This window comes from Pocillopora verrucosa, chromosome 10, assembly GCF_036669915.1.
Source record: "Pocillopora verrucosa isolate sample1 chromosome 10, ASM3666991v2, whole genome shotgun sequence".
NCBI lineage: Eukaryota > Metazoa > Cnidaria > Anthozoa > Scleractinia > Pocilloporidae > Pocillopora > Pocillopora verrucosa.
The window spans coordinates 11678915-11897714 of NC_089321.1; the positions used below are offsets into that span (position 1 = coordinate 11678915).

At 38.0% G+C, this 218800-nt stretch overlaps 27 protein-coding genes, 3 long non-coding RNA genes and 1 other non-coding gene across 36 annotated transcripts in view; 13 read left to right on the forward strand and 18 right to left on the reverse strand.

Moving 5' to 3' along the window:
* Window positions 1–1901, reverse strand: part of LOC131776185 (two pore potassium channel protein sup-9) — a 2018-nt gene extending 117 nt beyond the window's left edge. The window contains exons 1-2 of the mRNA XM_059092351.2: window positions 1568–1901; window positions 1–933 (exon numbers count right to left, since the gene is read on the reverse strand). The exon at window positions 1–933 is cut by the window's left edge and continues 117 nt beyond it. Of these exons, the coding sequence (XP_058948334.1) occupies window positions 353–933; window positions 1568–1877 (891 nt within the window). The 5' untranslated portion in view covers window positions 1878–1901 and the 3' untranslated portion in view covers window positions 1–352. The remainder of the gene's footprint in view (window positions 934–1567) is intronic.
* A 1897-nt stretch (window positions 1902–3798) lies between these two features.
* On the reverse strand, window positions 3799–6823 carry LOC131776184 (nucleic acid dioxygenase ALKBH1). Its single transcript, XM_059092350.2, has 3 exons — window positions 6390–6823; window positions 5106–5434; window positions 3799–4510 (listed from the first exon to the last, which is right to left on the reverse strand). The coding sequence occupies exons 1-3, from the start codon at window positions 6821–6823 to the stop codon at window positions 3999–4001; spliced, it is 1275 nt and encodes a 424-aa protein (XP_058948333.2). The 3' UTR covers window positions 3799–3998.
* Window positions 6824–17296: 10473 nt separating this feature from the next.
* LOC131776172 (uncharacterized) lies at window positions 17297–19415 on the reverse strand. Its single transcript, XR_009339522.2, has 2 exons — window positions 19192–19415; window positions 17297–19014 (listed from the first exon to the last, which is right to left on the reverse strand). It is a non-coding gene; the product is annotated as an uncharacterized lncRNA (long non-coding RNA).
* A 9928-nt stretch (window positions 19416–29343) lies between these two features.
* LOC131776182 (uncharacterized) lies at window positions 29344–30840 on the reverse strand. Its single transcript, XM_059092347.2, has 3 exons — window positions 30235–30840; window positions 29879–30026; window positions 29344–29635 (listed from the first exon to the last, which is right to left on the reverse strand). Exons 1-3 carry the CDS (start codon window positions 30815–30817, stop codon window positions 29503–29505), a joined length of 864 nt encoding a protein of 287 aa, XP_058948330.2. The 5' UTR covers window positions 30818–30840; the 3' UTR covers window positions 29344–29502.
* Window positions 30841–36600: 5760 nt separating this feature from the next.
* Window positions 36601–48060, forward strand: LOC131776140 (solute carrier family 35 member B1). The gene is made up of 9 exons (XM_059092287.2): window positions 36601–36762; window positions 37196–37293; window positions 37737–37870; window positions 38102–38132; window positions 39024–39127; window positions 39314–39373; window positions 40057–40183; window positions 40759–40865; window positions 47786–48060. The coding sequence occupies exons 1-9, from the start codon at window positions 36617–36619 to the stop codon at window positions 47984–47986; spliced, it is 1008 nt and encodes a 335-aa protein (XP_058948270.1). The 5' UTR covers window positions 36601–36616; the 3' UTR covers window positions 47987–48060.
* On the reverse strand, window positions 40739–44896 carry LOC131776139 (adenosine receptor A1-like). The gene is made up of 2 exons (XM_059092286.2): window positions 44757–44896; window positions 40739–42607 (listed from the first exon to the last, which is right to left on the reverse strand). Exon 2 carries the CDS (start codon window positions 42589–42591, stop codon window positions 41533–41535), a length of 1059 nt encoding a protein of 352 aa, XP_058948269.1. The 5' UTR covers window positions 42592–42607; window positions 44757–44896; the 3' UTR covers window positions 40739–41532.
* A 1841-nt stretch (window positions 48061–49901) lies between the features above and the next one.
* On the forward strand, window positions 49902–69974 carry LOC131776187 (tRNA N(3)-methylcytidine methyltransferase METTL2-like). The gene is made up of 11 exons (XM_059092353.2): window positions 49902–49978; window positions 50151–50242; window positions 50837–50897; window positions 51769–52012; window positions 52135–52184; window positions 52720–52780; window positions 53538–53677; window positions 54013–54043; window positions 54184–54259; window positions 55287–55352; window positions 67818–69974. The coding sequence occupies exons 1-11, from the start codon at window positions 49902–49904 to the stop codon at window positions 67955–67957; spliced, it is 1038 nt and encodes a 345-aa protein (XP_058948336.2). The 3' UTR covers window positions 67958–69974.
* LOC131776188 (zinc finger protein SNAI2-like) lies at window positions 59550–61201 on the reverse strand. The gene is made up of 2 exons (XM_059092354.2): window positions 61018–61201; window positions 59550–60731 (listed from the first exon to the last, which is right to left on the reverse strand). The coding sequence occupies exons 1-2, from the start codon at window positions 61100–61102 to the stop codon at window positions 60061–60063; spliced, it is 756 nt and encodes a 251-aa protein (XP_058948337.1). The 5' UTR covers window positions 61103–61201; the 3' UTR covers window positions 59550–60060.
* LOC131776190 (MKI67 FHA domain-interacting nucleolar phosphoprotein-like) lies at window positions 68086–74899 on the reverse strand. Its single transcript, XM_059092355.2, has 6 exons — window positions 74783–74899; window positions 73064–73192; window positions 71889–71997; window positions 70595–70701; window positions 69974–70084; window positions 68086–68718 (listed from the first exon to the last, which is right to left on the reverse strand). Exons 1-6 carry the CDS (start codon window positions 74891–74893, stop codon window positions 68665–68667), a joined length of 621 nt encoding a protein of 206 aa, XP_058948338.2. The 5' UTR covers window positions 74894–74899; the 3' UTR covers window positions 68086–68664.
* Window positions 74900–75008: 109 nt separating this feature from the next.
* Window positions 75009–77356, forward strand: LOC131776167 (putative malate dehydrogenase 1B). The gene has a single exon (XM_059092328.2). The coding sequence runs from the start codon at window positions 75017–75019 to the stop codon at window positions 76424–76426; it is 1410 nt and encodes a 469-aa protein (XP_058948311.2). The 5' UTR covers window positions 75009–75016; the 3' UTR covers window positions 76427–77356.
* A 696-nt stretch (window positions 77357–78052) lies between these two features.
* Window positions 78053–80607, forward strand: LOC131776212 (two pore potassium channel protein sup-9). The gene is made up of 2 exons (XM_059092381.2): window positions 78053–78427; window positions 79885–80607. The coding sequence occupies exons 1-2, from the start codon at window positions 78112–78114 to the stop codon at window positions 80403–80405; spliced, it is 837 nt and encodes a 278-aa protein (XP_058948364.1). The 5' UTR covers window positions 78053–78111; the 3' UTR covers window positions 80406–80607.
* A 765-nt stretch (window positions 80608–81372) lies between these two features.
* LOC131776213 (potassium channel subfamily K member 4) lies at window positions 81373–85080 on the forward strand. The gene is made up of 2 exons (XM_059092382.2): window positions 81373–82259; window positions 83649–85080. The coding sequence occupies exons 1-2, from the start codon at window positions 82001–82003 to the stop codon at window positions 84152–84154; spliced, it is 765 nt and encodes a 254-aa protein (XP_058948365.2). The 5' UTR covers window positions 81373–82000; the 3' UTR covers window positions 84155–85080.
* Window positions 85081–86439: 1359 nt separating this feature from the next.
* On the forward strand, window positions 86440–100842 carry LOC131776162 (uncharacterized). Of its 5 annotated transcripts, none has more exons than XM_059092315.2 (9): window positions 86440–86773; window positions 92276–92367; window positions 92728–92882; window positions 94630–94682; window positions 95859–96012; window positions 96225–96408; window positions 97084–97238; window positions 97587–97783; window positions 98235–100841. In XM_059092315.2, the coding sequence occupies exons 3-9, from the start codon at window positions 92820–92822 to the stop codon at window positions 99808–99810; spliced, it is 2382 nt and encodes a 793-aa protein (XP_058948298.2). In that variant the 5' UTR covers window positions 86440–86773; window positions 92276–92367; window positions 92728–92819; the 3' UTR covers window positions 99811–100841. The 5 variants fall into 5 exon arrangements, with proteins under 5 accessions (XP_058948298.2, XP_058948299.2, XP_066029257.1 ...); XM_066173160.1 differs by lacking the exon at window positions 86440–86773 and adding an exon at window positions 88882–90453; XM_059092316.2 differs by lacking the exon at window positions 92276–92367.
* A 1815-nt stretch (window positions 100843–102657) lies between these two features.
* LOC131776163 (MICAL-like protein 1) lies at window positions 102658–106110 on the forward strand. Its single transcript, XM_059092323.2, has 5 exons — window positions 102658–103014; window positions 104140–104188; window positions 104904–105048; window positions 105171–105209; window positions 105591–106110. The coding sequence occupies exons 1-5, from the start codon at window positions 102836–102838 to the stop codon at window positions 105707–105709; spliced, it is 531 nt and encodes a 176-aa protein (XP_058948306.2). The 5' UTR covers window positions 102658–102835; the 3' UTR covers window positions 105710–106110.
* A 302-nt stretch (window positions 106111–106412) lies between these two features.
* LOC131776203 (potassium channel subfamily K member 3-like) lies at window positions 106413–109545 on the forward strand. The gene is given in 4 exon segments (XM_059092373.2): window positions 106413–107127; window positions 108218–108247; window positions 108250–108363; window positions 108366–109545. Coding segments are annotated over 4 exon segments (861 nt in total). The 5' UTR covers window positions 106413–106838; the 3' UTR covers window positions 108794–109545.
* Window positions 109546–111693: 2148 nt separating this feature from the next.
* On the reverse strand, window positions 111694–116734 carry LOC131776179 (UPF0538 protein C2orf76 homolog). The gene is made up of 5 exons (XM_066173171.1): window positions 116515–116734; window positions 115537–115573; window positions 114106–114157; window positions 113308–113384; window positions 111694–112800 (listed from the first exon to the last, which is right to left on the reverse strand). Exons 1-5 carry the CDS (start codon window positions 116663–116665, stop codon window positions 112719–112721), a joined length of 399 nt encoding a protein of 132 aa, XP_066029268.1. The 5' UTR covers window positions 116666–116734; the 3' UTR covers window positions 111694–112718.
* A 148-nt stretch (window positions 116735–116882) lies between these two features.
* On the forward strand, window positions 116883–119108 carry LOC131776157 (uncharacterized). Its single transcript, XR_010718933.1, has 2 exons — window positions 116883–117599; window positions 118012–119108. It is a non-coding gene; the product is annotated as an uncharacterized protein (transcript).
* A 2069-nt stretch (window positions 119109–121177) lies between these two features.
* Window positions 121178–126076, reverse strand: LOC131776123 (cAMP-responsive element modulator-like). The gene is made up of 5 exons (XM_059092263.2): window positions 125754–126076; window positions 124083–124347; window positions 123155–123205; window positions 121952–122127; window positions 121178–121322 (listed from the first exon to the last, which is right to left on the reverse strand). The coding sequence occupies exons 1-5, from the start codon at window positions 126074–126076 to the stop codon at window positions 121178–121180; spliced, it is 960 nt and encodes a 319-aa protein (XP_058948246.1).
* LOC131776122 (uncharacterized) lies at window positions 124209–133833 on the reverse strand. The gene is made up of 8 exons (XM_059092261.2): window positions 133662–133833; window positions 133523–133559; window positions 133074–133152; window positions 132528–132653; window positions 129918–132084; window positions 129495–129677; window positions 127524–129171; window positions 124209–124347 (listed from the first exon to the last, which is right to left on the reverse strand). Exons 1-7 carry the CDS (start codon window positions 133729–133731, stop codon window positions 128645–128647), a joined length of 3189 nt encoding a protein of 1062 aa, XP_058948244.2. The 5' UTR covers window positions 133732–133833; the 3' UTR covers window positions 124209–124347; window positions 127524–128644.
* LOC131776150 (coenzyme Q-binding protein COQ10 homolog B, mitochondrial-like) lies at window positions 133775–139078 on the forward strand. Its single transcript, XM_059092299.2, has 6 exons — window positions 133775–133879; window positions 133997–134188; window positions 135037–135229; window positions 135661–135762; window positions 136246–136402; window positions 136938–139078. The coding sequence occupies exons 1-6, from the start codon at window positions 133809–133811 to the stop codon at window positions 136946–136948; spliced, it is 726 nt and encodes a 241-aa protein (XP_058948282.2). The 5' UTR covers window positions 133775–133808; the 3' UTR covers window positions 136949–139078.
* Window positions 139079–139292: 214 nt separating this feature from the next.
* LOC131776168 (leucine-rich repeat-containing protein 46) lies at window positions 139293–143578 on the forward strand. The gene is made up of 10 exons (XM_059092329.2): window positions 139293–139406; window positions 139528–139606; window positions 140059–140167; window positions 140419–140465; window positions 140643–140752; window positions 140876–140945; window positions 141100–141189; window positions 141649–141728; window positions 142205–142263; window positions 142706–143578. Exons 1-10 carry the CDS (start codon window positions 139400–139402, stop codon window positions 142799–142801), a joined length of 747 nt encoding a protein of 248 aa, XP_058948312.2. The 5' UTR covers window positions 139293–139399; the 3' UTR covers window positions 142802–143578.
* A 159-nt stretch (window positions 143579–143737) lies between these two features.
* LOC136283831 (uncharacterized) lies at window positions 143738–146705 on the reverse strand. The gene is made up of 3 exons (XM_066173169.1): window positions 146485–146705; window positions 144789–144890; window positions 143738–144259 (listed from the first exon to the last, which is right to left on the reverse strand). Exons 1-3 carry the CDS (start codon window positions 146492–146494, stop codon window positions 144090–144092), a joined length of 282 nt encoding a protein of 93 aa, XP_066029266.1. The 5' UTR covers window positions 146495–146705; the 3' UTR covers window positions 143738–144089.
* A 973-nt stretch (window positions 146706–147678) lies between these two features.
* Window positions 147679–155606, reverse strand: LOC131776191 (WAS/WASL-interacting protein family member 1). Its single transcript, XM_059092356.2, has 6 exons — window positions 155447–155606; window positions 152986–153214; window positions 150900–151070; window positions 149448–150266; window positions 148953–149054; window positions 147679–148448 (listed from the first exon to the last, which is right to left on the reverse strand). The coding sequence occupies exons 2-6, from the start codon at window positions 153164–153166 to the stop codon at window positions 148342–148344; spliced, it is 1380 nt and encodes a 459-aa protein (XP_058948339.2). The 5' UTR covers window positions 153167–153214; window positions 155447–155606; the 3' UTR covers window positions 147679–148341.
* A 2591-nt stretch (window positions 155607–158197) lies between these two features.
* On the reverse strand, window positions 158198–163567 carry LOC131776131 (heat shock protein 60A-like). The gene is made up of 9 exons (XM_059092272.2): window positions 163428–163567; window positions 162332–162536; window positions 161737–161989; window positions 161137–161315; window positions 160940–161033; window positions 160694–160862; window positions 159914–160259; window positions 159113–159376; window positions 158198–158961 (listed from the first exon to the last, which is right to left on the reverse strand). Exons 2-9 carry the CDS (start codon window positions 162533–162535, stop codon window positions 158686–158688), a joined length of 1785 nt encoding a protein of 594 aa, XP_058948255.2. The 5' UTR covers window position 162536; window positions 163428–163567; the 3' UTR covers window positions 158198–158685.
* Window positions 163568–163844: 277 nt separating this feature from the next.
* On the forward strand, window positions 163845–167170 carry LOC131776186 (10 kDa heat shock protein, mitochondrial-like). Its single transcript, XM_059092352.2, has 5 exons — window positions 163845–163911; window positions 164299–164364; window positions 165410–165505; window positions 166066–166155; window positions 166750–167170. Exons 1-5 carry the CDS (start codon window positions 163909–163911, stop codon window positions 166795–166797), a joined length of 303 nt encoding a protein of 100 aa, XP_058948335.2. The 5' UTR covers window positions 163845–163908; the 3' UTR covers window positions 166798–167170.
* Window positions 167171–167419: 249 nt separating this feature from the next.
* LOC131776136 (citrate synthase, mitochondrial-like) lies at window positions 167420–176158 on the reverse strand. The gene is made up of 11 exons (XM_059092277.2): window positions 176031–176158; window positions 175776–175841; window positions 175538–175645; window positions 174258–174323; window positions 173107–173148; window positions 172528–172617; window positions 171110–171298; window positions 169833–170159; window positions 168966–169064; window positions 168574–168786; window positions 167420–168036 (listed from the first exon to the last, which is right to left on the reverse strand). Exons 1-11 carry the CDS (start codon window positions 176079–176081, stop codon window positions 167872–167874), a joined length of 1416 nt encoding a protein of 471 aa, XP_058948260.2. The 5' UTR covers window positions 176082–176158; the 3' UTR covers window positions 167420–167871.
* An 86-nt stretch (window positions 176159–176244) lies between these two features.
* LOC131776208 (uncharacterized) lies at window positions 176245–186287 on the forward strand. The gene is made up of 8 exons (XM_059092377.2): window positions 176245–176428; window positions 177318–177654; window positions 179517–179591; window positions 180927–181069; window positions 181431–181725; window positions 182310–182453; window positions 182853–183026; window positions 184046–186287. The coding sequence occupies exons 1-8, from the start codon at window positions 176367–176369 to the stop codon at window positions 184298–184300; spliced, it is 1485 nt and encodes a 494-aa protein (XP_058948360.2). The 5' UTR covers window positions 176245–176366; the 3' UTR covers window positions 184301–186287.
* A 1955-nt stretch (window positions 186288–188242) lies between these two features.
* Window positions 188243–190777, reverse strand: LOC131776219 (tachykinin-like peptides receptor 99D). Of its 2 annotated transcripts, none has more exons than XM_059092388.2 (2): window positions 190597–190777; window positions 188243–190374 (listed from the first exon to the last, which is right to left on the reverse strand). In XM_059092388.2, the coding sequence occupies exon 2, from the start codon at window positions 189891–189893 to the stop codon at window positions 188760–188762; it is 1134 nt and encodes a 377-aa protein (XP_058948371.2). In that variant the 5' UTR covers window positions 189894–190374; window positions 190597–190777; the 3' UTR covers window positions 188243–188759. The 2 variants fall into 2 exon arrangements, with proteins under 2 accessions (XP_058948371.2, XP_058948372.2); XM_059092389.2 differs by having other exon boundaries at window positions 188243–190460.
* A 1568-nt stretch (window positions 190778–192345) lies between these two features.
* LOC131776115 (uncharacterized) lies at window positions 192346–194729 on the reverse strand. The gene is made up of 3 exons (XR_009339520.2): window positions 194635–194729; window positions 193992–194075; window positions 192346–192628 (listed from the first exon to the last, which is right to left on the reverse strand). It is a non-coding gene; the product is annotated as an uncharacterized lncRNA (long non-coding RNA).
* A 2284-nt stretch (window positions 194730–197013) lies between these two features.
* LOC131776249 (uncharacterized) lies at window positions 197014–199427 on the reverse strand. Its single transcript, XR_009339523.2, has 3 exons — window positions 199084–199427; window positions 198659–198742; window positions 197014–197268 (listed from the first exon to the last, which is right to left on the reverse strand). It is a non-coding gene; the product is annotated as an uncharacterized lncRNA (long non-coding RNA).
* Window positions 199428–210262: 10835 nt separating this feature from the next.
* Window positions 210263–212623, reverse strand: LOC136283973 (cytochrome P450 20A1-like). Its single transcript, XM_066173594.1, has 5 exons — window positions 212586–212623; window positions 211688–211808; window positions 211143–211254; window positions 210999–211063; window positions 210263–210803 (listed from the first exon to the last, which is right to left on the reverse strand). Coding segments are annotated over exons 1-5 (444 nt in total). The 5' UTR covers window positions 212587–212623; the 3' UTR covers window positions 210263–210658.
* Window positions 212624–218800: the final 6177 nt, after the last annotated feature.

Sequence of the window (218800 nt, forward strand, 5' to 3'; positions counted from 1 at the left end):
TACCTTAAATGTTCAAAACTTGCCTTCGAATGTGGTGAAAATTCAACCAGGGACATCGCAATTTTGAAACAACTCAGTAACCAGGCCTCACGAGCAAAAATACAACGCACAAAGCACTTGCAGTTTAGTTGCTGCTTTGGTTGCTACGTAAAGAAATAACTTGACTCCAGAATTCCTTTTTGTGTTTTTTTTTTATGTATGACCTTACTACGTCACGTTTAAGCGGCCAGGCTGCCGAGCAAGATTCAAAATGGCGACGTTCGTTTTTTAATTTGAAGACAATTTATGAAGAGTTACGTCACTTTTTCGGGAAACTAGAAAAGCGTCACTGTCATAATAGCGGAGATAAAAATCAAATCGTTTCTGGAGCATAGTTCTCATTTAACTCCATTTCATTAGTTTTTGGCGTCTCAGAAATATCCACACTTCTCTTTTTATCGCAGCGCGCGCCCAATCTCCGGAACAATTCCATACTCTCGGTGCAATTCACAAGTCCATTGATCACATTCGACATGGCCGCCAAACCCATGAGGATAAAGAAGATGGCAAGCACATGCTTTGCCGTTGGAGAACCACCAGCCATTGACCCTGGGATCAGATCACCAAAGCCTACTGTTGTAAAAGTTATAAAGTAAGCATAGAAACCTTCAAAAAATGTCCAGTTTTCCATCTCAATTTGACTCCCGGCGCCTGCAAATAATATAATCAGCAACAGAAGAATACCCACGAAAGAGCATTTTTCATTCATGAATTTTGGCGCTCCCTCTCGCTTCAGGCAGCCTTTTTCGAATTTCATGATGAGAAAATGCTCGCCGCGAAGCATTCTTTCTCCAAGTAACTGCAGGAATATGATGTTGATCGGGATACCAATGAGGGCAAAGATTATGCAAAGCACTCGGCCACCTGTTGTCACTGGTGTAATGTTACCATAACCTTGAAAGAGAACAAAATATGAAATAACTGAAATGACAAACGGCAGTATTCGTTTTTGTATACCGGATATTATTAGAAATGATACAGAGTCATATCTAAGGAAAACGCTGTTGAAGTGACGTCAACTCCCGTGCGCCTTGCTTGCAAGTATTATTATCACGCAACAACTCCCGCTAAGAAAAGCGTGACATCCCTGAGAACAGCTGGAATTGCGTGACTTGAAGGGTTTATGTGAAATTATGAAGAGAAGAAAAGTTAAAGGAAATATCTTGTCTTAGATATTATTCTCTTTTTTTCATTACTTCTTTGCTTGAAATGTATTGATCTTGAAAGGAGAAATTCATTCTTTGTTGAAGGTAGTGAAGGGGATCGATGATTTCAAAGATTACTTTTCCAAACATTCCAAAATGACAAATGACGACACTCACGTATCACGATCAAACGATCTTGCTCTTACTGTGGCAAAAATGAAGATCGAGCAACACGACCGAGAGGAATGGAAGCGTTCGAGTTGTTTCAAACTGGTGAGAAACGTTTTACTTGCTGTGACGATTGACCAGTTATCGTTCAGTTAAGTTTAGCTATGAAAACAAACAAAACAATCAAACGAAGTTTTCAGAATTGTCCTACTTACCAATTGTTGTCGCCAATTGAATCACAAAAGAAAGTGATTCGGTATAGCTCCATTCTGGTCCACCACTGGAATCCGATGAAGCTGTTTCAATCTGCTGTACAATGATATCAAACTCTGCTTCACTCATGTTGTACTTAGTCGTCACATTGTCTTTAATTGCGTCCAAGGACTGCTTCTTGGCGTCCTCTTGTGGTTTGTTCTCATTCTCAGTACGTTCAATAGCTCTGAACACAAACATTCCAATAATCAGATAAATTACCCAGACGAGGAATAAAAACAGGAGTGTTTTTGCCTTTCCGCTTCCAGCCATCTGAATTTCTTCTTGTTCAGAAATAGTCTGCTAACTCGATTATCATGCCAAGCGCGCAGCGGAGAAAGTATAATCAAGCAATTATCGTTGCCATGGTAGAGGGACGATTGTTTTATAATACCCCTTTTGTTTCGTCCAGAAGACATTCAAAGCAAATTGCTTAACTTGCTTGGGGAAAGAAAAAATTAAAAGTAATTTTGCAAAGAAACTTGCAATGTAAACATAAATTTGTCATTTCCGAGACTATTTACAGAAAGAAATAATATCCAAATTAGCTTATTTCTCTTGTTATTTTTAATCAAAGAACAGAGAATACAACAATATACAGTCTTTTGTAATATTGTTTTGTATTCTTGGACTAAAATTATCATAAACAGCAGAGTTTTTTTGCGAGCTAAAGCTGTTGATTCATTAAATCTATCTGTTCGAAAGTTAACGCGAACAACTCTCGCTCTGAACGTTAAGCTGTATTTACACGAGCAAACATTTATTTGACAAGTTTCCTTTAGAAACTTTTTCTGACAATCGTAGAAGGAAAATATGCCTGAATAGTCAAAGAAAAACTCGTTAAGAACGAAATTTGCGACGGCAGATGTTGTGAGAAAGTGGCTGAAAGGGGCTTCAGGAGGATTACATTCTATCAATTTTGTCCTTAACGCGATGATTTAATTTTTACTTTTATTTCTTCGCTAGATTTTATTGTTTTTAAGTTTTTTTTTCAACGATTTAGGAAGAGCCACGAGATCAACTGGTGAAGAAGCGTCTACTTACCATCGAATTTTGTGAGTAAAATGTTAAAATTTTGGAGATGAACAGAAGAAAATTGAAAGGTGTCCTACTGTAAAATTTGCATATAAATAAAACTCCGCTTAGTATAACTTAACAAAAGTTATACGTGGTTTTTATCTCGCACATTTATTATTTACAAGTAAGTTTTTCTCGGCATGCAGTCGTCGATACTTGACGGTTTTATTATTCACGCGCAAGTTCCTCTTGGCATTTTTTCTTCACAATCAAGTTGTCTTAGTCGTTGACGTACTTATTATACACGAGCGAGTTTTTCTTCGCAATTGCAGTCGTCAAAACCTGACGCATTCATTTTTCACAAGCAAGTTTTTTTTTGCAATGATCCTTGTCAGAACCGAACGCATATATTTTTCCAGAAAGGTTTTCTTAGCAATTGCAGTTGTCATCACTTGACGCATTTCTTTTTTCACGAGCAAGTTTTTCTTGGAAATTTCAGTCATCGATTCCTAAAGCTGTTATCATCCATGAGCTAGTTTTCTTGGAAACATTACCTTTACCTTTTTATTACATGACGCATTCATCATGCACAAGCAAGTTTTTCTCAGCAGGTGCAGTCGTCAAGAACTGACGCTTTTCTAATTCACGAGGACGTCTTTTTGGCAATTGCACTTGTCAGAAAGGAAAGAGTTCGAAATCCAATTTGGCATCAAAAACATTTGTGCAACACTCACACTGACACTGCCATTTTGAAACTCGATGGGAAACCTGGCCCCTAACCTGTGATTACAGTGCCAAGGAAAACTACTGATGAACAAACTTGTAAATAGAGGCAGATTCTATGATAAGCTCAAATAATAATAAAAAAATGTCTCGTTAAGTTTTACTATACTCTTTCTAAGAAAAAATCACTTAGATGTTCTTGTAAGTGGATGTAATTAAACCTTTCAAATGCTACTTTCAAGGCATTTCAAAAGAGCACCTGTAAAAATAGCAACTGGAAGGTTTTCCAACACAGAGCGCTTTGTAAATAGTTGTGTACATTGTTGTCAATTGATCACTTTGCATATCAAAACAACTGTCGTTGTACAAAATTAACTAAAAATAGCAACCTGCTCTTTTATTGATTATTTTTTTCTTTTATTAAAAAAAAAAACAAACAAAAAAACATACACAGGTCTTTGGATACAAGCAACATAGTGAGTTGTTCTGCTCTGAGAGGGCTTACTAAAACTGCATTTTTAAGTACGTTTTAAGCCATTAAATGTCTCGGATAAAAAAAATTAAAAAGACAACAAGATTGGAAATGCGCTCCTCCCTTAGACCAAGGTTGATATTTATACAGTCATATCAAACACTCACAATTGAGTTTTCATATTAAGATGAACTCACTGTTTTTCCACTTTCATGCACTTGACGCACATTCACATTGATACGAGTTTTCGAAAGATAGATTTCAAACTCTCTCCATTCCTCTAGGGTAAGAGTTTCTATAGATTTTGCAAAAAAATTAGGTTGGTCGCATCGACAACCTTCGTCGGTTTCGCTATGCCCTCTCTCATCAATACCGACCTCTTCTAATCCTCTGATAATCTTATCATCACCGAATTTTTGGAACAAAGGTTTTTCTATTCGCTGTGTCCGATTTAAACAAGAGGTTATGGTTATGTCTTTATTTGTAGCACCCGGGATTACTGAGCTCTCATCCAGGACACCTGATTCATCCGGGTTTCTCGAAGTGACGTCCCTTGAAAAGAGGCCATCTTCCCATTTGAGGCAACATGGAGGTTCATATTCCTTTCCCACTTTAATAATCCTCGGAACTGCATGGAAGGCAGTTCTTGATTTTCCTGACATGATGATAATATCCCCACTACGAACATATAAAGCTGCAAAAAAGTTAACGATAATATAAAATTTTTGGTTGAATTGTTTTTTATAACTTTCTCAACAGTCACACAACACTGTCTCTCACAATGCTGACACATCAATATGTCTCAAAATTATGATTAAAATTTTATTACAGTGAACAGGCCTGTGGAGAAAACCCACATAGCATCAAGAGAAAATTCTCACAGTAAGTGATTCTTCTTAATAATTGTTCAACCCTTTAACTTCCATGATCGGATTGTTAATGCTCCCCTCTGGCTGAAACACATTTCCTTGTATTTTAGCCACAAGAATTTGGCGTTAAATCAAGATAACAACTGAAAAGGAGAATTTGTTTTAATAGTCAAGAACTTCTTGAGTTTACCATCATTTCCTTTATTTTCATGAGCTTAATGCTTGATTTATAGGTGATACTGTTGGTAGAAGAGCCTTCTCTAAAATGTTTAGGGGCTATCAGTTTTCTTTTCTCATACCTTGACCATTAAACTATTAAAAATTACTTATAACTTATTCAAGGTTTGGTCCATGAGGATCAACCCAGACTAAGCAGTTTATCTATTCCAATGACTCAAAACTAGTAAGATACAAACTCACCAACTGGTCGTACATCTCTAGTTGCTCCACCAATAAGAAAAATGGCTGTTTGTCCAAAACTCAATGAGATCAGAGGCCATGATAAATCAGACTCATAGTGATCTGTATGGCCCCCCATGGAGCCTCCCAGAGGATAGTAATTAACAATGCCAGCCTCAGGGGAGTAGTCTGGGTATCCAACTGCACTAGCAATGTGTTTTGTCAAGCCTGCTAGGTCTGATGGGAAGTTATGATACCATTCAGGCTTGTAATTGACAACATTATAGTCAAAGTGATATCCTAGGTGGACCCAGCGGAGCTTGTCCATTAAGTTGTTGTTTTCATTATTCCTGAGGGATTAAGAAATTGCTGTTAAAACATGAAATCATGCAATACATGTGATCCATTTAAATGCTTCACTCTCAAGATCTCATTGGTATAAATTCTCCTTACTGCCTGCCATACAATTCTTATGACATTAGTTTGGAGAATTTGATATTGGATCAACTAATCATACCCTAATTGATATCTTTTCTCGATTCTCATGGCTTGTCTACTTGATGTCACATTGATGCTGTCACGAGAAATTCTGTTTTGGTCACTCATGGGAGTTAAAGGGTTAACCAACCATGAAATGACCAGAAAAATTGTTACTACTGCCTAGATCAGATTTTAGTCTATCACAGGTCAAGTACCTTACCCTCTCTCCCCTTCCCACCCTCAGCATTTTGCCAGATGTCCCACAGTCCATTACGACCAAGCCACCTCCTGCATCACCTTCTTGGTGACAGGAAGAAATGTACAAGTTGAGCATGTGCTTGTCAGAGAACACAGCACAATTACCCTGCAGGTTTAAAGCTTGGACTGCTAAATCCCAAGTTCATCTTGCACTTGTCTCCCACTTAAACTGGAGATTGCCAAAATTTTGCTGCTATATAATATGAAAACGCCAAGGTCCAAATACCAGTATTGACAAGTATTTGTGTTCAATGCTATAAACTAACAATTTTACACACCTTACACAGAACAAGGTGACTTTTGAACTTCACTCACTTACCCTTTGTGCTCAGTATAAGCAGCAGTGGAAAATTGAAAGAATCAGAAATTGTTTATTTAAGAGGTCATTATGGTGGCAATCCATGAGGGTGTTTGATTACTTCTACTACATCTCGAAAATTTAATGAAGTAAAATTTTTTCCTTTTGTGATTATTATCCTAATCTCAAAATCTGAGCTTTATTATTTCTGAAGCAATTAAACTGTAATAAAAATGGATATCAGAAAGTTTACTGGTCTGCACTCTCACCTCTGACTGAGTCTCCACACAGTTTCTCTCGTGTCTAAGGTCATATGCGCATCCAAGTTACAAACGTTTGGTTTGCGGGGAAAATCTTCAATACATCGTCTTGTCCAGTAATGTTGTGCTCCATGTAAAAACGGGTTTACTATAAAAATAAACCCTGAGCACGACTTAAGTTCGTACGCTTGCCATTCCTTTACACATCGAAGTCCGAAATTCGAATCACTTTTATCGCATTTTCCTTGTGTTTGCAGTTGGAATTTTTCGACACGATCACGAAATGTCGAAGGATCTCGGAAATCGATTACTTCTCTGAAGTCTGGTGGAGGTTTCTTTCGTTTATAACGTTTGTATTCCTCCCGAACATAATCAATACGGCCATTGGGTGACTTCTGATGGCACGATTCGTCGCTAGTTATATCTGCCGGCGCGTCCGCCATATTGGAAAACTGTAGAGCCTAGTGGTCAGCAGTATTTCATTGAAAAGGAAGATTTTAAAGAAAGGAGGGACGGGAGGGCAGGGGAGGGAAGCTCTGTTTTTTGTAAGCTGAGTAAACTGCTAGAGAAGGAGGGGGGTATTGTTTTCCTTTCGTCTTCAGCCATTGAAGACGTAATCGTTCTCCAGCGGAAAAATATAGTGAAGTAACAGTACCGCGAACCAGAAAACCAAAAACAACCTAAAAACAACAAAAATAAAAACTTGAGCGAGGTAAATCCCTGCCGATATTTTCTGACATTATAAAGTCTATATAAGACTTCGTTGAGCTCCATGCAACATGTTGATATTGCTTTGAACAGGAATAGGACAACACGTGGGAATGATTTCTTCAAGCTTGAGTTGCACAGCCACTAAGAAAAATATTTAAAATTTGGTATGACTGATTACATAAAGTGTGGAAGGGTGTCACTTTTGAGAAAAACTTTAAGGTATTCCGCTCTGAATGGAAGCGGAAGCTTCCAGAATTTGCTATATGGGCTTTTGAGTGAGTTGAGTGATGTATAACGGAATCATCAAGTCACGAAACTTGATACTGCACCGAATTAGTTTCATTGTTACCGCTCTCAACGAAAAAAAAAAAAGCATTCGCGAGGACTGAAGAATTAGGCGATGAACTGTAAAAATATGGTCTTAATGAAAATTGTTACCCATCGAGCAGAAGGTTTCTGCAGACTCGTTCGAAACTCCAAACTAAATACAGCTTTGTTTATTTTTGAAAAATCTTAGCTAACCATTTAGTCGTTTACGATAAGAGGTATCATGGGAAAAGACGGCGTTTTTGATCTTGTACTTTTGTATATTTGTACCTCAGCTGTTGTTGTTTTTTTTTTAAAGGGAAATCTTTGAGGATTTTGTCATTAGCTTGTAATTGTCTGCTGCTAAATTAGATCACATGCTACCGACAAATATAGCTTCTACCGACGAGACAGGAATATAGGCCCTTAAGCCACACCCACGCACGGATAATCGTAAATTACCCCACAAATATGAATATTATGAAAAAAGGTATGGACGACATCTTTGTTAAAATGGCAATAGTATACTACCGTGCAGCTTGCTGGGGGCTTTTTAGTTTCTGCTTGTAAGAAGATACTGTTTGAAAAGTTGGATTTTTAAGGGAAACATTTTTTACTTGAAGTCGTTGTTATTTGTGAGTTCATAAATTTTATCTGCGGTCCAGTATCTGTCCCCGGATATTCCAAAATATGCTTTCCACCCTGACAGAAATATTCAGCCCTGTGCTCACGCGCGGAAATGAAATTGTCCTTTTGCGGCACGTTGAGTCAATTTGTTAACCAATATACCGTGAAGTTCGTGCTCGTGGAACGAATCACGTGATTGGCTACGTCAACAATATTACGCCTTAAGGGGGCACGTTGACTTAAAACTTTTATCGCTCAGTTCAACAAGCCAGTGAAAGTTAAACCTCGAAGACGTCGAAACTTCTTCAGAGATTTAAGTTTACGCACATTGTTGCAATGAAGAACGTGAAAGGACAAAAGTGTGAACTTGAGAAGCGAACGGATTTCGACAGTGCCATGAATCAAGCTTTCAGCGAGATCTTTGAAAATCTAAAAGGCTTGGAAGAGGACACCAAAATACGAAGATTAAAAACAGAACAGCTGCAGAGACGAAACAGCGCGCCGGCTTCAACGCTGAAGGAAAACTTTGGAACCAAGACGAATCAATTGAAACAACCACAGAAACAACTTGATAGAACAAAATCTGGCGAGCAAAAATCTTACACACTTCCAGCAGTTTCAGCTTTGTCAACAATGCACTGGGTTATGCAATGCTGTGAAGAAGAGGAGATTGACGTGATAGATTCAAGTTTTAGTTTTCTGGATAATTACTGACAGAAAGTTTATTGAAGGAGAAGAATTGTGGCAAACAAATTTGGAACTATGTTGTTTGATCACAACACTATGAATATAGCGTGTCATGCACAATTCATTTTTATATCCAAGGATTATGAAAACGCAATGAACAGTAGACAAAGTCGTTCGTCCCGGATAATAGGAATTAAAACCAAGTGATTTACATAACTCTAAAATGGTATTAGAACTTCAGTGAGTATATAGATAAAATTTTGAGCTTTCGATCTTGTAAAACGAAAAAACCATCTTTAAGTTTCATTTAAGGTTTTCTATGAAAATGGATGAATTTGAGCAAACAACACAGGCTGTATACAGTCATACTCACGTACTGTTTTTACCGACTTACCCCGAGGGCAGTGTTTATCTTGTATTTCGCAAGCAATTAGAGACGTTGGAACAATATACTGAATGTATACAAATAGAACAAAGTCATTTATTTTATTCAAGAGAAATTAAATATTTAATAGTAAAGAAAAATCACGAAACTATATTTCTTGACTCAAGGTGAACTCTGTGTTTCTCAAAAGAGTTAGCAAAAAGAAGGCTAATTGAGCGAACGAATTTCAATTAACTTCTGTTAACCACATGCAATGTTATTGGAGTCTATGTTCTGAATATTGAAATATCACTCTGGATCTATGATGATTGCTCTTGGAAACCAAATGTGAGCAGAAATTGGAAATACATTGATCATTTTCGAATGATGCGGTTAGGGTTGTCCAGGAATTTCATTCCCATGCATCAGAAAACAATTAAAAATTATTGAACCACCCAGGCCGGTTAATTAAAAGTCTTGTTAACGAAGATGACATATGAGGTTAACCTTGTCGTGCATAGCGTTAGAAAATATTCCGGCAATTAAATAAATCAAGGGCCATTTCCGAAATTTCTCGACTCTTTCATTTATAAATTTCGTATATCTTTGGAACGCATTACTGCTTTTGCCAAACGAATCGCTATAGAGCGCTTAGTTACAACATAGCTTCGGACAGTCTATATTTTTCATCAGTAAAAGTTCATCAATAACAACTCGAAAATTCTGCGCTATTCAATATCTTTGTGTCACACTTCAATTGTAGTTTTTTTTCACTTCAGTATCTACCCCTATCTGTTCGACAGATAGAGGTTCTTTTCCTCACAACAGGGAAAATCCTTCGTTCTTAACATTGATATTTCGTCTATCTATCGCGAAAAGAAATTTATGACCTATTTAGCAATGTTAAAGGGTCATCCACTTTTGTTTTCCGACTGACTTATCAACTGATATCTAATCTGGGTCAATAGGCCAGAAGCACGTGACTGCGTGTAATGAACCATAAACACGTGATTTTGTGGTAATAAGTTGTGTCAACATCGGAAGAAAATTTTACACAGCTGATGTTTGCGGAGAAAAGAGTCGTTGGATAATATAACATGAGCAGGAATTGCAAAAAGAGTAAAGCATATGTGTTTTGATATTCCTCTCTAAGTAGTCTTACCGCAATTTCCCCAGAAATGAAACGTCCTTATATCTGCAGGATATGATATCAACTGCGCTTCCCGTGTCAAAAATACCTTACTTGTTAAAAAAGCTCCTTAAGATTCCATATCTTTATCTTAGTTTTATCTTACGTGAAATTATTTCTAGAGAATCTCAAGAGTCGGCTTGAACGGTTAACGGTTGAAAATTTTGACAGTTCCGGTTCGCGGAATATGACTCTGTGTGACTAAAGCCAACGATTAGCCGTACCCTCCCCCGCAAGGTGGGACCTGACGCAAATGGTTTTTTTTTTTGGGTACCAGGATATAATCATCGTAACGGCATAAGCCATAAGAAAAGACGCGTCAAAGTCAAAGCTTATGACATTTTTAAAATGACACATCGTCAGATATGAAAAAGAGTTTGCTGATAACATTTTCTACGGCTAAAGGTAAAATTTAGTCAATTTTACGCCTAACAGCTGAAAATTTTAGCCATTTGGTAGTTAACGGTTAAACGCATTGAGACGGGCTCTTTGAATGGATGATAAACCTTTATCATCAAAAGAACCAGTTATCTTCAAAGTATTTAGATATGTAATACAAAAACCTCTTTCATTGTCCTTCAGAGAACTTCAGGTATGACTAAAACAACTTCGGCTTTTTCCATCGCTGAAGGATTTATCGCAAATCGTCTAGAAACACTGAATTTCTATAAAACTTTTGTTCATCGGTGGTCGGTGGTCTCCCTTTTTTTTCATTGTTTTTTTTTTCATTGAATTTTTCTTTGTTTGAAATTTCTGTGACCATTCACTGCCTCATAGATTTTGATGTATCTCGCTGAACATTGTTAAAAGACAAAATGGCCGCCAATCGGAAGTTTCTATGTATGCCATTTTAATAATTTATTTGTTGCCTATAAATTTTAAAGTGTGAGTTGAAGAAAAACGCTTATTATCATAAGCCTATCATACTTAGCAAGATTTAGAGGAATGCACTGATCATCTCCTACGGTTGAGAAAATAGTTTTCAAAGATTATTTAACGCTGTCACTTGTTCAGTAAGTTTTAACCAAATTGTAGATTAGTTGTTTGAATTTGCTATAACTTTTAAATAACATTTGTATGATATTTTTTTGCCGGAAATTTATTTTTGTATTTAGTTTTTTTTTTCTTACCTGTTTCCATTAGTATGTAGGAACATAAAAGTAATTGAAAAAGACACCAGACTACAAAGAGCTAAAGAAATTAAATATTTGAAGGAGTGTATTGAAAACTCTCAAGATGGTATGCTCGGAGAAACCACACGAATACGCGATTTTACTGGTCAGTGGGTTCGAATGAACGTCAGAGTTGTAGGCTTAGCCTCGATTCTTGTTGTTGCAGAGTTACGAAAAGCTTCGCAAATTTTTTAAAATGGGTATATTTGTAAATCTTTTCTCGTGCAACGGTAGATCGAGAAGAACATTTTAAAATAACCTAAGATATCCCAAAAAGTATGTAAATTTGAAGAAAACCTGGGGCTACGACTGAATGCTCGGTGAAGCTATACCTACCTCAAAATTATTTCGCGTGATCCAGTAACCATTGAACAGACTGTGGACAAAAACTCCAGAGAGGAAAGCGTGCCGAACAGAAACTAGCTTTGTGAGTATTTAACAGAAATATGGCAGAGAAAGAAAGTGATTGACCAAAGCACAATTTAGTCTCAGGTCACAGCGGTTTATCTCGTCTATTTTTTGTCCTGGTGCGGCAGTCCGCTGACAAGCCAACGGTAACTGAATTGAATTACTGAATTGAAAAAAGCGAACTATTTGTGCGCATCAAATGAAAATACTTTGAACAAAGATGCTTTTGGAGTGCATTCTCTCAATTTCCCTGAATTTCCCTTGTCTCAAAACAGTACGTTCAGGCAATTTTCTCGGCATGTTGACGCTAAAAGGTGGAGCGACTTTGTGATTAATATTTAGGAGATACATGAGTTTTGTTTATGCCTATCGGGTAAATAACATTCTTAGAGCGCGGCCATCTATTAAATTGGAATTCACTGAGGAAAGAGACTCTTATTAAGTCGATTCAAGTAATTGAAACGTTAAGAGGTCTTATAAAGACTCGTTTACCACATAAAACATGAAAATGGAACTTAAAAGCCAAAATCTCATAATTACAATACAATTATTGACATCTCTATATTATCAAAGATACTGCGATTAGATGGTTCACGGCAAATGAATATTCTAATGTGATACAAGCTAAACTACTCTGACCAATCTCACTTCTTTGATCATTTGGTTTCACTGAGAGCCTTATTCACTTCAAGTTGCGTCACTTTTCAGTGGGGTCCAATTGTTGAGACATCAAGGAAACGTCGCTGCAAAGAAATGTAAACAAGAATGATGCATATCCGAAGCAGTTAATTAAGTTTTTTGTGACTTTGTTTCCACTAATTCGTTAACCAACGCTATTTCAGTGTGAGTGACACGATCAGATAAATAATTTAACATAAGATTTATTCAAGATTTTTTTTTATAAATTACGTACAAATCTGAAGTGTCTATTACATTCTTCACATACTGTATGATCGTCTGTATGAATTCAGTTCAAAATACTCGACTCTTAAACACTCAAAAACTGCCCGCAGCTTCCCTGTCACACTCACCGCGAGGCGCTGCTCCAACACTCAATGAAACACCATTTGTTTTACAGTGCACGAGATGAATGAGTTTATATAAGAGCAGCATCTACAGCGTTGAAATTGCAACTGAAGGGAAACTATTCCGAAGCGAAAGTGCAGAATGTCTCTCACAAAGTGTATTTACAACTGTAAACAATCCCGCTTAAAAAGGAAGGTGTTATTTGAAGCAGTTTAACTAAGAACAACTTTTGTGGATTTCATACCCGGATAAGTCTTTGGTGACTTCTAAAGATCTCATCAATCATTGAATTGTTCTCCTTTGTAAACACCAGCTCCCCGAGATTTCTAGGGCTTTCAAGCTTTCAGTTTCCACTCTCCTACATTTTCGGATAATGCAGACTTAAGCTAACCGATTCTAAGTCCTCCTTCTCGTAACAATATTGTAATTAAAAACAGTTCATGGCCGATAAAGTTGGCTCCATGCCATCTGGCGTAGAAAATTTTCTCCTTCCAAATTCCTCATTCTATTGCCTGGAAACCTCTGCTGGTTGTCTACAAGTCAAAGATGGAGCACTCCTGAGTCTTCTTCATCTAAAGTCAACTTCCGTCTTATGTCTCCTGTAAAGTCAACTGAATACAGTGATTTCAAGGGAAGATTAACTTTTGAAGCGTATAGTTGTTTAGCAACGAGAGTGTTTTTCAGGTATCTGTGATAAATGGCCAATTATAGAGAATTAATCCATGGCAATTAAATCCTTTCTAGTGCCGACTATAAAGAAGCTATTGCAAATTGAAGTGACGGTTTTGCTTTGCTCTGCAACGTGCGTTCTGATGCAGAGCGTCGCAAATTGTAAACCAACGCAAGTTAAGATTCAAGAAAAGAATTTCAGGCTATCGTTTTAAGAGGAATTCTTGTTGCTAAAATTGTTAATATATTAAGGAAGTCAAGGTTGACGTGTAAGACCGCACCAGCACATGGAAAACTGTACTTCTTGCCGTCCGCTAAAGCTACTTTCTCTTCGACTGAAAATATCTGCGGTACCTGTGAAAAAGGAATTTTATTTGGTTCCTTGCATAACTGATTTGTGGATTAAAAAGTTGTAAAATAAGAGTTCATTACAGCCGTTTGACGTTGTCATAAATGCCTGGCTGTAACTTACAGTTGGAGTTGATCTGTCAATCCGACGACTCATTCATCCTTAGGTCCAGTCCAGCATATATTAAAATTTAGCCGTTAGAGAGCTGGGTTTAGAATTATTTTTGTTCAAATTTTATTGTTAGTAGTAATTAATTATCATTTGTTGTCATGACAGCCTTAAACGAAGTTTACGTCACGAAATGGTCGTTTGAGTCATTCTGAGCGTGAAAGTGAAATGTCTTAATATGATGAAACATTGGAATATCCGGTGTCTTCAGAGATTGGACCAAAAAAAAAACCGAACAAGTGTGATTTAAGATGGTGAAAATTTACAGAGAGAATGTTGATGGCAAACCTGAAATGTATCAAATTACGTTAGAGATTTCAAGATACAAAACCGAGAATCCCTTCATTGTCAACCCTTGACACCTTAGTGTCAGTATACATATTCTCCATACTGTTCTTTATACATTTTCTTGGGTGCTGACAAGGAGAATTTGTTTGACAATCAGGAGCTTCTTTAGGTGGTGATCATTCCCTGTATTCTTGTGTCCTTCATGTGCAATTCGGGGGTGATATTGTAAAGAGAAATTGGATGCTGGTCACTTTTAGGGATCAACCAGTTAATTAAAGGAAAGAGAAGAATATTTAGAAGGTAAAAATATACAAAACCAGAGTTAAGTTGTTGACGATTCGAAGCCTCGTCACTGTTCGTTAGATGCGTTGCAGAAAAATCAACAGAAAAAAGCAAACAAAACGAAAAAGTGATCTTAAATCTCCTCATGAAGAACGTTGTCGGATCAAAGTTAGGCACAGATCAAGACAGTTCATCTTAGGACTAATTGTTCAAATGGCAGATAACGCCATTCAAAAGATAAATCACTATCAAGCGGGTAATTGTTAACAAAACGTACTGCGCTCTCCACCGGATGGAGATTTATGCAGTGGACTAATCTCTCAAGGGCCTCAAGCGATCATTTCCAAATGATCTCCTTATAACAGAAAACAAACAAACAAACAAACGATGCAGTATTACAAAATTCTGTGACTCATTTCCATTGATTTTATTAGGTACTCCTAAATGAAAAAGGCATTGCCGTGACTTAAACGCAGACTTGTTTTTCCCAAAGTTAATCATAAGTTATTGTTTTTGATATTGTGAGTTTAATCCTACATGCGATTTAACTGAGAAAAAAACCTCTTGATATTGTTCCCGGCCAACTCTTTCAATATCAAAGATAATAAGTTTTATTCAACCAGCCAATATCGGCGATCAGAGTTTGATGTCTGCTGTACCATTCGGTCGTAAATTTAATGACTACGGCACGAGGAAAATTAAACCCACGTAATCCGTGCATATGACGTCATTGTTAAAGTAAAGAATATTTGATCGTAGTTCTTTACCAGATTTGCGCTCATAATACAACAACCGACTAGAATTTGAACCCTATAGAAAAATTTTGTTCTATGCTCTACTAAGAATTAATATCAGTTTTGTAAAACGAGTCGGAACTTCCAGCTTGGATTGTCACTTTGGCCTTCCAAAAGGATTTTTTTATATTAAGTCAAAATATTGGCTAATGTATAATACACCGAAAATTTTGCAGACGTAACCGAAGCTCGTATATTATGATTTATTCAGTGTATTACACTCGTGGACAACATCTGAGGTGGTAGTAGTAATTTACCAAAAAGTAATTAAAAAAATCCAAATGTCTCTCATCCACTCGACCACTGTTCCAATTTATTATTTTTTTTGCCACGTACGTACAAATGATCTTTATCTTACGTAATCGATCAATGAAAGCGGTGTTATAAATCACCTTGCTTGCGCTGAAGAAGTTTCAATTACCCCTTGATCAACTCCTCAAGGAAGTCTAAATTAAACTCAACTGGTTCAAAATCCGGCTCCGGTTCTTCATCAATCCAGTCCAACCAGGGCAGGGTTGAAAAAGTTGGATCAGATCTCGTCCTTGACAATCTTCTTCCAATGTCTTTCCTGAGTTGCTTAAAAGTTGACATGTCTGCGGTTTCTGTCAATGTTTTGGCTGGAGCGCTGACCCGGCGTCTTCTTGGGAGATTTTCATTCAGGTTTTGCTCCTTTTTATAAATTTCCGCGATTATTTCTTCTTTTAAAACTTCATTGTCTTCACTCTCCTCGCTTTCTTCTTCCACGCTTTGCAACTCGGGCCAAGCGATGATCAAAGATGATTGAGTGTTCTTCCGTTTAGGGAAAATGAGTTCCACATCTTTTTCCGAAGCGTCTAGTCTTCCAAACGATGTGGCCGGTGCACTGATTCTTCTTCTTCGCTGAATATCAACTTTCTGCTTTTGCTTCACACCTTCCTCTTCGATTTCCTTTAGATTTTCTGTAATTTCACTGAACGCTTGTTTCATGAGTACTTCAAAACTCCCTCCATTTTTGCGCATCCTCTCTGAACCTTTTTCGGGCCTCATCTCAAGGAATACTTGAAAAAAGAAAAAACCCAAATGGAATATTTCTAACCACGAAACCGTCTTAGCTAAACGGACCACCCGATTGGAGATAGTTAAGGGAAACTGTCGTATTTTAACGATATGTATGAACTTTGTAGTTTGATTAATGATACGTTTGTCTTTCTTGTGCCTAAAATATCAATGTTTTCATGTAATTACGGTATTTAATGATCTGTTTAGGCCCCTCATACGCCAAATATCGTCCACCTGACCGGGTGTCGCGTGATCGATCCTTTCGAGTGATGGTGCTCAGATAAATATCAAAATTCATCCCGCTGTCTTTTTTTCGTTCCGTAAAGAACATAATCTCTTCCGTCATACACTTAATGTTGACAATGATATGATAAGATGGAAAATTTTCGTCTTCTTAAAATTTCGCTGGTTTCAATTTTTTTTTTTTGCGAATCACGCTTTCGTCATTCTTACCGGAGTGTGTAGCGACTATATATTAATGACACTTATTGCAAATAAGATAATTTTTAATGCAGAATAACTTATCAGTATGAGCAGTTATGAAACTTTCTTTTCAAAAAGCCCTTTTGTTTTAAAAGACGCGCGGTAGAGGTGGGAAAAAAGATGCGATTAGATACGTGTGTTCGTCGAGGATGACTCACGCTATACGTGTAGTCGCGTGAGTCGTTGGTTGTTCATCATACGCCTGAAGACTATCAACCCCTGCCCTCCTCCAAGAGTGCTTGCCACGCGACCAAAGTTTTCGATGAAAGCTATCTGACTTAAGTGGGCGGTAAATCGAATATCGATTGATTCAATTCTCTGGAAGTTTATGATGCAAATATTAATCAACAAGCGCTTTAGGAATTATTTACTAGACTTTTATTGAATTAATCAATAATGCAGTTTAACTAACATTAACATCATAAAACTCAAAGCGGATGACTCTCGATCGAGGATCATTGTGTTCATTTTCTATTTCAGATATTGTACACAAACAAATACAAAAGCATGAAAACATCAGCAATATTTTAAAATACCCCTCCAAACTAGTCTAACAGGTTTTTCATTCCCATTTAACCCCTAGTGGTGAGGGTGTAATGCCTTCTCTCAAACCTTTAAGTCACTTCATATGAGTGCTAAGTTACAAATAATCTGTACTAAAACAGTAAATAATCTTGATATCCTCTTTGCGGCCTTTCGAAATTTTGTGACTCAGGGAACTCCTATGTTTTGGAATTGCGATGCAGCGTGAATCTAACATGACAACTCAAGTCGACCAAATAAGTGTACCAAACACTAAAAAAAATTAGTAGACTAAAAAACTCTGCCACAAACAAATTTTTGCTATGAAAACAACTCTACTCACTTGTCATGTGACACGAGTAAAATGATTCATAATGGACGAAGCAAGAGTCGCGTGATTTCGTCACATGCTGCAAAAGTGTTACAGTGTAACTAATAATACTATTTTGTTCTCTGCGAAATGTGTCTGAACTAAAAGGAAACTACGGAACGCTATTCGAAAGGGTTGGTAATTTTATCCTATACCCAGCTCAGTAGCTTATTAAATGTTACTCATTAAATATAAATTAAATTTTTAAAAAGGACCTGAACGCTGGCAGTGGAATCATTTACTTACTAACTGCTTGGGAGGGTCCAGCAGACAGAAACCACATAATTGGATTATTTCTGTCAACATACCGAAAAATTGTCGCAAATTAAATTCTTGACGCGCAATTCTGTCTGTGCGGTTCCTCGGAAGTGAATATTGCTTACTAATGTATTCCTGAGAACTGGGCAATCGGCGCGCACGAAAAGTATAATATGTCCTGCCTTTAAAAAAACTGGAGCATGATCTCGTCATGGCCAAGAAGGACTCTACACCGATCTGGCTGCAGTCCTTCATGGGCATTTTGAATCATCAACAACAGCAACGAGTTTATAGTTAATTTTCATGTTACCCTTACATATAGTCATCCAAGAAGCCTAGATTGAATTCAACTGGAATGAAATCTCCCGAAGGCTCCTCCCAGTCACTACAATCCATCCAAGGTATCAACGAGTATTTAGAGTCTGAACGTGCGCGAGAAAACTTCCTGGAAATCTCCTTTTTTAGTTGCTTTAAAGTTGTCGTCGTTTCTGCTGTAGTTCTTGGACTGAGTGCTTTGACGGAACCTCTGACTTGTTGTGTTTTCAAAAGCTTAATTGTCTCTGCTTTTTTGTTGTCCTTCATCATTTCTTCGATGTAGTCCCAACTCGTGTCAAGCGGGTCACCGTCGACATCCTCTCTATCAAAACTCTGCCATGATGGCGAGATTAACAAAGCTGACTGTGATAGCTTTTTTCCGCCTCCATAAAACCCATGTTCTAATTTGTTCTTCAGCTTTTCTGAACCTCCGTACGGTTTGGCTGGTGCACTAACTCTTCTTCGCCGCTTGAATTCCATTTTTTCTCGTATTTCAAAATTATTATTTAGGTCTGTTTCTGTCACACACAATGAGATTCCATCTTGATACATTGCCTCCTCTCCAATAGCCTTTTTTCCGTTCCTGAACTTAGGTAGGTATTGTTCGGCTATAGATAAGAGTAGTGAAATTAGTTGAAACTTTAAAACCATATGAACAACGACCCCTTAAATTGGCGCGCACGTAAAAATGACAAATGTATTACTTTACCTAAGCGACCGAAATACCAGTTGATTCAGTGATATGGTCAGAAACTGACATTATGAAAAATACAACGATGCCTTACCTTTCCACTGAATTTATCCGCTGCTTCTTCCACTACAGGTTGCGACTCTCAAGCTTCTTAAAATTTTTACAACGATGATTGTAGTTACACGCCGTACTATATGCGACTCACTTTGCTGCCCACGTGACCTACATACGGGAGTGCACTTCACGCGATAAACAAGCTGTAATCACGCAATTTCGGCATTAGTCACGTTATTCATACGGCGGACTTATTTGACGGTTGAAGTATGTTATTTTCAAGCGCAAATCGACATCACGCTGTGATCTTTTTCATGAAACACTACTTCCCTTTTCGATTACTTCAAGGCAAATTACAACAATGATGCAATTGTTGCATAAAAAAAAAAGTTGAGCTGAGTGGATTCAAATAGCTGAAAAAGAGGACGTCGAGACTCGTCGATCACGAGAATCGTCACGAGGGAAAAAAAACCTTCGATCAAAATAACTTTACTGAGCTTTCTCTTCGGTATTTTGACCTTTTGCCAAGATTTTGCGCAGAATTTTAAGAACAACACTCGAGAAAAAATTTTGAGAAGGAAAAGAATATGCCAGACCTCTTGAATTGCATTCAATTTTAGACCAGGAGTTGATAAGTTGTGAACTTTATATGACTAGGATTGCCGACAGGAGAGCAGAGTGAACCATGTGATTCAGCGTCAGTGAAAATAGGGTGTGACGACTGGTCACGGTAGAGAAATGATTGTGTGCACGATTTCACCGGCGAGCCGAGACAAGCCCACATCGATGTCGCCACAGACGTTGAGATCCCTGTAGGAATTGAAAAGAGCAACCCAGTGCGCATTCTTTCGATTTTTCATCCGCTTTCGTCAAGAATAGTGGTGCCGGCTCGCTTATGCTCGCAAACAAAAAAATACTTGAAAGGAATTAAACCTAAGCATATGCTATTTCCAACAGTTAAAGAACGATTCCATTGCGCCGGCTAACTTGCCATTTTTCGCTCGTCTTTACTTAGTGAGAGCCAGTGTAACAGGCTCTTAGGAAAGCTGTTTGTATCGACCATTACTAGTTTGGTGATCGTAAGAGCAAGAATAAGTTCATTGATATGAAGAACAATTTGAAGCCTCTTCTTTGCTTTAGATCGACTAAATGTTCTTACTTTACGTGAAAGTGGTGAACAATGGGGTGTGAAAAGTCCGATGCCCTGACACGTAGCTAGAGACTGACCAGCTGATCCCAAAATGCTATAACTAGTAATTTGGCATTCTATACAAACTTATCCAGGATAAGTCCTAAAAAATTCTCACTTCTATTTTTATGCCTATAAAACTTCAAATACATGCAATTTTTCTTCAGTCCTTCGTCATCCACGCTTTGTCAATCATAGACACCACTTATGCTTGCTAGCATAACTTACTCTGCAGGGGATCATCTTTAACAACTTCTGCTCATTTTCGATAAAAGAATAAGCTACTTTTGAAAATGTCATAACCTTTACTTTACTTGCTTCTGAAAAGGAGGGGGGGAGGGGCGCTTTTTCCCCCTTCCCCCCAAAAAAACCTGCCGGAGAGGGGTGTAAACACCAAGGATCGTGATCGGCCTTTAACATCCTTTTTTGCTGGTCCTTTTTTACGCCTGAGTACGAGCCCGCTTATTTTACCCCTGACCTCTCCTTAAGAGAGGAGACTCCCACTAAGTAAGGTCTTCTGGAGCAGGGCTTGGTTTTAAATGCACAAAAACTCCATATTAACAGCGGCTGTTTGTATCTTCTCAGAAAGAACTTACAAAACAAAATACGCTACCAAACAAACCACTGCGAACAGAAAGACATGTTATTGTACTTCAGTGTCTTGTGCCTATTCATTTAATAACACTCTTGAAATGGACTAAGTCTCTAGACTCATATTTTGTACGAGGGATCATTTTGATCGCAAATTCTCTCTAAAACGGGCTTCAAAGTTGAAGATCCGGCGGTACACTCAGAACATATTCGAGCAGCCCCCGCCGGAATTTATTACCGACATGTATTGTGCCGACTCACTTACGGCTGACCTTACTGTGGTGCGACCTTTCTTCTGCATACGTTACCACAACCATTACTTAGCTCGCCTAACTGGTGGTTTGATTAATGTTCTTTATATTACATGCAGACTTCAAAATTCTCGAATCTGTGACAAATTTGTTCAGTAATTTGTGATCCACAACCCATCCCAGCTAGCTCCAGCTCCTTGTAGAGAGAAATCGTGCACACTAGTCTAAAAATAAACATCTTTGATGGCAGTTATAAGGCAATTGACGCCGAGAATCATAGCTCAACACGCGGGCAGTTTATTACTTCATTTAAAAGAAACGAAGTGATCAACGTCAGTCGCCAGACAAGCTATACAAGAAACCTAGCGAAGAGGTATTCAAACTGATACAATCTGTTGAATGTTTCTAAATTTATCAACTTTTTTTAGCGCTTGGCCTGTTCTATGCCTCATTGCCCCCAAGAAGTAAACAACAAACCCACCACCTTTGTCTATGATTTTTTCATTTTCTAAAAATACATTTTAACTTCATCTGCTCTACATACATAAAGCGCCTTTGATCATATAAATGTTAAAGGGCACTATATAAGTAAATAAATTATTATCATTATTATTATTAGCACGAACACCAATTTATCTATTATTGCACATAGTTTTTCACGGTTTCTACGATTTCGAATAACATTTTCATTATGTTACAAGTTTTATATCTTGTTCACAGAAATTGTTCAGATTTCTCAGTATATTCTGACTAGAGTGTTCACAAATACATCTTCATCATCAGCCAACCATATCTACCTCTTCACCTGCCTACGAAAGTTAAATCTAGTTGAATTTGTGCCGTAGGTTTCACTTTGTAGTTTTTCCTTCAATCTCGTACGCTCGATAATCATAACAATATTGACACTTGATTAAAGAAACGAACTCTCTTCCCTAAAGAGCAGAGCACTCCTCACAGTTTCATCAAAGCTCTTCGTCAAAAGTTACTAGATATTCCTTTTAGCAAAACCTCCTAACGCCTTACTAAAGAAAAAAACTCTCTGACTTACGGAGCAAAGCAATCCTCAAAGTTTCACTAAAGTTCTTCGTCAAAAGTAACTGGTAATTTCTTTTAGCAAAGCCTCCTAACATAGGCTGGTTCTTAACTCATAGAATAAGCAAAACGATTGAAGATTAAGTTGTGTAACTTTGCCCTGTTAAAGCTCTCGAGTGCAAATGCAAAGTTTCATCTCAGATGGGAAAACAATGATCTCACTTATAGAGCTATGTCCTTCGCTCTGACGAAGGGCTAAAACCCGAAACGTCTGCTTGAACTCTTAACAGTGGTCAATTTATATTTTCAACTCAGTTGATGAAGCTAAATTATGATGTAACACCCCACCAACGTCGCACCACACTTTCTTTAGAAACTTACCCCATTATCACCGCCCGTTATCAAATTGGAGAAAAACTTACAAAAATGTTACGATAGGATGTTTCAATACTAGAACCACAAATGAATCAAGCAAGGGCGAAATAATTTCAAGTTATTTATATTATGATGCAAGGTTGTTCATCAGTCTTCCGTAGCCGTAAGCTAAAATTTCGCCGGTGGGTTAACTTTGAGTGAGGTAAGCCAAACTTTACTTTACATCGTTGAAAACTTAGCATTATTCTAACGGGAGATATCTCGCTAAAGATCTACGCCCTCTATAAAGATGGGCCCTGAAACCTCCAACTATCCTCGCAGTTCCAGGGTTTGTACAAGTCGATGGTCTTGATTCAATGGCGGCAGTGGTCCATTTTAAAATCCGCCCTGTCCTTCCGATTCATCACGGAAACCCTTTGAAAAGTTGACTCAGTCGTGAAAAGGTGAAGACAATGACCTGTCAAATTCAACTTGTTTCTTTGGTTCTTGCAAAGATTCCGACGATCGTCTCATCAAAGCGGCAGGGGCACTACCTCTCCTTCTCTCGAGATCAATTATTTTCTCTCTTTGTTTTTTAGTGTCTGCTTTGATCTCCTTGAGATTCTGAAATATTTCACTGAATGCATCGCTCATGGCCTTTTCAAAACTTGTCCCATCGCTGGGGTTGATTTGTGTCTGTTTCTTGGCCTTGTCTTTGTTCATGACAATGTAATCGAAAACTGAGCGAAAATCTTGTCGAGAGAACTGTAATCTGTCACTGCAAGTGTATTTCAAAGCAGCCAGCTTCACGCCTGAAAACTTTGAAATGGTTTGGCTTGTAAAACTGATCTCTAGCTTAATTTATTCTTTATGCCGACAATATTCACAGCCAATCGAATTCCACTTTGAGCATTTATCAAGTCATGGCTTGTGGCATTTAGACGTTTCAGATGCATGTCTTTATTTCACGCCTCCTTAAATTTGAATTCGTTCTTCTTCTAGAAAAACTGCCCCAGGCACAAGCAGTGAGTTTATTAATACAACTTATTTAATATGGAAAAGTTTCTGATCTTCTAATTAAAACACACTCAGCTAAATGCAACCTAATTAGATTGTTAGAGCATTTGAATCCGTGCAGAAACACGATATGACAAGTACACTTAAAAACCAATTAAACATCATTTTAGTCGAGTACGTACCGCATCAGAATCTTCTCGTGCATGGTTCAGTGTTTTTACTATCTATGCATGGCTATGAACCCTACAATTCCACTATTTTGCTTCTCCCTAGAACGGCTTTTGTTCCTATACAACCAAGAAGACAACAGTCCCTACTTCACCTCCCGAACCCAATGTAGCCATTTTGTCTGCAGAATATTCCTCCCGTTGCCTTGGCTACCACACATGCATTGACAAAATTTATTTTGGGTTCGTTTGTGAAGGAGTACGTAACAACATTATGTAGCAACAACCGCACTATGTAGTTTTTGACGATGAAATTTAGTCACCTCCAAAGTTCGGCCGGACTTCTTAAAGAAAAAATATCCAAAGTGGGAGGAATAACAAACAGACTTTAAAAAGATATGCAAATATTTTTTCGGGAGCACAAAAGCGCGACTATACGTGGGTCATTTAAGACTTGACTGACTTGACCGGTTACCTCCGCATATAAGACCTCTTACTGCCCTCTGTTTAGCCTGTGGAAAGGCTCCCGCGCTTAGCTCTGTCTTTACCGCCTATCACATCATCGTCGACCATCGTCGACAGCCGTGCATGGAAACAGTATATAAATCCCTGCTTGATGGCCTGTCAGATAAAGTGATTGATATCACTTGTAAAGCATAGGGCTATCACGCAAAAACAACGCCGAAAAAATTAACTTGATACGGATGATAACTAATCGAATGGCAATCAGTTAGCCACAAACGTTATTTTTTAGAACGATAACGCGAAATATCGAGTCGCTTGTAAAGTTGAACACGTTTTCTGGTCTCAATTATTGTCCGATAATCGTTCATTCTGATAAATGGACTGATGTTGTAAGAAGTAAGGACGTGCACTTTAGGCAGCAACTTTGAATCAGTCTACCATGCAAAAGAATACAACATATTAATTGAAAAAGGAAATGGAAAGTTATATCAACGTTTAATTGCGATCCTGCTCTTGCAATTGATTATTTACGACACCCACACGGGTGCGGTTCAAGCCATGAACGCGTTCAAGAGGTGGGTTTACAACCCGCCGGGAATGAATCTTAACTTATTAGCAAGTAGCTACTTAGAAGTTTCAAACTACTCAAACTCCTAACCTCCGCGCGACGAACGCGAGACTTGCACCCGAAAATATTGTGGAGGAAGAAGAATGTTTTGTTATCGTTTCTGATAGGTGTATTCGGTTCCATATCCTCATTTAGAGCTCATCTAACAATTGAACTCTTAAATACCATCAATATGCATAAGCTGAGATTATTGAAGTTATCACGTTCTTGAATTTCGAAATCATTTCAAGACATATGTCAGTATTTGAATGTTCATCTTGACAAACTCTTTGCTTATTGATGGCAGCTTTATTAATTTTTTACAGAAAGACAACGGAATCGACTTTTTTAACTGGGAAGAGAGAGGCTCTGCAATGGCGTGCATCAAGAATTTTTCACCATCGCACAGCGCCGTATAGACGTTAATTACACTTCACGTTTTGTAGAGTTTGAAGGACATTAATTTGTAACTAATGGACCGAGGTGAAAGCTTAAGCCTAAAAACTGACAGGGTTGGTATAAAAAGTGAATGCGGATCATAACAGCTTGAGGAAAGTTGGCTCACCTTAAACTTTGAATCTACGCCATGATAGTTTGCAAGGCCATGAATGCAAGGAACAAAGCTGACAATCAGGATAATGAAAAAATGAACTACGAAAAAGAAATAGAGAAATGTTTGAACTCGATTTTTCGCAATTTACGTGCGTTAGAGGAAATTCGGCGTGTTCGTGTTCCACAGAGGTGTGAAGAGGTGAAAAAGGAACGAAATGCCGGCACGGAAACTTCAAAAAAAGCTACTTACGCAGCTAGTTCGCCTGGCACAAGTTACAACAGTTCATAAGTCTTCTGCTGTAAAGAATGAACGAGATAAAATTGGTCTACATGGAGCCTAAACTTTCTCCAGGAAGTACAACGTCCGCTAAAGAACTGTAAACAGACCCCTGGACGGTTTTTACAGTCGAACATTCGTTCCCAGACTGAATTGGAAGCGAAAACAAAACTCGTTAACTGTTCCAAACTAGCTGATGAGGAAATCTGTTTCGAAGTTAAAAGGTTTTCAAATTTTTTTTTTGAACCGGCTTTAACAGCCACCTTGACAACCAAGAATGAGGTTTTGAAATAGTGCCCACAACAGATCACCGATTGAAACTAATCATGTTGATGGTATTTTAGCTCTTGGAATACGTTTTATTGCGTTTAATCTGTCATACGACACAACGTTTCTCTGACCTCCACACGAATTCATTGAACTAAGCGGTAAGTACAATGTAAATAGCTTTTCGCTTACAGATTCCTTGAACGCGTGCCCGAAGGTACGCAACTGCCTAGTATAATTGCACAAGAAAAGCTTAAATGTAAAATTATTAGAGGCATCGTACACTGAACGGATAAGCTGTGACGTGAGCGTTTGTAGCTTCACGACTGTCCGACACGGAAACACGTAGTTAAACGTATTGATCTGTTTACCAACCGTATCACAATTCGTAAACCCGAAGATGTACGAAGATCAGGAAATCCGATGGAATCCTTTTCTTGTGATTTTTATGCAGTCAAATACAGGTTTAGGGAGCGTCTTCGTTTAAACAATGCTATACGAGTGGACGTGACCTGAACTGAACTACCAAGGCCGTCCTATTTTGCAACAATTTGGAGGACCGTGAAATACTTAAAAGCCACGGAAAAGTCGAGTGGCATCTAAAAATACCCTCATGAATAAATACATTAAATCATGAACCTGCAAATTTTTTTTTTTGACAAAAGTATTCCTCTGCTCATTTATAGTGAGGGGAAGTTTCTCCTCATTTTTTAAAGCCATTTGATTGCATAAGGGGAACATGACATATTGCTTTTGTAGGTAAACAGAAAATTTGTGATGGGACCTAAGAGATTATAAACTAAAGATTTTAGATATATGAAAATTCATATATTTGCACTGCGGTGGAGAGATGAAATTAAGAGATCCTCGCAGCTAAGAACACTACTGAAACGAGTAGTTGTAAATAGGACCTGAAAAAAAAAGATTATAAACTGTTCATATTCTCTTGAGGAACCATATTAGAAAGAATTCGCCGTCCCCTCTATTGTCGTAATGGATAATGATAGGCTAATTATATCGGCCAATCCGAGAAAAAATACAGGAACATCACCAGGAGTTAGAAATGAGAGCCTGATGGATTTTTTGAAGATGGCCTCGAGCGCTGGAGACATGGAGGACCAAATGGGAATTGACCTCGAATCACAAGATCATAGGAGATTACATAAGTGTTTGACAAGAATACAGCTGCCTAGTGGGGCTCGCTTTCATTCATTTATTCAATTTGCTGAGTTTTTTTGTGTCGTTTTGTCTGCTTACAAGTTCCTGCCTCTCCCGTCCCCAACGATACAACTTAAGTCACCGTGGAAACCCCCATTCCACTTCCACCAGCGGAAATCAAATTTAATTTGGAATGTTACTTACTCAAGACATACTTGACACTTCAAAGATGTCATGCCGGGAACGTTAATGAAAACTTGGCTCTGAAAACCTGTTAATGTTGTGCTAAGTCATCTAAGTGTAGCCGAACATTACAGTCACACAGTGTAACCCACGGCGTTGTTTACTATGTCTTGTTTAACTATTTTTCTAGACAAAACAATATAGACTCCAGTCCTTTGCTAAGCGAGAACTGAATGGTTTTACTTTACATTCCAATGGTTCGCATGCATAAACGCACGATCGAGTAGCGCGCGTTTGGTGGGCGTGATGTTAATATAATCTGGCTTAATCGTGACTGTCATGTTTAATTTGATATGGGAAATATTCAGTTATGGGAAGTATTCATGTTCTTAAATGCTTTACAATATTTGAAAAGACTTTGTTTTCACTGATTTAGCCTGAATTCAAAGACTGGCAAACAGAAGTTGTAAAGTTGACACGTGCTGACAAAAGGTTATAAGGAGTTAATTAGGATTCAAGTTTTGGTTACTAATGAGAGATAGGGTCAGGTGCTTCTTCAACAGTGCGTAACTTAATGCAGAACTTTGAGACTATGGACGTAAAAGATCGAGTACGAAAGAAAAGCAGCTCTTCCTTTGATTATGAAAAGGAAATGGAAAAAGCTTTGGGCATGATTTTTCAAAATCTACGTGACATAGAAGAGAGTCGATTTCGGATGGCTTCTTATCAGTGCGATGAACACCAGATGGAAAAGCCACTAAGTGTCTCTGAACAGCCTTGCTATATTGCAGACTTGCCGGCACAAAAGACAGATCGCGAATTTCAAGAAGTTCACAAGGAACAGGTTACAAATGTTAAGTCCAGGAGAAAGTTACCGTCTGTACCAGTTTCCAAAGGAAGGATTTTTCCCTCTTAAATAAATATGGAATATGAACTGTTTTTGATCGAGGACTGAAAGATGGCTTTGTTAGGGCAGACAGAAAATAAGACGTCAGGATACGGTGATATACATGCTCAGTGCTGCGAGGCCGGCGCACCGTAGTTTCGGCGATCGACTGTTCGCTGGCATCAGAGTTCTTGAGGAAAGCAGGAAGAACAGTTAGGACGAAGGCAAGAAATGGAGAGTAACATTTTTGTGAGTTTTTGAGGAATAAGAACAGCCGTCTTAATTACAGTACGGCCTTTATGTTTAATCTTACGTGATAGAATTTCTCAGTACAGAATTACGATCGAAAACGCTGAAAAACCGACATTCCAATCTTTTAGTTCCTTAACTAGAAACTGGATGTCAAAAACTTTGTCGGGGGTAAATTAACGTTCAAATTACATATTGTAAGTTAATTGTTATAAACTTTACAGCAATACGTCTAAAGTAAACATTAATAACCTGAAAAATGCCACAATGTTTGTGTACCATCAACGGATTATACGCCTACATTTAGCAGCAAATAAACATGTAATAAGTTGGTGTAAATATTGTTGTAGATAGAGTAAATGTGTTTTTTTTTCTGCCAAAACTAATTTGATGTCATTTCGTATTTATTATAATGTATCATGATTTAGCTCCATAAAGTTTCTAAATCAAGATAACATGGCTTACTTTTCAGTTCAAAGAGGTGGTAAAGTAAACAGATTGTAGAAAGCGTTAATTAATTACTGCCGGAAGAGATTTAAAGAAGGGTAGACTCGCTATGGCGCTTAATCAAGTGGAAGAATTTTAGTTAAGCACACCGATTAATTCGTCAAACTGTGTCATTGTTCAAGATATTAAAAATAATGATGTCAATAAGAGATTAAAACGAGACCTCCACGAATATACATTGATGATTTCCTGTTTTTGTAGTTTTCCCGGATCACGCAAACTGGAAGGCAATATCACTGGATCTAAAACAAAATTATCTGATCTAACATCATAAGAATTGTATAACAGACAGTAAGGAGTATAAGCAATGAGTTTAGCAGTGAAAGGGTTAAGTATAATAAGCTTCTTGGAATAGAGGAATACAAAGTAAGCAAGATTACTTCTTGCCTATTACAGAATTCCGTCATTATTTTTATTTTTAAATAAAGCCATCCATCCATCCATAATCAAAGCAGGAAAAAGTTTGACGGTTAAAAACTGCTAAAGCTGTCTCAACAGTCTATGAATGCATTTTAATAAACGGATTACCATGTCTCCACACAAAATTTTTCATAAAAAAGTTTGTCACCAATGAAAAAAGAAAAAACGTCTGGAGTCTTTTATTCGTTTTTATTTCTGTGGAGTTTTTTCTTTTTGGGGTTTTCCCAGACTCGTTCATTTGGTTGTGGCTGACGTCTAGGAGGTAATCTCCAGGAAGCTTCTTCGGCTGCCTTCCATTCTTTGTAAGCTTGCCTGTCAAGAAAAATAGTAACAAAAACATTAAACAAACTCAAAGTATTTATTCACAATCGCACACACCGTTCAAGGATCTATAAGAAAAAATGAAAGGTTAGCATTTGAAAGTTAGTGCCAGTAAGTGAATACAAGTCGATTTAAAAGCGCTCATTTAAGTGATAGGCGAAAACCTTTGGACCGTCCATTGACTTAATATCTTAGCTAAGTGTTTTTCTTAAAGTTTCGAATTTCTCTACTTACCATCTTCGCCAGATCGACTTTACAGGCCACGAAATCAACATGTAAACGGTAACCACAACACAGTTCAGAACCAAGACGGTCGAGATCGTATAACCGGTTTCACGCCAGGTCGAGAAAACGAGGTGGCTCTGAATCTTGATAACATGTTCTGATGACAAAAAACCAAAAATATAGTATGAATGTTATCGACGCGGAGTAATTTTCATAACGTACCGATGAAACAACTAAAAGTGAGATAATATCTTGGGTCGTTATCACACAGGAATATTTTCAAGGTGTATTTTCAAGGGGGTAGTCCCACGAAATACCCTCAGAGGGTACTGCTCGGGGTATTTCTCATTGGTCTTTCTACTCACCGTGAACATATTCATTGTAAAACTCAGTGACAACTTCAATTGTTTCCCAAAGGTATTCAAGCACAGGTTCAATTGGTTTACAACTCATTTCAATCACTTTCCAGGTCCATTCCGCAGACCATTTTGCTTCCATCCAAGTCCACTCAGCTAACCATCTAGATCCACTCCATGTTTTCCCAGCTGACCATAAAGCAATTTTCTGTGAGATCTCGGCCAACCATGTAATCTTTTCCTTTACCCATTCCGCCATCCCCACCGTTCCATTCCAGATTAGATGTGGCAAATATACGATATTGTTCCAAATCGATTCAGCCAACCAGAAACTACCGCTGTACATCCCTTTGGCCAACCGTGTGATCCAAGTAACAATCCAGTCCACCAAACCTGTCAGTCCACTCCAAATTTCACAGACTTGATCCACCAACCCTAAGAGTCCATTCCAGATTTTACCGACCAAACCCAATAACCCTTTCAGTCCTCTCCACATTAAACCAGCCATAGTTCCAATTCCGTCAGAACTCTTTTCCCATGCTAGAGCCAGTTTTGTGACCGTAAAGCTCCATGTGTTTTTCATCATCATCATTGCCTGTGTGATCAGTCCTGGTGCTTTACGTTTGTAGACGTTGTACTTTGAACAAGTCATGTTCCGAGGATATTCTGGAAGTTCCTTGCAATTAAGGATCTGAAAGTAAAAAAAAAGGGGGGGGGGGGGCAAGTGAGTTTTAACTGTCAAAGACCTCTCGAGTATATTTTAACCCGCATTTCAAGTTACCTATTTGTTTTTCATGAAACTCGGGGAGGGGGGAGGGGGGAAGGGTAGGGGTTCTTGGTAGGGATTCCCGCCCTGGCTTTTCAAGTTCAAGTCTGACTATTTAGTCAAGCCAAAGATAAATAATTCATTTCAAGAGTTGTAAGTGTAAAGTTTAGTGCTGTGTCCGCGTTGATCTCCGAGTACTTAAATTTATCGGATGTAACGTGATCGCAATCATTTTTACAGGATGAAGAGCTAGTTTTTAAGATTGCCACAGTGAGTATCATTTCTCAAAACCCGTAGACTGCATAAGGCATGTAGGCCTTAGATAAAAAAGCTTGATTGTTTTATTTGTGCAACGTTTAGTAATACTGTCTCCAGTGTAACCTGTAACTCGCAATTTCCCCCACCTGTATTTTAAAACCGATACTGACTATATTACCATCTTTATTTGTATCATCATTATGCATAAAATATACTTACGAAGCAGACAATACAATACTAATACAATCTACACTTCAGTTAAGTCGCGTTGTTTATCACTAATTACTAATTACTCTTTTTGCGCTACTTTACATTACTAATGGAAGCTACTTGGTCTGATTCTTACATTACTAAAAAAAAACCGTAGCGTAAAAAACAGCAACTACAGAAAAACACCAAGAAATAAAGAGGGAAAGAAAAGAAGTAAAAGTAACCAAAATATATCAATAGATTATTAAATAAGCGCTGGTATATTTTGATTACCTCTCTTTCTCTATTATTCCTTTGAAGTTGACAGACAAATAATCATGATAAGCTCTTGCAGTGCACTTGAAAACCTCACACGGCCAAGGACCTTTATGAGGCTACGTCACGATTTACGCATGCGCATTTAGACCTTAGGAAATAGTGGCGCTAACGGGCTTTTTATAGCCTTTGCCATCGAATTTCATACAATCTTTTCTGTCCTGGGATGTTGGCATCGTTAAAAGGTCTAAGGTATGACTCAAATCAAGGATACGTGTTGGGCGTTGTCAAGAGACTGTGAGTATGTTGAAGTAAGCATCTTATCGAGAGGCTATCCACATTTACCAGACTCAAAACGTTCCACTTTCTAAATAGTTTATAATTGCTTTAACTTGCCTGTAACTGTTGGATACAAATAAAGTTGTTGCTTTTGTTGTTGTTGAAAAAATCTACCCATTGGGACGGCAAATACTTACCGTTTCGTTACCGTTAGCTTGCACAAGGGATCGATGAACTAAATACACTCTTTCCGGGCCATTCATTGTTTTACGTTTAATATCAATTACAATTACCAATAGTTTGGTGATGGTGAGCTATGAAATTTTCATTTCGAATCTCCACCTATAAACTTGATGTCAACAAAATGAACACAGGAAACCGTAAACTAAACACGTTGTAAAATACCTCTCTCAGTTTAGGTAAATCCTTCCCATGGCCTTCAGAGCTTTGGTCCTCGGAGAAGACGAGTTTCATATCCAGATCCAGAGACGACATTTGAATCCTTATCGCATATTCCTGTACCAAAGTCAAAGTTTCATGAAAAACAAATAGGTAACTTGAAATGCGGGTTAAAATTTACTCGAGAGGTCTTTGACAGTTAAAACTCACTTGCTCCCCCCCCCTCCTTTTTTTACTTTCAGATCCTTAATTGCAAGGAACTTCCAGAATCAAATTGTAGTCAATTGTAGTCAAAAAGAAATAAACCCCTACCCTTCCCCCCTCCCCCCTCCCCGAGTTTCATGAAAAACAAATAGGTAACTTGAAATGCGGGTTAAAATATACTCGAGAGGTCTTTGACAGTTAAAACTCACTTGCCCCCCCCCCCTTTTTTTACTTTCAGATCCTTTATTGCAAGGAACTTCCAGAATCAAATTGTAGTCAAAAAAAATAAACTGAATTTGCTCTTCAAGCTTTCAGATCTGAAATAAAATTTCACTCTAACCCCAAGTTATCTTAACCCAGCTTTGAACAACTCGGCCCAGACTATTAAGTAAAATTCAAAATGGCGACGTCTTAAGTCCAAAATTCGAAAACATTCTTTTTGTTGTTTTCTTTTCTTTTAACTCTCGTCAAATCCGGGAGGAATTTGTTCCTCTTTTTACTTAAAGTATGCCTCATAAAAACAAGTACATCATTCATCAAAGTTATTTTTCTGTAATTAATCAACCTTATCGTTCCAAGTTCCGACCACGGACGTTTCTTCTTTAAAATCTTTGAGAGATAGCTCTTGCCATTCATTGACTTGAAAATTGTTTGAGCAGAGAAAAAAATAAAGAATAGTTATCACCAGCAATATCATAAGCATAGTGTGTTACTATTTTGCATTGCAAAATAAGGATGATATGAAGTATGGCCGTTTTGCAAATATTAACTTTTCTTTTTAGTGATTTACAACAAAACCCTTTGAGTCAAACAAAGTAAAAATAAAAACAGAAGAAGCAAAACAGTGGATTATCTTAATGAGTAAAAGGGGACGGAGCGCGTGTTACAAAAATAACTTAGAGCCGTTTAGTCTGCACGTACTCTCGGCGCTGGCGCATAATACCAGCTGAATTACTATGGCAACTGCAAACTCGTTTGTAACCTGCAAAAAGTTTTGAAAAGTCTGAAAAATAAACCGTTGGCAAAGCACCCCTTGAGTTTTTGTCAAGGCTTTTCTGAATATTCTCACTTGTAGAAAATGAACACCCGGTAAAACAGTTATTTCCGTGGGGAAAGAAAGAGGCTTAAAACTGTTTCATTAAAACGTGGCGGAAAAATTTTGGTGCGGGGAAAGTAGAAACCCTTGAAATCCTCTTTAAAAAGGAATGAATCTTACCGTCTTGTTTCACAGATTGTGCAGCTTTCGTCAACGAAAGCAGTAATGCCGACGCAATGAGCAATTTCATTATTCTCTTCATGGTAACGATGTTTTTTTTCCTCTCGCCAAAAAACAGCGCTCGGCTTGGTTCCGCGAAACAGACTGAAATATTGACGTCATAGTCGTGGCTTAACACGCTATATCTTGCGCGAGACAGCGCGAGACAACATCATATCAGTCGTCATCGTCAAGTCTCGAGTCGCACTAAAAACGAGTAAGACTGGATCCCAAATAAACCCCATATCCAATATGGCGGATAGTCCAGAAGCAAAGTTGATGAGAGGACTGGAGTCACTAGATGTTAAAATTTCACAGACTCTATACGAGGTATTATCGCTCAACATTTCCGTCAGTTAAGGGTTCTGATGTTAAAATGTACCCTCTATGGTTGTAGATAAAAGAACTGGAAGTTACAAACCACGAACTCAGTTGTCTACAACCGAAAAAGGTTTGTAATTCAGTTGTATATTCGTCTACGACAGTGTTTCCCCTTTTTGCTATGTTGACGAGATATGTCTTATTCGTTTTATTTAAAGAGAGTGTTCACAAGACAAGGACCTGGGAATGTGTTTTTTCTTTCTGATCGTGCACTCGTGGTTGGCCAGTTTAAAAGTAAGTATAAACGCGCGTAACTTGTTAAGATTCCTGTTAAGTTTTACAAAACCTAACAGGAATCAACCCTTCTACCTCTAAGATCTGATTAGTTGAAGAGTGCGTAGATCACCCAGTCACCTGATGGGTTTGTCAGCTCTCAACACACGTTGGAAGATTTGTTTTCTTAGCCCATAATTTCCTTCTTCAAGTTATTTCCTACTTAAGTAAGATCAACAGAGAGTTATTGTACTTTTATACACAGAGAAATTTAATAATCCTTTTCAGTGATGTTGTTAATTAATTTAAGGTGAAATAAACTTCTTGTAGATTGAAATTTGGGCGAGTTTATCATCACAATGACCATACATGGCTTCAATTAATGCCTATCATGATACAAGTAATCAAAACAATCATAGCATACTATAGCTTCCTTTATTTACAGAATGGTTTCAACCTGAAAATGAATTTAAACAGAATTTGAAAGTACCTGAGCAATAATACTGTCTAATTATTTGCCAAAGGCAAAGATGATGGAGTAGAATAGTCTCTTTGACTTCATCTTTATCAGGCTTAGATTTGTTGATATTCTAAGTAGAAGTTGCACATTAATCACAATTGTAAAATGAATTTTTGTCCTATCTTTCTGTGAATGACTACCTCAGGTTGTTAACCCTTTAATTCCCAGAAGTGATTGGGAGGTAACTTCTCCCTATAATATCCATACATTATCCAGCAAACAGGTAATGAGAATTTTAAAACCTATCATGTAGAAGATGTTATTATTGATCTAATACCAAATTCTCTAATTGATTGAACATGAAATGTATAGCAGCTAGAGAGGAGAATTAAAAATCAGATCTTGGGAGTTAAAGGGTCAGGGATTGAGACAAGTTTGACTGCAAATAGAGACACAAAAGTGAGTTGAGCTTTGTTTGCAAATGTATGAGTTGAAGTATTTTGTTTATATTCCAGAAAAGCTTGAAGATGCTAAGAAAGATTTAGAAGAGCTTAACAGGCAAAAGCAAGATGCTGTCTGATCTTAGCTGGAATTCTTGCTATCAGTCAGTGAACAATGAGATGCTACTTAACACGGAATTAATTTTCCCTATCAGTCAGTCTGATCAGTCGCTGGATCCCTTTAAATGAAAGTGTGCAGGAATTCTGATAGTATCTCACCAGAGGGTGACAAAAGGGTTTATTTGTGATAAGTGACTAAAAAGAGAATAATTCATGGGCGAGTATAGATATTGAATTTCTCTTTATGCATTTAAAGTGACAGCCCATAAGTGAAGGCATTGAACTAGTGAGATATCCAGTTGAACACGAGAAAAATTGAATCCAAGAAAAGTTTTCTTTATTGATAAGTGAAAAAAAGTTGGATCCACACATCCCCAAAACAAGTCCTAAAGTTTATTGGTTGTAAGGCTCAAGATAAGAAATGTGTTGAATCATTACGAGAACAAACAATGGGGATAGCTCATATATATATGTAGCTCATATAAATATGTTTTCTGGGTCTAAACAATTAATTCTTGCTCTGTTGCATGTGCAGTGAGTCAACTGTTTTGTTTTTTATCAGTCTGAAAGTAGTTAATTTATATTAACTTTGAACTTTTCAAAAGGCAAGATTCTCAAGAATATTCTACAAATATGAAAAATATCTGAATCAAATTTGTACTTAACAGTTGCTTGTTTCCTACATTTTTCATGATAATATGTATTTTTTTCTTGTAGAGGTGTACTATTAAAATGTATTTGTTATTCTGTGAGAAATATTATTAAAGTAAAAATGTACATCTGAGAGGAATATTTTGCCTTGCATTTTTAAATTTAAAGCACAACTTTGTGTTATGAAAATTTGAATTTATTTTATTTTTGTATGAAACATGTAAACAAGAGATTGAAAAAACAAGGATTCATTATAGATCATTCCCTTTCTCTGATCTTTACTTATATCAAGTTTTTTTTCTAAGATTCATTTTTTAAAGTATCGATCTACCTTGTTCTTTATGCTCTCCAACCTAAGCGAGCTGCAAATGCCCCTACCTTCCCTTCCCTTACCATTTTGAAACAGCTTTCCAAGATTTACTTCCGGTCACGTGTTTTTTTCGCTCTCCAATGAAAGGTAACCACGCTTCCTCGAAACCGGTAGTGAAAAAACCCTCCAGATGGTTTCTGGCGATGTAGAAGCTGGAAACTCACTATCTTCTGAATCGAAAATGGCTCCGTATGTTACAGATAGAAAGAAATTAATAGTGTGTTTCTTGGGAATATTTATATCGTACTTTTACTACGGAATCATACAAGAGAAAATGTGAGTATTGGTCACCTAACTATGAGGTAACTTTCCTCGATCTTTCACACGCAAGTCTTCAACTACTTTTGAAAAAAATTGATTAATTTCTAGGAATTTCATAGCCATTCACTCATCAAAGAACCAGTGCGGTATTCCTTCTTCTTAAATTTTCCCAATCACACGAACCAATGTCTGTATTTTTTAATTTCTTTACAATGATATTTCGTAGTTTTATACCAATGTTCAATGGTTGACTTCCTAATTGTGATTACTCTCGGGAATTGTGGTTTAAAGTTACGTAAGATATTTTTGTTGAACTGGGATCCAAGGCTTATGAGTTCATTTGTGATCAAGCCTAGAATATTTCTCGAAGTCTGAGGATAGCCTGTTTAAGGTTTTGTCCTTTTATTTTCATGTCCTAATTCAATATACGTGTTATATTCTCGGACAGAACACGAACATCTTATGGCGAAGACAAAGAGAAATTTGTGTATGCTCTCTCCTTGGTCTTTGTTCAGTGCATTGTGAATGCACTTTTTGCTAAAGCAGGTAGGTTGACAGTGTTTCATGAAGTGAAAGATAGTTGCAGTGATTTTTGCCAAAGGAACGAGTGTGTACTTCAAATATTTTTGCATCTGTGATTCATTAACCTTTTCACTCTTGGGATCGAATATCAATTCTTCACTTTGTTAACAATATTTATTTCAATTTTTGTCCGGAAAGTGTGGTTTTTAAGTAAAAAAAATATATCTTCAAATCTTTATTTCTTATCACCTTCTTGCTTGAAAAATTTTTAATACTCTAGAGGATAAATTCCTTTTTTTATCACTTTATTTATTAGAGAATTTCCAGACAAGGTAAAAATTTCTGATTAATAAAAAAAACTCTCCTTATTGATTTATCAGTCTGACTCACCGGTTTAGAAAAATGCTAAGCAACCAAAATAATCAGGAGGATAGTGAACTAGTTATGCTTCTCTTGTTCTGGTTTAGTTATCCAACTGACATACAGAAATGAAGCTAAGGATACAACTCCATTCTGCTGGTATGGGATCTGTGCTACAACCTATATTGGTGCAATGTTGGCCAGCAATAAGGCTCTTCAGTGGGTGAACTATCCAACTCAGGTTAGTATAAATTCCTCTTGATCAATCCTTGCAATATGATTGGTTATTTTGCTTCAATGACTCAGTTTTCATGGGCCGAGAGAACATTCACTTTGGTGTAAAAAGTGTTGCATGAAATAGCCAGATTGCAAGGGTCACCATATATTTCAAATTGAATCTGATAAACTCTAATAATTCTTTTTACTATTTTCCTTGAACTGAAACTTAATTATAATTTTGTTTTGCTGGAAGGTCTTAGGGAAGTCATGTAAACCTATTCCAGGTGAGTGATAACTTAGAGCAGGTATTGTCATTGATCAGGAATGAATTGATGTACATACTAACTTTTAATTGCGGATAAATATGACAGTTTAGAAAGAGGAGAATTTTGTTGTAGTTTAAAATTGATCCCAGTCGAAACATTTTTTCATGGCTGTATTTGTGATAAACTGTCACAATTCTTAATCAAAGAAAGCTACAAACTAACCTTATACCTACCAATCATGACTGAACTATGCCACTTGAGTCTGATAGCCAATAACATCACAAAACTGACCAATCAATTCATACAAACTGGACTAAGAACATAAGACTGAAAACAACTATTCAGTTGACACTGATGATGACTTCCACTCAGGTTGTCAAAATGTCAGTCACCACCACTGAAAACAGTCCTTCTTAGGACTACACTTGTCTGGATGATCAAACTACACTATTACAAAATTAATCTAGTTTTGTTTCTAATTTGAAGACTTCATTATTCGATGAATGACACAGGAATACTCAAAAACATGTTTCTGAATGCTCCCAATTGGAGTCAGGCCAGTTAGTGGTTTGGATGCTCTACCAGGGAGCTTTAGGTATAATCATAGAGCAGTAGCGAATTGAGTGAGCTGTAGGAGCAGGGTGGCAGGCTGTGCTGTCCATGTTGACAAACTTCCTGCATACTGCTAGGAAAGGAATGTTGATGTGGGTGCATTGATGATGTTAGTGAATATTGTTAGATTTTAACCCTGGTTTTTTGGTTAAAGATGATGGTATTCAGGAAATGATGTGATTTGGGCATTCTTTTGAGTATACCGGTGTTTTATTCACTGAATAACATTGTCTTTCACTAAAATCACCAGGCTTAAAATCAACCATTTTCATTAATATGTTTCTAATTGTCTTTCAGTTATGATTCTGGGAGTTCTTCTAGCAAGGAAAAGATATCCCCTTCTGAAATACCTATGTGTTTTTCTTATTGTTTGTGGAGTAGCTCTGTTCATGTACAAAGAGGTGAGATGAGAAGCTGTAAATATAGAAAAATATTACAAACTTGTCACAAAAGTGGAATTTAAATATATCTGAGGATGCAAGCCTCAGACTTTTGGATATCTATAACAACTATCTTCAACATTTTTCTGGCCAAGTTCAAAACTTACCAAAAGAAGACTAAATTTTCAAATTGGTGATTAATTGTAGAATAAGAAACAAGTATCAAATGACAGTGGAAGCTGGATTGGATTTGGAGAACTCCTCTTGGTAAGTAGTGTCAAACACTTAGGGCTCAGGGTAGGGTGGGAAGGGAGCACAGAGGAAAAGAGAGAGTGGGGGAGGGGGTAGGTGGGAAGTTGGTTCAATAGCTGTTTTAGGTTGTAAACGCTTGGCTGCTTAGGTGATGAGGTGTGCTATTTAGACTTGATGGCAATTTAATGCAGTGGTCAAATGTAGGCATGAGTGAGGGGATCAATTCTGGCCGGCTGGGCACTAATTTAGTGTGCAAAATTTCAAAGGAAAACATAGGAAACAACCATACAAACATCATCATCATCATCATCATCATTTTATTTGCCTTTCAATCAGTACAAAAAATTTATCTACGTGATGAGGAGAAGAAGAAGCCATCAGGCTTATGGGAGTGGCCACCTCACTTTTGACACTACCAGTATATTTAAAAAAGATTAAGTGCTGCAAATGTGCAGCTTGGCTAGCAGAGTGATCATTTAAGTAAAAACTTGTGCATTTTTGTTGTAAAGCTAAGAAGGTTTGATGAATGAGCAGCTGAAAGCGAGTGAGCTAGAGAGAGAAAGAGAGAGAGAGGGTTGAAGTAAAGCATTATGAATTACAGGCTTTCAAAATGTGTTAACAACTCTTGCTGGTAAAATGTTTGCACGAGGAATTAAATTTTAGGTGGTTGAAAATTAATAGTTTGTTTCTTTTTGCAGCTTGTATCTCTGACATGTGATGGGTTGACAGGTGCAGTGCAGGACAGAATGAGAGCAGAACACCATGTCCAGTCACACCATATGATGTTTAACATGAATCTCTGGTCAATTGGTATCTTGGCGATAAGTAAGTAACAGCAAAGCTAGCTTTTTTTTTAAAATACACAAGTTCAACACTGAACAATTGAAGAGGAGAAGTATGCTCCATTGTGCGCATCGTGGTTTTCATATGTGGCTAGGTCAAAATCTTTTGCTCAAAATGGCGGCTTTCACGGTGAAATGTTTTACACACCTGGACAAAACAATTTGGGAACAATTTCATGTAGCCCCTTGTTTGGAATCTCAAAACGCGGTGGAAAGTTCATATTTATATTGACCTTTTGATGGTGGATTTCAATCGTAAGGATTTTGGAGCATACAGAACACTGTTGTAAAACATTTTCAAAGCAATTTTTGAAGCGATTTGGATGTGATCTGGGACTTGGCAAACTTTAGTTCGCACATTTTACTTTTTTCTCCTTGGCGTTTATATTTTTTAAAAGTGACTTTTGAGTCAACTTATATTTCGAGGGAAATCATAAACTGCAGCCTTTTTTGTCCTTAGTTTAACTGATAGCACTTGATGTACTCTTTGAGCAGTTGCAGTTGAGTTTTATTATTTTTGAAGAACCACCGTTAAGTCTTTTCTTATTACGTCCACAGCTCTCTTGACAAGTGGTGAAGTCTTCCAGTTCATTGCATTTTGCCAGCGGTATCCTTACGTTCTACTACACATATTCACATTCAGTCTGGCTAGTGCTATAGGACAGGTATGACCAGTTTTAAGAACGAGTATAATCCTTATTAGGTACTGTCTTTTTAGGGCTCTTTTCGATATTGTGTCGTAAAACTAAAACAAAAGCAATCGCAGCGGCCAATCAGAAGAAAGGAAAAGACCTTTCAGAGCCAATGAGAACTCAAAATAAAAACTATCAAACTGCCTAAAGCGCGGGAAAAACGCGGGTGACCAAATCGCGATTGGTTTCAATTTTGAATCTGATTAGTTTAAAAAGTGGTGCGAATTTTCTTGACCAATCACAAAGCGAATTGAAGCGATGCCAGAGCAATCCCGGGTTACTTTATACACTCAATTGAAATTTGCTCTAATACAAACGTATTACAGATTCTCGGGCCGCTCAGTGTGCATATTCTCCATACTGTTCTCTATACATTTCCTAAGGTGCTGACAAAGAGAATTTGTTTAACGATCAAGAGCTTCTTTAGTTGGTGATCATTTCCTTTATTTTCATGGCCTCAATGTTTGATTCAGAGATGAGAAATTCGATACTAGTGGCTCTCAGGGGTCAAAGGTTTCAGAAAAGTGATTGGTTATGGGACTAAAAAAAAAACGAAAATGAACAGCAGTAACAACAATTTAACAAGAGTGAGCTTGTATAGTGTAGGCTGCATCTGATTGGCTGTAAAGACCTGCCAAGTTCACACTGATTGGTGAGCAGTTATCAAATCAAGGTCACGATTTTCCAGGGGATGAGTGAATCCCCTAAGTCTTATGCCTTGCATGGAGATCGGTTCTTCCTTAGAATTAACCAAGGTTTTACTTTTTTGTGGACTTGGGGAGGTTTTCTTTCTTTTGCCCCGCAAGAGTTTCGTCACGGTCTTCCGGAATTCTCGAATCTTGAGCACGTAGATGATGAAATTGGCGAAAGAATTGCTGTAGTGCAAAAACTTTGCGAAGTAAATCAACTGGAGAACATAACAGTCTTTGCAGAACATGATGATAATGTTCATAATGTAGAAAGGGACCCACGTGAGGATGAACACAACTGTTATTAAGGACAGCGTTACCGCTAGCTTTTTTTCTTGTTTCGTGCCTGTCCTGTGGTTTTGGCTCACAGGCTTCCTAACCTTGTGCCAAATCATAGCGTAAGCGACAGAAATTAAAATCAATGAAGTGAACACGCAGACAAGCACGGCGTAGTTGAAGACAGTTTTTAGCAGGTCTTTGCTGGTGAAATTGCTCAGAACGCGAATCCCAGCAACGCAAGCCGCTAAGAACCAGACCAGGCCGATCTCCATCAAATAAGTCGCTTTGGTGATAGTTTTGTGCTTGTGAGGGCGGAACACAGAGTATGCGCGATCCAGCGCTATGGCGACGAGCGCAAAGATTGACGCGAAACCCATAAACGCGTCGATAGGCAGGTAAATCTCGTTAAACCGGATTCTGGCCTCGTTTTTACGTAGATAATAAAACAGCATTTCAGTTACGTACATCGGTATTGAGCATGCGCCAACCATAAAATCCGCTATCCCCAGGCTCACTAAGAAGTAGTTGGTGCGGGCGTTGGCGAGCTTTTTGTTTGTGCTGAATGCTGCGATTGTCAGCGAGTTTCCGACGATGATGGCTATTGCTACAATAGCATACGATATCGCCCAGCCAAGTAAGCTTGGTATTGAAATGTAACCTTGTAGTTCGCCTTGATTTGTTTCGTTGTTCGTTGTATCCGTGACGTTCACGGCAGGTTCATGGCAGTTCATGGCAGATTATTGTAGTCTAGAAACAGGAAGCAAATTGTGTTAATGGAGCCAACTCAGAGCGATTTATTTCGATGTTATCTTTGTTTCAAGTCACACTCGAGACTGACTAGAATAGCACTTGAAGCATATCCCAGACGGTTTCAACTCCCCCCTCCCCTGGGTAGGGTACTAGTCCATCACAGGTCAACCCCCTCTTCTCCACAATTTCACCAGGTTTTCTTTCCCACCCCCCCATCCGAAGTTTTCGGTACCCATTTTTACTCCTGGGTGGGGAAAGGCACTGTCAGGATATCATGTCTTGCCTGAGAACACAACACAAGAAGGAATAATTCTAACGAAATTCAGCTGTGCAAACAAAGTCTAAAACCAAAGCAAGCGAGCCTGAAGCGCGGGAAAACGCGAGTAAGTCGGGAGTGATTTTTTGGTAAAAATTGTATTGGCTAAAAGATTGGCGCAAATTTTTAACCAATCACGGAGTACAGTGATGCAAAACCAATGAGATGTCAGATTAATTCCGATACTTAGCTAAAAAATTGCTCTTAGGTGGGATTTCCTGCAATCATTTTGGACCACTTTGTGTACGTGACCGCACACCGCAAATTTATTTCTGACATCTGCGGGATTTTTCGTTCGTCTGGTTTAAGGTGGAAGTGTCAAATTGTCAGTGATAAAATTCACACTCGGTATGTTCAATAACAGTCTGTGGCAGTAATTAAATCGAAGGAACTTTGGCGGTTGTCGAAAAAATAATTGTAATGTGGGTAAGGTCAAGGAACGTGTAAACTTGTTGAAACAACAGCACTTGTAAACGATTGTCCTCGGAACTTTTTGGGAGTCTCCGGGTTTCTTACATTTTTCCCGAAATTGTAAAACTTTTATTTAAAAGTCGTTTCTAAAAAGTAGGACAAAAATAATGAGGTTTGCAGGTTCTTTATTAATGCAGTTACTTTGAAGAACGGCTTTAGAGCTTAGAAATTGAATTAGAAACTGCATACCATGTGTACATGGTGAACTTCGTTTTAAATTGGCGGATTTACTTTTTGGGCTCTCATCCAGCAACTAAATATTTGTTTGCTCTTTTTTAACATATAAATTTTTTCCTAGTTTTTTCTTTCTATTTTTTGTGCGCACAAAGGAGGCAGCTGACGAGACAGTTCGCCTCTGTTTCAAACAGATTATAACTGTAATATTTCTCGTCGTGACACTTTTGAAATTCTGCCTGATCTTTAGCCAAGCTCCACAGTTCAGTTCAATTACATGTTATTGACTTTTTCGTCAACTGAGAGCATTTCACGTCGTTTTCGTTTACCCGCGAAATGACATTCGACGAAAAGTCAAAACTGTAGAATAATGCAGCAAAATAAAAACAAAATAAAAGTGAGCATTTAGTGGTAATAAATTTCACTTCGATATGCAGTTAATTTCCTAATAAATAATTTTTCAATTTTGTCCTCTGTGCAAAGTTTACTTTTTTTTTAATGGCGTTTGCTTTTGTGGTGCGGAAATGACTTATTTAACCATGCCTTGACATCTACATTTTTTTACCATTTAGTCATTGAAAAGGCTTTTTTTTTGGTCCTTAGTAATCGTTCTTCTAAGCTCAAATTCAGTCAAAAACTGTTGTTTTTTTTGGCACATTACTGCTTTAACGCGTTATCTCTCTGATGCAAGTGCCTTTTAAGGCATTTTTTCTCAGCCGGTATTATTCTATTGTGATGATATTTTAGAAATATTTAAATTGCGTCTCGTTTTATAGCTCGAGGCGAGCAGTTTTGATTATCATTACGATATGACGAATTTTTATGTGAGATGAAAGACTTCCCGATACATGACGCTTTCTTTTATTTTCGTAACCTCAAGCAGAATATCGCGTAATTCACTGAATTTCAGTATCGTTCCTTCACTATTTCTGGTATCTGTACCTGTATATGACATTTCGCAATTAAAGTTTTACTTTCTTATTGTTTGTTTTGCGTAGTATGTAGCTTGGAAAACTTCAACAAGCGAGCGCAGTTTGATATTACTTCTCCACTGACTTTTGAAAACGTTGCCCAGAAATTGAATTTGAATTCGATTCGGAGGACCTTGCATGCTCTTGTGGGAAAAGTCGCCGAATGAAGTATGATATTCCTTCATAAAGTACGTAGCAATAGTTTTTTTCTTACCTGTCGACTTTAAAACGTGGTTTTTAGTTTTATTCCGCTTTTATCTGATTAAAACCACGGCGTTTTCGAGCTTTTGAAGACTCACTGTCCCTTGCAAGTTGAGGACTCTGGTGGTGGTAGCTGTGTTGCAAATTTGTCTTCTTAATGTGTTACTGTCAGCGCCTTTTGTTATAACCAGCAACTGTTATTGCTTCCTGTGCAGCAACCAATCGAATTACGCAGGTGAGATAATTTTTCGCAAGCAGATACGACATCTAATTTGGTGCTAAATTGTGTTACGATTAGGAAGTCGATGAAACTCTCGATTGTATGCAATAGAGAAATAAAATCATTTAGGTTCATTTTCCACTAAATATTTCGAAATATATCGCGACGGGCTACCAACGTCATTAAGATAAAACACAGTTGGTTTAAATGCCGGAGGAAACCAAGTGGTCCTCAAGACTGTCATTAACCTTAATTCAGTTTTTTCTTGCAATAACAATATTGACGAATCCCTTTGTTCTTAAGTCACTCAAGTTTTCGGTCTGTGTTTGTGACAGAGGGGGATACGTTCTGTATTTTATTAAAACTTTTAATTCGCCTATGTTGATTGTGAATTTAGAGGGTACTTGGTGAACTGTGTTTGATGCTTTTTGTGGGCTGTAAAAATTATTCTATTTCCGATAATGTAGATAAGCCCTTTCGTATTCATTTGAATTAGTTGTGCGGAGAGTTTTACAGGAAGCCGCAAGAGAAAGGTGGGAAATTGTGTCTGATTGTCAGAAAATAGCGTGAACTCGGTCTGATTGCGGAAAATAAAGGCAGGAATCATGTCTGATATTGAGGAAATAATATGTAGGAAATTATCTCTGAAGCAGGAGAGAAATAGCGGGAATAAACTGGTATAGTTTCCCTGCGTCGGGAAATTTGGCATGCTGCGTTGAAAAAATGGCGGGAAACTAGGTGACCTCAGCTGAAAAATTGGTTCGCATCGCGAGGATAATGGCGGGAAACTAACTTGTACGCGGTGGAAATAGCGGGAAATTTAGCATGCTACGTTAATAAAATGGCGATAAATTTAGTGGCTTTAGTTGAAAATAGGTTTGCACCCAAGGATGATGGTGGGAAATTAGACTTGTAGCCGCTAGGAATAGCAGAAAATTAACGTTTAGTGCGGAAAGAAATTTCTGAGGAATATTATGACGTAAATAAAGATTTGGCGGCACTTTGTGCTATATTTGATTAGGTGTCATACTTGAAATTTATAGTTAGAGTTAAATATATTGTGTGAAAATCTGTCTGGAAAAGTTGTGATCTCGTCTAATTGCATCTCAGTCACCTCCTGATGGTAAGCAATCTCCAAGTTCTCTTGGCATATGTGACCTACTGTCAAGTGCACTAGGAAAAAGAGTGACAAATTAATCAACAAAAACTGTTGGAAAGGAGTGTAAGGCGGCCGGTTTAAAAGAATTGATATTCTGATCTGTTAGTTGACCCTATCTAACCAGCAATCAGCGAAACTCTAGAACTATCGTTTACCAATCTATTGTCCGGTCATTACACAATGCTATTTTCAAAATAGCTAAAAAAAATTCGATGAAGAAAAGAGATGCCACATTCTAAATAGAATAATGTTTTGCAAGACTTAATAGTTATCCACACACGTTCATACATGAGTTAAGATTTATATGCACTTGCATGATATGGTGAGACGCATCTCTGTTTATTGGTAATTCACCTTTTTCCCTTGAAATCAAGATCTTTAGTTCCGTTAACGCTTCACTGTTCAGTTTTTATCTCGTGTTTCGATTTACGTGAGCTTTTATCAAACTTGAGCTTGCGTAAGAGCTACATATGGCGTTTTCTCTTTGTTTTATCACATGTTTCGGAAATTCTTTTCGTGATTCATGTTTTACCTAGATTTTTGATTTTTATCACAAAATATTCTGCAAATGCCCCTACGTTCCAACTAACTCGCGTGCGGTTCCACTTGAAAACCTTTGAAAATCGTGGGTTCTTTTTTACCAGAAGTTTACGGTTGTAAACAACGAGGTTTCCCTATAAAGCGTATCTCGACCCGCAAGCCAATAGAAATCGTGACGGAATATGACGGAAAGGAAGGGCTGTTCATAGCCTACTTCGGTAGGTACACCGAAAAACAGCTCATGAATTCGTACTTAATGTGAAACTTAAACAGAGCAGTTCGTTCTTGCAAAGTTTTTGTGCAGGGATTTAAGAAAGTTTTTCCGACGCCAGTTTGTTTTCAGTTAGGGAATCAGAGAGTCCTGCAATACTTGACTTACCCTGGAGGTCGAATTTGTTTCATGATCGCCATTGTATTCCCAAAACGAACGCCCTTCAGTAGGGTAGTGCTAGTGTCTCGCAAGAAAATAACATATGAAGTGAATCATATTTTAAAGTGTGTTTCATAAGTTACCAATTTTTCTTGACCGTCCTCAGTCGTTTCCAAAGTGTTTGCGTTGGTAAAGTAGGGGAGAAGGCGAGGAGACCTCTCTCGCTTTCACGCTACCCATTACACTTCACGTTCCCATTCTACCTGCGTCGGTTGCCGCCGTTAGACTGGGGACGAGTCAGGAGTTTTTCTGTGCGGTAAACTTCAGTTAAGGAAATTTCGGAAAGAGCCTGGAAAAAAGAACTAAGGCATGGGCTTAAACGCCTCTCATACACTTCTTGGGTGCCACCACCAATGGAGCCACGAAGCCTCATCTTGTGAGCGAGGCAAATGGGTGCCGTGGTCTCCTCCTTAATCCTTTAACTCCCAGAAGTGATCAACATGTAACTTCTCTCTGTGATATCCGTACATTATCTAACAAACAGATAAGGAGAATACTCAAACTTATCAGGTAGAAGTTGCCATCTTGATCTAACACCAAATTCTCAAAACTAATTTACAAGGAAATGTGTAGCAGCTGGAGGGGAGAATTAACAGCTAGTTCCCGGGAGTTTAAGGGTTAACAAACGTTATCAATAATACTACATGAATAAAATAATGTTAAATTTCTTTTCTGATTTTATTTCCATTACAGAATTTCATCTTCATGACTGTGGCTAACTTTGGCCCACTGACCTGCTCCATAATCACCACAACTCGTAAATTCTTTACAATCCTCGCCTCAGTGCTCTTGTTTGGAAATTCGCTTATCACCCGCCAATGGCTTGGTGTGTTTTTGGTTTTCGCTGGACTCACACTGGATAGCATTTATGGAAAAGCAAGGAAAAAAGCGTAGAAGAGATAATTGTCCGAAAATTAGGTAGCACAAGTAATTTTCTGGTCGAAATCAAAACAGTAGAGAATAGTTGAGCCAGCGGTTTCCGTTGTTAAGCATAATGAAGGGTGACTTGATGGTCACTTTAGCTCGCTCCTTTCCCTGACTGATCGGTTAGAAACTTACTTGTTCACTCCTGTGTTAACAAAGAAACAAATATATTTATTAGTTTCTGTATTTATGTGAATAGCAAATCTATAGAGATTGTCATTGTAAACAGCTCAAGTACCATGTGAAAGCTGAAAAACGAAAACCATAGCGTGAAGAACGCTAAAAACGTTTTGGTTTCTCTTGTGATTGAGTTAAAAGAATAGTCTAAAGCGGTCAGTATCAGAAAACCGAAACAGCTTGCGTGAATCAGGGAGAAATGGATCAAAATATGCGCTTTCCGTCTTAACATAGGGGGCGGGATTTTGGGGGGGGTGGGGGATGGGGGATGGGGTGCTGTAGATCCTCAAACGAAAATTTGGGGGAGGTAGAGCCTCCCCCGTACGTTTCGGTGTGGAGACTATCGCTGGAGTAGCATAACTGTTTTGGCAAAATATTCAGTCCTGTTATCCCTTCACTAATCATCTCTTCAGGATTGCGCCTGACGGAAAAAACTGTCATTGCGGTATTTTTTTTAGCGAATAACTGCCTTCTTATGCATTGACAAACATGGACCACCTTTGCTCGTAAGGACAACTACACATAGGCCACTTTATTTTTCAGGAACTTTGAGTCAAGGTACTCATTTGACTTGTTGCACGTTGACCATCGGCTACCCTATGTTGTTTAGCGCTTGCTTCCCGTATGGAAGCACGAAAAGCATTTCTTATTAGTCTCACTGACTTTGGCGTACGAATTAAAATACTTAACACAGAATTCGATGCATCGTTTATTAGGCGTTGTTCACAGTTAGGAGTCAATAGTCAGTTTCACCTTGATCATTACGACGAAAAAAATGGACCCTGAGTGTACTTATTCTACAATTCCTACGTCGACCCTGTAGAAAAATTGCGGAGAAAACCTTTATCCACTGTAAATGCAAAATTACTTTCACTTTGGTGTGAAAACGACTTGAAGCGAATAGCAAAAAGTTTGCCAGCTATGACTGGTTGCTGTTTGCCGGTGAATTGCATGGTTCATCACTCTCATGAAGTAGAATATTGATTGAAGAGTTGTGAAAAAGATTTGTTAAATACGGATCGTTAGAAAGCTCGCGATTTTTCTGACGAGGTGTTGAGTCTCGGGGAAACTGTCACTGCAGGAAACTTTGAGAATTATTTGATTAGTTATCGTTGAGGATCGCTTTTAAAACAGTACCTTTCACAAATTAGATATAACGGAAAGAGAGCAAAATACTTACTATATAGTGATATACCATGCTCGAGCGACTTACTCTAAGAGCTTCCCGCGGCGCGCTAACATCAATTTTTTTTTTACTGATTTCAGTTTTTCAAACGCGCGACGGACTTCTCAGAAAAAGAAGTATTGCTCGTAATCTAGAAAGGCTTTTGTTCGTTTGAGGTTTATGATTCATGACTTTCGCTATCGTTTCTACAGAGGGGAGGAGAGAGGACATTTTCTCAAAGACCACAGATCCTATAATTTGACGAGAGAAAGACGTCATAAAAAATTAAATTTAGACTAAACCTATTTCTTTCGTGTCCTGTTTTAATACGATTATAGATGCGGTTAACAATGATCAATTATGAATACCATTTTTTTTTGGTCAATTTGAAAATTAATCTACTAAACCAAATGGAAACTTCTCTCTCCGGAAAGGAAGTGTTACTACACGGCTAGTTAAGGGCGAGTGCTCATTTGTCGGTAGTCTAGGAACTAATCTATTCCTTGAGCCCGCGTACCAATTGGTCTGAATACTTCTTTCAAGATGGCGGATTGTTCGAGGCCCCAGTTTGGAAATCGATTCCTCTCTGATCCAGCCAAAGTTTTTGAGCATAATGCTTGGTGAGACATATATGAGATTTTATTTATTCTATTCAAGGATGATTTTGTGTGGTTAAGCGTTCAGGAAACAGCCGCGAGAACTAATTTGACGCGATTGAGAATTGCTTTGGCGCGAATGTTTGAATCAGGGATTTCCATTTTCTGCTCGTCACTGACGCTACAGTTTATACAGGGACAATGTGGAATGGGACAGTGAGCAAGAAAAAGCTGCACAACAGAAGATAGATGAAAATTCTTGTATTAAACTCGGAGAGGATGAACAAGGTACTTCTTGCTAACATCTTACACAGAACTCAAGTTTTAATTTTCATTTAAAGGGACTAAATTTCTGATCTGAGTTTCTAATGTATGAACTCTTTAACCCTTTACACCCTAACATCAGTATGCACATTCTCCATTCTGTTTTTTGTCTACTTCCGAAGGTGCTGAAAAGGAGAATTTGTGTAACAATCAAGAGCTTCTTTATTTGGTGTTCATTTCCTTTATTCCTGTGACCTTAATGTGTGATTCAGGGATGATGTTGTAAGGAAATTAGATGCAAGTCACTTAAAAGGGTTATAGAGTTAAAAATTTCGTCATCTGCCTCAATGGGAGAAAATGTTGCATATTTCCGTGTTGATCCACAGAAAAAAAGATAGTGACCTTCCTTTTTGAGCAATCAAATCAATTCCTTGACATTTTTCAACAATGTACAAAGTTTCAATGGAAATATATGAGAAAGTTATATTTTTAGGGAAGAAATGGAAACCAAGAAGCCAGTTTTTCTCTCTCTCCCCCCCCCCCCAAAATAACAATAGCTATTAAACAAGGGTTTCAGTGGCTCAAGGTGTTAAACTTTTCTGTCCAATCTACATTTAGCACTGTTTGAGGATAAAGCTGGTAGCTTCTGGGATGAATTTTACATGCAACACCAAAACAGGTAAAACTGGTTTTAAAAAACACAGTGTGCTCCCTTATTTTAAGCATGACAGGTAAAATAAATTTTCAAACTGGCAAATCCTTTTTACCTGTTGAATTTTCAAGAATTCCAAGCAATTTTAAATGTTAATAAGAGGTACTACAGGTGATTAATGTTACCAGTTACTGCCTGAAAAGGAGAACAGTGCAACAATGTCAATAGGGTTCTCATCAACCCTAACCCATCTAGACTTCCTTTGGGGGTTTGTACCTCAAATTAGTAGTTGTGGACACTTATTGCTTTACACCCAAACATCAGAAGACAAATTCTCTATACTCCCCGAAATAAATTTCCAATGGTACTGACCAGGAGATTTTGTTTGTTAATCAGTTTCTTCAGTTGGCAATCATTTCCTTTATTCTCATGATTGTAATGTTAGATTAAGCAGTGATATTATGAGGAGATATTAGATGCTAGTCACTCTAAGAGTGTTAAGAGTTAACCCTTTCACTCTCAAGATCTAATTAGTAATTCTCCTTACCACCTGCCATACAGTTCTTGTGATGTTAGTACAGAGAATTTGGTATTGGATCAACTAATAATCCCTTGACTGATATTTTTCTTTGTTCTCCTCACTTGCATACTTGATATTGTGTTGATATTGCAAGGAGGAATTCTGTCTTGGTTATGGGAGTTCAAGGGTTAAGTGCTTTTCAAACGTATCAGACAATCTGTTATGTCTTTCATAAAGTACTTAGAAAGTTATATAAATTATATAAATTTGTGAGTAATTTAAGAAAGGAATATCAAACCACAGCTACCAAATTACATTGTAAGCAATTTTCTCCAAAGTGCTGCCGTTTGCCTCATCATGTTTTGTATTGATATGCAGGTTTTTCAAAGATCGCCATTGGTTATTCACAGAATTTCCTGAATTATCAGGACCTGAAACTCCAGATCAGGGTGAAGCTTCAAGGATGTCAAGAAACAATTTGTCTCCAGGGAATGAAACACAACCATCAACTGACAGCAAAAATGATTCAGCAGTTACTGAGATGACAGACAATGAGTTAACATCAAGCAGACATTGTGTTCAAGAATATCCTGGTTGTGGAAAAAAGAAACGGATTCTTGAGGTATGAAATTGTGTAACCACATCTCATTACAACCTTATATCCAGATGAGGTGATTAAGCAGTCACTGTCATTTTTGGGATGAGTCACACTCACATGCACATGTTTAATTTCCTCTCTTGCAGGTTGGTTGTGGGATGGGGAACACAGTTTTTCCAATATTAGAGGCCAACAAGTAAGTTTGTTGAATAATGTCAATCATGCCTTCTGAGTAATTTTTCCTTTTTGATGAAGGAAAAGGCTTTATGAGCCTAACAGTTTCAGGATTATTGGGGGTAAGTTTCTAAAGAAACTGTGGGAGAGTATAACAGGGTAATTTTGTATTATCAACTGAGCTCATATTGTAAATTGGCCACCGGAGTTTCAACCCTGTTTCTGGATTATCATAGTACAAAAATAGTATGGATTGACCTATTTAACAATTGGTTCATATGTCAGTGTGTGTTCATCGAGATATGAAGCACGTGGGAAGTTTGAAGAGCATGAAAGATGCGTAAGAGTTGCTTGAGGCATAGCTGGATGAATGCACAGCTGACATATGAACCAATTGTTTTATAAAATTTTCAACTCAATGGACAATTTTTTTATTGAGGGATAGGTTTGCTGACGTCATGAGTGTGCACAGTAGGGATATGAAGCATGCTTGCGCAATTGAATTTGATTAGACAAATTTATTGGCTATTTTATAAACATATTTCTTTATCTTCCAGTGACCCAACATTATTTGTTTACTGCTGTGATTTCTCTTCAAATGCTATAAATTTGGTGAAGGTGAGTTAGAGATTCAGATTTTCCTGTGTATTATTACTCTGGTACCTTCTATTCTCATGCATCAACTCAGCAAAGCTTCCTCTAAACACCACACTTGTAAGTCTCAGCACCAGCAATAAAAGTGACTCACTCTGCTCAAAGTGCAGTGCCAGAATCACAGCAGTTCATGTGGCTCTCAGAACCCATCTTTGTCATATGTAGACAAGACTGTTTTATTCATCACAAGTTGTCAGTTGTGGTTGTTTCATGATTACTCACTCATCAGGGGATTTTATTGTAATAAAATAAAACAATAAAATCCTCTGATTATTGAGTAATCATAAAACAGGCTTGTAGGGATGAGAGTATAGTCTCTGTTTTTTTCCCCTATCTCAATATATATTGCACTCTACATCTCCATATCAAGCACTGTATTATGGAAAAATTGAAAGACAGACTTCCTATATGTATACATTTCAAAAATTGTTGCAAATTTGAAAATGTGTATAAATACATAAATGTTTTATTTTCTCCTGAAAAAGAAAACAAAAAGATATATATATACATATTTAATATGCTAGTTGCCTGTATTTTTCACCACTCACCATGCTGACAAAAACAGTTGCAGTGCTAAACATTTAATATGTTTTGTAAAGAGTTAACCATTTTGCCAAGATTGTGCTTATCTGAACTTTCAGCACACAAACTGGCATTTTCCATCCATGATATTTGCTGCCATCAGAATTTTCATTTCCATATTGTAATGTACTTTTTGTAGGAACATCCAGACTATAGTGAGGACAGATGCCTTGCCTTTGTGTGTGATATCACAGATAGTTCATTTGTTTTTCCATTTCCCAACGAAAGCCTTGACATCATAATTCTCATTTTCGTATTGTCAGCAGTACACCCAGACAAGTAAGTTGAAATTTTATAACATTTCATAGATCTTGCCTTTTATCCGGTAAAACCAAGTTGAAGTCACTGATGATCCTTGCAATCTGATTGGCTCTCAGCAGTGCAATGTATCCATGAAATACATTCTTTCCCTAAAATGAATCTTTTCCCCAGCCATTAAAACAAGTTAACATGTATTGATATTTTTTTAATAATTAAAATTGCCACTTGTGGAAAGACTAAGGGTATTTCCCACAAAAATTTTTTTGATTCCCTCCCTGGTAGTTGTATTACAAGTGGGTGTTACTTAATACTCATTTAGACTTCCTTCCTTCTCTTTCCTTCTCTGTTTGCAGAATGCCAGCTGTTATTTGCAGATTATCCAAGGTTGGTACTATTTTGGTAAAAGTCTAGAGTCTTTAAGATCGTGACGAAGAACACATGTACAGCTGTAGGTATTTGTAGAAAGAAATGACACCTCAACCAGATGCAATCCTCGACTAACATCTTTGATTTTTCCTTTCCAGCTTCTCAAACCAGGTGGACTGATTCTCTTTCGAGACTACGGTCGATATGATATGGCTCAGCTCAGGTTTAAGAAAGGTGGGAAGTGACGCCGTATTTGGTTCATGACTTTAACATAGTTCTGCAAATATTGCAGATACTTTTTAGAGATGAAATTTTTGTCAAGAGTCTCTGCCAGTCACCCGAAAATCTCTGTCTGTCCTAATTGTCAGAATTACTATAGCTTGGGCTGTTGGACATTGTGAGCGAGCGAGTAAATTTGTGCAGTCTTCAGAGTGAAAGACGAGGAAGGAAAGTTCTTTCTCTCCTCCTCCCACTAGTTCCCCCTTGATATTTTTTCGCTCGTCCCGACAGACTGACTGCTCATAACAGGCTCTCTAGTCTCTGAACATGTCTTTTGCAACTTTCCCTCCTTTTTACCTTTGACCTGTGCATGACTTGTACGTAACTGTATGTGGCTCAAGTAACCAACAGTGTCACTGTAGCTCAGACGACAAACTGTTCTTCCATGAATAGCGGCTGGTCTGAGGTTCGAGTTCTTTCGGAAAGAATTTTTGACACGATACTTGCTCTACCCTTTCATTGATTCTTAACTTAAGATTTCACCGATCCTCGACAAGCATTTTGGCTCGTTGTCCTTTAAAATCCAGCCACTCCTGCGAGACGGAACTATGAACGGCTCCGTTATTTTCTGTGCGAAGACTTTCGGGCCCTCGATCACTAGACTGCATTTGTGATGCTTCACAAGGGGAAAGAGGGAGAGAGAGATGGAGGAAGAGAAAGAGATCTGAGAATAAGCCAAATTTCTCCTGTGGGGGGGGTTGGAGTGGAATCATTTATTTATGTACAGCTTGATGTAAATAGATGTGCACAATTTGATCCACTAAATGGTTGACTTGTGATGTCTCAAATAATCTTTCGATTTTAGAGGATTATTTTTGACCTAAATGTACGTCTGAGTGACCTCGATATATTTAGAAGGATTGTTTTATAGAAATGCGCCTTAACATGGACTTTGATCGAATTTATTTTTTCTGTCACGTCTGGACAAGTTCTCCCTACCAAGTTATGAGTACGTTTTCTTTTGATTTTTTTGTTTCCCTAGATAAATGTTTGTCCGATAATTTTTATGTTCGCGGTGATGGTACAAGGGTGTACTTCTTCACACAAGGTAAGAAATTTCCATGTAGTAGCTCATTCAATTTGTGGTTGCCGTTAGATTTGCTTTCTTCCCGTGACGCTGACGTTTATAATTAACAGCGTTAAAAATAGAAATGTTAATAAGTAAATTAGTTAAAACGTGCGCATTTACAGACGCACACACTTGAGGTTTTACGAGAGATATTCGCCTGGCAGTCTTACGTGTTGTGAGCCTCATAATCGACGTACTTGAGTCCACAAAGGAGTTTAATGAGAATCGGTGCGAAGGTGAGAAGCGCTGGTAAACCCTTACAAATTTCTACTGGTGTCTGCCACTTGTTTCACTAGCATACTAGGGAAACTTGTTTGGAATAAAATGCTTACCGAAGCGCAAACGAGAAAAGCAGGCTCGCTGTTGACAGTACTCAGGCTACAGAATTTATCTCTTGTTGAACTGCAGCATCAAGGGAATTTTTTACGAAGTTTAGCCATCATGCCGGAATTATGCTCAATGCTCTGATAATAGCATTATGCGCAAAATTATACCGGCTTAAAATCCTTTGACGTGTGTTCGTTTGATTGGCAAATTATTCTTGCAAAGTTTCTCCGCTCAATGTCGCTTTACACCGTGGGAAATGCTCAGAATTACTTTAAGAGTTGAATTAATAAGAAACATGCCATTTCTTATGCTCAAAACAAGGGTGATGAAGCCGTTTTGAGGTTTTCATGCCGGATTAATTTCTAAGCTTCTCATAAGCTTACGCCGACCTTCCCGTAACCCGACCAAAATACCTCCACGATTGCGCTGATGGCAGACGCCACGGGAATCTGTAAGATCTTCACATCTGACCTTTTATGGCGAAGTACACTTTTCCGTTTTACGATTCATACTGGTGAAGTAACATTGTGGGTTTTAGGGTATTTCTGTGGTCTTTTGAAATTGCTAACCCTCTCTAAAGAAGCCACTTGAACACCTTGCCATATCGTGGGAACAAATTTTTTTGCCCTGTGTGGGTATGAGAGAATTTTGATCGACCCTTAAAGCCGCAGAAATTACATGCAATGTGTGACTATGAAAACTACAAATGCATGTATTTTTTCAAGGTAATTTGAATTTCGTGTTGTGTTTTCATGACAGGATTTACTGAAGCAATTTAGTTTAAAAATCGAAAACGTGCTGATTACTTCTTTGTACTGTACGAACGCTTAATTGTGATAAATGGCTTTTTTGCTATTTCGAACAAACGTGCCGGGTTTGAAAAAAAACAAACAAGTTTCCTGTTAGTGTAACCATTTGAGTTCAAAACAAGAATACCTTTTGACTGAAAAACAACAAGCCACCAAACGAATAGGATGTTTGTGGGTGAAAAGAACAGAACATTGTTCACATGTTGAAGAAAGCACGTCTCAATAAAACTTGTTTACCTGTTCGAGCTGATGGCCTACGTGCTAAGAAATCAATACTCAAACCTGCTCGCCAGCAGGTGATTTAATGATTAAGAAGCGGAAATCTAGCATTATGTTCGAAAACAAACTGAAGTATTTGATATCAAGATGATTCGACATTTGTTGAGTCACTCCTATCGTACGTGACCAGCTGATAATACTCCTCTTGTGTTAGGTGCAAAAACAACTGTGGGCGTGGTTCATTTTCAGCCCATCCGCTCTTCTGCCCTCGACCACGAAAATTGCATTAATTTTTTTTTTAGGTTTATTTTCAGGAATTGTTTGTTTGAATATGAAGGGAACCTAGTAAATTTTCGGTTTCTTGTATAGCACATCTTTTTCGCAGGTTTAAGTTGATGCTTTTTTGTTTGTAATGTGAACTGAACAAATTGCAAAGTTTGAATGACTCAACTCAAAAAAATTTCTCTAAACGAGTGAAATCTTGCTTTGCATTTTATTCCTAATTATATGATTGATTGAATGTATAAGATACACTATTTATTTTTCAAAAAAATTAATGGCCTTTCGCCAAGGTTGCTTGAATTAGAATCTCTATATAAAATCATTTACCTCAAGATAAAATTAATAGGGCCAAACATCAGCTTTCATCTGTATTTATCTCTGTTTGTCTGTGCCATGCGAATTCTGGGTTATTGTCAAGGGAAACAGGGCGGACTCATTTGAAACAAACTGTCCTAAAGTTTATAAAGCATTACAACTAGTTAATATTCTTCACCAGTAAAACACTTGAATGAGTTTGACAACCACAAAATCTATCAACCCTTTCAAGTGGTCGCAGCATTATACAACATGGGAGATGTGGTAAACAAGGCCGCCCACGAGAATTTAAGACTGCTCACTCAGTGAATATCTTTCTTGAGTTACCTGCAAGCCTATTAATGAAAGCAAAGTTTGAAATATTTATCTTGTGAGATCAGAAAGATTATAGAGTGCAATTCGCCCACGAGAATTTAATACTGCTCACTCAGTGAATGTCTTTCTTGAGTGACTTGCAAGCCCATTAATGAAGGCAAAGTTTGAAATATTTATCTTATGAGATTAGAAAGATTATAAAGAGTACAATTCGTGCTTCGCTGAATGTTTTTTTTTCTCGCGGTTGATTAAATCTCTTTGTTACTAAAACCATATGTAGTGTCTGCAATCGTTGTGCTCGCTCAAGCAATATTTTGTCCTTATGAAATTAATTTTCACTGCTATTTAAGACAAGATAACGCTAGCGTTCCCTTTCTTGTTTACAGCGTCATGAAAAAAATCATTTTTTGTGGAAAAAAGTTGTACTTCTAAAGTACATTCTCAATGATGGTGTTATAAGTCTATCGATACGATCGCTCGATGATCCGAATTCCGTTTGTATTTTGCGGGCTGTGCCAACTTCCGTGCGTTTTTTTTTCCAACTCCTGATTTCCTAGAATGTTAGAGTTCCTGTTTACGATCTAATCGGACAGTGTTAGCATTTCAAAGCAAACTTTATTCTAAATGAACAAATATGGCTTTATAACGAACAATAGTAGTTTAAGTGTTCAGTTAGCCGGACACATATTTATCAGCAAGGTGTTTTGGCAAGCTTTAAAAGCGCAGATTTCAACAGGTGTCTAAAACCAGTTCTTAATTTATTCCCAGGCCGGTCGGGTCAATCTTGCATCACCTGCTGTCGACAGGAATCAGGATATTTTGTCAAACATACGTGATGCTATTTCCATCCGTCATCCCGTGTAAAGAATGCTCTTTAATAAGCAGATATTGCACAATGTTAAATGTTAAATACATTTAGGGCGTAATTGGCAGATTTTTCGAAGTAAATCAAAGCGCTTTTCTTTTGTTTTGTGATTATGCATTAGATCGTTTGTTCAATCTAATTCACATGTTATTTTTGTTTGTCTTCCGCTTTTCTATCCATGGATGTGAGTAGTTTAGCACGAACCACATTTACGTTGCTTTGAGGGGCTATTGAAAGAAATTCACGTCACAATTTGACCGTCGTGTGGAGCCGAGTTAGCGGGGAAACCAATTACAGCAGATTGATTGATTTTGACGGTGGTTTTCATGCGAAGACAAATAAACTTGCCCGTGGCTAGAGAGTTATTAAACACTTCTCTGTAGCGACAGGTTGGCAGACGCCTCTGATTGGCTGCGTGGTAGACTTAAAATGCCATATTGTCAAAATTACCTGTTATATGGTAACGAAGATTTGGCCTTTATCAAAGACCTTTTGAGGAGGCAGAACTGTCTTTGTGTGCCACTATCAAAACAGCTCGTTTCGCATCTCATCCGCTTCGGTAGGTCAAAAACTTAGCTAGTTTTCTTTCAGATTTTAGCAGACTTTCCCTCGCATCCTGCCTAGTTAAGTTAACGCCATTCAGCCCAAGCAGTTTTCTTATCGTTGAGAAATTTATACGGAATTAAAAAATCACTAATGGTATTCTATGCTCTGATTAGATTAGCTAAACATGCAGTCTCGACTTTTATTTATATTGTCCCTCCCGGGGGGCAGTTACGAGATTTTGAAACTCGCATTTTCGGCTTTGAACAAATTGTAGATTTGTAATATCCTTATAATGCGTTCTTGGGTGGAAGCGATAAAAGCTCGTAATGACAGACGGAAGAGCATTTTCGTGAAATTTTATTCCAGGTGTTTGCGAACGAGCTTTCTTGATTCAAAGATAACTTTGATTCAACAGGTGTTAAGCATAGTCAAATATCTTCACTGATTAATGCGGTTTCTTTGTGTGCAATGGCGACAGAAGATTACGTACAGACTCGCTTGAAATGAAGTCTTTATTTATAAACGATCTCTCTGCACCTACATTCTACCGATTTTTGGGTGTACAATTTACTGAAATGGAAAACATCTCTGCGATTTCCTTTCTTGATAGAAGTTAGTTTTTAGTGACGAGTTCCTTGTTGCAATTTCCTAGAGTTTAAATGCTCTTAAATGCATTTGCAAAGACTGGATTGTTTGTCAATTGTTATGGAAAAGTCAATCTTATTCTCTGTAAAATTCCGGCGACCTTATTACTTTAATCGGACTATTCTCTACACCAGAGCCTATTAAAAAATTTTTTTTTTAAGACCGGCTTCTCTACGGGTCGATTCCATTGTCATCTTTCGTTTGAACAAAAACATCTTTCAGGAAAACATTTCCAACATTTTAGTCACAACTGTGATTTTGTTGTTTTGAGCACCGATAAGCCATTTAACCTTATCATGGCGCGATTTGGTGAGCTTTGCTAGCGAATCGAAAGTTCTGGAATACAGTTAATCAGGTTTTCGTGTTAAGTGTTATTGCCAGGGCAGCCGTTGTCTTCATGTTTAAGCAGTAGTGACATTCTTGAAAAAGATTTGGAGCAAAGACCACAGCTGTACTTTTTCACGTCCGAGTGTGTCTGTAGATGCGCACGAAGATTCGATCTGTCTGCGAAAGCGCGCTGGCAATTCGGGCATTTATAGGGCTTTTCACCTGTATGTGTTCGTATATGTCCTTGAAGTAACCACGGCCGGCTGAATGCCTTCCCGCAGATTTGACACTTACAAGGCAGTGTATGTGTCCGAATGTGCATTTTAAGCGCTCCAAGCGACACGTAAAGTTTGTCGCAGTATTTGCAATGGAACGGTCGCTTCTGGTGCGGATGACAATGATATTGTTGGTGTCTCAGAAGCGATGTCAGCGATGAATAATTTTTGCAGCACTCCTGACACTGGTAGTGATTTCGCGCTGTTTGCCCCGGGGCAATCTCATTGCCATTTTCATCAACGCTCCTTATGCCTGGTTGTTTTTCGTTAGACTCCACGGAAACACTCTTTGGAATTTCTCTCAGTACGCTGAGGCTCGAAACTTCGGCGGGATAGGTGAAAAGTCTCTTTTCCCAGCTCATTTCGACCGGCATGTGAAGCATTGTGTTGATAAGCGGCGGTGTAGTAGCATGTTGTAAATCTTGATTATAACCTGTTGCATGCGTGGATGAAAAAACACATGGTAGAATAAGAAATCAGATATCTGATTTACAAATTCTACCTGCTGTTAGAAACCAGCGCTCAAAAATTCAGCAAATAGGCAGCCGCACTGAGCGGGCGGCGATACAATGCAGCAAAGTACACGCAAATTGGGAAAGTAGCGAGCGAGCGAACGAAGCCCGCTCAGGAAGAATTCTTGCGCGCACTGCTACCTGTCCGATATAATTGACAACAAGTGCATCAAAGATAATACAATAGGATTGGAATATTTCACTCACCTTCTCTCGGGCTGGAAATAATTGCGTTCGAAGGCAGCTTTCTGATCTTCTCTGTCTTCTTCTTCACTAAGAAAGCTTTCGGCATTTTTTCGAAAGCCTAGTCAGGCAGAGGTGTACGATGATGTTGATGTTGTTTTTGCGACAACAGAACTTGTTCTGTAGTCCGTGTATACTGTTGGGAGTTTAGAGAGCGATTCAGCTCAAAGCGTTTCACTCGCTTTTATTGGCTGTTCATCTGTGACGTCACCCGTCAGGTGTAACACACTTTGAACCGTTCCGCACTAGGGGGCTGGCTTTGGGTCAAAATTAAAAAAATCCGTTCCCTATTTGTAGAGCAGGGTAAACCCCATTAAATTCCCACCTCTCGACACAGGGAGTTGACAAGAGCGTCATTAACTCGAAGCATAAGTTGCCAACACCCATTCTTTCGATTTCAAGAAGTACAAGCCAAAGGAAATTCCGATGTCGTTAGAAAGAGTCTGGCTTCAGTGTTAGTCAGTCGATGTTTGAACTGAAGAGCAAAAAAACAACAGGTGACGGCATTTTATTGCCATTGTTCGGCCATTGTTATGATATGAAAGTCAATACAGGGGGATAATTAACAAACGCGAACAATAACAGTTCAATATTCGTCGCAGCTAAAATCAGAAATTGGCAAACAGTATCGATTCATGGCACCAAAATTTGCATCTCAGCCGAAATAACAGTCATTTGTCAAGTTAACCAGGTATCTGTTTAATCTTTATGGGCGCTGAGACGAATGTTATCGAAACCTTTCTGTTTTGTTTTCTCGGCTGAAAGCGTTGCAAATGTATTCATTCGTCGAAATGGTTTTCTTTGCAAGGGACAAATTCGGCTCCGCGAATTAAACTGTCAGCCTGGCAGGTGACGCGAGTAGGCGAGCCTTTCAATAATATCATGTCGCTTTAAAAAAGTTTCATATCAAAAAAATAAATAACATTGAGGCCAAGATTACTGATCTTATGATGAATATTACATTTCAGGTCATTATTTTGGATAAAGACAATTTAAAAACCTCACCAAATCATAATGCCAAGGTTAAAAGCGAGGCATGTTTTTGGATGTTTTCCCACCAGCGAACGACCTGTCTGAGGAATTTTTGAATTGTTAAGATGAAAGTGTCTGTGTAAGAGCATTCCAGCTCAAATCTTATCAGAAAATACAATCATAGCGCTAAGTTGGATTTAAAATCTTAACTATTACAGGGCGTCGATTGAAAATTAATCATCTTTGTTAATCCTGGTTCGGCTCGGGATTACGCAGAAAATGAAAGCAATATGAACGCTGATTTTTTTCGTTGTTGATTTTCCTGGAACAATGAACGGAATTTGGTTTGCAATCTCCTAAATATTGTGAACTCCACTTAGATAAGAACCTGTCGAGTTTATAATGGGGAAAAAATGTTGTCAGCCTTCGGGTAATTTGATCTCGAATTCCTGAATTGGACCTCCCCACTCTTTTTATAGAGGTTATGTCCGTTTTGGAAAGTGTTTTATTTTTGTGAAGAGAATAGAATTTCTTGGCTGAAAGCCCATTTCATCAGGTTGAAAAATACTCAGAGATATGAAGTGGTTCTTGTGGTGAATTTGTATGATGAAAGCTGTTTTTCTCTTCTAGTGTTTTCGTACCAGTTTGAGGTTTTCCATTCAATTATGGTTTGGATTAGTTTCGTGGCTTTCCATTTCTATGTCGTGAATGTGTCACCGAAGTTTTGAAATCGTTCGTTAAAGCAATAAGATGTTTATTATACGCCACCAAAACTCGAGCAATATACTTCATAAGTGTGAGTTGTTTGTGTAGCCAACACAGTGAAGTTTTCAAAATCAGAGCCCTTGTTTTGTCCCGTGTTAGGGTTTATGTTGTATAGGTTAAAAAAATGGAGATGTTTTCAAAAACATACAGATTTCTCGATTCAAACAAGATCAACAAGAATACAGCAGGGTTGCAAAGTGTGGGTGAAAAGTAATAAGCTTAAACTGATTAACCCATCTCGAATTTTGATCTGCTAAACAAAAAAGCAGAGACATCATCAGTTTTAGCACACAGCGGAAACCCATGACCATGCCTGACCTGACAGGCAACCATCACGGCTGCTTCGTAGCGATAAAAGCTCTTATTTCACCCAATAAGGCGTTAATTGTTCAAAAGATCAGCCACCTTGAATGGGAGCTTCTGGATCTTTCTTAATTGAGTGCCTGAGATGGGCGTTTCTCTGATAATATTTTAAAATTAACTTTGAAATGAAGGAAGTAAGTTTGCAAATGTCTATCGGACTCGCTGCATCGAGTTTAATTGTCGTTTAATTTAACAGTCTAATTGTAATTTATACCGAGGAAATTGACTGAAATCGCTCCAAATTTAGCAATGACCGCGAGGTAAAAGCTCTTCCCTTATTGCGGGACGTGCTTTTGCAGTTTTCCTTGCGACAAAATATGTTTTCTTTTGAAGATAAATGACTTCCTCTAGCGTTGAAGGCAAACAATCACTTTGGGAAAGTGACGCCATTCTCTCGACCAATGAAGTCTTTCTTGTCTAAGAACCCCAGTGTAATCTTTTGTTCGCAGCAAGAAGAATTATTTTCTTTTGTAATTCAATAAAAATATATTTAGTGACCTGTTCGCGGACTATGAACTGTGAAACCGAAAACATTTAAAATTCACGTGATTTAAAAAGCAGTCAAAGCCAAATTTTAGGTTAATGACGACATTTCTGTTTCTTAACGCGTTTTTTATCAAAAATGATTTGGCTTCAGATACCGAGAGCACTTTTTAATGCCAGGTGATTTGACAGCGGGAACACTGACTGAAAAAAGCCACCGCGTTTAGTCGAGCGCGTCTATTGATTCTACATGTTTGTGAACATAAGAAGCTCACATGTTTAGCGAGTCGCTTGGCAGTAATTGTTTATTGTCTGGTTGCAAACAAAACTTTTTTTGTAGTATATGGTTCTTCGGCGTCGCCTATCAATACAAACCTCGTTTATATTTAGTTAAAGCCACAAGAATTCACTTTTCATGCCAGCGTTGCAAGTGAAAACTGTTGTTGTATTGACATAATAGTCATGTGAGAGTTTCAGGAAGTTGAACAATGAAGTCAATGATTTTAAAACTTTGACCCACACTTTAAATCCCTTCACCGAACTGTTTTCACAAGGAAGAAAAAGTAGTTAAAACTAAACCTAGCTGTGCATGCTGAGCGATTATCCTTGCCTGGAAACAAGTATGGCAACAGTACATTGTTACAATGGAGAAAAAAGCTCAAAGGTGCTTTAAAATGCGTTGTTGTGGTTTCACCTTGGGACGCACTCGGCCTTTCACAGCGTGAGGTATGTTTGGCGTGCTTGCCATTTTGCAGTGTGCATCTTCGTTGTTCGATTAACTTTCCTTTCTTTTCTCTATTGAGGCCTGAGTCGGGGCACGTTTTTCATTCAATATCCAGCCGTCCTCACTTATCTCAAGTCACTGAGGTAATTTTTCTTCGCGGTGCTAATCTGTGTGTTTCAAACTTGATTGACTCGAAAAAACATTGATTGTACTTGTGTGGCATTAATATTTTCCGGGTTTTAATATTTTCGGATCTTGAAGATTTTCCTTGATCTGCAAAAATAAATTCTTGAAGATCAAAATCCTACAACATAAAACGCTTTAAATGTGTATTCTCTCAGTCAAACAAAAATAAATCCGCTTTCTTGTCTATTTCTCAGTACATCTCGAGTGAGAAATGTTGGAAGTATTGCATTACCTTCCTTGGTATTGTTCTGCTGTTTGAACTCTGAGAAAACCGCATATGTTATTTTTCTGCGAAAGTGTGAGTCATCTTGCCCTGCAAAGATTTGTTTCCGCAAAATATAAAAACTATTACAAAATTTTCATGCTACACGGGGTGATTGAATTCCGTGTAACCTTGAAGTAGAGTGTGTTTGTCCAACCTCTCAGTTCTTTGGACTAAAAGGTGCTTGCTACGTGTAAAAACATTTGCAGTTCACTGAAACTTCCTGAAGTGGGATTAAAACCTAACTCTGAGTTCCATCAACAAAAAACAGTCGAGCAGACTTTGCAGAATTGTAGATTGTGGGTGGCCGCTATGTCGCACTAATCAGAAGAGAGTTGAAGACATAACTGTAATAACTGTTCTCTAGTGTGGTCGATACAAACGGACTAAAACTCAGAAGGTACCAAATTTGGACACAAGCTGGATTATTTTTAGTGAGTTTCCCTGTTATAATTCAGTTGACAATAGCCGAATGCGATGACAGTCTGGGCTGGTCTCTAGTGTGGTCGATACAAACAGACTAAAACTCAGAAGGTACCAAATTTGGACACAAGCTGGATTATTTTTAGTGAGTTTCCCTGTTATAATTCAGTTGACAATAGCCGAATGCGATGACACAGTCTGGGCGGAATACACAAGGTGTAGTTTGCGGAATTTTACAACAGCGTTCAAGGACTCAATTTTTCAGAGAAACTCAAAACCGTGAAAGTAGAAGAAAGAGTATAAAAGTGTACCCCAAAACCAGAGACGCATTTTGGAGGGAACTCGATTCAATACAGAGAAGCAAATTTACAAAATAGAACAAATAAAGAGCACGGCCAACAGTTTTAAAACGCAAATTTAAGGGTCTGTTATCTAAATGCAACACTTACTAGAAAAATCAACTTTGATCTCATTGTCGTCGTAACCAAACACTGGGAAACTATGAATAGTATTTTGAAGATTTTAGTTTTCCGCTTAATTTGAATTCGCTCGGTATATAATTTTGACAAAGGGCTAACGCAAGAAACGTCAGTTTTGAAATTGTTTATGGTGGCTAATTTACATCGTCAACTCAGTTGATAGAACCAAATTATCTTGTTACAATTCCCCACCGACGCAGCACCACAGTTTCTTTAGAAACTTAACCCTTTACATAATTTTGGTTATTTGTACCTCGTAGGGATTTACTTTGATTTTTGAATGCGCTACCCTAGTCATTACGCTGATCATTTCCTCGTATTGAGATGAATTCATTTCAATTCAGGTGACGCAAGATTTCAAAAACTTGTACTGTAATAAGAAACCCTTTCACTTTCGGGAGTGACTAACATTTTACAGTGACCAAAGTAACTTCGACTTCAGCCTTAAGATTGAGTGATAGTCAAAGCAATTTTTTTTAAGTTGAAAGATGAACAATATCATTTACATGATCCAAAATGATACAAGAAATCAATTATGTTGCATAAGTCTGGGGAAATTAAATTCCGGAAACCATTAATTCAGTAATCAATCGTTAGTATTTAGAGAATGTTGATACATTTACAGGTCTAATTAGATAAAAAGAATCAAAATTGAAAAGCGATATTTTTGTATCAATTTCTTTTTCCACTCATGCAGTTTCTCGCGTGCGTAAATGATTTTTGTTGGATGTTTGAAACAGTTCGAATATGCAGCCTTCCTTCCTTGTGTGAATTTGTTAAGGGTGAATTGAAATATAGTTTAAAAAACGTAACTTGAATATGTTCATGGGGCGGCGGAAAAATGGACGGAAAGGGGGAAGGGGCTGTAACCTTGCCGGCCTTGCTGAGTGAAGAATCGGTTCTACAAGATATCCAACTTTGTGGTCTTTCCACAAATCATCTCTTCAGAATCACGCTTCGCGAGATAATGTGTTGTGTTTTGAACAACTGCCTAGTTATACACTGTCACAATTTAACCACGACTACAACAGGTAGTTTTTAGCATTGCAAAGAGGTTTGCCAGCTTATGCCAACGTCATTTTAGGAAATTTGGTTTGGTTAGCAATAAGCTCTCATCTTTTAAACTTTCCGCTGCTCAAGCAATGCTTAGGCTGTTCGAGTAATGTTGAACATAGAAACTTGGGGGGAGGGGGGGGGAGTGGAGGAGAGCAGGAGCCAACATCGCTGTCCCTCCCCCCTCCCTGCACCTCTGCCACGCCACCTAGGCAATCTACATTTTTAAAAATTTTAGATCTACATCCATTTTAAACAACTACGGCCGAAGTAAATTCCATTTGGCTAATTGACCTTGAGTGACAGTGCCTAAAGAATTTAAATTCTACAAAGGGAGATCGAACATATTTCTTTGTCTCGGTCCGTGCGACTGTCTGCTTCTTTAAAAAGCTTAACTAAAATTAGCTGACCTCGTCCGATATTATCGCAATAGTTCAGACTACTTAGCTTGTAGTTCTAACAAAAATTAATGAGAATCATTCAGTTGTACGGGAATAAAAGATGTTTGTAAACGATTAAGGTTTCTATTGCACGCGAAAAGAAATTTTGCTCGTACTTTCTTAGCCAACCTACGAGCAATTTGCAGAGCATAGAACACTTGTCTAGTTGCCTGCGTGAAGTGTGAGGAGTGTCTGTCTTGTTTGAATATTTAATTTCGACGTCTAGGAACTGTGTAAATTCAATTTGCAACGTCCAGAAAATCGGGAAGGACAAAATCTGTCCGTACTTTGCCGTATTCTAGCTGTGTGCAGCACCCGTAAAAATAATATTTTATGCTAAAATATGACTCCCTTCACTCTGATAACTTTATGGTTATTACAGAATGATTTTGTTTGGTAAAATTTGCTTGAGTAAAATCCTCTGTCCACATTTTCTTTTTGTCACAGAAATGAAAATAATGGTTTTGTAAAAGTAAACTAAGAAGTTTTAATACACGTTTTAATTTTTTATACACAAAAATTAATTAATTCTATTTTAATTTGTTTCCAGACCCCTCGCTTTACTTTTTGTCACCTGATATTAGTTATTCTAACTCCTCCTTTCAATATTTCAGACGAACTTTCCCAAATGTTCCAAGAAGCCGGCCTTGTTGAAGAACAGAACTACGTTGACCGCCGACTTCAAGTGAATCGCGGCCGGCAGCTGAAAATGTATCGTATTTGGATTCAGTGCAAGTATAGGAAACCTAGATAACGAAAAACTGTCTGGGAAAAAAAGAGGGAATTCTCGAATTCCATGTAATTGTTGTGAAAACTTGTAGATTTCTCAAGACTATCGGAGAAATCTGCTCAACTTTAAGGAAACCAGCTACTCACCAAAGATAAATCTTCCAAGTGTAGCATTTCTCTACATAATATTTATTATTTACACCAAATTTCCATTTGCTTGAACCCCTTACAAATGGAATGAAATACAAGGTTACTTAATCAAACATAAGAAAAATGATAAGAAAAAGAAATAAAACCCCACGTGCGTTAAAAAAGAAATAAAAGTGAAACTCCATGAAAGCATTTTTAACTTGGGTACAAGATGATCAAAATTTTCCAAATTCCTTGCTAACAGCAGGGATGGGACATCCTCGCATTTTTAAGAATTATTAAGTGCTTAGTTTCCCGTGAATACACATTTACTATCCCTTTGATCCTGAAAAGTGACTGACTTCTACATTTACCTTACATTACATTCCTTGAATCAAATGTAACAGTCATAAGAACAAAGGAAATGATCACCAATTTAAAAAGCTCCTGTTTGTCAAACAAATTCTCTCTGTATCACCATAGAAAATGTAAAGAGAAAAGTGTGGAAATACGAATAATGAAATTAGGGTGTAAAAGATGAAGTCCTAGCCATCTCTGTTCTGCAGGAGTTCCACAACAAAAGACAGACTTCTCAATTGGTCTTTACTTGTCACTGAATTTCGTATGTTTTGGTAGTTTTGTCTTTACTTCTGAAGCCTTTGAGGAAAACAAAAACAAAAAAAACAACATTATTTACCCTAGTACTTCGAGTCGCAATGTCTTTAATATTGGCATGAGTAACAGGTTTGGCGAGAGAATTGCACAGCTGTGAAAGCACTTCATTGCAACTGCTGTGAGATTGTTCAACTCCTATTGCGGGGAAGGTATTTGTCTACCAGTCTTCTCTGCATGAGTATCTTAAAATCAAAGCCAACGAAATCACATCCCCAATAGGCAACCAGAACAAAGATAAATATTTTGAAAACCTGTGCTGAAATTATCATCAGAATCAGGGTTCTGAGGTTCATGTATAAAAGTTAGAGTTCTGCTAAGGTTGTTGAAACATCAGGCAAAAGCGCCATAAACAAGAAATTCAGAAATTCTCACAGCCCCCTAGACAATCAAATGATTTCTCCTGGGTTCAAACTGTGAAGTGTAGACTGTCTTTTGTTTTGTATCTAATTGGTTGACAAGGAAGCAAAAGTTTTCTACAACTGTTCAAAACTGATTGGTACAGTCGAACCTCGATTATCCGGACCTTGATTATGCGGATTTCTCAATTATCCGGACTTTTTCTCTGATCCCAGTTTTGTCCTGAATATTTATTAGTCATGATCAAGACCTGTAGCCATATTCTTTAAAACTAGAGCATTGAAAAGTGAAGTAAAGTTGGGTTTGTTTTGCTTTCCAAAAGCAAAAGCAGTGCCTTGTAATGCGTTGTAACTAACGAAGAACATTAGAATGAGGTCTGATTGGCTTAGAGTTGCTTTGTTGCTGTGTGAGGTTCCACACTCTACACAGCATCACAAATGGTTATTCAAGATCATTATGTCCTTGATTTGTAAATGTTTTGTTACGCTTAAATGTTATTTTTTAATTCTAATCAGTTTTTGTTCCTCATTAATATTCATATTCTTAATTATCCAGACACTCGATTATCCGAACTATTTCATCTAGTCCCAACAAGTCCGAATAATCAAGGTTTGACTGTATCAATTCAGTTTTTGGACCCCCCCCCCCCCTCCACTGATTAGATTTTTGCCATGTCACAAATGGGAAGTTTGAGGATTGAATGTAATTATTTCACTGTTAGTTTTTTTCCTTTTAATCCATTATTGCTAATAAACTGTTTAATTTCAATGCCAACCACAATGGAAGGTGAAATCAATCAATACCATCTTGTTAACATTAGCAGCACTTTTGACATGTGATTAATTATTTCTCTAGTTAGTAATTAAACTTGCATACTTACATATCCAGGAAAGTCATAGTCAATACCAAGATCCTTGATCTTCTTTCTCTTCCTTTTTTCTTTTTTGAGAATGTTTTCCACTTGCTTTTCATGTTCCTTTTTACTTTTTTCCTGTAAATGCAAATCAAAAAGACATCTTACATAAGAACCATCACCTATTTGGTAGAGAAAATAAGTATATTGATGAGATGAAAATGTTAGTACCTTGTCAAATACCAGCTAATAAAATTTGTAAGGATCTTCAATTCCTACACACTACTTCAAGTACTTGATACATATTATGAAAAATTTTAGGGTAAAACATTATTAGTTCCTCATCAAGCACCACCACCTGTTTGATTAGTAAGGATCTTGAATTCCCACACACTACCACAAGTGCTTGATACACAGTACAAAAAGTGCGCTGTGGGCCAGTTACACACATAACTGCATAAATCAAGGATTTTAGATTCAGGCCAGCTGAAATACTTCAGAAAAAAATCATTTCTTATAACCATTATTCCAAGGAGCAAACAGGTATTTTCAATACATGCATGTGTTCATCATGAGTCATTTACAACTGCAGCTTCTCTAGAAGAAAATAATTGTCCTGTTTGCTTCTTCACTTAAGCTACTGCACACCTTATTGTGCTTTGTTATTTCTTCTTGCTGCCGCGGTATAGAATAAAACTTCCTCTCTGATCCTTTCCACAGCCTTGGATGAACCTTTTCCTTCGAAACTACTTTGCCTGTAAACACAAAAGCAAGCAAAGGAAAAAGGTTGATCTTTTGTTTTGGGTATCAGGAAAAGGAAAATCTAACCTCCAATTAAGATTTGGATACTGTTCAGTTGCTCTTGGAAAGTTCAATAATCTACCAACTGAGATACAATGAACTCCTCTGCAGGGATTTGAAAATGTTTTGAAGTAGGCATCAGACTCTGCAATAGTATGTGACTGTGAAAAATTCATCAACCCTTTAACTCCCATGATCTGATTGTTAATTCTCCCCTCTAGCTGCTACATAGTTCCTTGTAAATTAGTTACGAGAATTTGGTGTTAGATCAAGAAAACAACTTCTACCTGACACATCTGAGTGTTCTCATTACTTGTTTGCTGGATACTACATGGATATTGTAGGGAGAAGTTACTTGTTAATCACTTCTGGGAGTTAAGGGGTTAAGGACCTTTAGGTAACTATTTTAATCAGAGTAACTAGCGACATGTTATCAAGTAGCAGTTGGAACTCTGGCAGCTGCCGGCTTAGACCCCCCCTTTTTTTCAAGCAAGTATGCAATATTCAGGGGGTGAAAACTGGTGAGTACCCTCTGTTTGTTGCAGTGCAACACCCTCTCTCACCCCCATCCCTTTTGAAAGCTAAGCCCCTGCTGGACCTCTTAGTCATGGAGTCCTGTGCACTGACCATTAGGCCAATGTGTGTAACATGACCTGCCAGTTGCTGCTGAAAAATAATAGTTAGCTCATGTGCAATAACTTCTCACTACCTTTTCCCTGCAAACTGTATGCTACTCAAGAAATACTTAGTTGTATCAACAGATACCTGAAAATAACTACGGTAAATAAACTTGACAATCAAATTATGAAACAATTATTAAATGCAGTCATCACAAAACACCATATCAGTGTGGTGCAGATCATATTTTTACCACAGCCTTCAGCTTTGAGCTGTTCACCAATAACAAATAATGATACTTTGTCTCATAACATAGCAACTACTTATGGTGCGCGTGCATGGCCAGTTTACATTATCCACTCAGTTGAAAAAACCAAATCATCTTTTTATACTTCCCACCTACATCGCACTAAAGTATCTTTAGAAACTTAATCCCATTATTTGATTGTGTGATAAAATTTGATAAATCTTTGCTTCAAATCAATGTGGTTTCTCTTTTAGTGACATATCCTACAGTACTTACATTTTAATAATCTCCCAAACATCATGTAGTTGTCCATAGTTTCAGCTGCAATCTTGGCTACTTCGTCACAGGAAAACTCTACAAAGGCATATCCTTTTGACCTTGCAGTCTATATAGTGACAAAAAAATAAAACAAAACAAAATTAATAAAGCAAGGGAACAAATAAATTCTTTAATCTTATCATGGCTGTGGTCTAGTAGCACCCAGTGGCCCCTAGCACCTAACTTTTGCTCATGGGCGACTTAGGAATTTTAGTTTTTCCATAAAAAGCAAGCACCCTTGATTTCACAGTTTCAGAGCCCTGGGCTCCCTTCTATTTTTCTTAGAGCACAACCTTATCTTATCTTTGAGTCCTTTGTGCTTCAGTAATGGGCTAATGCTAAAATATTGGCTTGTCAAAATTTGTAACTCTGATTTTCACCCTAAGACGAGTATGCATATTCTCCATACTGTTCTCCATACATACCCTTAGGCAGGGAGAATGTATTCAACAATCAAGAACTTTTTTTAGTTGGTGACCATTTCCTTTATTCTCTTGTGCTTAATGTTTGATTTAGATGTGATATTATAATGAGAAATTATATGCTAGTCACTCTTAGAGGTTTAGGGGTTAACCCTTAAACTCCCAGACCTGATAGCATCCCTGTTACAATTCCAATATGTTATTTGGCAAACTGGTTCTGAGAGCAGACAAGCTTACCAGCTACAGAGAGTTTTCATGGGTTAAGCACCCTATAGTTTATAATTCACCAATGAATTTCAACTGCCTGCAGACATAGCAAGGCAATCTATTGAAAAACTAATAAATTTGCTAAATAACTTCTCCTTGTCTTGTTTCAACATCTGTTACTGCCCCCAATAACAACTGATTTCAGGATCACCTTTCTCTGGATTACCATTCTATTTAACTCTTTACACCCTAATATCAGTATGCATGTTCTCCATACTGCTCCCAATACATTTCCTACAATGCTGATAATGAGAATTTGTTCAACAATCCAAAGTTCTCTAGTTGGTGACCATTTCCTTTATTTATTGGGTGATTTGGGGGTGACTTTGTAAGGAGAAATTAGAAGCTAGTGGCTCTAAGGCGTCTAAGGCTTAACAACAGTATAATAAACATTTTGGAGAAATTCTGTTTGCAGGTTTCTTCTTAGGAATCTCAGCCTCCTACCTTCTTACTTCTTGATAATCTGACTTTATTCACCGTGCCAAACTGTGAGAAAAACTTTCGTATTTGACCTTCATAGAAGCCATGTGGAATGTGACCGAGATAGATAACACCAGGTGTCAAGTCGTTAGCCTAAAATAAGATAAATTATCATAATGCTAAGTTAGTACAAGTACTTTGATTGGTCAATTTAGAAGGCCATATTCCAGTGGGCAGCCCACTAAATTCAAAAGTTTGGTTGAATTGAAATCTTCCACTTCTTTTTGAACCCAAAGATATAACAAATATATCATTGACCTCATTTTCTCAGTTCATATTATACTTTACAGAACCTTGTTTTTTCTGCTGGGTGTTATTGTCCACATGCTTCTGCTCTAAGCAGAAAAAACTTGGTCTGCAACTTAAGTATGGACCTCAGTTATCACTTCATTACATGTGTGCCAAAATTTATACTTTTATTATGTGGACGTGAGTGTTTTAGTGAGAACTAGACCACTCAAAGAATCAATATGAACACAATCAATCAATTCCTGCCTTTTCAAACTTCACTGAATGAACTTGGGGTTTGTTATTATTTGGAATATTAAATGGTCATAAGATTTCTTGTGGTAAGTGAAGATGTATATGTATTTTCCTAACAACAAGACAACAAAAACACAAAAAGAAAACCTGTTTGATCTTAAGATTTTCAAGGAATTTCTGAAAAGTTGTAACAAGTCAAAGGTAAGTTTTTATTCTGCTTGTGCTAAACAGCCTTCAAAGGTTTTTAGTAGGAGTGAATGTAAAATTATCTTATGATTCAAATTAAGAGTTAGTAATTAAATTTTCATTAAGCTCTTAAAACCAGTTCACATGTATTTCAGTGTAACTGATGGTCCTACATGTAAACCTTTTGTAATTTGGGCACCAGGTGTTTTGTTTCTATTGATACAAAGTATCTACATTAAAGCCAAGTTTTCAATCTCTTCCATGTACATTAATTGTCCATGTAACAAATATGAGTTAGCTCAAAGATGTGAATTTTAAGTTCTTGTGGCATGAATAATGGCTCATTTGTGAGCTATTAATCATGCCACTTGAACATAAAATTCATATCTTCTCATCACCATGTACTATCCTCTTCATATTTCAGAATTATTGCTATGATCACTAATTAAGTTTTTTTTAAAGGAAACGGCTTGAGATAGATCATACACATTCCGAAATTTATCACCATTTCCTAATGAAACACAAAAGCTGTAGGTTAGCTTCACCAGGATGCAAGCAATTGTTCACTGAATAGTTTTAGCTTCATAAAAACCACAAATATTTGGCTCCAGTCCTGTCAAATTCAAAACCACTGACTGCAGAAACTTCCCAAAAATTTTCCAACTTCTCTACAAACACATTATGCACACAGTTTGATTGGTTCTTTCGTATGATCTATGGAAGGACAGAGGCACATCTTAAAAAAACTGATAGAATCTGTGTTGCCGTGGGTCTCTAATGTGCTACATCACAGAAGCTGGAAGTCATCAAAAAGTGGCAAGAACATCAGTGACACACTTGGCTGCCCATCATCTGCCACTTTTTAGTACTTCTGTGATCTATTTTTTGAACAAACGCACGGGACACATGAAATCTTTTCGTCGAGCAAACAGTTCAGAGAGTTGTAAGGAAAGAAACTAGGGAAACAGGCGACAACATTCTCTTAACTGCAAAATAAAACAATCTCCTTCTTACCGTCGCACTTATTCTTTTTACTCTATCCTCGAATTCTTTCTGTTTGTTCGAATCAAGAGCTAAAGTTGCCATTTCTTTCGCGTTACTCTCTTCGTTGTTTTCATTCGCCATGTTGCAAATTTTTACCACGTGCACGCAGTGCGCATGTACTTAAGAATATATACGAGCCCGCAATTCTAACAATAGAACCATTGCCTTGACAACTACAATAAACCGCTCAGGTTGGAATACAAAATGGCGAAGTATGTTATTGCTGGAAAGGCAAATTGCCCCTTTTATTCTAAAGCAGAGCTTCTTGCCGATGAACTTTCGTTGAACTTACCAGATTTTAAAGTCCACAAGATCGTCAAGCAGCCAGAGGATTGGGAAGGTTGGCTAAAAGAAACCTGCGAAGAAAAAGGATGGAAACATTCTAGTTCTCCTCTTGTTTGGAGGGAGCTTGTCGATCGAGGTGGAGCAGGTATTCTTCTTGGCGGATGCGATGACTTCTTAGAAATGGCCAGAGGTTATTATGGCATCACTTCGGTTAAAATGAGTGACGAACTGTTAAATATCGCTGACGAAAACCTTCAAACAAAGATCGAAATTGATGCCGAAGAGGAACAGAGAAAGGCAGCCATTAATCCGTTACGAATTTGCGTGTCTGGAGCATCTAATGCGTTTGCTTATGGTGTTTTGAGTTATTTAGCTCAAGGAGAAGTGTTTGGGATCGACCAAGAATTGAGTATTTATCTGCTCGACAAGGCTGACTCTCAGGAAGTTCTTAAAGGTACAGCAATGGAGATCCAAGATTGTGCATGGCCTTTGCTCAGAGATGCAGTACAGACATCGGATCCAGCGATCGCTTTCAAAGATGCCAGCGTGGCTGTTCTGCTCGATGGCATTCCCCTTGAAGAAGGAGTTGATAAAAAGGAGCAACTTCTCGCTAATGCTAAAATTTTTAAGGCCCATGGAGAGGCCCTTGACCAATATGCTAAGAAAGACGTGAAGGTGCTTATCGGAGGGGGGCCGGCAAGTGTCAACGCTTTTGTCGCCAGTAAATTTGCTCCCTCAATACCTAAGAAAAATATCTGTGCCCTGGCTCGTCTCGTGGAAAATAGGTCTAAAGGGCTCTTGGCCAAAAAACTGAATGTCAACACCGCAGGAATAAAAGATGTCATTCTTTGGGGTAATATTGGTGTTCTTACTACAGCAGACCCTAGAAATGCCAGGGTCCATGGCTTTGATGGTGCCATCTGGGGACCACATATTCCTGGATTCACCCGACACGTACCAGAAATGGTCCATGATGACAAATGGCTGGCAGGAGAGTTTTTAGAAACCTTAAAAAAGCCCATGAATACTGCCAAAAGCCCAAAAGGGACCCCTCCCTTGCCAGGGAGCTTCGCTGTGTTAACTCAGCTTCGTGATCTGTGGCAAGGGACATCGTCAGAGATTTACTCTCTCGGGGTGTCCTCTGAAGGCTGGTATGACCTCCCTCAGGAAATCTTCTTTTCTCTTCCAGTTAAGTTCGGACAGGGCTCTTGGAAAATTGTTGACAACATTCCACTTGATGACTCGCTGAAAGCACAACTGTTGGCAATTGCTGAAGAGCTTAAGAACGACTGCGAAGAGATTTTGAATAAGCTTAGTTCAGTGTCTTGAATAGATTTGTGATACAGATTGTACATACTTAAGTAGAAATGTTAGTACCTTTTGACATGTTAAATCAACTTTAAAAAAGGTTCAAAATCCAACTGACTAGTAGTCAATATTTGAGAGGTTATGTTTTTCGCGTGGCAAAGGGAATAAAAAACGGATTGATGTTCACAACACGACCGTTAAGTGAAGCATTTCAGCAGTATACTCATCAAACGATTCTTTTTGCTAGCCTGTAGGACAGGTGACAACTCTTCATGGTTCATTAGGCGAGCATGGGCAAGGGCGAGGCCAACGCAGGAAAAAGCGAGAAGAACACGAAGAGAGTGCGAGATGATTAGTGGAAAGCGCGAGAACATCGCAAGGTAAACGCAAGAACAACGCGAGGCGAGCGCGAGGGCGAGTCACAGGTGATGGGAGGGCGCTGTCACTTCCCAAATCGGAAACGGTCTGAAGACAGTCAGTAGAGACAAAAGATTTGCTGGTTAGGTGAACAGGAACATTAGCCAAATATTGCAGGGAAACTCTAAGGGCGTCCCCATCGGGGCACAGTAAATGACGAAAGATCTCTCATGAGTATTCCTTGAGTTCTAGATTTCGGTGCAAACTTTGCAATACGCGCCTTATTTACACTTTACGTTCAGTCAAATTGGAGCTAAAATTAATATGCGTTTCGCTTTCGTTAAGTGCGCGCTTGCTCTGGGAGTGGCCTCACTTGCGAGTAGGCTCTCATTCAGATTATCAGCGCTGCAACACGCTCGTTTCTCCGCCCGCGGGAATATTTGAGACGAGTCGGGGAGAGGTTTCCTAGAGGTCTGGGTTGCAGACCTCTCGCTGGGATCAAACTTGATTTAACATGAAACGGATGTGGTTGTTTGTTTTGTCCGCGAAAGATGTATTGCGCACCGATCCCAGCGCACTACCTCAGGGAAATGCTTGGCCTTGAGAATAAATTGGAAATTAAACCTTATAACCTTTTTTGTTTCATCTTCTTTCTTTCTTCGAAAAGCCAGGTTTTCTTGATCTTTATTCGACAGAAAATGTCAGAGGAGTCTCTCTTGTCTGATGACTCTAAAATACGACAGCACTTTTTCCGTGCGTCTCTCATTAAGACTGTCAAAAATCTGGAGGGGAGAACTCAGACATGATTCAAGCTAATGGTTAATTAAAAGCTAGCCCGATGCTCTGCGATAAAACGTAGATATGAGCAAAAAGTTTCCTGTATTTAGATCATTTCTCGCGACATCTAGGTGAAAAACAGAACATTTTAGCTCCAACTCTAAAACGACGAAACCTTGTCGTGACATTCAAAGTTATTGATAAATGACTAAAATTTGAGGTCATAAAGGATTGAGTTCCAACTTTTTCTCGACTGTTCCAGATCACTGAGGTCTGATTCGATTTACGTGCTCTAAGTTATATAAATTTGCGTTTGCAAATCATGATTGACAACATCGTGTTGTTTTTTATTTTTCCACTGCCTTTTAAATTTGACAGCTACCAGCTTTTTTCTTTATGTAATATCATTGTGTTTCGATTAAAACGGTTATAAAATTATTCGCATTCATTAACATCTCCCTAGCCTATCGCAACAAAGTGACGTGGGCTGGAATATTTTCTTTTAAGTGATAACGAAAACAGCTGTAGCACAAAACCTTTCAAAACTGCACTTCACGACTAGACTGTAAGAAATGGCAGCGCTTGGAAAAGGTGCAATCTTTTTAATTTTGTTTTTCCTGTGGTGCGCCTATGTTGTCCTTGGAATCTTTGTCTTTGCTGCAACAGAAGGAAATGTGGTGCATAATTCTCAGGAGCGAAGAGAACGACAGAACATGACTGGCTTGAAAGCTGAAACGATGGAGAAACACAACATGACCGAAGCTGAGTTTGAGACCCTCGCGAAGAAAATTCGTGAGGTGGCGAACTCGCACAAGGATTATCACGATGAACGCCGATGGAATTACATAGACTCATTTTGGTTCGTGGTCGTTCTCCTCACGACTATTGGTAAGGAAAAAAAAAAATTAATGTAATTAATGCAAAAATCATGAGTCAACCCGGCGCGAGTGAGTCCTCACGACTCAGAAATAACAAGGGAACTAAGGCGTCGGCTGGGTTTGTTTTTATTTAATTAGACATGAATCTTTCACGGCATAACAATAATAAAGAAAGATTGCTCCATGCATTATGATTGAAAAGGTATCAGATCAAGCTGTTGATAACTTTATGTTTTCTTTGCAAAGCATCACGAAACATGCTTTCAAAAACTTTACATGGAAGAAACACGTAGTCATTCAGTCGCAATTTCAAAGTTCTGACTGTTTTCATTTCCTTTCAAGTAGTTTTCTTTCATTTTCATAAACAGACCGAAGTAACCATTGAATATTTGCATATCTTGCAACAATAAAGGTGAAAATTAGGGCTTAAGATTAGTTGAAGCAACATAAAAATTTATTTCAGGACTATCACTGTTTGGGAAAAAAAATATCGAAATAACTGGCACTATTTATGGGAACGTAAACCCATTTCCTTTTTAAGTTCGTCCAAGTTTTTATAAAAGTGTCATCAACTCTGAGAATGGACACAGCAGTCAGCTGGATTTAAAACAATCAACCCTTTCACTCTCAAGATCTCGATCAAGATCTCGATAGTAATTCTCCTAACTGTCTGCCATACAATTCTTGTGGTGGGAGTTTGGAGATCGTTGTATTGGATTAGCTAATAATCCTCTAATTTATATATATATTTCTTTATTCTCTTCACTTGTCTGCTTGATTTTGTTTTGACATTGTAAAGAGAAATTCTGCCTTGGTCATGAGAAAATCTACCAATGCGTACTTTAATTCAGAACATAGATCATGTCGAGGTTAACATTCGCGAAGAACTCTCGAAGAACAAACCTATCGTTTGCGAGATCATGTCTTGGAGTAAATTTTGTGGAAGTGAATTAATCCACCTGCTGCTTCAGTGGATCCTCTTTCTCGGTCTTCTAATTTTCTCTTGAAACAAACAGAATGCATTAAAATAACTGGACCTTTCCCCTTTGAAGCGCATTTTCACAGTGTCTTGTAATCACAACCAAAGAAATAACAACAGTCAATCGGAACAAATATTCTATTACAAGGAGCTAATCAGAAATCAAAGTTTAAAAAGCAAATCTGCCTGAAGCGCGGGAAAACGCAAGTGAACCTGCATAATCAGCGGTTATTATGCACTCTTAAAGTCACGGCTTCACTGCTCTATTGTGAGGCTCTGCCACTGAATGCTGCGAAGTAATTCGCAAAAATGTCAGCAGCGTGACACGTTAACGGTTGGTTTTAATCTAGCTTCTGATTGGTTGAGAAGATGGCGCAGGTGTTTTGGACCAATCACAGGTCGAAGTAAATACAAATTCAGTGAAACCTGTATTGCTTGCGACACTCTATTAAGAAAACCCCTTTTAACGCCGTGTTTACTTCACTCAGGTTATGGCGACTTGTACCCAGTCACGGTCATTGGCAAGGTCGTGTGTGGGTTGTACGCCGTATTTGGCATCCCTATAACCATCTTGCTCCTGCGATTTATTGGCCAGCAGATGCTACGCGGAGAAAGAGCGCTGATCTCCACAATTGAGAGAAGTTGTCTGAAAAGAAATGGGCCTCCGTGTCACCTGAACGAAAAATGTTTCGTGTTTGGTTGTCTATACTTGTTAATATTGATCCTTGGGGGAGCGGGTGCTTCAATGGTAACAGAGGAAGGGTGGAGTTATGGGGGATCCATCTACTTCTACGTCATCACATTCACGACCGTCGGTTTCGGAGATATGTATCCTCAAAAAGGAAGACATGTCACCATACCGTTCATATTCCTCGGTCTGACCGCCATCTCGAATATTCTTCACGCGGCTGCTGCATGGGCGCTGGTCAGACGTGTCACTGCGGGCTCAGACGAGAGCGAAGAAACTACGAAGTTAACGGAATCAACAGAGAAAGGAACTGAGGTTTAGATGAAAAGATGAAAAGTAAACTTGTGGAAAAACGTAGTGTCGATTCAAACAGCTTCCTATGTCAAGAATAACCATTAAAAGCATACTTGTTAAGATAATTACAATCAGCTGAAAATGTAGAAAATAGTGTAGATGTGTAGTCGCGTAAGACCCAAAGAAAGTTAATCTCAACAGCCTAGATTATTTTCAAGGTAACCATAAGCACTCAAAATAAAAACGAACAAACTGGGAAAAGCGCGGGAAAACGTAAACAGTTAAGTCCAGCGCGAGTTTGTTTAGCTCGCCAGCTGATTGATCGAGAGGGTGGCGCAAGTGAGGCGAGTTTTTTTTAGACCAATCAGAGCGAAGTAAATAAACTTGAAGTAATCCTTGATCGTTTTGACTTAGACACTCAATTTAACGAAGGACAGGAATTTCTCGCTCTGGGTCTCGCACTACTTAGTTTGTGTGCATTAGAGAAAGCAAATTAAGTAAGTAAATTCCTTCGTTGTGTACAAGCGCTGGGGATGTAAGTGAAGGAAATCAAACTAAACATCGGACAAAGTGGTAACCTCTGAGTCGATCCTGTGGCAGGAGGAGGTGTTCTTCAGCCCCTCTGATACCCCCCCCCCAGTAGTCACTCTTGCCCCCTATAAGGTCTGCTTACTAATAGAAGCAAATGGGACTAAATTTTAACATATATGCTCGTTATATGCACTGGAGATCAAATAGTAACGCAAAACATGTACGTTAGAGAAAATTGCTACTCTCTGTGGATTGATGTAGAAATGAAAAATTCGCAAAGAAATAGCAATATACTGCATTTTCTTAACTCCTAAAAGTATATGAAATAAATTTTGATTAGCTTTTGTTGTTGTGCTCTACGTAATATCAGGATTTTCTTATAGAGCGCCTTTCAATTGAATGTCCTAAAACCAAAGGTAAAGCTATCATAACAGCCAATCATAGCGAGACAAAAAACGCAAGGAGCCGATGAGATCACGAAGCAAAAACAAGCAAACCACTGAAGTGCGGGAAAACGCGAGTGACCGAGTCGCGATTGGTTTTTAGGTTTGAATCTGATTGGATGAGAAAGTGGTGCGTTTTCTGGATCGGTCACATCATGAATTAAATCAAAACCAAGGCTCTTTTCAACTCTGAATTTAAAATCGATCTACTCTACTGAGATTAAATAGGAGTTTCCTCTTGCGACCAGCAGAGCAATTTTGAAAACTATTCGAAACTATTTGAAGAATAGGTATCCGGCAAAAATAAAAGCTAGTATTGATATCTTTGAGAGTAGCACGTTCAATTTTTAATCAATATGGACTACTTTACGAGGCACATGTCAAATCAAAGCGGACAGACGACCATTTTTCTCATCATGAAAAAGAAAAGTTAATTCGAATACCACTCGCAGCTGGAGTCACGAAACACCTACTTCAAATATGTAAATGTAACAATGTTTTTATCGAAACTGTTGTCAAACTGTTATAGTTATGTCTAATTTTATTCTCTAATGATTGCAAAACAGCTGTAAAATGTTATTTATGAGCACGCAAAGTACGTCTAAGCCCTGAGGTTTAAAGGTTTCCTAAGCAACAAAAGTGACGTATATGCAAATTATTGGGTTTTCACAATCGCAAGATCACCAACAAAACAAACCTGTAGCATTATTAAAGTTTGCCGTCATGGCATTACTCGCGGAAAAAGCGAAACTACTTTTGATTCTCTTTATTTTATGGTGTGGGTATCTTGCGCTCGGAATGCTTGTGTTTACTGCATTGGAAGGCAAAGACGAAGTCGAGGAAGAGGAGACGAAATGGAATCACGGTGATTCTGTCTGGTTTTCGTTCGTATTACTGACAACTGTTGGTAAGTAGTTAGAGCCAGACATAGCGAGTCGAACTTCCTTAGATTTTTGTCGTGAGATGCCTCGATGCTCAGTAACAAGGTTTTCGACGACTTCATGGATGCTCGACCTAATCAAAACAAAGCTAATTCATTTACCATTCTACCGGCAAATTGAAGGCTTCTTGAAAGGATAAAGTTTTCTCGTAAATCAGTTTCAAAATAAGATTCACTGAATTACTCTTTGATACTACCCCAAAATCAATGATGAATCTCGTTTGAAGTTTTCTATGTAATTTATTTCATTTTTCAAAACACAATCAACCAAATTTGAGACACAATTAATATTTTGCGAAAAATTGAAGGTTTATCATTCAAACTCAAAATAAACGGCTTGATTCACTCACGGAACAAAGGCTAAGAACTATGGAAACTTGAATTCTATTTTCTTTCTCAGACTAGTAATGTGTTTCAAGAGGATAGTTTTATCAGTTTCACGAAATGTATGTTGCAAATTGAAAAAGCGATAATTTTCACCTGCTTAAAACTCTAATGTAACCACCGATGAAGCTACCAGATTCGACAGTTCATCGTCGCTGTTTGAATATAAAATTCATACATATTCATAATTTTTATATGAATTTTAGAATTTTTGATAGTTGATAGCCCCTTTAAAAAGTCAAGCTGTGCATCTGTTTTGTGCTTTATATGAAAACTTCCTCCCAGCGTCTTAGGTAGCCCATGGTTTTAGTCACTAAATATCGAAGCCAGCTGTCTTTGACTAATTCGGCTTTTCTTGTGATTACCATGCATAATCTCGTAGCACAACGGGGAAGAGCTCTGATTGGCTCACTTGATAATCATTGACGGTCTCAACAAATTATCAAATTAGTTTTCTTTCAGCTACAAGTCTTTTACAAGAACACTTGTCGGGAAGAGCTTATCGTTTGTTGACAGCAGAAACCAGCGACGAGAGTCTTCTCCCTCTGCTCCAGTCCTCCGCGCGCCCGCTCTTGGGGTAGTCAGGAATAAATGTACCGCATCTTAAAACATTCTTTGCCGTTTAATCGGCTCAGATGTCTTTCCATTCTAAATCTCACCTGCCTGCCTCTACATGTTCCTCATGAACACAAGCTTATTTTGGAAACGGTTCTAATTCATCTCCTAGAGGGAGGGGAGGGAGGGGACACGATAAAATCATGTACCTGATCCCGCCATGAGATTCTATAATATTCTTGGGATCCTCCCCGGGCAGTTAATTGGCGGTCAATTTCTCCTTTCTTTTCTGTTGATGACGACTGATGTGATCCCCGCTCCGTTCCCCCTGAAAACCATGTGATCCACAAAATTCGTCCACCCTCCCCCAGAGGGAATGATTAATGGTCCCTACTTTTCCTTTTTTATCTCGAATAGGCTATGGTGATGTGACACCCAAGACAGGTCTCGGTAAAGGTCTGTGCATATTGTACGCCATTTTTGGCATCCCTTTGACAATTCTGCTCTTGCGACTTATTGGCTTGGAAATGCTTCACAGCGAGAGGAGACTCATCAACGCTATCGAGGGACGTTTTTTGAGAAGAAACCGACCACCCCACCACTTGCACCATAAGTGTTTCCTGCTCGCCATCTTGTTCTGGTTGTTGCTGCTTCTTGTGGGAGCTGCTGTTCAGATGTTGGCCGAAGACTGGAGTTATGGAGATAGTCTTTACTTCTACACGATCACCTTCATGACGGTGGGTTTTGGAGATCTGGTATCACTCGCGAGGTATATTAGCGTACCTCTTACAATGCTCGGGCTGGCAGCCGTTTCAAATATCCTGCATGGGGCTGCGTCACTTCCGCTGATCAGACGTATTACCGCGGGCTCGCTAAGGGATGAGGAAATGGCTGAAGTTGAGGAACAAGAAATAAGCGTTTAGAAGGACTTATTTCGTTAATAAAACCGTAATGTCTGTTATTGCAGGTTTAACTCAGATCGCATGTAGCAATCAAGTGGCTAGATCAATCAGAGTCAAGTTTAACGGAGTGTGACGTCTTGTACAAACTTATTTTATTTGTTTGAAAAGTATCTATCGAAAAACGTATGGAACGTAGCTACCATAATGTCGTCCTGAAATGTAAAATTAGAAGTACTTCAAAGACGGGCGTCTAAGTTGAGGTTTGAATGTATCGAAATAGTATCAAGATTTACAAAAGAAAATTTTACCATGAAGCTTTTCAAAATATCGTCATTCTAGCGTCGATTGTTTTTAAAACAACTGTAATTAAAAAGTTTCTGTATAATAGTTCATCTTTTCTTCTCTCGTATTACTCAAGATTTCTTATGGAATTTTTGTGAAATTTTTATTATTAATTATCTAATTTATTCATCAGAGTTGTTAGTTTAGTTGATAGAGAGTGGGTAAGTTTTTTTGCAAAGGAAAATAATGGTACCGTTGTTTTTCTTGTTTTTTTAATCGATCATTATTCTTCTTTCTAAACCTTCATGTTAGATTTTCAGCGATAACTATTATTACTTCTGTGTTGTTAACAGAAACAAAATATCAATAACCTTGTGATCAAATCACCTCTCTGTAGAAATATCATGGAAAACGCTGAATAGATGTAAAATTTATACATAAAATTATACATAGATTGACGTATTTGGTTGCTGGCCAGTGAGCATTAAACTATTATAGTACTGACTGGACGAAATTGCACCCAGCCTCCCCTTTCCGATGGTAAAACGTCCTAAAAACCGTTTGGCTAGTTCAACGGTTTTATTTTATTGTTTTAACAAAGCGGCCTCAATTTGTATGGCTACGCAGGAACAAAAGAGAGCTTGTTTCTACTCAGCAGTCATGCACAGTAGAGAAGAGCTCTGATGTCGAGAATGCCTCCATTTAGGCTGGTTATTTGGTCCCACATGCAAAAATAATTCGAGAGAGAAAAAACATGGTGTATAAAAACAATATTACAAAACAAAAACAACTTATTCGTTAAAGAATAATTTTCTTGGTTGAATTATATCCTTGAATTTCATAATCACTCTGGAAACATCGCTGGCCATTCATTAGACTCGATATGCCACTTGGAGAAAAGGACCCACGCATTTAGTTTGAGCCTGGGGGTTAATAAAACAGCGGTCAAATATCGAGCATGCGCCAATGAATTTATTTTGGCCGGTTGCGCGCCAGTTTCCCGCGCAAAATTTGTTAAGGAAAGTGCAAGAGCCAAGTGTCACATCAAAAAATAAATTGGAGTCCACCCACATTAAAAACAAATTGCCCGCATTTGGTTTTCAAATGGACAAATGCTCCGGGCTTGAGCATACTATAATATCGCTCGGTTGCCAACACTTAAAAATTGCACGCTTCTGATCAGACAGCCGGGCACGGTCTTAAATGGACTAAATGCCCGGCAGTTGAAAATTTTCACCAAAATGCCACTTAAAACTTCACACAAGCATATTGAGTATTAGAAATGACAAACGATTCTAAAAACTGCGTTAGTTTTTTAGGTGGTCAAGCTTGGACGTACCATACTAAAAAACACATCAACATTTCAAAACTCATGAGAGGTCACGTTGGTTTCGTAGAATGTTGTCTTCGAGACCACTGCCTGGCGTGACAGTGAGGGAAATAAGGAAAAATTACAGAAAACCTAAAATAAGCCCATTAATGCTTTTTAAGATAATCCAAGTGATTCTAAAATTATTTTGATTTTTGGTGAAAAAATTCCTAGCTTATCGAACCACAAAATCACCTGGTTGAGCAGACTGCCGGGAACCACACAAGCCAGTAATTCACGGTGTTTTAAAAGGGTATGAATGATAAATTAAATTGGTTCCTCTATTTGAATATGCTTTCTCAAGGTTTCTTTTTTCTACTTTTATTTCAATTTACAGATTTCTAAGAAAGTTTCAGTTTTCTTTCGTTTATTTGGAAGACAGCAGTTGATTCTTATGTTTTCCTTTTCAGCGGTTTCATTCAAAATTATTTACTATTAACATTATGTGGTTTCCACTTGGATATATCTGATTTAGATCGGTTTTTGTTATCATCGCATAGATTCCGCTTAGTTTCGCCATCTTTCCGATGGTTTCAAGTTAAAAACGCCCTTTGAAACAATTGGACGGAATACTGTTTTAATTTGACGGGCAATATTTTGTTCTTTTCATTAGGCTTGTGAGGTCAGTGATAATATGCAAAATCTGGAAGAAATTGATTATCATTGCAATGCAGCGAATTGAATGCACGAAACAGTTGTTTGCCCAAAACATGTTCATAACAAGTTCTTAAAGGGATCGATTCGTGGTTTTTATTTCTCCTTTACATATTTTTTTCATGAGAACATAATGCAACAGACAGGTGGCGAAAAATTATCGAATTTTCTACGCGTGAAATATTAGGAAGCTCAATTGTGAATATCATTGGCTGATTCGAAGGAATATTATATTATGGCGAGCGCGCAGCGAGGGCTCTTATTAAAAGACTCCACCGAAATAAAGAGCGTTTGAACGAACATTAATTAGGAATACTGTTGGCAAAAACTTCGAGGTAAGTGAGCCCATTTATTCTATTGTATATCGCGGGTGAATTGGTTGGTTTGGAAGAAATATCTCGTTTACTTTGTTACATATTGTGAAAGGTTTGCTATGCACCATTATTAGTGCGCGCGATGAAAACTGCAAAATCGGAGGAAAATATAACATAGTTAAACGTAACACATTGTGGGGGCTCTTAATCCTTAGTATGCCTGAATTCGCGAGCGCACCGGCCAGTGGGTAAATGAAGAATCCAAAGTTTTGCAGTTGAACTGTTTTACTTTTGTTATACAAAGCATTCCTCCTTCGTTTCTTGATCTGTGTGTTGGCGGTTTCATAGCTTTCACAAAACTTCGACGCATCTTAAAATGATTACAACATTCTTTTTTTCTTGTCTTGTCCAATGCGTCAACTTTAAGATATCAGCGTTTTAAGCATCGAAAATGTTCTAGGCATAGAACATACCTCATCATAATCAACTGAATGGATGTATTTTCAACAAAGACATCGATTGTAAATTTTGTTTGACCACGAAGGGTTTTTTTTTTGCCAGAAGTATTAAAAAAATTCATTTCCTCACGGTTGGGAAGACTTTGTCAATTTATTAAGGATTGTGAGCACAGCTCACAAAAGATCGTACTGACCGCGCCGCGAGGTAAATTAACTACAATAACTCTTATTTTCAAAACCTAAGTCGTTTGTCGCTAAGGCGCCGACGTCAGTAGGAAACTTAATGCCTCGGGGTGAAATGATATGTATCTGATATTTGAAATAATTGAATTCAAGAGGAAGTGGGTGTCAGTCAAGTCACAACCCTCGATTATTCTAGAAAAGAATTGCGAACTTTAAGGAGACCTCGAATAACCTCGCGAATTTATCTCTGAACAAACATTTTACCTTTGTTTACGATAAACATACGATCATTCTAGTGACATTTTATGAAACCAGCAGAAAGATGATTAATTCAATGATTTCCATGAGTTTATTTTTGTAACAAGATAATCTGGGGAAAAAAGGTAATAATGCGAAAACAAAACGATGTAAAATGAAGGAATCGAGGTGGCTAGGTAAAATTTAAAAAAGATATCTTAATATTAAGACAATTTATAAGCAAATGTTCGGATTATGAAATGAGCTGTGAACGTTAATCAGGATAAAGTAATGAGAACTCAAAAAGTATTAATCCAATTTTATTACGTGAGTTTCTTCCCGTAAATTCCCAGAAAGTTATCCTCCAATTGCTGATATATTTTAAAGATGAATTGGAATTTATTTCATATTTCGCATAATATCAACCCCGAAATTTTAATACTGACTCAAGTTCTTTGAGGAACATATTGAAAAAAAAAATGAATTACGGGGTTTTGGCCTGACTGAAAAAGGTTTTGAAAAATCTAATTATTTCACGAGTTGCTTTTTTGGAATTTAGGATAAAAAGATAAAAGAAAATAAAAAACGACTGAATCAACTTAAAGAAAAAGAGGCTTTGGCTCCATGGTTGTATTAGGATCAATTGATGCTATTTCCTAATTTTAATAACAAGCCTGAAATAAGTGACCTGAAATAGATATCGTTAAAGATGATATTTAGAACTGATAAATTACTCGATTAAGAATGATCTAGAAACCTTAATAACAACAAATTCCAATTTATTTCATCGGAAACGTTTTTCATGAAGACAAATGATACTTTGCTAGTAGCTGAAAGTGTCGGTAGAGCTGTTGTACAGACGTCATTGAATATTTAAAATCAGGAAACGTGCTTTGAATTTAGATTATTCTTTGACAATGAATTTTCATCTTTAAGACAGCCATTTCTTCAGGGAAAATTTAATGAAAAAGATAGCCTTTGATAAATCAAGCGCCGAATCTAAAGTGAACTAGAGTTTAAATGGATTTGTTTAGATATGGTGAGTTCTGAATTTCGAAAGGTAATCAGAAATGAAAAAACCGATATTGAATATAGAAAAGGTTTTTGCTAAAGCTGGTTGTTGAAGCCGTTTTGCGACTTCAAGTCTTACGAGTTCGCACGTTGGACAATGGATTAAGTATAATGTAAATTAAACTTACTAAATTTTTTTCCTAAACTACTACGATTTGAAGAGAAGTATTCAGAATGAGTAGAAGGCCCCCATGCCTGAAGTTTAGCACATTAAACTCCGGAGAAAGGCCTGGGTTCCAATCTTGAGCCTGACAAAAATTCTGGGAAATAATCTTTGATGTGAAATTTGGAATAACTCGGCACTCATAAATTTTTCAAAGGCTAACCGAATTGCACGAGGTTGTAGGGCGTGTCCAATTTACACTTAATTTTAACTCTCTGCACTGCATGGGATAAATTGACGTGTTCTTGGTTAATGAGCATGCTGAAATTTTTACATGATTATTAGTAAAAAATGGCTGTCTCGTTAAATAAGCGAAAGGGGAAAGTGTAAGTTCAAGCTTAATCAAAGTTCAAGCGTAATCAAGTACAGGTATCCTATTGGTTTACTACTCAGTTCTGAACTTGATCAAAAAGTTAATACGCTTTTAGAACACCTTGAATTTCTGGCCTGTGAGGTTGTTGGTAACTTCTGTAAGACAACGTGATTATTACCGCCTGAAAGCACACAACCATCGCACATGCCCCCACGTTTGACCACTGTGTTGCACTAGTCACCAAAAAGATATTTTCTTTCATAATTAGCTAAAATACGACATAATTAGTCCCGAAATGTGTCCCTCAGATGAACTTAGGTGAAGACTAGTCAAGCAATCGTGTTAATTAGACAAAGAAACGCGTTAATTCAACAGCGCGAATGTTTTTTTCTTCGTGTTTATTGGTTTCGATAAAAATATGAACGTTGTTTTACGAAACTACAGTTAACAGTTTAATGCGTCGCATACCAAATTCCAAATTGAGCGGTTTGCGCTTGCCAAATATTGATCTATAATTTTTCAAATCTTCATTTGCAACCTGTTATAATGTCATTAACATTCTCTGTTCTTTTATGAATTTTTTTATGCCTATTTTGGTATTTGTTTGAGCCGGTGATCTAACCATCTTGTGGTCGAAGAGAAATTCCTCTCGAAAAAAGGTAAATTTTGTACGTAAAACTGCGACACTATTTAAAGATACCATAGATCTGCTCTTTTCTTTGTAACGATGACATCAAAAGCTCAGACAAAAAATGAATGTGAATTCTAATCGAAGTTTATAAAGCCGTTTCCAAAAGAGAGCCTTTTATTACAGACAACGATAGAATTGTGTATGTTTTTATAACCAAAAAACCATGGCTTAAGAATATATTCCAAATATTTATCCCTCAAACGATTTGAACATAAAATACTGCTCTAAATTGTACATTTTAACAAGTATCCAGGCCAGATAAATTAAATCTTTAGTCAACGTTTGACTGCGCCTGACGATAAAACGAACTGAACCGCAGTATATTGTGGATGTTTTTAAGCAACAGCTTTCTGCATATAATTTGTTGACATTTGACCACCTGAGTTTATCCCCGCAGCAGGTGGCAAACCATATTACAAGCAATTAAAAACCACAACATAACTTTTGCCACACTGCATTAAGTTGCAACTTCATGTTCTGTGAGGCCATTTGAACGGACTTCCAGCGAAAACTGTCAATATCAGCGGCACCATTTCAAGTTTCCGAGATCCCAGGGAAACTAGCCGCCAAAGCACTCAAACTATGGTGAGATGTAGTTTTAAGATATCCGCCTACAGGATGTTTTTTTACACTATATTTTCGTGCTTTCTTTTTCTGCCGTGCAGTGTAAGAAATGTTCTAATCGACAGTCATCAGCATGGCAAAGATACAGCAAATCGTTTGTATTCAAGCTTGACAGCGAATTATTTTCTCACAATAATATTTAGGATTTCGAGCATTTCGGAAGACAAATTTAATTGACCCATTTTCCGAGTTAATTAGTCAGAGGTTGTTCGGGTTTTTTCTTCAAGATTATTCATTGAGTAAAAACCTGACAATTTAAGGAAACTTTCTAGAATAATGCAGCTACTCGCAAACAATTTCAACCATATGGCATGATTCCTGCTCTATTGCCCAGTTAATGCGTGGTGTGGAATCAATCCAGATAATTTGTTAAAGATAACATTGTTTTTTGAAAGGAAATGTTCTGAAAATGAAATCTTTGGTTTAAATCGAATTAAGTAACATAATATCAGTATGCGCTTAGATTTTAAATTCGTCCATGAGAGATACGTTTAATATGAGAAAAAAGGGTAACAATTCTCTTTTGCTTTGTAAAACAAATTAAATTCATTTAAACTACTTAGAGGCACCAAACATAAAATTACAGCTCACAAGAGGCTGACGATGTTGTAGCAGTGAGCGAAAATCTCCTTCAAATAGCCCATAGAATTAAGTCTATGACAAATTATTCTATTTCTACCCAACAGACGGAGTATGTTCTGCGGTGTATGATCGCCATTTTGCGCTTTGAACAAAATCAACAATTTTCACGACAATTAAAAGCGCACAGCCAAATGCAAGATGGAGTAAACAGTTGTTGAAAAAAAGAGCCAGCGATTCGTGCTTGGGTAGCCTGTGTCCTCATGGATATTACATGGGTCTCCGATGTATACAATTTCTTAAGAGAGAGAATTCTTGAACTATTTACCCATAAAGTTCAGCCATTCTCGCAGAGCGAATTATTCCCAAGATTTTTGGAAAATTTTTGGATTTTTTATAAGAAATAAAACGGTTCTTCTTATCTTAAGACGACAACAAATGCGCTTGTACAGCTCTGTTCAAAATCAAGTAGATCGATTTCTTAAAGTGCATTTGATTTATACATGTGCTTTTTCAGTTATGTTTTCAATCATGTTTTCCTCGTAAATTGCTTTTAAAACGCTTCGTTTGAAATGTTTTGGCAGGCCAAAACCACCTTAATCCCCACTTAACTCCTTTTAACAGAATATTTTGTCGTACCACAAAGCTTGTTTTCTTTTCAAACTAACCGCACGGAGATTTGCATACAAAATGCACGTGAAATTCAGTTATTGTGAAGGATGGTTTTCTCGTCATGTAATTACCACTTAAGTGTGGGTTCAATTTTATAGGTACACATTATATGCGGTGATAGTTCTCTTCCTGTGTGCGATAGTTTTGAATTCATATGTTCTCAAAATTTTCGTAAATTTTGTGACGCTGCTAAACTTTCATCTAAATTCTTTCGATGGATTTTTCATTCATCCCATTGGCCTTCTGTTAACTCGACTAGCGCACTCTTTAAGGTCTTTCAAGGGCCTATCTTTGGCCAGCGCTGGGTTTGTATTCCATGTTTGATATAAACTCCGCTTTTCTGTCTCTTCAGCTTCCTTCTTATTATGTTCAGGCCTATTACGCTAACGCCAGTCTTCAGGTGTCCTCTGTGGTGTTGCATGACGGGAAATCTTGAGAGAGGACAAAATTATGCTCATTACAGGGAGGGGCAGGGGCGTTGACACTTTTACACTTTCCTGATCCCAACCCATACTGAGAGTTTTCTTTTCAGTCTTATCGCGTGCTTGACGGATAACTCAAGCGGACAGCCTAATAGATCGCGTCCTTAGACTTAGGATTGGAAGGCCTGGCTTCGAGTCTTCGGTAAGACACTTATCTCTTGGCATGCATGCCTCTCTCTCTCCTCTCAGGAGTATAAATGAGTTCTCGATGAATTGCCAAGGAAACGTGATGATATATTGAGTGGGAAAGGACTATCATCCCATCTTGTTGGGTACAGCAACACCACTTGTCGCTTAAACTGAGATTTGTTGCGCCATTGCAAGTGTGGGCGAACTGGTTCAAGCATAGAATAGAATATTACCTCTCTTATCTTTGTCCTCGGTTCTCTCAATGCGGACACCAATTTCACGTTATTATTTCCCATCACTTTGTTATATTTTTCATTATTCTATTTCATTCATGTTTTTTCTCTCTCCTACTCTCTCACACGACGATGTGAAGCTGATAAAAAGTTCTTTTCTGTCCCGGTTGAGAAAACATTCTTTTACTGTTGTGGTCGGTGATAACCCACTTAAAGAAGAATTGTTTCAACCATGATGTCAAGATGGAAACAGGTGTCTTCTCTTGTTCGCTCTAAAGCACTGGCCCCATCTGTGGTGAGTATTTTAAAACTTCTTCCAGAACCCACTATGCTCTCAAACATTCAAACACACCATCATACCTTAACTTTCAAAAGTCTTCATATTGCATGGTAAATCGTTTCTTCATTAAGAGATCTATTGAAAAATGAACTATTTTCGCAATTTTGTTGCCACCGCTTGTATCAAGACATGTTAAACCCACAAAACGTTGTTAAAAATTACATCTCTTTCGCCATTGTTCACCATGACCCTGGAAAATTATGTTTCTCATTTTCCTTTATCAGTGTCAAATTCTGTTGGAAATCAAATAGCTGAAACTGCTGTTTCCTTTTGTTTTTATTGATAGTATTTCGTGTTTTTTTTTTCTCCGTCACCCGAGGCGTTTATAAATACTTCCGAAGTATTATGTAGAGTTGCCTAGTTTTGTTTTGTCCTCTTTCTTTCACACCGTGCCATGTTCATAGACTTCGGACTTTGGACCCTTTGTCTCAATAAATTATCTGAGATAAGTAGAATTCGAAAACTAGTTTTTACTTTTCTATCGCTCATCGTTTTTATCCGGAAAATTAGATTCCTCTTTTCTCTCAGACAAACATTTCACAGGTTTTATCATTTTCAATTCATTTGTCAAATTGAGTGCAAAGTCCGGGGTAGTATTTCAGGATTTCTATTTTATTGCTGCCAAGATAAAAGCAAGCATTTAACACTAGAAACGCTATTTTTTTCACTCTAGCTTCTATTCCTTCTGCTATTTCATTTATCGCAAGTAAAAAACGCTTCACAACCCTTTTTTTTAGTTTTCCTTAAGGAAATATAAACGTGGCATTTAAAAGCTCAATAAGAACAAATGCCTTTGAGCGCTTTCATGGCGCAAACAAATCACAAATATAAAACACCTTGCTGGGCCATTTTGAGAAAATATCGTTTCTTTTTAAAAGAAAACAAATCCTCGACATTTATTTTACGCTCGAGCTCTATGCACCTCACAGTTGTCACCCATATTGAGACGTGAAAAATAATTGAGAAAGAGGTTTAAAGCTATTTAAATTTTCTCAATTAAAGTACGCTGTAACCACAGAGGAACACATTTTAGTTATTATCGAACACGATGATGATATAAGAAAAGAAAACCCATTTTGTAAAGTGTCCTTAAGTTCTCGAGACGTGTTAATGTTATCTCGAGATGGTTTTGTCGATAGTAAAATGTCATAAATATTTTAGGTAAAAAATCAATCTTCTATGATGGCAAGTGTAAATGAACCAGCTATTATTTTGCTAGGAAGCGAGGCCCGGAAATAATTTCCATATTGAATAGACTTTTTCAATGAAAGCGTTCATACATGCGTCGAATTATCGATCATTTAAAAAAATTAGGTCTGGAAGACATCGAAAATTCATTCTGAATCTAATTTATTTTGAAGTACGGAGCCGTTTTCGGCGTTTTGCGGCAAAAATACTGCAATTTTTGCTGAATTTTTATACAAATATTTATATTTCAAGTTGCGCTTTTCGCGTTTGCATTTGGCCATCAAATGAGGAACTCTTGACGAGGAGACCATTTGCAGTAGTGTTGTACAATAACGGACTAATGTAGAGCTCTTTGGAAAAATACTCATTTGTCGAAAAAGTATGATACCCATGGTGAGACGCTTTCTTCCACAAGGAGCTGATTTCTGTAAAATAAAGAGAAATGACAAAACTGTCGTTTTAAACAGAATTCTAATGTTATGCTTAAAAGATTTACCAATTTACTTGTTTTTAGCAACCTTCGAGTTACACGTTCACCCCAAACAAAGAGGAAGTCATCGATTCAAGGTGGGTAACTTTGTCATTTGCTTTTTCCTTTGATTCAGTTAAAAGATCTTTTCGATTTGCAATTTTACTCCTGAAACTTTGTCTTTATATTTCACCTATCCCAGAAAGAAATCGAGATCGGCAGGGGAAAACTTCGACAAAATAAACGCTATTTCAAATGCAAATTGTTCATTTGCAAAGCGTAACAGGATATATTACTTCGTACCCTAAACCTGAAAGGACTGCAATGGTGTCATTTCTCTGTGTTTGTCCCAATGAATTCTCTCCCGCCGTGATGTGGAGAAGAAAATGCATGAAAGAAATAGGGCTAAATAATTGTCCATTCATCGAGTCAAAAATTAAAGTGACATGCAAAGATGTTTACAACAGTGAACCAGATTATTTTCACTTTCAAGATTTATTTGCGAAACATTTCTTATCACGAGAAGTGAAGTCTGGCTCTAGTTCAATACCAATTTTTTCGATGATTATAAATATTGCCACTCGATGTCTAACAAGCGTATTTATCGGAAGCAAAGAGGACAAAAGGCTTTTTTCATGCTAAGATCTTCAAGCCACATGAAGTTACATTAATTAATAAGTGCTAGGTTTTCAACGGCTGAAAAAACACGGCAACCTGAGTAGCAAAAGGAAAACAATTAAGTAGATATTTTATCATTTTGTTCACAAAATAAAACAAAATTGCTCATGGAAAATTGCGACGGATACAATTTTTTACGAAAATTTCTGTAATTATCCAGAAGAAGATCATGTAATATCAGTGGTAGTGTCGTACCCAAGCCTTTCACGGCCAAGGGGCAGATACAGTTACACGGTAGGCTCTGGGTACGGGATTATATCAGTGGTCAACTGATAGGCATAATGGAACTGATATGCCTTAATTTTGAATAATTTCTCCCGTATACTAAGATACAAATCATTCATTCATTTATTATTTCATTCATTCATCATTCCTTCATTCATTCGTTAATTCATTCTTTCATTAAGTAATTAGTTAATTAATTCGATAATTTATTCATTCCTTAATTCATTCATTCATTAATCCATCCATTCATTCCTTCATTCATTCATTCATTCATCGATTCATTTCTTTATTCGTTCATTCATCCATACTTTCATCCACCACTCACACATTCATTCAAATCAACCAATCGCAGTTCGTTATTTTCCCGCCAGATTCAGGCTCCGTTACAGCACCACATGTAACAGTTACTATAGGGACTGGTCTGATGCCATAGACCCATCCGCACAGGGGGTCATCTCGGGATGGGACAAAGTGTTGTATTCAGTGGACTCCGTTCGCCGAACAGTCAATGAAGAAATTGGACAGGTCATTTGGCTCTCCTGAGTCTTTTTTTTATTATTATTTTCTCAGTTGATTTGAAGATATAGGATGGTTCAAGGAGAGAAGCTGAGGTTTTTCAAAGGGGAAGGGGGGTCAAAGTGTTTCACATAATGATAAACTAAAGGAATATCGAAAAGCCAAATTATTTCGGTATTTTGGACGCCAAGGCCAAAATATTCCCTCCTCCATCGCTTTAGGTGTATCTGGAGAGAATACCTGGGTCCAATACAGGTTACATCAATTGGCGAATCAACTTCGGCTGCTGCGGACTCCAGGTGGATGAGGTCACCTTGCGCTTGTTATGCTTAGAAGACTATGGCGGAGAGATTGTTGTTACACTAACTGGTCATCCGGGAGAAAAACGAGTTCGATATCCTATAGGTAAGTGATTAGTTATACACGGGCCGCGAATGGAGACTGGAACTTAGTCACGTGCTTTTCGGATAGACTTTCGATATTAATTGGGTAATTTAACAATTAAGGTGGATTTCAAACATTGTTTTGGACAAAGGTGGGCGAAAAGACTGTGGGACCAGTCATCTAATATCAATTCACGTTTTTTAGAAGTTTTTAATCAAATTTCATCAAACTGTAGCACACGAATACCATCTAGCCGTAATAAGATGGAAACTTATAACCTTATTTTTAAGGGGGGGGGGGGGGCCCTCCATTATTTGGACCCGGCCGAGTATGTGCCTCCGTACAGAGTGTGGTACTTGTGGTCTTAGGTCTTAATAAAAGGAATTTCTTGAACAGGACGTCTTTCTACTGAAAGTCTTAAGCAGTGTGAATACAGCTGCGCTTATGAAAACGTTGAAGTAATTAAGAGGCAGTCTAACAAGTGCTTTTAGGTTTTCAGAACCAAGTTGTCCCTCAGGAGTTAAAAACAACCTCACAAACCATTAATTCGCAGGATTTTAACAGTGCATGACGTTTCAGGTGAAACTCCATCGAACACACACACTCAAACAACTTCACGATAATCATGATAATCATCGTAACAATGACGTCCTTTTTATTTTTACGTTTGTTACTCACATTCAAGTGTCATTTCAGGTAGTGATTACGTCACATTTACCGAGTTGCAGAATTCAACGGAGTTGACACTGACCATTCATTTCGTCGGGGAGCCAGGCCAGGTCACTCGGCTATTTCCACAGAGTATCCTGAGGGGCATGGGATACCCACTGGACTTAAAAGTTATTCTAAAGGTGTGTATTGGCCAGGTCTCTCAGTTAAATGAACTGGCTAAGCCACTCAGCCGTAGTGATAGGCCTGGTTACTAAGGCAATCCCAGAAAATCTTGCTCTGAGAACGTAAAACCACAACCACGATTGATCACATTAACCAATGGACACGGGAGATAATCTCAACGCGAGCTAAAAATAACACCTAGAATGCCAAAAGCGTGGGAAAACGCGAGTGAGCACCCAAAGCGTGAGAAAATGCGCGTGACCAAGTCAAAAATGGTTTTAGTTTTGTATTTAATTGGTCGAAAAGACGTTTAGACCTTAGGATTTGGAAGGTTTACGATACATTTTATTGTTTCTTCTCTTTAGCAACCAATGGAGTCCTTGGGGAAACCCAGAATTCTTATCGGGCTTTTATACAGCAGCTCGCAAGAGATCGAGGTCGATTCACGACATTACAAACAGAATACAACCAACACTGGTCAGGGATTTCTCCATGTTCATCTCCTCCGAGGAATGGATTTGCCAGCAGGGAAAAAGAGTCCTCAAGAAACATTCTCGAAATGGTAAGATATTTTTAATCCTTTAACCCTTAAGAATGACCAGCTTCTAATTTCTCCTTAAACTACCACCCTTAGATCAAATGTAAAGGTCATGAGAATAAAGGAAATGATCATAGATTTAGAGAGCTCCTGATTTTTAAGGAAATTTGAGCACCAGATAACGTTAGAGTGTTGAAGGTTAAGGCCTCTTTTCACGACTCCGGGTGGTTTCCTAACCCGGCTGAATCGCAAGGACATTACCACAAGGGGTAACGAAGGGGGGAGGGGATTGTAGAAAATTGACTGCTAGTGAGGGGAGGGGGTCGTAAGAATATTACAAAGCCTTATGGGGATCAGGTAAATTATATCGTGACAAAAACAAAATCCTCCGCCCCGCCCCCCCCCCCCCCCCCACCTTCCTTGCGATAGAAAATGAACGTTCCCTTATATTTTGTGCTTGTATTGGTTTCCACAGTTACCTTCTGCGCGATGCTAAGAAATCAACCAAGTGCAGAACAAAAACACGAAAAGGCAAAGATCCTCTTTGGAACGAACAGTTCTTAATCGTTGGCGTCAATTATCATGACATAAAGCGAAGAGCGCTCGAAGTATGCATCGCCGACGGTCATTTTTCCAGCGGAAAAAAGGAAAAGCTTTTCGGGGGTGTTCGGCTCAGTCTCGGTTACAAGGCAGTCGTGGCTGCGCAAACCAAGCAAGTTAATCAGGTGCTGCGGTTTCTAAAAGGAAAGGAAGCGATGAGTGGTGATGTGAACTCGAGCTTTGGTAAATGGAAGAGAGCAAGTGGTAGGAAACCTGTGGCGGATGACACAGGACAGGCAACAGAAGAGGAGAGAAATGAAGGCACAGAAACGATAGATACGCCAGGAAATGCAAACAAAGTGGATGAAAAAAGTGTTGTCACTGACATGGCAAATAGTAAAGATGAAAGTGAAGAGACAAAGCAGGAAATTATCGAAAGTGGACCGCAAAGTGCATCGTCTGCCAGTACAGAAGTAATGGCGACGGACCCTGTCCCAGATCCCTCTCAGGATGAGGCCAAGGCGAATAACACCAGAAACCGCTTGGCTGAGCAACGCCTTTTCGAAGCAGTGATGGCATCTATCAAGCACCTAGAACTCACCGCACGTCAGACTGTAACGCAGTCAGAGTCCAGCGAAGAACAAGACAAAGGACTTGAAGAAAAACTTGAAAAGCAAGAATCTCCCGAGATTTCCACTCAGAGCATCAACAACGGCGCTGATGAAGGAAATAATGATTCGCAAGAAGCAGACACTAGTGATCCAACCCCTAACGCAGTAGAAACAGCAGACGAGAGTACAAGAAATGAAAGTTGGAGAAGGAATTCATTGGATACAACTAAAAATTCCAAAAGCAAGAATGTCCAAGAGAAGAACATTTTGAACGAAGATCAAACTCAACGATGCAGCGACCAAGCTGAAGACTTGCTAAATGTGATCAAAAATCATATAGCCGATAGAGAAAATCTGCCAACAAATGAACCCGAAAATTCCCGAACGGAACCCGATCAAATATCGAATGGACACAAAGGCAATGAAGATCAATGTACTGATGAGAGAAGCGCTACGAAAGAAGAAAGTTTTCCTAAAAAAGGGTTGAATCCTACTGATACTAAAACAGATAACTCGGTAGAAATTCTTAAAGAAGAGCCCAAACATTACTCTAAGCATCCCACTCAGGAAATAAAAACGGAAAATCCTGAAAGCGAAAACAGTCTACCACAGAAGTCGACGATTTTGAAGAAATCGTCTGCAGGAGGACCAAACGACATGAAGCGGAGCTCATCCTTCACCTTGAAAGATATCGGAAAGAGACTAAGCTTTAGGCGCAGCAGCAAATCAGAAGTCAGCGGAGATAGCAGATTGGAGACGGGCTTACAAACAAATGCAGACAAGATGATGCTAGATGCTCAAGGACTCGAAATAACCCAATGGACGCTTGTCGTGTCTCGGCCGAAGGAGTGGCACTACTGCTGGCACATCCTCAGATCTGAAATGACCATTCTACACTAGACATTAATCTCGTCAATCTTTAAGGAGCCTTGAATAGTCAGAGGGCTGGTCAGCTATGTTCTAACCGCTGATTAAAAGGCACTTAGAGACAGGAAGGCTCAAGTCTAGGCTTGCCTCGGTCAATACTAGCCGTGGAGATCTGGGTCGAGCATTGATATAAAGTGTAAAGAAAGGCACAGACTTAATAATTAAATTAGGGCTTTGAAATTATAAAGGTGAAGTTGAGTGTAGATGTTGACTTAACAACTGCAATTTACTTCGTGTTCGACATCGAGTAGGTTTAGCTCATACATCTCCTACAGGTAATCTGCTGAACTGTCAACTACAAAAGCATCCATAAACGTTAAAATCGAGAAATATGACCTGATCTTTTTGTTAAGGATCTTAGTCATTCTTATTTATGATAATGACTTTGTTAATAGCATTATTAACGAAAGTATACTAATGATGATATTAGAGATATAATAGCAGTTATAATGATAATAAGTGAAAAATGATGTAAACTAAATCATGACCACCAGTAGGTTAGTTTCCTACGTTTTCTCACCTTTTAGTGTTAGGTATATCAGCTTTTAGATTCCATAAATGATATCTTCCATAAGTCTGCTGCAAAAATCTAACAACTGATATTAGATGCGCATGCGATGACAAACCTGTGTTTTTCACTTTCTAATAACTTAGTGAGTAGTTGTAAGAGTTTTACTGTTTATTATGAAATTATATTAAATGTTAAGGAATTTTTAACCGCATTCATTTGAGAACTAAAAATTAAGAATAAGAAAAAAATTAATTACTTGTCTCTGTCGTCTTTTTTTTCTTTTATCTCACAGGATCGGTTCTGTGCATATGGTATACTGCCATTTGCAGCGTTTCACTTCAAGAGGCTTTCAATAAGTTTCACCCATGAAGATTTTTAAAACACTTCAGTATTTACAAGCTTGAAACATTATATTCGGCGTCTAAGAGCTAGCCCCAGAAGAGACAAGAAAACATAGCCTGACTAGGTTAAGACATAACGGGAACTTTGTTTCTCGGATAGAAACTGATATTGTAATCAAAATCGCCTGAATTTAACTCTTCTTTACATGACAGAAGTGGCTAAAAAATTGCTTCAGTATTGTTGTATGAGTGTTTTTTGTAGCATTACACTTTCTGCATCGTCGCTGGAAAAAATAAACCGGGTTTCGTTTATTTTCGAAAAAGCCGCTATTTTAATGGGGAGTGGGACGGGGCGGATTTAATGCAACGATGGAATCAAGGTTTCAGGTGGAAAAGAGGGTTCCAAAATACGGCAGAATAGAATCACATCCGGGAAGATTATTGAATTATTTGGACCCCAGATGATGCCCTGCACCAATTTATTTTGAAGCATTTGATTTAGCACAAGAGATTATAAAGTTCAGTTATATTATCTTGATCTAGCAATAACCCCCACTCTAAGTATGATGTTTTTATAGCTCACGCGCGTTCTATAAACATTAGAACATGAATCCAGAGTTGAAACTGGTTTGAATTTGACACATTGGAGTCAACTAAAAGACTTCCTTGGAAGTCTAAAAGTATAAAAATTTCAATCGTGCTTTGGTTTCTTTTTCGTCTTGGTTCTTCCTTTACTTAAGAGTTTTCCCGTAAAAAATTCGTCAAAACAGCAGTTCAAAGGGAAGAGTTTTATTCGCATTATTATTCCCCAAAGACACTCCTTACCCTCGTTCTCGCGTTGTGGTTCCCCTGACTTTCATTGAGACACATGGAATGTGGGAATTTTGCGCATGACTGTTTGAATGACGGAGAATACAGATAAAGCCGCAAAAACGAAATTGCAATGCGTGTGGTCGACTGCTGTTCAATTGGCTATAAAAACGTTTAATTAAAAATCTCTTAGGATAAATTATTCTGAAAGCGCCGCAGTGCTAGCTTCCGTGCATTTATTACTAAAATTTTCGACTGTTTTCAAATAAAACCTGAAGCTTTTTTGATTTAACGACGGTACAAAAACAAAAGCACTCTCCTGATGTTTTTTTCACGGAGAGCCTAGAGTTCAAAACGAAGTGTAGACCAGAAATTAAAGAAAAATAATAATTATTCATTAGTGGAGATGAAGTTACCTTTGACAACTAAATTTCGCACGTACACGACTAAAACTACTTGAAAACAGCTTTAGAATGCGAATCGCATTCATTGAAGGTCAACAGTGACTTTTTCTCCATATGTAAAGTGATTGAATTTGCCAGAATTTCATTTCGTTGTAGAATTGATTACAACGCTCGACACCTCTTTCAATTTTCGAATACTTCCCGTTGACGGCGGCTTCTTTGTGGTGAAAACCAATCATGACATCAGTGTGAATTTTTGTGGCATGTCATTAGTTTTCTTGTCAGAGAATCACTTACGGGCACAGTGCAGATGTTTCGCTGGAGAATGTTTGAAATTCATAGCAAACTTCTGTATTTGAGGTGCTTTAAAAAAAGTCCTATTTTAGAGAGAAGTAAGGAATTCTAATAAAAAAAAACTGCGAGAGGAAAACACGCTTAATCTACTAAGCTCAAAATAAACCCTTTCAGCGTCACTTTTTTTTTTTTCCTGAAGCTTTTCCTTTCATAAAAAAAAATCAAACATTTTCTGCCTCGATTACGCAACTGTTCACTGATTATCTCCGCAAGTTATCCTTGCATATTGTGCAAGTTACGTTTCATCGTTTTTGTTTATACTTCGAGTGCAATATTTTTTTTACAGTTTTTTAACATGTATTTTAATTTATAAGTACATCAATGAGAGATTTCATTAATGTTTACATTCATTCTGGTCACGAGTATTTCGGAAATAGTTCATTGCTGGTACGTTTATTATGACAACGTCATTTGCAAACGTGAGATCGATCGACAGACGACGAAACTGAAAAACAAATCGCTCTTTTTGCGCTGAAAAGCCAGTAGTTCCGCCATACGGTGTGATAAACCTTCGCTGAACAAATGTGAAAGCCTAGATCGGGAAATATTTTAAGTGCTCGTCGCTGGATCCAACAAAAATGTCCAAAAAACAAAAAAATCTCGCAGCTGGCACGTTGCGCGGGAAAGAAGCGTTACTCGAGTGGTGCAAGCGACAAACAGTGGGATACAAGAACGTTCGTGTGTCTAACATGACAACCTCATGGAGAGATGGATTAGCCTTTTGTGCCATAATACACCGCTACAAGCCGGACCTCATGTAAGAACAATCATGTTTTCACTTCACATTGAGATAGGAAACAAAAATTCTTGACTTCCCTGAGTTTTTTCAGATTAAATCGTATGTTAATTTAAATGTGAAAAAGGTCAAATTTAATCTGAACTCTCGATCTAAGCTGGTTTTGTAGCATAAACGAGTTGCGTTTGAATCGAGCACTTGATACAAATTTGCAAGAAATACAAATTTCGAAACAGTATTATAATCTCCCATTTAATATTGGGTGTCTTAAGATGTATTTCAATTGACTACCAGCTCTCGATCGCAAACGTTTCAAACCTCCATGAAGCAATCTGCATATAACAAAATCATCATGGGCTAAATTTCACAAAATTCGTAATCGTAGAATGCAAACTTGTTCTGTTTCTGACAATATTGGAAAATAATCCTATGCCAAAATACGTTTTTCCTAAGCGCTGTTTATGTCTACACTTGATGTACGATATTGTAAAAACAATAATTGGTGTTTGCGTCTGAATACTCATACTTCAGACGCAATCAAAACATAACAAGTGATGTAAGCTTTGTTTTTATTAACATATCTTTGAATGTCGGAGAAATTTGAGCTGCCTACAATGAAACCAAACTACAGATAAGCCGAACGTGTACAGGTCCGGCCCTAAATTGCAGATTTCAAGAAGGTTTGGGTTTCAGAATATTTCAGAACATAGCATCATCGGAGGAAATACAAAATTAAGAAAATGAAAAAGAAGAAAGCACAATCAAAAGACTCGTGATTGCTAAAATGCGTCACGTTTGCGGAAGATTTCCGGAATACCCACATGTCCACTATCGGATGCAGATATTTCACTTAGCTCTTTACATCCTACAAGCGATGAACGTGTAAATTTTCCTTACAATATAGACCACGAAATTCTCCAAATCAGTTTATAACTTAGTGTACCGTAGCTGGAAAGGAGATTTGCAAAGTAGATCAAAGGTCATAGGACGGGCAAGCTGGATTCATCTCCTTCGTTTTTCGGCGGTAGTATTCTAATCAATTATGATCGTTCTCGCTTTAAGTCGCAATCGAGTATTAACTTAATTTCCGTGTCGGTGTTCAGTCTTCACTGACAAGCTGTACTACCGATCATTCTTTTATTTCAGAGATTTTCAGAATCTATCGAAGGAAGACATGTTGAAAAATAACGAACTGGTAAGCTGAACTATTTTTAATATTTATAATGCATTTTCATTGCATGTTTTTGAAACAGTCTTCGGCATGAAGAATATTAAACATTTCTCTTTCTCTCATTATTACTGAAATTGTGACAGAAAATGAAAGCCTGTCAGCACAAATGTTGATAAGTTCTTCCTGTCTGATATTGTAATAATGCCAATTTTTGGCAACTATCAGAGTTTGGTCAAAACAAAATCAATCAAAAGAACACGAAGTTTAGCTCGATGTCAGCGTATGACCATGATAATGAGAATGATGTTTTATCAGCAACAATGCTAGGTGGGCCACACCCACCTGAAGATAAAGGCAATCCCTGGTAGATAAATGTGTAAAAATTTAGACTAATCTTGCTCTCTTTGCTTAAAAAAGTAACTTTGATTGCAAAACGAGTGGAGTCCTAAGCGTTCTTTAGACTGGGCGATGAAATGCTGGGGTTGAAATGATGTCAATGAAATGAATGCGAGGCATGCCGGGAAGGAAGACCTCCTATAGTCGAAAAAAGTTGTGTTTTTACATCGAATAGAGATGGCTATACTGAAAATAAATTACTACAAAAGATGGGCTAAAAATTTTTTCCTGCGGTCTGCCACTATTGTAGATCAGTCAATTATATCGTTTTTTTTTTTGTGGAAAAAAACCGTCTCAAAAATTAATACGTCCTCTTAACACACAAATTTTGTCTCGTTAACAGGCTTTTAAGGTAGCAGAGGAAAAGCTCGGTGTCCCCGCTTTATTGGACGCGAGAGATCTGGTGTCTATGGATGTCCCGGATGAACAAAGCGTCATGACTTATCTTTCTTCGTTGTTTTTCAGTCTAAACAACTTCAAACCTTCAGGTAACATAAGTTTGGTTTTCAGTGTTTTGTGATTGATACCTTGCTGTTATTTGATACAATGTTTGTCGAAAAGTGAGTTATTGTTCACAGAATCGTGATTGTGGCTTTTCGTTACTTTGCAGAAGACACAGCGGAAATAAACAACAACACGATACCGAAAGGTAAAAATGAAATTTATTTTAAAGCAACGAAACCTCACGTTTTGCGTTGTATTTAAATAAAATCATTAAGGAAAAGGGCAGAAGTGGCGGCCTGTGGCTCGCTGGATCTTGAGTTCTGGGTATCTAATAGAGTCTTAATTGACTAGTTACCCATCCTGACTAGTTACCCATGTCTCGTCTTATAAAAGCCCTAGGGCGTAGTTGCCTCTAACTGCCGCAGCATATCGATGATTACTTACCCTGACGAGACAAGGGTTATTACTAGTCAGGGTAAGGAAACACCAATATGCTGGGCAAGGCATAATGGCAACTACACCCTTAGGTTTACCTTGAAGATAAAATTCGCCTCTGATTAACTTCAACCGAATTGTTTCTTAACAGGGAGACCCAAGCGATATCTGTTTGATATTCTGGCTGACGAGGCATACAAGCGACGGTTCAAACTCAGACAGCGCGAGATAGTCGAAGAACCTTGTACTGATACCGAAGTGACTGCTTAACAAACGATTTAGAATGGCTACTTTTTTAAAATGAAAATGAATATATGAGCCATGCAAGTCGTGTCTTGGAGATTTCAAGCGCTCAGAAACATTGCTGTGTAGTATGATGGAGTAATAAATCGAACAATGTCGAATGCTAAGGTGCCCTTGTGGGAAGAATATTGCAAATCAATATTAACCATGGAATTCTTTCCAACTATACTTGAAAAGGAAACCTGTTTGAATTTTGCTATAATTAGCAGAGCACTTCTTCAGGCAAAACTAAAAGCTCTTTTAAAAGTATAACCTTGACAAGTACCCGGCTTTCTTGGAGTAGCTTAGATTTAAAAATCTGTCACATTTGTATGTCATTAAAAGAAAAATAAAAGATTAAAGCCTTCAGAGAATCTCTATCATGAAAACCGGGGTTATTATCTCAGACGGGACCTGGGAACAAGATCACATGGTCTTCAGCGCCAGAAGTTTGCGGTTTCATTAAGGGTTTCCTTGAAAAACCAGGTGCTAACTGTCACTGCTCTAAACGCCAATATTGCGTTCTTCCGATTCTCGACATGAGTCAAACACAACATTTTTCTTGCAAAATTAAAATTCGAGACTTATTTAAAAGATGCAGCTCCTATAGCGCTAATTTTTTCAGCGCAGTTTTAATTAAGATGGTTACGTTTTATTTTCAAGGCATTCAGATAAAATTGCACAGGTATCTAAGCACATTTTCAATGTTTTGACGTTTCCCTGGTGAAATGATGAAAATTTCGAAGATAAAGTTTTAGTAAATGATGGCTATCTGGTGCTGTTTATGCAGCTGCCTACCGAGCCGAAACAAAAAAAACCTCAATAATGGTGAGGACGACTTGTTATGATAAGCAATTTGCAAACGGATGAGTTTTTGCATCAGATAACTGACAGACACTCGCAAACCTTCGTAATCAGCCAATGAATTTTTCGGTAGTTCAACTATTATTCCAGGTCGCTATCAAGCGATAGGTTATAATCAGTGGAAAAGATCTGGCTTCAACTGTGAAGTTGAACGACAAATTAATCGAGAACTTTAACCGCACTGTTCAAAGGGTGACACAGCAATCGGTCGAGGAACTTCGTCTACTCGACACAGAAAGCCTGTTGGCAAACCATGGCGACTAACAGCAGCACAAGGTCTGCATTCCGAGTGGTTGGGCTTCTTGTTTATGTCCTCATCGGAGGAGCCATATTTATGCAGATCGAGAAGGAAACAGGCAGAAACTCTAAGAGTCAAACATTAGAGGACTTCCTACGTCGGTGGAGTAACACGTATAATCTGTCCCAAGAAAATATCACCAATCTGCTTAAAGATTACGACGACACGAGGGAGAATGGAGCGAAGCCAACTTGGACATTCTTAAATTCTGTTTTCTACGTTTTACAGCTTGTCACTACAATTGGTAAGAGAGAAATAGTTGTGAATTTACACCAAAATCGTATACCTTTCCTGATCAGCTTAGGCACTGCAGGTGCAGAAATATTTTTAACAAGAATGAGTTATTTCATCGAGGTGCGATGCAAATTAAATACATTTTGAACATTTTCTTTCGATATGAAAGTTCCCTTCCAAAACACAGATATTGGACCAGTGGAACAACATATTCCTGATAAACTCACAACCTTTAAGCCACCCTAAATGACCAGTCTTCAACCTGTGCTGCACCGAAACTTTAGAACGCGCTATTACAATCAACAAAGAGCGTGAATACCATCGCTAATTCCAATTGAAGAGTAAAATGTCACCTTTTACGTCCGGCATGACAACCACAGATTTGTACTATATTTGTCATTTTTCCATTAGAGTCCTAGCTTCTTCATCGATAGGAATCTTTTCCTTTTCAAAATTGTCACACGCACTTAAACATTTTAAAGAAATTTGCATATATGGGTTTATCATTATTTCTATTATCATTACACTCAAAATTATCAATATTATAATTACCGTTCTGTCATTATCGTTAGTATTAGTATAGACCACACTGGTAAATAGGTACTTTTCGCGCGCGCTGATCGGCTTGTTCGGATGTGAATAACAAGTACTATCCGCCTCCGAGCAGCCGATGAGACATATTCGTGTGTCAAGGGCTTATTTCCGACCATTTTTTTGTATATTGAAAGAAATAAACTATACCAATTTTTTGTATCTGTGTGGTATAAACTAAAAAAGTTGTTCACCCGCAGTGTCGTTGAAAATGATAGATATATAGACTTTATCAGCAGCCGCTCATGGAAAAAAATGATTGACACCCCTACTGTTATCGTCATTATTTACATCTTTATTATCTTTTTTATCACTAGATATCACCACCTTTCCATTATGAACATCGAAGAGCCAAATTTTTATGTTGCCGTGGCGCTCAGCTTAATTCTTTCATACGATACCCAAAACACTGAGACAGACTGCCCCATTATTAATTTATTTATTCATTAAATATTTTCTTCATTTTCTTTTACTAATTCATTTGTATCATTTCCCCTTTTTTTCGCCAGGATATGGAAACATAACGCCCACGACAGAAAGCGTCAAATTTTAACTGTTATTTATGCGCTGGTAGGAATTCCATTCACAGTTTTGGCTCTTAAATCAATTGGGGAACTTGTAAACAAAGCCTTAAAATCGGTGACCCGACCACTGCATAGGAATTTCACAGTAAAAACTGTCAAGAACGTGCCTGCGATTTTATGGAAACTGGAAATACCTGCATCAATTTAGTGTCTTGCATTGTAACCTGGATCATTGCTTGTGCACTGAACACGCATTTAGAATCAAAACAAAGTTTTATCACGAACTCTTATTCCATTTTTGTGACCTTAACTACTGTCGGATTTGGAGATATTATTCCGTTTGAGGATCACTTGTATGTTTTCATTATAACTGTTCTACCCGGGTTGTGTTTCATGTCCAGTTTGATCGACTCGATTGTAGCGTACTTGGATAAAACCCGAGTGGCTACCACGCGATCTTTTAGCCTCACGGGGTGTTGTTCAGCTAAAAACGAAGCGAGGATAACGGCAGAAGTGGATTTGAAAAACAATCAGACACTGGAGAACAACACCACCTTTTGATGGGGCATATAGAGGGCTTCCATTAGATGTCATACATATGTCAGTAAAGTTGCCAAGGCGATAACACCAGAACAATTAGAACTAATAGAGCGCCGACTTCCCTTTCGTAGAATGTTTTAAGACAGTTAAATGGGAATAACTTTCACGACAATTACAAGAAAAGTACCAAAAAATTCTAGATCTCGAAAACCATCCAAGATTTCGTAAGAAATCTGCTAAAATGAACCCCTTAAAAGACTCCTTTGTGAGGATCGTCAAGGAATGGAACAAGTTACCTAACCACCTTTTTGGAAACGATACCGACATCAACAGAACAGATTCAAACGAAATTTAAAAAAGTGGATGAACATTAGTTGACTATTCAATTTACTGTTCCCTTTGTCCTGTTTTATTTCAGAGCTGTTCTTGTACATGTTGTTTGCAGAGATTTTGAAATGTAAAAATGAGCATAAATTTTAGAAGTAAATTTAGTTAGTTAGGAGGGCCTTTTTAGCCCAAAACGAAGCCATTTTTGTTTTTTTTCGTCTTGTTTGTTTCTGCGGTCAAGCGACACACCCGAGAGCTGATTTTTTAGGAGATTAGATGGCGGCTTTTAAAAAACGTTGACATCATACCTTCAAAACAAAATGCTTTATTGGATTTCGGCTTCCTTGATTGAGGGATCATTTGAACTTTGTTATTTTTATTGAGTTTAGCGATTGTTTCAATCACACGGCTTTGCATAATTTGAAACTGTGGAAAAAAACTATATAAAAATGGGTTATGTCATGTACTAAGCTGAACACTTCGTAACGTTTCAAAAGATGTAACGTTGTATCATTTATTTATTTGCACTTCGCACGCAAAGATCGCGATAATGTGATATTACTTAGTTTATATAAAAAATTAATTGGACACGTGCAAAAACTAACTTGATTTGAGGAGGAAACGTGGTCTAAACTAGAAACGAATGGCGTGATGTTGAAGGAAAGAGCTTGGATCCAAATCAATTGTGAATGCATACCGCTCTGTCTCTCTTGGTTCTAGATGACCTATGATGACCTACGTGTTAAAACCAACGGGTTTGCAATCGCAATTCAACACTTGTTTTCAAAGGAAATGAAATATTTTGTTTTCAAAGGAAATTAAATACTTTTTTTTCAAAGGACATGAAATATTTTGGAAAACGTTCTGTTCTTACCCAGAGTGGTAAACACAGAAGCGACTTCAGCGCTCTGTCGCTCTCAACCGAACGGTTCGGCCTACGATTCGCGAGGACTTTTCGTCTCTTCTGGTCATTCGAGTTTATCTTACGCCACTCATCTCTCCAAAAATTTGTCAGGTAAGGCTGAGATAGCGGTGGGCGTGGAAAATAATTGTTAAGCAGATTTGAGCTAGCGCGAAATCAGGGTTTTCAATCCACATGCGTGAGATTCACTGCGAAAACGCAAGAGTGAATTTGAACATTGCACGCGAGTGGGGCGACACGCGCAGAAGAAGCTCTTTCTCACGCTTTTACTCCCCAAGAAGCGGCTGGCACTGTTGGTTGTAAAAAAAAAAATTCATGACTGCATTAGACATGTCTGAGAGTTTTTAGTAAATAATGACCGTAAGATCAATGTAATTGTGTACCTAAGACGATGCCTCAGGATTTGTAACAGGTATTTTTCTGTAATGTAATTCACCACGCTTCTCGTTGTCTATTTCCCAAATATTTTGCCGTAGGTCTGTTCAGTAACAGATCACAGAGGACGTCGAAATACGGTGACACACTCGATAGAGATCTCGAGTTATAATCTTATTGTTATCTATACATTTCTAATATGAAATATGGCTTAAAAGTTTACACTCGCACTATAATTCCTTAAAACTGCTCTTAATACAGTTATTTTGTAATATTTAGCTTACTTTGAAGAAGTTCGAGTTGATTTTTGACTTTCGTGATTTCTTGTTAAGTTACGCGGATGAAAAAGGTCAGACTTATGACAAGGGCTCTTAAGGTTATTGTTTTCTTTACCACGAATAATTTAACTATTGTTTTTTTTTCTCGGACAAATTCTCAGCGACCACGGTGTGTTTATCAGCCGAAACCCAAATCCAACATGAGGAAAACGGATGCCATTCATGTTCTCCTACAGGCAACTTGCCTCGTTCTCATCTCCAAACCTCACCTCGTCGAAACAAAAAGAACCTTCCAAGCAAAAGAAACGGTCATTTGGTTTCCATGGATGGATTAGGCTGGCAATTTATCAGCGGCCAGTTTGCAGACACTCCCCATCTCGACGAGGTCTGCAGAGAAGGCGTCCGTGCAAGGCACCTCTTCAATGTGGTCCCAACCAAAACTTGGCCGAATCACCATTCCTATATGACGGGACTTTACCCAGAGAGCCACGGGATTGTCTCAAATAAGTTCTGGGATCCTGTTTATCAAGCAAAATTTATTTACGATTATGATGGTTCAGACAGCGACCCGAAGTTCTACACGCTTCCGAACCAATCTGGTTGACACTACAAAAAGCAGGGTGGACGTAGCGGGATTTACTTCTGGCCGGGAAGCCGCGGCTATCCAGAAAAACCCATTTTCTACGAGAAGCCCTTTTGCAAAGTCGATTGCAGCGCGATTGACCCAAAAGATCTTCCGAAATACCGTAACAAAACGTATCCGTCGTGGTTAGGTTACAATACATTCATTGTGTCTTCAATTACACGGAACCTTCTCAGAGCCGAATCGATTAAAATCATAAACTGGCTCAAATCGGACGAACCACCGCAGTTTGTGGCGCTGTACATCGATCACCCGGACTGGGAGGGGCACGAATATGGCAGTTATTCAAATGAATACAAACGAGCCATTGAAAAAGTCGATCGCGATGTTGTGGGTTATTTCATTGATCGATTGCGTGACGAGAGCTTATGACACAGTCAACTTGATGTTCGTCAGCGATCACAGTTTTAACAACGTCTCTTCAAGGCGACTCATAATTCTCGCGATTACATCGAACAGTCTGCGTACATGCTGACGGAATCTGGGGCACTCGTACACATTTGGCCGAAAGATGGTAGACTAGACGAAATTTATGACAACCTCACTAAAGCCAAAAACCCACACATGACAGTTTACAAGAAGGAAGACATCCCAGGTAAGTACCACTGGAAACACAATCGCCGCATCCCTCCTATATTCATCAATCCCGAAGTGGGTTTGGTTATCGAGCAATCCCGCGGGGAACACGAGCGTGTCTTGGGTTCACGGGACACACGCCTGGCCGCCTCAGGAGAGTCGCAGCTACCCAATTTTCTTTGCCCGTGGTCCCGCATTTAAAAAGGGTTTCGAAATTGCGCCGTTCAAGAACACTAGATCTCTACCCTCTGATGTGTCAACTTCTTGGAATTGTGCCTCAACCGAACAATGGCTCACTGGAAAATGTCATGCCTCTTCTTCTGCAAGAAACCACAGACCCACCAACCCCAGACCCACCAACCGCTGGTCAAGCGAAAGTAAACATGCAGGGACTTCCGGTTTTGATGGCGATATCTATCTGCTTGCCAATTCCTCATTTTGCAAGCTTTCCAGTACACTTAATATTCGAACCTTTTGCCCGAAATTCATTAAAGGTGGTACTAAGTAAGGGGGCAAAGACTTAAAACCTTTTGGGAAAAGCACATACACTTTCCATTAAAAAGCCTGTCTTAGCTTCTGTTTCAGTCGCCATAGGTTTTCAAAACAAAGATATGCAAACTATGTCAGGTATTCACTAATTCTGAGTAACAATCCAGAAAAAAACAGTACTTTTTTTTTTATATCAGAGCCCTCTGTAAGTTTTTCATCAACCCCTCCCCCCTCTCTCTCTCCCTAATGTCAAAATATAACTCTAGGTGAGCATAAAATCAGATAAATATCCTACAGAGAAGATTATTAGTCATGAACTAAATTTATTTACATTCTCTACCATTTCAGCACTGGGTTAGCTTTGTATCTATCATAATCTTCTTTCTTGAAGAAAGATATTTCTGTTTCATGTCCTGTTAGGAAATAAGAAGATTTTATGGTTATGAACAAGGTGAAAGTAAATAGAGGATGTTCATTTTTAAATGGATACAATTAACCGAAAAAAAAATTTCTGCTAAGGTTATGTTGAACATTTAATTACTTCACAACAGGTTTATGGTTTCTTAATCCAGGCCTTTGACCTCTAAGAGTGACCAGCATACAGTTTCTCCTTACATTATCACCCCTGAATCAAACAGTTAGGTCACAAGAATAGAGAGAATGATCAGCAGCTAAAGGACCTCTTGATTGTTTAACAAATTCTCCTTATCAGCACCTAAGGAAATGTATAGAGAACAGTATGGAGAATATGCATACTGATGTTAGGGTGTAAAGGGGTTAATGCTCAGAACTAAGTCAGTGCAGCAGTTTCACGCAATTTTTTACTGGAGGGAGTCCAGGGAGACTTCACTCACCGTGTTACCCAACATTGCTGATGCTATGGAAACCAGGTTTAGCGAAAATATTGTGGGGAACTCACCAATTCGCATTCTTGGAAAGACTGCAGTCCTGTCTAAGCATAAGCATCTCATCATTTTCTGTGTTTATCACTGGATCACTTGTCTATTAAAATAAATTTGTGTTAATCACCACTTAACTCCCAAGATCTGATTGTTAATTCTCCCATCTAGCTGCTGCACATTTCCTTGTAAATTAGTTACCAGAATTTGGTGTCAGATCACGTTGACAACTTCTACTTGAAACCTTTGAGAATTCTCATTACCTGTTTGCTGGGTAATGAATGGATATTATTATTTATATAATAAGCTCAGTTATGCACGCATTCTGATTGGTTCTCACTTATGATCTATGAGGACAGATGTATAGATGACATCATCATTAAAACTTTTTTTAAATTCTTATTATTCAGTGACACACTCGGTGCCTCGTGTGCCACTTTATTTACCACACATTTTGACGTCATTTGTGATCTATTACTGAATAGACACACGGCAACTTGGAATCTATTTGTTAAATAGATACTGATGAATACCAGGATTTTTCCTTTTACTAAAAAAATCATATCTTCATTGCACACAGTGAAGATACTATTTTTATCTTTAACATGTGAGGATATTGGAGTCGCCATGGTACTAACATGAGATACTTTCAGCACTCAAAGATAAAATTTGTATCCCTGTGTGGCCATGTTATATCCTCTGTTTATAGGGAGAAATAACTCGTTGATTAAAAGGGGTTGATAAACTTATCTTTGCTCTTTACATATGTAGTTATCCACTTAACTATTGTCTAATTGGGACACACATCACAAGAGTTGACTTACTTTGGCACCATGTGCTTTATGCTGAATTTTCATTGTGTCTGTTAACATTGTTGAAAGAGGATTAAAAACAACTTGGTATAAGTAATTAGATATTTCATTGACACTGATAGAATGGTCAAAATAATCAGTTGAACAATTGGAAATTTAATTTTTTCTTTCTTGTTAAGATGTTTTCATTTTACCCTCACCCTTCCCCCCCCACTCCCCTCACTTCCCAGGTTAAGGTTAGGGTAGAGTCTGAACTCTCCACTTCAAAATAAAGTCCAAAGGGTAGATTTTGTGAGAGTATCTTTGAAAAGTGTGTGTGTTGGTTTCTTTGAAGACAACAATTACCAAACAATTCATCAAAACCTCTCTATCCTTGAGATGGGCAGAGCCATAAACATAAATGTTCCAGACTGAAAATGTTTTTGGATCCCAGTGTATAATTTGGGTGACAAAGATGCAAGTTTGGAGGTTGTAAAATTACAATGAAACTCAGAAAACTGTGAAAAATAAGAATAACCAAATTATCAAGGTTATTGTGTTAACCCTTTCACTCCCAGATCACATTTGTAATTCTCCTTACTGCCAACCATACAATTCTTATAATGTTAGCTACGAGAATTTAGAATTGGATCAACTAATTATCCCCAAATTGATATTTTTCTTTATTCTCATTATTTATCTGGTTGATATTTTATTACTATTGTAAGGAGAAATTCTGTCTTGGTCACTCATAGGAGTTAAAGGTTTAAAGCAAAAAACCTATCAGACATAAAAAAAACTAAAATGCATCAGTAATGGTATTAGGTCTTGTGCATGTTTATATTGGAATAAAAAAACTTGCCTTCCAGCTTTGCTTTCAAGGAGCAGATGTAACACCAAGACCAAATCCTGGTGAGAACAATGAGGAAGTGTCAAGGATTCATGAACATTTTAGTGCAATGGGAGGCTTAGAGGGCCTGAATTTTCAGTGATTTACATCTTTGTACATAGAAAATATTGGTCCTTTCTGTTTTGGAGGTTTTGGTCCCATTTGTAAGGAACTTTAATTGTAATTGGGTTATACACAATTGGCCTTTCACCAACCCCTTATAACTCCCATGAGTGACCAAGACAGAATTTCTCTTTACAATATCAATGAACAATATCAACCAGATAAGTGATGAGAATAACGAAAATCTCAATTTGGGGATAATTAGTGGATCCAATACTAAATTCTCTGAACCAACACTAGTAAGGATTGGTATGTTTGAGAGTGGACAAATTTGATCTGGAAGTTTAGGGTTTAGAATAAAATCAAGTGACTGTGTTCATGGTTTTCTAAGTCTCAACTGAAGATAAATGATAACTTCTTTACTGAAGGTCACAATCTGGTTACCCAGTGAATCAATGACCTGTCCCATTAAAAAAACAATTATCTGAGCAACAGACATATGCAAAGGTCCCTGAATAGGAAGGGGTACATCAGATCTTTTCTTTATATCTGTGTGGAACAAGCATGGATTTTCTAATTACTACAGGGCAATTCTGAGAACATAAAGCAAAGACTAAAAAACACAAGGAAATTTCTTTCTTTAGTTTTGCCCCTTGATTCCATATATGTGTCACAACAACCCCCCCCAAAAAACCAAACCCCAAAAAAAAAAAAAAACTTTTTTTTTTTGTTTTTGAGGGACACAATTCCTCCTTAGAGATCAGAATGTCCACTTAGTAACGTTATTCTTAACCCTTTAACTCCCACAAGTGGACCAAGACAGAATTTCTCCTTTCAATATCAATACCGAATAACAAGCAGGACAGTGATGAGAATAAAGAAATAATATCAGTCATGGGATTATAAGTTGATCCAATACCAAATTCTCCAAACAAACATTACAAGAACTGTGTTGGCAGACAGTAAGGAGAAATTACTAAATGAGGATCTTTGGGAGTTAAAGAGTTTAAATATTTTGGAGCAAGATTTCAGGTCAAATTCAGCAAACTTGCAATTATTCTTCCAATTCCCTGACTCTTAGTTGCATGTGTCTGAATTAAGTACAAAAAAAAAAACAGAAGGCACTCTCCTGCATCACTTTGCAAATCTCATGCACAAATCTTCTATCGCATAGGAAGGTACCTGCTTCTTGTCCCTTTGCAAAAGTTATTAAACCACAACCAACTTTTCCAGCGAAATTAGTAAGGTAGCTCATCATCATCAAAATTTACACCCGTGTTGTAACTTCTCTTTGAACAAATACTCCAAGAAATTGCAATTTTTAACATTTTTTTTTTTTACATATTCGTGTGTACGCTAAGGAGAGAGCTGTTGCATTATTCTGCTTTTGTGGGCTTATTTGTAAAATGAGACCCTGGAGTATATTCTGAGAAACGAAAACCCTTCATTTATATCGGCCCTATCAGATGTTTTTGAGGATAACGACTTACCCGAAACGACAAAGTCCATGAAATCTTTGGCTGTTTGTTCCAATGACACATCTTTAAATACGACATCTTTGATATTCCGGTATTCAAAGGACCTTATGAGACGCATTGTTACAGTCGCTCCAGAAGAATCAGCTCGTGCCTCCTCATCCATCGTCCCACATTAACAAAAAGATATCTACCAAAATATTTAGAATCTGTCAAACGTCCGCCATGTTGTGTAGCTGTGTCCACCGCTTATTTACAAAACCGCATGCAAGCAGCACTGGGACCGAGGTGTTGTTTCCAGACTTCTTACACTCATACTCTGATTGACATTTTGCAATTACATTAGATCAACTTCCTGCACGTTGTCTCACTCGTTAAGAATAATGTCCGCGGACGGAGAAGATATCGATCTCCCAAGTTATACGGCCTTGGAGGAAGCCCTGAACTGTATGAAGAAATCTTACGAAATCATGAAAAGGGGAGGCGTTGGAAAGTTCAAAAAGATAGGAAGCCTTTGCTTCTGGTCGCAAAGAAACTGGAACAGGTCAACTTTGCCTCTACTGTCAAGTTAAATTTGGCGGCGGTCAGCTTTTCAGTACAAGCCTACAAACGCTGAAAAAGGCTCCATGTTCAATGTTACACGCCCATTGTTTCAGGAAGAATTTGAACAACAACACCAGCTGAGGATGGAACTTACTTCATTGACCGCGATGGAACACCTTTCCGGTATAATTCTAAACTACCTACGAACGGGGCGGCTCCTTGTGCCAGAGGCTTTTCCATGGGTGCAAAAAAGAACTGCTATAAGAAGCTGAGTTCTATTCAGATTCGTGGAATTATCGATGAATTATGTCCTCGACCATTTTTCGAGTCCAACATCCTACGTCCGATGAACATAAGTATATACTGGTGAACAGGTGGCTCACCGATCAACTGAAGTCTCCATCACTCTACTTTCGTGGCTGCTCTATCGTGCTTCCCGCGATGGATGGTCCCATCAACTACTTTCCACTCGCGTTGTGTACGAGAGCGGCCAACTGTGGTAGTGGTAAAAATTGGGACTGTTTTGTTTGGAGGTTTCACAGAGCAGTCATGGGATAGTAAGTCATTTGTGCACGTTCCTGCTGTGAGGTTTTCTAAGTGGTGGCTTAAGTTATATCTCATCGCAAGTGCTGTTCCTGAATTCCTTACATTTTAAACTAAGTCAAAACACCCCTTTTGGTGGGTTCTTACTTCTGATCTATTGGAGTACAGACGTATAGATCAAGTCACCGTTGAGAACATTTTGCCTTTTTATCAATATAAAACAAACACATTCCATGTTGTCGTAGGTATGTTCCTACTGTATAAGATCAATGACACGTCAACTTTGGTAAGAATATCAGTGGTACACCCCCCTGCACCTCAGTTGTCACTTTTTTGTTTTATACCACATTTTATCATCATTTTTGATCCATTGCTGAACAGACGCACAGCAACAGTGAATCTTAAATACAATTCTCTCTATTTCAGTTTCTGGTAACTACAAATACTGCAATGGGTCATTCATATTTAGCTTTGTCAACCCATCTGGTACTGGACCAACCAAACTGCCCCTAAAGCCTGATCAAACGAAGTATGGAATATACTGCAACGGTGGATATGGCCCAACCTTTGGAAGCTCACATGACTTAACCATCTGCAATGAAGCAAATTCAACCACCAACAGTTACAGTTCCTTGGGAAATACTTATGAATGCCCACCTCACATCACTCCTTCTACATTTCTGACTGGTAACAAGAATTTTACTGCTAGTGAGCTAGAAGTATTTGGCCTCAAACAATGGGCATAAATTTTAATTCAGGGTTGACTTTGCTTGTGAAAGTGGTATGGTCAAACTGTTGTTTAGAAATATTTAGAATAAAGTATTATGGATGCAATTTTTCATTATGCAATTAGCAAATAAAAACAACTTCACCAAAAAAATAAATAAATAAATAAACAAAATATAAATACCACAAGAGATATTTTTTGCCTTCAACACATGCATCGGGACTTTTTGTGGTTCTTGGGGGATGGTATCCCATGATTTGTCTTGAGAAAGATTTAGATTGTAAGTTAGGTCGTAAATGTTTTACTTGATAATTGCAGGCTGAAGAGAATCTTAATATATAATTGTGATTAGGTATCTCTTTTGAGCAATTAGAAAGATTAGTAATATTCATAAGTAACATCGTGCATTTCAACTGAAAAAGATTCAAAATAAGCATATTCACTTTGATATAGTATTGGAGGAGAGGAAAAGAGGAATCATCTGACAAGTGACCTATAAGGTGCAACGTGTCTACGAGGCAAAGGGCATGCTTTTGTAAAACCAGAACTTAATCAATTTAAGTCTGTGGGGCTTCCTGGAGCCTGAATGCATAAAGCAATGTAGTAGGATAAACAAGGGAAGCAGTCAAAATGAACTGAACTTTTCGCAAACAAGTTTATAAGTAGGCTTACTGATTTGATCTTTCATATATCAGATCTTTGAGTAACGCACCTTAAGTGGCAAATTATTCTGAACCTGTAAATTTATGAAATGTGTAAGATCCTTGCATAGCTTCCAATAAACATTACTAAATAGTGTGATGGAAAATTTTAAATCTCATGATACTTTAACCCATCAAATCCCATGAGTAACCAAGACAGAATTTCTCCTTACAATACCAATACAATATCAACCAGATAAGTGATGAGAATAAAGACAAATAGCAATCTAGGGATTAGTTGATGCAATACTAAATTCTCTGAACTAACATTATAAGAATTGTTAGGTCAACAGTATGGAGAATGAAAAATTTGATTTGGGAGTTAAAGGGTTAAAGATTCTACAATAATCAGATCTTATCAGTCCTTGATACCAGTATGAGAAAAGAAACCAAATTAAGGTGATTCCACTAACAAAAAATGTATCAAATTTCTTCTTAAGGTTCCATAAATATTCCCCACCAATGTCTGTTTCGAAAAGTACAATTTAAAAGATAGTTCACCATGCTTGTTTAACCCTCCAACTCTCAAGATCTCATTAGTACTTCTCCTTACTGTCTGTCATTCAGTTCTAGTGATGTTAATTTGAACATTTTTCTTTATTCTCATCACTTGTCTGCTTGATATTGTAGTGATATTGTAAGGAGAAATTCTGCCTTGGTCACTCATGGGAGTTGAAGGGTTAAGAGATGCAATGAGCCAAACTTACCCCACCTATACCTGTTCTGGCACCAATCATGAGCTTCATTTCAGCAGTTCATGGTACATTTTGAGGTAGCAGGAATCAAGGGTTGTTTAAGTGGTATTTAAAAAATACTTGATTGGTTGAAAGTCTCAAGTGTATGGAACAATTAGTTATATAATTTGTAAAAAAAATCATACAATTTTAATGGGAATTGAATCAAAACATTTGTCAAGTCATTGCTTCAAGATCATAATTTGCACCCTCAGGTAGGGGACTCTGTGTACACTTTTAGCCATATATTTTTTCCCTTCAATGAATTCTTTTAAAAATTTCTCTAATTTAAAGAGGACAAAAAAAGAATGTAGGTTGCTGTGTTCATTCATGAGCTAAAGGCTATTGTACCTCTTTACCTGGTACATTTATTGAAAAATGACTTGAGGCTAGTCTAGCAATTTGAGTTTATCTCATAGGGCCACTGGCAATCACTCAAAGGTTCATTTTGTGAAATATCTCCTTAGGTTTCTTTCTTAACACCAATAATTTTTCTTTTGGTTTAGGTTATGTTCTGTTTTCCTTTGTTTTTTCATTAACACCCAAATTCCTCTCATACACCATTTTTTTTTTTACATCTTTCAGAGGGTGAAGGTAAGTGAGGGGTGACTAAGAGTCAGAGCAATTTTTCATGTTTCTCCTCCCTCGTGTGACTTGCCCTTTGCATTCCCTTTATAAGTCAATTCCTTGTTTTTTCAGGCTAAGTAAGAGACCAAAGTAACATAGAACAATGTATTAACATTTAGTTTTAATTCAACCATAGGAATAAATTTTGTGTGAACTACTTGGAGTAAAACACACATTTTTAGAGTTTTACAAAGCTTGTGTTATTCTTGTTATGTCTTAATCTATAATTTACACCATGTCTTAATGACATTGACAGAGAAAGAGTAATGACAACAACATCATTTTCATCTACCAGTATGTGAATAATAATAATAACCACAGTCTTAATAAACACACAAAAAAACTTAGCCATGGTAAAAAAAAAAACTTCTACCAGCATAAAACTTTCTCCTTTTGTAGAAAATCATGAATGCATTGCATTATTACAAATGATTAAAATATCAAGAGCTATTTACAATGTCATGCAACCTTAACGCTGCTGTTTTTTTGGACTGAAGGTTAGCTATTTACTTACATGTATAAATATTAACTTTTCCAATGACTCGTGAAATGCAATTTCAACAATGAAGGTTGATACAGGCAACCATCACAACTAACACAAAAACAAAATGGAACTGACTTATTTGCCAAAGAAACCAAATTGGAGTTAGATTTTTTCTATTCAAAACTGCTTCTGTAATTCTTTAGCAAATACCTAAGCTTTGCTCACACAGAGACAAAATATAAACTTCTAGGAGTATTTGTAAGTCACTGGAAAAAATTTTCTCTAAATTCTGCTTCTTTACAGTAGAGAGCAATAGAATCTATTCTGACTTGTGACAGTAAAGATCCTTAAGTGTCTTGAGTTCTTCTATTAATGTCTTATTTTGGTTTTCAAGGACAGCGACTCTGTTTTCAAGACACTTCACATACTCTTTCTTCTTCCGTCTACATTCTTTAGCTGCCTCTCTGAGAACGAAGAAAGCAAAGTTATAAATGTGAACACAATATGCAAGTTTTGCTGTATCAACAAAAATGACAACCAAACTAGGATTTTCAGCCAGGTTCATGTTTACCATAGAAACCTAAGAGGCCACTGAATTTTAACTTTTTGTTTTTCATTTCTTAGGAAACATACTTCACACTTCACATGTTAATGATGGTAGGTCAGAGAAATGACTGGTATAATCAAGTCATAGCAAACCAAAACAATAAAATTTGCTAGAAAAGGCCATTGATAGTAACAAACTTAAGAATATCTATCAGCTTGAAAGAGTGCTAATTCTAGTTTTAAGGGTTATACTTCAAACACATCTGTTTGAAGTATCTATCAATAAAGGATGTTTTTCTATTCATGGAGAATGTTGAGAAGACAAGCATATAAGTGTGATGCATGCTTAAACAAGTTTCTGAGCTTGCTAACAAGTGGCATGCACAATTATTGCAAATACTTGAGCTGAAGTGATTTGTTTGAAAGTCACACGTCAAGGGCATTTGAGTACAAGTTAGTCCATTGGGGTTGCTGATTTGGTGGACTTTTGGCTGAAAAAAAATCCCAAAAAAGCTTCAACAAAACCACTCAAACAAAGGGTAATCACCTATTTTTCATCAGTCTCATTTCTCGTTTCCGTGAAGCATCTTCAGCGATTTGTTGGCCGTTTCCACCAATTCCAGGTGAATTAAGAACAACACCTGGAGGCAACTGTCCACGGATGTACTGCTGTTGTGCTGCAGGTATTGTGTACATTGTACCGGTGTTACTAACTTGGACTTGCTACAGAAACAAGTGAAAAAAGTGTAAGACAGTCAAAGTCAGCAATCCATCCAAGTGCCCAATACCATGGGAGCCTATGTTAAGCCAGCAACACACCTGGCAATTTTATTCCCTATAGGCACACAAAATCACTAGGTGTGTGGCTGCCCTTAGTTTCCACCGCATGAAGTGACAAGGAAATACTTCTACTCCCTCCTGGATGGAATGCCAGTCCATTTCAGGTTGCCCCCCCCCCCTCCCCCAGCATTTTGTCTGGCTTCCTTGATAGTTTTCCACAACCCATTAACCCTAACATCAGTACTTATCTTCTCCATATATTTCTTAAGATCTTAACAAGGAGAATAGAATGATGAGAGCTAAAAAAATGGTGCAATGAGAGTATAGGATGCACTGAGGTCTGCAATTTCCGTGGCATTTGTTAGTCAAGAATTGCTAGTTGAAAATACTGAAGCCTACCTGGAGATGATTAAAATGAATTATGAGACTTTCTGTGAAATTTTAGCCATTTTTGTTTGAGCTTTTGAGTTTTTGGCAAAACTGCTGACTCAAAAAATGTCACTCTCTATCATCCGCTTGTTCAAAGGGCAAAAACTTTCAACAACTATCATGTTGCATTTGAACATGTCCAAACTACTGTTTGTTGATGATAGTCAATGAAAGTTGATAATAGTTCATGATAGTTCATATTCAAAAGCATGTGATAGTTGAAACTTTCATCAACTATCATGACCATTTGAATGTGGCTTTAGAGTTGAGTGTCTTTTCTGGGATGTGATAAGCTCACCAGGTCTTTAACACAGACCTCTTGTCTTGCAGTCTAGCACACTAACCCCTTTCTTGATATCTTCATTAAAAAAAAATTGAATATACCAGCTGTTGCTAGCACAGATTATTTCAATCACACACATCATGGGCTGCAAGTGCTAATAGAGGCTCTCTGGATCAGCTCAGGAAAATTGTTACTTTCAGGTCTTATAGTAAAATATGTCTCAATCATCTAAAGATAAAAAATATTGCTCTCTCTCACCTGTACTTGGACCTCTCCTGGGTTAGTTGCGTAAATATATTGTTGACCGTCCTACAAAAAATGGTAAACAGAATCTGTAAGAGCTGAATAAATATTGCTGCTTTTCCTTTACATTGCAATAGCATAACAATCACTTGTTTAAAAACTTTTCCCACAAACTAAATTTTTTCATGGCATGGGGCATGGGCCAGATAAGGATTTTTGTTGTTAGGAGACAACTGCAATGTTCCCACAATCTAAATGAAGTCAACTGAAGTTCACTTCATCTTGACTGAAAAGTCAATTCTTGTAGGCAAAGCTATAAGGCTAATAGAAACAACTTTCCTGCAAAGAAACAATAAAAGACAAGGATGCATTCAAACCAGTTGCTAGACACTTTAATCTCCCTAATCATTCAAAACAGCATATAGCAGTTTGCGGCCTATCCCTACATCTAGGCAATGCAGAAAGCCGCAAAACACTAGAACAAAAATTTATCTTCCATATCAGCACTCTTAATCCCCACAGTATCAATGAGCACTTTTTATTCAACCAATTTATTCCTGTTTTTTCGTCACCACATTCCCACCAATTTCTGCATATAAACCTACACACAACCCACAATTCCTCCAATTGCTCTGACAAAGGACTAACCCTCAAAACATCAGACTTTAAACTCTTTACAGTGGCCAATTTACACTTTCAACTCAGTTGTTAACACTAAATTACCTGTAATAGAAACAAAGTTTGCAAGAATCAGAACAGTTCCACTCTCTTTAAATTCCAGCTATGACTCTCACATTTAATAATGTGGTGAAAACTAGATTGTTAGTGTTGCAAACAGAAGCAGTAAAACCAGCCACAATCATCACACAAGTTCACAGGCCATCCACTGGCTTAAAAACTCAAACTACCAGAAAGTCTAATATTACAAGCTGTTAAATTATACCTGTTGCTGCTGTTGATATTGAACCACTGTGCCGGAAGAATTTTGTGCCATGGGCACTGTCTGCAGTGCCTCACCGGATGTCACAATTTGAATAGTTCCTGGAATTGTCACAGTTTGCGGAGCTTGTTGGTAGTTTAAAGTGCTTGTGGTTATCACTGCAATTGGAGAGGCACCTTCTGTTCCTTCACTTTGGGTCTGGATGTCCTCAGATATTGTCTCTACCTTTGTTGGACTTTCAGAACCAGATAACTCGTTGAAAATTTTCCTATGGAAAGATCCAAAGGTAATAAATAAAAATGTTATTCACTGACCACTGAACAAATAAGGGGGATTTTTCCACTGTTATGCAAGATATATATGTACCACCATGTATTCTGTGCCATCTTCTGAGAGTTCTATCAACTGTAGATGAAGAAAAGTTCATACTGGCTGCAAAGTGCACAACTTAAGCAAAGCTTTCCATTACTTTGTAGCAGTTTGTAGCTTACATAGGAAGGATTGCTTATCATGACAAATCAAGTGCTTACTTTACAGATTTACAACAAGAAATGATAATTTCCTGTCAGAAAGTCAAAGTTAAATTTTAAAACAAATAATAGTGAAAGATGTCAAAAATCGCTGAATCATCCTGCAAAATTTAAATCATTTCCTGTTACACAAGCAAAACTCTGAGTTTGAATCAACTGATCTAAATTTAACCATTTAAAATGCATGGTAAAACACTTCAGTTTAAACAGATGTGTGAATTTGGGACGTGAAAATAAAAGATCAACATAATATCTTCAACAACATGCAATATTTTATGTCCAGTTGAAACCCATTAACTCGTGGTAATACAATTATTACATAAATATGACATCAAGCGTATTAAAAACAACGTTCACAAATATTGTTGGGACCGTCATACAGCGTATTAGATCAACACTTTTAGTTTCTCATTGATACATTCCAACAGGATATAAATAGTCAAAATATTTTTCAAATATGCTGAAGTATCAGACGAACCAAGCTGCCTCATGGGAACATTTATACTCTATGTTTAAAAATACTGATTTCTACTTGATTGCATATCAACTAAAACTTATAATTTCACTTACGCAGATCGAAGTTCTTGTAAAAAAAAAAAATGACAGGTTACTTTCGACAAACTTTCCTTACGTTATGACTCACACGTTTGTGTAAAAAATTCATAGGCCGTCCACCACAACTTTACCAGAAAGTCAAAAGCTAACGGTGCAAATAAGCCCAATCAGATCTTGACTTTGGCGAATAAATAAAAATATAAAGCGGTCTCGCTTTACTGACCAGGATCGCGAATAAAATGCAATCACGGTTGCTCCTAGGAGATTATTTTAAACGAGATGGCATGTAATCGGAGACCTTACCTTAGCTAAAGTAACGTAACAGCTCCGAGTAACGGAAACAAGTGATGGCGACATTTCGTGCAAAAAAAAAGAGCCTTCGCGCAATATCGTGCGTCAGCATTTACGTCCCCATGTACGTTTCGTTCGAAATTTATGATTGAAATAAATAGAACACGCTGGTTTATTTTATAATGGTGGGTAACACGTGAAATATCACCCTATATACAGTGATTCACAAGTCTCTTTGGATCACAGTGTTTACATAAAACGACGCGATCGTTCGGTGTCCTCGCCGAGTCAAGCGTACCTGTAAGATGGCCGCCGGGACAAAATGTCCCTTCGTTTTTTGCTTTCTTCATCTAAGACCCCACCAGTTGGATCTTCTGTGTCATTGACTCCTTGGACAGCCTGGGCCAAACTGATCTGTTGACCTTGTAGCGAGGCGGAATGAATGGATTGCGCTGTCTGTATGACGGACTGTTGGTTAGCCTGAATCACTGAAGGAGTTTGCATCGGTGGAGGCATAGAAGTTTGCGGTGAGCTTTGTTGTAAAACCTGTCCTTGTTGAACGGTCACAGTACTCCCGTTTTCCATTTCGGTCACATTGGATTGCTCTTCGATTTGCTCCATGGTAATCTAAACACCCGTAAGGTGCTGTAGGATAAGGAAAGTTGGAGCAAGGAAAAGCTTTCTGTTTCGTGGTCTCTACAAAGAACCAGATAGGAATAGAAAGCGATGAGGTCCACATCGCGATCGCTCGAGATAACCACGCAAACAAACCACCACACAATCCACTGGATGAAGCGACAGAAATCTAGCTAAAATTATAATAGGTTCGCTGTCGCCTCCTTGGAATCTAGAAAAAAAGAAAATGAAACTTACATGCTACGTCACTTCTACGTCACCCTGATTTCTTTACGCAGCCAGCGTGTCGTTGTGTTTCTTCTTCTTCGCGAGAAGCAGTCGCGTCACCTGTGGCGTCACCACTCGAGCTGCTAGCTACTGCGGGGTGGACCGACCCTGACAACTCCTCTTACATCATCATTACGTCAGTGCCTTGCCACTCAACACCAAATATGGTGAAATGCCCTTAGGGGTGGGCCAGTCCCTGACGTCAAGGTATTGTATCGCGGAAAAAATGTCACGGAAGTCACTGAGTGCGGTGAATTCAAATTGTGTTCTGGCACAATTTTCCATAGTTAGAAAAAGCTTCTCGGCTGGGTTTGCGTCAATTCGATCGCTGGTTAAAAAACCCGCGATAAAAATCGCACTGTAACTTTACTCTGGTGATGAAGTGGGCGCCCTCCCTCTCTCCCAAACGAAACGTTCATTAAAAAGTTGTTAAACTTTAATATCTTTCAGTATATTTTGTGCTGTAGAGGTTACAAAAAATCGTTGACAGTTCAGCTCAAAAGACGTAAAGGTCGATCGAATATCGTTTCCCTTGAAAAAGGCTTTTAAGAAATATTGGTTCTATCAGCGAACGCCGTCAAACACAAATGATCGAATTTCGAATTATGACGTAATTTCAGAGGTTAAAAGTGCATTTTGACACTTTACAAAACGCCTGAGTATGCAAAGAAATTAAAATAATAAACTGATACCCTGATGTTTAGAGTTTTTATTTTATAGGCAAACTGAGTCAACACCTAGCTGAATGTTTTCTCATCTTCGACATTCAATTCTTTTTCAATAATTCCTTATTATTATCTCAATATAAGCAATACTTTAATAATATTACTAAAATTCTATGGTCGGAGCTGTTTGAAGTAGTGCTCAAAATGTGTTTTTTTTTGGTGTGTTCTTTATTAATTACTGCATTACGCCAACAGACAAAAAATTCATCATCTCTGAATAAGTAAAGCGAGACTTTTTTGTCCGTAAATAAATAGTACCACTGCATTTCACGCCGGAAAGATTCTGACCTTACTACGTGGTGTTACGTACTGGAAGCACTTAATTCAAAAGAATATACACTCGGCTTCTCTGTTCCTTGGTTACTTTAATATTTCTATATTTTCGGAGGATTAGGAAAATCACAGTCTGACAGAATAGCAACTAGAATACCAAAACCCACCTTCGTACAACTCCAGTTCTGCATCACTTCACAATATTCAGTTGTCACTACTGAATCATCTAGCCATCCGTTTGTAATAATTTAAAGCTATCTCTCTCTCTTTCCAGCGGCGGCCTCTAGGTGAACTATACAAAACTATCAGTTTCCGAGGAGCAGCAAGGAACAAATAATACTGCTACAGACCTTTCTGAGTTGATAAATTCAATTTTGATTCAACTCCCACACGACGTGTTTAGAAAGATTATTATATAGGCGAAAACATTATAAGACGTTCAAATGTGCGCTTTTTGACGTCATCGCCCATTCACTCGCCCCAATCCATAGACAGAAGAGCCTAGAAACCGATGAAAGGTCAACCTTGGTTACAGCCAAACCGAATATTTCCTGTGTTAATGGCAAATAATAATAATTAATAACAGAATTATCGAACGTGATCGATTCAAAGCAGCGAAATTTGAGCAGGGAGAAGACAACAAACGCGTCACATTTGTAATGTACAAGTACAGTCTGCGCTCCTAGCGTGTGTAATCGCACGGAACGCGTCACTTTCACGCACGATTACGCAGGTCATTGAATTTGTTATTTTTGTGGATAAACATAAACTGCACCTTTTTTATTACAAAAACTGAATACGATTAACCCTTGAACTCTCATGGGTGACTAAGACATAATTTATCCTTAGAATATCTAAGGCTATACCATATCAACCAGACAGGCGATGATAATTAGGAAAAATATCAACTAGGGGATTATTAGTTTGATTCAATACCAAATTTTCCGAACTAACAGCGTAAGAACTGTAAGACAGTAAGGAGAATTACCAATGAGATCTTGGGAATGAATGAGTCAACCGATGGGTATTTAAAAAAGAAAAAAAAAAAAACAGATGGAATTCGTCTAATCATGAGCGTGGGACAAAGGGAAAATCCCGAGTTCCGACGCGGAATCAAACCTTCGTGCCTTCGGACCTTCGGGTTCCGCAAACCAAGTCACAGACACTCTATTACGAGTTCTCTGGACCAATCACAGAGCGAAACGTACAAAGATCATAGGGATCCCGATTTACTCCCGATTCTTCGTCGAAAATACCATAATTCTTTGTTAGCTTTACCAATTTCCCCTTAAAAGAGAACTATTTCGCTTTTGCTTTGCCCTAGTCCTGTCTCTACTAACATGTCCGATTGAAGAAGAATTCTTATGACAGCCACAGCGCGCCGCCATGCTTCTTTCTTAGCTGTGTAATCATCAAATACACTGCTTTTGACCTTGTAAGTTACTTGCCTCGAGTCAAAGGGATCTCGGACATTTTCGGCGGGGAATCCCGTGGGATCGCATGAAGGAACGCGATCTTTCGCGTGGCCACCTTTGATTCCTCTAGCTCTCCGAGGTTCCCCTCGATGATCATCGGAATGATCGTCTTTAGATTTCTCAAGAATATCTAGTGTCAAACCTTCGTTGACTAACTGTTCAACATAGACAGACGTACCGCTGAGCGAAGTAAAGTCTCCAGAGTTGAGAAGAATACTGCACAAAAAGTATTTGAGTCCTTGGGCAAATGCCGTGTAAACCAAAGGCCTGAATACCTCTAAACTTTCCTGTAACCATCCAGGGAGAGGACTTGAAGAGAACGCCGGTGCAGCATGTTTGTCTGTTAAAAAAGATATCAAAAATAGAAGAAAGTACTCTGCAAGTACATCCTAAGCTTTATCATATGACTCGAGCAATCCCGCCTACGCAATCTTATACAAAAAGAAAATTATAGTGAAAGCTGATGTGTGTAAGGTCGGACGGGCTGACGTGAGCTGGTCCAGGAAAAAGCCGTCTGGCCCCACACTCGTGCCGACCTTACCAGTTTACATTATTTATCTACAGTGTCAAGTGCTCGGAACAGTTTTCCACTTTCACTTTCTCTTGCAAGAATCGGCAAATGCTCACAAACCACTGGGCAGCCGTTTGTTATGGTTTACATACCTGCTAATTCAGTCAGCCGTCGGATGCAGGCAGCTTCAATTTCACCCGCTCCAGGTAGAACTCGGCCGCAGGAGAGGGTATTTTTCAACCGATAGATCGAATTCCAGAACCTCTCCTCCATATCACAGAGGACATCTTTACAAGGGCTACAGAGAAGTACTGTCTGTAAAGGACTGTTGAAATCTGAGGGCAACAGATACCGGGAAGAAAAAAATTCAGTAAAAGAAACTGATGTAAGGAAAGTACTAGACTACGAGCAGTTCCTCTTTTCGACAGAGTCCGTTGCGCGACTCAAAACAAATGAGCGGAAAAAAACAGTTGACGCTAGTGTATCGCTCGGAATTATTGTGACGCATGAAAAGTAGGGACTGCGAAGGGACTTCACACAGTGATCCGATGGAAAAGCAAATCCTTACTGCTTACCTTCGCGACCCGAACTCGCCTCCGCCACTTCTCTAACAAGGACATACTGAAAGGTCTTCATCCCTCTGACGTCACCATCCCTGCTGCCTTTTGGCTTGCTGTATCTAACTAAACATGGCGCCCAGCCGAGTTCCCACGTTTCTATGGTAACAGGTCCTCCTAGATCCTGTTCCCTCAAGTCAGCGAGATAAGTAATTATCGCAGAGCCGGTTGCAAAGGAAAGGAGTTGAAGGACTGGATATGAAACGCTTTGAAGCACCGTTATGTTGTGTGATGAACAATAATCTAACACTGAATCAAGAACGATTCCTTTGACGACAAGGATACCAATTTTGTGATTACTGAGGCTTGCTGTAACGCTTCGGTACCAGTCTTTTTCCTGATTGAAAACGGATGATTTGAAATCTTCATTCCTGATAATTCTGAGAATCTGCAATTCGTTGTTCAGTCCCGCATGACGAAATTCCGGCGTGACATCTCCATTAATAAGAGCCAGGAGAAGTTTGCAAGCAGGAAGATTCTGACTTGAAGAAGAAAACTGAAAAGTTGAAGTGTTTTCCAATAGAAGACCATCTATTCTACAAGAAAAAGAGTTTGGCGGACCAAGAACTAACTCCGTGTGAATCATTCCAAGAGGAATGTCAAGGTCTTTAAACGATGAAGAAGAGATTGGCAAGGAATTTGTTACTTCAACTGCAAGTTTCATTTCGAGATCTTTACCATGAGAGAGGCAACTTCCAAGTTCAAACAACGACTTCTTCTTTATTTCAACTGAATTGAGTTGAGATGGAGAAGAACTAACCCCGTCTTGAACTGATAACTTTTCCCTATCATGTGGTGTTGAATCGACCAAATCCGTTTCTCCTGAATGCCTAGTTTTTGGTATCGACTTGCTAAGAGTTGTGCCAGTAGACAATTTTTCAGGCTCTCCGTTGGGTGAGTCTTTGGGTCCGTTCGCGACATCTACTAACTTTGGCGAGGCTTTGTTCCTGGAACTGTTCACAAAATGTCTACTACCCTTGAAAATTTCTGACAGTTTAACACGTCTTTGTACACTTACATTCTTACTTTCCAGTTTCTCCGAGAGGGAAAACAAGAACCTGTCGTCTCCTTTTATGTCTCTACAATCTGACGAAGTTAGAGGGAGTGGATTAAAATTAATTTTGTGTAGAGGCTCAAAAGATTTCGCCCCTACATTTTGAAACTTTGTACGCTTCGTGTCTGTATGAGCGCTAATGAAGTTTTCTCCCAAAAATCCAGAGGATCTCAAGTCTTTATTACGTTCCTTTGACACTGGTGATTTAGTAGCGATATTTCCATTCGCGGTGTATGAAACAGCCTCTGGTAGAGATGTCTCGAATTCATCTACACATTCGTCTTCTCTTCGCGAGAAAATACTTTTATTCCAAGATTCTGTTGATTCTAGAGGCGTTCTTGAAGCCTTATTTCCAAAACAGGTGTCTCCTTGAATGTTAGGATAAAACTGAGAATTTCCACTTTCCCGTTCGTCAAGCAATAATCTTGTTTTTGTTCCTTGTAAAAAATCTTCTGGCTTCCCCGTGTTCACCCAAGGAGGAGACATATTACTGACGTTCGTTTTTGCATCTAAAATTCCTCCTAGTGACTTGCAACTTTCTGATCGTGATGCAATTTTGTCTAAGTTTTCGTTGCAAGTTGTTACATCTCCATTTCGACTCATTTTTAGATCAAGGCAGTTCTTATTTCGGAAAGTTTTTACCTCTGGCATCTTGGTGGTTGGAGTTTCCATCTTAACTGTCCGTGGGATAGGTTCCTCAGCTGCTGTGATATACCCTGGAATCCTTGGGATATGACTACGCGCCCCGGGGATGTCAAAATCTCCCCATGGTGAACCATCATCAATTCCCCGTTTTTGTCCATCAAAATACCATGATATGTCATCAGCGTCAACAGCATCAATAAGATCAGTCTTCTTCAAGATGTCCAATTCAGCAACTGGATGACAAGAAATCCCTTTGGAGATGCTTTTGCTGTTCTCTTTGTCACCATAATCATCTTTGGCTGGATGGTTCAAGTCTTGATGACTTTGCAAAGCTTCGGTTATATCAATGGACGTCTGATGACAAACCTCTTCACAGACTTGAAGTGCATCATCAAAAAGACGTAAAATGATCGGGATAGGAACACCCTGGAAATTATCATGTACAGTCAATTAAAAAAAGTAAGACAGGAAATTTATGATTAACCCTTGGACCCCTGAGAGTGACCAGTATCTAGTTTCGCCTTACAATATCACCCTTATATCGCACATTTAGGTTTCAAGAATATAAGAAATGGTCACCAACTAAAAAAAGCACCTGATTGTTATACAAATTCTCCTTGTAAGACCTTAGGAAATGTATAGAGAACAGTATGGGGAATATGAATACTGATTTTAGAAACTCAACTGTGAAGAGCTGACAAATTTTGACCTTTATAAATGACCCACGATGTTCACATCTGGTGTTCTTTCAACCTGGTGCATAAAGCCCTACAACTATTTTCACCACAATCAATACTTTCCAGTCAGATTCTTCCACACAATTCAGACTGGTACACCTCCTGCATAGGTGAAAAAGCTTTGTAAGTCACCTGATCTAGCAGATCCTCCACTGCACTGCTCCAGAAACCAGCCATGCATACGAGAGTCTTGCAGTTTGTTCTATATTTTTTGTACAGGCCTTGGCAAGCATCATTTAGGATAAAACCAGCTGGATGCTACAGTGGTGATTGAAAATAATTTTTATCACAAGTGTCCTTATATGTTATAATTGACATTACCAAGTTCTTGTCCAGTTACAATTGGACAAAATGTCAGCAGCAAGTTGATAAAATAGGAAATTCAGTAAACAAGTTTGGAAGAAGAGTTAGAATATTCTAGTTATGGTCTTCATAAGTTTGAGATTCTAGCAGGACTGGATACAGGGTTTTTATCAGAAAATGTAATAGATGTTTGATCTGAACTAAGTAGGGTAAATGTAGGTGGCCCCCCTTCATAGGGGGAGTCTGGGAACCTGCTCACCCCCCTCCCCCAAATAAATTTGAATTTTAAACTTCTCTGGGATGTGATTTCCAAAAGAAGAAACTGAGACATAAAATGTACATAGACATAAAATGCAAGTGTGTTATTTCTCTTACTTGAATGTCAATGAACTGCAACAACTTGGCTGCACTGCTGCATATGACAGATTCATCATCTGAACTGCAGCACTTTAAGCTACAAAATACAGAAAAAAAGTTGTTCAGCTGTTTTTTTGTTAGTGCTACATAACACAAGCTTGAACAGCACTTATTACAAAATATATGGGATTCTCTAGCAAAGTTTAGGTCTCCATGGAAATTTTTTATTTGTTAAGTTTGGAAGTTCTTGAACTTTTTTTTTTCTTTTTAAACTCAAAGAAATCACCCATTTCATCATCATGGAAAAGGTTGCAGGTAATATATGAACCTAAATTATAAATACGTGGAAAAAAATGTTCCTGTAGCGATAATTCAAATAATAAGAATACGTTATAGCTATTGTAAATGAAGTAAAATTTTATAGAAAGGAAAATAAAGTCCAAATCGTCAAAGAATCGTACACTTACCCGTTGTTAGGTCCCAAAAGTGTTTTGACAGAAGAAGCTGAGGGAAAAATAAAATAAGAAATTGACAAAAAGTCTCCCGGTGTAAATAATTTAAAGGATGACTTTTTCTATTTTAAGGATCACTTGTTGGTTTCCTTACCAAGAGCTCTCGCTACACTAAGATTGTTGTTATTTCGTGCCACCCGGCCAAACTCATGTCCGTCCGCCATATTTGTTATGCTTAGCGACCTGGCCAGATCAAGTAATAAAACTCATCAAATGACGACACATTCAACATTTTTGCAAGATGGCTGCGGTAGGGATACGAAGGTCCTTGCCGCTTATTCGACATTGTAGAGGTATTTGGCAAGCCAACAGGTAATTAGAACTATTTATTTGAAAATGAAACAAGTTACTTGGTTTTTCCTGGGGTAAAGTGAACAGATCGTATTTTTAATGTAAGCTTATCGGCTCTAACTTTTTCTTTATCTTTAGGTCCTTGAGTTTGTGTTGTTGCCGGCTTTCTCCCGGTATTGAAGTTGTTTCGAGGAAGAAGATGAATAGTTCTCGTGAAGTAAACAAGCACGATTTAAGCGTAATCCCAAGGAGAACGTTAATAGGATCCATTATTCCGAATCCCCTCAATACGTCGCGGAGGAGAAAGTATTCCGAGAGGAGATTGCTTGGGTAAGTAAATTTAATGGTTCAATAAGTTTATGTTTATACTATATTGTAACCCCCTTGTTTGGTTGGAAATGATCATTAGAATACATTTTCAATCCGCACGAGTTTTCAAGCCCTTTTGATCTTGACTGCTCCATAACTGGTTAAGTAAAACGTTATTTTAGGAAAACTGTTAAACCTGGAAAAATGTACAAATTATTCTGACGTGCACCTTCGTACAAAGTCCGTCACTCGTTTCTAAGAATTCAAGGTATATGACAAGAAAATGAGCATATATGCTTTACTCTAGTTACTCTGTCTCTAATAGTTTCATATAATTGTGTTTGATCGTTGAGGGTTTCAAAAGATTTTAACCCTATAATTCGTAGAAGCAATTATCTTGTGACTTTTCCAAGGTATGATATCCATACATCGTCCAATAAACAGGTAACGAGAATACTCAAACTTATCAGGTAGAATTTGTTATCTTAATACGATCTAACATCAAATGCTCCTTACTAATTTAAAAGGAAATGTGCTGCAGCTAGAGGAGAGAATAAGCAATCAAATCTTGGAAGAACTGTTAATTTTTTTCACAGGAATCTTAGGAGAAATTTATGTTCCTAAGGCTTTCCAACCTACTTGTTTGGAAGGTTCTTATAAAGGCTTGGAACAATGGATTCCAACAATACTCCTTCAACAACACTTTCGGCAATATTATTTTGATAATATTACTGATATATGCAGAGCACTGAGAGTAGTGTTTTCTTTCTATGATTAAGGATACACAGAAAGAATTAAAAGACTACTCTAATCTTAAGTGATCTTATTTTTGTACTGTTATTTATGTGATAACATTGTTCTTCTTATAGTTACTCAATGGAGGATATGTATGCAGTGGTATCAGATGTGGAGGATTATAGACATTTTGTCCCTTGGTGTAGGGACTCTACAATTGTGGCCAGAAAACCAGGCTTCCTTAAAGCTAAACTAGCTGTTGGTTTCCCACCTGTGGTTGAGAAGTATACATCTGTTGTATCTTTGGCCCCACCAAACCTAGTGAAGGTACTAAATCTGTGTAATTAAGTTTTTTATATAATTATGTATCACACATGTGTACATATGTATGTTGACACACTGAACTGGATAAGATCTCTAGAATATGCCAACAGGCTTGAGAGCTGACTTTTCATGACAAGTTAAGCTTAACCCTTTTACTCCCATGAGTGACCAAGACAGAATTTCTCCTTACAATATCAACACAATATCAACCAGATAAGTGATGAGAATAAAGAAAAATATCAGTTAGGGGATTATAAGTTGATACAATACCAAACTTTCTAAACTAACATCACAAGAACTGTACGAGGAACAGTATTGAGAATTACTAATGAGATCTAGGGAGATAAAGTGTAAATTTATTTGGGCAAATGAATATCATTGGTAAGATATGCTTTCTGTTTACATCTTGTCATAAAATTGCTTCTGATTCACAGGCAGAGTGTACGGATGGAGAGATGTTTAATTATATGAAGACTATTTGGAAATTTAGTCAAGGTTTACCCGGAAATCCTAATACTTGTACATTGGACTTTTATGTAAGTCATTATTATTAATAACATTTTTAAAGTTCTGTCTTAATTTGTGATTTGGAAGATGTGGGCCCAACAGTTAGTGCACTGAACTGTAAATCAAGGGGTCAGGTTGGGTAGGAGGTGTGGCTTGATCATTGTGCTGCGTTCTTGAACACATCTTTCTCTTGGTACTTCCCTTCACCCTGAGTGAAAAGGGATACTGTCAAACTGTCAAGAAAGTCTGACATAATGTTGGTGGGTAACCTGCAATGAACTGGCTTCCCATCCAGGAGGGAGTAGCAATACCCCAAGTCTCTCTATGCTACAGGAACTGGGATAAGCTACAGCTAGATGGGCCCCATGGCTCAAGAGCAGATGTTAACCTTTTTCCCAGTAAAATGTTAATTATGCACATGTGGCTCAGCCAAGATAATTATTCAGTGTTGATATTGTTGTTGTCTTGTTTGGCCATTTTCTCATTAACTCTTTAAATTTATTTTCTTGTAGGTTGAGTTTGAGTTTCGTTCAATCCTTCATTCTCAGCTTTCAACCATGTTCTTTGACGAAGTTGTTAAAAAAATGGTGAAGGCATTTGAAAAGCGATGTTACTATCTCTACGGACCAGGCCACTTGCATAATAACAAATCTAGACCAGTACCAGCAGGTATGAGGAAAACTTTTACTTTTAAGGAGGCTATGCACCCACCAAAACAGTAGTGTGTGGTGTAGAAACTTTCTAGGTCTTTTTTATTTAATGGATTGACCATTGTTTGGGGTGTCTTTTACATGAACAAATTTGTTGGAGTTGGAGATGTCTAAAATTTTTACTGGGCATAATATTTGTGATTTTCTGACCAAGCAGAGGAATATTTTACAGGTTTAGAAATGTGTGTCACGGAGAGGAGAGTTACATCTTAATGATTTGTTAATTAAGATTTTTGAGTGAGTTTGAGTATAAAATACCAATTGATTTTTGATTCATATGCTTAATCAGCTTGTCACAGTTAAGCCCCAAAGTTTTACAGCTCATCCTTATCACATTAGAGAAAGAAGGTCACCATTCTCTTTTTGTCTCAAGTCAATCACCCTATATTAGTGTGTGACTCTGCAGGCTAGCTTTTCCCTGAGTTTAGGATTGCCTAAATTTCATTTTTAACTGACTATTACAATCACCTACTGATCGAATTTTTTGCTTTTAGGAGCAAGATAACACAAGGCATATGGGTCAATTTCTCTATGTGCACTAAGATAGCTCATGTATGTCTTGTATGGTATCAACAAATATTATTATTTACAAATACTATTTTCACTTTGGGATATAAAGCGAATATATTATTAATTTTTTGGATTTCTAGGACCACAAGATCTTATAGAGTAAATTTTGCTGACGATACAATATTAAGTTGATGAAATTTTATTATGTGAAATATTGATTTAAGAATTTCATCTTTTCTATCAGTGCTTATCAACCTGTTGTGTCATTTTAACTGCCATTTTACTCTCAGGCCAAGCTGCGGTTTAGGATTTTACTAGTAATTTAGAATCACCATAGCAACTGTTAGTTATCAATAAGTGACAGTCTTTTTGGGGTTTGCTTTGTTTTAAATCTGAAAGCTCTTTGTTCAAGACTCTCAAGAATCTAGACATGACCCCAATGGGCTAAGTTGAAAAAATAGAAAATATACATGTCTGAACTGATCATCACCATCTTCCTGATTTTTCTAGCACATCACCAAACATTTTAATCTGCAAACCTGCTTTTTCTATGGCATCATGCAACATTTCTATGTGAGTGAATGTGCATAGGTTAACAGCTGAACACTGCTGTTGTTGTCGTTTGTAAGGTGAAAAAAGTGGAAAAAAATTATTTTATGAATATTTTCTTTGCTTACTCCCGTGGCTGATAATTAGTGAAATATAAAGGTATTTGAAGGAGCTGTTTTACATTCTGAAAAGAAAATGTAATTTATTTTGTTGAGTTGTGAGTGATAAAAACATATATGCATGATAAGGTCTCCTGTTTCTAGTGTCATTTAAATCATTATTAATACTATTATTATTAATACTGATAATAATGATATTTGATAATATTTTAATATTAATACTTATGACTGAATGTTACTCTGCTGGACTTAAGCTATGAATTAAGGTTGATATATATGATTTTGAATAGTGATAACATTATTATATTTACAAAGTGAGAAAAAAGGACCTATTTATTATAGCAGTGTGTAGTGTCCTGTGAATAACAAGAATCAGATAATCATTTGTCAATGTTAAGGTATATTACATTAGTTAACCCCTTAACTCCCACATCAAAATTGTAATTCTCCTTACTGTCAACCATACACATCTTATAAAGTTAGTTCAGAGAATTTAGTATTGGATCCACTAATTATCCCCAAATTTATATTTTTCTTTATTCTCGTCACTTATCTGGTTGATATTGTACTGATATTCTGAGGAGAAATTCTGTCTTGATCACTTGTGGGAGTTAAAGGGTTGAAGAGTTAACATTTTGTGGAATTTAGATTTCAGTGAGGATAAACTTGCTCAAAGATTTTCAAAGTAACAATCTTTAGGTAGATAATTAAAGTATCTCACAGGCTATGCACTTTGAATTGCTCTTAGGTAATCTATGTTTTCAGATGGTGAGCTGATAATTACAGAAAAAAAATTTTGATCAAGTAGTTAGATATAATCTTAGGACTATGGAACCCTCTTAAGGAATATGAGCAGCACAGGGATTATAATTTGTGATGCAGTCAGCCAGGTCCACCTTCACAACTGATCCCTGCAAAGTGTCAAAATGTCAGTTTACTGGGATGTAGCAAGGAAATTACAAATGGGGGGGAGGGGGGGGGAGTCACACCTTATCACACCTAAGGTACCTACCTGACCGTTGTTTCAATATCCTTCCAGCTGTGTGGCATGTTTTTGAATGAGCAGTGAGCAATGCATGCAGTGTTTACTCTGGTATCTGTACTTTTTCCACATCTGAATTATACCATTTGTTTGTTCATGACAAAAACACATATTATCTTACAAAGAGGTCATGGACACACTTGGACCTTCCTCAAGCTCTGCCCCTGTAATTAGCTTGGCAATGCACTGATGGTTTAGCAGACGGTGAAAGCAAATGATTCAATTGTTTTTTGGATGAAGGATCAGCTGATGCTATACTGATGCTGATCCTTAAAGCTAGTGATTGTGGGCTGGTTCCCATATTTTGTACAAAGAGCGAAAAAACATTTACTATAATGAATGAACATAGTTGTGTCTGGAAATAAATAATATGCTGCACCTGGAGTTCAATAAAAAGTGTGATTCTTTTCAAAAATGCTTCTCTGAAGTTGTCACTGATTCCTGTTGTTATACAAAGATATAAGAGAAAAGAAAAAATTGAGTATTTTCATTGTTGGGTTCAAACCTCAGATAGTTGGATATTCCACCTGGAGCCATGTCACTCATATCCACAGACCAAACCTTATTAGCCCCTTCAAGAGCGGAGATCTGGGCAATGCAGTTCTGGTTAGCTCGAAAGGCAGGGTTACAAAGTTTGGAAGAAAAACAAGATGGCAGACGAAAACACGACAGTTGCGATTACTTAGCTGTAAAACTCACCGATATATAGCCATGACGCTTACAGGGACTTGAGAAAATGGCAGGTATTACTGGAAGAAATGATATATTATTATTATTCGATGAATTTGGGGTTCTCAATCATTTGCCATGTCTGTCCACAGAAGAAAATTTGTTGAAACCATGCAAAAATGTTCGCATTTGTAGGGAAATGCCAAGAAATATCTGTTTCCTTGATTGCGAGACGAAATTTAGCGAATAGAAAAGATAGATCTGCAGATGACACGTAAGTAGATACATATATACATACATACATATATTTAGTTTGTAAATTAAAGCAGGTCAATAAAGTAGCCAATTAAACAGCTGATGTGGACCTACTATCCCTAACGATAATAGCGATAAAACCGATAAAAATCAAAACACGATTATGTAATTTGCGCTTAAGTTATATTTAAATTTGATAGTACCTAGAATCCCTGACAGAGCATGTTAGCTTTTTGTGACCTGCAAAGTTCTACTGTTGGCAGGCTGGGTCAAACAATCTCACTGGTTTGATGTACACTATTTATATTTCCAACTCTTTAGCAACTCTGATCTTACAATCAATAACCCAGAATCACCCATCATATTTCCCTCCTTCTGTCACAAACCTATCAACAAGCTGATTGTAAAGCTTCGGTCACGACAGTGGTAGATGATGAGACACTAAATGTTGAATTATGTTTTACATCACAGAGCTGCTGAATTACTGAAGTTAACTCATGTCCGCCTTGACCGTGAAAAGATAAGTGAAATTGACAACTTGGATTGCCTTGGGCCAGTCACAAATTTATATTTACAGAAAGTAAGTTAATGTTTATTACATGAGGTTTTGTGCAGTTTGTGGCCTGACCTAGTTAGCCTAGTCTACTGTAGCTAGTCTAGTTTAGCCTTGTCTAACCCAGCTTAGCCTAGGGTAGTCTGTTCTGACTTAGTATAACCCAGCCTAGTCTAATCTAACCTGACCTAGTCTAGTCTTAATAAGATGAATTAACTATCATCAACTCCATATAGTTTTAATTAATTATCTTTATTATCATTTTTTCTTTATTACAGAATGAAATTACAGGAATAGAAAACCTTGAAGTTCTTCCTAAATTGAGGTGGGTGTGCAATTATAACAAGATAATATGGTTACTTGAGTTTGTCAGAAATTGACAAATTTATATTTGGTATGTTAGTCTAGTAAGTAAAAAGATAGAAACTTTTCTTTTTATGTTTCTACAGTGTTGATAGGTTTAAACTGTAACTTAGGATATCTTCTTACCCCCAATACATAGATTCTTGACATTGGCTGAAAACAAGATAAACAAGCTGGAAAATCTGAAAATGCTCACTAATTTAAAGTTCTTGGATCTCTCAGACAATAGCATTGAGAATTTTGACACAGGTTTGAATTAAGTTGCAATTCTTTTTTTTGAGACAATATTGAATTTTGAATTTTTACTCAAAAGTAATGTAACAAATTTTCAAAAATATATTGATTTTAATAATTTTGTTAACCTCTTAACAGAAGAGTTACCATCAAGTTTAGTGATATTAATTTTGAAAGGAAATCCCTGCACTGAAAATGCAGAATACAAGTGAGTTATCTCTAAGGTCATCTTTGGATTTCTACTTATGTTGTCCAATAAAATGCAAATTGTTGAAATTTATGATATTATCTCAATATGGCATGTTTAAATAATGTGATTGATTTTTGTCTTGGAATTTGTTTTGCACCACTTTGCAATTTAGGAAGAAATTACTTGCAGCCCTTCCTTCACTGAAGCAGCTTGATGGCAATGAGGTAACAAGACAGGACAGGGTGGAAGCTGGATGTGACGTGTAAGTACCAATACTCTTTGTCTTGTATATCTCTGACAATATATATGTTACATGCTATGTGATATGTTTCTGTGACAATAAGCTACTATATCAGGGCTCTAAGCTGAGCTTTTATTCAAAGTTGCCATTTTGTGACCAAACATTATAAAGTGCTTGGCAGAATTAAAATTCTGGTTGCAAAAAAGACACTCTGTGCACCATTGCATAATATTTGAAACCCTTGACCACACTGCTTGTCTTTGGAGCAAGCAGCATTCTGGCGATTCAAGCATCATGTCAAGGCTTAATATGTAGGCAATCAAGGAGAAGAGGATAATTTTTAAACAGGACAACCACAAAGCACCAGTAGTGTTTTATGAAAATGTTATCTCACATCAACTTCAGACCATAAAAACTTAAGTTGTAAAACATTACAATTGGTGGTGCAGTGTAAATTGTTGTAAAATTGATACTTAATAGGGAAAGTGAGTCTGACGAAGATAGTGACGAACAAGAAGAATATGGAGGATCAGACCTTGACAGAGGAAAAGAAAAAAAAGGTGGTTAGAGTCAGTGTGATCTGCAGGCCTTAGGGATACTTTGTACATCCTATAAAAATTATCAGAAACACCTACCTGTACAGTATCAAATGGCAGAGAAAATTGACCTTTCAAACTTGGATTCATTAAATTTCACTTTAATTAACCCTTTAACTCCCAAGATCTGATTGTTAATTCTCCTCTCTGGCTGCTACACATTTCTTTGTAAATTAGTTAATGAGAATTTGGTGCTCAATCAAGATAGCAACCTCTCCCTGATAAGTTTGAATATTCTCATCACCTGTTTGCTGAATAATATATGGATATTATAGGGAGAAATTTCATGTTAATCACTTCTGGGAATCAAAGGGTTAAGAATTTCTTGAATTTGCCAAGGATTAATCTGCAAATCTCAACTTGCTGTATTTCTAACTGGTAGCCAGAACATTGACATTATCTTTGGTAATCATAGTTGAATTTTTTAATTTTTACTTTAGGTTCTCTCCATCAGCACTGTAATGATATACTGGTACGAGCCAAAATAAGAACAGTGAAGGTACATCTTGTTACATAATCACACTCAGATGTAATATTTTCTTTTCAAGGGAGAGGTGGTGATCTGGGTCGAAATGATTTTGGGGGCACAAAACTCTCTGAAACTGTATGTGGTTTTGTGAAGATGTATTTGTCTTTCAAGCCTGCTTAGTTGGTGTTTTGGTGGCCAGTAGTACATGGCTTCTGGATACGAACTTATCTCAAGAATGCTAGGCAAGACTTTAGGGCCTACTTCTAGTTTACCAGTACATGCTTCTGGTTACATTGGTTAAATATTTGGCCTTCTCTTGGTCATTCTGGTCTGCCATTCCCTCAGTTTGAATTCCTTGGTTTTTAAATTGTGGGCTAGAAATTTTGAGGTGAAGCATCATGTTTTAAATGGCAAAATGATATATTTTTGAAACCCCTAGAATGAATAGCCCTCTACTGATGTATTTTTTCAGGAAGAAAAAGAGCATGAGAGGAGAATGGAAGAACTAGCCACCCTTAAAGATCTACAGTCACAAAGGACATCAAGCAGAGTTCCATCCAGGCCATAACTAAAGATTTGATAATTGTTTGAGTCACAAAGAATGCACACAAACCATTCACCAAGCGAGTTGAAGATTGAGGCTCCTGTTTTAAATATTGACCTATTTTTCTGTGAACACCAAGAACTTGGCTCTCTTTTCTTTCATTTGTAACAACCAAAAATGTAGAGTGAATCAAGGGGTCATATTACAGCCTAATGAAGTTGAGAAAAAAACCGAAAAGACATTTAAGTTTTTTCTCCAGTCTTTGTATATAGGCAAGGTGAACATACAAGCACCACCAAATAAAATAAATATGATTGCATACTGTGATCATACTGATTGGGAAAGTCCTGAATAGACCCTATGTTGCTAAGGGCTTGTCTACCATTTTGACAGCGAGAGAGAGGAAGTCAGAATTTAAGTCATCGTCATCATTGACTCTGACAATTAATAATTACTTGGTTTATTTACTCAGTCACTGTCATGGTAGCCTGTTCAAGGCATCTACTAAGTCAAACGGAGCAATGAGGAAAGTTGGGTGGTATTGTGAAAAGGATGTTTGATATGAAACCCAACCCAATGCTCCCTCGCTGTTTTGCTCCTCTGAGACTGTTGTGCCTGGAATAAGCTACTGCCATTGTGAACAATTTTCTTCCAGACTACTCTTACCCAATATGGGTAAGAGTAAAATAAGGGCAATATGTAATTAACTGTTTCTCCAGAGGTTAAACCATTTACAGTGTGCTATACAAAATAATTAGAAGCCAACAGTGAGTTAAGAAAATTAAAATTTGCTTACTTGTGTGGTTTTGCACAAGTGTCTCTTTTATTCTGTAAAATGATATTACACTTTTTATAATACCTCCAAAAATGGTATTTAACATTTAACATTGTATAATTTTCATAATAACATTGAAACTTGCAAATTTCAACCAGTGACTCCTATAATGAGATTCACTTACAACATAATTTTTGGGCTCAAGCATTTTGTCAATATACATTTTTTCAAGAATGGAATTTTTTTCTTGTCCACTACAATATTTGTTTACTGTAAAGGCAGAATAAAAAACCTACATTTCATCTTTACAAGTGATTTGTTCCTATTTGGAGCAGATTTTGGGTTCTATTGCAACAACAAAATTCCTATTTCCAGCCACAATAAACCACGAGGTTAAAGGACTATCAAGCACCACAAAATGTTTGCTCAACATACAAGACCCCATGACAATGTCCTCAAGAATGGACCAATATTTTGATCTCTAATTGTAAAAAATTCTTTCCCCCTAGAATTGCTATTAAACTTAAGATATAGTCATTAGGGAGGAGGAGGTGGGGGTGGGGATGGGGGTGGGACTGGGGCTGGGGCTGGGGCTGGGGCTGGGGCTGGGGCTGGGGTTGTGGTTGAGACTGAGGCTGGTGGAGCTTCTCCTGATGGGGGAGGAGCCTTGGATTTTGCCTCCTTATTTCCAGAAGACTTTGCTCCACCTGAAAACAGAAACAAAATGGTTGTGCATACTTTCTACATAAATAAAATAGAGTGAAGCATTGATATATAGATTATGCCAGTCCAGGATTTTATAATTTTTACTTTCATAATCAGCACACACTAGGTTCATTTCTTTGACTGTTTGGAAATCAAATGATTCACACCAATTCAACTTGTTGCTTCTCATTGGAAAACTATATAAAAAAGCTTAAGTTTGTACTCAAGCCTAAGGGCCCATCCAGCTTAGGTTTATCCCTGTTTCCAAAGCATGAAGCAACTAGAGTATTTCTACTACCCCCTGGATGGTATACCAGTCTATCACAAGGCTACTCCTCAGCAGTTATTTAGGATTCCCTAAGAATTTTCCAGTAACTATTTATACTCCTGGGTGGAGAGGGGCACTGTAAAGTGTTCAGCCCAAGAACACAACAGAGAAGCAGTGTTCAGTAGAAAGAACCATATTTCATATGTGAATTTTTTTGTTTGCCTTTTAGACTTATTATAGAATTATAAAATAGAACTTACTACCTTTCTTTTGAGATTTTTTACTTGGATATGTTTTTGTTGATTCTACATAGGGCTCAGGCGGTGGAAGATCCTGGCCGAATGTAAACCTTGATGCAAATTCCCCTGAAAAAAAAGAAAAGGACACGAAGAGAGTTTAAATTAAGAGAGTGTTCGATTGAAGTTAACAACCATGTGCCAGAGAGTCCACTAATAAAATTTGAATTATACCAAATTCGAAATTATTTTAAGCTGTTTACTTACAGGATATATAAGGATGCCAATAACAGAATTAGGGAAAGAGCGGAGAAAACTGAGCTTGTGTTTAGAAAAAGATAGAGGCCTATTGCCTTGTTTAAAGAAGAAATTTTTTTCCAAATCACAGACATCATTTCTTCATTTTGTTTCCTGTCTTTCTCCCTTATAAGAAAACCTTTCCAGAATAAGAGCACATTATCTTCCACAAATAAGAATATGTGAGAGTGAAAAAGAGAAGAGTCAGTTTGGAACATAAGAGGTACATCAAGTATTTAGGTGTTTTAATCGATGAAAATCTTTCTTGGAAAAATCATTTGGACTGTGTCATAAGTAAGACCACAGGAATGATGGCTAACTGAGAGACTTTGTTCCATCATCTGTACACATAAATATTTATAAATCCTTAATTTTCCCTTTTTATTTTACCTCATGGACTCGTTGCTTGAGGTAATGCATCTTAAAACTATTTAAACAAAATTGTTGCTCTCCAAAAGCGAGTAGTATATTTAATCTACTTCGTTGATAGAAAAGAACATACAATTCCCTTATTTGTAAATGCAAAAGTTTTGCCAATTACCTTCTTATATTATGAAGCTGTATGTAAACTAATGCTCGATGTTCATAACGACAGTGCCTTTTCCAACATCATAAAACTTTTTACGAGAACTTCAAACACCCTTACATATAATACTCGCTCATCAACGTCACAACTCTTTAGGGCTAAGTACTTTAGACTTAAAATGCAAAGAAAGGCTTTTTCGCGTCTGGAATGAGATACCTACTTAATATAAAAATTGTCGAAGAAATCCTTCAAAAAAGAAATAAAAAGAGCTCTTCTCAATATTCTAGAAACTGTAGATTCTCATATGGAGCCTGATGAGATAACGTTAATATCAAACACAGCAAAACTGAACCACATTGAACCAATTCTACAATATGTTTCGTACAATAAGAAACTATAGGACTTTTTCTCCTTTACAATGAACGTCTATCATTTTCCTATTTTTACATTCCTGTGTATCTTTTTGTCTTTTTATGTTATATTTCTTCATTTCCGTTTTATTTCCAGAGTAATTAAATTAAGTTGAGAAAATAGAAAATAAAAAAAAATGACCCGCCACGATTAGCATTTGTCATCTGCGGGTCAAAGGAATATCTTGTGAATATATAAGAAAATAAAAATAAAAGTGTGAAGTGCGAAGTGTGGTCTACTTAATAATGAAGGTATTTTCAACAGGAAAGAAATCAGAAATCATAGCTTGTAAATCAGACTACAAAAAACCACTGGTCTAAGTCTAGAAGTTCGTCGTTGCGTTAAAATGACATCGACTTAACAAGCACTTCATCACTTTCCCACGTAAAAAGCGAAGAATTTTGCACATCAGTGGAGCTGAAAAGAGTAGCTACACCAACCCGAATAATGTGAATGGAAGTTAATAGAAACAGAAGATTGGTGACTAACCTTTGTCCATGTAAAAACTTCAGTTGGTCAGTGCACCCGATCAGTCAAACCTTTGTTTTCTGTCATCCACATGTATTACAAGGTTCCACAAAACGGTCTTTGTCTTTCAGTTTGGTGCTGGCATTGCCATTCACTCAAGTTTATCAGACAACTTTGAGAGCCATAAGCTTTTCATAATGAACGTTTCGCCGTTTTTCTCTGATATAGCTGGTTCAACCTCATTCAAGTTCAGTTCATTGGTAACGATGACGCCATAACTTAGGCGCCATTTGTCAAAACCCGACAGCCAATGAACATCGTGGAAATTTAACAGGTGAACCGCGGTTTGGACGCGCGTTTTCACCATTTTTTTTGTTACAACGAATTAGACTGGGTAGAACGCCTCACTTCTTAGAACTGATTCTAGTAAACAACTAAAAAACCAGTGTATCATATTCTTTTGACGACAAATACGAGATTCCAAGCCTCAGTTTTCTCATTCTTCCCTTCGGCTTTTCGAATAACCCGTCAAAATCATATAACTTAAATATCCATCAGCGACGAACTTGATGCTAGAAAACCCGAACAAGGCGAGAAACGTACCCTTTTTGTCTGATAATCTTATTTTAGGCTAAGGCTTCACGTTTTATTTGTTGGAGATTTTAGGTTACAAACGATTCTAAGATGATCCTTTAGGTATAGTGTTTCAAAAACTAATTGGTTAGTTTTCTTGGTGATCATTGGTAATTATCTTGATTGCACATTACGTACGCCTAAAATTTAGATGTTCTGTAGCGTGACGCGCGATCGAAAATCCCTTTGAAGAATTGGTTTGATTGCACTGTTAAGTACAGTTTTACTCAAATTGTACGTTGATTCGTATTACTAAACGAAAAAACATACCACCGTCCCTTCGAGGGCACTCAACAATGTCTCTCGCTCTTAAGTGTGTTCTTTGCATATAGGTTCATAAAATTTTGGCTATTCTCAGCCCCAAAATTCGCCCCAAATGGTCTTGTGTTGTAACAAAGCGTGTAGAGCTAATATATGATTGCTGATCTTCAAGCTTTCAAAAGACCATCCCAAATTGCAACCAGAAGCAAACCATTTACCCAATTTGTTTTCCTCTTCCCCCAAATTTAATTTCTTTTAATTACCAGAGCCCTTAGTTGTAAGCCTGCAGCATAAACAATTAAAATAAATATATTATTGAGATTTCGCAGAACAGTTTCTTTTATTTCTAAAATGATAATATACAATTAATAATAATTCCAAAAATTATCATTAATCACCACACAGCATTGTATTTTCGTCTATTATTATTGTTTGGTTATTGGAATTATCGACACTACCACAAGTTTGTGGTTAACTCTTCACAAAAGATTGTGCTATTCACCTAAAACACCTCTCTTGGGTTCAACCTTCCTTGTTTCCTTATCGTTTTAGATGCATTTGAAGAAAAATTTCTTTCAGAGAAAGAAAAATGCGCTCTGAAAAAAAAGATTCGCCACAAATGCACTTAAACAAGGATATCTAACTAATACTTAACACAATTCATTTACAACAAAGATACAATACAAAACATAAATTTCATTTTCACTAATGATTTGTTCATAAATGCGGTTTTTATACTCATACTCATGTGAGCATTTATCAGTTCTTGTTGCAACACCAACAAATTTACTATCTCCTGCCTCAGTAAACATGGAGGTTGAAGAAATGCGCTCTAAAAAATTTTCTGTATTCTGCATACAAATGTCACCTACAAAGTCCACACCTCTGGATCAATGTTTTTTAAGGTTGAAGTTGCTTCAATAATTCTTTTAATTGTAAAAAATTCTGTCTTCCTAGATTTGTTAAGAAACTTAGGTAAGAGACTCATCTCCTGGGAGGAGGGGGTGGGGGTGGTGGTGCTCCCCTTGATGGGGGAGGAGGGGGTGGATTGGCTTTAACTGCACTTGGGTTTCCAGAAGACTTTGAACCACCTGAAAATAATAATAAAAATTCAGTAAAGTTTCAAATGAATACTTTTCAAATTTGTCAATGCCAGATTGTTCAATGAACGATTTTTTTGTCAAATTTAATTATTCAGTATTGACAGTAAATTTGATCTCAGTTTTTTCATCATTTGCCAATTTAAATTTTTCCTTTTCCAGTTTTGACTTTTCTGTCTTATCTTATCCTTGTCGTGGTCATGAAAAGACGCCCCATTTTATACATTTTTTGATTTTTTTTACACATCTATGGTAACTATTGCAACACAACACCCTTGCCACTATCAGTGTTGAGAAAGGAGGCTTTAAACCTGCATGGTGCATTCCTACCGCAAGTGAAATAGTAAGAAATCTTGCATGTAAATCTGTAGCCCTTAAGTTCAGCCCTTATGTCCATATGAAATATCTTAATCATTCTGTTTGATGGTTTAGAATGAAGCCATTGTAAACAAGAGCACATTTGCCAGTTTTAACAGGATTTGCATCACTACATACCACCTTTCTTTGGATTTTTGCTTGGATATGTTCTTGTTGTTTCTACATAAGGCTCAGGAGAGGGAAGATCTTTACTAAATGAAAATCTTGATTCAAAATCATCTGGAAAAGAACCAAAGCAAATGAATGTTGGAGCATCTATTGATCAGTCTAAGCTGTGGAACCATGGATAAAAACTCACTTCATTTCAAATCAATGACATGAAATTAAATTAACAAAAGACTGATACAGCCTTGCCCACACCTCCCAAGACAAGCATTATAGAGAAGATTCCCACATGAGCCTGTGGGCAATGGACTGAGCAGGGCTGGAAAAGGCTGTTCAGCCTCACAAGACACTGGATGAAAGAAGAAAAGAAGAAACAGAAGGAAAATGCTTAATACAATAAAAATTATAGCTCTTGGTGAAGAAGCACAGACCTTGATGTCCTGTATCATCCAACCCTAAAACTCAGTCAATAAGTACAAATTATCAAATATTAAGTTATTTAATTACCTTCTGGGTCTGACAGTAGCTCTGGGGGAGGAGGGGGAAGAGAGCTTCTTGTTGGTCCATTCATCATCATGTTACTCGACCTACCATGCAAAGAGGACGGTGGTGGCGGAGGAGGCCCTGATCTCTTATTTTCAGGTGGAATCCTGGCTGGAGGGGGAGGTGGGGGCCCTTGCCCACCTGAAGGAGGTGGTGGTGGCAAAGGAGCTGATCCTCGAGGTACAGGAGGACCAAAATTTGGCTTTGATGGAACTTTACTGGGAGGCGGAGGAGGAGCTTGGGATGGTGGTCTTGAGGAGGACGGAGGAGGTCCTCTACTTGGAGGAGGGGGTGGTGGCCCTCCTCTTGATGGAGGTGGTGGGGGAGGACCTCCTCGTGGGGGTGGAGGTTGGGGAGCAGCCATACTTGGATTACTCCTTGTGGGAGTTGGTGGAGGGGGAGCACTTGTTTTTGGAGCTGATGGTGATGGTGGGGGTGGAGGTGGTGCACTCCCTCTTCCTGGAGGTGGCGCACCTCCTCTTCCTGGTGGAGGGGGTGGAGGACCCTGTCTCATTCCAGGAGGTTGTCTGGGTGGACCTGTTGGAGGAGGAGTGGGTAATGGTCTTGAACTTGACCCTGATGGGGGTGGTGGCAATGGCCTGGAGTTTTCAGATCCTGGTGGCCTGTTGGATGGAAGTGGGGGTGGTGGAGTATACCCAGGAGGCTTACTGGGTGGACCTGGAGGTAGATTGGGGAGAGGTCTTGAGCCACCACTGGATGAGCTGGAATTATTTGGGGTTGGTGGTTTGAAGCCAGGTGGTCGCATGGCTGGCCCTTTGGCTCCTGCAGAAAACAAAAAATATATTTATTGAAATAAAATTTAATCATCCTTCACCAGAGTGGAGGTGAATATACCCTGTTATCACTGACACTGAGGTGAATAAATGTTTTGTATATCCCTCTGATGAACACAATAATCTGTTTGCTACTGTGGATACAGTTAAACCTGTAAAAAATGTTCACCCACCAGGAGTGGCAGTTCTACAGAATTGGGGTCAACAGCGACAAACTAAAATGACAGCAAAGCATAAAAACAGAACAATAAAGCAGAATTACTTGTTGGACCCCTTGGTCATTGACTAGTGTCATGTTGGAGTGCAATGTTTGCTCTAACAGTTCTAAGAAGAAAGATGATTGCAATGTGTTGAGGACATTTGAACTCAAATTAGCAACATTAATTTCCACTTCATCTGTGACCTATTACTATAGATCAGATGCACCACAACGTAGAATCTACTTATTAAATTGAATGAGTGGAAATTAAGAAGGTAAGTTTCCTATAGAGTACACTTACATGCCTAAAAATACATCTGGCTTTATCAAGTTGAATAACACTAAGTAATGTCCAAAGCTGTCAATAAGAGCCAAAAGCCAGCCAAAACTTTTGATCACAAAGAATATACAATACAATCATACCTCCTGTTCCAGGTTTGCCCCTCTCTGCAGCTGGTCTCAGTTTTGGCATTCCTCCAGCAAAGAGACCACCTAATCCCATAGGGGATGCACCCATGCCACCTCCGCCGCCGCCACCGCCGCTACTGCTACTGCCTCCAGTACCTCCACCACTACTACTTGGATTTGGTTTATCTTGAAGGAAAGTTCATGAAGGAAAAGTCAGTGTGCCATGTTTTTTTCACACAGTGCTTCCACAGGTTTGGATAAAATAAACTGCAGTTGCTAATGATTGGGACAATTTTAGATCCTTTTAGACCTTTAAATTCCCAAGATCTGATTGTTAATTCTCCCCTCTAGCTGTTACACAATTCCTTGATAACTTGTTATTGGAATTTTGAGCTAGATCAAGATAACGACTTCTAGCTTAAAGTTTGATTAATTTCATTTCCTGTTTTAAAAGATAATATTTAAATATTAAGGGAAGAAGTAACATGCTAATTACTTCTAGGAGTTAACACTTTCACTACTGAGAGTGACCAAGACAGAATTTCTCCTTACTATATCTATACAATATCATGTAGACGAGTGATGAGAATTAAGAAAAATATCAATTATGGGATTACTAATCAATCCGATACCAAATTCTCCAAACTAACATGATGAGAATTGTTTGGCAGACAGTAAGGAGAATTACTAATGAGACCTTGGGAGTTCAAGGGTTAAAGGAAATACACAGGGTTCTCAATAGAAGGCGGCACCCAGCAATTGATCGCCGCTTACTTTGGGATTTATAGCTGCTTACTTTGTTTTTAAATCACTTTTCTTTTCTTTGTTTTGTTCTGCAAGTTTGCTTGAGTTGTTTCTGAATTTCTCTTCTGTTTCTTGCATGACTGTGATCCAAACAAAACTGGGAAATTTTGTACAGTTCTGGACTCAGTCGATGAACGCCATTTTACTTGAGTCCACGCATTCACGGTGAAACATGGTAATGAGGTCTCCTACTTTACCAGTGATCACCTCCTACTTAAAAATCTATTGAGAACCCTGAATACAGTGGTACATTACCCCACTACCTAGAAATCCCAAGGGAGACAAAAAATGGTTTGAGTTTGTGGGGGTTCAAGCTAGCTGATAGTTAATGACTGAAAAAATGGGGTGAAGGGAAATGGGATCTTCTACAAGTTATCAAGGGGTTAAAGTTAACTGAGTTCAAGTAAGCTGGGTTGTAATGTATCACTGACAATATTTTTCATAATAGCCACCATTATTTGTACCCATTTTAAACTGTAAATGTTTTGTTAAATCCTAAAAATAAATCTCTCAGTTACTGATCAACCAAATTATAGTTGTTTTTGACTTTGGTTGATAAATGAAAGCTAAGTTTTTTTTTGTTTCTGACTTTGTTTGATTTAAAAAGTTTTGCTTTCTTGCTCTTCTGTACAGTTTAAAATCAAAACATTTCTGAAAACTGTTGGACACACAGTAGAGGCACAATAAATACCTTATTAAAAATGTATTCACAATTCATACAATAAGTTATGGATCTTTGCTTTTCCCTCTTTGATTTATGACCTAAGCACTTCATGGCTCGTATCATTATTCCAATAATATGCCATTTTACCATATTAGGGCAACAGAATGTGCAAAATATGCTACAGAAATACATTGCAAAACAGGATCAAATTTACGAACAGAAAAATAGAGGAACAAAATGGTGAACTGTATGATCCCAACTTTGTTTTTTCCCCATTTTTAGGCTTGAATTTGAAAGCAAAAAAACTTTTAAGTGCATGAAATTTTTTTGGTAGTCATCAAAAGCACTTCATTGGCCACATTTGATCAATACTATCCTTTGATAGGATATATTTCAAAAACTGAAAGCCAAAATGTTTGAAAATGAAGTAACACTGGCAAGGAATAATAAATACCTTATCCAATGGTTTAACATATAATATGTGTAGACATTTTGTTAAAACATCAAACAAAGTGGATTTATGGACTCCAAAATCAATTAGTAAGAAGTATTTCCTACAAACTCTTACATGCTCTAATTTTTTTTTCAAGAACTCGCATTAGAAATTCCTTGGATTTGTTTTTGGTAACTTACTTGATACAGTAGGAGCACTACGATCATTTGTGACTGTCTTCTTCAGCTTGGCGCCTTGATGGATCTGGCTTAGCAGGGCCCCCCTATTCTGAGGCTTTCCAGAGGATTTTGGAGGTGGACCAGAAGCTCTGGGTGCAGGGGGAGGTGGTGGTCCTGGAGGGGGAGGAGGGGGAGGAGGCATTTTTCCCTTGATTCACTTTACTCCCCCTGTTACAAAGTTCTTTAGTATCTGTAAGAGAAAAGAATAAATAAGGCATTAGTTTCTTTCATTCAAACTGTGCAGCCATTATCCATCTCAGATCAATATGCAAGCAAGGTAATTTGAACAAGGAAATAACAAACAAGTATCATCTGAAAAAAACACTGTCATGTTGACCAAATTCCTCTGCTACAACTTCTTAACTTCCATGATCTGATGAGCGATTCTCTCTACAAACCACTATTCATTTCCTTGTATATTAGTAATGATAATTTGATGTTATATCAGGATAAAACCTCCACCTGATCAGTTGGTCTATTCTTGTCACCTGTTTGCTGGATAATGTACTGTAATTGTGAGGAGAATTTACTCATTAATAAGTCCTTGGACGTTAAGAGTTATACAAGGTCTAAAAATCAGGCATCCTAATTATCTACCACTCTGAATCTGAGAAAATTAATATGATGGCATAACATATAAGACACCATTCATTATAAGAAAGCTTTTTGACTAACAAGCAAGCAAGCAAGCAAGCAAGCAAGCAAGCAAGCTTCTCACATCTAAGTCCAAGTATGTAGCCATTTGATGAAACTTCCTCTATAAGCTCATTCAAAGCCATTATTTTGTTAACCCTTTAACACCCAAGATCTGATTTTAATTCTCCTCTCTAGCTTCTACCCATTCCCTTGTAAATTAGTTACGAGAATTTGGTGATAGATCAAGCTAACAACTTCTGCCTCTGTAAGTTTGAGTATTCTCATTACTCATTACGCTTGATAATGTATAAATATTATAGGGAGAAGATAAATGTTAATTATTTCTGAATTAACAACAATAACCAGGAAACACCCAGTCCATTCCCTTTTCAAACATAACTGTGTTCATTACCACCACTGCTTATAATTTCTATTCTGTTATGTAACCTTGAACCAAGTCTAGTATCTTAATCTTACAGGTATCTAATAAATTGTTAGCTGATCAGATATGCTAAATGCAATTTACATTACCTCATTATTTGTAATTGGTAATTAACTCTATTAAAAAAAAACCACCACTTGGAAAAAATATTTCAAGATACCTCCCTTCTGCAAGCTAAATCTGCTGGTTAATAAATGTGGGTAATTATTTTTTTGCAAACATTGTTTGCTTAAAAGGAAAAATACAACTAAAAGTTGACATTCTCGTTAATATTTCACTATTTTTGGCTCGATACCAATTAAAAGTTGAAGCACGAAGGGTTAGTAGATACGAAAAAAAAATTATACTTCCTGGATCCTGAGGAAAGAAACACGCAACAGCCTGTTTTTTAAGCTCTTATAAACGCATTTAAATGACAAGTTATCAGCTTTGTCTCCATATCATACGCACTCTTACACGTAACTTAGGCGACATAAAGATATTTCGAGGCTGATACTTGCATACATGTAGAAAGAATTCTTCATCATGAATCAAATCCTCTTTGTTTAACAAGATTTCCGGACATCAACGACGTAAAGAATTGACTTTTGCCATTGAGAATTGAAATCTGATGAAATATCACGATGAAACTTAATAGAAAAATTGTGATGGGCATATTTTCGAATCAAATATTGCTCGACTAGCATTATCACTTCCGCTAGGAAGGTTTCGATCTCGCGCAAAACATTCTGTTTAGTGGTACTTAGACAATTGACACTCTCTCTGTTCGACGCATACGGATATAGGAAACAAAATGCAATGCTAGAAATGTACTCACATGAAATTAATGAAATGACACTTTACAATCGACGCTGAACAAACACTCCGAACGATTGCCAAAATTGAAATCAACTATTTCCTCAATAAGGAATGTCACAATTTATCGACAAAATAAAATGTTCAAGTCTAGGTGTGCGACCTAAAAAATACGATGTTGTTGTGCATATAATTCTCAGATGATTAAATTGCTCGTAGAAGAATGACTTATCGGTAGCAAAAATCATACAACTATAAGTTGCAAGTCTGGGAATTCGCAGTCATCTGGTTGTATACAAAGATGAAAACTACTTACATTTAGCAATTAGATCGTGTTCTCATTGCGGGAAACGCTTATCAGAGTTCGTTATCGACGGAGCGAGCTTCACCGTGTCAGGATTAAGTACTAAACTAGAAATCTAATGACTTAACGTGAAAGCACTTATCTCCACAAATTTTTAGATCCTTGCAAAGAGATACCTTCGAAAACGTGCAAGTCTATGCATGGTTTCGCGCCTCCGAAAAATCACGTTACCGCGGAAGTCTTACCTTAAAAGTCAATGTATGTAGTCTAAAATGTCCATTCTTTCCCACAGTATTCTTGAATTGCTGCTAGGAAATCCAAGATCTCCGAAAGTTTCTAAAAATTACAATCGGTTGCCGGTTTACCAAAATGGCCGTAGAAATAGTAAAGCCTTAGTCTCATGTCGTCACCACCCCTGTTTATGACGTATTTCCTCACATCCAGTCCTACGCGCGCAATAATCAGACTTCCACGTTTGATTTGCATTCGATTACAGGATCAGTCTTGATTTTTATTACTAAAAAAGGACAATGAACAATTTCAGCTGTCCATATCTTCACGAAAATGTGTTAAAAATGGTTAAATGCTTTTGGTCACAACAGGAGTTTTTTTTCTTCTTCCGCTTTCGGTCTGAAATATGTTTAAACCACCCGGAAAATGTTTTTTTTTCCTGGATGATAAACGAGAACGAAGTAACTGTAACTTCTTCGGTTACATTCATTAAATCTGCAAACCAGTGTAGCTTCAAACTATGTCTGATTGTCCACCTGGTTGCCGTGTGAACTTTAATATATTTTATTTGCGAGAACGAAGTTAATAACCGCAATTGGAAAAAAAAACAAATCTCTTCTGTCATTCGCTCCCACGCTCTGTTTGGATAAACAGAAACCCAAACCATAAATCTCTAATCAGTGATTTTCAGGGACTGATTCAAACAATAATTAATTACGAAGCTGAACAAAAAAAAATTCCGTAACAGAAATGTGACTTCGCTATAAAATTTAGCGAAAAACTTTTTGGTGTCAAGCTGTGAGCAGGAAGTAAGATCACTTTCTTGGATACCCGTTCACTTTGCCGCACACGACATGTCAACTCGCAGGCAGCCAACTCGCCGACCCTATTGATCAACTCGCGGAAACCTTTGGTCAATTCGCCGAAAGTCCACATTAATCAACTCGCTGATATACCGGTCACTGCACTGCGCCGCCATACATAGTCAAACCTATTTTTTCAGTTTTAAGCTTAAAGATCTTAATCTGAGATTAATTTCCACTCAGAGTGAGGTAAATGACTTCTTTGAACAGTCAGATAACTTCACTAAATGTAATGATGATGATAATGTTTCAGAAAAAACACCATCTGAAAGATTTCTGCCCGCGATTTTCAAAAAAATGTTACACGCGTTCTATTTTACGTATCAAGGCTAAGTTTAGGAACTAAGAAGTTTTCTCTTTTCCCAAAGATCTTAATCATCTTTAATCATAGTTCGGCGTACAATTGGTGTTATTTGTTTTCGATAGTGAGTTACTGAAAGTAATGGCTTCTTTCAGTGAACAGCAATACGTGGAAACATTGATCAGTACTTAACTTCGGTGAATACATGGAGGAAAGACGGAAACTGTTTTAGAACTTATCTCTTATGTTTTTAACATCGATACCTCACTCCTTCACGGAAAGAAACTTGTCTATTCCATGTTATTATTGTATTTGTGACTTTCATTAAGGCTTTACTGGAGCTAAGGTGTGACTTCTTGTTCCTTTGTTTTTGAGAGTAACGGATTCAACGGTTTACCGTTTCATTTATACCGACATAATTTCAAATCAAGCAACAAAAATTGTCGGCGAGTTGACATGTCGGCGATGGGACCGGCAACCTTCATTTAAACGGTATCCAGTTAGATCGCACCATGGTTAGATCGCTCCCAGTCAGATCGCTCCTACCTAAAGTTAGATCGCTCCACTCGAAAGTTAAATCGCTCCATCAAATAAGTTACTTCGGTACCAACATAAGTTACTTCGCTTCGTGTTGTAAAGTGAATTATTACTTACCAATGATCTTTAAAGTTTATGGGTGATGATGTGTCTTGCGACGATTCGAGTACATCGTATTCACCGATATTCACTGTGTCCTTCAGATTAGCCACCGAGCTACCGATGCACGATGTATAGCGATGATGGAATAAATTATAACGTTATAGTCTGATTATTAGAATTCAAATACCAATACTATCCAGTGTGGCCTTTTTTGCTGTTTGATGTAAGGAAATTGATACCCGCCATCTTTAATAAATAAGGTAGATTGCATTTCGTGAGTCCCCTTTCTTGAGGCTTTATTTGTTCTTTCTGCGTAGCTCGGATTTATTTCAAGCGCGCGCGAGCGATATTAGTCGATTGTTCGGTAAGATATGCACGTCATTTAATGAACTATCAGTTTAGATACCTTAGTTTTGCTACCTTTACCTTAGTTTTCTACATGGAGCGAAGTTAATTATGTTGAGAACGAAGTCACTTATTTGATGGATCTAACTTTCGAGTGGGGCGATCTAATTTTTGGTTGAAGCAATCTAACTGGTAGCGATCTAACCATGGTGCAATCTAACCGCAATTCATTTACCTTGTTTTAACACCTAGCAGAATGCAGCATGCAAGGCGCAACTCTACGTTCGAGAGCCGCTCTGACTACTATTATGGACCTGTTTCTCCGTAGTCCTAGTGTCCATTTGTCCACCAAATTTGTGAAAAGCCAAATGGTTTGCTTCCTACCAGTTGAAGATTTTCAATCTAGTAAAGTTTAAAGGGTCACAGCTTTATCATTGTTTCTACTACCGTCACACATCACCCTTTACAAAGAACCTATTAATATTATTATTGTTTTTATCATAATTATTATCTAAATTATTGAAAACATCATTATCATTTTATTTTTTATAATTATAATTATTACCATTATTATTAATATCATTATTATCATCATCCCTAGACTCACACAGACAAAGTACGACAAAAAACGATTTTATTGAGATGGAGCACCAGAAATGCAATCTACTTAGCAATGCAAGTGAAAAGAATTCATAATGCATGAACTAATTTACCCAAGCTATTGCATGGATCTACACAGCTAAAACTGAATTCTCTGCACAGAGGCCTATGCATAAACCCAACTTTAATTCAGTCTTATTGTAATTTTTACAATGTGCATGCTATGCTAGCCTGCAAAATTTGAACCAGCCAAGTTTTTTTTTCTATTTTAGCTGGCGTTTTAGCTATGATCATCAAATCAGCTGTCTTTGCAAGCCAGCATTCTGTCTGATTTTCCAGAAAATGCACTTGATCCATAAACAGTATAGGGAGACCGCAGTTCAAAGATCACACAGTCTTGAACATCCAGAGCATTATGAGCTACTGTTAAACATAAATGTTTCCAGATATGCAAGTTGTGAAATTAGGGAACCAAAGCACATTGAATAATATCTCATCCATTCATTTAAAATCCACCCATTCCACCCATTCCACCCATTCCACCCATTCCACCCATTCCGCCCATTCCACCCATTCCACCCATGCCAGCCATGTCTGCCTTGTCATCCTTGGGCTGATCAACAATGACTGTTTCTGCTGTGGTTAAGAGGGATGCAACACCTGCAGCATCTGTCACAGCTGTTCTGACAACTTTTGTGGGGTCGATGATTCCTGCTTGGATCATGTCTACATAGGTGTTGTTAAGGGCATCGTAACCTTGGTTACCTTCCATAGAGGCCACCTTAAAGAGGAAACGTAAAATAACCATGTTGGTGTGAAAAGAAAACTGCTTGTAGAACCAAAATGAAAAGAGAAACAGCTATCAAAGTACCCTAGCACCCTTTTGCTGAGTACTGAGTCAACCTGAAAACATTCTTGAAAACAAATCCCACCTTTTCCACCACAAGTGCTGCCTCTACACCAGCATTCTCTGCAATAGTCTGACATGGCTTACGCAGAGCCCGTCTGACAAGGTCTACTCCCTTGGCTTGGTCTTCACCTTCTGTCTTGATGTCATCAAGGCTGGGGATACATCTCAACAAGGCAACACCACCCCCAGGCACAAGACCTTCTTCCACAGCTGCTCTGGTGGCGTTCAAAGCATCTGTTACCCGGTCCTTCTTTTCATTCACTTCTACTTCACTGGAACCACCAATCTACAAAAGGATGATTGTTATTGGCAAGTGTGCCATAAATACTCTTACAAGCTTTGAAGGAGCTTGTCAATCTCCTGGAATGAGAGGATGGGGTTTATTGGAGAGGTACGTTAACCAAATAAGGGCTTAAAAAGACCCTCTCCCATGCCAAAATGTGACTACTAGTTTCTCTTCTGTATTGTCACCTAGAATATCATTGGTATTTCAAAGAATATTTTACAGGCTTTTAGTTACATAACACTTTGAGACTGAATTGCAAATATGGCCTTACTGACATCTAATATCTAACAAGATTTAATTTGGAAGGAGTGGAGCTTTTAGCAAAAGGGAGCCTATTTGAAACTTGACACTCTAAATGGAGGGCAATTTAGAGCCTAAAATGTATGCGAGAAAGCCATTGTGAAGAACTATACAATGTTATATAGAGCCTATGAGGCAAGTGATGAGAATAGGGTGAGTTAAATGCTAAGGGAAATCACTTTGGTAGAAAATCTTCAGAATAAGAATAGCATTCAAATTAAGCCTGTATCTTTGTACCTTCAAGATAGCAACACCATCAGAGAGCTTGGCCAGACGTTCATTTATTTTCTCTTTCTCATATTCTGAAGTTGTATTTTCAAGCTCCTCTCTGAGTTGAGCGCACCTCTTCTCAATTTCCTCTGTGCTACCCTTTCCTTTTAAGAACAGTGTGTCATCCTTAGTGATTGACACTTCTCCAACCTCACCAAGATCTTGAATTTGGACATCTTCAAGTTTTGTTTCCAGAGCATCATCTCCAAATACCATACCACCCATAGCAGTGGCCATGTCTTGCAGCGTGTTCTTGCGATTGTCACCAAAACCTGGTGCCTTCACTGCAGCCACTTGGAGACCAACTTTGAGCCTAGAGAGTGGATTTGAAGTAGTTAATGTGATAACCTCCCTGTGTACCATTGTACTAACAGTTCAAAATCATTTTAACCCTTCCTGTTAGCAACATATCCCTTTGGTTGATACAATCAGAATTCAATGTAAGTAAATAAGCATTTCTCTTTTTGTCTTAGTATTGTACTTTTTTTAAGTTTGAAGTCTGTGGACTATAAAGGAGAGTAAAATCTTTGACTGAAATTGATGTAGTTGGAAGTTTAAGGCATAAAGAGTGGAAACACAAGTGACCAAATTGTGATTGTTATACGTTGCATTGGTTGGGAAAAGAGGGCAACTTTTCCAAGCCATCTGTAATCCATAGAGAAGCTAAAACAAACAAAATGAACACAATCCATGAATATGGTTAACACCAATTCAAATTCTTAATGATGAAAGGCTGAAGGCCACTACCTGTTGAGGACAAGTGTAGTCAGAGCTTCACCATCAACATCCTCTGCTACAATAACAAGAGGTTTCCTGTGTGCATTAGCCAGCTCAAGCGCAGGAACAATCTGTTGAATGGAAGAGATCTTCTTCTGGCACAGGAGAACCAAACAATCCTGGAACTCAACCTTTTGTCCTACAAGTGGATACAGATAGAACAAAAAGTTAGATTTCATGAACAGATTGCAAGATCAGGTTGAAGTTATTCATTACCTTTTGTAGTGTTGATAAAATAGGGAGAAATGAATCCACGGTCAAACTTCATTCCTTCAATCAATTCCAACTCATCATACAGGGTCTTGCCATCCTTTAAGATAAAAAAAAATTAAATCACCTTGCATTATGTTCCCATGTTTCTCGCTGATATAAAGTAAATAATCAATAGCAAACAAGTAAAATTAGCCAGTAACCTTAACAGTGATGACTCCATTCTTGCCAACTTTTTTCATAGCTGAGGAGATCAGTTCTCCGATGCCTTTGTCGCCATTAGCAGAAATTGTTGCAACCTGAGCAATTTCTTCTGGAGTAGTAACTGGTTTGGACATTTTCTTTAGGTTTTCAACAATAGCTTCAACTGACAGCATAACACCTGCAAACAGACAACACTGGTAGTTACCTATAATCCTACGAAAAACAATGCTAGAATAGCCTTTTAATTTTAAATTAACTTCATCTCCCATGGATGACCATGACAGAATTTCTCTTTACAGTATTGATGCAATATCAAGCAGACAAGTGATGAGAATGAAGAAATATATCACTTAGGGAAATAGCAGCAGATCCAATACCAAATTCTTCAAAGTGAGATTGTTTGCTGACTAGAAATGCCTGCAAAGGTGATGTCCATTCTATTTAACTTGTAAGCTGCTTAAAGCAAAGTATACTTACCTAAATGTGTTTAAAGGAAATTAAGTGCAATCCTTTTTTTCAGTGAAATTCTCCTCACAAAAACATTGCTTGAAGGCATGTAATTCAGGGAGAACAAAATCAAATTTATTCTTTAAACCCACCTTTCCTAACCTCCTGTGGATTTGCTCCCTTGGAAACAATCTCAAAGCCTTCTTTGGCGATGGACCTGGCCAGGACAGTTGCAGTTGTTGTACCATCTCCAGCCTCTTCATTAGTGTTGTTGGCAACATCTTGCACAAGACGAGCACCAATGTTCTGATACCTGTCTTTCAGTTCAATGGCTTTGGCAACTGTTACACCATCCTTAGTGATCTTTGGGCCTCCAAAGCTTTGTTCAATTATAACATTTTTTCCCTGTAGGAAAAAAATTCAAATAAAATGTTAACTCAGGGGTCAAATATAACCTCTCTTTACCAAGTAGCTCGGAAATAAAAAAACAAGAAAATTGCTTATGGTCTCAGGTTAAAGAGAGAGGAACTCTTGAAACTTATGAGAGCAAGATGTGGAAGAGTGAATTGTCTACTGATTTAATGGGTCTCAGAAGTCTTTTTAATCCAATGAGAACATCTTTCATTGTTCCTTTGCAAAGAAATTAGCAGAGCTTAAAATTTGTCTTTCTTCATCTTAAAATGAAATCTGCTCCAGAGAGAGAGAGACTTGTCTGCCATCTAACATGGAACCACAGTAACCCCAAACCTTTGGACCCAAAGTGACTGCAACTGCATCAGCTAAGGTGTCAACTCCTTTAAGCATATTGGATCTTGCATCAGCCCCAAACTTGAGCTCCTTGGCAGACTGTTGTTGCTGTGTGGTGCTGAACCCAACAGCAAGCCGAGGGGCCAAGATTTTTGGAGTGAACAGCTGTCTGGCAGGACGGATCACACTTGATAGACGATACATTCTAAAAAAACACAAAGAAAAAGAAATTTGAGTCTGTGGTTAACATGTGACTTCTGCTTATGATATTCATACAATGTCCAGCAAACAAGCAATAAGAATGCACATCACCGATCTTACACTAAATTCTTGTAAAAAATTTACATTGAAATGTGTAGCAGCTAGAGGGGAGAATTAACAATTAGATCTTAGGAGTTAAAAGTTGCACCCCCCAATGATATATTACCGAGACCTTCATGAAATATCGAATTATCTGCAGTGAAAAAAGGAAATTACTCCGTTAGATCTTCTTTAAGTGATCTTCCAAAGATCTTGTCTAGGATCTTGGCTTCCTAATTTTTTTCAGAGAACTAACAAAACGATGAGTAGACCCAAAAAAAATTTTGCAAGGTGCAACGAACTCAGCCAACCACCACTAAGACAGAACGGCTTGGTCATGAGTATTATGCAATCTACCGAAAAGGTTGCACCAAAAAATAATGAAAGATTGGTGTTAAACATAAAAGTTTTGACTGCACCGATGGTTATAATTTTTCAGTCGCTTACAAAACTTAAACCATTGGAGGAAATCCGACCTTCTATGTGGATTACGAACAAAATCTATACCGAGTGGTTACAAAGTTGTTCTTTTTAAATTTCTTCCAGAGAGTATGACAAAGCGAAAAAAAATTCACACCAAGATCGGGGTTAAGTAAGAACGAAACACAACCATTGTGGAAATTTTCTGCTTAAAATCGGGGTTCTCTAGAGAAGAAATCGTGATTTCCGAAAAAAAATTACCCTGAAGCACGTGTGCGGTACATATGTATTCCGAGTCTGACATATTGCGAGAAATTACCGTCATTTAAAATTCTCACTCTCTGTAAAGTAAGTTGTAACTGATCAGAATACATACCTGAAGTATACTATTTAGCGATCTAGAGTTCAAAACTTGAAAGGAGCACGAAATTGTGCAAACTTCGAAGACCAACGGTGGCTAAATGTGCCTCGCTATCCCACGTGCAGAAAAGGACGAAGACGAGAACCTGCAATCGGCATGCTCCGTGCAGGGGCAACTATTTTCCTCCAGGGGAGGGTAATTTATGTGCAATTTGCAAAGTTATAAATATTCCCAATACTGATATTTTTGACATATTTAATGTTTTCAGGCTTTAAATATATCTCTTAGAATCTTCAGGTAAATTACATGGTTTCTCTGAAAATACATTTCGGAAGTGTTAACTAATTTAAAAAGTGTAATCCTACCAGTCCCCTCCCTAAATGAAAAGTATGACACACCACTTGATGCAATTGACGACTGCGCAGTAAACGGTCGATTTACACGTGTGGAGAATATTTTCCACGGTGCAGAGGCCTTGTGCTTTTTTTCCTGTGAAATGGTAAGTAATTCCTCATCTTTTGATTACAAATTTAAAATTTTGACGGATATGAAGTCTCACTTTGGGGATCTTCAAATTTTTCAAAATTTTATGGATCGATTTACGTGACTGAAGTCAATTTGTTACTAGAGTAGCTTGTGATGTAGTCAGAGGTGGTTTATAACGTAATCGAATATTTAACCCAAGGCTTTCTTTCAATTCATTCTTGTACATATTTAACATTATTTTTATACGTCGTATTTTTAAAGGAAAAAGTGTTCGCGTCAGTACCTTAATCTACAAATTTAAGAGATAACTTTATGCGTATAATGCACTGTGTTCATCTGTGCAATAGTTTTACAGTATTGCATAAGAGATCTTTCCCATGTGTTTCTTTCTCTCCTCCAGGCTAATGTAAGAAAATTCAAGCCTCTCTTTGACAGGATCTTGGTTGAAAAATTCCTCCCAGAAGTGGTGAGAAGACAGTGGATCAAATATTTTGTTCATACTATTGGCAATTTCTGAATTCTTTTATCCCCACCTTCCAAATGAGGATAAGAACAAAACCTTCTTGTGAAAATGAGCTCAATTTACTTAAGTATAAAGTATAGTTTTCACATCAAAGGCTTTCCATGTATCCTCAAATGACATTCCTTGGTCTTTTGTGGCATGTCTCTACAATGCATGGTATCACAGGTGACTTGTCCACACACATCAAAAAATGGCATCAGGGGAGGGGGCTGGATGGGCCTTGGGAGAATAAGGAATGATGGGTATAAATGATGGGGTGGAAGCCCAGGAACTGTAAGGGCTGGTTATTGAAAGAAAGTTTAGCTGTTGTTGAACAAAACCACATCCCAAACTATCTTTGATTAAGCTGAATCTTCTATCTGAACACTTATTTTTGTGACTAGTGTCAAGAGGGCTGAAAGCTGACCATGGAAGGACATTTATTTAACTAGAGAGCATCTCTGAGGTCCACAGCTTGCATAAAAACCACAGTTTGGATTAAACCTCTTGTAAATAACCAGCCAGAGTTTGATAGGGAGGTTGGGAAAAGGGGTATGGTAAAATTTAAACAGTCATCCAAAACTATTTTCCCCCTCCAATCTATCATCAACCTTTGCCTGAGATTGAAATCCTCATACTAAGGTGAAGTTATGTGATCATTAGAGAACTGAAGAGATTAAAAATCAGTAAAAGTTTGAGGAAGTTTCCCTCCATGACTGAGAGCTTGTATGGAGTAGGCACAGATTCAGACCCACTCTTGCTATTTCTTGATTTAAGTACTGATAAACAGCTATTAGGCAAAGTCAGTTTTAACTCAAAGTATATGTTGTGATTCAATTTTATCCTTGGTTCAAATTTACTTTTCCTTTGTTGCAAACTCATTATCATACATTACAATACTCAAAAACAAAAGAAAAAAAAATTAATCAAGGATAAAATTGAACCACAACATACACATGCAGGCGGTATTCAAGATGGCAACTGATATTTGACTCTGTATTTTCTGTAGAAAACAAAAGGAGGTGTTCTCCTTCCTGAGAAAGGCCAAGGCAAAGTGTTAGAGGGTACTGTTGTGGCTGCTGGCCCTGGAAACTGGGATCACAAAGTAAAAGCTTTTTCCCTGCTTACAAAGTGAAATAAATCATCACAGCTAGTCAATTGTTTTTGAAATAGGGAGATAGTCATAATAGTCTGTAGCACCTAGCAAATGTATCTACCCTCTCCTTAACCCTTACACCCCCAAAGAGTGCCAAGCATTAAATTTCTCCTTACAATATCACTCAAACTTTAAGGTCACAAGGACAAATTTAAGGAAATAGTCATCAGTTAGAGAAGCTCTTGATTGTTACGCAAATTCTCATCGTCAGCACCCTAAGAAATGTCCACAGAACAGTACAGAGAAATAACCCTTTAACCCCTAAGAGTGATTGGCAGCTTATTCCTCCTGGACATATCACCCTTGAATCAAACATTAATGTTACAAGAATAAAGAATTTGATCGTTCAACAAATTCACCTTTGCAGCTTTTTAGTAAATGTATGGTGAACAGTATGGAGAATATTCTTATTGATGTTTGTGTGGGTTAATTGGGTTAACTAACTGTTAATCATTGTGAAGTACAGTGTTTTGAAAGGGTTAAACCAAAATACTTTGTTTTGTTTTTAGAATAACCAAAGGATAGAAGTTAATGTCAAGGTGGGAGACAAGGTTTTACTACCAGAATATGGAGGAACAAAAATAAATTTGGATGAAAAGGTAGGTGTTGTTGATGGTAGCCTGTAATCTTCCTGTTTTTTGTTTTTTGGATGAAATAAGGCATTACCATATTATCAAATATAAACAGCCCCACATGTGTAATCCCACAGAAAACCATAGAGAAAGTTTGGGTGTGTATTGCTGGACAATTTGATGCAAGCCACTCAAAAAAAAAAAAAGCCATCTGACCCTCAGCATCTGCACATCTCTTTGCATATTCTGAGAACAAGAACATTGTGGATTTCAAGTTGGACCAAGAAAATGAGAAAATGATCAAGTTGCATTTCTCTATGAATTTATGAGTTCCTTTTTCTTACTCAAAGAAATGAAGGTTATTTAAGTTTTGGCAAGTACTACCTAATTAGGTTGGGGGAAAAAAATGTTCAAAATTTTGATCTCTCAGTGGCCATAGGATAAAATGCTTATTAACTGCATTTCGTCTGGCCAGATGAGAAAATAGCTGGCTTTGGGTTATAATGCACCAACCTTTGGCCCTCCCAGCCACTCAGTCAATAAGTACATAAAACAAAGTTGCACTAAATGCTGGACATATTCACTTAGTGTGGACTAACAGGAATGTTCTCTTCTTAACAGGAATACTTCATCTACCGTGACACTGACATCTTGGGGATTTTTGAGTAATGCCAGCTGCTATTTGATTATGTAGTGGTGGTGCTGCTAGAGAAGAAAAGAATCACATTCTTGGAAATTACTGTTACTTTAGCTGTGAAATAACTAAAACTGTTAATCATTGTGAAGTACAGTGTTCTCTTGTTAAACAACTTGTCTGAACCTCTTTTCTATACACGGGAAAGCCTTGCCACAATTTCAGTATTGAAAACAAAATTTCAAGACAGTCTAGCTAAGTAGTCTTTTTATAATTATTTAATATTTGTAATAAGCATACTGCTCACTAATTTTAAGTACACTTTTTTTTGCTTTTTTGAGCTGGTTGAAAGCCAGTTGTTTAACAGTGCAAGAGTTTGACCTCAATAAAGTTTTGGTGTTGTTTTCATGATCATCTTTTTTAATTGTGTGTTGTTTCTTAGTTGTTGTGAAGGATGCAAAGACTTTGAAAGATTGAACTGCCCTTTTTTTTAAGTTTACACAAATGCTGGGAAACATAAATTGATCAAGTGTTGAAAGTGATTGGTAATGGCACTTAATTTTGTTATGCTGCATCCTGCAATTTTTTTTAAAGTTTTTTCAACTTTACACTTAACAATACCATTATATGCGAGACAGAAGATACATTACAGCACTATTGTGAGGAGCTAGTTTTTATTTGGGAAATTCTGTGTAACTTGTACAAAATTATTCTCGTATCAAGAACTTTGGACATAAATTGTGAGAAGAATATGCTATTATCAAGGTAAATTACTGCATGGGTACAATATGATTTCCCTTTATCCTTCAATCCATGTGTTATCACTACCTACACTTCACTCTTAAATACCGAGTCTATTTTGTTTTGTTAATAAAAAGTGCAGTCAAAGTGTCAATAACACTGAATTATCCAATACAATTTTTCCTGTACTATACTTATTATATCCAGTTGAAGCACACAAAAGAAAGTTTAGAGAAGAGAAAATGAAAATTTGAAAAAAAAAAAAGTTTCTAAAAACAACACTGGGTGTTTTATCGTTGCAGTTCCGTTTCCTTTAAGCAGACCAGCAGCAAAGATCCATATTTTGTTTTGAAAGTATTCGGGAGTGCCTATGAAGCACCAACAGCTGATTTAAGCAATTCCGTTGTCATGCTCTTCGGGCGTTCAATTGGGAGACCCAGGGCACGAGACCAGACTAATGATGAAAGCACACCCAGGGCACGCGATACACCAAACAAAACAGTGTAGTAGTTCATTTCTGTCAAACCATAGTGCTGTAATCAAAACAAAAGATGACTAAGTAAACACATGAAATTGCAGGTCTCAGCTCAAAATCCAGGGCATTCTGTTTTCATTTCCTGATATCTTCATTGTTTGAAGTTCAAAACTGTCAAAATCTTGATCTAGAACATGGCAAAAAAAATCATCCTGTCTGGCCCAGAAAGTGACCATGTCTTTTAAGAAACAGACCCCAAAGCATTTAAACAGTTACATGAAATTGTCAATTACACACTCATCATTATCATCATTGTTATTAATAGTCAGAATGATAATAATTTAATAGAATGATATCATTTTTGTTGAGGGGGAAAATTATTTTCTGACCCACAAACAAGGCAAGGTCTTCCAACAATGTGGAAGGCACCTACCAAACACTGCAGATATTTGATAAAAAAATATTTGCCATTTTTCACTTTCTTCAACTTCCTAACCTATTACATTCTTGCTTCCCATCCAATCCTCTGTCAAACCTCCCTCCCAACTCCTTTACTCCAAGGTCCCTGCCCCAGATTCCTCTACATTTCAATTACCTGAAGAAGAACTCCACTATGAGCATCAACATTAGGCCAAGGGTTCTTTGCTTTTCCTTGCTCCAGTAAAACATTTGGAACAATTTCATACAGCTGACCACAAAGTTTGAACAGGGGATCATCTGGCAAATGCTTTAAGCTAAATTCTCTCTGGGCTGTGTAACGAGGGTCTGTCTTTCTCAAAACTGCATGTCCAAAACCAGGCACAACTTGCTGTTAAGAAAAAAAAGGAAAAAAGAACAAGGTTGCTACATGCAATTTGTATACGGTATCAATAAGCTGCAAAATTAAACACCCATTTTGATTGTTTTTTTACTCATGATTAAAAGGGTAAACAACCAGTGCCCATCAACCAAAAAGTAAAGTGGCAGAAATCCCTGCATGGTACTTACCCCACCAGACAGAGTGTTCCAGACATATTCCCTAACTTTCTCTGTAGATGGGTTGTCTCCTACATCTTTCAGCATGTTTGTGGTCCAGATTAAGACTTCCTGAAAAACAAAAAAGTGTAATATAATGAAATTTGTATGTAATATAATGATTATCTATTGTCAACCATCAATCAAATTCATAGACAGAGGTGACAAAAGCACCCTTTTAAAATCAGTATGACTTAATTTCCTACGAAATTCAATTGTATATTCAACAGTTATTTATTAGTACACTACAGGGTTGAAATTTTCCTTGCCAATGCATCTTCATTCAAAAGATTTCTTACAGTGTTCCTTTGGAGTGACAAGTTATGCATGCTCCTAGACAATTTAATTCCCATGAGTGACCAAGACAGAATTTCTCCTCACAATATCAATACAGTATCAACCGAACAAGTGATGAGAATAAAGAAAAATATCGATTTGGAGATACTTAATTGATCCAAAACTAAATTCTCTGAACTGACACTATGAGAATTGTATGGCAAACAGGAGAATTACAAATGTGATCTGGGAGTGAAAGGGTTAAAAGTATTTCTTTCCACCTAAAACACATTTCACGTACTCTGAAACAAGAATTATCTTTAGTAGATACCAGTATAAGGCTCATTTTTACAAAAATGAAAAAAAGATTCAAAGAACAAATCCCAACAAATCACTCCTGAAATTTTGTAGAATCCAGGCAAGTTTGTTCTATTTTTACATGTCAATAAATGTTTGTCACATGGTGCTGTTTTCAACAATGGGCTATTTTCCCCATAAAAGTAGGCTGAAAAAATATGTGAACAGCCAGTGGCTGTGAGCTCATTTGAAAACACAGGTACTGACCTGATTAGCCAAGCCATGAAGAGGTCCTGCCAGACCATTCATACCAGCAGCAAGGCACAGATAGGGATCTGACAGAGCACTGCCAACAAGGTGGGTGGTATGAGCACTGACATTTCCTCCTTCATGATCAGCATGCAGAACAAGGTACAGCCGCATCATCTCGTGAAACATAGGATCCTCAAAACCAAGCATGCTAGATAAGTTATCAGCCCAATCTTTGCCTGGATCCACTGGTGTGACTTTTCCATCCTTAAACACATTTCTGTATATGTACGCTGCCACTGTTGTGATCTTGGCTGTCACATCCATGGCATCATCAAAAGTAAACTGCGAAGAGAGAATAAAATGTTCAGAGGTTTGGGAGTAAGGAACTTTAAAGAAATGTCAATCTTTTTGGATGGTGACAAATAAAGCCTAGATTTTAATAATAATAATAATAATAATAATAATAATGTTCGTTCACTTTTTGTTGCTATTCTGCTTTGCTTTCCATTACCATTTCTTGTGCTGATTTTAGATACATGAAATTCATATATTTGCACTGTGGTGAAGAAAGAAAATTAAGAGATCATGCAGCTAAGAACACTACAGAACTAGTAATTGAAACATAGGACCAGAAAAAAAAATTCAGGCCCTTACGGGATTTGAACCCATGACCTCTGCAATACCAGTGTAACACTCTACCAACTGAGCTAATGAGCCAACTGGGAGCTGGTCAATGTGTTGGGTCCAAATAAGACAAAATTTCTTGTGCTATTGATCTTTAGCCTCAGAGTATTTTTTTTTCTAATCTGTTCTAGAAACCACTGGTTACAGGTAAAAGAAAAACTACATTTCAAAGTAGAAGTTACTTCAAAATAAAATTATATGTCAGACTGTGTGTATTCTCTGCTGACAATCTACTAATAGTGCTTTCCTTGAAATATAGCAAAAATAGGTAGTTTAGAATGGCAGTCATGTAGTTTTGAGGGCCTTAAAGGCATCCTGTTCCTTGGCAAGCATGGGCTCCCTGGGAAATTTTGAAGCTCTTCTTCTGTATTTTGAGGTCTTTTCAGACTCATGTTACTTCTTTGTTCCTAAAAGTCATTTAATTTGAACAAATTCGAAGATAGCTATGTGTTTGTTGAGAGTACAGTGATATTGGTGTGAAGGCTACAAGTAGGTAGTCAGGTCTTCACAAGCAGGTAGATCTCCCCCCCCCCCCCCTTCAATACCTGCTACAATTAAAACTCCTGAATTTAAGATATGTACTAGAAGTAATCTTCATCAGGCTTTACCTCCCAGTATTTTGCTTTAGGAGCTCCACCTGCGTATGCCTTGGTGAATTTACTCTCGCTGTTCATGGCTGTGATTGCTGCACTAAACTGGCTCATTGGATGCAGAGTCTCAGGAAAGTTGTTCAACATCTGTACAACATGTGGCGGCAAGTCAGCATTGGCAGCCCATTCTTTGGACAAGTTGTCAACCTATTTTGGTTACAAATGAATGAAAAAAACCTCAAAACCATTTCCCTCACATTGTAAATTTACCTGGGCCAAGTATATAATGCTTTTAAATGAATAAATCACGATCTAGAGAATGGCGTTGACAGAAGTTACAACACTCTCTAGAGGATAGTTGATTTATCCAGTAAGCATTGTCCATCTGTCAAGAAAGTGTTTCTAAATGGAAAACTAGTTATCATGGTGATATTTGACATTTGCAAGCCAGCTTGCAAGTGGATTATTCCATATGCTAGTGGCAGTGTTTGGATAGAAAGCTGCATTTTGAGGATTTCTGTATTACCATGTAGCCATTTTCTTTGTGTTGTCAGCCCAGTATTTAATGAAGAGTCTTTTTTTACCCCTTCAAGAATATATAAGATAGAAAAATAGAGATACATGTATGTTATATTATTAAGTTATGGGTTTTGAGTTTATGGATGTGTTTGTGCACAATTAATAATGGAGACTGAAAAAATGAAAACCCAACATTAGATCATCTGTAGTATGACCCTTCGAAACACAATTCAGTGACACTTCTTTAGTCTTTAACACCCTTTAATCAGTGTGAATATTCTACATCCTGTTCTCTATACATTTCCTAAGGTGCAGAAAAGGAGAATTTATATTAACAATCATGAGCTTTCTTCAGTTGGGAATCATTTGCTTCCTTCTCTTGACCTGTGATCTAGGGGTTACATTGTAACCCCTAGATGAACCCCTTATGAACCAGAAAAAGATGTGACCACAAGAAGGAAATTGACATGTTTGCACCTAACTGAAAAATGGAGTCTTTATTTTCCCTTATGGTAATGTCACTTTACATTATGTGAATCAGGATTAAGTGTCCACTAAAGCAAGAGGAAAAAAACAATTGAAGGTTGTGCTGGAGGGGGGGCACACATTTCCAAAATAGCAAAGTGTCCATAATAACGGGAGTTTATTTCAGTCATTTCTTTGAGCATTTTGCCAGGGAGGCTGGCTCTTCTCTGTAATGGCAAGGTGTCTGTAATAGTGAGGTGTCTACAGGGCAAGATTCAACTTTATACTCTTGAGTAAATAGATGTACTGTAGAAGTTAGGAGTCTTCTCCAAAAATACAACTCAGGAACCTGGGCCTCCTTCATCCTGAGACCAGTGCCCAAGCCTCAGGACTACAGTGTTTCCTTTAGAAAAGTTGCAATCCAATAACCAATAAAAATTCATCAAACGCACCTGCTGTTTTGTTGGTATTTCTCCTGTCATAAGTAACCAAAATATTCCTTCTGGCAAAGGTTCCTCACCACCATCTGCCTTAGGCAAAAGCTTCAGAGAAAGTCAAAAGAAGATCTTCTATCAGATGGAACACATTCAGAACTACTTTTCTGTAACATTTCTTTAATATCTAATATTAGCAGTTTTTCATGTGTGTTGATTAGCCAGCTCAAAAGTGAATAGCAAGTACTGTTCACCTCTGAGCAGCTAAAGAGACAAAACTGCACATCAAGAGTTAAATTTATGTCTAATTTTTTGGTATACCAAGAGAAATAAACTAGTTTTTTTGGAATCTGCGTTGCATATACTATAATAGTCATTCATCTCAGTGTCGGTGAAGTTGGAGGATATTTACCTTGCTGCAAATACACACTACTATTCACCTCCACTTTGGTGAATACTTGTAAATTATAATGATGAGAAAAAAAATAACTAACTATTTTTAACTATTCTTTTGAGAAAAACAAGAACAGTCACCTTTACAACTGCAAACAATGAATAACTTCCATATATAAATATGCATTAAATGATAGAACATACCTTTTGGCATTCTGGAATTGTATAGCCTCGGAACCTAATCCCCTAAAAGAAATTGAAGGAAAAATTACATACCCTTATAAATGTGCTGAACTTCTTTAATCTGACATGCAATTATTGTATGGTAAGGAAATCAGACATTGCTCAAAATGGAGCTTTTAGCGTTAAAAAACTTAATATCAAGTTAATATCCTGCTTTCTTATCCTCTCAGTTTCTTGAAACTGTTGTTAACTTAAACAGAATTTAGACTAACATAGACTATTATTGATGGTTTTAGACCCAATTTTTCAAACCTTCCAAGACAAGCCAATTTCCTTTTCCTAAGAGGTTCACAAAATCTAGATTTCAATGAGTTGTCCAAAGTACTCCACACAAGCTGTATCTCGGACCTTACCCATACATTGCAATTATTAGATAATGGTAAGTAATTCATATGAATGTTAAAAGTATTGGTGTTCTCTTCAGACTTAAAAGACGAAGGTTGAGTCAGTTTCCTCACTTTCTCGCGCATCCACAGTAATAGCTCACAAAACCAACTCAAGACCACCAAAATTGGTCTGTTGTAGGCTAATATTATATTGGAATAATGTATTCTGAGATTTGCACAGTATATTTTGATGATTGTAAATAGCACACCGTACTGAACTGTGTTACTGGATGTTGAAAAAATGATTAGTGAAATTACTGACCATTAGGTAATAGTCACAGAACATTGTTTTTATTCTGGATTTAACCAAAACAATAACAAAATTCTCAAAGTGATTGGTTATCACCAGCCCAATTTGAACACCAGTAGGACAGTGTACACATCATGCTTGTAATTGGACAGTGCAATAGGACAGTTAAAGGGACAGTTATCATGTCATACCTGAGCAAGTGGACAGAATGAGTCATGTACATGCACTGTTGTCTTGCATTTTTGCCGAGTTAATTTTTTTTTTTTGTGTGCAAACGGTGTCTAGTTTCTTTTTCAAATTTTGTAATACTTTTGATTAATTGGTAACAGGACTGCATGTCTTCCAATTCTGTCCGTAATCATACTTGTGTGAACAAATCAGACTCCCACTTTGCGATTGTCTAATCACTGGTATGATTAAAGACAGAATTGGACTACACCTGGTTCTATTACTATTATAGATTTTTCTTTCAATACCTCATTTGAATCTAAGTGTGAGGTTTCTGTAACCAAACCTTTGATACCTCGCATACCACCATAAACCTATAAAAAACAATTCAGGGCACCCTTATCAATGTCAATCTAACCTAACTTACTGCTAATTAAAGTAGTATGCATCATAAAACATATAATTTATATCAATGGCATAAGATTTTATTGTTATATCATAAAAATTACAATTTACTAGGTTTAACCCCTGAACTCCCAATTGAGTGACCATGGCAGAATTTCTCCATTCAGTATCAATACAAAATCACACAGACAAGTAATGAGAATAAAGAAAAATATCAATTTGAAGATTATCAGTTGATCAAATACAAAATTCTCCAAGCCAACATCATAAGAATTGTATAGAAAACAGTCAGGAGAATTACTATTTTGATCCTGGGAGTGAAAGTGTTAAGTATTAGTAGAAGTGGTACAATATAAATGCTTAAATAGTTGTGTTAAGTTTAATGTTTCTGATTGAACAATATAATGTCACATTTAACAGCACCAGAAACCACAACCACAGCTTGCCCAAAATCCTTCCCTGATGTTTTGCTTAACATGTGAGCAACTGTTGTAATGATCAGATTTTAAGGATCAAAAAAGAGGTAAAATTTCCGCACAGCCCCATACTTCATTATGCATTCAGTTCTTGAATAGAGAAAACAATGACTATAACAATACATTGCCATTGGGAAAACAGATTTGTTTTACAATAGCATGGGGCTGTGCGGAAATTTTACCAAAAAAGATAATAGAATTTGAGATGGACAAGCAAAATTGTGCAAGTTTAGTTACTACATCACCGGTAAATCAATCTCCAGTTGAAAGAACAATTTATCGAAACAATACTGACTAATATTCAATATTAATGATCAAATATCATGATAATTCGAGCTAAATTAATACTACACCAAAATAACAGTAAAAAAAACTTTCGATTCACTTTAAAAGTATGACCATTAGCACTAAATTCTACAATAAACCACAATCAGATTGCCCTCTCAGTACTCTGGTTCAACTATAGATCTAGGCATTGAACTAGAAGGAAAAAATTAACCGATGAACCTTTTAATCTATAATTTTTATATTAAAATCCAACACCAAACGAAGGAAAACAAACGGGGAAACAGAGATCTTATAAGATGACTTTGGATAAGACAGTTTAAATGATAGTAAAAATAGGCCTTTATACCCTAACGTGACAAAAATCTAACAGAAAATGTGACGCAATTTCTTCAAATCGTGACATGGAGTGTGAAAAGTACCTGGTCAACTGTGTACTCCCCCAAAGATTTATCGCCGTAAGTTTTCCGGAATTCCGCAACTTCCTTCTGTTTCTCCGGGACTATGCGATACATTGTTTCTTTCAAGCTCTGGAAAAGAAAATTAACGGATATTTTTCAAGTTACGAATTGCCAGAGAAGAACGAAGCGAAAGTTTCCAATTAATTATAAGGAAGTCAACATCACTATTCAGAGTGATAGGATATTAAATGGGACGTACCAAAGTTTGAGCTTGCGTCGACTGGAGTCGTACCAAACTGCCTATCAGCCCTTGTTGAAGAGTTTGCTACATAATAATTGCAAAACAAAGTAAAAAAAATACAGATATTGGTAACAACGATAATGGAAACTGCTAACGGCGTCTCTTGTTATCACATGCAGTACACGCATGTTGATTCGCAAAGTACTCATTTTTTAGAACAGATCTGAGGAACATAATTAGACAACAGCGAGTTGAGACTGTAAAGAAGCTTACCGTTGTCTGTCCAAGTCTGGAAAACTGTTTCCACGTTCTTAAAACATTCATTTTGAAAACTAAATCTTAGCGATCCACTCCAACTCTAATCCCTTCCTCTCCGACCAAGCGACTGTGCGAGGTAGACGTCATAAGAAACGGAGAGGGACTACGTACTAGTGGTGATTCAACCGGAGAAGATCTATTTCCTTCCTGTTACCTTATATGTCACTTCCGGAATAGTTACGGCGAAGTACACCGCGAGCGTGACTCTGGAATCATCTTTTACTGTGAGACGAAGGCGGGAGAGGGACTGTGAAAATTATACGAAAAATAACTTCATTAAGTTGAATTTAAATGGCGGAGGAAAGTAAAAAAGTTCAACTAAATGTCGAAGAATCTGCTGTAAACCTAAGCACGTAAGTTCCTTGTATTTTTGTTGTAAATTGTGTTGGTTGATTTTATCGCGCTTAAATAACACTTCATTGTGTTTTAGACATTCTTAAATTTCTGTTTAGCTCCAAGGAAATCATCCTATGTAAACAGATTTTATAGAATTATAACTAAAAATGATGCTTCTGTCATTAATTCTGTACTTGGAAAATGTCGATTTGTCGCTCTTCAGCTATAATCTACGTAATGCATAAATTTGTGTAATCGATGATTGCGCAATGGATATCGTCCGTCGAGGAAGTAACGCAATCGATATTTTGTGCTGCAGTTGATTAAGTAGCTTTTGAAAGCTTCTATTGTCACTTGAGTGGATTTTGATGTTTTTTTTTTCAAGAAGTTACTTGGTTTTTCACAACTATAGTCATTGCAAACATCATAAAACCCTGCAGGCGAACTAGAAAGGATTAATCTATAAGATGTAATCTTGGTGAAAGTAAGGCACAATTATGACCTTATCACTAAATTTAGAATTTCTGGATAAATTTACGGACACCACATACATCGAAATTAGCTTATGAGGCCCAGAGAATTTGTGAGCTCCTATCAACTAACCAACCCATCCAGATAGAGAATCTGTCTGGGTGGTTACAGACGAACAACTCAAGCACTATAAAAAGATCTTGGTAAAAGATTCTTGCTGACACAAGTTTATAACCCTAAGACCCTCCCTTCCCCCTAACCCCCTCCCCCCTCTCCCACGATGATGTCCTTAGAATGTACAACCACTAAATCTCCTGGTCAGATGAAGACTAGCAGTGTACAGTCAAAGTGTCATGATCTACCACATATCAAGTGAGCAGCTGGTTGAACAACAAACAACAGCACCTCATTATTAACTGTATATTTTCAATGTAGTGATTACTCAGAGATTGAAGACAAAGATGAGGTATCACCTCTGAATGAATCCAGTCCATTGATCCATGCTGTAAATAGCAACTCTGAACATGAAAGAACAGGAACTGTGTTTTCATCAATATTCACTCTTGTTTCAACCATGGTTGGAGGGGGAATTCTTTCATTACCATTTGCATTTCAAGAAGGAGGTTTTATCATTACATCTATAATCTTATTCTGTGTTCTTATGGCATCCACTCATGGGGCATTTCTCGTCATAAACAGTAAGAGATACTGTCAAGGGAAAATAACAAATATTGAAGATGTTGCTAATATTGCTTTTGGAAATAAGGGAAAGGTATGTTTAATTGTTTCATCTTGATTATTCAAGAATTGACTTATAGTAGAAGATAAAAGCCTAAGTGAACAAACTATTTGATTAAATTACAACTAACCAGAGTAAAATTAACATCATATGGATTGATGATATAAGTAAAGATGGTGAATTTTTAAGCCTGGCCCTGGTTGATCAAAGAGTGGATTATGGTATCCACTGGATAAATCTCTATCCAGTGGATAGCATAGTATGTTTTGTTGACACTTATCAGCTGGATCGCGATTTATCCATTGGATAGCATTATCCACTGTTTGAACCAGTAGGCCTATTCCTCAAAAGTTCAGGTAACTCAACAGGCCCAAAACCATATTTTGAAATAAAAATTAAATCAGTAGAGAAGCAGCTTCTGGCACCCTAACCAATCCATTTTATTTCTTTAATTGATAGTTTTTTTTGTATCATTTTGAAACCTTTAAACCCCAATCTGGAATGAAAATAAGATCAGCTGTACAAGCCTATTAAGTTACTGAGACTTTGAGAAATGGGCTCTGGTGTTTTAAGTGAAAGGAGAGTAAGTCAGTGAATGATTCAGGCACAGAAAAAAAACTCCTTGTGTTTCCAATAGGAGTTGAACCTACAACCTTCCAATTAGTACTTTGGATGTTCTACCACTGACTTATTGGAAACTCATGGCAGACACTGGGCTATTTAACTAGATCCATGGTAACAAACTTCCCACATACTGCTAGAATAAGAATGTTGATTTGTGATGCCCATGCACAATGATTTGTGAATGAAGATCGTGAATTTTGTCTTTTTTGAGCATCCAAAGTACTTGTTATCTGTAGTAGGTTTGACTCGAATTCTTCCATCACGTAATGTAAGTGAAGATGGTGAATTTTTTTTTTGAACGTTAAAAGTACTCATCGTCTGTCGCAGGTTGACTCCCATTGGGAACCCTTGGAGTTCTTTTTCTCCAACTCACATCTTGAATTGTATGGCAGACAGTAAGGAATCTGTCTGCCATACAATTCTTTTGATGTCAATTTGGAGAATTTGGTATTGGATCACCTAATTATCTACTAATTTGTGTGGCATTTTTCCACACATGTTGGAGGGGACTTAGTCAGTGACATGGCCTCTCACTTTTTCAGGCATCTGAAAGATTCTCCACACTGTCTTGCTTTGTGTTCTACAGATAACTGCCATGTTTTAGATCACGCCTCTACCGGCTTTCAGCTTAAGATAAAAAAGGCTATTCATATTCAAAGAGAACAACCATCCTTGAATCAGCAATTACACCATGTAAATCTAAAACTATCTTTTTAATTCTCACCCTTTCATGCTTTACCTCTTTTCTTGTTGTCACTATTTATCATAATTAGCATTGTTCTACTTACTATATAATTCAACTTTAAACGCTTTGTACAGTAATTAACTGAAGATGACAGAAGTTTCTGTCAAAACATGTTTTACAGACTCAAAAGTTTTGTTGCTTTCTTTTAATTCAAATTTATTTATTCTTATCACTTTTCTGCTTGATCAAGTTGTGTTAAAAAATTTTTAGCCAACACTGGACTATTTTCAACACTTTGTTTCTCTAATCTCACCTGAGATGCTACATGCTACTTTCAGAGAGTCGTTCTCTAATTTTACCCCTGAAACACACACTACAAAAACTGTGTGGTCTCTGATATACTATTCATATAAGAAATACTGTTCAGTTCTTCTCTTACATAGTCACATTGTATGGAGAAATTCTGTTTTGGTCACTCATCAGAGTTACAGGGCTAATTGAGTTCATACTTGCTTCTAATGACACTATTTCTTTTAATCAGATGTATGGTGATGTCAGATGTAAATTGATTGTTCTTTGTTTTCAGATTCTTACTCAAATGGTCATTATTGTAACACTGTTTTTATGTTCAGTTGCATACTGGATTCTGATCACAGACCAGGTTAGTGTTGCAGCAGTTTAAGTTTGTTAATTCTGAAAAAAAAAATTACAGATCTATCAGTAGCACGTCCTATTGTTTGTCCTTGTTGTTGTTCAAGTATTCAGAGATAAGATGATTTTAGACCCAAGAACCACACCTTTTAACTCTTTAACTCCTAAGATCTCAATAGTAATTCTCCTTACTGTCTACCATACAGTTCTCCTGATGTTAGTTTGGAGAATTTGGTATTGGATCAACTTTTAATCCCTTAACTGATATTTTTCTTTATTCTCATCACTTGTCTGCTTGAAATTGTATTGATATTGTAAGGAGAAATTCTATCTTGGTCACTCATGGGAGTTAAGGGTTAAATATCTGATATGAAAAAATTGATGACAATTTAAGCAAGTAAATCTTTATTTCAGTAGTCAAGACTGTGTCCCCCCTTATGGCCTAAGGGAATTGAACTACAATAATTCTAATAACAGAGATTTAAAATACTAAAATATCAAGATACTAAGGACATTATAAAACTTAAGATCACATAGGTCTTAGAATCACGTTAATAAAAACTAGGATATTCTGTCAGTTTTAAAACTATCAGGTGTAAATTTACACATATGCAATCAAAGTAGTTTCTTCTAAACTTCTTTAGATTGGTGGAATAAACAAATTTGAGTGGTACAATGATTGAAATTTTTGTGAATCAAGGTAAAAAAAATTATAAATGGCAAGGAACCTTATAAGGACCAGATCTACATTTTCTCTCTTTGGAAGAACAAATAAAAAATTAACAAATTTTTAAGCCTGTTTTTGAATTATGCAATCATTGAAGAGCCAAAGATTTCTGGAGTAAGAGAATGGGAGAGTATCAAGTGAGTCTTTAAGCCAGGTCTGGACTTCATCTGCTTCTTATTTAACAGATAGCATAATGTGGTTAACTCTTTAACTCTTAGAGGTGATTAACATGTGACTTCTCCCTATAATATCCATACATTATTCAGTAGGCAGGTAATAAGAATATCAAACTTATCAGGTTAAAGTTGTTATCTTGATCTAGCACCAAATTCTTGCAGCTATTTTACAAGGAAATGTGTAGCAGCTAGAGGGGAGAATTAACAATCAGATCCTTGGGAGTTAAAGGGTTAAGAACAAAAAAGTGGCACTTAAGGCACAGCTAAGTGTGTCGCTGGTGTTCTTACCACAATTTGAAATCTTATTGTGATTATTCCATGGCAACATGGAATAATAAAGAAGCAAATGTTCCTGGCCTTCAATAGCTTGTGAGTAAGAACCAATCAAATGTGTCCTTAATTCAGCTTCTTTTATAAAAAATTATTCTAACTTATTCCATAGATTGAACCAATAATTGTTCTGCTATGTGGCCATGATTCCATCTGGTCAAAAAAGATTGTTATATTGACTATACCAACAGTGGTCATCTTTCCAATCACTCTGCTAAAAAGTATGAGTGCACTAAGGTTTACCTCAGTTTTAAGGTAAGGAAAAGAAAACTTTACATTTCTCAGTTTTGATATTTTATTTAATTGGTTAAACTATTTCATTGCTTATCATGTTAATATCTAAAAGAGTTGTAAACAAGAAAGTTAAGCAAAGATGAAGTGCAGAATACATCCTCTCTGTAGTGATTAAAGTGTATTCCTCTGCTCTACTACCCCTGTTTTGCAACACTGTTGTTGGAAGAATTGAATCCACCACTGTGGTCACTGTCAGTCAGGCATTTATACCATGCGAGTGAATCAAAAACTTAAAATTGACCGATGCAATAGCTTAAATGATAATGATATTTTCAGTTGCAGTTTGTTATATCAGTCAGCTATATCTTTTAAATCTCCTCAGCGTCATATGTGTAGTTTTTCTTTCCGGAGTCGTTATTTACAAGTCAATCATAAACGACGTTGGAGGGCCGGTCGATAATCCTAAAAACCCACTGCGATGGTGGCCAGATGACTTTGGCGGGCTTCTCACAGCTATCTCCATTGCTGGCCTCACTTTTTCATGTCATTTCAACATCCTACCCATGCATGGAGAGCTGCGATATCAAACTCGTGCAAACAAGAGAATTATTTTGTATACAGCCATGGGGATCACTTATACTCTCAACGTTCTTGTCAGTTTCTTTGGATTTTTTCAGGTGAGCTAAATTGTTCTGCAGTTAGATTAACAAATTGTGTTTTTAAGATGAGGTTTGAATGTGAAGAAACTTGGTCAATTTTTCTGGCGCAAACGTTTCTTCACTGTCTGGTAGTTTTGCTTGCCTTATTTTTCCCTGAGTTCCTGCGCATTTACCGAATAAGAATCTTTCATGATATCTCTCACTTAGTACGTGCTCGCTATGATTGGTCAATTTAGCGGGCTGTGTTTCGCTGTAAGGCCTGCTAAATTCGAAAGTCTATTAACCCCACCCTCTCTCTCTCTCTCTCTGTTTGAACCCAGAGATATGCTAAATATCTTACTAACCTCGCTTCCTTGGTTCGTACTGTAAGTTACGGAATCTCTCGTTTTCAGCTCGGATTTACACCAAAAAAACTGTCTTATGTTACTAGTGACTAAGTCGTGTTTGTATTGGTCAGTTTTGCATCTGATTAGCTGAGAGGCCGCAGCGAGTTTTCTATACCAGTGGCAGGAAAAAGCGAAGCAAGCCCAAAGCTTTACTGGAATACTTTTCAATTCTTGATTCAAAATAGCTATTGTAACAGCTGAACTTTTTGTTTGCAGTTCAGACAGTATACTGACCAGGATATCACAAGAAATTATCCGCATGATGATGTCCTCGTCAATGTAGGACGTGTGGCTTTAGCGCTAACACTTCTGCTGAGTTTTCCACTGCTTATCTTCCCTTGCAGAAACGTTATTAACCGGGTATGATAGAAAACATGTTATTTCCTTAAAGTTAAGTGGATAATGTCCGTCTTGCTGAGTTGGAACGAGTTATGTCTAGACCACGGGCTCGCGGCCATTGTTAGTTGCATGCTATTTTCAAGATTTTATTCTGTTGAAAGAAAAATTTTCCCAAAATATTTTGTTTCTTTATCGAAAGGAGAAGTATGCTAACCAAACCGTATGATTTTTATCTTCGCAAAACTTGTATTGCGTATTAGGTAATATTTACCTGGATGGATATTAAATATGTTGATAAAGTTAACTTACTAAAATAAAATTATTTGATATTCTTCTTTTTATTGTTATTATTATTATTATTATTATTATTATTATTATTATTATCATCATCATCATTTCTCTTTTCGTTTCTCGTAACAGTTAATTTGGCGGATAGAGTCCAAAACTCTTTTCCAGTCCCAGCCGTCTATGACGACTCGCTCATGGGAGTACTTTAGCAACGCTACAGGTACAGGTCCTTCTCAGTTAATGTGGCTGATAGAGACTGGGCTCCTTGTCTTCATTGGTTACATTTTGGCGTATTACATTCCTCAAGTAAGTTGAATCTCCTGAGTTTTCTTCCGTTGTAATAAGTTGCTTAAGTTCTATAAACTAAATTCGTCCTTGAATAAAGGGGGTAAGTTTCTAAAGAAACCGTGGTGCTGCGTCGGTGGGGAGTATAAGAACGTAATTTGGTTTTATCAACTAAGATGATGATGTAATTGGCCACCATAAAGAGTTTCTAAAGCTGAAACTAGAAACTTTTTAGGGCAGCCAATTTACGTTGTTAACGCAGTTGATATAGCCAAATTATCTTCCATTCGCCCTTGGTTATACTTCTGATGCTCGTTTACACTTAGTAGTTACTAATTCGGAAAACGAGTCGTAGCATAATTTATATGCGTAGCGGTTCTTTAATAAACTCTTAACGACTGGTCCGAGCTTGCCTGAGTTGGAAATCTACTTTTCCCGGAAAACCGGACGGGTTTTAATTTTGTTTTCTAAGAGGGAGCCGAGCGAAACATTGAGATTCAAGAGAAAAAAGTAATCTGTTTCCCGATTGGCCAGTCATCAAGGGACTTGTTACAAACTCAACGAAGACATCAGAAGCTGCAATGTAAAAAAAAAGTCGAAAAATTATTGATAAATCACATATAAGTCCATAAGACGGTAAATACCCCAATGCTTAAGATGTCACTCCACCTTTGATCACATCCTGTTCACGTGCAACGACAGCCGTCGGTCAACATTCTCCGGTAAAAGTACACTGTTGCCCTCTGACGTCGTTGATTTTACTAAATTGCCTGCTCGGACTTTTGACCGGAAACTCTTTCATTGTTGGATGTCATGTGACTCCAGAATGAACGATGAGAACGTGCACTGGGGAAATAGAATTCCAGTCATACAACAACATCACCTACTGAGTGTACTTTAGATCTATGTGCCCCCTAGCAATCAGTCCTTCTTTGGATCCATGACGTAATCATGCTTATGTCGAAATGAAACCAAATAAGGTCATTGTGCTAAGTGACTGAATATCAAGATATAATTATTTTCCTTGTCTTTGTTTTCAGGTTGCCATGGTTTGGGGATTCGTCGGTGCAATTGGGACCACCATTTTAATCTACATCCTTCCGCCAGCGTTTTACCTGCGCGTGCGCCTTCACCCACCTCGACCAGACCTTAAACAGATAGCGGCGTGGGGCCTAATGTTAACAGGATTTGCTGTGCTTGTCGTATGCACCTATCAATCATTTGCAAACGTTATCGATCCTATTCCAAAATTGGTGCGGCCGCATGACCTTAGCAACCAAACAACATCTGGATAAACATCCACGTGTTTTTGCCGCAAAAGACACCAGAAGTATCCCTGCTTTAGTATTGCACGACAGCCTGAAAATGTCACGTGAAGAACTACAACGTCAAGCGACTGAGAAACTTCATCTACAGCTCCATGTGAAGTGGCTGAAGGATACTTTTTGATCGTAAGAGAACGTAGAAAATCATGAACGAAATTTTCCTTATTCAGTCTTCAACTCCATGAATTAATACTTTACGATGGGAACATGGTAACACGCGCATTGAAAATTTAATTTAAAGCATTTTCAATTGAGTGTCGAAAGTAATCTGGAACAGCTTTGTGTTTGCTTTACTTCGCTCTGTGATTGGTCCAGAAAACTCGCGACACTAGCTAAACCAATCAGATTCGAACTAAAACCAATCACGACTTGGTCACCCGCGTTTCCCAGCGCTTTAGACAGTTCTGTGGTATATTTATTTGGGTTCTCATTGGCTCTAAAAGGTATTTTACTTTCCTCTGATTGGCTACTGTGATTGCGTTGGTTTTGGTTTTATGACACTCAATCGAATAGCTTTCTATTTTATTTAAATATTTAAATTTATCCAAATTTTACAGCGAAATCAAGGTTTTCTTTTTTGTAAGGTGACTTGATACACTTTAACTTGATACACTTTCAATATTTCAATTTGACATGAAGTAAGAACTGTTTCCAGAAATCATTCAGAAATTATTTGGTTGCGTTACGATAAAATTTATCAAGGCTCTGTAGTATTCCCCCCCCCTCCCTCTTTGGCAGTCAGTTTTCTAATGACCCCCCCTCCCTTAACGCAGCATCGACTGATTCCCTCCGTTCCCCTGAAAACCATGGTAATCCCCCTTTTCAATCTCCCGACCCCCTCCCCCCTCAGGCGGTAAATAGTGACTGGCCCCAACTATCTATTTCAATATATTAGCAACGAACATTATTTAAATAAAATATTGAAATATTAAATTATGATGCGTTCAAATTATTTTCAAAATAACGTATGAAATTTTCTTCTGACGCATATTCTGACGCTTTTATCAACTTATACAAAGATATGTAATCCCGAATAAAATGCAATTTTTCCCCCTCATTTCCTAGATTACATACCACACCGTGTAACGTTCATCATTCATAATTTGAATTTCTCGACAAATTGGCATCAGAGTCCTATTTTAAATCGATTGTCGCTTCTATTTATGTTTTTTATTTGGTGAAAGAAAAAATTAGCGATAGAATATGGCAATTACTTTTATGGACCAGCTAGCATGATTTAGGCGTTCAGTTGGTAAAAAGAAGCGCGCTAGTTACTGTATTTATTCCATTAAACGCCGCCCTAGAATAAACGCTGCGGCATGATACGGCGTTTAGTTGAATAATAGACCCGAAAAGCACACAAAGATCATTGCTTCGATCGCGGTTGGAAATTTTGAGTGAACCAGACAATTTTTTCTTAATGTACCAGTTCTGATGTCGAGAAGGCACATCCGACATTGGATCTTTTTTCACTCTATGCATTGCAGTAGTATTAACATGCAAATTGTGAAATTGAGAACAATATGAAAATGACTTTTTAGACAAGCACTAAAAAATCTTTCTGGTTTTTTTTTTTTTTTTTTTTTAATTATAATGGTCAGTCATCATACTATTGTTTGCAGGAAATAAATTGGATTTTAAATAAACGCTACACTCGAATCACGAAAAAATTTAATAAACGCCGCGGCGTAAGGTAAAGCATTGAAGAAGCGGAGGAGTGGAAAAAAAAAACAGAGAGGTTTGGGTCGGGTCGCAAAATCATGTAAACGCCTGCAAGACTTTTGGACCCGTCCCAAACCTCTCCCGCTTTTTCACTCATACTCCTAGTGCGCCTTGTACTATTCGCTCCCTTTTATTGACTGAAAGCCTGGAATAAGCTATTATAATTATTTTTGTTATGACGAGTTCACCATCTTGAAATGGTTGAAAGATGTCATGCTTTTGCGTTAATAAATATGAAGACATATTCTTGTTAAACAGTCTTACGAATTACTTCGTTCGTTATTTATGTGTTTAAACACAGTTTTAGAGCGAGTTTCAAATTTAGTGTGAAAGTAACATGGATTTACACTGGTTTTGCTTTACCTCGCACTGATTCGTTTACAAAACTCGCGCCACCCTTTCAATTAACCAATCAGATGCAAAACTAAAACTTGTCGCAATTTGACATGGTTTGATGCTACTCTGGTTTAAAGAGTAAACAAACCATGTCTGATTGTCCACCTGGTTGCCGTGTGAACTTTACTATATTTTGTCGCAATTTGTTAATCGCGTTTTCCCGCCACGGATGATTCGTTTATTTCAACATTGAGTCCTCATTGGCTCCCTCTAGTACTTTCCTTCACTCTCATTGCATTGGCCTTTGCGGTTACTTTGATTCTGGGCTTACAGCACTCTATCGCTATACGCTTAGCTCGTTGTTTTTGTCTCGTTGTGGTCTCCTTGCGTTGCATTTAAAAGAAAATATAAATTAACGATATTTCTACGAGTAAACAGAAGAGAGAAAACGTCTTCTTTGGGAAATCTCTGATGAAGTGCTCGAGAATGTGCGCAAGATTTTTTCAGTTTTAATTGAACGTACTGACATCACGGTTAATCAGTTGACAGATCTTTTTTCTTGACCCTTTACACCCCAACATCAGTATGCATATTATCCACACTTTGTTATACATTTCCTGAGGTGCTGACAAGAAGAATTTGTTTGCAAATCAAAAGGTTCTTTCGTTGGTGATCATTTCCTTCATTCTCATGACCCTAATGTGTGATTCAGGGTGGATATTGTAGGGAGAAATTAGATGCTAGTCACTCTTAGGGGTTAAATCGTGGTACAGAGTGAAACTCAACGTTCGAATGTCTGAGCATGCGAGAACAATAAAACAGTTAAGTGGCCTGAATAAAAAGGCGATGTACCCAACACAGTGCATTCAAGCTAAGAAAAACGCCACAAACCAGTAAGTCACGTTCTTTAAAAAGCGCGAACCTTTTTTTGGTGAAGCTTTAATTTAACAAAATAGTTTATCAAATAAGATCCTCTCAGTAAGCTGTAATGTAAACCTTAACATCAGTATGCACATTCTCCATACTGTTCTCTGTACAATTCTTAAGGCTGACAAGGAGAATTTGTTTAACAATCAAGAGCTTTTTTAGTTGGTGATCATTTTCTTGATTTTCGTGACCTTAATGTTTGATTTACGGATGATATTGTTTGGAGAAATTAGAAGCTGGTCACTCTTATGGTTTGAAGAGTAAAGCAATTGCAGAAAGTATTTTCAGGCTTCAACAGGATTCGAATCCGTGTCTACCTGATTCTGGAAATTTATTTGTTATTTTATCACAAATTTTCTTAAACTTTGCCTCGTTTACTAGGAATCTAGCGAACTAGACTCAATCAAACTGTTTTATTCCACTCTCGTATTCGCTTACTAAAAACTGGGTGTATAAAAAGCTACTCTGCAAAATTTGTAAGAAATCACTTTCTTATACGATATTCTCTACATTGTGATTGGCTGTTGCTAAGTACTGATTTAAAAGGTCATTCAAGGTTGCGTTGATCATGTAAACCGATCGATGTCCCAAAATCACTTAAGGCGGGGCTTCCAGCTCTTGACATAATGTTCACACTCATCATCTGACAGGTGTCACGCACGAATCACAAAGTCTCCGACAAAATTGTAAAACGGTTTATATGAAGAATGCCCTTAATTATATAGGCTTTGCGTTCGAAAAGTCTCATGTATTTCTTTCCCATGACATTTTTACCTTCTTAATTTTTCTATGAACATTTCGAGTTAATTACAGTGAATTCTTGGAAATTTTATGTAGCACATTGGCGCACTTAACCCACTAAAATACGAGAGGAAGAAATAAAAACGAAAGGAAGACAAAAAAAAGGTTGAGAGCAGACGAATATCTTTTTGGCTGTAAGGCTGCGAAAAAGCATATTCTTCGATCGACTTTTACCAAGTTGCATTGACTTCAAAAATAATGTTTCGAACGCGCCGCGTATCGAGGCGTAAGTTTTTTTTAAAATTTCGCTTGCGGTGATAATATCATATCAGTCTCTTTCTAAGATCAGGGTCCACATTTCTAGTTTCGCTGCCCTAAGAATACAAAAATTAAACATTGATGTTTTTGCCATCAAACCAGCCACAGGATAGAAATTGTCATTCATTTGCCAAACAAAACTGAACTTTTTCTTGCTTTTTCACCCGACAGCTCTAAGAATTTATTCACACCACCTGTCACTCACGGAAAATTACATGAATTCATGTGCATGATAAGTTAAATTTTACATTCAGGCTTAAAAATTGATTAACAATGGTTCTTCTTTCAGAAAACTCCATAAATTCACACCTTGTAAATTAATATTTTTGGCGGAAATTCACCGCTGTATAATATTACCAATTTTTTTTATTACTTGTTATTGTTTTCACAGCGAAAATGATTCTCTATTTTCATCATTGTCGTGATCAGACATTAATTCTACATCCGGGATGGCAGTCAGCGAAGGAATTGCCCGGAGCATAACATGCGGTTTTTGCTCTTCTGTACTCGTTCGCTTGGTCAAATACCATGTCTTCTTAAATTGCAGCCTTCCTAATTTTGGAGGTCGTTTACAACGTAAGCCGTACCAAACTTCATTGAGAATATCGCGATATCCCTCCCGGAAGCGATCGTTTCTGATGACAAAGATTATGGGGTTGATCGAAGAATTGCAAAATCCGCACCAATATGCCGCAACGCCGAGCCCGTAAGGCAATTTGGAAACGCCTACGTTTCGAGTTGCTAACACAATCAGGAACACAAATGGCAACCAGCAGAGTATAAAAACCATCAGAACTAATAGAAGCGTATAGATGATTCTTCGCTGAAGTCTCATTACCTCAAGCCCACCGCTTGTATATTTAGCAATTCTGTTCGTGTGCTTGCGAACTGCGAAAAAAATCCTTATGTAAGCAATCGTCATAATTAGGAGTGTAATAACATATGCGACTAGCACGAGAAATAATAAGTAGAGCCTCTCCAATGTCGTCCTTGGATAGGCAACTCCACACGAGAGAGTGCTTGAATTGTAAGCAAAATGTCCCCATCCCAGAACGGGTCCCATTGAAACTAATGTCGACGCAATCCAGACTAATCCGATCATGTACCTTGCTCGGCGAATCGTGATTGCACATGCGAGCGGTTTCACCAGCGCATAATATTGTTCGATGCTCATAATTGTGAGCGTAAAGATTGAAACACAAAAGAAGAAAGACCCTAAAAATCCGTGGAGTTTGCAGAGCGATTCCCCCATGATCCATTCACGCGAAATGCATGTGATGAGCGAAAACGGCATCGCTAACAAAGTTACTCCCAAATCGGCACAAGCAAGATTCATAATAAACATATATCGAGGCGTCTGCATGTTCGAATTTCTGTATACTACTATAATATTCATTGTATTGGCGATAATAGCTACCACCATGATTGAAATCAGCGATGTCGCCTGAAACGCCGCTTCGATGGGACGATATTGAATGTGTACCTCGCTTGAGTTAATATTCATGTCTGCTCCTGCCATTATCACTGGAAGAAAGTAGTAAGTTTAAGGCGCATTTCCGTACATGGGCTGATATAAAAGAGATTGCCGCTTCACCATTTAATGAGATGAAATATTGTGGTACCAGTCGATGATATCGAACCGAATCCCTTTGATCTTTAGCACAGATGATAAATATTATGACATATGATTTGAATCACACCAATAGAGCATGCCAACTCAAAGATGATAAATGTTTCCAATAAAATCCCAGGTAGTTAGCGGTGAAAACTCATCAGATCTCTGTCTTCACGATGCAAATATTAAAAATTAAAACACCAGTAGGTCACTATCAGTTGTTAGGACTTGTAAATTTTCCTCAATCGTCGCATGTCAAATGTGTCTCGTAGCAACATGTTTGGCGCGTGAACAGGTTCAGTCCACCAATGTTCGCAGTCAATAGTCACCGGTGTTTTGACACCTTCAACGTAGGCGAAATGTGCTTAGCTCACCTTGCAATAGCCTGCGGAAGTTTAGAGATCCACAGCCCTTTTAGATTCTGTTAATGGTAATCTCTTGTAAATAATTAAGCCTGTCATCTACACTGACCTACAACGTCGCGCCAGGATCAAAACAAATTTCTTCTCAAAGCTGTTAATTATGACAAGATGGTTTTTCAAAAATGCAAATTCTTGTCTCTAACTTAACAAATGACTGAATAAACAATACTAACTTTGTACTTTACCTTTTAGAGATTGTTGAGTCCATTCATTAGAAATTTTTTTTCGAAAGAGTAGGTATTTAAAAAGCCGAAAAGTATTCTACAATCGATATTTTCGCGACTGTAAATTTTAAAGAATCCTATGCAGGTGTTCGAGAAATTTCACAACGTTTTTCATGATGTCAATGACGAACAAACAAGTTAATGCGAAATGAAAATCTAACTAATGATCAAGTCCGGTTGACAAACTCCTTTGGGAGTGCCGCACAATTAGCAAGCCAATGAAAACACTGTGAAAGGTACTTGAGGCCATTACAGGTCGACAGGGTCAACAAAAAAGTGCCAATTCCGATCGGGGACGAGATGGTGTTGTTCCTTAGATGCAATATCAAAACAGGAACAGGAAAAAAGTAACGTCAAGGGGACATTTCGTAAGAAGGAAAAAAAAACCACATTCAGTTAACATTTGCCACAAATATTGACGGAATTTTGTGGTTTATTCATGTTAAGGCCTATTTACACGGCACGACTTTGTCGCATGCGACAAGCTTACGACAGGCCTACGACATGACTTAAGAGTCGTAAGCGAGTTGTAGGTTTGATTTACACGAAACAATTCGTGTCGTAAGCCTGTCGTAAGCTTGTCGCATGCGACAAAGTCGTACCGTGTAAATAGGCCCTTAGAATGCTAGCTTAACACGAAAGACCCTATCCGTTCCATTTAGTCAAGTTTAATGAGCAGTACATTTTTGATCTGCATGGGATGTCTTTCCACAATTTGTTGTCCTTCGAGTTCACATTGTACGCAAGAATTGACTTTTGTCAGGACTACTTATTTAAAATAATAGTAATGAAGAAAAAGCCTCTGAAGTTTTTTTTTTGTGTGGAATCGAGAAGAAGGAGAATAATTGGTGCGGGGCGTGGAATTTGGTTGCTACTGGCTGCCAATTTGTTTTCGTAAAAACCCCAGTTACCTATTTGATTCCTAACGGCCATGTGTTTGTATTTCGATCGAAATGCAGCAAAGTACAAGCAACCAGGCTTATTTGTATTCAAATACAGTCTTCATTTAGGTTTCGAGTAAATATAACAAAGCTTTTGCTTAATGCGTGTCCTTTGATATGTGTCCTCTAATATGTGTCCTCCTGTGAAGCCATTTTCGCAACTTTTAGTGCAAACACTTTCAAGGTAGAGTGAACATTTCAAGGTTCAATGCCTGCCCTCTCTGTCCTAATGTGTCCCTCGTGGAAGGCAGGCCTTTTTTGTAAGGAGTATATGAATTGATAGTAAGAGTTACTCTGAAAATCTTTGCGAAAACATAACACAAATGTAGAATTGCTTCCTCATCCCGTTACAAGTTATTGGTTTTAGCTGAAGGACGGGGCAAATCAGACCATAAAAAGAAAAACGCGACATTATATTGGATGAGGTGGAAGATTTTATGAAAATGCCCCTCTCTGGGGCAAGATTATGTTTCTGAAACTAGATCTTAAAGGCGCAAAAAAATTAAGAGTTGGGTTTGGAGAGGGGAGGTCTATTGACCAATCGTAGCCCCTCATTGCCATTCGTTCGGATCGTAAATGACTATTGGGCTCAGTACCAGGCTTTTCCAACAGTTCCTTCCCAGTCCCCTAGCCCTTAATGTTCTTGCTCCCTTTTGCCACGCGTTCTTTCGCGAGACTCCCGCTCTGCGCACGCATCTCCGGCCTCCCACTCTGCTTGGAGACAGAAAAAACACTGCTATGCATGCTTAGAATGCACTGGAATTTCTTGTGTACCAACTTTATTTTGAACCTCTATTTTAAGTGATATTACAAGATTCCAAATTATCCCAAATATTGGCAATCACAATCTTCATCCTGGATGTTCATGTAGTCGTAATCGTTGTTTACAACTCCGCACATAAGTCCACCCATGTTGCTACAGTCCTGGCTTCCGGTGCAGAACAGAAACGGACAGTTACACCACGTACCAGAATTGTCGGTGGTATGAAAGTCATCACAATCTAATATTTGACCCATGTAGTTAATTTCTTCGTGCACCTTTGGCAGGACCTCTAGTATGAAAGAATAAATGAAATTTGACCACTTAAATAAGGCCCTTCCTGGCCGGCTAGCCTACGTGTAGCCGTACCCGCCTCCCCCCCCCCCCCCAAGGAGTAACGCTTCTGTTTTTCCTTGGGGGAGAGGGTACGGCTACTCGTACGCTATTCCTAGCCAACTGTATAACAATGGAGAGCAAGGCAAAATGAAAATATCAAAAAGTAAAGAAAAATATCATGTTGATGGGTAGGTTGAAAAGGGACACGAAGTAACTTACGTTTGCATTTTTGCCAAAGAAATAAAGCGTTTACTTTCAAAAGACCCCAATGAAAAATATCGTTCAATGGAGAGCAAAAAAATAAATTTCCAATCTATCTGAAATAAACTCAGACACGTATATTATGGTCTATTGCCATTGGTGTCTGAATAACTGTTAGCAAAAATATACTACGTTGGTGTCAGTTTGTTCAGTCTTGTCACGCAACAAGCTCTCTCCCCCGCTGCGTGGTGAGACTAAGAAATGGCCTGATGGCAGGCTAAGACAATGCTTACTGCTTTTCCCAATCAAAATTATTCAGTTACAGCTACTTGCCGAAAAATTATTCTTCCACATAATTTTGCTCTGGAAAGCGAACCAAAACTCTATTTTATCTCTAGTAACCTCAAACAATAGATAATTTGCAGTCTCAATTCTTCAAACAGGTGGAAATACATTAAACGAAAAGAGAAAATTATCATAATTCAAAGGTTTTCACGTGGGCAAAATAACCTGGGCTCCTTATTTGGTTGTTGCCTATCTGGACTTTGCCCTGTGCGTGCAGAATACGTAATAAAATGCGGGGCTGTTTACAAATAATTGACACTTGATTGGGTGAAGTACAAGGAAGTTAAAAGCGAATTAGATTAATAGAAAACGTCTGAGTACGTGACAATTGCGTGGAAAACTGACTAACAGTCACACTCAGTTCCATGTGAAATTTTTTAAGTGGGGGAGGATGATGTAATGAAATTTAGGTCGTCTACTGGAAAATAGCACTTCCTCTGAGAAAGTCTAGGCCATAGTGACAAGTATACACGTAGCTAGATGAAATGAAATAACGTAAAATAAAATAACATGTAGTTATTTGAGGAAAATAGCGTTTAAACACAAGATGAAATTAATGGAGAACTTTAAAAAGCGAAGAAACAGTCATTTCAGCATTGCAATAGACCCAAAGAGTAAATATACTTCTTACGTAATTATAAAATTGCAGTAGGGTAAAGCACCTGGTTTGAATCACCAATAATTTACTGCGTACTCTAAAGTAGTGCCTCGCACCTTGTACTCAACACAACATAATTTTTGACTCAGTGACAAAAATGGTCAGTGATTTGTACCTCTTTTTGAGCCTTGGACTTGGACCGATAGGAATACAAGCGAAAATAACAAAATTATAGTAGCGCACTGCAAAGCCATAATTTCTGAAAATGAAAAAAAAGATAACAAAACAATGAAAACATCCTAACAAACATTGCTCGACGCAAGTTTAACACGTCACAAAACTTCGTGAACTGAAGACGAACAGCTTGAAAGTGTAATTAAAATTAAACTGAAAAACGATTCCGTAGTAATAAACGATGGTATTCATTGCTTCAAGCTTATTATTTACTAGAATTCTTTTTATGCATTTCGCCACGCAAGACTCTTGCTCCGTAGATGATCTTCGGTTGGTGCAGAGTGTGCGAGTCAAGGAACCTACCACACGCCCTGTCTTACCAGCTAGAACAATCGATCACAACTGGCAGCCCTGTTGCTTCATTCTCTCATTTTTAAAGTCAAAATCATTCTAAGCCAGAGGCAAATATTTCAGTGAAAAATAGGGGCAAACTATTAGTATTAAAACTAAGACTGATATGCAATATGGAAAGCCCCTTGGTGTATGAATAGTTTTTGTAATTAAAATACATTTATCTTGGTTTCCCAACTTGTCCCAAAGGTATAATAAAGAAATAAACCAGGAAATAAATTTACACTTCTTACCTCGTCAGTGGTGTGTGATGTTTCTTTGTAAGCAAGTAGATTGTATTTTCTGGTACTATCTAGTCAATACACCGCTTTGTATTATTTTTTTAATCATCATAATTTTTTAAATAATTTTTTAATCAATTTTTTTAAACTATTTTTAATAATTTTTAAAATTATTTTTCTAATTATTTTTGTAAAAACTTTTTAAATGATTTTTTTATTAATTTCTTAAAACTTTTTTGCAATTAGTTTTTTAATTATTTTTAATTTTTTAATTTTTATAATTTTTTAATCATTTTTCAGTTAGTTTTTCACAACTTTTAAAATTTTTTAAAATTTTTTAATCATTTTTTAATTAATTTTTTAATTAATTTTTTTTTAGCAATTTCTTTTTAAAATTGAACTGGTGAGCAGCACTCTGCGAACAGCAATTGTAAAACTTTATTCTCCGACGGGTTTCGTCTAACTGTCGTAAAATTCTTTAAGGGGTTTTACAAGTTAAAACTAAACGCTTGCATTTAAAAGCCATAGTTAGCGGCTATACGGTGGCCAATGACCATGAAGGCTTGGTCGGACATACGAACAGGTACAGGCGAAGTAGTGAAAAATTTGAAAATTTTTTTTGGGCAAGGCATTTCTTTCTTAGATCTTTGTCTATATAGGGATAATTCCTCACGCGTCCTACTTTTTCTACTTTCAGGAGCCTTTTAACAAATATTTGTGCATACCTTTCGAGTCGTTTCACCCCTCTAACAACAAGAAAGCTTTTATAAAAGGGGAGCTTATGAGATATGCTAGGAACAGTTCTTCCTTCTTTCTTTAAGTCTTTCTCCGAGACTAAGAAAAAGTTCTGTGGAAACGACTGCCAAGTGGAAACGTACAACCGAAGTCTAATTTCTTTCTTGAATTTTGTCACGGTTTTCGTTAATTGGTAACAGGACTTTGCTTCGTCCAGTTCTGTCTGTAATCATACCCGTGATTAACAAATGACTTTTGTCGGCTGGTGGTGGCGGTCAAGTTACAAAAATCAGCAAAAAGGCAAATACAGATTCAAAAGCACTACATGGTTGTGTGAAAATAGTGGGTATTTGAATATTGGGTATTTAGATAGCAGAAAAATATTCTACCGTCGATCTTTTTCGTAACTGTAAATTTTAAAAAATCGTATGCAGATGTTCGAGAAACTTCACAACTTTTCCCAAGATGGCAGTGACGAACAAACAATTTAATGCGAAATGAAAATCCTACTAACGATCAAGTCCGGTTGACAAACCCCTTTGGGAGCGCCGCACAATTAGCAAGCCAATGAAAACATCGTGAAAGGTACTTGAGGCCATTACTGGTCGACAGGGTCAACGAAAAAGTGCCAATTCCGATCGAGGACGAGATGGTGTTGTTTCTTAGATGCAATATCAAAACAGGAACAGGAAAGAAAGTAACGTCAAGAGGATATTTCGTAAGAAGGAAAAAAAAACCGCATTCAATTAACATTTGCCACAAATATTGACGGAATTTTGTGGTTTATTCATGTTAGAGTGCTAGCTTAACACGAAAGACTTCATCCGTTCCATTTAGTCAAGTTCAACGAGCAGTACATTTTGTATTTACATGGGATGTTTTTTCACAAATCAGCATTATTTATTGCCTTACAGCCACGTGATTGTATTTCAATCGAAATGCAACAGCAAAGTACAGGCAACCAGGCTTATTTATATTAAAATGCAGCCTTCCTTTAGGTTTCAAGTTAAAATGACAAATCTTATGCTTAATGCGTGTCCTTTTATATGTGTGCTCCTCTGAGGTCATTTTGGCAAGTTTAGTGGAAACATTTTCAAGGAAGGGTGAAGGTTTCAAGGTTCAATGCCTGTGCTCTCTATGTGTCCTTCGCGGAAGGCAGGCCTTTTTTAATTGATGGTAAGAGTTACAGGTGCTCTGACAATCTTTGCGAAAACATAACAGAAATGTAGAATTGCATCCCCAGCTTGTGATAAGTTATTTATCTTAGCTGAATGTGGGGGCAAGTTAGGCCACAAAAAAATGCGACATATTAGTGGAATGAGGTGGAAGATTTTATAAAAATATCCCTCTGGAGAAAGATTATGTTTCTGAAACTAGATCACAAATGGGCAAAAAAAAAAATAAAGGGTTAGGTTATAGGGGAGGTAGTCGGGAAAATCTCTGGGCTTAGTAGCAGGCTTTTTCTCCAGTTCCCCCCCAGTCCCCTAACCCTTAATGATTTTGCTCCCTTACGCCGCGCGTACTTTCGCGAGACTCCCGCTCTGCTCACGCATCTCCGGTCTCCAGCTCTGCGTGGAGACAGAAAAAAAATACTGCTATACATGCTTAGAATGCACTGGAATTTCTCATGTATAAACTTTATTTCGAACCTCTGTTTTAGGTGATATTACATGATTCCAAATTATCCCAAATATTTGCATTTACAATCTCCATCCTTGATGTTCATGTAATCGTAATTTTTGTTTTTAATTCCGCACATTAATCCACCTAAGTTGCTACAGTCCTGGCTTCCGGTGCAGAACAGAAATGGACAGTTACACCACGTGCCAGAATCGTCGGTGGTATGATAGATGTCACATTTCAGTTTTGTACCCTCGTAGTTAATTTCTTCGTGCATCTTTGGCAGGACCTCTAGTATGTAAGAAAAAATGAAATTCGACCACTTGCATAAGGCCGTTCCTGGCTAGTCTACATGTAGCCGTACCCTCTCCCCCTCTCCCCCTCTCCTCCCCCCCCCCCCAAGGAGTAATGCTTCCGTTTCTCCTTGGCGGAGAGGGCACGGCTACACGTAGGCTATTCCCAGTCAATTATATAACAATGGAGAGCAAAGTAAATAGAAATATCAAAGAGCAAAGAAAAGTATCACACTGAGCCAGTGACAACTCACAGAAAAAAAAATAGGCATGCTACGCATGCGCACGAGCTCATTACTATGGGTCTCGGCATGCGAGATTTATCTTTCAGATAGGCAGGTTGAAACTTGCGTTTACATTTTTGCCAAAGAAAAAGAGCATTTTTAGTGACAAGTAAACACGTAGATATTAAGGAAAAAAACGTTTAAACACAAGATGAAATTCACGGAGAACTTTAAAAAGCAAAGAACAATCATTTCTCATTGCAGTCGACGCAGAAAGTGAATATACCTTGCTGATCTTTCCAACCGTCGCCAGAAGAGCAATCATAAGGCAAAATAAAGATTATCAATCAAATATGCTTTATGCAAATGCTCTGTGCAATTTTTACCTTCGTCAGCAAACCTAGCCCTTCCAAAACAAACGTGCAAATGATAAATCGTGCTAGGCCTTTACAGTGATGCACCGATGTGATAAGTGAGAGATGCATACCCAAATACAGTGATCTGATTGTTGCGAGCAACATACCACTCGATACACAAACATAATGATATTTTTTTTAACAAAAAAAAAACAACTAAAAAACAAACAAACCACCTAAAGCGCGAATAACACAGCTGACCAAGTTGTAATCAGTTTTAGCGTTGCATCTGATTGGTTGAGGGAGTGGCGCAAGTTTTCTGGACCAATCACATATCGAAGTTAAACAAAGCAATGCTATCGTGGATTACGTTCGACATCCGCCAAAAAAAATACTCTGAATTATCAGCTTCGTCATGCTAATGAAACGCCTAACACGGCCAAAACAGCTGTTCATGACTCGTTACCTGATCGCTTTACTATTTATGTATTTTCCGTTCTTTTTCTATTTACTACATCCAACACTTACGATTTCATAACAAAAATGTGAGCCAAAATAAACGTTTTCCGTGTAATTAATCCTGTTTTTACAAGCCTTCCCGGCTCGTATGTTTGGCTGTGATTATCCGATGACATTATTGTGCGTTGGATTAATTTATTCATTTCTAATAGAATAACAAGTGTGAAGTGTAAAGCACCTGGTTTGAATCACCAATAATTAACAGCGTACTCTAAAGTAGTGCCTCGCACCTAATACTCATCACAACATAATTTTTGACGCAGAGACAAAAATGGTCAGTGATTTGTACCTTTTCTTAAGCCTTGGACTTGGACGGATAGGAGTACAAGCGAAAATAACAAAATTACGGTGGTGCACTGCAAAGCCATAATTCCTGAAAATGAATAAAAAGAAAACAAAACAATTAAAAAACATATTAAAAAAAAAACATTGCCCAACGCAACTGTGAAAACAGGGTTTTGCCTTCACAAATGAACGGACGGACGGGGACAACTCTTAAAAACTCTTCTGGGTAAAGGCTTTCCTTGGGGGCACTCGCTGGCTGCGGGAAGGTAACCGGAATCTATTACGGTTGCTGACTATCCTTGAGAGAATGACTAACGACAACAGGGTTGGCTCCAACGTAGATTTATTCTGCAAGCTCTACTACAATTTTGACCAGAACGGACCTGGCCAGGGCTGGTTCAACCCCGTTCTCTTCCTAACTTTCCTCACCTTTCTTTCTCTTCTTAACCTAACCGCTAAGCTTTTCAGAACAGTCCTATTTAAGCCTAACGTACATGGATAACGTAATGTCATGAATAATCTAAAGGATCATGTAATCTACTAAACTATTGGCTAAGTAGGAATTTCGCCTTTTGCAACATTAATTACTTTTAAAGAGTTCCGGTGGATAACAGTTACACAAAAGGACATGACAGGTGGCTGTTACGGTTTAACACTAACAACAACTGTTTACGGGTGACTGAAGGAGAACTGGTAGTGTTTACGCTTTGCTGAACTAAGCTTTCTACGTTGAATATTATATTTTGAAGCGTAAGCATGAAAGAACTCGATAACTAAAAATCCTATCGTTACATTCCTCCCACCTTAAATCGAGACCTCCTGGTCGAGCGAAAAAGGAGAAGGCATAATAAATACAAGAAACGAAAAAGCACAGCGAAGTAAAACTATAGGGGTGGTTTGTTTTTTGTTTGTTTGTTTGTTTTATGAATTTTGTATTTGATTTTGTTTTGTGCCTGAACCGCGGCATAAACCGAACAAGCCGAAATATAATGGCCTCGGGGGTTCAAATTAAGCAACAAGCTGAACAGACAAAGCTGCAATTATAGGGGTAGAATTTCATTGACCAACAAGTCTGCGATTGTCGGGGCATCAATCGTGGGTACAGCAAAGGCTTCTGGGTAACGGGTCAGATAATCAGAAAACACGACAATGTAGCGATTTCCAGAGTCACTCACAGGAAAGGGGCCAAGGCAATCAACAGCTACCCGATCAAAAGCACCTTCTACTGGTATCGGTAAGATGGGGGCTGTCTGTCGCTGTTTAGGGCTTTTCTTCATCTGGCAATGTGTACAAGAAAGACACCAAAATTGTACGTCTGCAAACATTTTAGGCCAGTAGTAACGTTCACGGAGTTTCTCATAAGTCTTGTTCACTCCTAAGTGACCTGCCAAGGGATCGTCGTGACCTCCAATCAAAATTTCCTGCCTTAGGGAAGTAGGTATGACCAGCTGAGAGCGAATTCCGGGGACACGTCGACCTCCCGGTACCCAAATGTGACAGAGGAGTCCATCAGGGTCCAAATAATAGTTGTCAATGGAATGCAAGACAGCTTTTGCTGCAGCACTGTTATTGGGCAGACTCTCTTTCTCTAAGTAGCTAATGATGTCAGCCAAGGTGTGGTCTCGACGTTGAGCGTCTCTGACGCGGTCAACCTGTACACCAGGCTGATCGAGGGCGGCGACGACTGATTCGTAGGGTCGACGAGAAAGGGCGTCAGCGTTACCGTTGGTCGGCCCAGACGACCAGTAGGTTCCTTGATGTTCATCAACCAACGGACAGCGCTGTGGTCAGTTAGTACTGTAAACTGCCGTCCATACACGTAATGTTGGAATTGTTTAACCCCTTCAACAACTGCCAGGGCTTCACGTTCCGTGACGCTGTAGTTTCGTTCGGCGGGATTCAACTTTCTTCCTGCGTAAGCTATGACTACTTCTCTTCCGTTCTGCTTTTGGCCAAGTACCATGCCTATGGCATCATTGCTTGCATCGGTGGCCAGCTGAAAAGACTGCGTGAAGTCAGGATAGGCGAGTATCGGAGCTTCAGTGAGGGCCTTCTTTAACGTGTCAAAAGCCTTTTGACAATCCTCAGTCCAGAGGAACGACGCACCCTTCTTTGTCAAGTCATGTAACGGACTGGCAACCTGAGCGAACCCCTTGACAAACTTACGATAATAATTTGTCAGGCCCATAAACGCTCGTACCTCTTTGACAGACTTTGGGGCAGGATACTCCTGAACGACCTTGACTTTCTTGGGATCTGGTTGTATTCCCTCCGTAGTGATCACGTGACCTAGGTAGTTTACCTCCTTTTGCCCAAAATGGCACTTACTCGGCTTGAGTTTGAGGCCAGCCTCGCGGAATCTGTCGAAGACCAAGCGTAGATGGTGTAGATGGTCCTCGAAGTTTTGAGAGTATACCAATACATCATCAAGATAGATGAGTGCAATCTGCCAGTTGAGTCCGCGTAGAACACATTCCATTAATCGCTGGAAGGTTCCAGGGGCATTGCAGAGCCCAAAAGGCATTGTGGTATATTCGTACAGTCCTGCATGCGTGACGAAAGCAGTCTTCTCACGAGAAGCGGGATCCATTTCAACCTGCCAGTATCCCGAAACCAAGTCAAGACTCGAAAAGAACTTGGCTCCTCCTAAGGCGTCAAGGCTTTCGGATATCAACGGTAGAGGATAAGAATCCTTTTGGTTATCTTGTTAACCTTACGGAAATCCACACAAAATCTGGAAGAACCATCAGATTTAGGCACGAGGACTACTGGACTGGCCCATGGAGATACAGACGGTTGGATGACGTTACGGTGAAGCATGTCCTCAATGTGCTTCTCTATTGTCTCTTTCTGAGCATATGGCACCCGGTAAGGGCGTGATCGTATAGGCGGGTGGTCACCTGTCTCGATATGGTGCTGGACGATGTTAGTGCGGCCAAGCTCGTCGGGGTGTATTGCAAAAATATCTCTGTAGTCTTGGAGGAGCTCTCGCAGACGCGACTGTTCCACGGACGACAGTGCAGAATTATCCAGATCAACCGGGACTGAGTCCAATGTTCCTGGATTCTGTTGATCCGTAGCAGGTTCTTTAAAAGGGAGTACTCCGGAATCTTCGTAGGCTTCGGAAAAAGTGCCCAAGGTAGCACCTTTTTGCAGAGTGACTGGTTGACTTGTCGGGTTAATGAGACGGAACGGCACCGTGTGATCATCTGCAATCCTTACCAAAGCAGCTGCTCCCTGTAGCTGGTAACACTCTGCCATTTGTGGAGAGGATTCTACGAGACCGGTAACACCAGGTGCGGTCTTTTCGGGTATACTAGCTGGAAACACTACTTCACTTCTGGGCGGAATAACATACGTTGACGGTGCTACCACTGCCACTAAAGCGTCCGAAAAGTGTACTGTCGGGGGATTCTTCAAGGCAATGGTTAGAGTTTCAAAACTGATTTTTGCCTGTTGGGCATAGCAGAAATCTCGGCCAAGGACTCCTTTGTAGTCCAATCCGTCTATCACTTTGAAGTCACAAGGATATTGACCACCAGCAATTTCGATGTCAGTCTGTAGGACTCCACGAATAGGCATAGGCTGACCACTAACAGTTCGAATTGAGTCCATGGCGCTTGGCTTAAGGGGTGGTATTTTCCCGTCATATAAGTATGCGAGGTGCTTTGCATCTAGCACAGATATGGCTGCTCCAGTATCCACTAGACAACGCATAGTTTTACCATTAATGCCCACCTCGACCACAAGTTCTCCGGGTTTGTCCTTCTGGGTGGAGTTGGCAGCCAATTTCTTCTGGGGTGTGCTCGTAATGTCACCACTGCCAGGGATAGTAGGAAGGGACTGGTACTCTGGTGTGGTCCCTATAGCTGGTTGACAGGCCGGCGCTAGCTTCGTGCTACTGGCGATATGGCGATTCGTAGTACCTCCTTTTTGACATCAATGCTTGATGTGCCCTTGCCTTCAGTCATTTTTCGATGATCTGGGCGAGTCTCTTCATACACATTTTCTGTAGCATCTGGATTTTCTGTGGGGACATCACAAGGGGCTGGAAGATTCTGTAATGGTATTTCTGTCGCCTGTGACAAGATATCTCTAGGGCGTGGGCCTTCTTGCACATTTCTGGGTGGCTCAAAACGGTCGGCCAACTGGGGCGCAGTTTCCGATTCGGGAGGTGGCGTGAGATCTTCCTTCGGAAGCCCATTTTCTAATTTACATTCCTTCTCTAACTGGAAACTAGTGGCAGTTACAGGAGATGACTTGCAAGGATCTGAGTCTAGGTGGTCAGCGATTTCCTCTCTTGGCAGTGACGGGGGCCTTCGTTGCGCAAACTGGGCGAAGTATGGCTGAAACTGGTGAGTTGATGAGGTATGGGGGGACTCTCTCCGTATGGACGAGATACTGGAGGGTGGCATTGTGTCTGCGGCATATGGTGCTGTATCAAAGTCACCTACTCCATCGTAAGCTAGATCGGCGTTGTAATGTTCATCATCGTAATCCCATTCATCCACTTCATCATTTTCTAGATCGTCAGCATAGTAGCCATAGTTATAACTCATTCCATTATAAGGCTCATGGTAAAAGGGCTCTTCGGTGTGCCGATTCGGGGCTCTGCTTGGCGTGGCATCTATCATGTAATGTCCCGAGGGAGCAACGCCGTCATTTCCCAGAACAGCAACACGGTTCTGATTCTGCGCCGAAGGCAGCGCTCTCAAGCGTGACTGTGGACCAGCGGAATAACGCACATTGTTGTTAGGAGCGGTGTTTGGGTACCTGGGTACCAGTTGACGCTGGTCAGTATCTCTTTGGGGGCAACTGTTCTGAAAGTGTCCCATCATTCCGCAGCGATAACATACTGGTCTCCCATCTCTTGATCTTTCTCGGTTACCCCGAGTACCTTGTCTGCGTTGCGCTGGACCATTTATGCGTGCGTCAAATCGTCGATCTAGGTTTTTAATTTGGTCTTGTAACTGACCCTCCATACGCTGCATAAGGCTCGTAAGCTCGTCCAGTTTTCGTTCATAGTTCCCTTGGGGCTCTGAACACGCAGCAACCTTGTGTGTGGTTATAGGTGTCAGGCTGTCCAGTCCTTGGGTCAATTTCTGAAGGGTATTACGAGCACTATTAGATGGTACTTGAGCTGGTACCTGCTGGCTACGGTTAAGCGCCTCGATCAATCGCTCGATCTGGTCACCCTCTTTAGTGGCATTCTCACGTTGAGATATCGAATTAACGGTCCTAGCCACTTCCTCTGCTTGTAAAAGTGTTTCTGGCATTCGCTCGAGCACTTTAATTTTCAGTGGTTGGGTTAGACCCTCAGTGAAATACGTGACTTTGTCTACCTCGGCCATGTTTAGCCCGCTAAATAGTTCGTGCATGTCATTGATATAATCTGACAATAATTCGTGGGGGCCTTGACGGCGAGCAACTAGCCTCCGTCGCTTAACCCAAGCACGGTCCTTAGTCGAATAACGTTTCACCAGGGCCTGTTTTAAGAGCATAAAACTTCCTCGCTCCTCAGGCGGTAATTCAAACATAAATGTTTCTGCTGGCCCAGCGAGGTTATTAATGAGCTGTGTTCTGGCGGCTGGAACATCCAGTGGAATTCCCTTAGACTCCAAAACCAACTCTAGTTTCTCAAACCAGCGGTTTATGTCCTCGTTTTCATATCCGTGATATTTATTAATGTGAACATCCTTACTCAATAATTTCTGCGTGAGTTCCTGAAGGGCACGGATGTATTCTCCCTCCATGGTAGTTGAAATTGAGCTATCAGCACTGCTAAAGGTAATCGAACTGGTATCAGCGTCAGTAAGGTTTACGAGTAAGGGACTCAAATCAGCGTTGGGAGAGTCCTCACACAGTACTCCTCCCTCGTAACTACCACGCTGGAAATGTTCGTAAATGTCGCCAGGTGGAGTAATAATTGGCAACTGTTGTCCACCAGAAGATGTACTGTTATTCACTACGAAAGTTGTACCAGGTGGCGTGAATGACGTATGATCAACGAGGTGTAATGTACTCTCTGGTACCTGTTGTCCACCTGTCGCAAGGGCGGTATCTGTAAAACTTTCCTCTTCCTGGAAAATGTCTATTTCTTCTGTTAAAGTGTTTATTTCCTCAGTATCCTGAGTATTACCAAGGCACGGTGGCGCCAAACTGTCAGAACTGTATTCGCTAGTAGAAACTTCGCTGATATCTACAAGTTCCAAGTTGGTCTTGTTAAACTTGTCAGAGTCTCTTTGATGGTTTTCTAATGGCTCAGAATCAGTGTCTTTTTCGGCGGTCGGTCCCTGCCTTACTTCCGTGGCTATGTCACTTTCGTCGAATGGTAAATCGGTCTCAACACAGGCGTCCACTCTCGTAGGTGGCGTGTTTTCCCCACGTAATTTTCCTTTACTTCTCAAATTATATGGGTTTGTTTTCTTTCTGAAAAACCTCGACATGAAATGGGTAACGGTCTCTCTCTTTCTTGCTTCGTTTTGTTGTGTGATTTTTTTTCTCTTTCTGTTTTGCTATGTAATTCCACTTACTTGGGCGTCTTCTTTCTTGTTCGCTCCAAGGGGTCAAACCAACTCTTCGTGAAGCACTTCTCTCTCTGATAGTCTTTCCGTAATTGCCGCTCTCCTCTACCAGTGTGAAAACAGGGTTTTGCCTTCACAAATGAACGGACGGACGGGGACAACTCTTAAAAACTCTTCTGGGTAAAGGCTTTCCTTGGGGGCACTCGCTGGCTGCGGGAAGGTAACCGGAATCTATTACGGTTGCTGACTATCCTTGAGAGAATGACTAACGACAACAGGGTTGGCTCCAACGTAGATTTATTCTGCAAGCTCTACTACAATTTTGACCAGAACGGACCTGGCCAGGGCTGGTTCAACCCCGTTCTCTTCCTAACTTTCCTCACCTTTCTTTCTCTTCTTAACCTAACCGCTAAGCTTTTCAGAACAGTCCTATTTAAGCCTAACGTACATGGATAACGTAATGTCATGAATAATCTAAAGGATCATGTAATCTACTAAACTATTGGCTAAGTAGGAATTTCGCCTTTTGCAACATTAATTACTTTTAAAGAGTTCCGGTGGATAACAGTTACACAAAAGGACATGACAGTTGGCTGTTACGGTTTAACACTAACAACAACTGTTTACGGGTGACTGAAGGAGAACTGGTAGTGTTTACACTTTGCTGAACTAAGCTTTCTACGTTGAATATTATATTTTGAAGCGTAAGCATGAAAGAACTCGATAACTAAAAATCCTATCGTTACACAACGCAACGCAATTGAAGACGAACAGGTTGATAGTGCAATTAAAATTTAACTGAAAAAAGAAACGATGGTATTCATTGACAACTAAAAGAAGTGCTTTAAGTTTATTATTCGTTACAATTGTTTTCTTATATATTTCGCCACGCAGGACAGTTTCTCTGTAGATGATCTTTGGGTTGTGTACAGTGTGTGTGCGGGTCACAGGAACCTACCGCACGCCCTGTCTTGCCTGTTAGGGCAATCGATCACAACTGGCAGCCCTGTGGTTTCATTCTCTCATTTTGAAAGTCATGATCATTCTACGCCAGAGGCAAATAATTCAGTGAAAAATAGAGGAAAATTCCTATTATCAAAAGTGAGACTGAAATGGAATGCCCTTTTGTGTATAAACTTTGCATCAAAATTTGGAAAACGGGAGCTGACCAAGTAATTTTCCAACATAGTGATATTAAAGTACATTTATTTTGGTTTTCCAGCTTGTCCTAAAGGTGTAATAAAGAAATAAACCAGGAAATAATTTTTCCACTTCTTACCTCGTCGGTGGTATGTGATGTTTCTTGGTAACCAAGTAGATTGTACTTTCTGGTACCGTCTTGTCAATACACCGCCTTATATAGCGGGTGGATTATGTAAAAATTAGTAGTACCAAACTGTATGGCGCACCAAATTGAATGGCTCAACAAATTGACTGGTTCACTGTTGAATGGCTCACCAATGATTGAATAGCTTACCAAGGATTGAATGGCTCACCAAAGATTGAATGGCTCCCCAATGATTGAATGGCTTACCAATGATTGAATAGCTTACCGAGGATTGAATAACTAACCAATGATTGAATGGCTTACCAATGATTGAATGGCTTACCAATGATTGAATGGCTGACCAATGATTGAATGGCACACCAATGATTGAATGGCTTACCAATTGCAATGGCTTACTATTGAATGGCTTACCAGATTGAATGGCTCGTTACTAGAATGAATTCGTTGACCTGTTCGTTATATGCTAATGAGAAGAACAACTAAGAACAGCTGTGAACATTTATTCAATTAATCAAAACTAGAATAAATTCTCGAACGTGATTGGTTATCTCCAGTCTGATCTGAGCACCAACATGACAGTGTAAGTAGATTCTACTCTCTGGTACTGTCTTTTCATCACACCGCCTTAAATAGCGGGTCGATTGTGTCAAAATTAGTTGTACTAAACTGAATGGCTAACCAAATTAAATGGTTCACTATTGAATTATCACTATTACCAATTAATCATAACCATTATAATTTCCGAAAAAACAATTACATCTAGAACAAATGTCGCTCGTGGAGACGATGTTTAAAGTTAAAAGTTTCTCCACTTCGGATGAGTGGCTACCGCCTTGGTTACTGCGGTCAATTCTGTGATTGGTGGATTTAGCTGAGTGGACTTAGTGTGAATGGCTGCTTCAACTTTACATAATAACAAGTAACGTGTAGCGCTTTTGAATTTGTACTCGCCTTTTTGCTGATTCTTGTGACTTTACAGTCACCACCGGCCGACGAAAATCATTATCTTTTGCAGCATCGGTTAATTGTGTAATAGGACTGAGACGAGTCCAATTCGGTCTGTAATCATACGAGTGATTAACCCTTTACACCCTAACATCAGTTTGCATATTCTCCCCACTGCTCTCTATACATTTTCTAAGGTGCTGACAAGAAGAATTTGTATAACGATCAAGGCCTTCTTTGGATGGAGATCATTTTCTTTATTCTTGTGACTCTAATGTGTGATTCAGGGGAGATGTTGTAAGGAGAATTTAGATGTTAGTCACCCTTGGGGGTTAAAGAACTAACAAAATCGGACGATCGCGAAGCAGGAGTGTCATTTGTTAATCACGAGTATGATTAAAGACAGAATTGGACGACACGAAGTCCTGTTATCAATTAAGGAAGACTATGAAAAAATTCAAGAAAGAAATTGGACATCGGTTATACGTTTCCACTTAAAAAAAAACCAGCTAACTCAGCGAAATGAGCGACAACAGCGCGCGCTTGTGACGCTTACTGTCCACGTACATAGGCACGGCGTGTCAATCGTCCCAATACATTATCTAATTATAACCTCTATAATTCTTACTACAATTATTACCATGGTAATAGTAAAAATTCATTAGTGAACCATTCAATTTGGCGAGACATTCAATTATGAGCCATTCAATTTTGTGAGCCATTCAACAGTGAACCATTCAGTTTGTTGAGCCATTCAGTTTGGTACAACAAATTTTGACACAATCGACCCGCTATGTAAAGTGGTACCAGGAAGTAGAATCTACTGACACTGTTCCATTAGTGCTTAAATCAGACTGGAGATAACCAGTCAAGTTCTAAATTTTATCACAGTTTTGATTAATTGAATAAATGTTCACAGCTGTTCTTAGTTGTTCTTCTCATTAGCATATAACGAACAGGTTAACGAATTCACTCCAATAACGAGCCATTCAGTAACGAGCCATTCAGTAATGAGCCATTCAGTAATGAGCCATTCAATTTGATATTACTAATTTTGACACAATCCAACTGCAATAATCCACCCGTAATTCAATTTTGTGACCCATTCAATAATGAGCCATTTAATTTCGTAAAACATCGAATTTGGTACTACTAATTTTGACACTGCACTGGAGGCCAGGACTGCAGCGACTCGAGTGGATTTATGTGCGGAGATGTAAACAAAAATTACGACTACATGAACATCAGGGATGGAGATTGTAAATGCAAACGATTGGGATGATCTAAAATCTTGTAATATCACTTTAAACAGAGGTTCGAAATAAAGTTGGTGAATGAGAATTTCCAGTGAATTCTAAGCATGCATTGCAGTTTTTTTCTGTCTCCACGCAGAGCGGGAGTCTCGCGAAAGTACGCGCAGCATAAGGGAACAAGAATGATAACTCATCACAAACTGGGGAAGCAATTCTACATTTGTGTCACGTTTTCGTAAAGATTTTCAGATTACCTGTAACTCTTACTATCAATTCATATACTCCTTACAAAAAAGGCCCGCCTTCTGCGAGGGACACATTAGGACAGAGAGAGTAGGCATTGAACCTTGAAACGTTCACCCTACCTTGAAAATGTTACCAATAAAACTTGCCAAAATGGCTTCAGAGGAAAACACATCTTAAAAGACAAGCATAAGCTTTGTCATTTTTTACTCGAAACCTAAGAGAAGGTTACATTAGAATATGGAAGAATACAAATAATCTTGGTTGCCTCTAACTCTTCGTTGCTGCGGCTTGATTGAAATACAGACACGTGGCTGTCAGGAATCATAGACGTAACTGGGGTTTTTCCGAAAATTAATTAGCAGAAGCAACAAGCAGCTTCTCTCCTTCTTTCCTCGATTCCACACAAAAAAAACTTCCAAAGGTTTTTTCATTATTATTCTCGTCGATAAGTGGTCCTGACAAAAGTCAATTCATGCTTACAATGTGAACTCGAAAGGCGATAAATTGTGCTGATTTGTGGAAAGACATCCCATGCAAAGGAAAAATGTACTTAAACTTGACGAATGGTACAGATAAAGTCTTTCGTGTTAAGCTAGCATTCTAGCCTAAATAAACCACAAAATTTCGTCAATATTTGTAGCAAATGTTAATTAAGTGCAAAATTTGCGAAAGTAATGGAAATATATCACTTAAAAGCGACGGAATCAGCTTGGAGTAACGAGAAATGCGATTCTCAAAAGCGACATGCACTAGTTAAGCTGTTTAATACAGGTTCGGCTGTAAAATACAAGAATTCCTCAGGACACAGCCATCAAAAACCCTTAACAAAAATCTTTATCGTCAAGACTATAGCCAAGGCCATTATATTTAACGTTTCGCATGGCACAAAATTTTTTTATTTCATCTCTTTGTGACATGATACCAACTGCATAAGTTCATTGCCCCTTTATCATCGCTGTCATATTTACTCGCTTTGGAACTCTTCTTCCCAACAAGTTGACCTTCCAAGTTTTTTAGTAAAATTCACATATATGCGCCTCTAAAAGTTATTGATTTGCTTCGTTATTCGTCATTAAAATCTCAAGGAAATTATTTAAATTTCGATCCACGTGCAGTTAGTTTTACGCGAAAATAGCTCCTTTAACTTTAAATTTACCAACTAAGCCTTCATCTTTCTTATCTTTTTTTTTGTGAAGGTCCCACTCAAAACCTCTTTGGCGAATGGGCTTCTTGAAATATTTTTATTATTATTACTACAATAATATGTTATGTTATGTTACTATCATCATCATCATCAGCAACAACGTCATCTACATTACTATAACTATTACTTATATTATTATAATTATTATTACCATCATCATCATTATTATTATTATTATTATCATCAATATTATTATTAATCTATTATATTTCATTCCAATGTTTAGCCTGTATAGTAAGTGTTTTGCAGGAGTTTGGTGCATCATAGTCTCGCCACCCATTTTTTCTTCGACGGCACGAAAAATCGTTTACGCTCAAGTTAACAAACCCTCAAGTTAGAGGCTCGAACATAGTAGGCGACCAATCGCTGCTAAAAATATATACTGCAACGAATCATCGAGCTACAAGAGTCAGCTTTTAGAAAACATTTGAACCAATGATTCATCTCTCAGTCACTGTGACCCAGACCTCCTCAGCTGGTGACGTCACAAGGCGATAAACAGGTTTCACTTCCTGTCCTTCAACAAGATGGAACTTAAAGCGTCTTATGAGAACAGACAAGAACACCAGTCCCTCCGCGATCGAGAACCGCCATCCGGGACACTTGCGTTTTCCAGCGAATCCAAACGGCTGTAAGCAAGGCTTGGAAGCTGTTTGATGTTCTCTGAACTGAAGCGATCTGGATCAAACCTGATACAGGAGAATTGAATGAAGTGAGGAGCTCATTTCAAACGAGTGTTCGAAAATCCGACACCAAATAAACCATAAAGCGCGAGAAAAAGCGTGTAAACAAGTCTTGTTTGGTTTAAGTTTTGATCCCCGCTCAGAAAGCCAGTTTAACTAAGCACGTGAGAACTCTAATTCATTGTCTGCTATAACTGTTACCTTTTCGGCTCTGGCCACAAATTCTGGTCTTGTAATACAACTCCAAACGGAAGAAGAATGGGGGTCTATAAAATAAGAACTCCTCATAAGTTTGATTCCAGGAAAGACTTCTTAACGCTAGACCGTAAATTGCCAAGGATGTACCTCTTTTGGAATAACAAATTCTCCGACTTGGAGGTCATACTCGTGGACTCTGGCTCCCCATGGAGCGAGTACTGAAGCACGAAGTGTCTCATCTATTACTTGACGAGTGTACCTGAAGTAAAGTGTGGACAAGACAACAAGTGATTTAAGACCAGCACACACGAGGGAGAAGTCAGGCACGCGACAATAAGTCTGGTCTGGTCTCTCACGCGTGTGTTCCTCATTTCTCGCAAACACAGGAATTATTTTAAAACCCTTTCACCCCTAAGAGTCACTAGCATCTAATTTCTCCCTAAAATATCACCCCTGATTCACATACTAAGGTCATATGAATAGAAAAGCTCTTGATTGTTAAACAAATTCTCCATGTCAGCACCTTAGGAATGTATGGAAAAGAATGTGAGGAATAGGCATAGCGATTTAGGTGTAAAGGGCTAGGAAAAGCAAGAGAAATGAGGAATAAAAAAAATGTCTAATACTCATCTCTTACTTAGAGCCATCTGTAAGTTATTTTACATTAACATAAAAGAAACGTTTTTATTTACGTCAGTTCTGTCACTACTTGAGGTTTGATGTCCTCCTGTCCCAGAACTTCTTCCAGTTCAGCAAAAACTTTTTCTTGGATCTCTGGATGTTTGGTCAGGAAGTACAAACACCAAATCATCACTGTTGGAGAAAAAAAATTTATACTCAAATCTAACCCTTTCTAAGGCTGGTGTATCAATTCCTTAATTGGGATCATTTCCAGCGTTCAATTTGTTTACAATTTTTTTTTCACTTCTTTGCTTCACACAGAGATTTGCTCTCATTGGAAAATGCACCTATCTAGTGGCCTCTAAAATCAATTGTTCACAACCCAGTTTCCAGTGGTCTACCTTTGCCAATAAGACTTCTCACTGCCATCTGTTTAGCCAGTGAGTAGTCTTCAGTTTAAGCTTTCTCCGACACGGTCTTCAATTAAACCACTGACAGCCGCTCATGGAAAAAGTTATGGAAACCCCTGATTGTTCAGCATCTTGTTTTAAGTTCACACTCTGCTAAGAGCCACCTCAAAGTGAATGTGTAATAAGTGACCATCTATTATAATGAGTAGGGTCGCAACAGTGTGGAATCAAAACATGACAGACTGTCATTCGGACACAAAGATGATATCTGGATGTCATATGATATGGGATATTTTATTTTGAGTATTCTTTGGTACGACTCTGAACAAACAAATATTTCTTTCGTCTGTAAACAACCATAAATCACCTCTCATCTTGGATTAAATTTTAAATGAACACTTATCATAGTGGATGTAAGGTTAAAAAATTGGGGAATATCACTTAGGTGATATCCTGGGATATCCCCCTGTTTTAAACTGAGGAATATTCAGTCACATGACGTGTTGAGACCAAACATGCACAAGCGCAATTGAGGGATCATAAACAATATGAAACTCACTGTTTCCTGTAGTATGGAATCCTCCGATAAGAAAAGTTATAAATGGTCACAAATCTATAAAGGAGAGAAGAACATACCTATGAAAACCATCATTAATTTTAGTTGAAGTTTCTGAAAAATTCACCATTAAGTACTCTCCAAGTTAGGATGAGACATAAGGATAAAATTATAATCACATCAACCAGTAAAGCTTGTTTCTTATTCACCATCTTTCATTCGAAAGATGCAAGTATTTACATTTTCACCCCTGAGAGTGACTAGCATCTAAGTACTCTTACCAGACCACCCTTGGGTCAAATCTAAGGTCATAGAATAAAGGACTGAAATGATCACCAACTAAAGAATCTCTGAATCAAACATTAAGTTCATGAATTTAATGGAAATAGTGAGAAGCTTGTTAGTTTTGAAGCAAATCCTGCCTGCAGTATTGTGGACAATTTCTACGGAACAGTTGTGATAGAAGCCACACAAGAAGCAAAAAATAATTGTGATATTAAACAAATAAGTACACCACATCCACGTGATGAGATTGCTATGACTAATTTATTATTTATATATTTGCCATATCCTAAAACAGGCTGACAGTTCAGCTTACAGCTGGTTTAAATAGGGGCCTTTCTAATCAATCTAAAGGTTTCAGTTAGACCCAACATTCACTGGGAGCTGTTTAACGTCCCAAGCTAAATAGTACATGGGGGGAAGATGTGAGTGACAGGGCCTACAGTAATTGTCCTTATCAGAGAGCACGAGAATGTCATAGCCAAGGCAGCTGATTCTCGACAGTTATTTAAAGACCCTAAGTGTTGGTCTGGTCTGGGGCTTGAACCCCAAAACTCCAATCACAAGGTAACCTGGGGCTCTACACCCTGAGCCATACCCTAACAGACAAAAACAGCTCAAAAGGCACACTTCTGTCTGTAATCATACCCGTGATTAACAAATGACTTTTGTCGGCTGGTGGTGGCTGTCAAGTTACAAAAATCAGCAAAAAGGCAAGTACAGATTCAAAAGGACTACACGGTTGTGTGAAAATAGTGGGTATTTGAATATTGGGTATTTAGATAGCAGAAAAATATTCTACCGTCGATCTTTTTCGTAACTGTAAATTTTAAAAAATCGTATGCAGATGTTCGAGAAACTTCACAACTTTTCCCAAGATGGCAGTGACGAACAAACAATTTAATGAGAAATGAAATCCTACTAACGATCAAGTCCGGTTGACAAACCCCTTTGAGAGCGCCGCACAATTAGCAAGCCAATGAAAACATCGTGAAAGGTACTTGAGGCCATTACAGGTCGACAGGGTCAACGAAAAAGTGCCAATTCCGATCGAGGACGAGATGGTGTTGTTTCTTAGATGCAATATCAAAACAGGAACAGGAAAAAAAGTAACGTCAAGAGGATATTTCGTAAGAAGGAAAAAAAAAAAAAACCGCATTCAATTAACATTTTGCCACAAATATTGACGGAATTTTGTGGTTTATTCATGTTAGAGTGCTAGTTTAACACGAAAGACTTCATCCGTTCCATTTAGTCAAGTTCAACGAGCAGTACATTTTGTATTTACATGGGATGTTTTTTCACAAATCAGCATATTTTGCCTTACAGCCACGTGATTGTATTTCAATCGAAATGCAACAGCAAAGTACAGGCAACCAGGCTTATTTATATTAAAATGCAGCCTTCCTTTAGGTTTCAAGTTAAAATAACAAATTTTATGCTTAATGCGTGTCCTTTTATATGTGTGCTCCTCTGAGGCCATTTTGGCAAGTTTAGTGGAAACATTTTCAAGGAAGGGTGAAGTTTCAAAGTTCAATGCCTGCGCTCTCTATGTGTCCTTCGCGGAAGGCAGGCCTTTTTGAATTGATGGTAAGAGTTACAGGTGCTCTGACAATCTTTGCGAAAACATAACAGAAATGTAGAATTGCATCCCCAGCTTGTGATAAGTTATTTATTTTAGCTGAATGTGGGGGCAAGTTAGGCCACAAAAAAATGCGACATATTAGTGGAATGAGGTGGAAGATTTTATAAAAATATCCCTCTGGAGAAGTAAGCTAGATCGGCGTTTGTAATGTTCATCATCGTAATCCCATTCATCCACTTCATCATTTTCTAGATCGTCAGCATAGTAGAACCCTAGTTATAACTCAGTCCATTATAAGGCTCATGGTAAAAGGGCTCTTCGGTGTGCCGATTCGGGGCTCCTGCTTGGCGTGGCATTCTATCAGTAATGTCCCGAGGGAGCAACGCCGTCATTGTCCCAGAACAGCAACACGTGTTCTGATTTCGCGCCGAAGGCAGCGTCTATAAGCGGGGACTGTGGACCAGAGAATAACGCACATTGTTGTTAGGAGCGGTGTTTGCGGTACCTGGGTACCAGTTGACGCTGGGTCCGTATCTCTTGGGGGCCACTGTTCTGAAAGTGTCCCATCATTTCCGCAGCGATAACATACTGGTCTCCCAGCTCGGATCTTTCTCGGGTACCCCGCAGTACCTTGTCTGCGGGCGCTGGACCATTTATGCGTGCCGTCAAATCGTCGATCTAGGTTTTTTACTTTGGGTCTTGTAATGGACCCTAATACGCTGCATATAAGTCGTAAGCGCGGTCCAGTTTTCGTTCATAGTTCCCTTGGGGCTCTGAACACGCAGCAACCTTGTGTGTGGTTATAGGTGTCAGGCTGGTCCCGGTCTTGGGTCAATTTATCGACGGTATTACGAGCAATATTAGATGGTACTTGAGCTGGTACCTGATGGATACGGTTAAGCGCCTCGATCAATCGCTCGATCTGGTCACCCTCTTTAGTGGCATTCTCACGTTGAGATATCGAATTAACGGTCCTAGCCACTTCCTCTGCTTGTAAAAGTGTTTCTGGCATTCGCTCGAGCACTTTAATTTCAGTGGTTGGGTTAGACCCTCAGTGAAATACGTGACTTTGTCTACCCTCGGCCATGTTTAGCCCGCTAAATAGTTCGTGCATGTCATTGATATAATCTGACAATAATTCGTGGGGGCCTTGACGGCGAGCAACTAGCCTCCGTCGCTTAACCCAAGCACGGTCCTTAGTCGAATAACGTTTCACCAGGGCCTGTTTTAAGAGCATAAAACTTCCTCGCTCCTCAGGCGGTAATTCAAACATAAAGGTTTCTGCTGGCCCAGCGAGGTTATTAATGAGCTGTGTTCTGGCGGCTGGAACATCCAGTGGAATTCCCTTAGACTCCAAAACCAACTCTAGTTTCTCAAACCAGCGGTTTATGTCCTCGTTTTCATATCCGTGATATTTATTAATGTGAACATCATTACTCAAATAATTCTGCGTGAGTCCTGAAGGGCACGGATGTATTCTCCCTCCATGGTAGTTGAAATTGAGCTATCAGCACTGCTAAAGGTAATCGAACTGGTATCAGCGTCAGTAAGGTTTACGAGTAAGGGACTCAAATCAGCGTTGGGAGAGTCCTCACACAGTACTCCTCCCTCGTAACTACCACGCTGGAAATGTTCGTAAATGTCGCCAGGTGGAGTAATAATTGGCAACTGTTGTCCACCAGAAGATGTACTGTTATTCACTACGAAAGTTGTACCAGGTGGCGTGAATGACGTATGATCAACGAGGTGTAATGTACTCTCTGGTACCTGTTTGTCCCACCTGTCGCAAGGGCGGTATCTGTAAAACTTTCCTCTTCCTGGAAAATGTCTATTTCTTCTGTTAAAGTGTTTATTTCCTCAGTATCCTGAGTATTACCAAGGCACGGTGGCGCCAAACTGTCAGAACTGTATTCGCTAGTAGAAACTTCGCTGATATCTACAAGTTCCAAGTTGGTCTTGTTAAACTTGTCAGAGTCTCTTTGATGGTTTTCTAATGGCTCAGAATCAGTGTCTTTTTCGGCGGTCGGTCCCTGCCTTACTTCCGTGGCTATGTCACTTTCGTCGAATGGTAAATCGGTCTCAACACAGGCGTCCACTCTCGTAGGTGGCGTGTTTTCCCCACGTAATTTTCCTTTACTTCTCAAATATATGGGTTTGTTTTCTTTCTGAAAAACCTCGACTGAAATGGGTAACGGTCTCTCTCTTTCTTGCTTCGTTTTTGTTGTGTGATTTTTTTTTCTTTCTGTTTTGCTATGTAATTCCACTTACTTGGGCGTCTTCTTTCTTGTTCGCTCCAAGGGGTCAAACCAACTCTTCGTGAAGCACTTCTCTCTCTGATAGTCTTTCCGTAATTGCCGCTCTCCTCTACCAGTGTGAAAACAGGGTTTTGCCTTCACAAATGAACGGACGGACGGGGACAACTCTTAAAAACTCTTCTGGGTAAAGGCTTTCCTTGGGGGCACTCGCTGGCTGCGGGAAGGTAACCGGAATCTATTACGGTTGCTGACTATCCTTGAGAGAATGACTAACGACAACAGGGTTGGCTCCAACGTAGATTTATTCTGCAAGCTCTACTACAATTTTGACCAGAACGGACCTGGCCAGGGCTGGTTCAACCCCGTTCTCTTCCTAACTTTCCTCACCTTCTTTCTCTTCTTAACCTAACCGCTAAGCTTTTCAGAACAGTCCTATTTAAGCCTAACGTACATGGATAACGTAATGTCATGAATAATCTAAAGGATCATGTAATCTACTAAACTATTGGCTAAGTAGGAATTTCGCCTTTTGCAACATTAATTACTTTTAAAGAGTTCCGGTGGATAACAGTTACACAAAAGGACATGACAGTTGGCTGTTACGGTTTAACACTAACAACAACTGTTACGGGTGACTGAAGGAGAACTGGTAGTGTTTACACTTGCTGAACTAAGCTTTCTACGTTGAATATTATATTTTGAAGCGTAAGCATGAAAGAACTCGATAACTAAAAATCCTATCGTTACACAACGCAACGCAATTGAAGACGAACAGGTTGATAGTGCAATTAAAATTTAACTGAAAAAAAGAAACGATGGTATTCATTGACAACTAAAAGAAGTGCTTTAAGTTTATTATTCGTTACAATTGTTTTCTTATATATTTCGCCACGCAGGACAGTTTCTCTGTAGATGATCTTTGGGTTGTGTACAGTGTGTGTGCGGGTCACAGGAACCTACCGCACGCCCTGTCTTGCCTGTTAGGGCAATCGATCACAACTGGCAGCCCTGTGGTTTCATTCTCTCATTTTGAAAGTCATGATCATTCTACGCCAGAGGCAAATAATTCAGTGAAAAATAGAGGAAAATTCCTATTATCAAAAGTGAGACTGAAATGGAATGCCCTTTTGTGTATAAACTTTGCATCAAAATTTGGAAAACGGGAGCTGACCAAGTAATTTTCCAACATAGTGATATTAAAGTACATTTATTTTGGTTTTCCAGCTTGTCCTAAAGGTGTAATAAAGAAATAAACCAGGAAATAATTTTTCCACTTCTTACCTCGTCGGTGGTATGTGATGTTTCTTGGTAACCAAGTAGATTGTACTTTCTGGTACCGTCTTGTCAATACACCGCCTTATATAGCGGGTGGATTATGTAAAAATTAGTAGTACCAAACTGTATGGCGCACCAAATTGAATGGCTCAACAAATTGACTGGTTCACTGTTGAATGGCTCACCAATGATTGAATAGCTTACCAAGGATTGAATGGCTCACCAAAGATTGAATGGCTCCCCAATGATTGAATGGCTTACCAATGATTGAATAGCTTACCGAGGATTGAATAACTAACCAATGATTGAATGGCTTACCAATGATTGAATGGCTTACCAATGATTGAATGGCTGACCAATGATTGAATGGCACACCAATGATTGAATGGCTTACCAATTGCAATGGCTTACTATTGAATGGCTTACCAGATTGAATGGCTCGTTACTAGAATGAATTCGTTGACCTGTTCGTTATATGCTAATGAGAAGAACAACTAAGAACAGCTGTGAACATTTATTCAATTAATCAAAACTAGAATAAAATTCTCGAACGTGATTGGTTATCTCCAGTCTGATCTGAGCACCAACATGACAGTGTAAGTAGATTCTACTCTCTGGTACTGTCTTTTCATCACACCGCCTTAAATAGCGGGTCGATTGTGTCAAAATTAGTTGTACTAAACTGAATGGCTAACCAAATTAAATGGTTCACTATTGAATTATCACTATTACCAATTAATCATAACCATTATAATTTCCGAAAAAACAATTACATCTAGAACAAATGTCGCTCGTGGAGACGATGTTTAAAGTTAAAAGTT

Excerpts from the sequence above, each read along its gene's own strand:
- LOC131776184 (XM_059092350.2), bottom strand. The coding sequence starts at position 6,823 with ATGGCGGACGCGCCGGCAGATATAACTAGCGACGAATCGTGCCATCAG. Across the intron at positions 5,435-6,389 it reads GTGTGGAGACTCAGTCAGAG|GAATAATGAAAACAACAACT; the intron begins GTGAGAGTGCAG and ends TTAATCCCTCAG. Across the intron at positions 4,511-5,105 it reads TAGAGATGTACGACCAGTTG|CTTTATATGTTCGTAGTGGG; the intron begins GTGAGTTTGTAT and ends ACTTTTTTGCAG.
- LOC131776182 (XM_059092347.2), bottom strand. The coding sequence starts at position 30,817 with ATGATGATGATGAAAAACACATGGAGCTTTACGGTCACAAAACTGGCT. Across the intron at positions 30,027-30,234 it reads TTACAATGAATATGTTCACG|AACATGTTATCAAGATTCAG; the intron begins GTGAGTAGAAAG and ends TTTTGTCATCAG. Across the intron at positions 29,636-29,878 it reads AAGTCGATCTGGCGAAGATG|GCAAGCTTACAAAGAATGGA; the intron begins GTAAGTAGAGAA and ends TTTTCTTGACAG.
- LOC131776140 (XM_059092287.2), top strand. The coding sequence starts at position 36,617 with ATGGTTTCTGGCGATGTAGAAGCTGGAAACTCACTATCTTCTGAATCG. Across the intron at positions 36,763-37,195 it reads GGAATCATACAAGAGAAAAT|AACACGAACATCTTATGGCG; the intron begins GTGAGTATTGGT and ends ATTCTCGGACAG. Across the intron at positions 39,128-39,313 it reads CTCTGTTCATGTACAAAGAG|AATAAGAAACAAGTATCAAA; the intron begins GTGAGATGAGAA and ends GATTAATTGTAG.
- LOC131776139 (XM_059092286.2), bottom strand. The coding sequence starts at position 42,591 with ATGAACTGCCATGAACCTGCCGTGAACGTCACGGATACAACGAACAAC.
- LOC131776187 (XM_059092353.2), top strand. The coding sequence starts at position 49,902 with ATGGCGGATTGTTCGAGGCCCCAGTTTGGAAATCGATTCCTCTCTGAT. Across the intron at positions 52,185-52,719 it reads CCAATATTAGAGGCCAACAA|TGACCCAACATTATTTGTTT; the intron begins GTAAGTTTGTTG and ends TTTATCTTCCAG. Across the intron at positions 52,781-53,537 it reads ATGCTATAAATTTGGTGAAG|GAACATCCAGACTATAGTGA; the intron begins GTGAGTTAGAGA and ends TACTTTTTGTAG.
- LOC131776188 (XM_059092354.2), bottom strand. The coding sequence starts at position 61,102 with ATGCCGAAAGCTTTCTTAGTGAAGAAGAAGACAGAGAAGATCAGAAAG. Across the intron at positions 60,732-61,017 it reads TATTTCCAGCCCGAGAGAAG|GTTATAATCAAGATTTACAA; the intron begins GTGAGTGAAATA and ends CGCATGCAACAG.
- LOC131776190 (XM_059092355.2), bottom strand. The coding sequence starts at position 74,893 with ATGGCGAATGAAAACAACGAAGAGAGTAACGCGAAAGAAATGGCAACT. Across the intron at positions 71,998-73,063 it reads GATTATCAAGAAGTAAGAAG|ACTGCAAGGTCAAAAGGATA; the intron begins GTAGGAGGCTGA and ends GTCACTATATAG. Across the intron at positions 68,719-69,973 it reads ACTATGACTTTCCTGGATAT|GCTTCAGAAGTAAAGACAAA; the intron begins GTAAGTATGCAA and ends TTTTCCTCAAAG.
- LOC131776167 (XM_059092328.2), top strand. The coding sequence starts at position 75,017 with ATGGCGAAGTATGTTATTGCTGGAAAGGCAAATTGCCCCTTTTATTCT.
- LOC131776212 (XM_059092381.2), top strand. The coding sequence starts at position 78,112 with ATGGCAGCGCTTGGAAAAGGTGCAATCTTTTTAATTTTGTTTTTCCTG. Across the intron at positions 78,428-79,884 it reads CGTTCTCCTCACGACTATTG|GTTATGGCGACTTGTACCCA; the intron begins GTAAGGAAAAAA and ends TACTTCACTCAG.
- LOC131776213 (XM_059092382.2), top strand. The coding sequence starts at position 82,001 with ATGCAAATTATTGGGTTTTCACAATCGCAAGATCACCAACAAAACAAA. Across the intron at positions 82,260-83,648 it reads CGTATTACTGACAACTGTTG|GCTATGGTGATGTGACACCC; the intron begins GTAAGTAGTTAG and ends TATCTCGAATAG.
- LOC131776162 (XM_059092315.2), top strand. The coding sequence starts at position 92,820 with ATGATGTCAAGATGGAAACAGGTGTCTTCTCTTGTTCGCTCTAAAGCA. Across the intron at positions 97,239-97,586 it reads ACTTAAAAGTTATTCTAAAG|CAACCAATGGAGTCCTTGGG; the intron begins GTGTGTATTGGC and ends TCTTCTCTTTAG. Across the intron at positions 97,784-98,234 it reads CAAGAAACATTCTCGAAATG|TTACCTTCTGCGCGATGCTA; the intron begins GTAAGATATTTT and ends TGGTTTCCACAG.
- LOC131776163 (XM_059092323.2), top strand. The coding sequence starts at position 102,836 with ATGTCCAAAAAACAAAAAAATCTCGCAGCTGGCACGTTGCGCGGGAAA. Across the intron at positions 103,015-104,139 it reads CGCTACAAGCCGGACCTCAT|AGATTTTCAGAATCTATCGA; the intron begins GTAAGAACAATC and ends CTTTTATTTCAG. Across the intron at positions 104,189-104,903 it reads TGTTGAAAAATAACGAACTG|GCTTTTAAGGTAGCAGAGGA; the intron begins GTAAGCTGAACT and ends TCTCGTTAACAG.
- LOC131776179 (XM_066173171.1), bottom strand. The coding sequence starts at position 116,665 with ATGGATGAGGAGGCACGAGCTGATTCTTCTGGAGCGACTGTAACAATG. Across the intron at positions 115,574-116,514 it reads CATGGACTTTGTCGTTTCGG|ATATAAAGAAAAGATCTGAT; the intron begins GTAAGTCGTTAT and ends TGTTCCACACAG. Across the intron at positions 112,801-113,307 it reads TGCAGTCTTTCCAAGAATGC|AACAGGACATGAAACAGAAA; the intron begins GAATTGGTGAGT and ends TTCTTATTTCCT.
- LOC131776123 (XM_059092263.2), bottom strand. The coding sequence starts at position 126,076 with ATGGAGCAAATCGAAGAGCAATCCAATGTGACCGAAATGGAAAACGGG. Across the intron at positions 124,348-125,753 it reads TCCCGGCGGCCATCTTACAG|GAAAATTTTCAACGAGTTAT; the intron begins GTACGCTTGACT and ends ATCTTTCCATAG. Across the intron at positions 123,206-124,082 it reads AATATCAACAGCAGCAACAG|GACGGTCAACAATATATTTA; the intron begins GTATAATTTAAC and ends CATTTTTTGTAG.
- LOC131776122 (XM_059092261.2), bottom strand. The coding sequence starts at position 133,731 with ATGGCGGACGGACATGAGTTTGGCCGGGTGGCACGAAATAACAACAAT. Across the intron at positions 133,153-133,522 it reads CTTTTGGGACCTAACAACGG|CTTAAAGTGCTGCAGTTCAG; the intron begins GTAAGTGTACGA and ends TGTATTTTGTAG. Across the intron at positions 132,654-133,073 it reads TGCAGTTCATTGACATTCAA|CATCCAGCTGGTTTTATCCT; the intron begins GTAAGAGAAATA and ends TCACCACTGTAG.
- LOC131776150 (XM_059092299.2), top strand. The coding sequence starts at position 133,809 with ATGGCTGCGGTAGGGATACGAAGGTCCTTGCCGCTTATTCGACATTGT. Across the intron at positions 133,880-133,996 it reads GGTATTTGGCAAGCCAACAG|GTCCTTGAGTTTGTGTTGTT; the intron begins GTAATTAGAACT and ends CTTTATCTTTAG. Across the intron at positions 134,189-135,036 it reads TCCGAGAGGAGATTGCTTGG|TTACTCAATGGAGGATATGT; the intron begins GTAAGTAAATTT and ends TTCTTCTTATAG.
- LOC131776168 (XM_059092329.2), top strand. Across the intron at positions 140,168-140,418 it reads CAAATTTATATTTACAGAAA|AATGAAATTACAGGAATAGA; the intron begins GTAAGTTAATGT and ends TCTTTATTACAG. Across the intron at positions 141,190-141,648 it reads GTGGAAGCTGGATGTGACGT|GGAAAGTGAGTCTGACGAAG; the intron begins GTAAGTACCAAT and ends GATACTTAATAG.
- LOC136283831 (XM_066173169.1), bottom strand. Across the intron at positions 144,260-144,788 it reads TAAAAAATCTCAAAAGAAAG|GTGGAGCAAAGTCTTCTGGA; the intron begins GTAGTAAGTTCT and ends TTCTGTTTTCAG.
- LOC131776191 (XM_059092356.2), bottom strand. The coding sequence starts at position 153,166 with ATGCCTCCTCCCCCTCCTCCCCCTCCAGGACCACCACCTCCCCCTGCA. Across the intron at positions 150,267-150,899 it reads GGGCAAACCTGGAACAGGAG|GAGCCAAAGGGCCAGCCATG; the intron begins GTATGATTGTAT and ends TGTTTTCTGCAG. Across the intron at positions 149,055-149,447 it reads GCTACTGTCAGACCCAGAAG|ATGATTTTGAATCAAGATTT; the intron begins GTAATTAAATAA and ends GTTCTTTTCCAG.
- LOC131776131 (XM_059092272.2), bottom strand. The coding sequence starts at position 162,535 with ATGTATCGTCTATCAAGTGTGATCCGTCCTGCCAGACAGCTGTTCACT. Across the intron at positions 160,260-160,693 it reads ACTACACTTGTCCTCAACAG|GCTCAAAGTTGGTCTCCAAG; the intron begins GTAGTGGCCTTC and ends TCCACTCTCTAG. Across the intron at positions 159,377-159,913 it reads ATGGTGTTGCTATCTTGAAG|ATTGGTGGTTCCAGTGAAGT; the intron begins GTACAAAGATAC and ends ATCCTTTTGTAG.
- LOC131776186 (XM_059092352.2), top strand. Across the intron at positions 164,365-165,409 it reads AAAAATTCCTCCCAGAAGTG|AAAACAAAAGGAGGTGTTCT; the intron begins GTGAGAAGACAG and ends TATTTTCTGTAG. Across the intron at positions 166,156-166,749 it reads AAATAAATTTGGATGAAAAG|GAATACTTCATCTACCGTGA; the intron begins GTAGGTGTTGTT and ends TCTTCTTAACAG.
- LOC131776136 (XM_059092277.2), bottom strand. The coding sequence starts at position 176,081 with ATGAATGTTTTAAGAACGTGGAAACAGTTTTCCAGACTTGGACAGACA. Across the intron at positions 175,646-175,775 it reads CGACGCAAGCTCAAACTTTG|AGCTTGAAAGAAACAATGTA; the intron begins GTACGTCCCATT and ends TTTCTTTTCCAG. Across the intron at positions 172,618-173,106 it reads CAATTCCAGAATGCCAAAAG|CTTTTGCCTAAGGCAGATGG; the intron begins GTATGTTCTATC and ends CTTTCTCTGAAG.
- LOC131776208 (XM_059092377.2), top strand. The coding sequence starts at position 176,367 with ATGGCGGAGGAAAGTAAAAAAGTTCAACTAAATGTCGAAGAATCTGCT. Across the intron at positions 176,429-177,317 it reads TCTGCTGTAAACCTAAGCAC|TGATTACTCAGAGATTGAAG; the intron begins GTAAGTTCCTTG and ends TTTTCAATGTAG. Across the intron at positions 181,070-181,430 it reads AGGTTTACCTCAGTTTTAAG|CGTCATATGTGTAGTTTTTC; the intron begins GTAAGGAAAAGA and ends AAATCTCCTCAG.
- LOC131776219 (XM_059092388.2), bottom strand. The coding sequence starts at position 189,893 with ATGGCAGGAGCAGACATGAATATTAACTCAAGCGAGGTACACATTCAA.
- LOC136283973 (XM_066173594.1), bottom strand. Across the intron at positions 211,064-211,142 it reads AATTTGTTATTCCAAAAGAG|ACCCCCATTCTTCTTCCGTT; the intron begins GTACATCCTTGG and ends CTTATTTTATAG. Across the intron at positions 210,804-210,998 it reads TTGTGGCCAGAGCCGAAAAG|GTTTGATCCAGATCGCTTCA; the intron begins GTAACAGTTATA and ends CTCCTGTATCAG.